At 46.4% G+C, this 284,409-nt stretch overlaps 7 protein-coding genes, 4 long non-coding RNA genes and 2 pseudogenes across 27 annotated transcripts in view; 6 read left to right on the forward strand and 7 right to left on the reverse strand.

Moving 5' to 3' along the window:
• The first annotated feature begins 6,503 nt into the window (after window positions 1-6,503).
• Window positions 6,504-44,850, forward strand: DOC2B (double C2 domain beta). The gene is made up of 9 exons (XM_038548447.1): window positions 6,504-6,926; window positions 14,797-14,876; window positions 17,892-17,966; window positions 20,962-21,071; window positions 21,257-21,383; window positions 23,943-24,100; window positions 39,653-39,734; window positions 40,552-40,648; window positions 41,323-44,850. Exons 1-9 carry the CDS (start codon window positions 6,542-6,544, stop codon window positions 41,457-41,459), a joined length of 1,251 nt encoding a protein of 416 aa, XP_038404375.1. The 5' UTR covers window positions 6,504-6,541; the 3' UTR covers window positions 41,460-44,850.
• Window positions 44,851-63,042: 18,192 nt separating this feature from the next.
• On the reverse strand, window positions 63,043-118,295 carry YWHAE (tyrosine 3-monooxygenase/tryptophan 5-monooxygenase activation protein epsilon). Of its 5 annotated transcripts, XM_038548451.1 has the most exons (8): window positions 118,083-118,269; window positions 92,926-93,003; window positions 77,278-77,477; window positions 72,777-72,883; window positions 71,898-72,104; window positions 68,681-68,817; window positions 65,662-65,708; window positions 63,043-64,035 (listed from the first exon to the last, which is right to left on the reverse strand). In XM_038548451.1, the coding sequence occupies exons 1-7, from the start codon at window positions 118,144-118,146 to the stop codon at window positions 65,701-65,703; spliced, it is 801 nt and encodes a 266-aa protein (XP_038404379.1). In that variant the 5' UTR covers window positions 118,147-118,269; the 3' UTR covers window positions 63,043-64,035; window positions 65,662-65,700. The 5 variants fall into 5 exon arrangements, with proteins under 5 accessions (XP_038404379.1, XP_038404378.1, XP_038404380.1 ...); XM_038548450.1 differs by lacking the exon at window positions 65,662-65,708; XM_038548452.1 differs by lacking the exon at window positions 65,662-65,708 and having other exon boundaries at window positions 92,926-92,946; window positions 118,083-118,268.
• On the forward strand, window positions 117,443-118,999 carry LOC119876656. Its single transcript, XR_005364757.1, has 2 exons — window positions 117,443-118,502; window positions 118,818-118,999. It is a non-coding gene; the product is annotated as an uncharacterized LOC119876656 (long non-coding RNA).
• Window positions 119,000-129,909: 10,910 nt separating this feature from the next.
• LOC100684234 lies at window positions 129,910-130,746 on the forward strand (annotated as a pseudogene).
• Window positions 130,747-142,959: 12,213 nt separating this feature from the next.
• On the reverse strand, window positions 142,960-144,635 carry LOC119876591 (annotated as a pseudogene).
• Window positions 144,636-147,112: 2,477 nt separating this feature from the next.
• CRK (CRK proto-oncogene, adaptor protein) lies at window positions 147,113-160,528 on the reverse strand. The gene is made up of 2 exons (XM_038548455.1): window positions 160,181-160,528; window positions 147,113-147,738 (listed from the first exon to the last, which is right to left on the reverse strand). The coding sequence occupies exons 1-2, from the start codon at window positions 160,419-160,421 to the stop codon at window positions 147,128-147,130; spliced, it is 852 nt and encodes a 283-aa protein (XP_038404383.1). The 5' UTR covers window positions 160,422-160,528; the 3' UTR covers window positions 147,113-147,127.
• A 7,960-nt stretch (window positions 160,529-168,488) lies between these two features.
• On the reverse strand, window positions 168,489-191,236 carry MYO1C (myosin IC). Of its 6 annotated transcripts, none has more exons than XM_038548456.1 (32): window positions 190,979-191,236; window positions 184,113-184,268; window positions 183,880-183,995; window positions 183,106-183,304; window positions 182,940-183,020; window positions 180,734-180,913; window positions 180,555-180,653; window positions 180,235-180,348; window positions 180,075-180,146; window positions 179,672-179,791; window positions 179,499-179,581; window positions 179,210-179,315; window positions 179,013-179,093; window positions 178,660-178,751; window positions 177,031-177,125; window positions 176,906-176,952; window positions 176,712-176,792; window positions 174,387-174,492; window positions 174,187-174,304; window positions 173,225-173,338; window positions 173,070-173,146; window positions 172,658-172,726; window positions 172,475-172,559; window positions 172,212-172,371; window positions 171,844-171,927; window positions 171,058-171,151; window positions 170,907-170,962; window positions 170,644-170,779; window positions 170,497-170,567; window positions 170,314-170,411; window positions 170,135-170,234; window positions 168,489-169,707 (listed from the first exon to the last, which is right to left on the reverse strand). In XM_038548456.1, the coding sequence occupies exons 1-32, from the start codon at window positions 191,051-191,053 to the stop codon at window positions 169,681-169,683; spliced, it is 3,192 nt and encodes a 1,063-aa protein (XP_038404384.1). In that variant the 5' UTR covers window positions 191,054-191,236; the 3' UTR covers window positions 168,489-169,680. The 6 variants fall into 6 exon arrangements, with proteins under 6 accessions (XP_038404384.1, XP_038404386.1, XP_038404388.1 ...); XM_038548458.1 differs by lacking the exon at window positions 190,979-191,236 and adding an exon at window positions 190,092-190,224; XM_038548460.1 differs by lacking the exon at window positions 190,979-191,236 and adding an exon at window positions 190,088-190,208.
• A 2,226-nt stretch (window positions 191,237-193,462) lies between these two features.
• On the reverse strand, window positions 193,463-213,533 carry INPP5K (inositol polyphosphate-5-phosphatase K). Of its 5 annotated transcripts, XR_005364758.1 has the most exons (13): window positions 213,225-213,528; window positions 211,290-211,397; window positions 210,852-210,960; window positions 206,166-206,282; window positions 205,640-205,815; window positions 204,965-205,076; window positions 204,167-204,276; window positions 196,539-196,725; window positions 195,532-195,669; window positions 195,202-195,285; window positions 194,928-195,032; window positions 194,595-194,758; window positions 193,463-193,695 (listed from the first exon to the last, which is right to left on the reverse strand). XR_005364758.1 is itself a non-coding variant. In XM_038548465.1 (12 exons), exons 3-12 carry the CDS (start codon window positions 210,948-210,950, stop codon window positions 194,699-194,701), a joined length of 1,188 nt encoding a protein of 395 aa, XP_038404393.1. In that variant the 5' UTR covers window positions 210,951-210,953; window positions 211,290-211,397; window positions 213,225-213,529; the 3' UTR covers window positions 193,463-194,698. The 5 variants fall into 5 exon arrangements, 4 of the variants coding, with proteins under 4 accessions (XP_038404393.1, XP_038404390.1, XP_038404392.1 ...); XM_038548465.1 differs by having other exon boundaries at window positions 193,463-194,758; window positions 210,852-210,953; window positions 213,225-213,529; XM_038548462.1 differs by having other exon boundaries at window positions 193,463-194,758.
• A 1,018-nt stretch (window positions 213,534-214,551) lies between these two features.
• On the reverse strand, window positions 214,552-257,929 carry PITPNA (phosphatidylinositol transfer protein alpha). 2 transcript variants are annotated; one of them, XM_038548466.1, is made up of 12 exons: window positions 257,802-257,929; window positions 253,918-253,948; window positions 247,785-247,930; window positions 243,407-243,498; window positions 238,260-238,267; window positions 237,124-237,198; window positions 235,599-235,682; window positions 232,811-232,888; window positions 232,549-232,659; window positions 231,600-231,722; window positions 218,223-218,290; window positions 214,552-217,213 (listed from the first exon to the last, which is right to left on the reverse strand). In XM_038548466.1, the coding sequence occupies exons 1-11, from the start codon at window positions 257,819-257,821 to the stop codon at window positions 218,246-218,248; spliced, it is 813 nt and encodes a 270-aa protein (XP_038404394.1). In that variant the 5' UTR covers window positions 257,822-257,929; the 3' UTR covers window positions 214,552-217,213; window positions 218,223-218,245. The 2 variants fall into 2 exon arrangements, with proteins under 2 accessions (XP_038404394.1, XP_038404395.1); XM_038548467.1 differs by lacking the exons at window positions 214,552-217,213; window positions 218,223-218,290 and adding an exon at window positions 225,429-225,632.
• Window positions 240,180-249,227, forward strand: LOC119873334. The gene is made up of 3 exons (XR_005364759.1): window positions 240,180-240,253; window positions 242,043-242,191; window positions 248,847-249,227. It is a non-coding gene; the product is annotated as an uncharacterized LOC119873334 (long non-coding RNA).
• Window positions 257,930-258,146: 217 nt separating the features above from the next.
• Window positions 258,147-259,285, forward strand: LOC119873434. Its single transcript, XR_005364069.1, has 2 exons — window positions 258,147-258,437; window positions 259,129-259,285. It is a non-coding gene; the product is annotated as an uncharacterized LOC119873434 (long non-coding RNA).
• A 5,114-nt stretch (window positions 259,286-264,399) lies between these two features.
• SLC43A2 (solute carrier family 43 member 2) overlaps window positions 264,400-284,409 on the reverse strand; it is a 45,925-nt gene continuing 25,915 nt past the window's right edge. For 2 of the 3 annotated variants that reach the window (XM_038548468.1, XM_038548469.1), the window contains exons 6-14: window positions 280,379-280,471; window positions 278,869-279,002; window positions 278,582-278,784; window positions 277,969-278,115; window positions 275,232-275,370; window positions 273,728-273,857; window positions 271,751-271,824; window positions 270,264-270,387; window positions 269,530-269,711 (exon numbers count right to left, since the gene is read on the reverse strand). In XM_038548468.1, coding sequence (XP_038404396.1) covers window positions 269,550-269,711; window positions 270,264-270,387; window positions 271,751-271,824; window positions 273,728-273,857; window positions 275,232-275,370; window positions 277,969-278,115; window positions 278,582-278,784; window positions 278,869-279,002; window positions 280,379-280,471 — 1,206 coding nt within the window. In that variant the 3' untranslated portion in view covers window positions 269,530-269,549. Of the gene's footprint in view, window positions 269,712-270,263; window positions 270,388-271,750; window positions 271,825-273,727; window positions 273,858-275,231; window positions 275,371-277,968; window positions 278,116-278,581; window positions 278,785-278,868; window positions 279,003-280,378; window positions 280,472-284,409 lie in introns of all 3 variants that reach the window. The other variant, XM_038548470.1, reaches the window with a different exon arrangement.
• Window positions 273,405-277,416, forward strand: LOC119873335. The gene is made up of 3 exons (XR_005364760.1): window positions 273,405-273,546; window positions 275,830-276,004; window positions 276,974-277,416. It is a non-coding gene; the product is annotated as an uncharacterized LOC119873335 (long non-coding RNA).

Here is a 284,409-nt window from a genome sequence, read left to right on the forward strand (position 1 = left end):
CTGCCTCTCTCTGGGTCTCTCATGAAAAAATAAATAAAATCTTTTTTTAAAATTCCAAGATGCGACATCCCCTGGGGAGGGCAATAGGATGGAGGAGAAATATTGGGGCATTTTAAATGCATCTGCAATTTTTTTTTTTTTTTAGATTTTATTTATTTATGAGAGACACAGAGAGAGAGGCAGAGACACAGCAGGAGAAGCAGGCTCCATGCAGGGAGCCCAATACGGGACTCGATCCCGGGTCTCTAGGATCGCACCCTGGGCTGAAGGCAGCGCTAAACCGCTGAGCCACCTGGGCTGCCCTGTAATTTTTTTTTTTTTTTTTTTTTTTATTTATGATAGGCACACAGTGAGAGAGAGAGAGGCAGAGACACAGGCAGAGGGAGAAGCAGGCTCCATGCACCGGGAGCCCGACGTGGGACTCGATCCCAGGTCTCCAGGATCGCGCCCTGGGCCAAAGGCAGGCGCCAAACCACTGCGCCACCCAGGGATCCCCCTTGTAATTTTTTTTAATTGTGATAATTCTATATTTAGCTTTTTGAGGAGCCTGTAATGTTTTATTTGAAGTCTGGCTTATGGGTTCAGGCAATCTTTACATTAAACTCTGGGCCTTTTTTGTATGATTGAAATATTTCATAAATTTTAGGGCAACCCTGGTGGCTTAGTGGTTTAGCACCGCTTGCAGCCCGGGGTGTGATCCTGGAGACCCGGAATCGAGTCCCACGTCGGGCTCCCTGCATGGAGCCTGCTTCTCTCTCTGCCTGTGTCTCTGCCTCTCTCTCTCTCTCTCTGTGTGTGTGTGTGTGTCTCTATGAATAAATAAATAAGATCTTTAAAAATTTTTTTAAAAAGAAATATTTCATAAATTTTAAAAAGTAGAATGAGTTACCTGAACATTAAAAGTAGAATGAGTTAAAATTGGAAGCCACTATTTGCGCTGTGCTTTCTGAATTGCATCATTAATATAAAGCTGTTTGAGGGAACATTTGTGGCTATTGACCTGGATTTCAAAATTGCCAGTTAGGGGCACCTGGGTGGTTCAGTGGTTGAGCGTTTGCCTTTGGCTCAGGGCATGATTCTGGGTGCCCTGGTCCCAGGGCATGGGACCTGGGATGGAGTCCCACATCGGCTCCCTGCAGGGAGCCTGCTTCTCCCTCTGTCTGGGTCTATGCCTCTCTCTCTGTGTGTGTGTCTCTAATGAATAAATAAAATCTTTAAAACAAAACAAATGAACAAAAATTGCCAGTTAGAGCTCCTGCCCATTCTAACCTCCCATAATGCTGACATGACCACCCCAGTCCCAGAGACACTGAGACAAGACCCTTGGCTCCAGGGGCCCGTAGGTCTCTGAGGGCAGGGTGGTGGGGCCACTGCCTCCTCTGTGCTGTCACCCTAGCCTCAGGCTACACTCTTGTCCTCCAGCAGGTCATTTCTGGAGCTTCCCTTAAGATTCAGCATTATCTTTTGCTGGCATCTGATCTCCAGCCAGAGGGAGCCTGATCCCAGGCAAGCCCCCTCCTAGCAGATGAGCTTCTCACCGGGGTCTCTTTCCTGTCCAGCAGCACAGACCACACCCTGCATGAGGGAGACAGGGCTGTGGTCCTTCTACCCAAACCCCTGGGTATGAGTCTGGCTCTACCTTGTGTGACCTTGGGCCAGGTTCTCCATCTCCACAGGCCTGTTTCCTCACATAGGAATCGAGGGGGGCGAGTGAGGGGCTCACACGTCTGTGGTCCACACACCACTGAACAGGCGTCCCAGAAGGGGAAGACGACGAGCATCTCTAAGCCATTTAGCCCATGATGGCAGTTCCAAGAACATTTGACATCTGCAAAACATCATCAGGTAAGTGTTAACTTTTCCCCACTGATAGACCTAATGGTTGTAAATGTACTGTGACGAGTGTAATCTGTTTATGAGAATGTGCATAATAAATTATCACATCAAGTTTGCCCTCAGCAGCCACAGGCTCCACTGCAAACGCTTGCGGTGACTTGCTTCCTCAGCACTCCACCATGCTCTCCATGCTGAGGCCACCGTGTGGAGCAAGGAGGAGGCAGCCATTGGCCAGAGTGGAAGGCTCCCAGGTCCCTTCCTGATCTGCCCTCCATCACTGGAATCTAAAGACAAAGGGGACTTCATCACCAGGCCCCCTGCAGAACGCAACAGAGCCTGTCACAGCCTAGGTGCTGAATAAGTACTTGTAAATGTATGGATTTTCAAGAGACCCTGAAAGGCCTCTCCATCAACCAGCCACAGGGCTTAGAATTTGTCCCTCAGGCCCTCCTTTGGGTAAGACATTCCTATGAATACAGAGAAGGTTCTTTCAGCACAACATGCTAAGAGCTCCTCCAGTAATCAAGGAATAGTGGAAATTGGGGGTACATGTTAGGCCAGAGCCCAGGAGGGGGGGGCGCCCTCCTCCCAGGGCACTTGGACACCAGCCAGAGATGCCAACCAAGGACATCTAGCCAAGTGCAGAGTCATTTCCTGTGAAATGCCTGTCACCTACTGAAAGGAAAGGCTTTAACTGTTCATTCTCAGCCAGGAAAGAAGTCTCAATGCCCAAAGCGACATGTGGGGATCTTTGCCAAAGCACTCTAGAAATTCCAACACCCACCCCCTCCCTGGGTGTCGTACATTGTTCATTGAACAGTGTGGAGGCAGCAAGATGAGTTGAGAATTATTAAACCTTGGCACCCTCTAACCCAGCAATTCTTATAAAAATAATTGTGCATAAAGATAATCCAGGGGTGCTGGTTAAGATGCATCCTGAGTCTTCGCGCACATATCTGACTCAGTGGGTGTGAGGTAGGGACCTGGAATCTGCATCATTAATAAGCATCCTGCTGGTACAGACACCTGGGCCAGCCTTCGAGGAACGCACTTCTACTTCATTGGATGGGGGCCTTTTGGGGGTGGTGCTCGGAAGCCTGTTAAGAGAAGCAGGTAGAAAGGAAGCAAGTATAAGCACAGGGTTCCTGAGGGCTATGACCTAGGGCAGACTGTCCCACTCAACTTCATTAAGGGCCGATTCAGCTGCCAACATGGAAGGCAACATGACTGATGGAGTCTGGACACGTCCAGGTGCTAAAAGATGCTCATTCATGCCAGTCAGCACCCCAGCCTGGGCAAGTACATTCACTTCTCACTGCACTTCCCCCAGCATCCTCACCTGGTCCTTGCAGAAGAGGGCGGCCAAATATACTTCACTGATAGTGAAACTGAGGCAGGCTCAGGGCAGATGGAGATGGTTTGCACCAGGACGGCAGGGGCAAGAGAATTACCAGTGACTGAGTGCCGGTTGCACACCAGGCACTTTCTATCCGTCCTCATCAGCATCTCTCAGAAAACTGTCCGTGGCCTCCCCCATTCCACCAGTGGGACTGACTGGGCCTAAGTTCAGCAACTTGCCCAAAGTCAGACACAGGAGCTGGGAGACACTGGCTTTTGGATCCAAATTTGCCTGATTCTCCAGCCCATACTCTTTCTAGAAGATGGATACCTGCCCAGATAGCACCAATTCTACCCCCACCTCACTGGGGCTCATAGCTGGAGGAACTCAGACCTCAGAGTGGCTCTCCACTCTGCCACCTGCCAGAGGTTGACCCTACATATGCCACCTCTTTTTCCAAGGAACATCTCAGGATTCCCTGACTCAGTGCTTTGGAGGCTGGGCCCTCCCCACTTCTTCCAGACCCTCTGAGAGCCAGCACCTGCAGAGTCAAAAGCTGTGAGTAGATGCTCCAAAAAGCCAGACCCACAGAAGGTCAAAGAGGGCAGAGGAAGAGGTCAGCCCCCTCCTGTCCCCATCCGCAGTGAATACAGAGGTATACCTTTATAAACAAACAAACAAACAAGATTTTATTTATTTATTAAAGAGAAAGTGAGCACAAGTGGGGAAGAGGGGCAGAGGGAGAGGCATAAGCAGACACCCCTCCGAGTAGAAAACCCTCCCACACACAGGGCTCAATCCCAGGATCTCGCTCATGACCCAAGCCAGAGGCAAATGCTTAACCAACTGAGCCACCCAGGCAACCCCAGGGGTATACCTTTGATGTCAAAAGGGCACAGGGTCAGGGGTCACGATATCCACTCTCATTCCCAGTCACCTGACTTCCTGAAGCCTCCTTTTCCCCAACTGTAAAATGGTAACAGCACTCTCTTTCTCAAGTGAAGAAATTACGAAATGATGGTTCAGTGTCTGTATTTTAATACCTGTATCATTACATAATCACTTTGTGAAGCAGCCACCTGTGGCACAGAAGTCACTCTATGCCTATTTAAGGACGAATCCCCTTAAGCATGCCCAGAAACTGGAAACCCACTAGGCTTCCAGGCTCTCTAGTCCTTCCCTTGGCCTTAGACTCCTGGAAGGCTGAATTCTTCTCCTAGCAGGACCCCAAATAGTCTTTGGGGAGCTGCCAGCCCCGCTCTTTCCCAGTGTAAGCCCTGAGGCTACCGGCCCTTCCCTCTACCCCGCCTCTTCCTCCTTAATTCTTCCCCTCCCTTTCCACCTTAATTTGGGCTGTCTCCACCCCAGAAGCTCAGGAGTAGCTCTGGGGAACAGCATTTTACCTGCGTTTCCAGCTCTGCTTTGACCCCTCAAGCTTTGAAGGGGTGAGAAGGAAGAGGCAGAGGAAGGGGACGTGGAAGCTTCGAAAAAAGTCAGGACACCTAGGTTTCTAATCCCAGCTCTGCTGCAAACAGTGGTGGTCACTGTGGGTAAGTCAGTGTGCCTGAGCTTTAATTTCCTCACGGGAACATGGGAACAGTATCCTTGTCTACGTCATGGCTAATGTAAGGAATCACTGCGCTGACTGCTGTGAACGGTCTAGGTACAGTATACCGACTGTCACCGCTCAGTCAGCACAGAACTTACCACAAAACAGCATATGGTTTTCCATCATTTCTTACCAGTGAGTCTTGTCTCCCCAGAGGAGAGAAAGAGAAAGCCAACCCTACTGGGCACCTCTGATCTGTCATGTTCTGTGCTAGATGGGGCCTCACCACAATGCTGTTAGGTTGGAATTAGCCCCATTTCACAGATGAGAAAACAGGTTCAAAGAGATCAAATGATCTGTCAGAATGTAGCAGCTGGAAGTGATGAGAAAGGGTCTCTTCTCTCTCCTCTCCACCCCTTTCAAGGGGTTATGGTGGAGGAAGGGACACTGGCTTGGGGCCCCTCATTTACACTCATGGAAGGGACCCAGCAAAGCATTTCTTTTCTTCTTTCTTCTTTCTTTCTTTCCCTCTTTCTTTAAGAGTTTATTTATTTATCCATGAGAGACACACAGAGAGAAGCAGAGACACAGGCAGAGGGAGAAGCAGGCTGTAGGGAGCTGGATGTGGGATGCGGGACTGGATCCCGCCACCCTGGGATCACGACCTTAGCCAAAGACAGATGCTCACCCACTGAGCTACCCAGGTTTTCTGAAGATAAGCGTTTCTAATATGTCACTAGAAACTGGGGAGTAAACAGGATCCTGTCCCGGCCCAGGGCTTCCCGGAGACACACCTGTATAAGCCGCGGCCATTCCCCACAGAGCCGCCCCCGGAAAGCACTGGGCCCGGCTTTCTTACCAGGTGGGGAGCCTGAGCCTGCGGGCGGCAGCGCCCTGCCTCCCCACTTCCACCTCATCCATCGCTCACTGGGAAGGTGCCTTCTGCCCAGGCCCCGTCCCCGCCGTCCCCTCTCCTGACCACAGCTGGCGGTCAAGGTTCTCACCTACCCCGTCCCCACCAGGAGAGGTGGCGGCTCCCTAACCAGCTGAGGGACTGACTCGGGGCTACGGAGGGTGTGTGCTTGTACGCGACCTGGGAGGAAGTGTGAACAGACTGCCCATGACCTTGGACCAGCGAGGATGTACCTGTCCGCACGCTCCCGTGTGTCCTGCTGGGCGGCGCTCCGAGTCCCCCATCACGCCCACGAGCGCGTGTGTCCCGTTAGGCGGGCGTGTCCTGGGAGCGTGGTGTACTACAGCCACCCCAACCAACTCTGCAAGGGTCCATCGGTCTGCGTGTGCGTCCTGCGAGGTGAGCCAAGTGTCTGCACAGGCTTCTCTGCTTGGAGTGACTCGGCACCCCCGCGTGTCCTGTGCGAGCGAACAGAACCCAGCGAGGGCTGGCACGGGCGGGAACGCGGCGGCGCGTCCTGCGGCTCCCTGCCCAGCCTCCCCGCGGGCCCGCCGCTGTGCGCGCGTGGAAGGCGCCGGGGCCCGCGGGGGTGCGCGCGCCGGGGCCAGCGCGAGGGAGTGCGGCGCCGCCCGCTCGGCTCGCTCCGCTCGGCGCCCGCCCGCGCAGCCGGCTCGCTCACACCGCCTGGCTCCGCCGTGACGCGGCCTGGGCCCGCCCCCCGCCTGCCGGCCCCCGGCGCTCTCCAGCCGGCCGCCGCCGAGCCGACAGCAGCCGCGTCAGGGCCGTCCGGGGGCGCCGCCGGCGGTGCCCGCAGCCCTCGCCGCGCCCCGCCGGGCCTGCCGACCGCCTCCCCGCCGTCCCCGGGCCGGGCAGGGCCGCGCCCGGGCGGGGCCGCGCTGCCTGCATGACCCTCCGGCGGCGCGGGGAGAAAGCGACCATCAGCATCCAGGAGCATATGGCCATCGACGTGTGCCCCGGCCCCATTCGGCCCATCAAGCAGATCTCCGACTACTTCCCCCGCTTCCCCCGGGGCCTGCCCCCGGACGCCGGGCCCCGCGCCGCCGCGGCCCCGGACGCCCCCGCGCGCCCCGCCGCGGCCAGCGCGGGCCGCCGCAGCCCCTCCGACGGCGCCCGCGACGACGACGAGGACGTCGACCAGCTCTTCGGAGCCTACGGCCCGGGCCCCGGCCCCGGCCCCGGCCCCGGCCCCGGCCCCGCCCCGGGGCGGCCGCCCGCCAAGCCGCCGGAGGACGAGCCGGACGCCGACGGCTACGAGTCCGACGACTGCAGTAAGTTTCCCACCGCCGAGGCCCGCCGCCCCGCCCCCCCCCCCCCCCCCGGCCCGGCCTCCGCGCGCTCCCCGACCCCGACCTCGCCGCCCGCGCCCGGCCTCCGCGCGCTCCCTGTCGCCGGCACCCACTCCCGCGGGGCCGCCCCCGCCCGCTCCGCGCGCCCTTCGCGCGCCCTGCGGACCCAACCCCGACCCCTCCCCGGGCCCGTCCCCGAGAGGTGGGAAGTTTGGGGGCGCCCGCTGAGGGCGTCCGGTTTCCGGGCCCGGATCTGCGCTCCCGCGCCGCGCCCCCTCTCGGCCCGCCGGCGGGGAGTTCCGGCGCGGGCGGCGGCTTTTGTTCCCGGGAAGGGCGGAGCTGCGCCCCGGGGAGACACCAGTTGCTGCGGGCCGCGCGGTCCTCCCCGCCCGGAGCCGCTGCGGGCCGGCCTCGCCGCCGAGGGGCGGGGGCGGGGGCCGGGCGGGCCTCCCTCCCGAGTGGGCCCGGCGGCCCGCAGAGCGCAGCGGCTCCCGGTCCGGGCCGAGCACGGGGGGCCGCGGGGCCGCTCATCCTCTGGAAAACCCTTGGCCGAGCCACCTCCCGCGCCCGCGGACCCCGCCGCGGCGCTGTCCCGGCCGCCGACCTTCGCCCACCTGTTACGCCCGCTTCCCAAGGCCGGGAAGGGCCCCCAGCCCGCGCCGCCCTCTCTCCGGGCTGAGCCCCGGGCCCCGGGCAGTGGGCGAGCGCCGGGGCCCCCGGGGCGAGGCCGGGCCGGCGGGCGCTGCTTGCCTTTCGGGTCTCCGAGAGCGCCTGCCCCGCGGGACCCGGGACTGGAGGGGAAACCGAGGCCGGGTTCGGGAGGGGTTAGCGCGGGATGGGGGAGGGGCTGGGAGGTAGCGCAGCTCGCTGGGCCCCACCCAGCCCCGCTGTGGCCCCCCTCCCCGGCCCGCCGGGGGGCGCACCCTTCCGGGCAGGGGTCGCTCGCGGCCTGAGCCGAGGGTCGCTCGGCGCCGCGAGGGTGGCCGCGCCTGGTTTGCGGGCTCCCGTGGGCCTAGGCCCGGGGGCCTGGAGTTTCCCCAAGCATAAAGTGGGTCTCTGGAAGCTGAAGGGGGAGATCACCAGTGTCACTGGGGGAGGTGGCCGACCTCTCAGCGTCCTACCGAGGGAGGCCCGGGAGGAGAGAGCTGGAGGAGGCCTGTCCTCTGCCCTCCAAGGAGAGAAACTGTCCCCTGTGCACTTTCTGTGGGCCTGGACGCTGGCCGAATCCTGGGGTATTGAGGCCTTGCCTCTGGGTGTGGGGGCGGGGAGCAGCCCTCTCCCTCCACTTCCCTGCCAGCTGGGGGAAATTGGGTTGCAGAGAGTATATGCCCTCAGGGCTGTGCCCCGAATCTTCCCCACCCCCAGCTCCCCGCACCCTGGGCAAATCGCACCCCCTCACCTTCCATGCATCTGGGCAGGCCCTAACTGGAACCCAAGTCACCCCTTTGGATGCCCTGAATCCAAAGCCACCTCCAGAAGGGGTAGGGAACTTGTTCCCCTTTGGACATCTTTCGTGCTGTGCCAACGGAGTGAGAGGGCAGGGCAGGGCTTCCACATGAACTTCAGGCAACCCTCCTGGTGCCACCAAAGGCCCTCTGGATGACACACTGTTACAGGGTGAGAAATCTTGTCATTTCTTCAGGCCCTCCCTCAACCCCCAGGTGAGGAGGAACAGTCCCGAAAGTCCCCAAAGCAGGTCAGCTGCCTCATCTCCAGCCCATCGACTCCAGTTCTCCACTGAGCACTGTCCCAGCAGCAGAGAGTGTGGCAAAGGGGAACAGGAGTGGGTCTCACCACCCAGGGAGCTCACATGTCCTAGCAGGGGACAGATTCACATGAGTCACAGCCTGGCCAGTCTGGATGGTGGGCTGGCCACACCCATATCACCGGGTGGTCTCCTGAAAAAAGCTAAGGAGGAGGCTTGTGGCTGAGCCTGGGCCAGCTTGGGTCACTTGTCCCCTTCAAGGAACAGCCCACCCCAGGCTTGGATCTCATCAGTGGCCGAGCAGACTTCCCAGGCATGGGGACACAGAAATCTTGGCTCCTTCCTGTGGTGGGACCGGGTTCTGGGGTGGGACCACTCTCCAGCCCATACCCTGGCCTGGACCCCTCTCGGCTCTGACAACCAGATCCCTAGAATTAGCCTAAATGATTTAAGCCAGATGGTTCATTATGGCTTTAGCCGGGGTTATGCTATTTGCTGCCCTAATTATTGGATTATCTCTGTTCTAACAAAAAGAAATTAGGGCGGTTGCTCTGTTGTCCAAGCTGAGAATGAAGTGCTGTTTATTTATTCAGCCTTTTTTCCCCTTCTCTTTAAAGCCTATGCTTTATTAAGTCACCTCAAGACACAAGCACGAAATTCACATGTTCCAGACTGATCTAATAGGGGCCATGATAGGGAGAAAAGGCAGTGAACATTGGGGTGAGAAGTGTCCTTCCTCCCACTGGTCCCTAGTGTGGCCTGGCCCAGTGGACTCCACTGCCTGCTGCCCCCCAGTCAGGTTCTCCCCCCCCCTCCCCCCTCCCCCTCCCCCCTCCCCATGCTCTCCCACCCAACCTCCACCTGTGGAAGCCCAGTCCATTCTTCAAACTATGAGGACTAGAATGTTTGGGTTGCAAATAACAAAAAACTCAAAGTGCCTGAAACAATGAGGACAGTGAGATGGCAAATGCTCAGGGAGGTTTGTGCCCAGGCTCGTCAACAACTCAAAGGTGCTGGTTCTGTCCCCCTTTCCACCTGGCTGTGCTCTGCTCTTCTTAGGCTGACCTCCCTCCTGGTCCAGGGTGGCTGCTGTTGGTCCAGGTGTCACATGTAACACTAAGATCCTAAATATGAGAAGGACAAGTTTCCTTGCCCATATCTCGGTTGGAAAGTGAGGAGAGCTCTCCCAGAGTCCCCAGGAGACCTGTCCTTCTGTCTCATTGGCCAGAATTGTGTCACATGCCTGCGCTTACACCTGCCGTTACATGATTCACCCTGGGCTGGGTCAGGAGTGGTGCCCATGAGCGCCTGGAGCAAGGATGGAGTGGAGGAAGCACTGTCCCAAAGGCCCTCAGCTGGGAGCATTTCCCAGTCCCTGCTGGTTGCGAGTCCCCTTCCTTCCGCACATGCCGGCTCAGACCACAGTTTTATATACTCAACATAAGAAGATCAGCTGTGTGTCGGGCACTGTGCTGAGATTTAAGAATGCCTGAGACAGAGTCTCTGACATGAGGGAGTTCGTGGAAACACAGAGGCACAAGTAGCCCAGCAGTGACGAGAGGGAGGCAGCAACCCAAATGGAAGTGCTGGTTTACATAGTTTACCCACAGAGAAGGTTCTGCTCCAGGCTGGGAGAAGGGAGGAAGCAGGCTAAGTGGAATTAGGAAAGCAAGATGCTCCTGACACAGGGACTGCCATGTGCACAGGTAGAGGTAGAAGAAACAACCCAGAGGTGCCACAGTCAAGTGTCTGAAGTAAGGGAGAAAGACCCAGAATGAGGACAAAGTGGTCACAGAGGGCCTTAAATGCTACACCAAGGAGGTTAAACCAAGTCCAGGGGGCAGTGGTGAACCTTTGAATAATTTAAAGCGGGAGAATGAATAGACTTCTGAAGGTCCTAAAGTTCTAATCCTTGGCCTCTGAGCTCCTGGGAGGCAGGGACATAGGGCTCCTTCTTCTTTGTCTCCCCTGCAGTGCTAGGCTCAGTGCCTCATAGTGCCTCCCCATCTATGAAATGCACTTTCTGTGGTTCTTGCCACAGTTTTTTAGAACTATTTGAGAGACTGACATTTTTCTTAAAAAAAAAAAACAAAAACAAAAACAAAAAAACGAGCAAGGGCTGATTTCCTATTCCCAAGGGTATACGGGGGTGAGGAAAGTCCAGGTACAAACCAATGTCAGAATGATGCTGTCAGTCTCCATCAGCAGAGCAAAGGGATGTTTGGCCTTACAGGAACTGACAGGGGCTTGAGCCTGATTTTCTCTGAATTAGCCCCATTAAAGCTCTATAATTATCGACAAGCGAGTGACAACTCTCACCGGCCCATTAGTGACCAACCCTCATTATTTTTCCAAGGTTGTAAACTTTAGCCAGGGCATGTGACTTCAGTGGGTGGAGGGCAGGATGCAGTGGCTCACACAGATAAGCACCTTCCCCTACCCTTAGGACCCTCCTTATCTGTACCAGAAGCCCACAGCTCCCTTTCCAGCTCAGAGGCCCCTCTAGGACGGTGGCCCAGCCCTCCCTTGTCCCTGTCAGCAACTCTGCTTTTCTCTCTCTGGTTCTCTGTTGCATCATCCTGAGATTTCAGCTACACAAAGTAGCAGACAAAAAAGGGGGGGAGGGGATGCCAGTAGGCTTTTTTTTTTTTTAAGATTTATTCATTCATTCATTCATTCAAGAGAGAGAGAGAGACACAGAGAGGCAGAGACACAGGCAGAGGGAGAAGCAGGCTCCCTGCAAGGAGCCCGATGCGGGGACTCGATCCCAGGACCCCGGGGTCACGACCTGACCCAAAGGCAGATGCTCAACCACTGAGTGACCCCGGTGTCCCAAGCCAGTAGGCTTTTTTTTTTTAAGATTTTATTTATTTATTCATGAGAGACACACAGAGAGAAAAAGGCAGAGACACAGGCAGAGGGAGTAGCAGGCTCCATATAGGGAGCCCGACGTGGGACTTGATCCTGGGTCTCCAGGATCATGTCCTGGGCTGAAGGCAGCGCTAAACCTCTGAGCCACCTGGGCTGCCCCCAAGCCAGTAGGCTTTAAGAAAAGAACTGTCATGATGGAAATGAAGAGGTCTGGATTCTGTGTCTAGTTCTGCTGGGCCACCCTGACCAGGTCACCAACGCTCTCTGAGCCTCATTTCTCTGAATGGGAAATGAAGACTTCGGACTGTAAGATCCCTAAGAGAGCTCCACCATCAGCAAATCTCTAAAAATTGTGACCATACTTCTATTTATAAACTATAATAAACTATTATAAACATTTATAAACCATTATTTCTTACAAAACCTCCAGTGGCAGTCAAAAGAATTCATCAATCGCATGGAGGGGACCCAGGGTGTGCTGTTTCTGGGAATTGATCATACGTGTCGCTTTCACTGAGTGTCAGCCCTCCTTAAACAGAGATGTCTGCAGAGCCAGCAAGGGGGCTCCTTTCTTCTCCTTTCTTCTCCGGGACCTGAGATTCCCAGTGTGGAGCAGGTGGCCCCAATGTCTGTCTGGCTGGCCTCCTCTGAGAGTGGGAAATGGGCAAGATTGCGGAGTGTGCATCTTAACTCGTGGGCATCACCAAATCCCTGCTCCTGTGAACAGCTGGAGAGCAAATTGGGTCGAATGGCCTGGCTGTGCAGATCGAACGTCTTCTTTGCCAGTGTCGCTGGTGTGGCTCGAGGCATGGTCGCTCCTCTCTGGAGGCTGATGTCTTGAGAGAACAAGCCATGGGTAGGCCTGAACTGAGCAGCAGACTAATTTACTATCACATAAAGCCAACAGCTTTGGAGAATATTAGAAAAGCGTGGACCTGGAGAATCTTGGGACCATGGCTGTGGTTGTCGTTATAGGCATGGTGTTATATACCTCACTTCCAGCCTGCATAGATGGGAGTCCGGAAACCGGCCAGATACAGCGAGCGCCAAAGCACCCTAACTCTACTTAGGAAAAGCACGATAGGCTCTGCTCAAGGCCTACTGACTCATAGTTTGGACACAATTCTAGCAGGTGTTCGCACCTGGTTTGGTAGGAGGAACAAGTGCTATGGAAAAGGAAGGAGGGCCGTTTGTGCTATCAGAGGCAAGTATTCTAAGAGGAGTTTCAGGCTGTTGGCAAAGGGGGAGGCAGAAAAATGAAGAAAACCTAGGAAAACCTCAAAGAGTGGCTGCTGGGGATCACTTCATCCAGGCTGCAACCACAACGCATGGAATGGGAGTTGTAGTCACAGCGATGACTCAGGTCATTCAGAAGAGTGTAAGTGACCACTTGTGTACTGTCTTCACAAAGGCTGGGAGGGGAGTGATCCAGTTTGGAACGAGTTCATTCCAGCAGGCGTCTCAGAGGGGCAAGTACATTTATCCAGAAAAATAACCTAAGTGGATCTGCTCCTTTTATAATTACGTACTGAGCATTTTCTGTACCCCAGGGGCTGTCAAAGCACAGTGCTGTGAACTGGATACTATTGCGTCTCCATTTTGCAGATGAGGAAACTGAGAACAAGGAGGCTAGAAAAGCTAGCTAAAGTCAAACAGCAAGGAAGCATAGAGCCAGGACTTGAACCCAGGGTCAGGTGTCAGAGGTGCGGCGGATCTTGTACCCCACTTGTGCCCCTCCTGGGCAAGGGCAGAGACTGAGCCGAGTGCCTTCCTTACCCTGTCTTAGAAGCTAGAGAGCAAGACAAATGCAACCTAGTACCATGACCTCAGAATAAGGGAGGCTCCACATGGGCCTTAATTTGCCTGTTTCTCTGCAAAGCCAAATTTTGCCATACTGTCCGCACCCCCACCCCCACGACGCCCCGAGGTCAGGCGTATGGCATCTACTCAGCTGTGGCATTGTAGTGCAAAAGCAGCAGATACATGAGATGAGCATATCCAGGCTCAGCATGAATCTAGAACCGCGTTAGGTGCTGCTGGCCTGGAGAGCCTCGCCCTTCCCTCAGCCTCACCTCAGCGGCTCAGCCTCTCACCTCCAGTTGGCCTGCGATTGGAATGCCCTTTCTCCCCGCACCACTGTGCACTGGCCAACTCCTACTCATCTTTCGTGGCTCTGGTGAAGCGTCACCTCCTCTAGGGATCCTTCCCTGGTGGCCCCCATTCACAGCCAGGCAAGGCATACCCCTTGAACTCCTATTGCTCCTGGCTCACCAGACTCTGCTAGGGCAGATTCTTTTCATCAGTGTCTCCCATTAAGTTATGCTTTCCTTGGGGCAGGAACCCCGCCTTATTGATATTTTCATCCCTAGAGGCCAGCTTATTGTAATAAAGCTTGGGAATGGATGAATGAATGAATGAATGAATGAACGAACGAACAGGTTGCCAGTTGACCAGCCCAGCAGTCTGTGTGCAGGATCGGGGTTTCTAAAGACATCTGTCAATGTGCATCTTGCTGTCTAGAGATTTGCCCCCTGAGGTCTGCTGTCCCCCAACCCACAACCCCCACCTTCACGCCATGAGCCACGTGAGCACAACGAGCCACAGCTGCCACGCGTGATTGTCCCTGATGGCTATGGCTGCACCTAGTTATCGCTGCCCGCTCTGCCCGCCCCTAGGGACTCACCCACTGCCTTGAAGAGGCTGGCAGGTTGTAGCGTGAGGACCCAGCTGGCTTCTGGCAGCCTGCCCAGGGCCCCCCAAGGGATGGAGAGACTGGGGAGCTGCAGCGCTAAGTGTTGTTGGGGGTGGATCAGCCTGTCAGCCCAGCCAGGGCCCAGAGGTTCTCAAGGCCCTGTCCTGCCTCCCTATACAATCCTTGTGACAGTTAACCATCAGGGAAACCGAGGCATGGCGCCAAGACTGGCAGTTGCATGAAGAGGGCAGGAGGACAGGGACCTTTGGCTGAGTGCCCTGTATGATTGCACAACATGGGACCAGCCACAGGGGCCTGGGCTGTGGGGCCTACTGCCTGGGTTTGACTTGGGCCACCACCTGTGGTGACTGGGGCCGACCTAACCTCACTGAGCCTCCACTCCTCCCGCATCTGGAACCTGGCTGTGCTGGTAGCACTGGGAGGCTGGGCGGAGGGATTGCACCCAGTAGGTGCTCAATTGATGGCAGTCACTGTGGCAATGTGGCACCTTGTCCCACCGCACAGGGGTGGGTGTCTCTCCTCCACTGTGTGGCCAGAGCATGACCTGAGCCCTCTGTCCGCAGCTGCCCTGGGCACGCTGGATTTCAGCCTGCTCTACGACCAGGAAAACAACGCCCTCCACTGTACCATCAGCAAGGCCAAGGTAGGCCCCCACCGGCCGCCTCGGTCCCCCGGGTCCAGGGCCTTGGGTGCAGGTGAGGGGCTGAGGTCCGAGGGCCTGTCCCCCACACTGTTTCCTGTCCAGGCTCTGTGGCATCTGCACCATGGGTGCATCTTGCCTAAATCTCCTCAGCTGCCCTAAGAGCCTCCCGCAGCCAGACATCCAGGGAAGGAGTAGAAGAAAAAGGCAAGAAGAGAATGAAAGGAGGAAGGCGTGGGGGACAGCAGTGTGGGGCAAGAGCTGGGGAGGGCCTGTGGCAGGGAGGAGGGAAGGGGAGAGCTGACAGGCTGTCCTGATGGCCAGGGGGGCAGGGGTTGGATTGGTTGCCTCTGGCCTCCTGAAGGTTCCCACCCGGAGTGAGTGGGCTCCAGGCAGGAGCTCCATCTCTGGGGCTCGGGACCCCAGCATTGCTCTTTGGCCCCTGGGTTGGAACCAGGAGCATGTCCCGCTTTGGGCTGCCAGGCATCAGCTTTCTTCTTAGCCGTGCTGTTCCCTTTGCCCTGTGCATCGATCCATCGATCCCTCTGGGTGGAAGGTGCCAAAGTTGATGTTCTCTCCCAAGGTAAGGGTAGTAGTGTAGCCAAGGTAGGACTCCCCGTAGAGCCGTGGAGGGGTCTGGGCCTGGGCTGGTCTCAGGGCAAGGGACTAAAATCAGAGCTGCCTGGGCCCAGACCCTGCCCTCAACCCACCCTGTGAGCTTCCCTGCCCACAGCGCCCCCAGCCATGCCTCTGCCACTCAGAGGGTCAGGCTGCCTGGCGCCTCCCTCCCCCCGCCCCCCCCCGCCTGGGCCCCGCACGCCTGGGCTGCCACGGCAGTGTCCACTTTGGGCCCAGTGTCGTGATGGGGCACAGCCCTCTCCTTGGGGAGCTGCCCGGGCTTGCTGCCAGGGTTCCAGACCTGCCCCTAGGAAAGGAGTCGAGAATGGTGACTCCCAGCTGTGCCAAGGGGAGGGCAGGCTGCAGGGCCCTGGCATATCCCTCTCCCTCTCTCTTCACCCAGCTTTGTAGCAGTTGTCCAGGCTTGGGAACTGGGGAATGGGCACCTGCTGGCAGGCCACTCTGGCCAGAGCCATCCATTCCCCTTCCCAGCCCAGACACCAGGCCCCTCTGTGCCCTGCCTTCCCTACCCAGGCTCTAGAAGGATTGTGGGGCTGTACTGGGGAGGGGGGTGCATGTGTGCATCTGTGAGTCTCTGTGGGTACCTGTGTGTGTCCTTTGGGATGTGTCGCTCAAAACACTGGAGGTGGGGCATGAGAGGACCCCAAGCCATAGAATGATCCCATCCTCCAGGTCATTATCTGCTGAGATCCAGTTTTGCAGGGGAGGGGGTGCTAGGAGGAACTGGGGCTCTGAATTGGGGTTTGGGGAGGGAGCAAAAGGGGGTTAAGGAGGCTGAAGTAGGGCTGACAGGTGGAGAGGCCCTGCACGGGGGGCCATATGCCATGGACTTGGGACCCTAACTCGGCCATACCCTCTGGGTAAGCAGGGCAGCTTCAGTTTGCTTCTGTAAAAATAGGGTAAGCACCCCGCCTATGCAGTGGCTGTGAGCATCAAGTGAGTAAGTGTGCAGTCACAGGTCCCAGCTGCTGTCCTAGAGGAGGCAGGTACCCAGCCCCCCACCCACACAAACACGCACACCTGGGAATTCATGCCCAGAACGACTGGGAAGGCACTGACCGAATGGCCAGCCCTGGGCACATCAGGGACAGGCGGTGAGGCCGAGATGGGGGACCTGTGTCCTCGCCATGGGTGCACACGGGGCTGCAGAGCCGGGCACAGGCGGAGCCCCAGAAGCTCCTGCACAGCTCAGATACCCTCACACCAGCCCTCGGCCCCCTCTCCAGCATCTTCAAAGGGGCCCAGCGGGTGAGGAAGGGGAACAAATTACCACGCGGTACTATTGCCACCTCTACTCCTGCCTACCCCTGGGAAATGAGGACTAGTAACCCCTTTTATAGATAACACTGAGGCTCTGGGGCAAAGTCACTCCTCCACCCTCCCAGCTAATAAGTGCAGGAGCAGAGATGTGGGCCCCAGCCAGCCTGGCTCTAAAGTCTGTGTACTCCTTCCCAGGAGTAGAGCCATGGGGGGACTGGAGGAGCCCACCTCCTATCTCAGCTTCCTCTTCCCCCAGCTCTCCAAACCAAACCAAGGTCAGGGGGAGGAGGGAGCCTCAGTCCTCCTTAGAGGTGGGTCTGCTCCTGAGTAGCCAACTTGGCAGCTCATCTGTGATGCCACACATATCACAGCTGCCTCCCTACATGTCTGTGTGCCACCGCAGAAGAAAAAGAGTATAATTTTCAGAGCTAAGAGCAGTCATGAGGTCAGATAAGCCCCTGTCTGTTTCTGGTTCCATCGGGTCCCTGGCTGTGCATACTTGACTGGTTATTCAAAGTTAGTGAGGGATGCCATCTTGTGGAGGGACCCTCCATGGCCAGCCAGGTTGTATGGCCTCCTTAGACTTAGGCTGGCAGGGAGCTGTGGCAAATCCAGAAAGAAATTGAGCCTGGTCTCCAGGACACAGAACATTTTCCCATGGTAAAGAGGGAAATCTATAGGTGAGTGGACAGAAAGTCAAGAGGGTCATGTGGACATGGGATCAGTGAGGGAAGTCTCTGTTGGGGAATGGGGGAAGGGGAATCCAGAAGAAGGAAGGGCCACACCAAAGCAGGATAATGAGGACCTCATTCAGAGGTGGAGGAGTCACCTGGCATCCACAGAAAGGGAGAATAGAAAGACAAAGTCTGGTCTTGAAAGACATCCCATGACACCTGCCCTGGGCCAGGACACTGAGGGGAAGGGGAGAGCACCAGCCCTGGGTCATCCTCACTGTTCTGAGAGCATGGGCGCAGGGGGCCTATGCAGAGAGGGTCTTGAATGGACCCAGCTGGGAGGCCCAGGGACAAGGGATACCTGCCCACCGAGGTGCCTGGAGGCCCTGGCTGCTCTGTGTCTCCAGCTCCCATCTCACACCTTTTGCTGTTCCCCTCCACGCAGGGCCTGAAGCCGATGGACCACAACGGGCTAGCAGACCCCTATGTCAAGCTGCATCTGCTGCCAGGAGCCAGTAAGGTGAGGGGGTCCATCCCAGGCCTGTCAGCCAACTCTGCCTGCTGGGTTGGGCCCAGGCTGAACTCAGGATGCCCAAGGAGGTGCATACCTCCCATGGCCTCTCACAGATCAAGCAAGTTGATGGGATCTCCGTGATTCACCTCCACCCAGAGCACCCAGTTAGCCCCACAGCCCCCAGACTTCCTGGGAACCTCAGGTCAGCACCGCTTGCCTGATGAATTGGGGAAACCCTCCAGAGAATTTCTAGGCCAGCATTTTATGAGAAGCAGACTCGATTGGAGGTTACTATTGTGTTTGGGGTGGGGGGGGGGTGCTCTGTGGCCAAATAACATTGGGAAACCTTGTTAAACAGGTGTCTTTACTCTAGGACTTATCAGAGCCTTTAAAATGTTTGTGGGCTACCCTGTGACACTACACAAGGTAGATGGAGTGGGTAGGTGCTGCCCAGTTTGGGGGCCACAGAACCCTTGTTCCTGTACTCGGTGACCCAGCGGGCAGACTAAGCACTTGGTGCACCTGGGAAAAGAGAAAGTTTTTTTTTTTATTGAATAATTTTTTTTTATTTTTTAAGATTTTATTTATTTATTCATGAGATACACACAGAGAGAGAGGCAGAGACATAGGCAGAGGGAGAAGCAGGCTTCATGCGGGGAGCCCGACGTGGGACTCGATCCCAGGACCCTGGGATCACGCCCTGGGCCAAAGGCAGATGCTCAACCACTGAGTCACCCAAACAGCCAAGAAAGTTTTTTTCAGAAAAAAGTTGCTATTAAACAAAAGCATCACGCTGACCTTTAGCCCTGGAGGAACAAAACCGATAACACTTCTTTACATGTGTCTTATAGTTCAGTGTTGTCTTATTTTTTAATTTCACGGGAAGAGAGGGTTATATCATCCTTTCAGAGTTGGGTCTGGAACCCACAGACTTTTCAAGGGGCAGGTTATGTGGACCCCATTGTTTAGGGGCAGGGAATCAACTAGAGACTAGCGGCTTCACTTCTAAGAGGAGACCAGAGGGAGATGGGGGACATGAGACACAGGAGCATGAGCCCCAGAGCCCAGTGGCTGGTGTTCTTGTCCTGACCTCTTTCTAAGAAACCAGTAGTTGGGGAATTCCTTCTGGGTCTTCAAGTGGCCTGATAGGAAGAGTCTGTAATGGGTATGCCCTCCTGGGCAGGGAGCCTGCCTTGCCACCGATTCTTGCAGCCCGACTGAGCAGTCCTACCCCCGGGCTGAGGAGCCCCAGGCTGCTAGGGCCCCCGTTGAGCCTGAGACTCAAACTCCCTGGGCTGGTTTGTAAGGGCTGAGGCTCCCCACAAGGCAGGAGGGCCACCCCGACAGAGGTGATGATTCCCTCTTGGGGGTGCAGGGCTGTTGGGGAAACAGCAGCAGCCCACCACCTGTGCCTAGAGAAGCTGCTCCCCGCTCTAGGCCTAGTGTCCTCATTGGCAGGTGGGACTCCCAGGGCGCTGAAGGCTGAGGGCACTATGACCAGGGGAGTGTCCCTAACTCAGGAACTCAATGCTGTGAGTCCCTAGATTCATGGGACCTCAAATTGACAGTGCTGGAAAGCTAGTCCTAGGGACCTTACCACACGCACAGGATTTCCCACGTAGGCAGTGTTTCATAAAAAGCAGTCTCCTGGGCAGCCCGGGTGGCTCAGCAGTTTAACGTGGCCTTCAGCCCAGGGCGTGATTCTGGAGAACCAGGATCGAGTCCCAGGTCGGGCTCCCTGCATGAAGCCTGCTTCACCCTCTGCCTGTGTCTCTGCCTCTCTCTCTCTCTCTCTCTCATGATTGAATAAATAAAAATCTAAAAAAAAAAAGCAGTCTCCTGATAAAGAAGGCTCCTGAAAACCATGCTGAGAAAGAGGTATTATTATGCCCTTTTTTATAGTGGAGAACCTGATGCCCACAGAGGATAAGTAACCTGCTGGGCTCCACAGAGCTTAGGCAAGGGATGGAGCGGCCTGGGGACCCAGGCCTGTCTGACCCCAGAGCCAGGCCGGCAGACAGCAAGGGGAGGCCGGCATGGGGCTGAGTCTAAATGGGCAGCACAGTGAGGAATATGAGGACCCGGAGCTGCAGAAGCCCAGAGAGAGGAGGGGAGGCAGTGTGGCAGCTGGGACGTACCACCCACAGGCATTTCTAGGAGAGATGGCATTCCAGGTGGAGGGCAGGGCCTGGGCAAAGGCAAGGAGGTATGTGGGAGGGCGTCCAGCCCCAGCACCTCCTGCAGAACCTCCACCCCAAGCATACACAGGGACCTGGAGGCGAGGAGCCTCCTCTTTTAGTGTCCTAGGGCTGCAGTAGCCAGTCATCAACTGAGTGGCTTGCCACACACATTACTTATCTTCCAGTGCTGCAGGTTTGAAGCTGGCACAGCTCCTACCCGGGTCAACTCCAGTGTGGGGGGCTGCAGTCCATTCTGGGGGCTCCAGGAGAGAAGCAATTCCCATCCTTTTCCAGCACCTAGAGGCTACCCACATCGCTCAACTCTGGCCAGTTCCTCCATTTTCCACCAGTGTCCACCTGGTACCTCTCCCTCCTTACGTGTCCCCCTGATGCTCCTCTCCTGCCTCCCTCTTCTGCTTTCAAAGGCCCTATAATCACGTGGGACCTGCCCAGATCACCTAGATAATCTCCGTACATTTAAGTCAGCCCAGGGGCACTTTGGTGGCTCAGTGAGTTAAGCGTCTGCCTTCTGCTCTGTTCATGATCCCAGGGTCCTGGAGTTGAGCCCCGGGTTGGGCTCCCTGCTCAGTGGGGAGCCTGCTTCTCCCTCTGCCTCTGCCCCTGCCTCTCGCTCCCCCTTCTCGTGCTCACTCTTTCCCTCTGCCAAATAAATACATAACGTCTTCAAAAAATCAGCCGATTAACAACCTTAATTCCCCTTGGCATATTTAGGTCCCAGGGACCAGGCAAGGCCGTCTTTGGGACATTATTCTGCCCCTCGGGCTCCCAGATGCTCAGAGCATCTTTTCTGCTCTCACCAGGCAAATAAACTCAGAACGAAAACTCTCCGAAACACTCTGAACCCCACATGGAACGAGACCCTTACTTACTACGGGATCACGGATGAAGACATGATTCGAAAGACCCTGCGGTGGGTGAGGGCCTCAGACGCCCTGGTCCCCCACGCCCCTCCCCAGCCTCACCTCTGGGGCCCCACTCTGCCCCCAATGTCCCTGCCTGCCCCATGTGTGGGAATCCCTACTGATTTTGGAAGCATGGAAGCAAAGCAGGAGCACCTCTGTGTCTGAAGAGCTGGCCATGCCTCCCGTCCTCCAGGATCTCCGTGTGTGACGAGGACAAATTCCGTCATAACGAATTCATTGGGGAGACGCGCGTGCCCCTGAAGAAGCTGAAAGCCAACCACACAAAGACGTTCAGCATCTGCCTGGAGAAGCAGCTGCCGGTGAGTTGGGGATGGGGCTCCGCAGGCTGCCCAGGCTGCCCAGGCTGCTCTGTGCCTGGCACAGCTTCAGGTGCTGGGGGAACAGACCACAATCCCTGCCCTCGTGGAGCTTGGGCAGGAGACAGATTCAAGGACGTGAATCACCCAAACAGCCTGTGTTAGACAGTGATCAGGGTCACAGAGAAAAGCATGAGAGCCCAGTGGTTTAGATGGAGGTTTGGGGGATATTCCTGGCAGAGGAAACAGCAAGTACCAAGCCTGTTGGAGGCCCGAGCAAGAGGCCCACTGTGTGGAGCAGGGAGCAGGATGGGACTAGGTCCTAGGAGGTGAGATCAGAGGTTGGTGGAGTGGAGGGAGCTGGGAGGGACTCTTGACCGTAAGTGAGGTGGGCCACAGAGGGACTAGGGACTATGCCGAGCAGGGACTAGGGCATCTGACTATTTTAACAGGGTCGTTGGGTGCAGACCGGGAGGGAAAAGGGGCTAAGGATGGGGACGGTCATGAGGGGATGAGCCTGACCCAGCCTGGACGGGAGCTGTAGCAGAGGGAGAGAAGGGTGAGATCCTGGTTGGGTGCGCTGGCAGGTCAAACTTTCCCGGACCTGGGAGTTGAGCACCTGGAGAGATGAGGTGTCATTAACTGTGGTGTGGAGGGCCCTGGGAGGAACAACTGGGGATGCTCTGGAGCTCAACCGGAACACGACAGGCATGAGGCACCTGTGAGCTGCCTAGAGAAGAGAAAATAATTCTTTCCTAGAAATTGCAATTTGTTAAAAATCATATCCAAACCAATTTTGTCTCCTGTTGTCTGCAGCAGCTGAGCCTCCCAAACTCTGTCCATGGGTGTCTCCCTTCCCCTCCCCTCCTGACCCCGTCCTCTCTCCCCTGCCTCTTTTGGAGGCCTGGCCTTGACCCTATTCAGAAGTGCAGGGAGGCATTGGCCAGGAGGCCCCAGGGTCCTGAGACCCTCCAGCAGCCCAATGTTCAGGGCACAATCCCCTTTTGAGGACATCTTCCCCCTAAGAGTCCTGGGCAGGGGAAAAGCTCAAGAGGACATAGCCCGGCAGCCAACCCATCCCTGCTGGGGCTTGGGCATGGGGACGAATGCTCAGTGCAGGCTGGCCCAAGCCAAGCCCTGGGAAAAAGTCTACCTGAGGCCAACATCCTGGCTCTGCCTTTTTGCATAATTTGACCAAATTTTATTCCCTGGTCATATTCTTTCCTACTCATAGACCTTTGCATTATAGGTAAGACCTTTTTTATTTTATTATTAGTCACTAACCAAAACCCAGTTTTTCCAAATGATCAATGTGACTTATAAAAGGCAACATCAGCTCCCTACTATGGTTGTTTCTGAGTTTTGAGCCCTGGCACAACAAACAGCCATGTGGGGACGTGAGCGTGCAGGGATGTGTGTATGAGTGTATGCCTGTGAAAGTGCAGGCGGGCATATTTTCAAGTATGTGGACTGCGTGCATGCCTGTGTGTTCGTGCACGTGGATGGGTGAGAGCATGGGCACGCCTTGCTTGAATTTGCTGGTAGCTCATTTGTCTGGTTTCAGAGACATACGGTGACCACAGGAGTGCAGTTTAGGGTATCTGCTCTGGCAGGAAAGACACATTTTGATGCTACATTTTAGATTTTACACAGTCTGTGAACATCAGTCATTCCCAGTTCAGTGGGCTTCCTATGAAACACCGCAGTATGTAATGTCCCACCCCAGAAAGACAGCTGCAAATATTCCTGCTCACTGGTATTGTTTAATTTTCACACATCTCACAAACTAGCATAAGATCACTGTTTAGTGAGGCCATCCTGCACAGAGCCCTAGGCCAGAGTGGCAGATAGGTAAATCTCGCAGGCTTAGTCTCCGTTAATTGTGGCTGCCCAGTCAGCACTGAAAGGTGCTGAGGCTTCATATGAGCTCAGAGTAAGTGCAGTGATCAATTAGTCATCTCTGCTCTGGGAGTGGGAGTTGGGGAAGGTGGCTCTTACTTCACCTCATAGGAGCCCATCTCCAGAGAGGTGTAGGCAGGGCCCCTGCCTATGAGGATCCACATGGGGCATCACTTTAGGGACAACCAGCAGACCATCGTGGACAAAGGGATGTGGCTGGGACTTCAGTGAGAGGAGCCTAGCAGAGAGGCCTAAGGAGGAGCCCTGGGGGCTCTAACTGGTATGTCCGGGTAGACAGAGGGTAGGGAGGAGTTCCAGAAGAGCAGGAGCCAGACGGTGGAAAGTGGTCTCAGAAGGATAGGGAATGGAAACTCTCAGGCTAATTGGGACAGGGAGGTAGACTGGGACACCACGCCTATAGCTGAGGTCTGACCCCTGAGGAGAGCCCTGGGTAGCCGCTGGAGCATGAGAGAGACCCAGACAGCCCCTCCGTGCCTCCCTGCTCCCCTTGGGGTTGGGAATATGTCAAAGCTCTGACTTCTGGGTTCTCCACAAGGGGGCTATCCCCTACATCCCCTGGGCCAGCAGACAGCCTCAGTAGCCCATAGCTGAGGGAGGGAGTGGGAACAGGTGAGGCTAGCCAAGTGGCTCCCTGCCCAACAGGTGGACAAGACAGAAGACAAGTCCCTGGAGGAGCGGGGACGAATCCTGATCTCCCTCAAGTACAGCTCACAGAAGCAGGGCCTGCTGGTCGGCATTGTGCGCTGTGCACACCTGGCTGCCATGGATGCCAACGGCTACTCGGACCCCTACGTGAAGACGTGAGTGCATGGCCCAGGCCAGCCATCTCCTAGCCCCCTCACCTCAAAGGACAGGAGGTCTGTGGATGAGATCAGGAGTCTAATGTGGCAAGCACTAAAAGAGCTCCTGAAGCACAGCGGGTACTGCACCCCTGGGGGTGTATCCTCTTCTGTACTCCTTTGGCAATGCTGGGGGTTAAGTCTGACCAGCCCCATTTCACAGATGGGGAAACTGAGGCCTGTAGACTTTCCCAGGTCATGCAGAGAGAGAGAGAGAGAGAGAGAGAATAGTTCTCTCCTGACACCCCATTCAGACCTCCCATTGACTGTGACCTCAGAAAGGACTGGGTTGGAGGTAGGACTGGGCCTGGGCCAGACCAGGAGATCCAGTGAAGACTCAGTGCTGCCTGTGTGCACCCAGGCCTATGCTGGTAGCACAGAAGCTGAGAAAGTCCACCCACCCTGCCAGTGGGACTCATGGTGGTGCTGGAGAGAAACCCTAAGTCAGGGGGCCATGCAAAGTACCATGGGCTCCAGAGTCATGAACCTGTGCCAGCATGGGCTATGACTCTGAGAGGGAGGCAGGGGCTGGTGGCCCTCCAGTTAGGAAGGAGGCAGGTGGCGCACTGAGCACCCTCAGGGCCCTGGGCCTTCTGCAAATAAAAGATGGATATTAGTCTGGATTCCCATTGAGGCTTTCTCAAAGGGTAGATGTGGGGAAGAATTGGGGTCAGCAGAAAGGAGGTATTCCTATTTAAGTAGAGGAATAAAGGAGTGAAGACGTAGAAGCAGGGATGAGCCTGGCCTGAGGGGACAGTGAGGAGCCCCAGTGCTCCCATGACCCAACTCTGGAGCTACCATGCCCACTGGCCACTATTATATTTCTGTCAGTTTTAAAATCCTATTACAGGGGCACCTGGCTGGCTTAGTCAGTGGAGCAGTGACTCTCCCTTGGGGTTGTGGGTTCACAACCCACAATGTGTGTACTCCATATTGGATGTAGAGATTATTTATTTTTAAAGATTTTATTTTTAGGTAAATAAATAAATAAAATCCTATTGCAAAAATGGTGCAGCCACTTTGGAAAATAGCCTGGTGTGTTCAAAAGTTAAACATGGAATACCACGCAACCCGGCAGTTCTACTCCCAGGTGCACACCCAAGAGAACTGGAAACACATGTCCACACAAACACTTATACACGAATGTTCACAGCAGCAATATTCACAATAGGCAAAAAGGAAACCACCTAAAATGTCCATCAGCTAATGAATGGATAAACAAACTGTGGCATATCCATACAATGGAATATTATTCAGCTATAGAAAGGAGTGAAGGGGCACCTGGCTGGCTCACTCAGTTAAGTGCCTGACTCTTGATTTCAGCTTGGGTCATATTCTGAGCGTTGTGGGGTTGAGCCCCGAGTTGGGCTCTGCACTGGGTATGGAGTCTACTTGAGATTCTCTTTCTCCCTCCCCTCTCCCCACAGCGTACTTGCTCTCTCTTAAAAAAAAAAAAAAAAAATTAAAGGACTGAAGTATTAATTCATGCTATAATATATGAACCTTGAAAAGATTATTGGATTAGGTAGGACTCCTGGGTGGCTCAGTGGTTGAGCATCTGCCTTTGGCCCAGGGTCCCGGGATCGAGTCCTACATTGGGCTCCCTGCGTGGAGACTGCTTTTCTCTCTGCCTGTGTCTCTGCCTCTCTCTCTCTCTGGGTCTCTCATGGACAAATAAGTAAAATCTTAAAAGAAAAAAAGAAGAAAAAAAAAGAAAAGAAAAGAAGAAAAGAAAAGAAAAGAAAAGAAAAAAGATGGCGCCTGGATGGCTCAGTGGGTTGAGTGTCTACCTTCGGCTCAAGTCATGATCCCAGGTCCTGGGATCCGCAGTGTCAGGCTTCCTGCTCGGAAGGGAGTCTGCTTGTCCCTCTTCCTCTGTCCCTTCCCCCACTTGTGCTCTCTTCTCTCACTTGCACTCTCTCTCTCAAATAAATAAATAAAATCTTAAAAAAAAAAATATTAGATTAGGCTAACTGAAAGAAACCAAACACAAAAGACCACACCTTATATAATTTCATTTATGTGAAAGTCCGAAATAGGCAAATCCATAGAGGCAGAGAGCAGATTAGATTAGTAGTGCCAAGGGCTGGAGGAGGGTTGGGGAGAACAGGGAGTAACTGGATTTCTGAGGAGATGAAATGTTCTAAAATTGTGATTGTGACAGTGACACCACTGTCTGTGAGTGTACTAAAAACCATTCAATTGTATACTTTTTTTTTAAAGATTTTATTTATTCATGAGAGACACAAAGAGAGAGGCAGAGACATAGGCAGAGGGAGAAGCAGGCCCCACACAGGGAGCCCTATGCGGGACTCCGGGACTCCGTCAGGGATCCCGGGATCATGCCCCAAGCCAAAGGCAGAAGCTCAACCGCTGAGCCACCCAGGCATCCTTCAATTGTATACTTTAAAAGGGTGCATTATACATGTGAATCATATTCTAGTAGAGGTGTTATTTTTTAAAAATCCAGTGCCACCGGGCCCAGGAGCAGTACCAGGTTTAACAGGAAGCTGACCAGGATCACTGGGGGAAGGCAGGTTCCCTGCACATGGCACAGGGGCTACTGGTTTTCCACGTTAAAAAAAAAAAAAAAGTGAACTGGGTCCCCACTTTAACCATTAGCAAAACCATGATTTCCACTGAATTAGAGACCATTGTGAGAGGAAATGCCATAACCATTCAGAAGCTCATCAGGAGACTCTTTATAACCATTGGAGGGCAAGTCAGTAATATCTAGTCAACTAGGCCAGTGTGTATGGCTGCATTGTTTCCCTTCCAGGTTTGTATTCTAGAAACCCAGGTACGGGTGAAGTGCTGTTCATCGCAGCATTGCCTGTCATAGCAATGCACTAGAAACAGCCAAGCATTCATCAGCAGAGGAGTAGATTAATAAAATGTGGCATATGCGTATAATGAAGTACTAGGCAGTTAAAGTGAATAAATTAGGACTTGGTAAATTAACATGGACAGCTATCCAAACATGCTGATCCCAAAAGCAAACTTCAGAACAGTGCACACAGTGTGATACTGTTTCTGTACATTTGTGTATCTCCAGCCCTGCAGAGAATCTCAAGGTATTGGTGGTCTCTGGAGAGGGAGGGAGGAAGGGACTGGGAGGCAACAAAGTGCCTGCACTGGTACTTGTGAGGCTACAGTTCCCATACAGAAGGAAAGATAATCCAAAGTCAAAATGGTATAAGTTTTAAAATCTGGCTCAGTGGGGCACTTGGGTGGCTCAGTTGGTGAAGCGTCTGCCTTCAGCTTAGGTCGTGATCCCAGCGTCCTGGGATGCAGCCCTGCATCAGGCCTGCTTCTCCCTCTCCCTCTGCCTGCTGCTCCCCCTAGTTATGCTCTCTCTCGCTCTCTCTCTCTCAAATAAATAAAATCTTTAAAAGTAAATAAATAATTTTTTTAAAAATCTGGCTCAGTGTCCAACTGCCAGGTTGACAGGAATTCCAGGGTCCTATGCTGGATTAAAAATCAGATTTAGGGGCACCTGGGTGCCTGAGTCAGTGAAGCATCTGCCTTTGGCTCAGGTCATGATCTCAGGATCCTGGGATGGAGCCTCGGCTCAGCAGGGAGCTGCTTCTCCCTCTCCCTCTGCCCCTCCCACTGCTTGTGTGTTCTCTCTCTCATGCTTTCTCCCAAATAAATAAACTCTTTAAAAATAAAATAAAAGGTTTATTGAGATATAATTTACACACTATAAGTTTCTCCCCTCTTGAAGCTCAGCTGATGTATACAATCTTACTACCACCGGTCAAAATAAAGAATACTTCTGTCACCCCAGGAAACTTCCCCAGCCCCAGGCAACCACTGATATATTTTCTGTCCCAATAGCTTTGCCTTTTCCAGACTTTCTTATAAAGGCAAACTTTCAGTATTTTGGCTCTCGAATCTAGCTTCTTTCACATAGCATAATGCATTGGCGATTCATCCACATGCTTATGTGTGCCAATAGTTTTTTTTTTTTTTAAAAGCTTTTATTTGTTTATTCATGAGAGACACAGAGAGAGAGGTAGAGACAAACACAGAGGGAGAAGCAGGCTCCTCGCAGGGAGCCCAATATGGAACTCGATCCCAGGATCACGCCCTGGACCCTCAACCACTGAGCCACCCAGGCATCCCTAGTTTGGTCTTCCTTATTGCCAAAGAGTCATTCATAGAGAAACCAAAGTTGTTGCCTTTGCTCAGTTGTGTTGAAATGCATATGAGTTTCCTTTTTCTTTTTTTTTTTCTTTTTTGAGTGTAATTGACCTACAATGTTTCATTAGTTTGTGCACAAAGTAGTAACTGGACGTCTCTATACATTATGCTCTGCTCACCGAAGTATAGCTAACCTGTCACCATATAACACTATTACAGCACCACTGATTATATTCCCTGTGCTGTGTCTCTCATCTCCATGACTGATTCATCCCATAACTGGAAGCATGGACTTCCCACCCCCCTACATCCATTTTGCCTATCCCTGTGATCACCTCCCTCCCCTCTGGCACCCACTAGTTCTCTGTTTATGGGTCTGTTTCTGCTTTATTTGTTCATTTGTTCTCTCTCTTTTTTTTTAGATTTTATTTGTTTGTTTGTTTGTTTATTTATTTATTTATTTATTTATTTATTTATTTAGAGTGTGAGAGCAGGGGGAGAGAGGATCTCAAGCAGACTCCACGCTGAGCACAGAGCCTGACATGGGGCTCAATCCCACAACCCCAGGGCTCGATCCCACAACCCTGAGATCATGACCTGAGTCAAAATCAAGGGTCATGGGCAGCCTGGGTGGCTCAGCGGTTTAGCATCACCTTCAACCCAGGGTGTGATCCTGGAGACCTGGGTCAAGTCCCACATCGGGCTCCCTACCTGGAGCCTGCTTCTCCCTCTGCCTGTGTCTCTGCTCCTCTCTCTGTGTCTCTCATAAATGAATAAATAAAATATTTTTTAAAAAAAGAAAAAGAAATCAAGGGTCAGACACTCAACCAACTAAGCCACCCAAGTGCTCTTGTTTTATCCTTTAGATTCCATGGTACGAGAGAAATCATATGGTATTTGTCTTTCTCTGTCTGACCTATTTCACTTAGCATCATACTCTGCAGCTCCATCCATGTTGTTGCAAATAGCAAGATCTCATTGCTTTTTGTTTTTTGTTTTATAAAGATTTTATTTATTTATTCATGAGAGACACAGAAGGCAGAGACGGAGGAGAAGCAGGCTCCATGCAGGGAGCGGGATGTGGGACTCAATACCAGGTCTCTCCAGAATCACGCCCAGGGCTGAAGGCAGATGCCCAACCGCTGAGCCACCCAGGCATTCCAGACAATTTCTTTTTTCCATTCTACTATGTATTTTTTTTTTTTTTACTGAAGGATAGTGGACACATGTTACAATAGTTTCAGGTATATAACAAGTATATACTTTATGTTATTCTCCACACAGGTGTAGCTACCATCTGTCACCATACACCGCTATTACAATACTGCTGACTATATTCCCTTTGGTGTACCTTTTATTCCCATGACTGATTGATTTTATAACTGGAAGCTTGAATTTCCCACACCCCTTAGTATTTTTTTTTCTTTTTAGAGTGTGCATATGTGTGTACCCACATCCATGTGCACACACGTGCACAAGCAGGGCAGGGAAGGGACAGAGGGAGACACAGAATCTTAAGCAGTCTCCATGCCCAATTAAGAGCCTGACTCGGGGCTCGATCTCACCACTCTGAGATCATCACCTGAGCTGAAATCAATAACAGGATGCTTAACCGATTGAGCCACCCAGCTGCCCTTCTCCTTGGTATTTTTTGAGGAACCTCCATGCAGTTTTCCACCAGTGGTTGCACCAGTTTACATTCCCATCAACACTGCATAAAGGTTCTTTCTTCCCCACATCCTTGTCAATACTTGTTACTTCCGATATTAGTCATTCTGATACATGTGAGGTGGTATCTCATTGTGGTTTTGATTGACTTTCCCCTAATGATGAGTGATGATGAGCATCTTTCCATGTGTCTGTTAGCCAGCTGTATGTCGTCTTTAAAAAAAAAAAAAAAAAGTCTATTCTACCCATGTTCTAATCAAATATTTTTGATGGTGAGTTGCATAAGTTCTTTATATATTTTGGGTATTAACCCCGATGACAAATATATCATTTGCAAATATCCTCACATTCAGTGGGTTTCTTTTCATCTTGTTGATGTCTTCCTTTAATGTGCAAAAGCCTTTTATTTTGAGGTAGTCCCAATATCTTATTTTTGCTTTTGCTTCCCTTGTCTGAGGAGACATATCTAGAAAAATGGTGCTAAGGCTGATGTCAGAGAGTTTGCTGTCTATATTTTTTTCTAGGAGTTTGATGGTTTCAGGTCTTATATTTAAGTCTTTAGTCCATTTTGAGTTTATTTTTGTATATGGTTTAAGAAAGAGTGGTCCAGTTTTCTCAATACCATTTATTAAAGAGACTGTCCGTTCCCCATTGTATATTCTTTTTTCTTTTTCTTTTTTTAAGATTTATATATTTAGGGCAGCCCCAGTGGTGCAGCGGTTTAGCGCCGCCTGCAGCCCAGGGCATGATCCTGGAGACCCTGGATCGAGTCCCACATCAGGCTCTCTGCGTGGAGCCTGCTTCTCCCTCTGCCTGTGTCTCTGCCTCTCTCTTTCTCTCTGTGTCTCTCTCATGAATAAATAACATCTTTAAAAAAATAAAAATAAAAAAAGATTTATATATTTATTCATGAAAGACACAGAGAGAAAGAGGCAGAGATGTGGACAGGGGGAGAAGCAGGCTTCTGCAGGGAGCCTGATGTGGAACTTGATCCCTGGACCCCGGGATCACAACCTGAGCCAAAGGCAGATGCTCAACTGCTGAGCCATGCAGGCGCGTCTCCTTATTGTATATTCTTGCCTCCTTTGTTGTATATTAATTGACCATACAAGCATGGATTTATGATCTCTCTATTCTGTTTCACTGATGTATATGCCTATTTTTGTACCAGTACCACCATATTGTTTTTGTTTTTGAGAGAGTATAGTGGGGGGATGAGGGAGGCAGAGGGAAAGGAAGAGAGAGAATCCCAAACAGGCTTCACATCTAGCACAGAGCCCAATGAGGGTCTCAATCTGATGACCCCAAAATCATGACCTGAGCCAAAATCAAGATTCAGATGCTTAACCAACTGAGCCATCCAGGCACCCCAGTACCATATTCTTTTGGTTAGTATGGCTTTGTAGTAGGTCTTGAAATCTGGGAGTGTGATACCTTCAGTTTTGTTCTTCTTTCTCAAGATTGCTTTGGATATTTGGGGTCTTTTGTGATTCTATACAAATTTTAGAATTATTTTCTCTAGTTGAGTGAAAAATGTATTTGCTATTTTGATAGGGATTGTACTGAATCTGTAGATTGTTTTGGATAGTATGGACATTTTATCAATATTAATTCTTCCAATCCATGTATGGTGTATCATTCCATTTGTATCATCTTCAATTTCTATTTATTTATTTATTTATTTATTTATTTATTTATTTATTTATTTATGATAGTCACAGAGAGAGAGAGAGAGAGGCAGAGACATAGGCAGAGGGAGAAGCAGGCTCCATGCACCGGGAGCCCGACGTGGGATTCGATCCCGGGTCTCCAGGATCGCACCCTGGGCCAAAGGCAGGTGCCAAACCGCTGCGCCACCCAGGGATCCCCATCTTCAATTTCTATCATCTGCATTTTATATTTTTCAGAGTACAGGTCTTTCACCTTCTGGGTTAAGTTTATTCCTAGGTGGTTTTTATTTATTTATTTTTTGGTGCAACTGTAAATGGAATTTTTTCTTTGTTTTTTCTTTTTTTCTTTTTCTTTTTATTAAGAAAGCAGGGGGTATGGGCCAAGGGAAGAAAGAGAGAATCTCAAGCAGGCTCCATGCCCAGCACAGAGCCTGACATAGGGTTCAATCTCACAACCCTGAGATCATGACCTGAGCTAAAATAGTCAGATGCTTAACTGACTGAGCCACTCAAGCGTCCCTGGAATTGTCTTCTTAATTTCTCTTTCTACTAATTCAATATTAGTGCATAGAATAGCAACAGATTTCTGTATATTAATTACCTGTCCTGCAGCTTTACTGAATTCACTTATTCTAGCAGTTTTTTGGTGTATTCTTTAGGGTTTTCTATGTATAGTATCATGTCATCTGCTAATAGAGACAGTTTTGCTTCTTCCTTGTCAGTATGGATGCCTTTTTATTTTTTATCTGATTGTTGTGGCTAGGACTACCAGTAGTATGTTGAAAAAAAGTGACAAGTGTCCTTGTCTTGTTCCTGATCTAAGAAGAAAAGCTCTGAGGTTTTCACCAAGTATGATGTTAGTTGTGGTCTTGTCATATGTGGCATTTATTATGTTGAAATATGTTCCCCCTAGAACCACTTTATTGAGAGTTGTTATCATGAATTGATATTGTATTTTGTCAATGTTTTTTCTGCATCCAATGAGATGATCATATAATGTTTATCTTTCATTTTGTTAATGTGGTGTATCATGTTGATATTGAACCATCCTTGCATGTCTGGAACAGATCCCACTTGATCATGGTGAATGATTTTTTAAAAAATATTTTATTTATTTATTCATGAGAGACACAGAGATAGGGGGCAGAGACACAGGCAGAGGGAGAAGCAGGCTCCATCCAGGGAGCCCCATGCGGGACTCTATCCCGGGACCCCGGGATCACACCCTGAGCCAAAGGCAGACGCTCAACCGCTGAGCCACCCAGGCATCCCATGAATGATTTTTTTAATGTATTGTTCAATGTGCTTTGCTAATATTTCCTAGAGGATTTTTGCATCTATGTTCATCAGAGATGTTGGCCTATATAGTTTGTTCATCTTTCTTTCTTTCTTTCTTTCTTTCTTTCTTTCTTTCTTTCTTTCTTTCTTTCTTCCTTTCTTCCTTTCTTCCTTCCTTTCTTCCTTTCTTCCTTTCTTCCTTTCTTTTTGTAGTGTCTTTGGTTTTGGTATCAGGATAATACTGTGCTCATAGAATGTATTGGTAAGCTTTCCTTCTTTGTCCATTTTTTGGAATTGTTTAAAGAGAATAGGTATTAACTCTTCTTTAAATGTTTCGTAGAATTCACCTGTGAATCCATCTGGTCCTGGACTTTTGTTTGTTGGGAGGTTTTTTTTTTGGGGGGGGGGGTTAATATTTTATTTATTTATCCATGAGAAACATGGAGAGAGAGGCAGAAACAGAGGCAGAGGGAGAAAGCAGGCTCCATGCTGGCAGCCCAATGTGGAACTTGATCCCAGGACCATGGGATCACACCCTGAGCCAAACGCACATGCTCAACCATTAAGCCATCCAGGCATCCCTATTGGGAGTTCTTTTTGATTGCTGATTCAATATCATTACTAGTAATCAGTCTGTTCAGATTTTCTGGTTCTTTTTCATTAGTTTTGAAGGATTGTATGTTTCTAGAAATTGATTTCTTCAAAGTTGTCTAGTTTTTGACATATAATTTTTCATAGTAGTCTCTTAGTAGTCATTGTTCTCTTTCATTTCTGATTTTATGTATTTGGGTCCTCTCTTTTTTTCTTGATGAGTCTGGCTAAAAGTTTATCAATTTTGTTTTGTTTTGTTTTTTTTTATTTAAATTCAGTTAGCCAACATATAGTACATCATTAGTTTCAGATGTAATTTTCTTTTCTTTTTTTTTTTTTTTTAGATTTATTTATTTAGGGATGCCGGGGTGGCTCAGTGATTGAGTGCCTGCCTTCAGCCCAGGGCATGACCCTGGAGTCCTGGGATTGACTCCCCTTTTGGGCTCCCTGCGTGGAGCCTTCTTCTCCCTCTGCTTGTGTCTCTGCCTCTCTCTCTCTCTCTGTGTGTCTCTCATGATTAGGTGAATAAAAATCTTTTTTTTAATTATTTATTTATTCATGAGAGACACAGAGAGACAGAGAGAGGGAGGACATCAGGTCCTGAGCTGAAGGTGGACGCTCAAATGCTGACCACCCAGGTGTCCCCAGATGTAGTTTTCAGTAATTCTTCAGTTGCATATAACACCCAGTACTCATCACATCACATGCCCTCCTTAATGCCCATTACTCAGTTATCCCATCCCCCCAACCAGTTTTATATTTTTTTAATTTAATTTTATTTTTTAAGATTTTATTTATTTATTCATGATAGTCACAGAAAGAGAGAGAGAGGGAGAGAGAGAGAGAGAGAGAAGCAGAGCGAGAAGCAGGCCCCATGCACTGGGAGCCCGACATGGGATTCGATCCCGGGTCTCCAGGATCGCGCCCTGGGCCAAAGGCAGGCGCCAAACCGCTGCGCCACCCAGGGATCCCCAGTTTTATATTTTTAAAAAACCAGCTCTTGCTTTCATAAAAAAAGAGAAAACAAGGTATTTACTTTTTTTTCTTTTGGTATTTTCCTATTGTTTAAGTCTTTACTTCATTTATTTCTACTCTGATCTTTCTTAAAAATTTTTTAAGGTTTTATTTATTTATTCTGCAGAGAGAGAGAGAGAGAGAGAGAGAGAGAGAGAACAAGCATGTAGAGGGAGAAACAGATTCCCACCAAGCAGGGAACGCGATGTGGGACTCAATCCCAGTACCCTGGGATCATGACCTGAGTCCAAGGCAGACGCTCTGGGACGCCTTGGTGGCTCTGTCGTTGAGTGTCGGCCTTTGGCTCAGGTTGTGATCCCAGAGTCCTGGGATCAAGTCCCACATCCTCCCTCTGGGGAGCCTGCTTCTCCCTCTGCCTGTCTCTGCCTCTCTTTCTGTGTGTCTCTCATGAATAAATAAACAAAAATACTTAAAAAAAAAAAAATAAAGGCAGACACTCAACTAACTGAGCCACCCAGGGGCACCTCTACTCTGATCTTTATATTATTTCCTACTTTTAACTTCAGGGTGTTTTTGTTCTTTTCCTAGTTCCTTTAGGTGTACGGTTAGATTGTTTATTTGAGATTTTTCTTGTTTCTTGAGATAGGACTGTATCACTGTAAATTTCCCTCTTAGAACTACTTTTGCTGCATCCCAAAGATTTTGCACCATTGTGTTTTCATTTTCCATGTCTCCATGTATTTTTAAATTTTCTTTTCAATTTCTTGTTGACCCGTTGGCTATTTAGTAGCATATTGTTTATCCTCCATGTTTATGGGTTTTTCCAGTTTTTTCTTTTGATCTCTAGTTTCATACTGTTGTAGTTGGGGGGGAAAGTTTCATATGATTTTAGTCTTCTTAAATGTAGAGTTTTTTATATATTTTTTTTAATTTGAGAGAGAGAGAGAATGAGCAGGGGGAGGAGCCAAGGGGGGGGGGAGAGGGAGAGAGAGAGAATCCTAAGCTGAGCATGGAGCCTGTCCTGGGGCTTGATCTCATAACCCTGAGATCATGACCTGAGCCAAAATCAAGAGTTGGATGCTTAATCGACTGAGCCACACAGGCATCCCTTAAATGTAGAGATTTGTTTTGTGGCCTAACAGGTCATCAATCCTGGAGAATGTTCCATGTGCACCTGAAAAGAATGTATGTTGTGTTGATTTTGGATGGAAAGTTCTGTACATATCTGTTGAGTCCATCTGGTCTAATGTGCCATTCAAAGACACTGTTTCCTTATTGACTTTCTGCCTGGATGATCCATCCATTGACGTAATTGGGGTGTTAGTCACCTACTATTACTGTATTACTGTCCGTTTTGTTCTTTATGTCTGTTCATATTTGCTTTATGTATTTAGATGCTACAATATTGGGTGCATAGATATTTATCATATTTTCTTGTTGAACTGATGCCCTTATCATTTTATAATGTCCTTCTTCATCTCTTGTTAGTCTTTGGTTTAAAGTCTGTTTTGTTGGGGCACCTGGGTGGCTCAGTGGTTGAGCATCTGCCTTTGGCTCAGAGGGTGATTCTGGGGTCCTGGGATCAAGTCCCACATTGGGCTCCCCTCAAGGAGTCTGCTTCTCCCTCTGCCTCTGTCCCTGTCTCTCTCTGCGTGTGTCTCTCATGAGTAAATAAATAAAAATCTTTAAAAAAAATAAAAAATAAAATCTGTCTAATGTAAGTAAGTATTGCTCCTCAGCTTTTCCCTCACCCCCACCCCTGCTTCCATTTGCATGGCATATCTTTTTCCATCCCTTCATTTTCAGACTGTATCTTTAAGTCTGAACTGTGTATCTTGTAGGCAGCATATAGATGAGTCTTGTCTTTTTTTATACATTCTGTCACCCTCTGTCTTTTGATTGGAGAATTTAGACCTTTTAGAATTTTTTTAAAGCTTTATTTATTTAGTTAGTTAAAGATTTTACCCATTTATTTATTCTTGAGAGACACACACACACACACACACAGAGGCAGAGGGAGAAGCAGGCTCCATGAAGGGGAGGGACTCGATCCGAGGACTCCGGGATCATGCCCTGAGCCAAAGGCAGGCATTCAATCGCTGAGCCACCCAGGTGTCCCTAGACCTTTTAGATTTAAACTAATTATTGATAGGTGTGTATTTATTGCCATTTTGCTAATTGTTTCCTATTGTTTTTTATGAGTTTCCAGTTATTGATGACTTCATAAAGCTGCTGAAGAATGGGTTTTTGTGTGGATCTATGTCTTTAGTTCTCTCTCCCACCTCCAGCCTTTTTAAATAAATATTTTGTAGTGTTTTTATAATGAATTAGTGTTATTTATATATTTATAATAAAAATCACAACTAAAAAATCAATGAGATACCACTTTCAAACCAGCAAGGATTTCTTTTTTAATAACTGGAAGATATAGATATCTTTTTTAATAACTGCACACCTGGGTGGCTCAGCAGTTGAGTGTCTGCCTTTGGCTCAGGGTGCAATCCCAGAGTCCTGGGATCAAGTCCCACATCAGGCTTTCTACACGGAGCTTGCTTCTCCTGCCTCTGCCTATGTCTCTGCCCCGCCCCCCATCCCTCATGAATAAATAAATATATAAAAATAAATAAATAACTGGAAGTCGGTACCTCTTAATTCCCTTAACCTATTTCGCCTGTCCCTCCCCTTCCTCCTTCTCTCCTCTGGCAAGCACCAGTTTGTTCTATGTTTATAAGGATGATTCTGGTGTTTTGTTCATTTGCTTTGTCTTTCATATTTCATATATAGGTGAAATCACATGGTCTTTGTCTCTCTGATTTCACCTAGCACAGCACCCTCTAGGTCCATCCATGTCACCACACCACAAATAGCAAGATCTCATTATATTTTATGGTTAATATTCCATTATGTGTGTGTGTGTACATACACATATGTACACACACACACATATATACTCTATGTATATACATACATGTATGTATACATATACTATATATGTTGTACACACAACATATATATATATACACATAACATATACACATACACAAATATACATACACATACCACATCTTCTTTATCCGTTCATCTATCAGTGGACACTTGGGTTGCTTCCATAATTTGGCTGTTGTATATAATGCTTCAGTAAACACAGGGGTATAGATATCTTTTTGAATTAGTGTTTTCATTTTCTTTGGGTAAATACCCAGTAATGGAACTTAGTATTTCTATTTTTAATCTTTTGAGGAACCTCCATTTTGTTTTCCCAGTGGCTGCACCAATTTACATTCCTACCAGCAGTGAATGTAAATTCTCCACATCTTCACCAACATTTACCTCTTATCTTTTTGATACTAGCCATTCTGACTCGTGTGAGGTGGTATCTCATCATGGTTTGATTTGCATTTCCTTGGTGATTATTGAATTTCATGTATCTGTTGGCCATCTGTATGTCTTCTTTAAAAAAATGTCTTTTCAGGTTCCCTGCCTATTTTTAAATCAGATTATTTGGGGGTTTTTTGGTGTTGAGTTGTATAAGTTCTCCATGTATTCTGGGTATTAACCCCTTGTCAGATAAATCATTTGCAAATATCTTCTCTCATTCAGTAAGTTGTTTCATTTTGTTGATAGTTTCCTTTGCTGTGCAAAAGCTTTTTATTTTGGTGTATTCCCAACAGTTTATTTTTTGCTTTTGTTTCCCTTGCCTGAGGAGACACATCCATAAATATGTTGCTAAGGCTGATGATGTTCAAGAGATAACTGCAAATCAGCAAGGATTTAAGGCAACGATACTCAGCTTTGCTGAGGGTACTGTGCATCATCTATATGGCCTTTTCAGAGGATAGTTTGGCATAATGAAGCAAGAAGTTTGATACATGTGTGCCTTTGGGTGGGTAATTTTACTTCTGGGAATTCAGTCATTCATTCAACAGATGTTTGCTGACCTACCCAGTGTACTGGGTCCCAAATAGGGTGCTAGGAAGCTGGTGGTGAGATAGATGTAGTTCCCACCCCCAAAGCACCCTCAGCAGAGGCAGTACAATTACTGCGCAAGTGTCTATACAGGAACAGGGTAAGAAGTTCTGCAAAGGAACTCCTGTTATGGCTTCTGAGTACTAGCCCTGTGCTGAGAAGCTGTGTGACCTTGGGCAAGTCCTTCTATCTCTCTGAGCCTGATGAAAGCAGCTCTTGGGCATCAAAGTCTAAGGAACTAATACCTATAGAAGAGCTGGCTCACAGGCCAGGCTTCCCTCTCCCTACAGGAGGCACTGTTGTAACTTCCTCAAAGAGTCATTGAAGTAGAGGCAATGGTCATATAACTGTAGGAATATACTAATACGTTATATACTATAGGCAGTATTTATATAATTACGTACTATAAGTCATATACTTTAGGAAGATTATTTTTTGGAAGATGATTTTCATCGTATGTGAATCATATCTCAATAAATCTGCTATTTAAAAAAGGGAAAATCTCTAACGGACCAACTCTGCTAAAAATGTTTTTCTGGTGGGAAACGTAAGCTTTATGAAAATTAAACTTCCAGAAGCAAAGAAAAACCTCAAGGGGAAAAGGGGACTCTGTGATTAACTTCAGAAGTGGGCATGTGGGGGCATCTGGGTGGCTCATTTGTTAAGCATCTGCCTTTGGCTCATGTCATGATCTTGGGGTCCTGGGATCAAGTCCCGCATCACATCAGAGTCCCTGCCCAGTGGGGAGTCTGCTTCTCCCTCTCCCTCCACCTCTGCCTGCTTCTCCCTCTCCCTCCCTGCTGTTTCCCCTGCTTGTGCTCATGCACTACCTCTGTCAAATAAATGAATAAAATCAAAGAGAAAGAGAAAGAAAAAGAAAGAGAGAAAGAGAGAAGAAAAAAGAAAGAAAGGGAAAGAAAGAAAGAAAGAAAGAAAGAAAGAAAGAAAGAAAGAAGAAAGAAAGAAAGAAAGAGAGAGAAAGAAGGAAGGAAAGGGCATGTGGAGAAAAGTCTAAGTGACAAAGGAACCACTTGCTCCTTCCACTGCAGCTGGCCACTAATGTTTGCCACAGGGCAGTGCTGGGGTATCCTATGATTAGTAGGGACAGGAGGCCCACGGATCTCTCTCTAGGAACGAAAAGCTCTCCCAATCCCTGCTGGCTCCATTTGTACCCATAGCTTCTCCCCACCCTCTGCCCATTTGTTGGTTATAATTCCAGATACCTGAAGCCAGATGTGGACAAGAAATCTAAACATAAGACAGCAGTAAAGAAGAAGACCCTGAACCCCGAATTCAACGAGGTACAAGGGGCTGGCGAAGCTGCTGGGAAGCTGCTTGCTGTCCCCCAGGGCAGAGGGCCTGGAGGACTGAGTTTTCCAAGAGCTACTGTGGAAACTGAGAGGTGGGAAGGGGCCACCAGGAGAGCCCCTGGCTGTGGGGGGCAGGGGAGAGACAAGGCCAAGGTGGTACAGATGGAGGACAGGGAAGCCTGGAAAGCTCTTCAGAGAATCAAATTGATGGGACTGTGGCCATGTAGGATGTGGAGGTGGAATGGAGGGACCCAACAGCCAGAGGGGAGGTGCAAGTGACACAGGGGATGCTCTGGGTGGGATGTGAGAATCTGAGATGCCCCAGGGCCTTGAGAAGATCTGGTCCAGGTAGATCCCCAGGTCCTCAGCCCAGAGGGCAGATGCACGTGGAGAGGAGCAGAGGGGCAAATCATATCATCCCAGGAGCCTGTGAGAGAGTCTTACAAACAAGGGAGTGGTGAGCAGAGCCAGACTCAAGAAACGCCAAGCACACCAAGGCTCCCATGTGTATATTAATCTAGCAGTAAGGAGGCTCTTGGGGATTTGGAGAGAGCAGCGTCAGTGACAGAGGAGCAGGTAGGTTGGAGGGCAGGGGGCCCTGAGGACCCCAGCCAGGCTCTCAGGCAGAGTGAATGGAATGGGTGAGAATCCACTCTTGTCCACCATCGAGCACTGGCCACCCTTCATCTCTCCCTCCCTTGCTCTCTCCATTCATTCATCCCCTCACCACACCTCAGAGCCTTCCTGGCCACTGGCCAAGATCGAGGCCCTATGGCATTGCTCCTGACTCTCTTCTTCTGGCCACCAGGAATTCTGTTATGAGATTAAGCATGGGGACCTGGCCAAGAAGACCCTGGAAGTCACTGTTTGGGATTATGACATTGGAAAATCCAACGATTTCATCGGTAAGAGGAACAATGAGAATACCGTTTAGCCACAGGCCTATTCTGAATTCATAGAGGGCAGTGTCCGTAAATCTAAGCCACAGCCCCTCCTTACTGGCCTCTATGGCCCCAGCTTTCCCCAGACTATCTGCCCTCAGAAACAAGGGGCCTCAGACCTTCTCCAGCCTGACTCTATGTGACAGAGGAATAGATAGGTCCGTGAAAGGGAGAGAAGTCTGGGAGGGTCACACAGCAGCCTGTGGTGGAGCAGGGGTGAGAGATGATGATGGTGTTTTGGGCTGGACTCTGTGGAACAAAAAGCTTCAGGTGGCCCTGAATTCCTGGTTCTATGCATAGCCATAAAGCCGACTAGAAATTCCCTAAAACATGACGTTGCACTTCACCCCAGCATTGCTCCGTCCTGGAGAGGGGAAGGACAGGATCCCAGGGCCCTGATCAGGTGGGGGAAGGGGGCAGGCTAAGAGTGTGGTGTGGTGGTCAGACCACTGCCCACCCTCAGAGCCCAGTGGGCAGGGTAGAGAGTACAGCCTTGGAGCACAGAATCTGGAAAGGGTAGTTTTGGGGGAGGGGCACTGGTTCCAGAGAGATGGTCTTATGGGAGTACCTGCCCCCAGGCCCCTGGGAGTCAGAAGGTCACTGTGTCCCTGGCTACCCCCTTGACTCCCTTCCTGCAGGAGGTGTGGTTCTGGGCATCAATGCTAAGGGTGAACGCCTGAAGCACTGGTTTGACTGCCTGAAAAACAAGGACAAGCGGATAGAGCGCTGGCACACTCTCACCAACGAACTCCCAGGGGCTGTGCTCAGCGACTGACCAGCCCCCACCTGCTGCTGCACCCACCCCTGCCTGTCACCTGGCCCGGCACCGGCCTGGCCCTGGGCCTCCTCAGCTGCCACCAAGGGCCTCGGCCCTCATCTTGGGGGAGATCCAGGATGCCTGCTCGGACACAGAGCCACCGCAGCCCCTGCTTAGAGGCTGTGGAGGGCCTAGTCCCTTCAAGGGACAGCAAGACCAGAGAGCTGGGCCTGCTTTCAGCTCCTGGGGCCCCAGAGGGCAGGAGGTAGGAGAGGACCCTGGCCTCAGCATCCACCCCAGGGAAGGGAATGGGGTCACCCAGGGAGTGAGGACCCTACTGGAGGTCAACCAGAAATCACAGGGACCCCAGGCTGAGAACAGGAGTGCAGGGGAGCCTTGGCAGGGCCAGTGAGAACTCCCAAGAGGGATATGGGGGGAAGGAGATTTGGGAAAGTATTACCAAAAAGAGGTTCCTACTACATCTGTTCATCTCTGGCATTAGTGGGCAGGTGGGAAAAAGTTGACCTGAGAGCAGAGTATGATAAAGTTCCTACAGGCTCTCACTGAACATGGGCGATTGGCAAGCACTTCACTCAATGTTTCCATGAGCCCTTGGGGATGAATGAGACCCAGGGACTGCCCTCTGAGAGTTCCTTGGCTAATCAAGGAACTAGAAACAAACCATTACAACAGGGAATGAGGAATGCCAAGACCTGGCTGACATACCTGTGAGTGGCCTGGACTCTGACTCTGCTGGGAGGCAGGGAGGGTTTCCTGGAGGAGGTGATGCTTCAGCAAGGCCTTGAAGGGTGAGTATAGTTTCTAGGCAGACAAAGGGGAAGGGCGGTGTGTGCAGCAGGAATGGAAGGAAGAGTATGGTGATTGGGCTAGGGTTGCTGTGCAAGACCTGAGGTCTCCCCTAGAGACAGAGTTTGTTAGGACAGGAGTGGGGCCTACAGGATGTCACCCACCCCTGCTCCAACCCCCACCCCTGCTCCAACCCCCACCCCTGCCTGCCAGGCCAGCCTCAGCTCATAGCTTGGGGGGAAGTGATGGAAGCACTGTGGTGAAACTGATCTTGGGGCAGCAGGGTCAAGTTCAGTCCTTAGACCCAGTTCTCCCACCTTTAATCTTTCTCCTCCCAAGGAGCTTCGAGGATGGATCCTGCCTTTCATTCTTACTAGCATAAGCATGAGGTCAGCTATCATCAAGAAAAGGATCCCCCCCCCCTTTTTTTCATGAAAAGAAGCAAAAAATCCTCATCTTCACCTTTTCCTCCCCTTTGCCCACCCCCCACTTCTGAGTTCAGGGCCAGGGAGTGAGAGGCCCAGGTGATACCCATACATCCTGGCTCTGCTGGGGCCACTGGTGTCCCTTTCGGGAGTGCTGGGTGGGAGTCCCGGGCCTCATTTCTGGGAAGGCCTGTGAGGCTGGATCCCGCTTCCAAGAGCCAAGAGAGACCCCTGCTTGGTGGGCCTGGCACCCTGAGTCAGATGGAGGGTATCGGGATTTTGGAGCCCAAGTAGGAAGCCCCAAGCTTTTCCTGCCTACCAAGGAGACTTCAAGACTGCCGTGTGAACAAATGCGGAGCGAGGGGAATGTCTGTTTGCCCCAGCACTGCACTAATGCAAAACAGAGGCCCAGAGAGGGGAAGAGTAACCTGCCGGAGGGAGACCTTCCCGCCCCACCACAGCAGGGGTAAGCCAGGCTCACCTCTAGCCCAGAGCTCTGGACAACACAGTTCAGGGGAAGGAGGGAGCCGGGCTCTGTCAGCTGCCTGCCTGGGGCTCACCTCTCCCTGCTGCAGACACAAAGCACATCACCATCTGAGGTCTGGGGTGATGATTCGAATTCCACCAAGTGCCCATCAGCCCTTTCCCAGTTTGCAGGGACGACAGGACTCCAGCCCCCACATGGCACCTGGCAACATTGCTGGTCACAGAGCCTTGGGTTTCCTGTCTTCAAGGCGGCTTTGTGTATGTTAAGAGTTTTACACGCACTCTCTTAATGAATTTTCACAATTCTGAGGTGGGTGTGTCATCCTCATTTGACAGATGAAGAAACTGATTCAGAGAGGCTGAGTAATTTGTCAGTGTCACAGAGCTGGGAAAGGGCAAACTAGGTCTCAGGCCAGGTCCCGTGACTGCCACATCCTCTGGAGAACTCCCGAGTGCTCTCCCTCCTGAGCTGAGGACTGCTCAGCAGATAGACTCAGAAGACGCAGTGCATGAGGAAGGGGTGAGACCCCATTGTGTCCTGCTGCCTCATCCCCTAGATGGCTTTGAAATCACTGGTCCGGTTAGAGCTACCCCCAGAGGTCCCCAGGGTCCGCTGGGAGCTCAGCAATCCCTCCCTAGCTCGGAGTCTGTAGGCCAGGGCTCTCTCTTCTCCACAAGGCTGGAATAGGGGAACCGCTGGGGGCCTAAGGAAAGGGATGGCCTGTTTTTGAGGGACCTCCCGGCTGGGTGAGCCCTAAGTATCTTCTAGCTTTGCTTCTTGAAGGGCCTTGTTTGGAGAGGAGTCTCACCGCTTCTCCTTGAGGATACTGAAAGGCCGAAGGGCAAGGCTGGAAGGGGCCTTGACTCTCAACCGAATACAAATTCCTTACTAGACACCAGGGAAACTGAGGCCCAGCCGGCGAGGGTAAGGAACCATTTAGGGCTAACTGACCAAGGCTGTGCAAAGAGTACACGGGCCCTGAAAGATGGTCCCAGCTGACCACAGGGACAGGATGGAAGCTAGGTCTTCGGGACGGCCGGCCCACGCGGCGGATGGGGCGCGCAGGGAGGAGGCCCCCGGGGAATGAGCGAGTAGTCTTCACCAGGACCGCCGGGCCCCTTGCAGATTGCATTTCAGCGAAAGAAAAAGTTCTGGAAGCTGCAGTATCAGCTCTGCCTTTGACCCCAAACTGGCATCTTCCCTCCGGTCTGTCAGCCCCACGAAAAGACGGGAAAGCTGACGCCCCTCCCCCCACCTCCAAAAAGTAACTCCGAAGTCTGGCCTCTGACAGGAAGTCGCCGGACGGCGCGCGGCACCCTCCGCCCCGCCTCCCGCCGCCGCTAGCCAATCCCAGACGGGCCCACCTCCCAGCCCTGAGGCGGCCACCTCCTGACCCCTAGTGGCAGGAGCGAGAAACTGCACCTCCCGGCCCGTGCATGTCCTACCGTTTCTTCTCAAACCGAGAGAACCTCCCGATGCATGGACTCTGGCTGTCGTCGACGCAGACTCGTGCACTGCTTACCACCGTTTTGCTACCATGTGGCGGCTGCAGAAAAATGTCCTTAAACTGCAGCCCCACACACAATTTTTGTACTTATGTCTGACCTACTCGAGGGTGTCCTTTTTAAGTCTTATTTGCTAATATTTATAATGACCTGTAATTCAAAATAAATGAAAACGTTCACTGCAATGGCATTTGTTTGGGAGACTGCTTTAAACAGATTGATGAAAGGGCCGGAAAGAGCGAGAGAATGGCAACAGGCTCACGCAGCACGTTGTCTCCTTTAACTCTTCACCAAGAACTCATGAGAGGTAGGTCTGGAGTTACAGATGGAAAAACTAAACTCAGAGAAGTTAAATATTTGGCTGAACCACACAGCTGGTAAGTGACACGACCAGGATTCAACTAATGCCCCCTCCCCCCCAAGACTTTATATCAGGATCACTATGCCATGCTGTCATCTACTGCTCAGCAAACAGCTGTGGAGTATTAACTCTACCACCTAGGCACCTAGGGCAGATTCATCAGCGAGACAGCCAATACACAGTAAATCTAGCATCTTAAATGATGGCAATAGGAGCACTTGGCTGGCTCCATCAGTGGAGCATGGGACTCCCTCTCCAGCTCATGAGTTTGAGACCCACATTGGGAGTAGAGATTACTTTAAAAAAGGAAGAAAGGAATTAGGTGGGGTAGGGTTGGGGGAGGTTGGATTTAAATAGGGAGGTGAGGTAGACCTCCAAAGGTGATTTCTAAGCTAAGACTTGGAGGGTTTGAGATACGGAGCTGTGGAGATACCAGGAATGGCATGTTTTAGGTAGAGGAAGTGGCCAGTGTCCCTAGGGGCCAGCATGGCATGACTGAAAATAGCAAGGAAGGCCAATGGGGTCAAAGCAGGGGAGGGCAAGGGACAAGCCCTAAATGGGGGCACAGAACAGAGGGCTAGATCAAGTAGGACTTTATAAAGACAAGTTTTCACTCTGTGTGATGAGAGCTTATTTCAGTTCTAAGAGGCCACCTGGGAGAGTAAAAGCCTATAGTCTCTCCTCTTAGATATTCCACCACCATAACGAAAGCAGCAAATCCTACACAAGCCCGGAGCACAAGGGAGGGTAAAAAGAGAAAGATCAGGGCAGCCCTGGTGGCTCAGCGGTTTAGCGCCGCCTTCAGTCCAGGGCCTGATCCTGGAGACCCGGGATGGAGTCCCGTGTCGGGCTCCCTGCGTGGAGCCTGCTTCTCCCTCTGCCTGTGTCTCTGCCTCTCTCTCTCTCTCTCTCTGTGTGTGTCTATCATGAATAAATAAAATCTTTTAAAAAAAAGTATTATTATAAAAAAAGAGAGAGAAAGATCATTTGAGGAAAGGCAATTAGTTCTTGTGCTATTTCAGCAGGAAGGTAGTCCTTAAGGACTCTAATAATTGGAGCCAGAGAGAAGGTGCCAGAACTATAATATCAGCAGCAAAAATAGCCATATAGAGCTCTCAGACATGCAGACTGTTTTGTGTTATATTCATTTAATCCTCATAATTATAATACTCTAATACTGTATAATACTGTTTTCCCATTTTACAGATGGGAAAACTAAGGAACAGAGGAGAATGCTCAAGGATAATTAAAGGGTAGAGCTGGAATTTGGACCCAAGCCTTGTGGCTCCAGAATCCATACTCTTAATCTCTACCTTATGCTGCTATAAGAAGCAAATGGTGTTGCCAGGTCTAGTGGAAAATGCCCAGGTCCCACTAGTTTTCTTGTAGGTTCAGCCGTATTCATCCCCAAGTTCCCAGATCTAGCAGTGTCCTGCTCTGCTAGGAAAGATTTTCCAGTGTTCACTCTGAGGGTCCTTGCTATCATCTTGACCAAATTCAATGCTCACCTTTGCCCAGTGGGTTCCTATCTGTCATAGGCCCCAGTTCCCTTCTGTGTGTTCCCTGGCCACAGGTAGGCAAGATCTCTTACCTAGAGAACATGTTGAACTGCGGAGCACTTGTGTGGCTGTGAGCTATGAGCCGATGAAATCACTACATTATGAGAAAGAGACCAAGATGTCTCAGAGCCTCCTGGGTTTTCTTCACTACTTTGTACCTGCCTCCATCCTGCCTCTGACAACACAGGCTTTCTGATTCATCCGTATATAAATGATCTAAAATGGCCTCAACCCCAAGTCCAGTGATTTTTTCAGCCACTGCTACCTAGATTCTTTAAAAAAAAAAAAAAGATTTTATTTATTTATTCATGATTGGCACACAGAGAGAGGCAGAGACACAGGCAGAGGGAGAAGCAGGCTCTCTGCAAGAGCCCAACGTGGGACTCGATCCCAGATCCTGGGATCATGTCCTTGAGCCAAAGGCAGACACTCAGCCGTTGAGCCACCCAGGCATCCTTAGAAAGATTTTCTGACTCTTAGTCTTTCAGGAGACAAATGGCCCAGTTCAGGTTATAACTCACCTCCTTGGGTCAAAGAGCCAGGGGGTGAGGTCACATGACAAAACCATGGCTATGGGCAAAGCACACCGGGTCAAGGGTGTCTCTTAAAAGAAGTCCCTGAGCCAGCGGAAAAGGAGGAAGAGGTGCCAGCCAAGACAATAAAAGGGGACAAAAGCCAAAAAAGCATTGCCGTAGTATTCTAGGGCAGTAATCCTTCAAAAAGCAAAGACTGGTAAGCAACCAAAACACTACAGAAACAAAAAAATTGATGTAAATTCCATTATAGCCCATCTGAAGACTAGAAAGTCATGTAGTCATTTCCATTTTTAATTATAAACATGGTGAGATATCTTGGAAATGTATGATCAAAAGTAAAGGGAACAAAGCAAAATGAAAAATGAGTGTAGAGGGCTATTATTATGAAAAAAGTATTTCATTGTGGTAAAATGCAGTAAAATTTTTCATTTGGGACACCTGGGTGGCTCAGCAGTTGAGCATCTGCCTTTGGCCCAGGGCATGATCCTGGAGTCCTGGGATCGAGTCCCATGTTGGGCTCCCTGCATGGAGCCTGCTTCATCCGCTGCCTGTGTCTCTGCCTCTCCTCAGTGTGTCTCTCATGAATAAATAATTAAAACCTTTTAAAAAACATTTTTTTTTCATTTTAGGATGTGAGGGAAATCTGGTTGTGACATTTGTCATCCTATTGATCACCAAGGTTGATTCAGTTGATCTGGCTGGCTAGGCAGGTGTCTCCTTCCTCCTCCACTACTTCATGTGTGTCCCTCCAAAGCTATGTACCCAAGAGGATGACCATTTTTCAATCGAGGGTACATGAGTAGCTGTGCTCCTCTGCTAGGACCTCCAAACCAACTTTCAAGGTCCATTTGTAGGAAAATGTAGGGTAGTCAGGCTTCCAAGACTCCAGACACAACCAAATAAGCTACATGTGGCAGTCTGCCTTTCTTTACGGGAAAAATATATTTTAACCATTTTTAAGTTGACAATTCACTGGCATTAAGTATATTCACAATCTGGTGCAACTACTGCCACTATTTCCAGAAGTTTTTCATCATCCCAGATACTCTGTACTTGTTACACAACAATATAATTCCCCATTTCCCCCCATACTCAGCCCCTGGTATCCTCTATTTCACTGTCTTTATGAATTGCCTAAGTACTTTATATTTGAGTATATATACTTATATATTCATATATATACTTATACATATATACTTATATATACTTAAATATAACTACTTAAATATTAAGTACCTTATATAACCAGAATCATATATTATGATTGACTTATCTCATTCAGCATAATATTTTCAAGTCTTCTCCATGTTGTAGTATGTATCAGAACTCTGTTCCTTTTATGGCTGAAAAATATGAATATAACACATTTTGTTTATCCATTCATCTGAATTTTTTTTAGGTAAGCTCTGTGCCTCAAGTGGGGCTTGAACTCATAACCCTGAGATCAAGAGTCATGTGCTCTACTCTCTGAGACAGCCACACACCCCTATTCATTCATCTATTAATGAATACTTGGGTCATTTCCATCTTTTGGCTTTCGTGAATAATGCTGCTAGAAATATTGTACAGGTATCCAAGTCTTTGCTTTTTATTCTTTTGGGTCATATCTAAGAGTGGAATTGCTGGGACATGGTGAATATATATTTAACTTTCTGAGGAATCACCAAATTGTTTTCTACAGTGGCTGCCACATTTCTGCCAGCAATGCACAAGGGCTCCATTTTCTCCACAACCTCACCAAAACTTATTGTTTGCTGTTGGTCTTTAGAATAGCTACCCTAATGGATGTGAAGTGGTATCTTACTGTGGCTTTCATTTTTCATTTACATAATGACTGGTGAGATTTAGCATCTTTTTATGTTCTTTTTTTTTAAGATTTTATTTATTTATTCATGAGACACACACACACACACACACACACACACACACACACACAGACACAGAGGCACAGACACAGGCAGAGGGAGAAGCAGGCTCCATGCAGGGAGCCCGACGTGGGACCCAATCCCAGGACCCCAAGATCATGCCCTGAGCCAAAGGCAGATGCTCAACCATTGAGCCACCCAAGCGTCACAAGTTCTTCATTTTAAGACCAGCTTTTTTTTTTTTTTTTTTTTAAGATTTATTTACTCATGAGAGACACAGACAGAGGCAGAGGCACAAGCAGAGGGAGAAGCAGGCTCCTCGCAGGGAGCCAGATGCAGGACTCGATCCCATGACCCAGGATCACACCCTGAACTGAACCCAGGCATCCCAAGACCAACTTCTTTTGCACTTTATGGTTTTCCTGTCCTAAGATATCATTACCAAATCCAACATCATGAAGGTTTACCTGCTTTCTTCTAAGAGGGTGTTTTGGGTTGTTTTTTTTGTTTTTTTGTTTTTTTGTTTTTTTTTTTTTTTGAGTTTAGTTGATAGCACAGGCAGGAGAAGCAGCAGACAGGGCGATGGAGAAGCAGGCTCTCCACTGATCATGACTTGAGCAGAAGGCATGCTAATCTGACTGAGCCACCTAAGTGCCCTGAGTTTTAAGATTTATTTATTTGAGAGAAAGAGAGCATGACCAAGGGGCAAAGGCAGAGGGAGAGGGAGAAGCAACCTGTCTGCTTAGCAAGGAGCCAAACTTGGAGCTCAATCCTAGGACCCTGGAATCATGACCTGAACTTAAGGCAGACACTTAACTGAGCCATTCAGACACCTCTCTTCTAAGAGTTTTATAGTTTTAATTTATTTTAAGATTCTATTTACTTATTCATGAAAGACACACAGAAAGGCAGAGTCATAGGCAGAGGGAGAAGCAGGCTCCATGCAGGAAGCCCGATGTAAGACTCGATCCCGGGACTCCAGGATCACACCCCAAGCCAAAGACAGACGCTCAACCGCTGAGCCACCCAGGCACGCCCCTCCCTTTTTAAAAAAGATTTTAGTTTTATAGTTTTTTTAAATATTTTATTTATTTATTCATGAGAGACACACAGAGAGAGAGGCAGAGACACAGGCAGAGGGAGAAGCAGGCTCCATGCAGGGAGCCCGACATGGGATTCGATCCCAGGTCTCCAGGATCAGGTCCCGGGCCAAAGGCGGTGCTAAACCGCTGAGCCACCCGGGCTGCCCTAGTTTTATAGTTTTAGCTATTAAGTTGGTTTTCCACTCATTTTAATTTTTCTGTATGTATGGTAAATAAAGGTCTAACTTCATTCTTTTGCATATGGATATCAGTTTCCTATCTTTTCTTCAAGTTTATTGATACTTTCTTCCACTGGTCACATCTTCTGTTGAACTTCTCCAGTGTTTCAGTTACTTGTTATGGTTGCCATATGTAGCTATTAACCCCATGATATAATGTTTTAAATTTAAACAGTGATATGCAAGACGCCTGGATAGCTCAGTGGTTGAGCATCTGCCTTTTGCTCAGAGCATGATCCCAGGATCCTGGGATCAAGTCCCACATCAGGCTCCCTGTAAGGAGTCTGCTTCTCCCTCTGCCTGTGTCTCTCTGTATCTCTCATGAATAAATAAATCTTTAAAAATATATATAAAATAAGGACATCAAAAACAGGGGCACCTGAGTGGCTCAGTTAAGCATCCAACTCTTGATTTCAGTTCAGGTCTAGTTCTCAGGGTTGAGTCCAAGCCCTGTGTTGGGCTCTACATTGGGCTCTGTGCTGGGTATGGAGCCTACTTAAACAAAAAATAATAAAGATATTAAAAGAGGATACTTACTTCCATGTACTTCTCAAGTACTCTTCACTCCTTCCTAAACATCTACATTTCTATCTGGTATAATTTCTTCTCAGCCTGAAGAGCTACTTCAGCATTCCCTCTTGTGAAATCTGCTCACAACTAATTCTTCATTCTTTTATCTGAAAATGTCTTTATTTCACCTTCATTCTTAATGTTTTCACTGTAGAATTCTGTACTGGTTTCTTTGAACACTTTAATTTTGCTGTTCTTTGTCTTCTGGCTTCAGTTGTTTCTGATATAAAGTCCATGATTTGAATCATTCCCTCATATATAATTTGTCTATTTGCCTATATATGCTATTTTCAATAGTTTTAAATTTTCAGCCCTTTGACTATAATATGCCTAAGTGTTCATTTTCTGTTTAATTTTCACTGGGCTCCTTGAATTGTAAATCTACACAAAACATGAGTAAACTTTAAGTTATACTTAAAGTATAACTTAAGTATAAAGTATAACTTAAGTTTTCCCACTCCCTTTTGCTCTCTTCTCTCCTTTTGGAACTACATTTACACATATGCTAGACCTTTTCATAGTATCTCACGGGTGTCTTAAAGCTGTGTTCATTTTTAAAAAACGACTTTGAGAGGCAGAGAGCGAGCAAGTGAGCACTCGAGCGAGGGGGTAGGGGAGCAGAAGGAGGCACAGACTCCCTGTCGAGCAAGGTGCCCAATGCAGGGCTCTATTCCAGGACTCTGATTCCAGAGTCAAGACCTGAGACACCCAGGTGACCCTCATTTTTTTTTAATTCTTTTTCTCTTTCAGATTGGATAATTTCTTTTTTTTCAATTTTTATTTATTTATGATAGTCACAGAGAGAGAGAGAGAGAGAGGCAGAGACACAGGCAGAGGGAGAAGCAGGCTCCATGCACCGGGAGCCCGACGTGGGATTTGATCCCAGGTCTCCAGGATCGCGCCCTGGGCCAAAGGCAGGCGCCAAACCGCTGCGCCACCCAGGGATCCCTAGATTGGATAATTTCTATTGAGATAACTTCAAGGTTCTTTTCATCATTTAAGCCCATCCAGTGAATTTTTATTTCAGATAATCTTTTTTCAGTTCCAAAATGTCCACTTGGTTCTTTTTTTAAGATTTTGAGAGAGCAAGCATGGGCAGGGGGAAGGGACAGAGGGACAAAGAAGAAGCAGACTCCCCACTGAGCAGGGCTCAATCCCAGGACCCAGAGATCATGACCTGAGCTGAAGGCAGGTATTTAACCAACTGTGCCACCCAGTTCTTTATTATAGTTTCAATCTCTCTGCAGGAATTTCTTTTCACTGGTCACAAACATTTTCATTTCCTTCTTGAACATAATAATAATAGCAGCTTTAAAATCCTTGTCTGCTATGGTGGAAGAACAACATGACAATAAAACTGCTAATTTACTGATGTGGGTCATCTCAGGGATAATCTCCATTGGTTGTCTCAAGTATAGGTCACGTTTTGTTTCTTCATATGCTGTTTTGGACTGTATCCACTTTATTGTTAATGATGAGACTCTAGATTGTTATGCTCCTTTAAAGACTTAATTTTTGGGCAGCCCCGGTGGCTTAGTGGTTTAGCGCCACCTTCGGCCCAGGGCATGATCCTGGGAACCTGGGATTGAGTCTCACATCAGGCTCCCTGCATGGAGCCTGCTTCTCCCTCTGCCTGTGTCTCTGCCTTTCTCTGTGCGTCTCTCACGAGTAAATAAAATCTTAAAAAATAAAGACAATTTTTATCAGGCAGTTACTTGGCTGAAATCAAAACTATAAATGATGTATCACTAGCAGTGGGTGGCAGCTGAAATGTCAGTTCAGTGAACAAAGTAATTTTTAGATGAGGAAATTATTTGGACTTATTTTTTAAAGTTGACTTTGTTTTCAAAAAGCACAACATAGCATAATCTGCAGAACTATTCTGTAAGTTTCTCAGAAGATTCATTTCCAAACGTCAACACTGTTGAGAAGTTCACAGCCATCAAAAAACAAAGAAGAAATGTTCCCAGCTGTCAAAATTAGGTCTTACTGAGTTTTCAATCTCTCCCTGAGAAAAGATTTGGCAGTACAAATGCTATTGTCCTCTCCTGCCTTCTTTTGGATTAAATGAATACTTTTTACCATTTCATTTTAGTTTATCTACATATTTTTTAGCTATATCTCTTTGCATTATTTTTATGGAGTGCTTGCCCTAAAGTATTACCATATATTGTTAATTTCTCAGTCTTCTCAAAGTACTGTATCACCCCGAATAAAATGTAAGAAACATTTTGCATTCAAATGGATCCATTTACTGACCTCTGGCTGCCTTTTTATGCTATAGTAATCATAGGTAAATGTACCTACATATGTTATAAACCCCACAGTATATTTATAATTTTTGCCTTAAATACTTATTTTTTAATTTCTTTAAAAATTTTGGGATCCATGGGTGGCGCAGTGGTTTGGCACCTGCCTTTGGCCCAGGGCGCGATCCTGGAGACCCGGGATCGAATCCCACATCGGGCTCCCGGTGCATGGAGCCTGCTTCTCCCTCTCCTATGTCTCTGCCTCTCTCTCTCTCTGTGTGTGACTATCATAAATAAATAAAAATTAAAAAAAATCTAAGTCTTTTATATTACCTTCATATTTACCATTTAGAGTGTTCTTTCATTCCTTCATGCACATCCATTGTGAATGCCACCTGTTGTTCTATATTGTCCACAATGCCACAGAAGAAAAATTTTGGTGCTATTAACATTTCATCAACTCAGAACATTCAGGTATGGGCTCATGCATATATATACAAAAAATAAAATTCTAGCAAATCAAATCTAAAAAAAATCTAAAGGATAATATACAATTGGAGTTTATCCCAGGAATGGTTGGTTTAATACTCAAAAAAGCAATCAATTTTATATTAACAAACTAGATAAGAAAACCCGTATGAGGGATGCCTGGGTGGCTCAGCAGTTGAGCGTCTGCCTTTGGCCCAGGGCACGATCCTGGAGTCCTGGGATCGAGTCCCACATTGGGCTCCCTGCATGGAGCCTGCTTCTCCCTCTATGTCTTTGCCTCTCATGAATAAATATAAAAAAAAAACTAAAAGAAAAAAGAAAGAAAATTCATATGATCACCTCAATATAGAAAAGGCATTTGAGAAATCCAACTTCCATTCCTGATAAAAACTCTCAGCAGGGCAGCCCCATGGCGCAGCGGTTTAGTGCCGCCTGCAGCCCAGGGCGTGATCCTGGAGACCTGGGATCGAGTCCCACGTCAGGCTTCCTGCATGGAGCCTGCTTCTCCTCTGCCTGTGTTTCTGCCTCTCTCTCTGTTGCTCTGTGTCTGTCATGAATAAATAAAATCTTAAAAAAAAAAAAAGAACTCTCAGCAAACTAAGTAAATTCCTCAACCTAACAAAGGGTATCTATGAAAAACTTAGAACTAACATCATACTTAATGGTGAAACACCAAATGCTTTCCAGGAACAATACAAGAATGTCTATACCACTTCCATTCAGCATTGTAGTGTAGGTTTCAGTAAGTGCAATCAGGCAAAATAAAAAGTCTCTAGATTGGAGGAAAAAATAATTGAAAACTCTATGTTCACAGACAATATGATTGTCTATGAAGAAAATCTGGTAAGATCTACAAAAAAACAACAAACCTACAGAATGAGTTTAGCAAGGTTACAGGATATAATATCAACATAAAAATATCAAATTTTATTTCTATATACTAGCAATGAACTATAAAAATTGAATTTTAAAAAGCAGGCACTTACAAAAACATCAAAAATTATAGCGACAAATCTGACAAAAGACCTGTACACTGAATAGTTCAAAATATTGCTGAAATTGAAGAATGCCTAAACTACTGGATATACAACCTTGTTCATGGATCAAAAGATGCAATATTATTATTAAAGGACATTTCACCAAAGATATACAGATGGCAAATAAGCACATAAAAAGATGCTCAACTTCATTAGTCATTAGAAAAATATAAATAGAAAACACAATGAGTGGCAACTGGGTGGCTCAGTTGGTTAATCTCAGCTCAGGTCTCCATCTTAGTTCAAGCCCCATGCTGGGCTCCATGCTGGGTGTGGAGACAACTTAAAAGAAAAAAAAAAGAGAAAAAAATCCATAATGAGATGCCACTCTACACTCTTAAGAATGGAGAAATTAAGGGGACGCCTGGGTGGTTCAGTGGTTGAATGTCTGCCTTTGGTCCAGGGCATGATCCTGGGATGGAGCCCCACATCAGGCTCCTTGCAGGGAACCTGCTTCCCCTAGGCCTATGTCTCTGCCTCTGTCTCTTGCTGTGTCGCTCATGAATAAATAAAATTCTTTAAAAAAAAAAAAAAAAAAGAATGGAGAAATTAAGACTGACCATACCTAGTGCTGGAGAAAATGTGGAAAAATAACTTTCAGACACTGCTGGTGGAAATACAAAATGGTACAATCAATTAGAAGAACAGTTTGACAGTTTTTTTTTAAAAGCTAAATATATACCTATCATTCTATCCAACCCTTCCACTTCTAGTTATCCACAAAAAAAAGGGAAATATATGCCCACATAAAGACTTGTAACACAAACATTCACAGCAGCTTTATTTGTAACAGACAAAAACCGGAAACAACCAAATTGTCCATCAATAGGTAAATAAACAAACTGTGGTATATCTTAACAATGGAATACTTCTCAGCAATAAAAAGGAATGAACTGACACATGCAACATGGATGAATCTCAAAACAATTACACTTAGTGAAAGAAACTAGACACTCCTAAAAACAAAAAAGTACATACTATAGGATTCCATTTATATAAAATTCTAAAGAACACAAACTAATATAACAGAAAGCGGATTTAGTGCTTGATCGAGAATGGAGAGGAATTACAAAATACAGCTCGTGAGGGTGAAGGCTATATTGACTATCTTGATTATGATGATGGTTTTATAGGTATATACACAAGCCAAAACTTATGAAACTGTATTGTTTAATACATGCACTTTATATGTCAATTATACCTCAATAAAGCTGGAATTTTTTACTTTAAAAAACTGTATCTTTCAGAAATTTTCTAAAGATTGGCAAGTACACATACAGAATATTTTTCCTGTTTTACATGCAAGATTATGTATCTTTTCTTAGTTAACATATGCAGAAGTCTACATTTCTATAGTAGCAGAAATGTTTTTTATCTCATTTTTTAAAAATAGTGTACATAACAAGGATGTACCATGACTGATGGGCATTTTAGGTTATTTCTAATTTGCTATTATAATGCTGAAATGAGCATATTCTGCATATATTTGTGAGCATATATACACACTAAAGGATACATGTTTTTTATTTTTTTTAAGATTATATTTATTTATTCATGAGAAACACACAGAGAGGCAGAGACACAGGCAGAGGGAGAAGAAGACTCCATGCAGGGAGCACGACATGGGACTTGATCCCGGAACCGCAGGATCACACCCTGAGCTTCAGCTCAACCGCTGAGCCACCCAGGCGCCCCAGAATACATGTGTTTAAAACTTTCATTTATGCTGTCTAAAAAAGCCTGTCTCAGGGTACCTAGCGACTCTTGATCTCAGGGTTTTAAGTTGGAGCCCTATGTTGAGTGTAGAGATTACTTAAAATCTTAAAAGAAAAAAACTTGTCTCAGAATCTACATCAAACTGTTGGGATTAATAATTTAACAAGGTCATGGAATACAAGATAATATACAGTACTCAAAATTAAATAGCAATGATATGAAAATGAAAAAACTTAAATGCTATTTAAAATAACATAAAAAATTAAAAACCTAGGAATAAGGCCAACAAAAGGTATCAGACCTCTACAAAGAAAACCACATTATTGAAGAAAAATTGATCTAAAGAATGGAGGAATACACTATGTCCATAGTTCAAAAGACATAATTGTGTAAAGATATTACTTCTCCCCAGATTTGATAAAATGCTTATCAAAATCCCAGCAGGTTTTGTTGCTGCTGTTCCTAATATTGAAATGGATAAGCCAATTCTAAAAAATATATGGAAATGCAAAGAGCCAAGAATAACCAATACTATCTTGAACAAAAAGAGGGACGCCTGGGTGGCTCAGTGCCTGAGCGTCTGCCTTCAGCTCAGGTCGTGATCCGGGGTGTCTGGGACTGAGTCCCATGTTGGGCTCCTCACAGGGAGCCTGCTTCTCCCTCTGCCTGTGTCTCTGCCTCTCTCTGTGTGTCTCTCATGTATACATAAAATCTCTAAAAACAAAAACAAAAACAAAAAACAAAAAGCTACAGGACTCACATTACCAGATATTGAAAATAGAATTGCAGTGGCACCAAGACAAATAGACCAATCAAACAATATGTGGTGCTGGCTCTTTTGAATATCTGTACAGGAAAGTGTTAGTTTTAACATCTCCCTACTACCATATACAAAACAAATTCTAGATGATTCTAGATCTAAGTATGATAGGTCAAACAATGCTTCCAGAAAAATAACATGAAAGATAATGATATGCAAACATTTCTTAAATAAAACATGTAAAACACTTACCTTAAAGGAAAATATGGATAAATTAGACTACACTAAAATTAAGATGTTTGTCAAAAGACATGGATATAATGAAAAAGCAGGGCACAGAATATAGAAGATAATTGCAGTTAACAACTCCAAAAACATACTCTATTCCTAATATATAAAGATTTCCTACAAATCAATAAGCAAATGACAACAAACAGGCAAAAGTGGGCATTTAAAAAAAGAGGACATTCAAATGTCCAGTAAACATATTTTAGTGCTCAGTCTCATTAGTCATCAAGAAAATGCCAATTAAATCCAGAATTAGATTCCACAACATACCCACCGGAAGACTACGACTAAAAACAGTGACCATACCAAGTACCAGTGAGGATGTGGAGCAACTAAGATTCTCCTACATTGCTGGCAAGACTATAAAACAGGACAACTACTTTGGAAAACGGTTTTGTAATTATCTATGAAAGCTGAACATATGTATCCCCCACTACCCAGTAATTCCATTCTCAGGTATATATGCCAAAAGAGATGTACAAGAATGTCCATAATATTACTGGTAACATCCTAAAATTTAAAATAATTCTAATTGATAGACTAGATAGTTGTATATTAATACAACAGAATACTATATAGCCATGAAAACACATGGAATGATCTCACATAATACTGAGGGGTAAAAATTCTGTATGATTCCTTGTATATCAAGATAAAAAACGGGCGAAACTAACTGAAGGCAATAATCAAATTGGCTTCAGTTGGAGTTAGGGAGTAATTACATGACTGAGAAGGGGTCATGAAGGAGTCTTCTAGGATGCTGGTCTTGTTCTATTTCTTGATGTGACTGAGGGTTAAACAGTGTATTCTCTTTGTGGAAGTTCATTAAGCTGTATGTTTTTTATGTATTTTCTTTATACTTGAACATAAAACTTAAAGAATGCCAACAGTATATGACAATGTTTCTCTACATCTTCACAATCTAATCTTTGCCAATTACAATTAGAGTATTTACCTAGGCAAAATTAGCATCTCTTAAATGTTCTGGCTCACATCTTAATGAGGAACAAAGCTTAGTGGGGGGGAAAATGCTCTTCAATTTCTTCTGAGAATTCCATCAAAAACAAATTCTAAGGGGACTCAGCAGTTTATTGTGGCCTGTTATCATGGCTACAAATATGTTATTAATGGGAAAGCGTTAGATGCTGTAATAAGCCCCATCCCAAATGTACAAGCACCAGAATTTTAAATGCGAAAAGACAGGATTGGGGAGGGGGGGGCGGGGGAAGACCAGAAACAAGCAATATAGGATGGAAGCCTGAATGCCAGGAGTTTCAGCACAATTGGAAGAATGGTCAGTGGTAGCTTTAAAAGAAAGTAGGAAAAAAAAAAAAAAAAAGGAAGGAAGGAAGGAAGGAAGGGAGGGAGGGAAGGAAAGAGAGGAAAGAAAGAAGAAAAGAAGAAAGAAAAAAGAGAAAAAAGGAAAGGAAAAAGAAAAAGGAAAAGAAAAAAAGGAAAAGGAAAAGGAAAAGGAAAAGGAAGCAAGCCCGGGACACTTGGGTTGGCTCAGCGGTTGAGTTTCTGCCTTTGGCTCAGGACAAGATCCCAGTCTGGGGATCGAGTCCAGCATTGGGCTCCTAGTGAGGAGTATGCTCCTCTCTCTGCCTGTGTCTCTGCCTCTCTCTATGTGTCTCTCATGAATAAATAAAATCTTTAAAAAAAAAAAAAAAGAGAGAGAGAGAAGTAGCCCCCGGACAGGAATTTATACCGCCTGGGTTGTGTAAGTACATTCTTCAATTATGAAAGAAGTAAATGTCCAAAAAGCAAGGCACTTCAAAAAAATTTTTTTTCAGCCCTCCTTACACATAGCAGGCCTGTACATACAACCTGACAAAGTGAACCAATCCTACAAGAGTGCCTACCTCAAAGTAGTAACAGCACAGGGCCCATTTCTTAATATGTATATTACAGCTTTTGAAAAGGAGTCTATCAATTGTAAAAAAGGTGATCTCAGAAATGTTAAAATAAATTTTTAAATGATCACCTTAGATAAAATATTGCAATGAAACCTTAAGAGTTTTGATAAAGAGCAAAAAGGTAGAATGGCTTAATGGTTAAGAACATGGGCTCTGGGCAGCCCTGGTGGCACAGCGGTTTAGTGACACCTGCAGCCCGGGGTGTGATCCTGGAGACCCGGGATCAAGTCCCACATCGGGCTCCCTGCATGGGGCCTGCTTCTCCCTCTGCCTGTGTCTCTGCCTCTCTCTCTCTTGCTCTGAGTCTCATGAATAAAAAATTTAAAAATCTTAAAAAAAAAACCATGGGCTCTGTAGTCATACAAACATGAATCCTGTTTCTTTTTTTTTTTTTTTTTTTTTTTTCATTTATTTATGATAGTCACAGAGAGAGAGAGAGGCAGAGACACAGGCAGAGGGAGAAGCAGGCTCCATGCACCGGGAGCCCGACGTGGGACTCGATCCCGGGTCTCCAGGATTGCGCCCTGGGCCAAAGGCAGGCGCTAAACCGCTGTGCCACCCAGGGATCCCTGAATCCTGTTTCAATATAACTAGCTGTGTGGCCTTGGGCAACTTCTCCCTATCCAATTTCCAAAATGCAGGTGACCAACATAACATACTATTGAGTATATACATTACGGACACTGCTTAATAATGAGCACAGTGAGGGAAGACTGGGTGGCTCAGCAGTTGGGCGTCTGCCTCGGCTCAGGGTGTGATCCCGGGTGATCCCAGGATCCAGGGTGAGGTCCCTTATCAGGTTCCCGGCGGGGAGCCTGCTTCTCCGTCTCTGCCTCTCATGAATAAATAAATGAATCTTTAAAAAAATGAGCACAGTGATGGGGCACCTAGTGGGCTCAGTCAGTTAAGTGTGACTATGGCTCAGGTCATGGTCTCAGGGTCCTGTAGGCAATCTGCTTGTCCCTCTCCCTCTGCCCTTTCCCCCCATATTCATGCTCTCAAAATGAGAATCTTTAAAAATAAAAACTTTAAAAATTAGCACAATGCCTGGTACACAGCCAATACTGAATTTAGCTAAATATTAGTTATTGTATCATAAAACAAGATAGGGCTTGATTTTGCTTAGTTGATTAGATCCAGAATCACTTCCTCTAAAAGCTCACAAATTCCTTTTAATGACCCATCTTAGAATTTCCCCAGGGACCCCTATTAACTATTACTTGTTATCATTTTTTTTTTTAGGATTTTATCTATTTATTCATGAGACACCCAGAGAGAGTTAGAGACACAGGCAGAGGGAGAAGGTGGCTCCATGCAGGGAGCCTGATATGGGACTCAATGAGGGACTGGGATCACACCAAACTGAAGGCAGACGTTTAACCCCTAAGAAACCCACCGTCCCTGTTAAAATTTTCAAAACCTTTCAGAAGCAATATTCATCTTTAAAATGCCATCTCATCATGCTCACTCTCCTACTGTCCCTAGGATCAAGAGCAAGCAGCTGATTTGGGAATTCACTAAACTCTAAAGCGGCATTTGTCTGAAACAGAAGCCAAGTTAGATGTTTACATTTATTCCATCAAATTCCCTTTACAAAGATCTAACTTAAAGTTCATGCTCATCTTCCTTAAAGAAGCAAAACGTAACTTTGGAGATTTGTTTTGGCCACTTGTTCCAGAACCCAAGCATGGAAAGAGACACATTTATTGGTGTTTCCAACATTTAAAAAAACTTCTGGGGGTTTGAAACTTTTTTCAAAGCAAAACACTAAGAATTATAACTGAAACATAAATTGCAAATTGTAATGGTAACGTGAGTTTCTATTGAAACCAAATGATCCTCAGAGCGCTAAACACAGCTGAAACTCTACCTTTTCAGACCACAGACAGAAGGAGGGACACTGTCCTTACAGAGCATTATCTTTCCGCAGTCTTCCCTGGTTGCCTGTCTTCCAACTTTTTATAAGTAACTGAAGACCTGTACCAATCATCACAATCCTTCCCAAGTGCCTTCAGTGGTTTGAGTGGCAAGTTTTCTCTCCATACCAAGATTGCCATAGTCTTGAGAATGCTTGTGGCATCCTGAGTTTGTTGAATATATAGAAGTCCATCCACAATGCCAACTAGAGAACCCTTTCACTAAACGTGTTCACATAACAATGGAACTTGACCGAAATCACCTCCACAAGCCAGACTATTGGGTAAAAACAATGCCTATGCATTCGACTCTTGAAGTCCACACATTTGTGCCACTGTTTTACCATGGGAGCAGACTGTACTACCCTGAGTCCCATTATCTTTAAAAGTCTGTGACAGGGGATCCCTGGGTGGCGCAGCGGTTTGGCGCCTGCCTTTGGCCCAGGGCGCGATCCTGGAGACCCGGGATCGAATCCCACATCGGGCTCCCGGTGCATGGAGCCTGCTTCTCCCTCTGCCTGTGTCTCTGCCGCGCTCTCTCTCTCTCTGTGACTATCATAAATAAAAAAAATAAAAAAAAAAATAAAATAAAATAAAAAAAAAAAAATAAAAGTCTGTGACAGAATTAAAAATCCCTTCAGGTTTGCACCTTGATGCAGTAGGCATTTTGGCCACTTTACTGCTGGAAGAGAACAAATCAACCTGAAAATCTCTTGGACATAGCTCTACATCTAAATATATAATAGAAGAGGAATACCCAAAAACCTTGCTTATTCTAATTATGGGCATACAACATATATTTTAATAAGATAAAAACTACTAGAACACATCACTATTGTCAATTTCCTAAGACTTCACTACTGAGAATTAAGCCAGGGTATTACTTTTGGTGTCAACATCTTGACAACAGCAGAGTCAAGCATGGTGATGGAGCTGATATTCTCACATTGCTGATGGGGGGGGGGGGGGCTATAAATGTGGAACAACCTCTATGGAGGGAAATGGGCAGTATTTATCAGTTGAGAAGTTATGTTCTCTGACACAGGAAATCTAGAAATGTATCACACAAATACACATGCAAATATTTAAGTGGAGACCGTTATAATGCAGCACCATTTACAACAGGAAGGCTGAAAACAATCTGAAATGTTCAAAGGAGTCAACTGGTTTAAAATAAAAATCAGGAGTATACCCATGTTACACACTCAAATTAGATCTTAATGCCTGATACAGAATGGTCTATAACACCTATATACACTGATGTATAGATTATTTCTAGAAGAAAATAGTTAACAATGAGTCTGTCTAGTAAGGAGGGTGGCTACACGATTCTACCACGTGTACATGTACTACTGAAAATGAATGTAATTATTCTTTTCTGCTCTTGCCCCTGACCTTTGGAGGTGGTAATGGGTAATTTTACTTTAGTCTAAGGAGGACTGTTCTGAAACATTCAGCCTTATTTGGTTGTACAACCCAAAATTCCATGCTAGAAAATGACCCATAATTGTACCTTAAGTATGAATTTGTACTTTAATGATTAAAAAATAAGTACCATTTTGCTACCTGGTTGAGAAAAGATAGTAATGAATTGACTTGGTGTTCTTATTCAGTGTTCTTCAACAACCAGGTTGTAAGTTTTTTCTAAAACTTTTTTCTAAAAATATGTATCATCTTTGGGAAACCAAGTGATTTGTAGAAGAAAGAGGGGGATCTTTCCACATTCAGGCAAACAATACTGTCAACGTGTTTGGACTACAGTTTATTTTAAAAAGATAAAGGATGGAGGCGCAATAATATTTGGCATTTTTAATTTAGGTTTGTTTTATTTAAGTTTAATGTTAATTCCATGCTGTGTTTCAGTAAGAACAATACAGATTCTGTATCTGTGGCTCCAGTCAGATATCCAGTAGTACAAATTAGCTTCAAGTTACACATACTGAACAAAAGAGGTTGAGCGAGCGAAGGAGGGAAGGGGGGGCCCAAGGGGAAAGGGAAGGAGAAGAAACAAAGAACTGAACACGCATGCAGGCTTTTCCATACCACCTTCAATGCTAACCTGCTTTAGAGGGAGAGTAAAAGTAGGCAAGAATGAGCAGCCACGGATTGTTGAACTGTTACCAGCACCATGCTTTTCAGCAACATTTCCGCAACACTTTTTACAGCAAAACCATTATAACAACTCTCCAAACAATCTTTAACCACTTCAAGCTAACATCCAATTAATTTTTAACATTGGTATAAAATTCGATTTAAACAATTAGAAAAAGGAAAAATGATACCACAATGCCTCTATAGTGTGATTAACCTCTCTCTTAGATGCTTGCATCACCTAGAAGTCTAATTGCTTTAAATGTAATTTCCATTTCTAATGGTGATCTTGCCACATCTGGCAGGAGACAATACAGTAATGCTGAAAAAGCCTCTACACAGTCCTGTTAGTGTCTTAAAGAACCTAAAAGCTGGGACCAGTAAAAATCCACAGAAATTCACTCTTGCCTTTAAGAACTTTTGAAAACTGTTTAAAAAAAAAACAAAACAAAACAAAACAAAAAAAAAAAAAACAAAAAACAAAAAAACAAAAAAAACAAAACAGGGCAGGAACCTAAATTCTGAGACCAAATGTAAAAGTCAGATTTGGTGGTTCTCAGTGACAATGGGGGAATTTCCAATGGGAGTGGGATGGGAAGGAATGGGGTGGTCAGAGATGGTTTCTCTTGTTGGCTTTTATGTCTCACTGATTTTCATCTTCCACATCCTGCAGCGCTTCTTTATTCTGCTCTTCACCTGCAAAGAAGAATGAGTTAATTATTTCATACTAAATTAGACTGTTGTAGTAACAACAACAAAAAACTATCATTCCAAGCAAAGACTCCTTATATTTGCTACAATTGGTATTAAACAAGGACAGCCAAAGGACTTCTACCATCCTTGACACCTGAAATGCCTAAGCCAAGAGGTGCTGCTGGATCAAGGTCCTGAATGGTCAATAGTCAGGATGAAAAAAAACTGATGCACAGTGAAACTATTTTTATGCTAAATAAGCTCTTAAAAGTAGACAGCCAAGGTAACCATATTATTAAATGATTTTCAAGCTTTTATGTATTTCTTGGGTCAAAATACTCTTTCTCAATAACCTCACCCCTTCAAAAACCAAGGGTACTTTATAGTTTTTTTGTAAAATCTACCCATAAGCTCCATGTGAAATACTTTAGTAAAGAGAACTGAGCAGAAAAATGCTCCAAAGAAGTTCTATAGTTTTAGAGGGAGGGTTCTGCTTTTCAAAGTGATTTCAGTTTTATATCATTTTAGATCTTGGCCAGTCACACTAAACCATAAACCAAATTTCTTACTCCAGGGTGAAACAGCATGCTCAAAGTAAACCAGACCGCTGAGGTTATTAAAGAAGGGCATTTGGACCAGTTCTCTCATGCCATTTTTCTTTCCCTTACAACATGGTGATTGGCCTGAGGAGTTTCAACTGCACTGTGACATGCAACAGAAAGCCAGCCTATTCACTGGAGAATCATCTACCTATTAATAAGCATTAAAATAAGTCAGCCATAATAAAGCATGCAGGCTTTTGCTAAAAAATAATGGAACAGGTAAAAGTTACATTCTTTTGTGCTTTAATAAACCGCTACAATTCCTATGTAATTACTAGTGTGAATCAAAGTGAATACCAATTAACTAATCCAACAACAGTTCAGACAATCCATCCATTCATATTGCTTGTTAAATTACTTAACTAGGATGGACAAATGACACTAAGACCAACTGCCTACCAATGTAAAATATTTAACCTAAGGAGTGCTTTTTCAATAGTCTGAAAGATCTTGATATGATAAATGATAAACGCTGTTACAAACAAGGATTGGGTAAAGATAGTTTTAGACACTTCAAATTTTCTTCTCTGACAAAAATGTTTGACACTAATATGTGACTCTTAAGTACTTAAGGCACATAAAGATTTTTGACTCCTATATAGAAAAACACATGCAGAAAAAGACAAAAATCCATTTCCTGAGGAAAGAAATGATGCACCACCCAACCATCCCCAAAATAATGTACTCAAACTTAGGAAATGATAGGAACATTCACGCTCATTTTTAACAGCAATACACTGCCAAAATACGGTTAACAAACAACAATAGGGCACACGCTAATTCACTTAAAAGCAACCATTAGATTTGCCACAAGTTCCAAGTAACTTTGGCATAGGGTATGGTCAGATGAGTCACACCCAACCAGAAGTAGACAAGGGTAGCAGATCATAAATGTCTTAAAAGGTTTCACATCCTAGAATGTAGAACAGGCAGTTTTGTAAGCAAAAGGATGATGATATATGCAGGCATGATTAGTGAAGAACCAAAACTAAAAAGCAGAATTCGCTGTGCCATGATAATGACTTACAAAGTAGAGTTTTTAGGAAAGGAAGAGTTGGATTTTCCTTTAGGAATCTATATTGCAAGGAGAAAGGGAGGGAGAACAATCATATGAAAGCAACATTACAAGAAAAATAAACCGAGAGAGCAGGACAAAAGAAAACATCAATGATTTAGCGGAGTCAGACTTTGGCCTTTTCACTTTGTATAAAAACCTCACACAACAAAAAGTATTTGTTCATTTTACCTTTAAAAGGATGAAATAATATCCTCTTAAAAGGTATACAGAAGGGGGGAAAAGATTTCTTTGGATATGTATCTCTTAGCCCACTGTTTTCGGATTTGGGGGGAAGACGGAAACAGGCAGAGAATGCACATTTTCTTTCTATGCATTTATGTATGAAACAGTCCTCTGAACACAAGAGGACTGAAATCACTTGATGAGAAAAAGTGGTGATCTGTTTATAAAGATGTTCCAACACAGACAAAAGTGAACATATTCTGCAGTTCAAAAAAAGATAAAAACATCTCCGTAAAAGCTTGTGAATATCATCTATTTCTTCCTTTAGAAACCCTTAATTCTAGTTTTTTGACACCGTTTTTCGTAATAAAATTAAAAAGGAAAAAAACTAAATAATGTTCAAGTAAATTAACACCCTGAGGAACTGCCTATTTCATGACTGCAATTTTGCATATTCTAAGTCACAAAACCTATTTAATAAAACACATAAATTACTAGTACCCACAATTTTTAAATTCAGATAATTTGTTAATTTTACTAAAATGTCCGAAGACTACTTAAATTTTTAATAAACTATGTTTCATAATTTTTTTGTTTCCTAATTTCAAATACAAAGCTCTTCAATGAAAATTAGTCTGTCTCAACTAAATTTAATCAACTGTTCAACTTACAAAGTGATAAGAACTATAGCAACTGGATTTCACTAAATTTAAAACAGGATTAAAGAGAGATCTATCAGAAATGTAATGAAACATCTCTATACAAAGAACCCCTCCAACTATGAAAAGTAGTTTCAAGAGAATAACCCTATTTCATAAAATGCTTTATAACCAAGAAAAAGTGTTATCTTTGGTTCTTTGTAAAAATTGAATGGACATATAGTTACTTTAATTCCTGGTTATCAGTGATATATAAGTAGCATTAGAAAATAAACCTTATTTCTATTTACTTTTATAATCTAGCAAAAGTTTAGTTATAAAAGTTGGCATGAAATGTCTTTAAAAAAAAAAAAGAAAGAAAGAAAGAAAGGTTTCAACCCAGGTCACCTTCTTTGTTATTTTCACCCTCAGAAAAATGTCCCCAGAGGTCACAGGGGTATATACCTTACTTATAGGTCAATACCGCTTACCAAACTCTCCACATGTTTTCCTTTAGCCCCTCAAACAGGCAGAGAGATATTAGTCTTCTCTGAGCTGAGAGTGACTGTGAAGAGTCCACAGCTGTTTGGCCATTCTTCTGAGTAGTTATTATTTAGAATACAACAAAATGTCAAAGCTGGAAGGAACCTCAAGTCATTAGTTCAGAGATGGTAAATTGGTTTTGAGTCCTACAGACTGGTAGCGGTTGCCTGAAGTACTGTGTTGAAAAGTAGTATGTGGCTCCACCTGGCTTTGTTGGGTAAGTGTGCAAGTAGATCACATATGCCACACATCTCAAGCCAACCCTAGCCAAATATCTAAATATTTCATAAAGCTAGTTAGCTTTAAAGCGGAGTCACCTAATTCTCACTTTATTACCTAAAGAAGTCTAAAATCTGACTCTATCCTTCTGGAGTAAGGAAACTTACAACATACATGCCCTGAAAAACCCATTTTCAGAAGTACTTTTTAATTTTTTAAAAAGATTTTATTTATTTATTCATGAGAGACACAGAGAGGCAGGCAGAGACATAGGCAGGAGAAGCAGGCTCCTTGCAGGGAGAGTCCCGATGCAGAACTCAATCCCGGAACCTGAGACTGTGACCTGACCAAAGGCTGACGCTTGACCACTGAGCCACCCAGGCATCCCCAGAAATACTTTTAAGTACAATGCTTCCAAAGACAACATGCTGGATTCAGCATGCTGTCTTGACTAACAGACTATACAGCCTCAAGCAATGCAACATATGCTTCAGAGTCCTTAAAGGATCTGCAACTTAAATTGACAAAACTTTTTGTTTCCACTCCACATACCACCAACTATAGAGCTATAGCTCATAAAATGCGCATGCCACACTAGTTTATGTGCCCCATGCCCTCTCCTCAACTCTTCAACAATCTATCATGGATAAAAAAGGATTATTTGGGATAAATAAAGAATAAGAATAAAATCTCCTTTAAAATCAACAATTATGACAAATTTGGGCATTTAGAATAAATATTAACCCCCCATCACAAGACTAAGTTTTGTAAAATAATATTTATAACTAAAAACAAACAATAACAACAAAACAGAGACTATATCAGACCTCTTACAGACAAAAAGCAGGACATTCCATTTGCTTTATAAAATCCAGAGACAAGTTCCTTCTTTAAAGATTTCCAGAGAAAATGGTTCATAAATATTTACTGACACCATCTAGTTTTTTTTTTTTTTTGACACCATCTAGTTTTAACCTCAGGATACCAGTCAGCCAAAGCAGTGATCATGACAATCAAATACAATCTTAGATCCCTAAAATTGAATCTGAGAAAAAGAAAATGAGCTGATTCCTGTCTCCATTTTCCAAAACACAGTGAGAGAAAAAAACTAAGGTTAGCAAATATCATTAGAGACAAAACTTTTAAATCTTTTAACTTTTAAATCTTTGAATATTAAAAAGATCCCCCTTTCCAAGGAGGTCTTTTATATTATTAACATACAGTCCCAAATGGAAATTGTACTTTGAGATCATTTGCTATAAAAACAATAATTAAAATTTGATAGTTTGTTGGGGGATAGGCTGAGTCTAAACTGTAGCTTAGTATGAAGAAATACCAAGGAATTCCTAAGAGTAAAAATATCCAATAGCTGAAAAGAGATGCATTTAACTTCGGAGTTTCCTTACCATCACCCTGCATGTCTGAAGTCCATAGTGTCAGATTATCACGTAACAACTGCATGATAAGTGTAGAGTCCTTATAGCTTTCTTCACTCAGCGTATCCAGTTCTGCAATTGCATCATCAAAAGCTGCTTTTGCCAACCTAAAAGTATTTAATAAATATATTATAGTAATAAAGCCTCAAAACAGAAATGATGTGTTAGAAAAAAAAAAAAGAAATGACGTGTTAGAAATCAATCTTTTTCTTCAGCTATCCCACAGTATATAATACTATCCTGGGTTTAAATACTGTAATAAAGGAAAAATAGATGTAACTGATGAAAATTAATTTTCTATTTAATTTTATAATCTAGCAAATTTGGAGGCATAAAATTGTTAGGAGCACTACTACATTATTTTTTTTAAAAACTCCCCATGTGGGGCTCAAACTCATGACCTCAACCTCGAGGTCAAGAGTCACATGCTCTACCTACTGAGCTAGCCAGGCACCCCAGAACACCACTTCTTACTAGGCTTTTGACAAGCCTATCAATAAACAGAATATAGACTAAATAAATTCTATCCTGAACCAACCAAAATATAGGCATAATAAAAGTATTACCAAGTTCTAGTCAACAGCTCACGTTTTTAAAAAATTTTATTTATTTATTCATGAGACACATACATAGAAGAGAGAAGAGAGAGAGAGAGAGAGCCAGAGACCTAGGCAGAGGGAGAAGCAGGCTTCTTGTGGGGAGCCTATGTGGGACTTGATCCCAGGACCCCGGGATCATGACTTGAGCCGAAGGCAGATATCTGGCTCAACCACTAAGCCAGCCAAGCATTAACAGCTCACTTATTTAATAAAATTTTAATGCAAAAAGATGAAATGTTAGTTCAGTTTATTTCCGAAGAATTTAATGTTAACAGAAGCCAAAAATGGGGGGAGGGGCAATATAGAACCCACAAAAATGTATGTAAGCTATTCGTTAGAATTTAAAAGAAACAACATTTACTGGATATATTGTATGATGTATACCAAGTGATGTGGAACACTGGTGGAGAAACAGAAGAGAGGGAAAAAACAATCTCAGTCCACAGTGAATATCTAGAAAATAGAGGACTGACATATAAAACCATTATAAAACAAGTATGAAGTGCTTCTCTGGAGAAAGTACTTCAGAAACCCTAGAGGACAAGAAAAAGGAAAAATCAAATATAAACTCATCTTAAAGGGTAGGGAAAAGAATGAATGCACACTTAAGATTAAAGCAAATGCATAAAAATAAAGGCATGGAGAAGACTTAACTCCAAGTGATATGTGGGACAAGCAGACTGGAGAATGACAATGAAAGACCCAACCAATACTATTAGCTGAACAGAGATAGCTATAACTTCTTCAGCTGAGACCTGTACCTGTTTAAACTCGACGAGGCATTTAGAATGTTTTTATTTTTAAGTATTTATTTTTAAAGATTTTATTAATTCATGAGAGACAGAGAGAGGCAGAGACACAGGCAGAGGGAGAAGCAGGCTTCCCATGGGAGCCGAATGTGGGACTCCACCCCAGGACCCTGGGATCACAACCTGAGCCAAAGGCAGACGCTCAACCACTGAGCCACCCAGGTGCCCTTAGAATGTTTTTAGATGAATAAATAATGGTCTGCATTCAAATGAATCCACCTCACAAAAGGACAATCTCTCCCTTTCATCGAGTATCTGATCCCTACATACTGAAGACTGTAAACTATAAACAACAAATACATTATACCAATTATATGAAGTACCTAAAATAGGCAAATTCACAAAGAGAAAAGGTAGAAATAACTGGGGTCAAGGGTGGGCGAATCTGGACAATGACCCGGTACCAGTTAGTGTTTGTTTCAGGTGATTAAAAAGTTTTGGAAATAACTTAGTGGTGACAGTTACACAATATTGCAGGTGTATTTAATGCCATTCAATTATACAACTTAAAAATGGTTAGAAGAATGAGGGGCGCCTGAGTGGCTCAGTCATGAAGAATCTGATTCTTGATTTCAACTCAGGTTATGATCTCAGTGTCATAGGACCAAGTTCTGCATCAGCTCTGAGCCCAGCAGGGAGTCTGCTGGAGATTCTCTTTGCACCCCACCCCCACTCACTCATTATCTCTAAAATAAATAAATCTTTTGGGTGGCTGGGTGGCTCAGTCCATTGACCATCTGCTGTTGGCTGAGGTCATGATTTTAGGGTCCTGGGATCGAGCCCTGCAGGGAGTCTCCCTCCCTCTCTCTGCTCATGCTCTCCCTCCCTCTCAAATAAATAAAATCCTTAAAATTAAAATAATAATAATAATAAATCTTTAAAAAATGGTTAGAGTGATAAACTGTTATATTTTGCAATAACTTTTACAAGAAAAAGCCATGTACATAGAGGTAGCCCTTAAATTTCTATCTGTATCAAATATTGGCAACAATCTAAAATACATATGAGGGAATTATTAACATAGAAAGATGGAAAACTATTCATATTAGAATAGAAAATACAAAATATGTACACTAAGAGCCTAACTATGTTAACATACCTACAAATGACTAAAAGCTCATATATAAAAAAAAGAAAATAGGGATCCCTGGGTGGCGCAGTGGTTTAGCGCCTGCCTTTGGCCCAGGGCGCGATCCTGGAGATCCGGGATTGAATCCCACGTCAGGCTCCCGGTGCATGGAGCCTGCTTCTCCCTCTGCCTGTGTCTCTGCCTCTCTCTCTCTCTCTGTGTGACTATCATAAATAAATAAAATTAAAAAAAAAAGAATAATTCTATTCTAAATCCACCCTCTGGGACACCTAGGTGGCTCAGCGGTTGAATGCCTGCCTTCGGTCCAGGGTGTGATCCTGGGGTCCTGGGATGGAGTCCCACCTCAAGCTCCCTGCATGGAGCCTGCTTCTCTCTCTGCCTGTGTCTCTCATTAACAAATAAAATCTTAAAAAAAAAAATAATAATAATAATTCCACCCTCCCACTAACAAGTTAAAATTTCAACCTACCAACCAAAATTGTCCCCATCAACATAATCTAAAACTGCTATCCTAGTGAACAGAGATAGAGTCGGTCTTAAAATAATCCAAAGAAGTTTCATTAAAAGCCAAAAGAATTCTTACATGTCCAAGGCCACAAAGGCAATCCCAGGAAATAAGACAAATAATTCTCTCTTGTAATGTTTTTCACTTTCCCAGTGAGAACTTTTGTTTCTCTTCCATGACTTACCTGCAGGCACGGTCGGGGGAATTAAGAATTTCATAGTAGAATACAGAAAAGTTGAGAGCAAGACCTAAGCGAATTGGATGCGTTGGTGGAAGTTCTGTCATTGCAATATCACTAGCAGCTTTATAAGCCACTAGGCTGTTCTCTGCAGCCTCCTTCCTGTCATTTCCTGTGGCAAATTCAGCCAGATACCTGTGGTAGTCCCCTTTCCTAAAACAAAACAAAATAAAACAAATAGAATTAGGAAGAATGCTTTTTAAATGAAAGTAAACTGTTAAAATTTTTCTATAATCTATAAAATGAAATGTAACAAAAATTATTTTAATAATCAGCATGTATACTTCAATAACTTCACTCTATCAGGAAAGACTATTCAGTTTTCCTTCTCAGAGTTCAGAATACTAAATATAAGCAAAATCTTAGAGAAATTAATTGAAAAGCCTCTAAAAAAAAAAAATCAATAAATTTATTGCCAACTAGAATTAAACATAAAAAAGTGGTTCCAAAAAATGGCATGACAGTTAATTGTGAAATAAAACTTCTACATAAAACATTAAAACTGAACTATGTAATGTATTGCAACAGTTGATGGGTTAACTCCACACAAAAACAAATGAAAAGAGGTAAAACCTAGTACTCTTATAGTAAATAGTCTGAGCATCTTAAATGCAACAATAACTGTTCATTAGCAGTGAATATGCAAATGAGCACTCTAAGTTTTGAAAATCATTCCTCCCATATAACTATCCTTTAAACATTAAACAATTATTCTTAAATAAAAGTTGAACACCTACACAAAAAAGTGATAATTCAAAAAAAAAGTGATAATTCTAAGGGGGCTAACATTTAATCTGACATTTTCCCTTCTAGTATAGAACCTACATTTTATAATAGAAAACCTTGGACTCGCCAGTGTTAGCTGCTGGAATGAGGTGTTTGTCCAGTACATCCAGAATGTCACAACAGATTAACTTTAGCTCAGTCTCAACCTGAAAAAAAAAGTAAAAAATTGTTTGTTTACTTAATTGTAACATGAATTACGACATATTTGCCCACTGGTTTTGAGGAAGAGAGCCAGAGTAAACAGAATACACATCTCTATCTAAATCTTTTTTAAAAATTTTTATAAATAAATAAATAAATAAATAAATAAATAAATAAATTTAAAAAATGCTGAATCTCCCCTGCTCTTGATTTTAAAAAAAGCAGAGAAAAGCTGTCTCCAGGTTAGACATTATCTTCCTTCTACATGCTAAAAAACAAAAACCAAAACCAACCCCCTACACACACACACACACACACACACACACGGGCAACCTGGTTGGCTCAGCTGGTGGAGCATGTGACTCTCAATCTCATAGTTATTCAAACCTCACGTGAGGTATAAAGATTACTTAAAAATAAAATCGTTTTCTTTTTAAAGAAGATTTTATTTATTTATTCATGAGAGACAGAGAGACAGAGAGAGAGAGAGAGAAGCAGAGACACAGGCAGAGGGAGAAGCAGGCTCCATGCAGGGAGCCTGACGTGGGACTGGATCCCGGGTCTCCGGGATCACACCCCGGGCTGAAGGCAGCGCTAAACCACTGAGCCACCCGGGCTGCCCTTGAAAATAAAATCTAAACAAACACACCAACCCAACAACCTCATGGTTTAGCTACAGAACTGAGTATAATACTGATTGCTATTTACAAGTGCTGCATACTTAATTAGCATATTTAACAAGGTAGAAACTATGTCTCTATTTACATGGGGAAACGATTATATAGTATTTAGCCAAAAGGAGGAGAGCTAGGATCTGAACCAATGTAGGCTATAAAGCCTAAGGTCACAGCTTCTAAGGGATGGAATAAAAATTAAAAAGCTAGGGCAGCCCAGGTGGCTCAGCGGTTTAGTGCCGCCTTCAGCCCAGGGTGTGATCCTGGAGACCCGGGATAGAGTCCCGTGTCGGGCTCCCTGCGAGAAGCCTGCTTCTCCCTCTGCCTAGGTCTCTGCCTCTCTCTGTGTCTCTCTCACAAATCAAATAAAATCTTAAAAAACAAAACAAAACAAAACAAAAACAGGGCAGCCCCCATGGCACAGTGGTTTAGCACCGCCTGCAGCCTGGGGTGTGATCCTGGAGACCCGGGATCGAGTCCCACATCGGGATCCCTGCATGGAGCCTGCTTCTCCCTCTGCCTGGGTCTCTGCCTCTCTTACTCTGTGTCTCTCATGAATAAATAAATAAAATCTTTAAAAAAAAATTCAAAAAAAAAAATTCAAACCTAGACACAGCCTGCCTCCAGTGCTCACATTCCTAACCACTACTATGCTCAACAGCCAATCATTTGAGTGGCTCAGATCCACAGTCCACCATGACACCAAAAATGCTTATACTCAAGTAAATATTGCCACTCATCTCAATTTATCATACTAAAAATGCATACCACCACAAACACACATAATTATTTGGGCCCTTTCCACTGTAAAGAATTCCCCCACTCTCTCTTCTCCTGTAATCTCATCCTGATTCTATGTTAAACTAGCTCCTTCCTGAAAAACTTACCTCCTTTGTGGCTTTTTAAGTGGCGATTACTGTAGAGACAAGACAATTTCTGGATTCGCTCAGTTCCCCACTAAGTCAGTATTACTCCAAACTGTTCCTATTTGGAAGCTCATCTTCAACTTAATTTCTTTTTCTTTTCTTTTTTCTTTTTTTTTTTTTTAAAGATTTTATTCACTCATTCATGAGAGATACAGAGTGAGAGAGGCAGAGACACAGGAAGAGGGAGAAGCAGGCTCCATGCACGGGGCCAGACATGGGACCTGATCCCGGGTCCCCAGGATCACACCCCGGGCCAAAGGAGGTGCTAAACCGCTGAGCCACCGGGGCTGCCCTTCAATTTAATTTCTAAGAATCTGTTCTCAGTCAGTGGATCTCTATAGGCCTTTCACTCACATTCAGTCTACCTCTTCAATTCCTGGCATCACATCCGTGTTCCTTTCAACACAGTTGTTCTTTGATCTTTTCTCTATGACCTTATTTGTCAACATCCCTAATTGTACTGCTTTAACCCAACAAGTTGTAAATTCTAGTATTTCACAATCGGAATGTAACTTCCTTTTTTTTATTTCCTTTATTCCTGGTTAATCCGTACTTAGGGACACATCAAGACACCCAGCCTCTTGAATCTTTCATCTTTATCAGTCCTACTCTTTGCTTCCTGCTTCCTTTCTTACTTACTCCAAATCCCACAATTTAGCACAGCCTTTTCTCTCTTCAGCACTTCTAATTTTCTCATTTCATCATCCTGCTGAGACACTAAACTTTTCTACTGACAATCCATATTCTTATTCCAACATATTTGAGGTTAATGGACACACTGATAGCATATAACTTCTTTGTGGCTCTAGGTATGTTACTTAATCACTCAGAACCTCAGTTTCCTCATCTATAAAGCAGAACAATAACCTATTCTTTACAGGGTCATTATATGTACTAATAAATATCTCCCCACTCAGAACAGTGTCCAACAAAAGTAGAAATAATAAATAAATGTAGTTTCTGTTTTCCCATTGCCCACGCTACTTTGTGAGTGGTTCCTGTAATTTTCCTTGCTGTATTCTAAATGGGTTTATATACCTGTCTCTTCCACCAGGATCAGTTTCTCAGCAGTACTCCTATTGACATTTTGGACCAGGTAATTCTTTGTTGTGTGGTGCTGTCCCATGCATGATAGAATATATAACAAGCAGCATCCCTGTCTGTACCAACTGGATACCAGTAGCACCCTTCAAGTCGTTGACAGCCAAAAATGTCTTCAAAAGATTTGCCAAATGTTTTGAGGGGCAAAATCACCCCCTAGTTGAAAACCATGAACTAGGGACACATGGATGGCTCAGCGGTTGAGTGTCTGCCTTTGGCTCAGGGCCTGATCCTGGATTCCTGTGATGGAGTCCCACATTGGGCTCCTTGCGTGGAGCTTGCTTCTCCTCCCTCTACCTGTGTCTCTTCCTCTCTTTCTAGGGAAGGGGAAGGAAAGGAAATAAAACTATGAACTAGGGATACTGGGTGGCTCAGTGGTTGAGTGCCTGTCTTCAGCCCAGGGCATGATCCCAGGGTTCTGGGATTGAGTCTCGCACCAGGCTCCCTGTGGGGAGCCTGCTTCTCCCTCTGCCTCTCTCTGTGTCTCTCATGAATAGATAAAAGTCCCGAGATCGAGTCCCACGTGGGGCTGCCGGGATGGAGCCTGTTTCTCCCTCTGTGTCTCTGCCTCTCTCTCTCTCTCTCTCATGAATGAATGAATTTTTTTAAAAAAGAACACCGTGAACTAGATCAATGGTTATTGTACTTTTCCACCAAAATTCACATTAAGAAAAATTACATATATTTACATATACAAATGTAACATCTGAAACAGTAACTTCATGAGATGTCCAATGCCCTCTAACATTTTATATTAAAAAACAAGGACCGGGTGCCTGGGTGGTTCAGTGTCTGCCTTTGGCTCAGGTAATAATCCCAGGGTCCTGGGGATCGAGTCCTGCATTGGGCTCCCCACAAGGAGCCTGCTTCGCCCTCTGCCTGTCTCTGCCTCTGTGTCTCTCATGAATAAATAAATCTAAAAAAATATAAGTAAATAATTTTTTTAAAAAACAGACTGAGCCTCCATTAAGGAGGCTATATAATATGTATCTGTCTCATCTTTACACCCATAGCACCCAGCAAATTCTGTGATTCATAACAAGTACAAATATACTCGCTTAATTCTCCTGAATGGTAATTCCCAGTCACTCACTATAGCATTTTGCAGCTAACTACAACAAAAAAAAAACTGGTTCTCTACCTGTGTGGTGCTTAAAATTGAACACCCTCTGCAGCTTCTGTAGAAAAATAGTTTACCTCTTTCCTGAAATATTGTATAGCCCATAATCTCTTAATTCCAGGTAAGTAAAAAATGCAAATCAACTAAATAGAATATGTATTTTATGCATATTTAACTCATGAGTACTAGGCTGTCATCTAAAATATCCAAAACCTAGGACAACTTGCTGGCTTAATTAGAAAAAGCATGAGACTCCTGATCCTGGGGGTCATGAATTCAAGTTCCACATCAGGGTAAAGATTACTTAAATAAATAAAACTTTAAAATAAAACAGCCAAAACCTAAGGCAACCTTTTTGTTTAATTTTTTTTTTTAATTTATGAGAGAGAGAGAGAGAGAGAGGCAGAGACACAGGCAGAGGGAGAAGCAGGCTCCATGCACTGGGAGCCCGATGTGGGATTCGATCCCGCGTCTCCGGGATCGTGCCCTGGGCCAAAGGCAGGCACCAAACCGCTGCGCCACCCAGGGATCCCATAAGGCAACTTTCTTTAAAGATGTCTAGGATATGATAATCTCACCATTTGCCGATATTCCCGGATCATTTTTAGTTTGTCTTCTCCTCCCTTGTTTTCTTCTTTCTGTTCAATGCTGCTGATTATTCTCCAGGAAGCTCTTCTGGCTCCAATCACATTTTTATATGCAACAGATAGGAGGTTTCTTTCTTCAACTGTCAACTCCACATCCATCCCTGCTACTTTCTTCATTGATTCCACCATTTCTATAAAGGAAAAGAGAAGTAAAATCAGACCATACAAAGTAAGTTTTGATATACAATACCCCTTTTACAATAGAACTCTTTTTTCTGTCAAACTAGTGTAAAAAGTAAGAATCTTAACAAAAATACAATAATCAAAACTAACGAGTAAGGGTACCTGGGTGGTTCAGTTGGTTGAGCCTCTGCCTTAGTCTCGGGTCTTGAGCCCTGCACTGGGCTCCCAACTCAGTGGGGAAGAGTATGCTTGTCTCTCTCCCTATACCCCTCTCTCCCTCTCAAATAAATCTTTTTTTAAAAGGAGTAAAAAACTGGGATGCCTGGGTGGCTCAGCAGTGAGTGTCTGCCTTCAGCTCAGGGCGTGGTCCCAGGGTCCTGGGATAGAGTCCTGGATCGGGCTCCCGGCATGGAAGCCTGTTTTTCCCTCTGCCTGTGTCTCTGCCTCTTTCTGTGTCTCTCGTGAATAAATAATATTTTTTAAAAAGGAGTAAAAAACTAAAAACATATAAAACAAAGTAAACTAAAAGCCTAGAATAAGAGAATCTGCAATATAAGTTCTATGTAAACAAAAGTTCATATAGTACCTAGTGTAATTCACAGCAAGGTTTGGAAACATCTCATTAAATAAGGGAACTAAGAAGGCACACCTGCCCATTTCCCAGTAAAAATAATTAAGCTGACAGTTTAGACAAAAATTAAAGAGTTATAGGCTCTAGAAGCACCTGGGTGGCAGTCAGTTGAGTATCCGACTCTTGGTTTTGGCTCAGGTCATGATCTCAGGGTGGTAAGACCAAGCCGGGTGCTCAGTACAGAGTCGGCTTCTGTTTCTCTTTCCCTCTGCTTCTGCCCCTCCCCGCCCTCCTCGCTGCTCTCTCTTTGAAATAAATATTTTTTTAGGGATCGCTGGGTGGCGCAGCAGTTTGGTGCCTGCCTTTGGCCCGGGGCGCGATCCTGGAGACCAGGGATCGAATCCCACATCGGGCTCCCGGTGCATGGAGCCTGCTTCTCCCTCTGCCTGTGTCTCTGCCTCTCTCTCTCTCTCTCTCTGTGACTATCATGAATAAATAAATAAAATCTTAAAAAAAAAATGAAATAAATATTTTTTTTAAAAGTTATAGGCTCTAGGGATCCCTGGGTGGCGCAGCGGTTTGGCGCCTGCCTTTGGCCCAGGGCGCGATCCTGGAGACCTGGGATCGAATCCCACATCGGGCTCCCGGTGCATGGAGCCTGCTTCTCCCTCTGCCTATGTCTCTGCCTCTCTCTCTCTCTCTCATAAATAAATAAAAATTAAAAAAAGTTATAGGCTCTAAAATAGATTTTCTTACAAATAAATTATTTCCCAATTAAATCCAAATAAATTGTATTTTCAAAAATAAGGAAGTTGGAGGAAAGAGCATTCATATAGCAAACATACACATTTGAGCATTTGGTTAATCACACATACAAACCAAACTTATCTTTGGGTGTTTCCATCCTTCTTAATAAGAAGGGACACTGTTCACCTACTATGAATTTCAATTTATCAGCAAAACTCGTGATGGTTCCTATTTGTTACCACTAGGTGGCGACCAAAGAAAGGGGCCCAGATAAATCTTAGGAGATACCCAAGTAAAGGAAAAAACAGGTAACAAACACAATCCACATGAGGCGCCCCTGGGTGGCTCAGTTGGTTAAGTATCGGACTCTAGATCTACACTTAAGTCTTGATCGCAGGGCCATGAGTTCAAGCCCCACACTGGATGTGGTGCCTACTTAAAACAAAGGGCACCTGGGTGGCTCAGTTAAGCATCTGGCTCAGGTCATGATCTCAGGGTTGTGAGATCAAGCGCTCTCCCTCCCTACTGCACGCATGCTCTCTCTCAAATCTTTAAAAAAATTTTCAGATAAAACAATGGAATGCAAATGAAAAACGAAAAAAAGCTCAATGAACAGTAACCTAATAAATACATTAATGAAAATTATGCTTTTAGAAAAGACTAAATGCCATATTATCATATGGCTCTTCAACTTTACTGATTGAGAATCTTTAAGACCCAAGGATCTACACATTGTATCTTTTCATTTTTTTAAAGATTTTATTTATTTATTTATTTATTCATTCATTCATTCATTCATGAGAGAGAGAGAGAGAGAAGGGCAGGCAGAGACACAGGCAGAGGGAGAAGCAGGCTCCACGCAGGGAGCCGGACGTGGGACTTGATCCCGGGTCTCCAGGATCACGCCACGGGCTGAAGGCAGCGCTAAACCGCTGAGCCACCCAGGCTGCCCAGGATCTACATTTTAACAAGCACCCTAAGCATACATTAACATTCTAAACATGAGCAATACCTTAAGACATGATGCAGATGGTAACTTTATGAAACACTGCATAATAAATTGTTTAATCCCAGGGAAATACGTTCAAAAACATCCTTTCAGGAATATCAGGAAATTAATAGAAACATTAAGATGGTAAGGTCTTTGGAAAACAGTTTGGTCGTTTTGGTGTTTTTTTTTTCTTTAAGATTTTATTTATTTACTCATGAGAGAGGCAGAGACACGGGCAGAGGGAGAAGCAGGCTCCTCACAGGGAGCCCAATGTGGGACTCTATCCCCAGAGTCACGCCCTGAGCCAAAAAGCAGACAATCACTGAGCCTCCAAAGCGTCCCCAGTTTAGTAGTTCTTATACAATTGGAACACCCTAAGACTTAGCAATTCTAGTACTAGATATTACCCAAGAGAAACGAAAATTTATCTCCACAAAGACGTTTTACACAAATGTTCACAGCAACTTTATTCAAAATAGCTAAGGTGAAAACAATCCCAAAAGTCCGTGTATACAGTGGAATACTATTCAAGAACAAAAAATAAACCATGGGTACAAGTAACAACATGGATGAGTTACGAAATCATGCTAATTGAAAAAAGCCAGACCAGAAAAGGCTGTATAATTCACTTTAAGTTATATAAAATGCAAAATTAGGAGTGCAGGGGGCGGGGGGGGGGGGGGTGGCCTCAGTGGTTGAGTGCCTTGCCTTTGGCTCAGGTTGTGATCCTGGGGTCCTGGGATCAAGTACTGCATCAGGCTCCCCCCACAGTAAGCCTGCTTCTCCCTCTGCCTATGTCTCTGCCTCTCTATGGCTCTCATGGATAAATAAAATAACTTTTTAAGAATGCAAAATTATGAAGACAGCAAGTAAGTGGGATGGGGGTGAAACGAGGGAGGCTTGTGTGCAAAGGAAATCTGGAGTAAAAAGAATGCTCTGCTGTGGTGGTTATACATCTGAATAGATTTATCAAACACTGAACTGTATGGCTTAATACTTGAATAACACAGGAGGAAAAAAAAAAAAAAAAAACACAGGAGAGCAGACCCACCAGGCAGTCACAGTCTGAAATCCAAGTATACCTAATGACTCCCCAAAAACTTTACTGATAATCTGTTGACCAGAAGCCTTGCTGATAATCAGCACATATTTGTGCATGTTATATGTATTATATACTGTATTCTACAATAAAGTAAGCTAGAGAAAAGAAAATGCTATAAAGAAAATCAAGAGAAAAAGCATTCACAGTACTATACTGGATTTACGGGGGGGAAGGGGACACACACACATATAAGTGTACATGTAAGTGTACACCCACACAGTTCAAACCTATGTGTTCAAGAGTCAACTGTACATGGAAAGAAGATCTATTTTATTGCATACAAATACTTTAATAAGATGTATTTTTAAATGTAATTCTGAAACATTAAAGAATGATTAGGAAGTACAGTAACAAGACCATTAATTCATTTGTGGAAGCCTGAAAGCATCCCCCCACCCCTTTAAACTAGTCATGAAAAAAAAAGCTAAATTCAGAGGCAGCAGAGTCAGAGGGTAAATTCAAGATCACTTCCATACTAAGTTTATTTTCAAAAACTAACAAATTGGGACGCCTGGGTGGCTAGGCGGGTGAGCATCTGCCTTTGGCTCGGGTAGTGATCCCAGGGTCCTGGGACTGAGTCCCACATCAGGCTCCCTGCAGGGAGCCTGCTTCTCCCTCTACCTGTGTCTCTGCCTCTGTGTGTCTCTCATGAATAAGTAAATAAAATCTCTTTAAAAAAAAGAATATTTTTTAAAAAACTAACAAATTAAAATGCCCCAGAAGAGAACCAGTAATTAGCTTTTCTAAATTGACCCCAACAAAGCAATTTAAAAAATAACTTCGCTACACCAAAAAAGACTATGAATTATCTTAAACTGTAGGACTTTGGAACATTATATAGGGAAAAACTATACACAAATACCTATACCACCAAAAATTTAACAATTATATATGTCTCTGGGTACTATTTCAGATAATTTACATTTCCTTTTCTATGCTCTACAATTTTTCAGCATCTTAATAAAGGTCTTATTTATTTACACATGCACGCACAACTAAGCACAAGCAAGGGAAGCAGCAGGCAGAGGGAGAGGGAGAAGCAGGCTCAATCCCAGGATCCTGGGATCATGACCTGAGCCAAAGGCAGACTCTTAACCGACTTGAGCCACTCAGACATCCCAAAATTTTTTTCCCAACATTTCAACAATTTTTTACAATAATAAAGGGGGGAAATTAAAGCACTCAATGAGGGGCACCTGGGTGGCTCAGTGAGTTAATCATCTGCCTTCAGCTCAGGTCATGATCCCAGGGTTCTGGGATCAGGCCCCATGCTGCAACCTCCTCAGCGGGAAGTCAGCCTCTCCCTCTTCATCTGACTCTCCCTGTTCATACTCTCTCTCACTTGCTCTAATAAAATAAAAATTTAAATAAATACAGCACTCGATGATATCCTATCCCAAATGCAATTAAATATATCCTTCTCTTCATTTAGAAGGCCAAAAACAAGGCAAAAAAGACTATATAGTACAACTACAGAAGCAGTTATCTACTTTTCCTAACTAACAGCTTTATCTATTTCATTTTATTGATTTTATTAATTTACATATACAATTCACCCACTTAAAATGTAAAATTTAGGGGTGCCTAGGTGGCTCAGTTGGTTAAGTGTCTGCCTTCGGCTCAGGTCATGATCCCAGCGTCCTGGAATCAAAAGTCCCATACTGGGTTCCCTGCTCCAAGGTGAACCTGCTTCTCTGTCTCTCATGAATAAACAAACTTAAAAATATTTTTAAAAATAAAAAAACAGGGATCCCTGGGTGGCGCAGCGGTTTGGCGCCTGCCTTTGGCCCAGGGCGCGATCCTGGAGACCCGGGATCGAATCCCACATCGGGCCCCCTGTGCATGGAGCCTGCTTCTCCCTCTGCCTATGTCTCTGCCTCTATTTCTCTCTCTATGACTATCATAAATAAATAAAAATTTAAAAAATAAAAAATAAAAAAAATAAAAATAAAAATAAAAAAACAAGATGTACAATTTAGTGGTTCTTAGTATATTCACAAAGTTGTACAACTATGACCACAGCCAATTTTAGAATATATTCATCACGTGAAAAAGAAACACTCCATACCCATTAGTAGTCACACTCTCCACTCAATTCCAACTCCCTCAAAGCTAGGTAACCACTTACTTTCATCCCTATGGATTTACCACTCTAAACATTCCATATAAATGGAAGCATACACAGGCATACTTTGTTTTATTATGCTTTTGTTTTTTTACAAAGTGAAGGTTTGTGGCCACCCTGTATGGGGCAAGTCTACCAGGTTCTTCTTTCCAACAGCATTTGTTCATTTCATGTTTCTGTGTTCACATTTCAATTCTTGCAATATTTTGCAATTTTTCATTATTATATTTGTTATGGTGATCTGTGATCTTTGATGGTACTATTGTAATTGTTTTGGGGCACCACAAACCACACCCATATAAGATCATAAACTTAATAAATGTTGTATTCTGTTCCACCAACCTGCCTGCCATTCAGTGCCATGTCATGTCTTCCCACTCTTCACTGTCTCTCCCTCTCTCTTAGGACTACCTATCCTCTGAGACACAATACTGAAATTAGGCCAATTAAGAACCCTACAATGGCCTCTAAATCAAGTGAAAGGAAAAGTCAATATCTCTCACTATAAATCAAAAGCTACCAATGATTAAGCTTAGTTAAGGCATATTGAAAGCTCAGGCCAAAAGCTAGGCCTCTTAAACCAAGCAATTTGCAAATTGTGAGTGCAAAGTAAAAATTCTTGAAGGAAATACAAAGTGCTATACCAGTTAACACAAGAATGAATAGAGGCAAAAAAACACCCCTATCACTGATAAAGAAAACATTTTAGTGGTCTAGATAGACGATTACCCTATCCACAACATCCCCTTAAGCCAAAACCTCCTACTCCACAGCAAGGCCCTATCTTCCATTTTATGAAGGCTGACACAGGTGAGGAAGCTGCAGAAGAAAAGTTGCAGGACAGCAGGGGTAGGTTCATGAGGTTTAGGGGAGGTGAAGCAGGAAGCATGGACATAGAAGCTACAGCAAGTTATCCAGATCTCACCATCATCATTAAAGGTGGTAACACTAAACAGATTTTTCAGTGTAGACGGAACAACCTTATATTGGAAGACAATACCATCTAAGACTTTCACAGCCAAAGAGAAGCCAATACCAGGCTTCAAAATTTCAAAGGAAAGGCTGACTCTCTTTTAGGTAGGGGCTAATGCAGCTGGTGATTTTAAGTTGAATGCTCACTGACCTTCCTGAAAATCCTAGGCCTTTAAGAATTATGCTAAATCGGGATCCCTGGGTGGTGCAGCAGTTTGGTGCCTGCCTTTGGCCCAGGGCGCGATCCTGGAGACCCGGGATCGGGCTCCAGGTGCATGGAGCCTGCTTCTCCCTCTGCCTGTGTCTCTGCCTCTCTCTCTCTGTGCGTGACTATAATTAAAAAAAACAAAAACAAAAAAACAAAAAAAAAAAACACTGAGGGGAGGAGTTCAATAGAGATCACCATTAACAGGAGTTTTGGAAGAGGTTGATTCCAACTTTCATGGATGACTTTGTGTGGGGTTCATGACTTCAGTGGAAGTTAACTGCTGATGTGGTAGAAACAGAAAAAAATAACTAGAATTAGAAGTGGACCTAACCTGGGGTACCTGGCTGGCTCAGACAGTATAGGATGTGGCTCTTTATCTTGTGGTCATGGGCTCAAGACCAATGTGGGGTATAGAAATTACATAAATAAACTTAAAAAAAAAAAGTGGACCTAATCAAAACCAAAATGAGATGTATCACCTGTCAGAATGGCTAGTATCAAAAAGAAATAACAAGTGTTGGTGAGCATGTGGAGAGAAAGGAACCCTAATGCATTTTTGGTGGAAAGGTAACTGATATAGGATAGGCACTGTGGAAAACAGAATGGAGATTCCTCAAAAAATTAAAAACAGTAATACCATATATTCTAGTAATTCCACTATGATTTACTCAAAGAAAATGAAAAGATATATATGCACCCTGTTTATTGCTGTGTTACTTACAACAGCCAAGATATAGAAGCAACTTAAGTGTCCACTGACAGATAAAGATGTAAGCAATCACACACACACACATATATATATCCTTATAATGGAGTATTACTCAGCCATTAAAAAAGAATGAGATCTTGTCATTTCAACACAAATGGACATAGAGGGTATTGTGCTAAGTATGAAATAAGAGAAAGACAAATACCATATGGTTTCACCTATATAAAAAATCTAAAGAACAAAATAAATTAACAAACAAAAAAGCAGAAAACAGACCCTAAATACAGAAAACAAACTGGTGGTTGCCAGAGCAAAGAAAGTAGAGGCATATGCAAAATGGTGAAGGGGGAGTGGGAAGTACGGGTTTCCAGTATGGAATGACCAAATCACAGGGATGAAGGGTACAGCATAGGGAATATAGTCAGTGGGGTGTAACAGTGTTGTAAGGTGACAGATGGCAGCTACACCTGTGGTGAGCATAGAATAGAGTTGTTGAATCACTACACTGTAAACCTGAAACTAATGTTAACATTGTGTGTAAACTGTACATCAACTTAAAAAAACAACAAAATAAAGTTGGTCTAAAGGCTGACTCAATTGCTTCGATTTCATGATAAAACTAACAAGTTGGGTTGCTTCTTATGAATGGAAAAAAGAAAACAGTTTCTTGAGGTGGAATTTACTCCTGGTTAAGACTGCTGAAATAACATCAAAGCATTTAGAACAGTACTTAGATTTAGTTGATAAAGCAGTGGCAGGGTTTAAGAAGTCTGACTCAATTTTGAAGGAAATTCTACCATCCAGGGTGCACCTGGGTGGCTAGGTTGGTTAAATGTCTGCCTTTGGCTCAGGTTGTGATCTCAAGGTCCTGGGATTAAGCCCCACATAGGGCTCCCTGCTCAGAGGGGAATTTATTTCTCCCCTCTGCGTGCTCACACTCTCTCTTAAAAAAATAAAAAAATAGGGATCCCTGGGTGGCTCAGCGGTTTAGCGCCTGCCTTTGGCCCAGGGCCGACCCTGGAGTCCCGGGATCGAGTCCCGCGTCGGGACTGATCCTGGCATTGAGCCTGCTTCTCCCTCTGCCTGTGTCTCTGCCTCCCTCTCTCTCTCTCTCTCTAGATCTATCATAAATAAAAATAAATCTTTAAAAAAATAAATAAAATTTAAAAAAAAGAAAAAATTCTACCATATGTAAAATACTTTATAAAACAGCATCCTACAGAGAAATTGCTCCAAAGAAGTTAATCGATGCAGAAAAACTTCATTGTTGCCACAGCTGCCCCTTATCTTCAGTAACCACCACCAGTCAGCATCCATCAACATTAGAGGCAAGACTTTCCACCAGCAAAAAGATGACTCACTGAAAACTCATATATGGTTAGCACTTTTTAGCAATAAAGTATTTTTAACTAAGGTATGTAATTTTTCTTAGACATAAAGCTATTGTATACTTAATAGACTACAGTACAGGGGCGCCTGAGTGGCTCAGTTAAGCATCTGCCATCCACCCGGGTCATGATCCCAAGATTGTGGGATCAAGCCCAGAACCTGGCTCCCTGCTTGGTGGGGAGCCTGCTTCTCCCTCTCCCTCTTCTACTCCCCCTGCTTGTGCTCAATCTAATCTCTCTGTCAAATAAAATCTTGGGCAGCCCAGGTGGCTCAGCGATTTAGCGCCACCTTCAGCCCAGAGCCTGATCCTGGAGGTCCAGGATCGAGTCCTGCATTGGGCTCCCTGCGTGGGGCCTGCTTCTCCCTCTACCTATGTCTCTGATGAATAAATAAATAAAATCTAAAATAAATAAATAAATAAATAAATAAATAAATAAATAAATAAATAAATAAATAAAATCTTAAAAGAAAAAACAGACTATAGTATATTGTAAACATAACTTTTACAGGCAATGACAAACCAAAAATATCCGTGTGACTCGCTTATTGCAATGTTCATTTTATTGCAGTAGTCCAGAACCAAACCCTCAATATCTCCAAGTATGCCTGTAATACACTGTCTTTTGTAACTGACTTCTTTCACTTAGCACATCTCTAGGTTCACCCAGAGTGCAGCACCTAACAATATAATATGGATACACCACATTTATATATTTATAGTTAATGGATATTTGAGTTGAATTTTCACTTTTGGGCTATTATGAATAATGCTATGAACATAGTTTATTCAAGTATGCTTTCAGGTCTCTTTTGTATATAGCCAAGAATGGAACTGCAGAGTCATTATAGTAACTTTTTGAAGAAAGAACTGCCAAACTTTTTCACGTGGCACGCACTATTTTTACATTCCTACCAGCAATATAGGAAGATTCTAATTTCTCCATCCTCTAACATTTGTTAGTTTCCTTAAAACAAAAAAATCACCTTAGTGCATGACTTTGATTTCTTTGACGGCTAACGATGCTGAGCAGTTTTTCAAGTACTTACTGGCCATTTGTGTATGTTCTTTGGAAAATATTCAAATGCTCTGTCAACATTTTTTTTTTTTAATTTGAGAAAGAATAGAGGTGTGTACATGAAAGCAGGGGAGGGGCAGAGGGAGAGACTCTCAAGCAGACTCCACATGAATGCAGGACAATCCCATGACCCTGAGATCATGACCTGAGTTGAATCAAGAGTCTGATGCTGGGATCACTGGGTGGCTCAGCGGTTTGGTGCCTGCCTTGGGCCCAAGGGCGTGATCCTGGAGTCCCGGGATCGAGTCCCGCATCGAGCTCCCTGCATGGAGCCTGCTTCTCCCTCTGCCTGTGTCTCTGCCTCTCTGTCTCTCTGTCTCTCATGAATAAATAAATAAAATCTTTAAAAAAAAAAAAAAAAAAGAGTCTGATGCTTAACCAACTAAGCCATCTAGGTACTCCAGGAGTTACTTATGCTATTTGGTTTTAAAACTCTAAATACTCTTCTCAGCCCCTCATCTTCAGGAATTTCTCCATTCCTGAAGGTAGATTAAGGGAGAGTAGTAGCATGAATCAGAAAAGAAAAACACTTCCTACTACCCCTAGTTCTGTATCAATGCTTTGTACAAATTTGCACAAATTATGACTACCATGAGGACCATGGTGTCACCCTCACCCTTTTAACACCAGCAAAAGAAACATGATCCTAACTATAACATACCCCAAACCTTGATGTGAAAGCTCTGATTTTACCCAAAACTGGCCACAACCTCAAAACCACCATCAGCAGAGGATTAACAGAATTATACTCATTTAAAATTCTCAACATACTAGTATTTCATAAAATCATCTTTGCAACAACTATTTTCATCAGTGTGATCCGAGTATTTCTGAAACGGAGGATGGCTGTCAAATCTGTTTGCAGCAGGTATGATCATAACTTATGAACTAGAGAATGGAAGAGTCAATGACTACATGTGGATGTGTAGGCAGTTTGGTACATAAAATCTAGGCAGTAAAATTTTAGAGACTTCCAGTAAAGTTTAAAGACAATGGGTAGCTGACCGAAAATCACATTACAGAAACTGAAATTTCTAATATTCACAACTGAAAAGGCATCGTAAACACACTAATGATAAGTCTGTTTGGTTCCAGGTAATTTCCCTTCACTGTGTAATAGCCTACTTAGACATCTATTACATTAAACCAGCTTGACTCTATTCATTACTGGACTATCCTGCCAGAAAGAGAGTCCCATTATTTTTCACCCTGACCTTAATTTAGCTTTGGTTCTTAGTTTTGCTCTTTGAAGTATTCATTCAATAAACTCATTCACAAATAAAACACATCATGCCAGGCACTGTTGCAAATGCTTTGTATGTATTAATGCATTTAATTTCCTCAATAAACCTTTGAAGTAGGTAGCAGTAGTATCCTCGTTTTATGAGGAAATTGAAGAATATGGATGTTAAACTTGCTCAAAATCACAAATTCAGCGGATTACAATACAAACCCAGGCAATCTGACTCCAGAGCTGTACTGTGATCTAATCCCATTACCCCAAATTTGAATATTTACTTGACCTCATCTGAATGGGGATCCATTCTTTTTTTTTCCCCCTTTAAAAGTGTAACTGACAGGACCCTTTGCTTGTTTTTAAAGATGTATTTAGGGGATCCCTGGGTGGCGCAGCGGTTTGGCGCCTGCCTTTGGCCCAGGGCACGATCCTGGAGACCCGGGATCGAATCCCACATCAGGCTCCTGGTGCATGGAGCCTGCTTCTCCCTCTGCCTATGTCTCTGCCTCTCTCTCTCTCTGTGACTATCATAAATAAATAAATAAAAATTAAAAAAATTAAAAAAAAAAGATGTATTTATTTATTTTTAGGGGGAAGGCGAGTGCAAGCAAGAGGGGAAAGAGCAGAGGGAAAGAATCTCAAGCAGACTCTCCACTGAGTGTGGTTTCTGCTATAGGGCTCCATCTCAGGACTCTGAGATCATCATGACCTGACTAAAACCAAGAGTCAGATGCTCAACCAACTGAGCCAACTACCCCAGGTGCCCCAGGATCCTCTCTTTTCTAAGAACAGATGCAATAAATGCTTGCAATGACAAGAGACACAAGCTTAATACATTAAAATGTGTATTCCGGTTCAAAGCACATTTTTCCACCAAGTTAACCCTCCAGGAAAATTATCTACAAAAAGCTTAATGCCAATACTTAGCAGATACTCCCATGCCACTAGTATTTCTACATCAACATTCCAGTAAACATGATTCTCCCAAGACTGTCCTTGACACCTGGAAAAGCAAGTCTCTGCTGAGATTCAATAGCCTTATGATCTTGTAAAGTACCAATCTATAAGAGGGTGTGTTTCTACCTATTAGACTGACAAGCTACCACAAAGCCTGATTCTATAGTTCCTAATGAGATCCAGGATCAGGATAGAAGCAAACTGTTCAGAATCAGTCATGGGAAAACAAGCAGGCACTGTACTGGCTGCCAGAACTAATGTACCTTGTACTTTAGAAGCATATAGGGTCATAACCCATAATTACTCCCAACATAGGAAAAATGTTTGCCGGCTGTTAGAAAACATAATCCTGACTTATTAAAGACCAAAAAAAAAAAAAAAAAACAAAAAAACAAAAAACCTTGAGGTTGAATAACTTGCCTCAAGTCACATACCTAGTAAGTGATAAAACCAGAATTCAAACCGAATCTAACTTAAGTCCCTGAACTCTTAACCACCACCTTCAACTAAATTTCCAAGTAAAGTGCTCATAGAAACAAGAAATCCTTAAATCCAAACACAAATAATCACCCCAAGAGTAGAAAAGGGCCAGAGCATCAGACACTGCCTTAAAAAGCTTCTGTCAAGGGGCAGCCTGGGTGGCTCGGCGGTTTAGCGCCACCTTGAGCCCAGGGTCTGATCCTGGAGACCTGATTCAAGTTCCTCCATGTCAGGCTTCCTGCATGGAGCCTGCTTCTCCCTCTGCCTGTGTCTCTGCCTCTCTCTCTCTTTCTCTCTCTCTCTCTCTCTGTCTCACGAATAAATTAAAAAAAAAAAAAGGTCCTGTCAAAATTCTAGAGAGAACTTTGATTTGCTTTATGTAGAGGTCAATCAGTTGGCCAATGACCCTTCCTCTGCCTGGGAAACTATTCAACCCTCTGAATCAAACTAAAACATCTTTTCTGTAAAGCCTTCCTGTGCTTTCCAATTTGTGTTCACATTTGTTTTTCTCTCCAACAAACATTACCTTCCTTAAAAAAAGAATTACTTTCCTAAAAAGGCATGAACTGTGTCTTCATGTTTATTCCCCAAAGAGCACAATATCTAATGCCACATTATCTAATACACAAACATTTGATGAAAAAATAAAGATGCCAAATTACATTAAATAAAAAGACTGATACAGGGGCACCTGGGTGGCTCAGTCAGTTAAGCTTCTGCTTTCAGCTCAGGTCATGAGCCCAAGGTCCTGGGATCACATCCTGCAGGTGGCTCCCTGCTCAGGGAGAATTCTGCTTCTCCCCCTCCCTCTGCCCCTTCCTGTCTCATGTGCATGCTAATAAACAGAATCTTATAAAAAAGGAAAAAAGGACATATATTCTGGTGGGTCAAAGGTAAATGAAATCTTTAAAGCTTCCCTCTAGGTAGGACCAGGGATTCTGAATCCTTTCTCAGCATTTTCAATAGACCTTTTCTCCTGCACCCAGTATTATTTAGTAGAAAACTTATATTTGTCCCCTAAAGAGTCCTCTGAGCTGTCCATAAACTTGAGCTACTCGTGTGCAATTATGTGTATGGGAATGGAATAGTGTTCGTGATTTGTATCTACATCATCATATGGATGTATATTCATTAATAAAGTCATTAATTAAAAAAAAAAGAGTCTCCTGAGGGACACTTGGGTGGCTCAGCGGTTGAGGGTGTCTGCCTTTGGCTCAGGGCATGATCCTGGGATCAAGTCACACATCAGGCTCCCTGCATGAAGCCTGCTTCTCCCTCTTCCTCTTTCTGTGCCTCTCATGAATAAATAAAATCTTAAAAAAAAAAAAAAAAAGGAAATTCTGCAATATGCTACAACACGGATGAATTTTAAAATGGTTTTTTAAAAAAACGGTTCAGATGGGGGCACCTGGGTGGCTCAGTTGGTTGATCATCAGACTGATTTTGGCTCAGACGGCCATTGCAGCCCTGGGATCAAGCTCCACATTGGTTCTGTGCTTGGCATGGAATGTGTTTGGGATTCTCTCTCCCTCTCCAACTGCCCCTCCCCCAACACATGTGTGCTTGCTCTCTAATAAAGAAATAAAATCTCAGGGTGCCTTGGTTTCTCAGTCAGTTAAGCCAACTGACTCCTGGTTTTAGCTCAGGTAGAATCTCATGGCCCTGGATAATAGAGCCCAGAATCAGGCTACATTTGGCTGGGAGTCTGCCTGGGATTCTCTCTCCCCCTCTGGCCCTCCCTCTTCCTCATTCCCTCTCTAAAATAAGTAAATCTTTGAAATAAATAAAATCTTAAAAAAGGTTTAAGACAATAAATTTTGTTGTGTATTTTAACACAGAGAAAATAAACTAAGATGAAGTAAGTAGCTATGTCCCAAACTCTAGGACCCTTCTCTCTCTCTTTTTTTTTTTTAAAGATTTTATCTATTTATTCATGAAAGACACACCCATACACACAGAGGCAGAGACACAGGCAGAGGGAGAAGCAGGCTCCACACAAGGAACCCAATCCCAGGTCTCCAGGATCACACCTTAGGCTGCAGGCGACGCCAAACCGCTGTGCCACTGGGGCTGCCCACTAGGACCCTTTCTCAATAAAAAGTAACTTGGATGACAGACATGATGATATTGACAGTGGAATATTCAGCTGACTCAAGACTGTTGAAAGGAATTCCTGCAAAGACTGGCTTGCATGGGGAACCCTGGGTGGCGCAGCAGTTTAGCGCCTGCCTTTGGCCCAGGGCACAATCCTGGAGACCCGGGATCGAATCCCACGTCGGGCTACCGGTGCATGGAGCCTGCTTCTCCCTCTGCCTATGTCTCTGCCTCTCTCTCTCTCTGTGTGACTATAATAAATAAATAAAATTAAAAAAAAAAAAAAAAAAGACTGGCTTGCATGAAGGCAAGTTTCCCAAATCACCATGTCAAATGGAAAGAATGCAAAGCTATCTTAGTGTTGATGCAGAAACATCATGGGGGGGGGGGGGGCGGGGAGCAAGGTACCTCTGTAAATTATAAAACTCTCTAAATTTCACCTTGGTGTAATTATAAAAATCATCTGAGTAAAAAATCTCTATAGACTAATTATTACTTCTCAGGCCTGGTTGTTTGAACCTGTTACTCTGGGATCTACCAGAATGTATCTTATATGCATGTATCAACAAACAAGTCTTCACCTCCTCAGAAAAAATATTTCTATGAAGAATACTTCTACCAATAAAGGAAAATCTGTGCAATTTTAAGTGGCAGTCTAAGACCTGTACATTCCAATAAAATGCCACAATCTTTCCCTCACCTTGAGTTTTCCCTTATCATGTGAGGATTATTACCTCAGACACTTCCCAAATAACTAAAAACCTAAAAATAAGGACAAATATAATAGAGAAGACTTACCATCACAGAAAGCCATTTGCACTAGAAGAGAACAGCAAGAAGGAAGAGAAAAAACATCTTGTAGTATTTTCCCAGCTTCTGCAAAAAGGTATTTTATCCTTTGATGATAAAAAAGAAGTGAACTTAGGAGAGTGTCAATAGCTTAAATTTAGCAATGTTCTCATTATATGATTAATTACCAGAGATACTATTAACAGTGAGAGCAGAGACCCCTGCATGAAGATGAATGTCTCTTGCACTATATGTGGAAAAAAATATTTGTATCTTCTGGGCTAAAAAGGGAGTTAAGTACAGCAGCAAAGAAAAACCTGATGTCTGCATGGAAGGTAGGAGAGGCCCAAATGAATAAAAAAACATAAATCCAAACCTGTGCCAGCAAATAAATTTGGAGAATTGCTAGATTAAGGGCCAAAGGGAGAAATAAGACCTAAGATAAAATTTCAGTACTTACTTCTAAAGAGATGCACTTTAGAAATTAAGGAATAAAAAGAAGGAACTCTACCAGAGAATTTGTCTACACAGAGGGGGTAGGCATCATGCCCCTTTAGGATTCATTCATGTTCTGAGGTTGCCATGGAAGTAAAGTATCCTTCATATGCATGCACATATTTAATGTAACAGTTAAAGGATAATTTTCATCTTCAGAGAAGCTACTAGCACATAATTTTTAAACAATCCCTTAAGATTCTGGAAGGCAAAGTATTCTGGATGTAATTTGCTTAGCATCTCAAAATTGAAAACACAAAAGCAGGGTGTAAACATGTTTTAAACTCTTTCTAAAGAATGGATAAGCCTGGGGGATGAAGGGGATTTCACCTACATTTTGAGTAAAAATTCTGTATTCTCAAAGGACAGGATAGGTATGTCTGGGAACCAAATTACTTCCAAATTTCAGAGACTTCACACAACAAAGGTTTCTTAAGTGAGGAGCTATGCCTTTCATAGTTGAGGATTCCTGGTCAAAGCAAAAGAGGGAAAAACAAAATTATCAGGAGAGGGGTTTTCACTGCCTCTACAATTAAATAAGTTCTGCTTAAGTTTCAAAGATAGCAACAGCTCACAAGGCCTTTCCACCTAAGTAGAAAAGTTGGGAAAAGAGGGGAGGGAGCGTTACAGCACATCAAAAGAAAAGCCAATGAAGCCACACGAAAATAAAAGAGGTTGTCAAATTGGGGCACCTGTGTGGCACAGCTGGTTCAGCGTCAGACTCTTGGTTTGGGCTCAGGTAGTGATCTCTGGGTTGTAAGAGTAAGCCCTGTCTTGGGCTTTATGCTTGGAGTCTGCCTGAGATTCTCTCTCCCTCTCCCACTCTCTAAAATAAATCAATCAATGCTTGGGGAGAAAAAAAGGCTGGCAAGTCAAATCAGACATTATTTAAAAGAGCTACACATAGGAATTATGAGTAATTAATGAAGACCGCAAATTTTGTCCATGGTTAACAGCAATTAAAGCAACAATCTAAAATGTCTTTTTGCTTTTTGTTTTTGTTTTTTTCTTAGATTTTACCTATTTATTTATGAAACACAGAGAGGCAGAGATATAGGCAAAGGGAGAAGCAGACTCCCTGCAGGGAGCCTGATGCGGGACTTGATCCAAAGACCACAGGATCACGACCTGAGCTGAACGCAGACTCTCAACTACTGAGCCTTCCAGGCGTCCCGGTTAAATTGTTTTTACTATTATTTATAAAAAAGAAGTACGCAAGATTACTGGGAGGAGGTATTCCAAGATACTCTAAGATTCATACCATACCAATCTTTACTTAAAAAGGAATAATGAGGGCAGCCCCAGTGGCACAGCGGTTTAGCGCCGCCTGCAGCCCAGGGCGTGATCCTGGAGACCCTGGATAGAGTCCCATGTCAGGCTCTCTGCATGGAGCCTGCTTCTCCCTCTGCCTATGTCTCTGCCTCTCATTCTCTCTGTGTTTCTATGAATAAATAAAATCTTTAAAACAAAAAAAAAGGAATAATGACAGGAAATGTTTCACTAGATTTACAGAAGCAGCAGTTTTTACTTGTATACTTCTGGTTCTCATGAAATCCATAAGGGCATTTCTTTCATTATTTTTAAAATAAGCTCCATGACACTGGGCTCAAACTCACAACCCTGAGGATCAAGACCCGAGCTGAGATCAAGAATCAGAAGCTTTTAAAAAAAAAAAAAAAAGAAAAGAAAAGAAAAAAAAGAATCAGAAGCTTTACCAACTAGCCACCTAAACTTCCCAGTTAGGGCATTTTGGTAGAAAATTATGTATATTGCAGCACATGGGTGGCACAGTCAGTTCAACATCTGACTCTTGGTTTTGGTTCAGATCCTGATCTCAGGGTCGAGAGATCAAGCCCCAACTCTGGCTCCATCCTCAGCAGGGAGTCCCCTTGGGATTCTCTTATCCTGGCCTGCTGGCCCTCCCCCTGTTCACACTTTCAATGGGTCTCAAATCTTTTAAAAATAAACAATTTTTTGTTTGGCGGCTCCAGTCTACTCAAAGATTGTGGTGCCATCATTTTAACGGCTATTTGCATTTGTACAAGTATGCTTCCAAATCATTTAAGGGCTCTATGGGATGCTAAAACACACCTTAAGATTTTACATTACTAAAAAACAAAAAACAAAAGACAACAAAAAAAGATTTTACATTACTCAGGCAGCCTGGGTGGCTCAGCGGTTTAGCACTGCCTTCAGCCCAGGGCGTGATCCTGGAGACCCGAGATCGAGTCCCACGTCAGGCTCCCTGCATGGAGCCTGCTTCTCCCTCTGCCTGTGTGTCTCTGCCTCTCTCTGTGTGTCTCTCATGAATAAATAAATATTTTTAAAAAGATTTTACATTACTCAAAACTATAATTTAATCTATTAAAAAAACTCAGTTTAAAAAAAGATTTACTTGAGAGCAAGCATGGGGGTGGAGGGTGTAGGAGAGAATCCTTAAGTAGTATCCCCACTGAATACAAAGTCCAATACAGAGCTTGATCCCAAGACCCCAAAATCATGACCTGAGCTGAACCAATAGAGTCCAACTAACAGAGCCACCCAGGCACCCCCCCCCAAAAAACTTTTAAAAAAATAGTTTTTATTTACTTGAGAGAGAGAAAGCACACATGCGAGAGAAAGCACGGGGAGGGGCAAATGGAGAGGGAAAAGCAAACTGAGCAGAAGTCCAATGTGGGGTTAGATCCCAGGACCCTGGGATCATGACCTGATCTGAAGGCAGACACATGACTGAGCCACCCAGGCACACCTTAAAAAAAAAAAAAAAAAAAAAAAAAAAGCCTGATTTACTTTCATTCCAACAGCAAATAATGTAGAAAAGATCTAAGAGTACAATAAAAAAACTTGAAGTAAGCTTTTAGGAGTCTTGTATCACCTATGTTTCCCAAGGAAGATAAAATGGTATTGCAATAATCACTAGACATGTTTAGTTAAAACCTGCAAAATATTGAGGAGATATATTTTTAAAGATTTATTTATTCACGACAGACGGAGAGAGAGGCAGAGGCACAGGCAGAAGAAGTAGGCTCCTTGCAGGGAGCCAGATGCAGGACTCCATCCCAGGACCCCAAGATCATGCCCTGAGCCAAAGGCAGATGCTCAACTGCTGAGCCACCCAGGCATTCCAAGAAATGTATTTTTTAAGTAGGCTCAAGTGTGGAGTTTGAACTCATGACCCCGAGATCAAGAGTCACATGCTCTGCTAACTGAGCAAGCCAGGAGCCCCAGGATATATACGGTCTAAGAGTCAGTTAAGAAAAATTAGGGATCCCTGGGTGGCGCAGAGGTTTGGCGCCTGCCTTTGGCCCAGGGCGGGATCCTGGAGACCCGGGATCGAATCCCGCGTCGGGCTCCCGGTGCATGGAGCCTGTTTCTCCCTCTGCCTGTGTCTCTGCCTCTCTCTCTGTGTGTGTGACTATAAGAAAGAAAAGAAAAGAAAGAAAAAAGAAAAATTATAAAGGTGCATCTGGCTGGCTTAGTGAATAGAGCAAACAACTCCTGATCTTAGGGTCACAAGGTCAAACATCATATTGAATGTAAAGATTACTTAAAGAGGAAGAGGGGCGGGGGAGCAGTTATAAAGGAAGGAATATAAGGAAGGAATAATTTAAAGTAAACAATTTGTCAAGATTTGGAAATTGCTCCTGGAATTTTTCTTTAAGCAAATGGCTAAACAGCTTAAAGTGGACAGGATTAAGAATTGATTTAGGGGATGCCTGGGTGGCTCAACGGTTGAGCATCTGCCCTCAGCTCAGGGAGTGATCCTAGAGTCCTGGGGTCCAGTCCCACATCGGGCTCCCTGCAAGGAGCTTGCTTCTCCCTCTGCCTACGTCTCTGCCCCTCTCTCTCTCTCTCATGAATAAATAAATAAAATCTTTTTTATTTTAAAAAAAAAAGTGAGGGCAGCCCGGGTGGCTCAGCGGTTTAGCACTGCCTTCGGCCCAGGGTGTGATCCTGGAGACCCGGGATCGAGTCCCACGTCGGGCTCCCTGCATGGAGCCTGCTTCTCCCTCTGCCTGTGTCTCTGCCTCTCTCTCTGTGTCTCTCATGAATAAATAAATAAAATCTTTAAAAAAAAAAAAAAGTGAACTGACTTAGAAGTACACTTTCTGGGGACGCCTGAGTGGCCCCATCAGTTAAGATCCAACTCAGCTCAGGTTGTGATCTCAGGTTTGTGGGATCAAGCCCCACATCGAGCTCTATGCTCAGCTTGGAGTTTGCTTGGGTTTCTCTCTTTCCTCTCCATCTGCCCCTCCCCTGTAGGCAAATATGCTCTAAAATAAATAAATTTTTTTAAAAAAATAAAGAAGTACATTTTGTGTTGGGTACTACTAACAGGATTTTTGAAACAGAAAATAGGTGGACTGGGAAGCCTCCCTAAGAGGTCCTATTCTATCTAGTAACATTTTCACTGTTCTTGTCAAATCTATATACCATTTGTACTCTTATTAGGTGGACCAAAAGACACACACACTTTAAGAAACCTAGCATACTAGAAAACCACCACCTTTACAGCCAGAAAGATTCAGATGAGGCTTTCATTCTGGAATAGGTATTGACATACATGCTATTTCACCTATCACATAACCTCTTTGAGTTTCCTGTTTCCTCATATGCAGCTTGAAAGATACCCACGTCTCACTGGGTTCTGAGAGTTAAGATGAAGAGTGCCACAGACAAATTCTCTAGCACAAAATAGAACTCAGCATTATGTTAAAATACTTTTCTTTGCTTGCCTGTCTTCCAGATTTAAAAGGGGGGAGGGGCAGCCCAGGTGGCTCAGCTATTTAGCGCCTTCGGTCCAGGGCCTGATCCTGGCGACCCAGGGTCGAGTCCCACGTCGGGCTCCCCGCATGGAGCCTGCTTCTCACCCTCTGCCTGTGTCTCTGCCTCTCTCTCTCTCTCTCTCTCTCTCTGTCCCTCATGAATAAATAAAATCTAAATAACAATATTTTTTTTAAAGGGGGAAGGAGGAATCCAGGAGGATATAAGCCCTTTAGAGGAATGTTAACAACGTACTTGATGTAGTAATGAGCTAAATAAAGAACACAGTTTAGAACCTAAACCTAAATAAATACAACCTTTTGCAATAATCTGACTCCATTTCCTCTTTCTAGCTCAGATACTCCATTCTTAAGCTTCATATGCTTAATTCCAATACTGTAGTTTTGATGATACCTGAAAGAACCTCCCTCTCCCACCACTCAAATCTTTTTTTTTTTTTAAGATTTTATTTATTTATTCATGAAAGACGGGGGGGGGGGGGCACAGGCAGAGGGAGAAGCAGGCTCCATGCAGGGGAGCCTGATGCGGGACTCGATCCCAGGACTCCAGGATCACTCCTTGGGCCGAAGGCAGGCGCTAAACCAGGCGCTAAACCGCTGAGCCACCCAGGGATCCCCCCACCACTCAAATCTTATCCACCACAATGAATACCTACTCATTTCTATCTGAGTAATTCAGGATTTCCCTGATAACCACAGCCCATATGCCTTCAATTCCCCTTTTCTGAAATTCCTGGGTCACAGAAGTTAGCAATTATCAGTCCTGTTTTTTTTTTTTTTTTTTTTAAGATTTTAACTTGAGGGATGCCTGGGTGGCTCAGTGGTTGAACTTCTGCCTTTGGCTCAGGGCATGACCCTGGGATAGGGATCGAGTCCCACACTGGGGTCGTCCTTGCATGGAGCCTGCTTCTCCCTCTGCCTGTGTCTCTGCCTCTCTCATGAATAAATAAGATCTTTTTTTTTAAGATTTAATTTATTTATTCATAGAGACAGAGAGAGAGAGAGGCAGAGACACAGGCAGAGGGAGAAGCAGGCACCATACAGAGAGCCTGACGTGGGACTCGATCCAGGGTCTCCAGGATCACGCCCTGGGCTGCAGGCGGCGCTAAACCGCTGCGCCACCGGGGCTGCCCAATAAATAAGATCTTAGAAAAGAAAAGAGAAGGAAAGGGGAAGGGGAGGAGAAGGGAAGGAGAAGGGAAGGAGAAGGGAAGGAGAAGGGAAGGGATTTTATTTGAGAGACACCTCGGTGGCTCAGCGGTTGAGTGTCTGCCTTCAGCTCACGGTGTGATCCCGGAGTCCTGGGATGGAGTCCCACATTAGGCTCCCTGCATGAAGTCTGCTTCTCCCTTTGCCTATGTCTGCCCCTCCTCTCTCTGTGTCTCTTATGAATAAATAAATAAAATCTTTAAAAAAATTTATTTGAGGGGTGAGAGGCAGGGGAAGAGGGAGAAACAGACTCTCCGCTCAGCAAGGAAACCTACAGGGCTCAACCTCAGACCTCAGGATGGTGAGATCATGACCTGAGCCAAAAGCAGATGCTTAACCAACTGAGCCACCCAGGTACCCCCTCATTCTTGTTTTTAAACACAATTTTCCTTAAATTAGACTGTAAGCTCTTTATTAGGTATGATGATAAATTCTTTTATCATTCACAAGGGGAAACTCATTCCCAAAACTCACTAAATAAATACCTACTGATTAAAAAGCCTAAGAACGGGCACGTGGGTGGCTCAGTCGATTGAGCATCCAACTTTTGATTTGGTTCAGGTCATGATCTCAGGGTCGTAGGAGAGTCCCACATCTGGCTGTGCTCAGTGAGGAGTCTGCTTGTCCCTCTCCCTCTGTTGCTCTCCAGCTTGTGCACACACACAACTCTTTCCCTCTCTCTAAAATAAAACGGAATCTTAAAAAAAAAATAAAAAAATAAAAAAATAAAAAAATAAAATACAGAAACCAATACAGTGAAAAATGATAGAAATTAACAAGCTACAGTAAATGAAGGGAAGAAACATTAAGAAGTCCCTAAGAAATGCAGTGCAACTCTAAAACAAGATAAATAGGGGCAGCCCTGGTGGCTCAGCGGTTTAGCACCGCCTTCAGCCCGGGGCATGATCCTGGAGACCTGGGATCAAGTCCAAGATCGGCATCGGGCTCCCTGCATGGAGCCTGCTTCTCCCTCTGCCTGTGTCTCTACCTCTCTCTCTCTGATAAATAAATAAATAAAATCTTTAAATAAATAAAAAATAAATAAAACAAGATAAATAGTATTTTTAAAGTCAGTTTATTTTTTAAGATTTTATTTATTTATTCATGAGACACACACACACACACAGAGACAGAAAGACAGAGACAGACAGAGACACAGGCAGAGAGAGAAGCAGGCTCCATATGCAGGATCCTGGATCCCGGGATCACGCCCTTAGCCAAAGGCAGACCTGAGCCACCCAGGCGTCCCTTTTAAGTCAGTTTAAATTTGATTAGCATTTATAGCTAAATTTAAGCCTAAACTTCTATGGAGTGAGTGCCTGTCTGGCTCAATCAGTAGAGCACCCAACTCTCAATCTCAAGGTTTTGAGTTCAAACCCAACATTGGGCATGGAGCCTACTTAAAAAATAAATTCCAAAAAACTAAAAAAGAGGTTAAATTAATGGTGAAATTCCATCATTTGCAAGGCAGTAACTAATCCTTCAATACTGGGAAAATATATCCACATAACCATTGTCTGTTAAAAGTTAAACAGAAAAAAATAGACAAAAAGCTATATAGTATAGCTACATAGCTTCCAATATTCTAAAACTCAATCCCTGGCAATTAATTACTTAAGGCTGAAAAACAGCTGAGACAGCCTGCAGAAGGGAATATTACATCATCTAGTCTAACCCAGCTGTATATCCAGAGATATGCATTAAATTTGAGTACAGACCAAATGCCTAAATTTTCAATAAGCAAACTCAGTGAGGCACATGAGAAACAATGATGGATTCCAGGGGTTCTCAATCCTGGCCGCACACTAAAATTCCTTTAGTTCTTATTTTTTTTAGAGATTAGACTGACCCTAAAAAAAAAAAAAAAAGAGGTTACACTGACCTAGATTAAACTAGTTTAAATATAAATTAAACAAGTTTTGGGGACACCTGAGTGGCTCAGCAGTTAAGCGTCTGCCTTCAGCCCGGGGCATGGTCCTAGAGTCCAGGGATCGAGTCCCGCATTGGGCTCCCTGCGTGGAGCCTGCTTCTCCCTCTGCCTATGTCTCTGCCTCGCATTTTTTCTTACTGATGTGTCAATGGTGCCAACTGGCAGCATTTTTATTTATTAGTATTATTTAAAGTAATAATGCATGTTAAATTTTTTTTTCTGTATCTCACATGAATAAATAAATAAAACCTTTAAAAAATAAGTTTAAATGTTAATCTGGCTAAAACCATCCAATTGGCTTTTGGGGGGGAGGGGCAGAGAGTAAATCTTAAACGGACTCCATGCTGAGTGGATCTCAAAACCCTGAGATCATGGCTTGCTTGAGCCAAAAGAAAGTCAGATGCTTCATCAACTGAGCCACCCAGGTGCCCCTAAAGTATTTTTTTATATTCACAATGTTTTGTTGAGGGAAAAAGGCATGTTGCTAAATAATATAGGTGTTTCCACAAAAAAACATAATACAGATGTTCACATCACCTATTTTAGGAAACATTTTTCTTTTTTAAAGATTTTTTTCATTTACTTATAAGCCTACAGAGAGAGGCAGAGATATAGAGGGAGAAGCATGCTTCTTCACCGGGAGCCCCATGTGGGACCTGATCCCTGGATGATCACACCCTGAGCCAAAGGCAGATCCTCAACCGCTGAGCCACCCAGGTGTCCCAGGAAACATTTTTTCACATTAACATGAATGAAATACACATTTTTCTTACTGATGTGTCAATGGTGCCAACTGGCAGCATTTTTATTTATTAGTATTATTTAAAGTAATAATGCATGTTAAATCAATAGCACGTTGGTATCTATAAAACGAAGTAAATTTCTGTGTTTATACATGCATTGACATGAGCAAAAAGAAAAGTTCTCAAAGTATATTCAAACCATTTACAAGTTACTTCAGGCAGAGCAGAGTAGCTATCAGTATATATTTAATAGGGCTGCACTGTTTAGCTTTCTTACATTTTATTTTAGATTTTGTAATTAAAAGTATGCATTTCACATTTTAAGGAACATTTAAAATAGTTAAATACATGAGTTTTGTAGGAAAAAATCATACACTGCATGTTCATAAATTGGTAGTACCGTAAAATGAAAAAATCCTTTCAGAGAACAAGAGCACAGAAGCCAAAAGCTTTAGGTTTATTTACTTTGACCAGTAAATTCCATTTCTCAGAGTCTCTCCTAAGCAAATAGCCTAAATTACAGAAAGTTCTATTTTGGATATAAGTATTTCACTGCAGTGTTACTAACAACATACTAACCAAAAACTTATAGTAGTATGTTAGTTGGTATGTCTACAGCCAATAAAAAATATTTGCAAACAGCAGCACCTGGGTGGCTTAGGTGGTTAAGCATCAACCTCTTGATTCTGGATCTCAGGTCATGATCCCAAGCCCTACATCAGCCTCAGCACTCAGCTTGGAGTCCTTGCAGAATCTGAGCCCAAGATTCTCTCCCCCTTTCCCTCAGCCCCTCCCCTCTCACATGCCACTTGAGTTAAATAATCATTAAAAAACATATTCACACACACACACAAAAAAAAACATATTCACAAATAGTTCATGATATAAGAAAAATGTCCATGATACAAAATTAAGTAAAACCAGTGGCATCTGGCTGGCACAATTGGTGGAGCATGCAACTCTTAGTCTCTAGATTGTGAAGTCAAGCCCCACCCACGTTGTACATAGAACTTTAAATAAATATTTTTAAGTGTAAAAAAAAAAAAAAGGTACAAAATCAAATAAAACCAGATATAGATATATATAAAAAACAATGAAACAAAAAACGCACAATGAAACAGCAAAACAGAAAACTACTGCATTAGAAAACACCGGTTAATACAAGTTTTCTTCTAGGACCCTGGGTGCCTCAGGGGTTGAGAATCTGCCTTCAGCTTAGGGAATGATCCTGGGGGATCCAGTTCCACAGTGGGCTCCCCACAGGGAGCCTGCTTCTCCCTCTGCCTGTGTTTCTGCCTCTATTTCTCCCTGTGTCTCTCATGAATAAATAAATAAAATATTTAAAAAAAAAAATACAAGTTTTCTTCCAACCTTTTTCAGATTTTCTGCCAATATGTAAACACATTAATACTGAAAAAATACAGAAAATATATCGAATAGAAACTATAGCTGAGGCAGCCCAGGTGGCTCAGCGGTTTAGTGCCACCTTCACCCCAGGGCCTGATCCTGGAGACCCGGGGTTGAGTCCCAGGTCGGGCTCCCTGCATGGAGCCTGCTTCTCCCTCTGCCTGTGTCTCTGCCCGCCCCTCTCTGTGTCTCTCATGAATAAATAAATAAAAAATCTTTAAAAAAAAAAAAAAAAAAGAAACTATAGCTGAAAATATCCAAGTTGCTAAAGTTAATTTTCACGCAATTTAGCCAGCTATTTTTAGTAATGACTGTCCTCCTAAATTCCTCTGCTTCACAAGTATCAGGAAATTTAAAGTCAGTTTGAGATTAAGCTTAAAAACCTAAATGTCAAATAAAAATAAGACAAAAAAGTAATTTTAATTCTTTAAATCACATCTTAATTAGTGAAATTAAGTCTACTTGATCTAGACTTGACCTGGGGCAGCCCCGGTGGTTCAGCGGTTTAGCGCCGCCTTCAGCCCAGGGCGTGATCCTGGAGACCTGGGATGAGTCCCCAGGTCGGGCTCCCGCATGGAGCCTGCTTCTCCCTCTGCCTGTGTCTCTGCCCCCCCCCCCCTCTCTCTCTCTCTCTCTCTCTGTGTATGTCTCTATGAATTAATAAATAAAATCTTAAAAAAAAAATAGACTTGACCTGAAGGCATCTAAAATAGGTATAAACATTCTCTTAATCTAATTATTTTCAAAGCCATACAGAACTAAAATAAAACAGATTGCTACTAGTGTTCCAAAATTCTTTCAGCTTTTAGAAGTGCAGGAAAGAGAACTGGGGAAACAATATTAATGCAGTCTGACAGAGTAAAAGATAAAGACAATTGGTAAACTCCAGTTTTAAGAAAATGGATTTGTTAGATTATGCAGTAGTAACATGCTTACTTAACTACAACCAGTAGAATCCCATTTACAAATGTGGAAATTTTCTTACTTTTTTTTAAAAGATATCTTTCCTCTTCCCCTCTCCCATTGTGAGATTCTTTCTAGCTTTGAAATCTAACAAATCCTTATTTCTCAACCTTCTAGTCTTTATTTTTTAAAGATTGTATTTATTTGACAGAAAGAAAGAGAGCACAAGCAGGGGGAGCAGCATGCAGAGGGAGAAGGAGAGGCAGATTCCCTGCTGAGCAGGGAGCCCAATGCCAGGCTCGATCCCAGGACCCCAGGATCATGACCTGAGCCATGATGCTTAATGGTCAACCTGGGTGGCTCAGTCGGCGGCATCCAACTTTTTTTTAAAAAAGATTTTATTTATTTATTCATGAGAGACACAGAGAGAGGCAGAGGGAGAAGCAGGTTCCACGCAGCGATCCCGATGCGGGACTTAATCCCAGAACCCGGGATCACACCCTGAGCCAAAGGTAGACACACTCAGGTGGCCTGGGTGGCTCAGTGGTTTAGCACGGCCTTTGGCCCAGGACCTGATCCTGGAGACATGGGATCGAGTCCCACGTCAGGCTCCCTGCATGGAGCGTGCTTCTCCCTCTACCTGTGTCTCTACCTCTCTCTCTCCCCCTTTGTGTCTCTCATGAATGAATAAATAAATAAATAAAATCTTAAAAAAAAAAAAAAAAAAGGGTAGACACTCAACCACTGAGCCACCCAGCCGTCCCAGCATCCAACTCTTGACCTCAACTCAGGTCATGATCTCAGGGTTGAGAGATGGGAGCCCTGTGTCAGGCTCCCTGCTTAGAGTGGAGTCTGCTTCTCTCCCTCAGTTTCTCCCTCTACCACTCCCCGCCACTCATGCACTCACCATCTCTCTCAAATAAATCTAAAAATAACAAATAAAAATCTTTAAGGGTAAATTCCATTCATTATGAGGGGAATGTGCCTGCCACCTTTTCTCCAATATTTTCAAAATATATCTGCAGTACCTATGCTACACTGTTCAAGAAGTTGTACTACATTATGACCCTAAACGTGCTGCATTAAAAGAACTACAAACTCGCAGTTGAGCGTCTGTCTTTGGCTCACCTTTGATCCTGCGGTCTGGGGATGCAGTCCCATATGGGGCTCCCTGCAAGGACCCTGCTTCTCCCTCTCTCCCTTTGTCTCTCATGAATAAATAATAATCTTTATAAAAATAAATAAATAAGTGCAAATTTAGAGAATGGAAATTTTGTGTTCAATGAACCAGTAGCTAAGTTGGCTGGAGTAGAAATTACAGTTCAATTTTTTTAAAGATTTTATTTATTTATTCATGGGGGGGGGGGGGGGCGGAGACACAGGCAGAGGGAGAAAAAAGGCTCCATCCAGGGAGCCTAACGTGGGACTTGATCCTCGGTCTCCAGGATCACACCCTGGGCGGAAGGCGGCGCTAAACCACTGAGCCACCCAGGGATCCCGAAATTAAAGTTTTAGGTGTAATAAATAGCTGAATTTAGATTTCACAGCTTTCCATCCACTGGTCACAAAACAAATTATTAAAAAAAGAAAAATCAGCCTGTAATTTATAAAATAACTTTCAGCAATCTGTCCTTATAAAGATGAGAAAAATAGGCTCTAAAAGCAACAGGTCTAAAAGAGAGAGTAACGGAGATAAAATCTGGACATGACAGACTTCCCCCTAAATTTAATGACTTCTGGTCCAGTGTTTATTCTACCATCTCTTGTTGCCTCTCCACTGGAAAATATACTCAAACTACATACCCTTCTGTCTCCTTCATATGAAAGAAAATGCTAAACAGAAATCAAAAAGCTGTTCAAAGCAACTTTTAAGTTATAAAATTAAAATCTAAGGAACAGAAATAGAGCTTCAAGCAGTTTAGACTAATGTTTACATACAAGTATGGAAGTCTTACCAGCCGGGAATGAGAGATCTCAATGAGGTTACCGATTACCCAAACCTCTCCTGAAGTTCTTAATCCTTACCTGTAAAATGGGTGGTATATCTACCTTGCAGGGTGTTTCTCTGTTTTGTTTTGAGGATGAGAGGAATGGTAAGTTTCTGGCATAATTGTTAATAGTAAATGGTATTATTATAGAGTTTTATAATTACAGAGTCAATGAAAAATTTGTAAAGCTTTTTGATTTGTTAGCACCACTTGACAATTAGTAGTCAATACAGCAAGCACATATAAAGGACACCTGGGTAGCTTAGTCAGTTAAGCATCTGACTCTTAATCTCAGCTCAGGTCTTGATCTCAGGATTGTGAGTTCAAGCCCCATGTTGGACTCCATGCTGGGCGTGGAGCCTACATAAGGAAAGAAAAAAAAAAAGAGGGGAAGCCCAGGTGGCTCAGCGGTTTAGCCCCGGGGCCCAGTAGTAGAGCCTGCTTCTCTGCCTCTCTCTCTCATGATTAAATAAATAAAATCTTTAAAAAAAAAAAAAAAAAAAAACACTTGTAGTTTTCTACAGTCTTTGATTCAGGGCAAGGATCAGCATCAAGTAGGGTGCCTTATTATTTTTTTTTTTTAAAGATCTTATTTATTTGTTCATGAGAGACAGAGAGAGAGAGGCAGAGGGAGAAGCAGGCTCCATGCAGGGAGCCCGACATGGGACTCGATCCCAGGTCTCCAGGATCAGACCTGGGCTGAAGGGGGCGCTAAACCGCAGAGCCACCCTGGCTGCCCAAGTTTAGTGCCTTATGTGCAACACCACTGTTGTTACTAATCCAAGTTAACAATTACATATACTAACAGAAGAATAATTCTAAAAGTATTTATACATTTACCACAATATAAGCTCCTTAAAGGGACTCTCCCAAATGTCTTGGTAGTGCCTGGTACATAGTTAGATCTCAATTTGCATTCGTCAAATGCCTTTGGAACTTGTTTTTTTAATATACCGATTTGTCAAATTTCCTTTCTTTTAAAGATTTTTATTTATTCATGGTTGACACAGAGAGAGGCAGAGACATAGAGGAAGGAAAAGCAAACTCCATGCAAGGAACCCAAAGTGGGACTCGATCCCGGTACTTCAGGATCACAGCCCTGAGGAAAAGGCAGACACTCAACCACTGAGCCACCCAGGCATCCCTAGGACTTACTTTTAATGCTCTGAATACTGAGGCTTTTCAAAACAATCTTTGACATTCAAGCAAATACAATTTTTCTTTCTGGTAAACAGAAGTACTTCTCACTGTAAATTAACTATCTTGCCTAGAAACGAAAAAAAGTTCAAGCATTCTTCTAAAGAATTAAAACCTTACCAATTAAGCTGTTAGGTAGAAAACAAGACAACCTTCTACCTAGAGTCTACCATTTTGACTACAATAAAGTACCTCTCAGACACCTAACTCTGGGAAACGAACAAGGGGTTAAGTGGAAAGGGAGGTGGGGGGGGGGTTGGGGTGACTGGGTGATGGGCACTGAGGGGGGCAATGGCGGGAGCACTGGGTGTTATGCTAAATGTTGGCAAATTGAACTCCAATAAAAAGTTTTTTAAAAAAAAAATGAAGTGCCTCTCCCATCAGTCTCAAAATTGGAGGAGGTGGGGAATTCCCTCTTACTCTATCAAAACAGAAGATTTTTCCTTAGAATTTAAGAGGATATTCCCTCAAGAAGCCAAATATGTTTAGCTATGGTAGAATAAAAAAGAGTATACAAAAAAAAAAAAAAAGAGTACAAAGAGGGACACCTGCGTGCTAGGTGGTTGAGCATCTGCCTTTGGCTCAGGATGAGATCCCAGTCCTGCATCAGGCTCCCTGGCAGGCTCCCTGAATTAAGAAGTAATCCTTATACTGATACAGTTTAAGAGAAAAGTTGTACTACTTATTCAGATTTATTAATTTGACTTTTCTTAAGTCTGAAGAGACTAGAAATCATCAAAATTTAAGCAGTTTTAAAGTTGTGAGAAAGAAGTCTATACTGCACAGAAAAGACTTCATTAATGAATTCCTTTTGGAAAATCTATAAACAGGATTTTAACCATCAAGTGATATTTTCTAGTAGAGTGCACAATGAAAAAAAGAGTCCACAATGTTTTGAAATTTTCATGGTAATACTTTTATAAAAGTTTTATTACTCAATTTACAATCCAACCTATTACGATAAAAAAAAATCAACTAAGGGGCCCCTGGGTGGCTCAGTCAGTTGAGTGTCTGACTTCAGTTTAGGTCATCTCTGGGTCCTGGGATCAAGCCCTTCATTGGACTCCTTGCCTAAGGGGTGGGGGATCTGCTTGTCCCTCTGGCCCTTCTCCTGCTCATTCTAGTTAATAAAATCTTTTAAAAAATCAATCACACACACACACAAAAATCAATCACACAAATTCTTAAGTAGCACATTTCTACCACAAAAAGGTGTTCACAATAATCATTCCAAGGTCCTACAAGAACCTCAAATGACTAACCACTAAGGATTGTCATACTAATTGGTAGCTTTCTATTAATCAGAATCCATTCACTGCTCAAGGCTAACTTACACTAAGCTTTTAAAATCACATTTCACAAAATTCGTTATATGTAGTATCATTATGTTCCTAGTCAGTAATCTGAGACTACTTTAACAAAAATATTTCAACTCTAAATTACTTTATTTTTTATTATTCTATGGAACCTTTCATTCCAAATGCATATACAAGTTGTATTTGCCAGGGAGACAGGAATATTCTCCTGATATTAACCTGAAATTACTATCAAAAGAACTACACACAAACAAAAGAACTACACACCAGCTCAACATGGCCAAATTATAGATTATACTGCTTTGGAATTATTTAGCCACCTTCACTTTCAGGATATGCAAATTTTCAGATTTAAGTTACAATTAAGGATTTTGAAAATTAATTTTTTAAAAATATTTTACTTATTGGGATCCCTGGGTGGCGCAGCGGTTTGGCGCCTGCCTTTGGCCCAGGGCACGATCCTGGAGACTCAAGATCGAATCCCACGTCGGGCTCCTGGTGCATGGAGCCTGCTTCTCCCTCTGCCTGTGTCTCTGCCTCTCTCTCTGTGTGTGTGACTATCATAAATAAATAAAAATTCAAAAAAAAAATTTTTACTTATTTATTCATGAGAGACACACAGAGAGAGGCAGAGACATAGGCAGAAGGAGAAGCAGGCTCCATGCAGGGAGCCTGACGTGGGACTGGACCCCAGGACTCTAGGATCATGCCCTGGGCTGAAGGCAGATCTCGACCACTGAGCCACTCAGGGGCCCCTTAGTTGATTTTTTTTTATCGTAATAGGTTGGTCCCAAAGGTAGGTCATATTTAGTATGACATAGTATATCAGTGGCAAAAACATTTACTTCATCTTTCACACTGGAAAACAGGAATTTTTCACAATAAATAATACTACCTGACAAATATTATACTCTGCCCTTTACTATAGCCTGTAATTTCATAACCCTGTAAATAAGCAGACAAGATAGGTATCTTTAAATGCCATTCTATAAAAAAAAAATATTAAAAAGAATTAAAAAGTTAAAAAAAATAATAAATAAATAAATAAATAAATAAATAAATAAATAAATAAATAAATAAATGCCATTCTATTAGACAAGGAATCCAGATGATTCCGAAGCCTTTGCACTATACTGCATCTGTCAAAGTATGAAATAGTCATAACCCTTAGTACAAAGTGTCTCCTTCAAATTTTATATACAAAGAAAAAAGTTAAATATATTTCATACTGCTTTAGCTGGATAAAATCTTGACCTGATCACAAATCAAGCCTACCTATGACTGCCCAGCCATCGTGCTAGATCACTGGAAGAATGGCAATAAATTCAAGATTAAATTTCAAACAAGATAAACCAGGATCATAGCCATGTTTTCTAAATCAAACAAAATTCAGTGTTCTAAACAAATAGTCATGTATGGATGGACTATAAAAATGTATTTGGGAGAAAAGTTCTGAGCTTAAGGATAGACACTGCCACTAATACCTAAGTATTTTTAAACACTGATCTAGCTCAAGGTAGACATACATAAAACCAACATACTTGGCTCTGACACCATACTATCAGTCAGGTTGACTAGTTGGTATGCCAGCATGCTCTATTTTCAGCAACTACTCATATCCTTGACTTTTCCAGTTCCCAACTGGGGGAGAGGGGAGAAGGAAATCTTCCACTTTGCTTTTGATTTCTCTTATATTCTGTCAAATGTTAACTTCATTTCAGAAAGAAGGGGACTTAAATCTAAGATACCTCTGTGGTAGAGAGGATGGACAAAGCTTAGGAACTTTTGGGATGCCTGGATGGCTCAGCAGTTGAGCACCTGCCTTCGGCTCAGAGCATGATCCTAAGGTCCCAGGATCCAGTTCCACAAGGGCTCCCTGTGAGGAGCCTCCTTCTCCTTCTGCCTAGGTCTCTGCCTCTCTCTCTTTTTCTCATGAATGAGTAAAATCTAAAAAATAACAAAAATGAAAACCATAGAAACTTTTATATGAATCTAAAGGAGTAGAACAAATGGTCTAAGTATGATAACCATAAGGCAAGTTGGCAGCTCAGAACAATCCTAGTTTATGTTTACTGTCCCAGCACTATGAATTGGTACCCCTTTGTTTCAAGGCATCCTGATTTGAATGATAAATTATGATGACCCTTTAATTATCATGAGTTATTATGACCCAGTTATTATCATGTAGCCTAACAAGAATATTTAGTTAATGAGCTCAAACCACAGAATTACATTGACAAACCAATTTGCCATCTAAGGTACATCAGTATTTAACTGTTATCAAAGTGTTAACTGATCATTTCAGAAACAGTAGACATAATTCTTTGTTACTGTCCCTCATTACCTCTTAATGGATTGTTTGACAGCTATCTAAGCTGGTATTTGAAACATTTGCAAATTTATTGCCAACCTTTCTCCCTCCTAAAAGTGTTATACTACATCATTAACTAAAAGGCTACATCCATCAAGACAAAAGTGGGGGTGAAGGAAGGATGTGTTATAACCAATTTACAGAAATGCAGGCCATTAGCCATAGCTCAGACATCATGACAAGCCAAGGAAACCATATGCAAGCAAACACACATTTTGCGACTACCTAAAATCCCTCATTCTAATTTCATTCACTGTGTCTTCAGATGGGATTTTTTGTTTGTAGTAATCTCTACACCCAATGTGGGGTTCAAACTCATGATCCCAAGATCAAGAGTCACATGCTCTTCCCACTGAGCTAGCCAGGTGCCTCAAGATGGGATTTTTTTTTTTTGAAACCACAATGTTTCTTCATAAAAACATGACGATATTCTAATGTTTATGATGGATACAGGTCATAAGCACAGACATATTATTTGAAGTAACTGCTAAAGAAATAAGCGCACACACTCCCCCCAAGGTACCACCTTACTTAGTTACACATAGGATTTTTGTCAGTGGCTTAGGAGAAATAAGAGTACTGGTCTAAAGGTCAGCAGACAAGTTCTGGCTTTGCCATTTACTAGCCAACCAGTCATATGACAGAGGGAAAAAAAAAACAGTAAATCTCAAATTCACTTTCCTGAACCCTAAAAAAGAAATAACATCATCTAGTTCACTGATGCATGAAGTAAAAAAAAAAAAAAGCTTGTGAAACGTCAAGTTCTATATAAGTGTGGGATTAAACAGTTTAAAAATTTAACCATTACGCTGCTCCTGTCATTACTTTAAGATACATATGCTTAAATATAAAATTAAAAAAAAAAAAGCAAACTCACCCTTACAGACTTCTTCTTTTAAAATTATGCTTTCAAAAAAATAATAAATAAATAAATAAATAAAATTATGCTTTCAGGGCAGCCCAGATGGCTCAGTGGTTTAGCGCCACCTTCAGCCCGGGATATGATCCTGGAGACCCGGGATCGAGTCCCACGTCAAGCTCCCTGCATGGAGCCTGCTTCTCCCTCTGCCTGTGTCTCTGCCTCTCTCTGTGTGTCTCTCTCATGAATAAATAAATAAAATCTTTAAAAAAAAATAAAATAAAATTATGCTTTCAGATCAACTTCTTAAAAGTATTGCCAACTCATCTGTAAAATTAGGTACATTAAGTTACTAGACTGAAAATTCACTTAGTGTAACAGATAAAAGTCAAGAAATATTTTTAAATATTTCATATTCCCTTGACTAAGCTATTAGCTAATTATCAAAAGCCTGCTTGTTTGTATAAACTTTCTTTTTTTTTTTTTTTTTTTTAAATTTATTTATGACAGTCACACACACAGAGAGAGAGAGGCAGAGACACAGGCAGAGGGAGAGCGAGAAGCAGGCTCCATGCACCGGGAGCCCGACGTGGGATTCGATCCCGGGTCTCCAGGATCGTGCCCTGGGCCAAAGGCAGGCGCCAAACCGCTGCGCCACCCAGGGATCCCTTGTTTGTATAAACTTTCAATGTGTTTTCTTGTATTTAGTCCAAATTTTGCTCAGATTATGTGTTCTACCTCAAAGTAGAATTCAAATTGAGACCTTTTCATATGAAACTGAAAAGGGGGTGCCTGGGTGCTCAGTCTGTTAAGCATCGTCTGACTTCCACTGGGGGGTCATGACTGCGGGGTCTTAAGATGGAGCCTGACATCAGGGAGTAGGGAGTCCGCTTCCCCTCCCCCACCTATGTGTATGAGCACTCCCTCTCTCTCAAATAAATAAAATCTTTAATAAAAAAAGGTACAAAGAATGCCTAGGAATGTCCACAGTAATAAGAATGTACTCCCATCATCTCAAATTACAATGATTTCATTATACTCCATAGTTTGGAAAACCAACAAAATAACGTGAAAGTTTGCCCACTATGCACAATACTGGATAAAAGTATGAAGTAGAGGTGCCTGGCTGGCTCAGTTGGTGGAGCATGTGACTCCTCATCTTGGAATCGGTGGTGAGTTCAAGCCTCATGTGTAGTGTAATTTACTTAACAAAAAAAAAAAAAACTTTCTTTTTGAAGCACTAAAAAGACCTCTACACACAACAGCATCTGCTTTAAATATGAAGACTAAAAGTGACCTATTGCATTATCTGATACAGAAAAAAATATATCCGATAAAGTTAACTCCATTAACTGAAGTAGCAATAATAAAAATTATTACTGGCCTACAGTCAAAGGATAGCAACCTGTTTTAAACTCATTACTTAGAGGGATGCCTGGGTGGCTCAGTGGTTGAGCATCTGCCTTTGGCTCAGGGTATGATCCCGAGTCTGGGGATCCGGATCGAGTCCCACATCAGGCTTCCTGCATGAAGCCTGCTCCTCCTTCTGCCTATGTCTCTGCCTTTCTCTCCCGCTCGCTGTCTCTCTCTCTCTCTGTTTGTGTGTGTCTCTCATGAATAAATAAATAAAATTAAAAAAAAAAAAAAAAACACCTCATTACTTAGAGACACCTGGGTGGCTCAGTGGTTGAGCATCTGCCTTTGGCTCAGGTCATGATCCAGTATCGAGTCCTGCATCCTGCATCAAGCTCCCCACAAGGAGCCTGCTTCTCCCTATGCCTATGTCTCTGACTGTGTGTCTCCCATGAATAAATAAAATCTTTAAAAAATTAAAAAAATAGGGATCCCTGGGTGTCACAGCTGTTTGGCGCCTGCCTTTGGCCCAGGGCGCGATCCTGGAGACCCGGGATCGAATCCCACGTCGGGCTCCCGGTGCATGGAGCCTGCTTCTCCCTCTGCAGGTGCATGGAGCCTGCTTCTCCCTCTGCCTATGTCTCTGCCTCTCTCTCTCTATCATAAATAAAAAAATAAAAATAAAAAAATACATTAAAAAAATAAAGTCACTACTTAAAATTAATTTGCGGGGATGGCTCAGCTGTTTAGTGCCTGCCTTCAGCCCAGGGCGTGATCCTGGAGTCCCAGGATCGAGTCCCACATGGGGCTCCCTGCATGGGGCCTGCTTCTCCCTCTGCTTGTGTCTCTGCCTCTCTGTGCATCTGTCATGAATGAATAAATAAATAAATAAATAAATAGATAGATAAATAAATGAAATAAAGTTGATTTGTTGGGGTGCCTGGGTGGCTCACTTGGTTAAGCAGGACTCTTGGGTTCAGCTCAGGTTATGATCTCAGGGTCCTGAAATCAAGCCCTACTCCAGGCTCCCCGGGCTCCGAAATGGGCAAGGAGTCTGCTTAGGATTCTCTCTCCTGCCTCTACCACACCCTCTTTTTTTTTTTTTTTAATATTTTATTCACTTATTTGAGACAGAGAGCATGAGAGAGCGAGCAGAGGGAGAAACAGGTTCCCCTCTGAGCAGGAAGCCTAACATGGGGCTCGATCCCAGAACCCCAGGATCATGACCCTAACTAACCAAAGGCAGACAACTGACTAAGCCACAAGGGCACCCCCTCTTCCCCACTCTCTAAAACAAATACATCTTTAAAAAAAATTACTATTGGGATGCCTGAGTGGCTCAGCAGTTGAGCATCTGCCTTTGGCTCAGGGCGTGATCCTGGAGTCCTGGGATCGAGTCCCACATCGGGCTCCCTGCGTGGAGCCTGCTTCTCCCTCTGCCTATGTCTCTGCCTCTCTCTCCGTGTCTCTCATGAATAAATAAAACCTTTAAAAAAAATTACTATTTACCCATTTTTTCCTAACGTGTATTAAAGAGTTATTTCAAAATATGTCCCCACCCTTCACCGACTACCAAAATAAGCTAGAGATGAGACTCTGGTGTTTTAAAAGGACAGCTCTCAAGTAAGTGACTCAGAATAGATGCATTTCTAATATTGAGGCACTCACATACAGAATGAAGCAAAAGTGACCATCAAAACTTTACCCTTACCCCCAGAGTCAATCATCACAGGGAAAAGGTAAGGAAAGGACAAAACCAGCAACTACCCCACAAACCCAAATGTACTTTATGCTGCCCCCTCTACACTGAAAAATGTGACTATTTCTCTTTATGGGAATGTAAATTTGGTTCAGGAATACTAAAAGGTGATAGATTTGCTTCATATGGCTACGAATGTTATAAAAACTACTTCTTAGACTACAGACTTCATAAGTGATGAGAGGCTACATTTAATCTTCAAAGGATGTTCAATGTGAAGAGTCCTAGCTCCAAACTTCCTATTTCCTATCTGCAACCCACAAGTGTCTTTTTCCTGAACACAACTTAGCTCTTCCTCTAGTACGATTAAGTAATCCATATAAATTGATTCCAATTCCCCAAAATATAATTAAATAATGCTACACAGAAGTATTAGGTTCAACAGAGTATGCAAAATAAAAGATACTGCAGGAACAAGAAAAGCCAGTCCTTACGTCAAAGCATCCAAACCCAAATCATTCAGACTCACTTTTCCTTTCTTCCACTCCCCAACCACATACTGTTCGGTGACTAAAACTATGGGGAATTTTTGTCACCACAAACAAAAGTTAATTATTGCACCCAATAAGGGAATGGACACAGGTAGAGGCTGATTCCTGATGACTGCCTTCCTTTTCTTCCTTTCCAATAAGTCCCTCCTACCTGGTAGATCCTATATTCTTCCCCCTTTATATCCTGAAGGAGACACAACATTTAAATAACTTAATGATGTGGCTCTCTCTATACAGTGCTATGCTGAATAACCAAAAAAGGACTTTCATTAAAATTCCGCAGCACCCAACTACAAAATATGATCACTAAACTGGCACTTATTTGAAAGCTACAACCAGGGGCTTCTAAATTAAGTTTTTAAAACAAATTTTAAGAAAGACACAAAAAACCTTCCTCCACGTCCTTTTCGTTATCCCAGAAAGTTTAGCCAAAGCCTAAATCCTTACAGACCAAAAAGCACTCAAATATAATTTCAAGTTTTCTCCCAAGGACACCAATGCATTACCAGAGGAACCCATTTGGTGCACAAGGGGGAAGAAGAAAAAAAACTTCCACTACCAGCACACCTACACTGTTTCACTTTTAAACACTGAATTAAGGACAAATCTGACCTTGAGCTGTACTTCCTCATCTTTTTTCCCTCCCCCTCCCAACAAGAATCTCCTTCAATACTGCAGACATTTAAGGATTTACAAAACGAAATTTAGTGCACTACGCTTTTCCTCATTTTGAGTTCTTGGGCTTTTTTCCTGATTTTCAAATTCCTGAATCCTAAGGTATGAGGATGTACTGGGACTACCCCTGAGGCTACTCACATGACCAATCTGGCATTCAAGGAAAGCAAGGGCCCTACATAATGTTTTGAAAAAGTGGCTTCACAGTAATTACGAAAAAAATCTGAAGATCAATGGCACTTGATTCCAACCTTGTCTCACCCCAGACAGCATTAAAACCACAGAAGCCACATATAAGAATTTGTGTCTTTATAATACTACAATCTAACGGATATGGGGGTAATTCAAGTACCTAGACCCAAAATGGAGGGAGTGGGGGGCAATTTTAAAAAGCAGCAGCCTGAGACTGACTAAACGGACACAATGGACATTTCGATCAAGTTCTGAAAAAAAGGACTAAAGAACCTTTAGGGGCAAAGAACCAATGAACAAAGAACTGTTCAAATCTGTACACAAAGCCATTTATTTAAAATAGAAAAAATAAAATAGGATCTGCTGGGAAGCCTTATGTTCAAAATCCAAAAACCCAAGCCTCGGGCGATTGCTTGGGATAGGTTAAGATTCCCAATGAAGTATAAACACCCATTCCAAGCCCGGGGAGTCAACCAAAACACAGTTACTAAACGTTATTTGAAATAACTTTATTTTCCAACAGGTCTTTCCATTTGTCACAGCGGCGCGTCTAGTGTAAACACGAAAGTCATCATTTTTAAAGACTGGTAAACTGAGGCCTGGGCAATTGAGGGACTAAGCCATGGTCTCTTGTTTCCTGTACAAAGCTGTATCCACCAGAACCCGTAACTAACGGTGCAAGAAAATGCTTACAGGAACTTTGAGCTCTCCAGGGTAAGTCTGAGGAAAGGGATCGTGAGATTTTTCTAGACCTCCCCAGAAGGCGAGGTTGAACATAAAGCCTGGAATACCCTCAACACGAGATGTGCCGGCCTACAGAAAGGAAATCCGATCGCAGCATCTCAGTTGGCCTCTGCTCAAAGATGAACTGCAGTGATTCTCACGGTCCTTCCTCAGCCCTCATCCAAGACTGCCCTCCACCACGCACCCAAAGCTGCCCTCCGCTCGCAAGGATTCTCCTTTGTGAGCCTCCACAGCCGCCGCCCCACACTGGGCCTCCGGGGAAAAGCCACCGCCCCCACCCGCCATATTTCCCTGATAGGCGTCCGCGTTGCAGCTCCTGGTGCTACTCTCCCCCATGTGGCGAGTGTTTCTTTCCCCCATCACCCCACCCAATTGTTCTCCACATCCCAAGATGACCCAGAAGCTCCCCTGGGGACTGCTCGCCGGGAGATAACACCCGCCATCTCCTCCCCCTCCCCCGCCCCGGGACTCGCCCTCCCCCCAGCCGCCATTTTACAACCAACTCCTCCACCCTTTCGCCTCGGCCTCCTGGCCCGCCAGTGTCTGCAGCGGAGGAGACCAAAGGGATCAAATTCCTGGGCCTGGGGCCTGCCACCGCTCCGGGAGCCCACAGGCCATCTCCTACTTCTCGAATCCACATCCCCGGCCAGGCTCGGAGGCGATGCCGCCATTTTGTCTCCTGTTCCCGGCCTCTGTGGGCGGCGGCAGAGGGTCCGACAATTCCAGCCCCCTGTTGCCCCCCCAACTTACCGTCGTATCGCTCAGCCTGCTCGGCCAGCTTCGCCTGGTACACCAGATCCTCCCGATCATCCATAGCGGCAGCGGCTCCGGCAGGGTCTGCGCGACGGATGGAAGCGGATAGCGTCTCCGACTCTCTCAGCCTCTCGCTCCGTGTCCGGGCAGCAAAAATGGCGGCGCCTCAATCCGGGACTTCCGCCTGCGCACGCGGACAACTGCTCAGCTCTATGGCAACCGCTCCCTGGCAACTGGCGCGGGGGGCGGGTCCGGGAGCTCTGAGCCCGAAGACGCTGGAACCAGCTAGACGTCCCTCCTCCACGGGCTCCGCGGGTGTTGGAGAGCTGAGGCGGGAACTGCGACGCCTGGGAGGAGAGCAGCCCCGAGAGAGGGCGGGGTGGGGGGCCCCGCCTGGACCGCTCCTGAAGCGAGCGAGTGAGTGAGGGATCCAGGTCCGTGAACCGAGGGCCGACCCCTGCACCAGGGGGCGGAGAAACCTGTAGTGGTCTTTGTAATGGCAGGCCTTCCTCAGGAAACCCAACTTCTCTCCTACCTGGCCCCTGTTTTCTCAAACAAGCCCAGTGCTGGGCCTTTTTCACATCCTTTCCACTCGGGGTAAAGAGTGAGGGTCTGCTATAAATAGTAGGGGAGAGGGGCCTCCCGGTTTTCACACCTCAACTCGCCTTCCCATTTTGCCATCTTTTTCTTCTTTTTAGCGCGGTTTTTTTTTTTTTTTTTTTTGGCCTTAAGCCCATCATGGATAGGAACAAGGAAGTTGTTAGAGAAGTCTCCTGTCCAGTGCAGGGTGTGGAAGAGTGGGACGGAGATTAAATCGAGCTTGAGGAGGCAGGACCGGGAAAGAACTGGCCTGTTTTGCTTCCTAGTGGATTCCCAGCACCTCGTACTCAATAAATATTGGTTGCAAAACTGAAGCTCAGATTCGAATATAAACTATGTGGTAGGGTGTGCAATAGATGTGGAATTAAAAGGAGATTGGGGGATCCCTGGGTGGCGCAGCGGTTTGGCGCCTGCCTTTGGCCCAGGGCGCCATTCTGGAGACCCGGGATCGAATCCCACGTCGGGCTCCCGGTGCATGGAGCCTGCTTCTCCCTCTGCCTGTGTCTCTGCCTCTCTCTCTCTCTCTGTGTGACTATCATAAATAAATAAAAATAAAAATAAAAAAAAAAAGGAGATTGGGAGCCCTTGGGTGGCTCAGTAGGTTAAGCATCTGCTTACAGCTCAGGTCATGACCCCAGGGTCCTGGGATCCAGTCACCTTCAGGCTCCCTGCCCAGCAGAGAGGCTGCTTCTCTCTCTGTCCCCTCCTTCCCCTCCCCCACCTACCTCGCACGTGCTTACTCGTGCGGGCTCTCTCTCTCTCTCTCTCCCACCCTCAAAATAAAATCCTTTTTAAAAGGTAGATTGGGAGTGTCTTGTTGGCTTAGTGTGTAAAGCATGCAAATCTTGATCCCAAGGTCCTGAGTTCAAGCCCCACGTTGGCCATGTAGCCTGCCTAAAACAAACTAAAAACAAAAAGACTAGGCTGAAACCAAATTATGAAGAGCTTTGGATAGTAAACTAGGAAGTTTGCACGTTATTCTGTGAGCACAGGGGAGTTATGTTTTTATGATTTTGCATGGAGGATGATGCCATCATAGATGTACTTTAAAAATGGGATCGAGTCCTACATCAGGTTCATTGCATGGAGCCTGCTTCTTCCTCTGCCTGTGTCTCTGCCTCTCTTTCTCTCTGTCTCTCATGAATAAATAAATAAAATCTTTAAGAAGAAAAAAAAAAAGATTCCTGCTTTCACAGGATTATTTGGGTTGTATGTGCCAGGGTAGTTATTTCACATGTCATAAGTTGCAGTGGTGGCAATTCCATCTATGGGGAGAAATTTGATGATGAGAATTTCTTCCTGAAGCATACGGATTCTGGCATCTGTCCATGGCAAATGGAGGACCCAACACAAAGTTTTTCATCCGCACTGCCAGGAATGAGTGGTTGGATGCCAAGCATGTGGTCTTTGGCAAGGTGAATGAGGGCATGTATTTCGGGGAAGCCATGAAGAGCTATGGGCCCAGGAATGGCAGGACCAGCAAGAGGATCAACATTGCTGACTATGGACAAGTCTAATAAATTTGACTTGTATTTTTACTACAGACTGTTACTTCTATAGCTCAGGAGAGCGCCCCTGTACCCCATCTGCTTAAAATATCCTATAATCGGCAGCCCTGGTGGTGCAGCGGTTTAGCGCCGCCTGCAGCTCAGGGTGTGATCCTGGAGACCCTGGATCGAGTCCTACGTCGGGCTCTCTGCATGGAGCCTGCTTCTCCCTCTGCCTGTGTCTCTGCCCCTCTCTCTCTCTCTCTGTCTCTATGAATAAATAAATAAAATCTTAAAAAAATATATCCTATAATCTTTGTGCTCTCACTACAGTTCTATGGATTGCATATTTTCCTTACTCCTCTCCAAGTCTAGCTGGATTGCAAAATTAAATTTATGATTATGAAATAAAAACTAAACAAAATAGATGGTATACCTGTGATTAAAGAAGAGATTAAACTATCAGGCTAAGGGATCCCTGGGTGGCTCAGCGGTTTAGTGCCTGCCTTCGGCTCAGGTAGTGATCCTCGAGTCCCGGGATCAAGTCGTGCATCAGGCCCCCTGCATGGAGCCTGCTTCTCCTTCTGCCTGTGTCTGCCTCTCTCTCTCTTTGTGTCTCATGGATAAATTAAATCTTAAAAAAAATAAACTAAAAAAATAAACTATCAGGCTACAATAAAAGAGGTAAAAGGCAACACATTGTTGCAATGAGAATAGGAAGGAAAGAATAGGAATAGTACTGCAGGGAAAAACCACAAGAGTTTGTAGCTGGGGGCACCTGGCTGGCTCAGTTGGTAGAGCATGCAAATCGATCTCAAGGTTGTAAATTCAAACCCCACATTGCTTTAGGGATTACCTAAAAGTAATGTTTTAAAAAAGTTGGGGCGCCTGGGTGGATCAGTCAGTTAAATGTCTGCCTTCAGCTCAGGTCATGATACCAGGGTCCTGGAATCGAGCCCCATTGGAGCTCCCTGCTCAGTGAGGAGTCGGCTTCTTCCTCTCCCTTTGCCACTCCCCCACAGCTTGTGCTCACAATCTCTGTCTCTCAAGAAATAAAGTCTTTTTTTTTTTTAAGATTTTATTTATTCATTCATGACAGAGAGAGAAAGAGAGAAAAGCAGAGACATAGGCAGAGGGAGAAGCAAGCTCCCTGCAGGGAGCCCGATGTGGGACTCGATCCTGGGTCCCCAGGATCACGCCCAAGCTGAAGACAGAGGCTCAACTGGTGAGCCACCCAGGCGTCCCAATAAAAGCTTTTTTTACAAAGGTTTGTGGGGCACCAAAGTGGCTCAGTCGGTTAAGCATCTTCCTTCAGCTCAGGTCATGAACCCAGGATCAGGGGATCCAGTCCTTCATCAGCTCCCTGTGAGGAATCTGCTTCTCCCTCTGTCTATGTCTCTGCCTCTCTCTGTCTCTCATGAATGAGTAAATAAAATCTTAAAAAAAAAAAAAAAAAAGATTGGTAGGGAAAGCTGCTGTGTTGGTCTCCCTGCTCAGCAGGGAGCCTGCTTATCCCTCTCCCTCTGACTTTCATTCCCACTCATGCTCACTTTTGTAGTCTCTCTGCTCTCTCCCAAATAAATCTTAAAAAAAAAAAAAAAAAAAAAAAAGGCTGATTAGATGTGTAGATTTTGTGAGGAGGGACAAAAATTAAAATTGACTTCCCACCTTCCCACTGAGTCACTGGGATAATGAGTACTAGTAGTACCATTAACAAAAAATAGGATTAGGGGATGCCTGGGTGGCTCAGTGGTTAAGAATCTGCCTTCCGCTCAGGTCATGATCCTGGGGTCCTGGAATCTATCTAGTCCCTCATTGGGCTCCCTGTGAGAAGCCTGCCTCTCCCTTTCCTATGTCTCTGCCTCTCTCTCTGTCTCTCATGAATAAATAAATTAGATCTTTAAAAAAAAGACATTGATTTGTTTTGTTTTAGAGAGAGATAGAGAGAGAGAGCAGGGGAGGGGCAGAGAGAGAATCCCAGGCAGGCTTTGCACTGAGCACAGAGCCGACCTAGAGCTTCATCCCATGACCTTGAAATCATGAACTGAGCTGAATTGAAGAGTCAGATACTTAACCAGGCACCCCCAAGGATTGTTTAACCTACCCACCCTACTCCTGATCTCCAGGGATGGGAGAAGCTGGGGATTGAGTTAGTCACCAATGGCCAGTGACTTAATCATGCCTAAATAATGGAAAATTCATTAAAAAAAAAAACTTAAATAGGGCAACCGGGGTGGCTCAGCGGTTTAGTGCTGCCTTCAGCCCCACGTGTGATCCTGGGGACCTGGGATCGAGTCCCGTGTCAGGCTCCCTGCATGGAGCCTGCTTCTCCCTCTGCCTGGTCTCTACCTCTCTCTCTCTCTCTCTCTCTCTCTCTCTCTCTCTGTCTCTCATGAATGAATAAATAAAATTAAAAAAAAACTTCATTGTTGTTTTTCTTTTTTTAAGATTTCATTCATTAAAAAAAAAGATTTCATTCATTCATTCATGAGAGAGAGGCAGAGACACAGGCAGAGGGAGAGGCAGGCTCCATGTAGGGAGCCCAACGTGGTACCCAATCCAGGGTCTTCAGAATCAGGCCTTGGGCGGTGCTAAACCACTGAGCCACCTGGGCTGCCCCAAGGAGATCGTTTTTTTTTTTTTTTTTTTTTTCTTTTTTTTTTTAGAGAGAGAGCAGGGGGAGGGGCAGAGGGAAAGAGAATCTTAAGCCGACTCTATCCCCAGCACAGAGCCCAACTCCTGCATCGGGCTCCCTGCAAGGAGCCTGCTTCCCCTCCCTCTTCTTATGTCTTTGCCTGTGTGTGTGTGTGTGTGTGTGTGTGTGTGTGTGTGTGTGTGTGTGTGTGTCGTGAATAAATAAATAAAATCTTTTTTTTAAGATTTTTATTTATTCATGAGACACACAGAGAGAGAAAGAGAGAGAGGCAGAGACAGGCAGAGGGAGAAGCAGGCTCCATGCAGGGAGCCTGACGTGGGACTCGATCCCAGGTCTCCAGGATCACGCCCTGGGCTGAAGGCGGCGCTTAACCGCTCAGCCCCCCAAGCTGCCCCAATAAATAAAATCTTAAAAAAATAAAATAAAATCTTTGGAAAAAATAAAGTAAAATCTTTAAGGGTGCCTGGTTGGCTCAGTTGGTAGAACATGTGACTCTTCATCTTCGGTTGTAAATTAAAGCCCCATGCTAGGTGTGGAGATTACTTTAAAAAGTAAAATCTCGGGTAGCCCAGATGGCTGAGCGGTTTAGCCCTGCCTTCGGGGATCAGGACCCTGGGGTCCCGGGATCGGGTCCCACGTCCCTATTTCCCCACGTCAGGCTCCCTGCATGGAGCCTGCTTCTCCCTCTGCTTGTGTCTCTGCTTCTCTCTCATGAACAAAAAATAAAAAGTAAAAAAAGTGGGGATCCCTGGGTGGCGCAGCGGTTTGGCGCCTGCCTTTGGCCCAGGGCGCGATCCTGGAGACCCGGGATCGAATCCCACGTCGGGCTCCCAGTGCATGGAGCCTGCTTCTCCCTCTGCCTATGTCTCTGCCTCTCTCTCTCTCTGTGACTATCATAAATAATAAATAAAAATTAAAAAAAAAAGTAAAATAGTAAAAAATAAAATCTAAAAAAAAATTTGACCTTTCATAGTAAATATAATAAACTAGGAATAGAAGGGAACTTCTTCAACATAATAAAGGCCATATATGAAAAAACCCCAGGTAACATCATACTCAATGTTGAGACCGAAAGCTTTCCCCCTAAGATCATGAAAAAGATGGGACACCCCGGTGGCGCAGCAGTTTGGCGCCGCCTGCAGCCTGGGGTGTGATCCTGGAGACCCGGGATCAAGTCCCACATCGGGCTCCCTGCATGGGGCCTGCTTCTCCCTCTGCCTGTGTCTCTGCCCCTCTCTCTCTCTGTGTCTATGAATAAATAAATAAAATCTTTAAAAAAAAAAAAAAAAAAAGATCATGAAAAAGATAAAATGCCTCCTTTCCCCAGCTATTCAGTGTAGTACTAGAAGTTGTTAGCCAAAGCAATTAGGAAATACAAAGAATTAAAAGGCACTTGAACTACAAAGGAAGAAGTAAAATGACTACTGTTTGTAGACTTAACCTTTTTTTTTTAGACTTGACCTTTTAAGCAGAAAATACATACTAAAGGTTCAACAAAACAAAACGTGTTAGATCTTACTAACTCAGTAAAGTTGAAAGACACAAAATCAACTTACAAAATCAGTTATATTTATTCATGAGAGACACAGAGAGAGAAGCAGAGACACAGGCAGAGGGAGAAGCAGGCTCCATGTAGGGAACCGGATGTGGGACTCAATCCCCAGACTCCAGGTTCACACCCTGGGCCAAAGGCAGGCTCCAAACTGCTGAGCCACCCAGGGATCAGAGAAGGCAGAACTCTTAAACCAAGATTGATTCTCTGACTCTACTGCTGTCCTCTCAACAAACAACAGACAGTAATTGATAAGGTAACAAAAACAAACAAACGTTTTTAAATTTTTTAATCTCAGCATAGTTAACATACAGTGCGATCCTAGTTTCAGGTGTACAATTACGATTTTTATTTATTGGGGATGCTTGGGTGGCTCAGCTGTTGAGTGTCTGCTTTCGGCTCAGGGCGTGACCCCAGGGTCTCGGATCCAGTCCCACATAGGGCTCCCTGCAGGGAGCCTGCTTCTCCCTCTGCCTCTCTCTGTTTCTCATGAAAAAATAAATGAAATAATGAAATCTTAAAAAAAAAAAGGATTTTTATTTATTTATTTATTTGAGAGAGAGAGAAAGAGAGCACAAGCAGGGGGAGGGGCAGAGGGAGAGGGAGAAGCAGACTCCCTGCTGAGCAGAGACCTGGACATGGGATGATCCCAGGACCCTAAGATCATGACCTGAGCCAAAGACACTCAGATGCTTAACTAACTGAGCCACCTAGACACCCCTCAGGTGTACAATATAGTGATTCAACAATTTTTTTTTTAAGATTTTATTTATTTATTTATTTATTCATGATAGTCACACACAGAGAGAGAGAGAGAGAGGCAGAGGGAGAAGCAGGCTCCACACAGGGAGCCCGATGTGGGATTCGATCCCGGGTCTCCAGGATCGCGCCCTGGGCCAAAGGCAGGCACCAAATCAGGGATCCCCTGATTCAACAGTTCTATATGTTATTCAGTGCTTATCATAAGTGCACATAAGATCCTGACCTGAGCTGAAGGCAGACGCTCAACCACTGAGCCACCCAGATGTCCCAATAAGTGCATAATCCTCATTCCCTATTCCACTCATCTCCCTCACATCCCCTCTGCTAACCATCAGTTTGTGTATATATAGTTAAGAGTCTTTTGGGGGTGCCTTGGTGGGCAATCAACTCTTGATCTCAACTCAAGTCTTGATCTCAACTCAAGTTTTGATCTCAGGATTGTGAGTTCAAGCCCTGTGTTGAGCTTCACACTAGGTGTGGAGTATTAAAAAAAAAAAAAGAGTGATTTGTCTCTTTTTCTTCCTTTTTTTTAAGAGTTAGAGTGTGCACATATGTGGTTGGTGGGTTGGGGGTAAAGGGAGAGAGTCTTAAGCAGGTTCTCTACCCAGCGCAGAGCCCAAGGCAGGGCTCCATCTCATGACCCTGACATCATGTCCTGAGCCGAAATCAAGAGTTGGATGCTTAACTGACTGAACCTCACAGGTGCCTTTGTTTGTTTTTTTTTTTTTTTTTTTTTTTTTTTTTTTTCCTTTGTTTGTTTCTTAAATTGCACATATGAGTGAGATCATATGGTATTTGTCTTTCTCTGACTGGTTATTTTACTTGGCATCATATTCTCTAGATCTATCCATGTTGCTGCAAGTGGCAAGATTTCATTCCTTTTAATGGTTTAATAATATTCCATTGTGTATATATACCACATCTTCGTCCATTCATCTATTGATAGACACTTGGATTACTTCTATAGTATGGCTATTGTAAATAATGCTCCAATAAACATAGGTGTGCATGTATCTTTTTGATATTCTTTGGGTAAATACCCAGTAATGGAATTGCTAGATCACATGGTATTTCTAATTTTCATCTTTTTTTTAAGATTTTATTTATTTATTCATGAGAGAGAGAGGCAGAGACACAGGCAGAGGGAGAAGCAGACTCCATGCAGTGAGCCTGACGTGGGATTTGATCCTGGGTCTCCAGGATCACGCCCTGGGCTGAAGGCAGGCACTCAACCACTGAGCCACCCAGGAATCCCTAATTTTCATCTTTTTGAGGAAGTTCCATACTGTTTTTCACAGTGACTGCACCAGTTTACATTCCCACCAATAATGCAAGAGGGTTCCTTTTTCTCCACCTCCTTGCCAAAACTTGTTTCTTGTGTTATTTTAGGCATTCTCACAGGTGTAAGGTGATATTTAATTGTAGTTTTGATTTGCATTTCCCTGATGAATGATGCTGAGCATCTTTTCATGTGTCTGTTGGCCATCTATCTTATTTGGAGAAATAACTGTTCATGTCTTCTGCCCATTTTTTATTGGATTGGGGTTTTGGTGTTGAGTTGTATAAATTATGTATATATTTTGTATACTAACCCTTTGTTGGGCATGTCATTTGCAAATATCTTTCCCATTCAGTAGATTATTTTTTCATTTTGATGGTTTGTTGCTATGCACAAGCTTTTCATGTTGATGTGGTCCCAATAGTTTATTTCTGCTTTTATTTCCCTTGCCTCAGGAGACATATCTAGAACATTGCTGCCATGGCTGGTGTCAGATAAATTACCACCTATGCTCTATAACCAGGGTTTTTATGATATTAGGTCTCACATTTAGCTCCTTAATCCATTTTGGATTTTCTAAATTTTATTTATTCAGGTAATTTTTACACCTAACATCGGTCTTAAAACTCATGAATCCAAGATCAAGAGTCACACCCTCCTCAACTGAGCCAGCCAGGTGCCCCATTTTGGATTTATTTTTGGATATAGTGTATGAAAGTGATCCAGTTTCATTCTTTTCCATGTTGCTCCAGTTTTTCAGACACCATTTGTTGAAAAGAGTATCTTTTTCCCATTAGATAGTCTTGCCTCCTTTGTCAAAGATTAACTGACCATATAACAGTGGGTTTATTACTGTGCTCTCTATTTTGTTCCATTGATATGTGTGTCTCTTTTTGTGCCACTACCATACTGTTTTGATTACTACAGCTTTGTAGTATATCTTGAAATCTGGGATTGTGATACCTACAGATTTGTTTTTCTTTTTCAAGACTTCTTTGGCTGCTGAGTGAAGTAAGTCAATCGGAGAAGGACAAACTTTGTATGTTCTCATTCATTTGGGGAATATAAATAATAGTGAAAGGGAATATAAGGGAAGGGAGAAGAAATGTGTGGGAAATATCAGAAAGGGAGACAGAACATAAAGACTCCTAACTCTGGAAAACGAACTAGGGGTGGTGGAAGGGGAGGAGGGCAGGCGGTGGGGGTGAATGGGTGACGGACACTGAGGGAGGCACTTGACGAGATGAGCACTGGGTGTTATGTATTCTGTATGTTGGTAAATTGAGCTCCAATAAAAAATAAATGTATTATATAAAAAAAATAAAACTTTGTTGTAAAAAGTTTTGTTTTTTGTTTTTTTTTAGGTATTTATTTATTTATGATAGTCACAGAGAGAGAGAGAGGCAGAGACACAGGCAGAGGGAGAAGCAGGCCCCATGCACCGGGAGCCTGACGTGGGATTCGATCCCGGGTCTCCAGGATCGCGCCCTGGGCCAAAGGCAGGCGCCAAACCGCTGCGCCATCCAGGGATCCCTTGTAAAAAGTTAAAAAAAAAAAAAACTTCTTTGGCTATTTGGGGCCTTTTATGGTTCCATACAAATTTTAGCATTATTTGTTCCAGTTCTGTGAAAAATACTGTTGGTATTTTGATAGGGATTACATTAAATCTGTAGATTGCTTTGGGTAGTATGGACATTTTAACAATATTTGTTCTACCAATCCATGAGCATGAAATGTCTTTCCACTTGTTTGTGTTGTCTTCAATTTCTTTCATCCATATTTTATAGTTTTCAGAGTATGGGTCTTTCATACTCTATATGAGTATGAATTTATTCCTAGGTATTTTATTATTTTTGGTACAATTATACATGGGATTGTTTTCTTAATTTCTCTTTCTACAACTTCATTATTAGTGTGTAGAAATGCAATAGATTTCTTTATATTAATTTTGTATCCTTAAAAAAAAAAAAAAAAAAAAAAAAAAAAAAAAAAAAAAAAAAAAATTTTGTATCCTGTGACCTTACTGAGTTCGATTATTAGTTCAAGTAGTTTTTGTGGAGTCTTTGGGGTTTTCTGTATGTAGTATTATGTCTTCTGAAAATAGTGGAAGTCAGGATCCCTGGGTGGCGCAGCGGTTTAGTGCCTGCCTTTGGCCCAGGGCGCGATCCTGGAGACCCGGGATCGAATCCCATGTCGGGCTCCCGGTTCATGGAGCCTGCTTCTCCCTCTGCCTGTGTCTCTGCCTCTTGCTCTCTCTCTGTGACTATCATAAATAAATAAAAACTAAAAAAAAAGAAGTGATCTTCGACATCACAAAATAAAAAAAAAAGAAAATAGTGGAAGTCTTTTTTTTTTTTGTGGAAGTCTTTTTTAAGGATTATTTACTTATTTATTTGAGAGAGAGAAAGAGAGAGAGCAAGGGGAGGGGCAGAGGGAGAAGGAGAGGGAAAGAATCTCAAGCAGACTCCACACTGAGAGCAGAGCCCAACTCTGGACTTGATCCTATGAGCCAGAGACCATGACCTGAGGCAAAATTGAGTCAGTTTCTTGGGACACCTGGGAGGCTCAGCAGTTGAACATCTGTCTTTGGCTCAGGGCATGATCCTGGGGTTGGGGATCAAGTCCCACATTGGGCTCCTTCCAGGGAGCCTGCTTCTCCCTCTGCCTATGTCTCTGCCTCTCTCTGTGTGTCTCTCATGAATAAATAAGTAAAATCTTAAAAAAAAAGAAGTTAGTTTCTTTACCAACTGAGCCATCCCGGTGCCCCAATGGTGAAAGTTTAAAAGTGGGAAGTATCTGCACCTGGGTGGCTCAGTCGGTTAAGCATGTGACTTTTGATTTCAGCTCAGGTCTTGATCTCAGGGTCATGAGTTGGTGGGCACAGAGCCTACTGAAAAATAAATAAATAAAGGTGGGAAGTGAAATCAGTGCCTCAGTTGCCAGTCAGTATATGCTTTGTGCCCTATTCTTTCATCATAAAAAGGAAAAAGAAATACTGCTGTGGATGAAGACACCTCTGAATTTTTTTTAATTGGTTTATTTATTTATTCATTCATTCATGAGGGATCCCTGGGTGGCGCAGCGGTTTGGCGCCTGCCTTTGGCCCAGGGCGCGATCCCGGAGACCCGGGATCGAATCCCACATCGGGCTCCCAGTGCATGGAGCCTGCTTCTCCCTCTGCCTATGTCTCTGCGCCTCTCTCTCTCTCTCTCTCTCTCTCTCTCTCTCTCTGTGACTATCATAAATAAAATAAAAATGAAAAAAAAAATAAAATAATTATTTATTCATTCATGAGAGACACAGAGAGAGAGAGGCAGAGACACAGGCAGAGGGAGAAGCAGGCTCCATGCAGGGAGCCTGACGTGGGACTGGATCGCAGGTCTCCAGGATCAGACCCTGGGCTGAAGGCGGCGCTAAACCGCTGAGCCACCCGGGCTACCCCTCCTCTGAATTTTAGAACTGCTTGTTCTACTGTAGCTGCCTTTTGGATGAGGATGACAATGGAAGAGATGAAGAATGAAGCTGAAACCACTTCCATGGTTTCTACACCCCTCTATGCAGTAATGTATCCTATGTTTAATGAGCTAGAATGAGTAAACCTGTCTGCAGCTCAGATACTGAAAGCAGCTTTCATTAAGGCTTAAAAAGAAAATCCAGGACTCAAACAAGACGTTATGAAAATTTTAGAGAAAAAAAAGTGTAGAACTTAACTTCACAGAGTCCCTCCTTCAAATAGCAGCTAATGATAGAGAAGAGCATATGACTGAATGAACAGATCTAGAATTGCAGAAGCTAAATGAAAAGGCATGAACATTTAAACAAAGTCTCAGTAAGATCCCAGATAAGATCAATGACAGAGACATTTCTGCAATCCAGGATATAGCTAGTGTAATAAAAGAATTTAATATAAATGAATAGGGATCCCTGGGTGGCTCAGCGGTTTGGTGCCTGCCTTTGGCCCAGGGCTCGACCCTGGAGACCCGGGATCGAATCCCACGTCGGGCTCCCGGTGCATGGAGCCTGCTTCTCCCTCTGCCTGTGTCTCTGCCTCTCTCTCTCTCTCTCTCTCTGTCTCTGTGACTATCATAAATAAATAAAAATTAAAAAAAATAATATAAATGAATAATGTCTTCAAGAAGTATCAATACCAGAACTGCAGCGCACTTGAATACTGAAAGAAAGAATTTGTAAAGTACTCCAAAGGTTTCAGTGTTACTCTGAAAACCTATTATAAAGATGGCAAGGCAATAAATATGTTCGTAAGTGTCAACTGTTTAATTCATCAAACCAACTTGGTACTTCAGACCTTCAAAACTGTGGCATGAAATTTGTATATGTTGAAAACATATACTGCTCTGGGTGCCTGGGTGGCTCAGTCGGTTAAACGTCTGCCTTCAGCTCAGGTCATGATCTCAGGGTCCTGGGATAGACTCCCATATCGGGCTCCCTGCTCAGTGGGAAGTCTGCTTCTCCCTCTCTCTCTGCCTCTTCTCTATTCATGCTCTTTCTCTCTCAAATAAATAAATAAAAAATATTTGAAAGTGATATGCTGGAAAAAAAGTGATATGCTGTAAATATTGTATTTAACAATATTTGGTAACAAATATTTAATAAATAGTTTACATCTGTTAAGAATATAGTGGAAGTTTTACTTTCTCCTTACCTACTTGGATGCCTATCATTTCTTTTTCCTTTCCTTTTTTTTTTTTAATATTTTATTTATTTATTCATGAGAGACACAGAGAGAGAGGCAGAGACATAGAGAGGGAGGAGAAGCAGGCTCTATGCAGGGAGCCCGATGCGGGACTCGGTCCCAGGAACTTGGGATCAGGCCCTGAGTCAAAGGTAGGCGCTCAACTGCTGAGCCACCTAGTCATCCTTCTTTTTCCTTTTCTTGTCTGATTTCTGTGGCGAGGACTTTCAGTACCGTGTTGAAAAAAAAAAGCAGAAACATTTTTGATATAGCATCTGGGGCTATAAACTTATAAAAAATCATGGTGCACAGGGTGCTGGCTGGTTCAATTGGTAGGACTCTTGACTCCTGATCTCAGGGTCATGAGTTTGAGCCCCACATTGAGTGGAGAGATTACTTTAAAAAAAGAAATGATGGTGCTGTAGAGGTGGCTCTCACGGTAAGATACAGCACTTCTCACAGCTGCTGTGTTAATGGGTACTTTATACTCCATTGAAAATCCTTTAAAACAATCACCAGGTCATTAAATCACACGCTTAAGTATGAATCTCCCAACTTTGTTGAAAAATTTCCTATAATGGAAACAAGACTTCACTTGACTTGTCTTGAGTAGAATATCCATACATGGCAGTGTACTAAGCACTACAAGAAGGAAATAGGACATTAAAAATATGATGAGTCATTGCCTCCGGGAGCTTGCAGTTTAGTGTTTTTTTAAGTTATTGTGTTTTTATTTGTAAAGATAGGCTAATTATTTTATTTTAAATATTTCAAAATTATTTTATTTTAAATTTGTTTAAATTTTTATTTTTATATATTTTAAAAGATTTTATTTATTCATTTAGGAGAGAGTGAGAGATAAAAAGTGAGTATAAGTGGGGGAAGGGGGCTTCTCCCTCTGCCTATGTCTTCTCTCCTCTCTCTCTCTCTCTCTGTCTCTCATGAATAAATAAATAAATCTTAAAAAAAAAAAAAGAGTGTGGGGGGAGGGGTAGAGGGAGAAGCAGACTCCCCATTGAGTATGGAGCCCAATGCAGGGCTCAATCCCAGGACTTTGGGATCATGACCTGAGCCAAAGGCAGACACTTAACCAATTGAGCCACCTAGGCGCCGCTGAATTTCTTTAAATTTTTAAAAATATGTTTTACCTTTCTAACACAAATGTATTTATGAAGATACACATGGGGATACCTGGGTGGCTCAGTGGTTGAGTGCCTGCCTTTGGCACAGGTCGTGATCCTGGAGTCCCAGGATCGAGTCCTGCATCAGGCTCCCGGCATGGAGAGCCAGGATAAGTAAACAAAGCTTAAAAAAAAAAAAAAAAAAAAAAAAGTAATATACAGCCTGCTACTGGACTCCCATTTAAAAAAAAAAAAAAAGTGACCTGAGCCTAAATTAAGAGTCGGTCATTTAACTAACTTAGCAACCCAAGTGCCCCTATTCTAATAGTTTTTCAGTTGTCTTGACTCTTCATAGTGTATTGCTGAAAATTTAGTCTCTTCCTTTATAAACTATATTATTCCTATTTATTTTTTTTTTAGTTTTTATTTATGATAGTCACAGAGAGAGAGAGAGGAGAGACACAGGCAGAGGGAGAAGCAGGCTCCATGCACTGAGAGCCCGACGTGGGATTCGATCCCGGATCTTCAAGATCGCACCCTGGGCCAAAGACAGGCGCCAAACCGCTGCGCCACCTGGGGATCCCCTATTTACTTTTCATTTCTCCATATCTATGGAGCTTCAGAGAAATATTGAATGAGAGATTAAAGTGGGCATTTATTGGGGAACCTGGGTCGCTCAGTCCATTCATCACCTGCCTTTGGCTTGGGTCATGGTCCTGAGGTCCTGGGTTCAGTCCCACATCGGGCTCCCTGCTTAGCAGGGAGTCTACTTCTTCCCCCTCCCTCTGCCTGCTACTGTTTTTTTTTTTTTAATTTTTATTTATTTATGATAGTCACACAGAGAGAGAGAGAGAGAGACAGAGGCAGAGACTTAGGCAGAGGGAGAAGCAGGCTCCATGCACCGGGAGCCCGATGTGGTATTCGATTCCGGGTCTCCAGGATCGCGCCCTGGGCCAAAGGCAGCCGCTAAACCACTGCGCCACCCAGGGATCCCCTGCCTGCTACTCTGCCTACTTCTGCTCTCTCTCTTTCTGTCAAATAAATACATAAATAAAATAAAAAGGGTATTTATTGTTAAATTCCATATTTTTAAAAAAGATTTTATTTTTTATTCTTGAGAGACACAGAGGCAGAGACACAGGCAGAGAGAGAAGCAGGCCCCTAGCAGGGAGCCCAATGTGGGACTCAATCCCTGGACAATGATCAAGCTCTGAGCTGAAGGCAGATGCTCAACGTTGAGCCACCCAGGTGTTAAATTCAATACTTTAATGTAAATTTCTAATATTTCACCATTAAGAGTAGTGTTTTCTATTGGTTTCTGATAAATAGTTGTTGTTGTCATCATTTGTTTTTTTTTTTTTTTTTAATTTTATTTATTTATGATAGTCACATAGAGAGAGAGAGAGAGGCAGAGACACAGGCAGAGGGAGAAGCAGGCTCCATGCACCGGGAGCCCGATGTGGGACTCGATCCCGGGTCTCCAGGATCGCGCCCTGGGCCAAAGGCAGGCGCCAAACCGCTGCGCCACCCAGGGATCCCGTGTTGTCATCATTTGTATTGATTTGCTTCGTTTTGTTTTTTCTTGAATTCATGACCCTGAGATCAAGACCTGACTTGAGATCACCTAACAGACTGAGATGCCCAGGAGTCCCTAGTTGTTGTTGTTTTATTAAATTAAAGAGATTCTTCTATTTCTAATTTGGTAAGAATGCTTATTAAAAAATGAGTTTAGGGGTGACTAGGTGGCTCAGTCAGTTAAGCATCTGCCTTCAGCACAGGTCATGATCCCAGAGTCCTGGGATAAAGCCTCAAGTTGGACTCCCTGCACAGCAGGGAGCCTGCATCTCCTTCTCCCTCACCCTCTGTGCTTGCTCTCAAATAAATAATTAAAATCTTTAAAAATAAATTAAAAATGAGTTTAAAAAAAACAAGTATTGGGGCACCTGGCTGGCTCAGTGGGTAGAGCATGTAGCTTTTGAGCTTGGGGTTGTGAGTTCGAGCCACTCTTTGGGTATAGAGATTATTTAAGGAAATTTTAAACAAAAGTGTTGACTTTTTACTGGATGCTCCTTCAGGCTCTATTTTTTATCAACTATATGTTTTTTTCTTCAATGAATAAGTATAGTTAATTATATCAGTAGAGTTTCTAATATGGACTCCTATTTACATTGGTGGGATAACTTCTCCTTATTGATATATATATATATATATATATATATATATATATATATATCTGGCAGGCGGCCAGTGACTGGCTTTCTTGGGAACACCTGTGTAAATTTGTTAGGAGGGTTCTGAAAGACTTCCCCTCTTGGCAGGTTACGGGCAAGTGGGTTCAGCCCACCAACTTACTGTCTTGTCCATTTTACCCACAAGAAAATACCTACTTTTATATTGTGCCAAAAGATGGGAGTGCAGATGGCTCCCCTGGCACCTCCTCTGCATCCTGCCATCCTCCTCAATCCTTCTGTCATGTGCCAAGAAAGGCTTGGACACATGAGCAATCCACCACATCTGCATCTTTCTACTTTTGTGGTTGATTCCAATCAAGTTTCTGCAGTTCTCCAAATCATTAGTAAAACCCATCACTTCCAAACCTCTCAAGATTCCATGATTTAGGGCACCTGTGTGGCTCAATCAATTAAGTGCCTTTGGCTCAGGTCATGATCCTGGGGTCCTAGGATCAAGCCTGCATCCAGCTCCCTGCTTAGCAGGGAGCCTGCTTCTCCCTCTCCCTCTGCTCATGCTCACTTGTGCTCTCTCAAATACATAGGTAAAACTTTTAAAGAAAAAAAAAGTTGAATGGTAGTCCATGCTTTCCAGGTTACTAGGCTTGCAGTATGGACTAATTGGTAAACACCCTTTAAAAAAAAGATTGTATTTATTTATTCATGAGAGACACAGAGAGAGGCAGAGACAGAAGCAGAGGGAGAAGCAGGCTCCCTGCAGGGAACCCGATATGGGACTCAATCCCAGGACTTCGGGATCATGCACTGAGCCAAGGGCAGACACTCAAACGCTGAGCCACCCAGGTGCCCCAAGATCCTTATTCACAACTGCTAAATCCCTTTTGCCATGTAAGGTGACAAATTCACAGGTTGTAGGGATTAAGATGTAGACATCTCTGGGGGACCATTATTGTATATCCTACAGTATTACTAACAGATTTTAATATAACCACAATATCATTATTACATCCAACAAGATTAACATTCACTTTTTTTTTAAGACTTTATTTATCCATTCATGAGAGTCACAGAGAGAGAGAGAGGCAGAGACACAGGCAGAGGGAGAAGCAGGCTCCATGCAGGGAGCCCAATGTAGGACTCGATCCCGGGTCTCCAGGATCACGCCCTGGACAGAAGGGAGGCACTCAACCACTGAGCCACCCAGGTGCCCCTGTTTGTTTGTTTGTTTGTTTGTTTGTTTATTTGAGAGAACATGAGTGGGAGTGGGGAGAGGGACAGAAGGAGAGGGAGAAGTGGATTCCCCACTGAGAAGGGAGCCTGATACAGAGCTTGATCTCCCAGAACCCCAGGATCAGGACCTGAGCTGAAGGCAGACAGTTAACTGATTGAACCACTCAGGTTCCCCTTTAATAATTTTATTTATTTATTTGAAAGGGAGAAAGAGAGAGCACAAGCAGAGGGAAGGGGGAGAGGTTGAGGAGAAGCAAATTCCCCACTAAGCAGGGAGCACAAAGCATGGCTCAATCCCAGGACCCTGGGATCTTGACCTGAGCCAAAGGTGAAGGCCCATGCTTAACCAACTGAGCCACCTAGGCGCCCCTCATTCACTCATATTTAAAGATTTCTTAGAAAGTATCTCTAAAAAAAAAAAAAGAAAGTATCTCTACACCTAACCTGGGATTTGAACTCACCACCCTAAGATCAAGAGTCAAAGACTCTGCTGACTGAGCCAGATGCCCCACATTTATTTACTTACTTTTTTATTTTTATTTTTATTTTTATTTTTATTTTTATTTTTATTTTTATTTAAAAAAACGATTTTATTTATTTATTCATGAGAGACACAGAGAGAGAGAGAGGCAGAGACATAGGCAGAGGGAGAAGCAGACTCCATGCAGGGAGCCCGACCTGGGACTCAATCCGGGGTCTCCAGGATCAGGCCCTGGGATGAAGGCAGCGCTAAACCGCTGAGCCACCCGGGCTGCCCTATTTATTTATTTTTAAAGATTTATTTACTTATTTAAGAGTGAGAGAGCATGAGCAGGTGGAGAGGCAGAGAGAGAAAGAGAAATCTCAAGCCGACTCCTCGCTGAGCTCGAATTCCAACTTGAGGCTCAATCCCACGACCCCAAGATCATGACCCCAGCCCAAACCAAGAGTCAGACACTCAACCCACTAAGCTACACAGATGCCCCTATTTTAAAATATCATCTAATATTCAAAAAATAATAATAATATTCAGCCCATGTTCAGTTTCCCATGGTTGTCTAATGTTTTTTTTTCCCAATTGGTTTACCTGAATAAGGATACAAAATAATTCATAAAATATATCAGTTGATAGAGCTCTTAAGTCTTTTTTTATCCATAACAGATCTCCCTTCCTGTCTCTCTCTCTCTCTTTTTTTTTATGCCATTTATTTGAGAAGAAACTGTGCCATTTGTCTTACAGAATATCTCACATCCTGGATTTGTTTCTTCACTTCCTCATAGTGTTATTTACCTTGTTCCTATATTCCTCATATTTCCTGTAAACTGATAGCTGGATTAGATTCAGGTTTAATTTTTTATTTGAATGTGTCAGAGGTAATGTTTGCTGTGAGCTTCCTGTTGTAACCATCAGAGACACACAATGTCTTGTTCACTTTTAGTGTGGCTAACATTGACAAGGGACAATATTACACTCAGAACAATGTTATTGGGCGATCCCTGGGTGGCCCAGCGGTTTATCACCTGCCTTCGGCTCAGGGCGTGATCCTGGAGTTCAGGGATCTAGTCCCACATCAGGCTTCCTGCATGGAGCCTGCTTTTCCCTCTGCCTGTGTCTCTGCCTCTCTCTCTCTCTCTCTCCCTCTCATGAATAAATAAATAAAATATTAAAAAAAAAGAACAATGTTATTTTTTTATTTTTCTGTACCATTGAAATATAAATGTTATGCAATATACAATGTTATATTAGTTTCAGGTGTACAACATAGTGATTTAGCAATACATTATTTGGTGCTCACCGCAGTTATGTGTGGTCACCATCTGTCACCACTCAATGTTATTACATTATTTACTATATTCCCTATGCTGTACTTTTCATTATTATGGCTTATTTCTTTTATTACTGGAAATTATTATCTTAGTCTCCTTCACCTATTTTGCCCCCACCTATCTCCTGTTGGAAATTACTATTTTGTATTCTGCATTTAAGAGTCTTGTTTGGGAGACGCCTGGGTGGCTCAGTGGTTGAGCGTCTGCCTTCGGCTCAGGGCATGATCCCAGGTCCAGGGATTGAGTCCTGCATCAGGCTCCCTGTGGGGAGCCTTCTTCTTCCTCTGTCTCTGCTTCTCTTTCTGTGTCTCTCACAAGTAAATAAATAAACTCTTTTAAAAAAAGTATTTTTTTTTAATTTTTTAGATTCCATATATGAGTGAAATTATGTGCTGTCTTTCTCTGTCTTATTTATTTCCCTTAGCATAATACTCTCCAGATCCATCCACGTTTCCACAAAGGGCAGGAGCTCATTCTGTTTTTATGACTGAGTAATATTCCACTGTATATACATATACACCACATCTTCTTTATCCATTAATCTATTGATGGACACTCGGATTGCTTCTGTATCTTGGCTATTGTAAACAATGCTGCAATAAACATAGGGGTGTATATAATCTTTTCAAATTAGTGTTCTCATGTTCAGGGGTAAATAGTAATGGAATTACTGGATCCTATGGTATTTATATTTTTAATTTTTTTGAGGAAATTCCATTCTGTTTTCTTAAACATTTTTTTAAATTTTTTTTTATTTATTTATGATAGTCTCACAGAGAGAGAGAGAGAGAGAGAGGCAGAGACACAGGCAGAGGGAGAAGCAGGCTCCATGCACCGGGAGCCCGACGTGGGATTCGATCCCGGGTCTCCAGGATCGCGCCCTGGGCCAAAGGCAGGCGCCAAACCACTGTGCCACCCAGGGATCCCCCATTCTGTTTTCCACAGTGGCTGCACCAATTTACATTTCCTTTTTTTCACATCTTCACCAACTTGTTATTTCTTTTTTTTTTTTTTTAAGGATTTTATTTATTTTTTCATGAGAGACACACAGAGAGAGAGAGAGAGAGCGAGAGACACAGGCAGAGGGAGAAGCAGGTTCCATGCAGGGAGCCCAACGTGGGACTTGATCCCAGGTCTCCAGGATTAGGCCCCGGGCCGAAGGCAGCACTAAACCGCTGAGCCACCCTGGCTGCCCTGTTATTTCTTTTTAAGATTTTATTTATTTTTGGGATCCCTGGGTGGCGCAGCGGTTTAGCGCCTGCCTTTGGCCCAGGGCGCGATCCTGGAGACCCGGGATCGAATCCCACATCGGGCTCCCGGTGCATGGAGCCTGCTTCTCCCTCTGCCTGTGTCTCTGCCTTTCTCTCTCTCTCTCTCTGTGACTATCATAAAAAAATAAAAATTAAAAAAAAAAGATTTTATTTATTTTTAAGTAATCTCTACATCCAACGTGGGGCTTGAACTCACAACCCCAAGATCAAGAGTCACATGTTTTTCTGACTGAGCCAGCCAGGCACATCAACACCTGTTATTTCTTGCCAAGCCAAATATTTTGTTTTATTTCATTTTATTTTTAAATTTTTATTTATTTATTCATGAGAGACAGAGACAGAGACACAGGCAGAGGCTCCATGCAGGGAGCCCGACGCAGGACTCCATACTGGGTCTCCAGTATCATGCCCTGGGCTGAAGGCAGCGCTAAACCACTGAACCACCCGGGCTGCCCCCAAGCCAAATATTATTTTAATTATTTATTTCTTTTTATTTCTTTTTTTGGAGACAAATATTTTTAAATAGCCTTATCAAGATATAAATTACACATCATAAACTCCATCTGTCTTAAGCATAAAATGCAATGAATTTTAGTGTATTTATCGAGTTATATAGCCATTGCCACCACCTAATTTTAGTACATTTCCATCACACTAAAATGATGCTTATTTACAGTCAATTCCCATTCCCATTTTCAGCCCCAGGCAGCCATTAATCTCTTTTCTGTCTCATATATTTGCCCTTTATGGAAACAAATCATGTTTTGTGAGCTCCACTGGTTTGGTCTCTCTGTTAACTCTTGGTTGGTTTCTGCTTCGGATTTAGACTTTTTTTTTTTAAGATTTTATTTATTTATTCATGAGAGACACACAGAGAGAGGCAAAGGCATAGACAGAGGGAGAAGCAGGCTCCCCACAGGCAGCCCAATGTGGGACTCAATCCCGGACTCCAGAATCATGTCCTGAGCCAAAGGCAGAAGCCCAACCATTGAGCCACCCAGGTGTCCCAGATTTAGACATTTTAACCTCCCTATCTTTTATTTTCTTGCTCCTATTTCTTTCAATCCCTCACTGATTTACGTTGATCAATATTTAAGAACAGTGTCTCTGATTTTATGCTTAGTTTTCTCGCTTTGTGCATTTTGCACCATCTTGTATTCTTCAGTAACCAGTTCTCTGCTCCCATGGCTTATCAGGGCCCTGCCAGGCCATAGGGAAGTGCTGTGAGATTTGTAAAAGTGGTGCCCCTCCAACATAGAGTCTTAGGGCCTTGCTGCCGCTGCTTAGCAAGCAAAAAACGGGCTCTGTTTGTATTTATCTATTTATTTATTTATTTATTTATTTATTTATTTATTTATTTTTTATTTATTCATGAGAGACACAGAGAGAGAGAGGCAGAGACACAGGCAGCAGGAGAAGCAGGCTCTCTGCAGGAAACCTGATGTGGGACTCGATCCCAGGACCCCGGGATCATGACCTGAGCCTATGGGGCACCTGGGTGGCTCAGTGGTTGAGCCTCTGCCTTCAGCTCAGGTCCGGACCCTGGAATCAAGTCCCGCATCAGGCTCCCCACAGGAAGCTTGCTTCTCCCTCTGCCTATGTCACGGCCTTTCTGTGTCTCTCATGAATAAATTAATTAAATCTTTAATAATAATAATAATAATAATAATAATAATAATAATAATAAAATAGAATAGAATAAAACTATGCCCCTTGCAGACAAGTAAAGCCAGGAACTAGGCTAGATTTCAACTACTCTGCACCCCCCACGTCCTTAATTAGGGCATAACCTGGATATCCATACGCAGCAGCACTGCTAGAAAACTAGACATTTAGTTCTCCTTTACAATAGTAAATAGAGATTTACTATTAATCATTAACAAATGTTTTCTGAGTGTTTTCCATGTGGTAATCATGTGAAGTGCTACAGATAAAAGTGAATAAACTGGACACACCCTGACCTTAAGAAGCTTTGCTGAGTCTTTTCATTCTCAGTAATCTTTTTCCATGTGCCTTTCTTCTCAAACAGTCCCCAAGTTCCAATTCCAAACACCCACTTTGGCAGGTGCTAAAAGTAGCAGGGGCACCTCGGTGGCTCAGTCGGTGGAGCATGCAACTCTTTACCTCAAAGTCATGAGTTCAAGCCCCACTCAGTGGGTCGGGTGTAGAGATTACTTAAGAAAATAAAAAATCACTCAGCATAATACCCTCTAGTTCGATCCATGTTGAAGCAAATGGTGGGTATTCGTCGTTTCTAATGGCGGAGTAATATTCCATTGTATATAGAGACCACATCTTCTTTATCCATTCATCTTTCAACCATTCATTCGGGGAACATAAAAAATAGTGAAAGGGATTAAAGGAGAAAGGAGAGAAAATGAGTGGGAAATATCAGAGAGGGTGACAGAAACATGAGAGACTCCTAACTCTGGGAAACGAACAAGGGGTGGTGGAAGGGGAGGTGGGCAGGGGGATGGGGTGACTGGGTGACGGGCACTGAGGGGGGGCACTAGATGGGATGAGCACTGGGTGTTATACTATATGTTGGCAAATCGAACTCCAATAACAAAATATACAAAAAAAATCACACTTGCACATGCAAAATATTCAAGTTATGAAACAAAGAAAAACTATAAGGCTCAGTCTGTAGAACATGCAACTCTTTTTTTATTTTTTTAAAGACTTTATTTATTCATGAGAGAGAGAGAGAGAGAGGCAGAGACACAAGCGGAGGGAGAAGCAGGCCCCATGCGGGGAGCCCATTGTGGGACTCAATCCCAGGTCTCCAGGATCACGCCCTGAGCTAAAGGCAGGCTCTAAACCGCTGAGCCACCCAGGGATCCCCCGGACATGCAACTCTTGATCTCAGGGTCATGAGTTCAAATGCCATGTTGCACATGGAGACTACTTAAAAAGAATTTTTTAAAAAACCCTATAGGGCAGCCCGGGTGGCTTCAGCGGTTTAGCGCTGCCTTCAGCCCAGGGCCTGATCCCAGAGATCTAGGATCAAGTCCCACATCAGGTCCCCTTCATGGAGCCTGCTTCTCCCTCTGTCTGTGTCTCTGCCTCTCTCTCTCTCTGTGTCTCTCCTGAATAATTAATTAATTAAATCTTTTTAAAAATTAAATAAAAATAAAAAAACCCTATAAACATTTGAGTATTGACTTGTCTAGTGATGATGCTTTCTACGAAGTTGTGCTTCTTTATACATTTTAGTCAAATAGTTTATTTTATGGGATATCTTCAATAGATTGCAAAAATTGCCACAATCCTTCACTTTCCTATATCTGCTCCCCTTCGCAATGCAACTTTACAGCTCATCCCCAAGAAGCGGAGTCTATTTCCTTATTCCTTGAATTCTGGCTGGCCTTGAGACTCCCTTTGATCATGAGAATGCAGTGGAATTGGAATTGTGTCAGTTCTAAGCAGGCCTTAAGAGGCCCTGTGTGACGCTGCCTGTTCTTTTGGAACTCTGCCAACAGCCATGAAAACCAGTCCAGGCTACTCTGCTGGAGAACAGATCACAGGAAGTGGAGATAAACTGTCAGCGGAGGGCAAGACCAGACAGCCCCCAGTCAATCAGAAGCTAAGCAGACCGGAAGAACAATCCAGCTGAGCCAACCCAAATTGCTAAGCTGCAGAAATGTAAGATAAGTATATTATTGAGGGCTTTTTAATTTTCCAACATGGGGCTCAAACGCACAACTCTGAGATCAAGAGTCACATGCTCTACCAACTGAGCCAGCCAGGGTCCTGTGATTGTTGTTTTAAGCTACTACCTATTGACATGGTTTATTCTGCAACAAAAGCTAACTGATGTAATAACTTTTTTCTTTTTAAAATTATTTAGCGACCTAAGTCATCTCTACACCCAACATGGGGCTCAAACTCATGACCCAGAGATTGAGACTCTCATGTTCTTCTGACAGAGCCAGCGAGGGGCTCCAACACTGTAACCTTATGTCCTTAGGATTATTACAACCCACTGCTCCCACCTGGCTTTGGATGACCTTTAGCCTATCTTAAGGTTTTCTTTTTTTTTTTTTTTTAAGATTTTGTATATTTATTCATGAGAGACACACACAGAGACAGAGAGAGACAGAGACACAGGTAGAGGGAGAAACAGGCTCCATACAGAGAGCCCAATGTGGGACTCTATCCAGGAACTCCAGAATCATGCCCTGAGCTGAAGGCAGATGCTCAACCTCTGAGCCACCCAGGATTCTACATTTTGCACATTATGTACCTCCAAAGCCAAGGCTGTCTTGTCGTAGGCATTAGGGAACTCGCTTCTGGATTACCCCTGGCATAAATGGGCCCACTGGAGGTTAGGGGGCGGAGTGTTGACGCTGGGTTGGGCATAGGGCCCAGGCTCGGCCCACCCAGTGGGTGTGGGTGGGAACCCTCTGGTTACTCCAATCAGAGCCGATACTGAGGCGGAGGCAGGTCTATACTTCTCGACGTAAGGGATGGAATCATCCCCCTTTGCCTTCGCTGTCCTCTGCATTCACCACTGCTCTTCAGGCTTATCTGGATTCTCAGGATGTCTCCTTTCTTAAAGGGAAGATCTTCTTCATCATTCCCATTAAAGTCAAAGAGGGCTCGCACATACTCTGCTCCTCCTGCCTGAGAATCACTCCACTACCCTGCCTGGATCTGGAAACTGGTTCTATCAATGTTGTAGTGTCCAAAAATGTATTTTGTAGAATTCCAGTAAAGCAGGCAATGAATCAAACTCTTGATCCCTATTCGGAGTCTGGAGGGGCTCACCCTGGAAAAAAACAGAGCAGGCTATTATTTAAGATGTAGTAACAGGAGATGAATGAAGTTTTTAAGCATTTCCCAAACACTTTGGTCAATAATCAGAAAAAAAAAAAAAGTCTAGAAAAGATAACCCCTGTCCTAAACAGAAATCATACTCTGTAGTTTAAACATACCCTAGAGAAAGATGCCCATCACCACCTGCAGTAGAGACAGAACAGAAGGCCATAACAGATCAGGCCAGTCAGGCATGTTTCCATACTGGATCAAAGACAAAGCAACATGGAGACTTTTTATTGTGCTATCATTTACAAGAGTAGCATAAGCTTTAAGGTTTTCTTGCAATTTCTTTTTAACCTCAGGAAATGTAGCAAGCTCTACTTTTCATAAGTCCCAGCAGCTTTCCAAGAAGAGGTGGGGAAAACTGCTATCATCTACACCAGGCTCATACATTCCTTCTCTTCACATCTTCTAGACAATTCCTAGAAGAAAAAAGTGTTTATTTTAAGTGAGTTCTACATGCCCAGTGTGGGGCTTGAACTCACAATCCTGAGATCAAGTCGCATGCTTTATTGAACTAAGCCAGCCAGGCATCCCAGACTATCTTTTTAAATCTATGATTGCTGATCTCAAATTCATTTTGACAGTTACCAAACAACAAACAATCTTAAAGGCAAAAGAACCAAGGAGCCTAAAAGAGAAATCAGAAGTTACTGCTTAACAATCAATTCCTACAGGTCTTCACTGAATAAAAACATGTAACCATACTGTTCCCTTTGAAGCAAACAGATCATGAAAAAAGGAAATAAGGATACTTGAAAAAAAAATAAGTGTTAAATTTCTCAAACTCCAGGGTTCCCGGTGGCTCAGTCGGCAGAGCATGCAACTTTAAAAAAAAAAAAAAAAAAAAAAAAGATTTTATTATTTGAGAGTCAGAGAGCACAAGCAGGGGGGGGCAGAGGGAGAGGGAGAGGAGAGAGGAGAGAAACAAGTTCCCCACTGAGCAGGAAGCCTGATGTGGGGCTCAATCCCAGGACCCTGGGATCATGACCTGAGTGGAAGGCAGACACTTAACCAACTGAGCCACTCAGGCATCCCAGAGCATGCAACTCTTGGTCTCTGGCATGTGAGTTCCAACCCCATGTTGGAGGTAGAAATTACCTTAAAACAAAACTTTGAAAAGAAAAGAAAAGAAAAGAAAAGAAAAGAAAAGAAAGAAAAGGCATGTGGGTGGCTCAGTCAGCTAAGTGTCTGCCTTCAACTCAGGCCTTGATCCTGAAGTCCTGGGATCCAGCCCTGCATTGGGCTCCTTGCTGAGCTGTGAATCTCCTTCTCCCTCTGATCCTCCCTTCTACTCCTACTCATGCTCTTGTTCTCATTCTCTCTCAAATGAATAAATTTAAAAATCTTTAAAAAATAAATAAATAAAAATAAACTCTTGGGACGCCTGAGTGGCTCAGTGGTTGAGCATATGCCTTTGGCCTCAGGTGTGATCCTGCTTCTCCCTCTGCCTATATCTCTCTCTGTCTCTCATGAATAAGTAAATAAAATCTTAAAAAAAAAAAAAAAAACTCTTAAAAAAATAAAAAAGGAGGGATGCCTGGGTGGCTCAGTTGATTAAGTGTCCAACTCTTGATCTCAGCTCAGGTCTTGATTTCAGGAGCCTGAGTCAGGCTCGGGGCTCAGCCAAGTCTGTTTTTCTCTCTCTCTCCCAACTCAGGGCCTTTTTGTCAGTCAAACCTAGAAGCCCTCTTTGTATCTATTCAGATAAGAATGTAGATGAGAATGCATGTCACACATGTTTTGCATGTGTGCGTGCTCTATTAAATAAATAAATACTTAAATAAAATCTTAAAAAAAGATAAACCCCTTAATGAATAAATGAAGAAAGGAAGGAAATGCAAATGGAAACAAAATTAATGTGACAGCTATTCTTTCCTGGCTTGTTTCATGAATGTTATTTTTCATACACCAGCCCAGTGCTAACAAGGTCTATGATAAATGTCAAGAGTCCCATCTGCCATGTAGCATAGCACCATGTTGGATGTTGACATCATCTGAACTTAAATGAAAACATGAGGCTAGAAACTTGTTTTCCTTATCCTCCAAACTCAAAACGGATGTGACTTATGTCCCATACATTTCATTTCTCATCAAAGTAGAGACACAATACTTTTAAGTCACAGCATGATCTCAAAAAAAAAAAAAAAAAAAAAGGACTTTAAAAATACATTTTTCATTCAAACTTAGAAGAGTCAGCTAGCTAGAATATAAAAGAAAAATTTCTACTACTATCTAGAATATAAAAGAATCTACCACCTAGGGCAGCCCTGGTGGCGCAGCGGTTTAGCGCCGCCTGCAGCCCAGGGCATGATCCTGGAGACCCTGGATCGAGTCCCACATCGGGCTCTCTGTATGATGCCTGCTTCTCCCTCTGCCTGTGTCTCTGCCTCTCTCTCTCTGACTCTATGAATAAATAAATAAAAATCTTTAAAAAAAAAAAAAAAGAATCTACTATCTACTTTGTATCTACTATCTAGAATATAAAAGAAAAATTTCAAATCCAGTAATATAAGAGCCTGGTTCAAATAAATTCTACTATCTACTTTGTTTCTACTATCTAGAATATAAAAGAAAAATTTCAAATCCAGTAATATAAGAGACTGGTTCAAATAAATTCTAGCTTATTCTGTAGGCTAACACTTCTACTTAGGCAGAAGGCAGCTCTTAATCCCTGGTGTATGAAAATGACCCAAAGAAAACAGCACTTAGAGATTTCAGTTTATAAGAATACACTTTTGCCCCTTCTCTGCTAGTTTGTGCTCACATAACTTCAGCCTGTCCTTTAAAAAGTTAGCTATTTGCTTACATTCAAATTCTATCAGTAGGTTCTAAAAGATGGGATAGCATGCCACTTTTGTACAAGCTTTACACTGAACCACTAGCTCTTCAATAACTCAAAGGGAGGGAGGGAGGAGGTAAGAGACAAAGCCATGAATGCAAAAGAGAGGAATAAAGAAATAAACACAATGCAATGGTTGGCCAGAGATGGGACTACCAAGGATAACTATTCACCAGAAAAAGGCAGGAATTTACTCCTCAGGAACTGGCTTCCTGTCTGTAAAATGCACTGAACAATAAAAAACAAGTAAACTTAAAAAAAAAAAAAAAAAAAAGTAAACTTGCTACTCCTGGTAGTATACAGTTTTCAGTATGTATCTCTTCTTACCTGTACTATGCTTTACCGTTCCTCCTAAATTTTTACTTTACAAACACAATCAGTCAATGGTAAGAAACCCCATTTCCCCTAAAGTAAAATGGGAAAAGTCCATTTAAGTGGTTTGACAGAGCCCACCTTATTTTAGACAATTATAAACAGAAAGAATGAATCAGATTAGAATGTAGATGAGAAAAAAATATTTTAGGTTAATTCCTATTAATTCAGGTGGTGTTACTGAAGAAGTCAAAGTATGTTTAGTAGATCAATCAGAACATGGAGTTATACAATTTTAAGCTTACTTATTCCAAAATAGGTTTTCTACAAAAAAGAGAAAACCTAACATTAAATGCCAAAATGAGTACTTAATGGTTTGACATCTACAACATCACAATGCTGGTGCTTCTATTCAGCATTCCTAAAAAGCTCTAAGAGGTCTGAAAGGGAGACCCTGCAGCAGATCTCTTCTTTCTACATTTTGCACATTATGTACCTCCAAAGCCAAGGCTGTCTTGTCGTAGGCATTAGGGACTCGCTTCTGGATTACCCTGGCATAAATGGGCCCATTCTGGAGGTTAGGGAGCGGAGTGTTGACGCTGGGTTGGGCATAGGGCCCAGGCTCCGGCCCACCCAGTGGCTGTGGGTGGGAACCCTCCTGGTTACCTCCAATCAGAGCCGATACTGAGGCGGAGGCAGGTCTATACTTCTCGACGTAAGGGACTGGAATCATCCCCCTCTTGCCTTCGCTGTCCTCTGCATTCCACCACTGCTCTTCAGGCTTATCTCGGATTCTCAGGATGTCTCCTTTCTTAAAGGGAAGATCTTCTTCATCATTCCCATTAAAGTCAAAGAGGGCTCGCACATACTCTGCCTCCTCCTGCCTGAGAATCACTCCACTACCCTGCCTGGATCTGGAAACTGGTTCTATCAATGTTGTAGTGTCCAAATAATGTATTTTGTAGAATTCCAGTAAAGCAGGCAATGAATCAAACTCTTGATCTCCTATTCGGAGTCTGGAGGGGCTCACCCCTGGAAAAAAACAGAGCAGGCTATTATTTAAGATGTAGTACACAGGAGATGAAATGAAGTTTTTAAGCATTTCCCAAACACATTTGGTCAATAATCAGAAAAAAAAAAAAAGTCTAGAAAAGATAACCCCTGTCCTAAACAGAAATCATACTCTGTAGTTAAAACATACCCTAGAGAAAGATGCCCATCACCACCTGCAGTAGAGACAGAACAGAAGGCCATAACAGATCAGGCCAGTCAGGGCATGTTTCCATACTGGATCAAAGACAAAGCAACATGGAGACTTTTTATTGTGCTATTCATTTACAGAGTAGCATAAGCTTTAAGGTTTCCTTGCAATCTTCTTTTAACCTCAGGAAATGTAGCAAGCTCTACTTTTTCATAAGTCCCAGCAGCTTTTCCAAGAAGAGGTGGGGAAAACTTGCTATCTATCTACACCAGGCTCATACATTCCTTCTCTTCACATCTTCTAGACAATTCCTAAGAAGAAAAAAGTGTTTATTTTTAAGTGAGTTCTACATGCCCAGTGTGGGGCTTGAACTCACAATCCTGAGATCAAGTCGCATGCTTTATTGACTAAGCCAGCCAGGCATCCCAAGACTATCTTTTTAAATCTATGATTGCTGATCTCAAATTCATTTCTGACAGTTACCAAAACAAACAAACAATCTTAATTAGGCAAAAGAACCAAGGAGCCTAAAAAGAGAAATCAAGAAGTTAACTGCTTAACAATCAATTCCTACAGGTCTTCACTGAAATAAAACATGTAAACCATACTGTTCCCTTTGAAGCAAACAGATCATGAAAAAAGGTAAATAAGGATACTTGAAAAAAAAATAAGTGTTAAATTTCTCAAACTCCAGGGTTCCCTGGTTGGCTCAGTCGGCAGAGCATGCAACTTTAAAAAAAAAAAAAAAAAAAAAAAAAAAAAGATTTTATTTATTTGAGAGTCAGAGAGCACAAGCAGGGGGAGGGGCAGAGGGAGAGGGAGAGGGAGAAACAAGTTCCCCACTGAGCAGGAAGCCTGATGTGGGGCTCAATCCCAGGACCCTGGGATCATGACCTGAGTGGAAGGCAGACACTTAACCAACTGAGCCACTCAGGCATCCCAGAGCATGCAACTCTTGGTCTCTGGCATGTGAGTTCCAACCCCATGTTGGAGGTAGAAATTACTTAAAACAAAATCTTTTTTTTTTTTTTTTTAAGATCCATTTATTTATTCATGAGAGACACACACACACAGAGAGAGAAGCAGAGACATAGGGAGAGACAGAAGCAGGCTCCATGCAGGAAGCCTGAGGTGGGACTCAATCCTGGGAGTCCAAGATCAGGCCTTGGGCTGAAGGCAGGCACTCAACTGCTGAGCCACCCAGGCGTCCCCTTAAAACAAAATCTTAAACTGGTTTTTGTGGAGCTCTTTTTTTTTTTTTTAAGATTTTATTTATTCATGAGAGACACTGAGAGAGAGGCAGACACAGGCAGAGGGAGAAGCAGGCTCCCCATGGGACTCAATCCCAGGACTCAGGGATCACGACCTGAGTCAAAGGCAGACACTCAACCACTGAGCCACCCAGAAGCCCCTTCCTTGTTTTGTTTTAAAGGTTTATTTGAGAGAGAAGGAGCACAAGCAAGGGGAAGGGTAGAGGGAAAAGGAGAAGCAGTCTCCTCACTAAGGAAGGACCCCAATGCAGGGCTCCATCCCAGGACCTTGGGATCATGATCTGAGACTAAGGCAGATGCTTAATGCTTGAGCCACCAAGGCACCCTGATTTTTTTTTAATCAGACTTAACCCCCAGGTTAAGCCTTAATCCACATTCAAAATTGAGATATTAAAAAAAAAAAATTGAGATAGAACCTCCCAAATTTTAATGTTTATGTATATATATGTATGTATATATACAAGGTCATAAGTATACATACACAAGTGTTTTACAGTTACTACAAAGCTTTATAACTTGCCTTTTTATTATGAAATTTATAAATTTCTCCTTTTTAAGAACAACTTTTCAAGATTTTATTTATTCATGAGAGACACAGAGGGAGTGAGGCAGAGACCCAGGCAGAGGGAGAAACAGGCTCCATGCAGGGAGCCTGACATGGGACTCAATCCCAGGACCCCAGGATCATGCCCTGGACTGAAGACACACGCTAAACCTCTGAGCCACCTGAGCTGCCCCAAGAACATAACTTTTTTTTTTTTTTAAGAACATGACTTTTAATAGCTATAAAGTGTTCCCAACTTTTCACTAGTGAAAATGCTATTATGAGCATTTTTGTTAATAAGCTTTCCTTCTTTTTTTTAAAGATTATTTATTTGAGAGTGAGAGCACGAGAGGGAGGAGGGGCAGAGGGAAATGAGAAGCAGATTCCCTGCTGAGCAGGCAGCCCAACATGGGACTTGATCCTGAGACTCTGGAATCATGACCAAGCCCACCTCAGACGCTCAACAGACTGAGCCACCCAGGTGCCCCAGTGAAGACTTTTTTTCTTATTCCATTAGGATAAATTCCTTGAAATGCAACTGCTGGATCAAAGGGTAAGAACATTTTATTTTAAAGGATTTTATTTATTTATTCATGAGACAGAGAGAGAGAGGGGCAGAGACACAGGCAGAGGGAGAAGCAGGCTCCATGCAGGGAGCCCGATGTGGGATTTGATCCCGGGGCTCCAGGATCATGCCCTGCCCCAAAGGCAGGCACCAAACTGCTGAGCCACCCAGGGATCCCAAAGAGTAAGAACATTAAGGTTTATATTGCCAAATTGCTCTCCAAAAAGTCTGTACAATTTATACTCCCACCACTGGTTTATGAGTTCCCATTTCCCCCATATCCTTGCCAAACAATATTTTAAAAATCACTGACAATTTGGGGCACCTGTATGGCTCAGTCTGTTACACCGTCTACTTTTGGTTCAAATCATGATCCCAGGATCCTGGGATTGAGCCCTGGGTCAGGCTCCCTTCTCAGTGGGGATTCTGCTTCTCCCTCTCCTCTGCCCCTCCCCCTGCTCATGCCCTCTCTCTGTAATACACAAAATCTTAAAAATAAATAAAAATCATCGACAATTTAATGAGAAAAATCTTTTTTCTTTTTTTTTTTTTTGAGAAAAATCTTTTAAAATATCATCTTTGATTCTTTGTTTTTCTTTTTTTTTTAAATTTTTTTTTCTTTTAAGATTTTTATTTATTCATGAGAGACATACACACAGAGAGAGGCAGAGGGAGAAGCAGGCTCCATGCAGGGAAGTGGAACTCGATCCCAGGACTCTAGGATCACGCCCTGGGCCAAAGGCAGGCGCCAAACCGCTAAGCCACCCAGGGATCCCTCTTTGGTGTTTTTCAAGTTTACTATTTGTTCTTCTTTGGGGAAGGTTACTTATCCAAGTCCTCTGTTAAGGAAAAATGGTCAATTTATGCTTTTCACTCCAAGAACACTGGTCCACTCTCTAAAAGCCACAGTGGGGCACCTGGGTGGCTCAGGGGTTGAGCGTCTGCCTTTGGCTCAGGTCATGATCCTGGGGTCCTGAGAGCAAGTCCTGCATTGGGCTTCCCATGGGAAGCCTGCTTCTCTCTCATGAATAAATAGGTTAAGATTTTATTTATTTATTCATAGGCACAGAGAGAGAGGGGCAGAGACACAGACAGAGGGAGTAGCAGGCTCCATGCAGGGAGCCCGATATGGGACTCGATCCCAGGTCCCCAGGATCACACCCTAGGCTGCAGGCGGCGCCAAACCGCTGCGCCACCAGGGCTGCCCTAAATAGGTAAAAATCTTAAAAATAAAATAAAATCCACATTGATTTATAAGGGCACCTGGGTGGCTCACTCAGTTAAGCGCCTGACTTTTGGTTTTGGCTCTGGTCATGAACTCAGGGTTGTGGGATCAAGCCCCACATCAGGCTCTGTGTTCAGCAGAGTCAGCTTGAGATTCTCTCCCCCTGAACACCACTCTCTCTCAAATATATCAATCTTGGGCAGCCCAGGTGGCTCAGCAGTTTAGCGCCGCCTTCAGCCCAGGGCGTGATCCTGGAGACCCAGGATTGAGTCCCACAACGGGCTCCCTATATGGAGCCTGCTTCTCCCTCTACCTGTGTCTCTGCCTCTCTGTGTGTCTCTCATGAATGAATAAATAAAATCTCTTAAATAAATAAACAAATAAATAAATAAATATTTAAAAGCCATAGTGATTAATGTGGTGAATATTGTGGTAGCCCAGATGTACTCTAAAAGAAATGAGACCCAATTATTAGGTACAGGGTTAAAAATGACTTCTTCCAGAATGACCAGAAAAAGTACATTTAAAATTTAGTAGTGGGAAAAAAAAAATAAATTAAAAAAAATTTAGTAGTGGGGGGCATGCCTGGGTGGCTGCGGTTGAGTGTCTGCCTTCATGCTCAGGGCATGATGCCGGAGTCCATGGATCAAGTCCCGCATTAGGCTCTCTGCATGGAGCCTGTTTCTCCCTCTGTGTTTCTGCCTCTCATGAATAAATAAAATCTTAAAAAAAAAAAAAAAAAAAAGTAGTGGGGAGAAATGAAAAGATAAACTTTAGAAGTTAACCAGAAGTCCTCAATACAGAATGAGTACACCCTCTCTTTTTACATGAATGAATGAATGAATGAATGAATGACGGGACGCCAAGACACAATTGCACATTTCTTACATTGCAAAGGTCCATCTGTGGAATTCATGGCTGTAAGCTAAAAAAAAGTTAATATCCCACAATCAGTAATGCTGGCTGTCTCTCCAACTCAATATACTGAAATAGATGCCCAGACCCAGGACTACTTATCTACAGTGAACACAACCGCAACAGTTTCAAGTGCTGAACTAGAGAGAGAATTTTGGTTATGAATATACCAGAACATGGTGTTGCTATATTCTGGAGTTTCTCTTCACCCAAATGGATCACTGAAGGATTGTTCTTATTCAAGTCTGGTAAGCAATGAGATACATGATCATTCTGCCTATTACTGCTAGGCTAATTCAGTGATCCTTTAGGCCTGCTGAACTATGCTAAAGGACTGGGTCAGAGCGAGCTCCAAAGAGACCTACTTAAAGCACTGCCTGGTCAAGAAAGCCTCCAGTGCAAAGTGGTAGGGAGGACTCTTACACCAGCAGCGTACCCATGGTTTAGAAAATGATGCTAATGACCTGGAGAGGAAAGCTCCTTTGCTAGAGTTTACTCAACTACACGCCAAGGTGCAAAATGGTTTTTCACTAGTTGCCTTTTTGGGACAATGGTTGGCAGACAGTACTCAGTAAATGTTAGATATTATTGTTGATGAACAAAATTCTGAAGTGAGGGGGGCACCTGGGTGGTTCAGGGGTTGAGCGTCTGCCTTTGGCTCAGGTCATGATCCCGGGGTCCTGGGATCGAGTCCCTCATCAGGCTCCCTGCAGGGAGCCTGCCTTTCCCTCTGCCTGTCTCTACCTCTTTCTGTGTCTCTCTCATAAATAAACAAACAAAATCTTAAAAAAAAAAAAAATTCTGGCATGAGGGAAAAAGGTTAAATGAAAGCCTATTCCCAGCTTTAAGAAGCTCATAGCATATCTGGGGATATCAAAGCATACACAGTATCATTGGTAGGCAAGAAACAAAGCAGCAGGTCTTAGGAAGACATTATTTCCCTCCTGGCTTTGACTTTCCACTGGAGATGTATTCTTACAAAAAAACAGTAGCAATAACAAATTGTGTTTATACACCAAAATCACCACGAAAGAACAGCTCTGACCATCCCTGAACATTTCCAAGGTGCTCTTTTCACTCTAAAAAGGAAGGTAACCACTCCCTGTCACCAATTGTTATGGTTCCTCCATTACTCTACTAGTCCAAATAAAAACATGCTTTGTGTTTGTTTTTGGGGGGAGGGGAGAAAAGTTTAGAAGAACATATAAGACTACAAAGCCCAGGGGCCTTAGAAAGATCACTGTGAAATTATGAAAAGAAAAAATGGCAGCTCCTCTGTCACAGCTCCTCTGTCATAAACATAAAGGTAGAAGCTGGTTCATTTCTTGCTCAAATGCTGTACTGTAACAAACTGGACCCACAATTTCTTTTTTTTTTTTTTTTTGGCTTCGCTTGGCAATCCTAGCAGTCACAGAAATACGAGCAAAACACCAAGGAAAATCTTTAATATTCTTTTTTTAATTTATTTATTTTTTAAGATTTGTTTGTTTATTTATTTATGGGGGGGGGGGGCAGAGACAGAAGCAGGCTCCATGCCTGGAGCCCGACGTGGGACTCGATCCCAGGACTCCAGGACCGCACCCTGGGCCAAAGGCAGGCGCCAAACCGCTGAGCCACCCAGGGATCCCTCTTTTTTTTTTTTTTTTTTTTTTAAAGATTTTATTTTTAAGTAATCTCTACACCCAATGCAGAACTTGAACTCACAACCCCAAGATCCAGAGTTGCACGCTCTACCCACTGAGTCAGCCAGGCCCTGCTCTAATATTATTTATAAATTTCTTCATATTCTTTTTTTTTAATTTTTTTTAATTTTTATTTATTTATGATAGTCACACACACACAGAGAGAGAGAGACAGAGGCAGAGACATAGGCAGAGGGAGAAGCAGGCTCCATGCACTGGGAGCCCGACGTGGGATTCGATCCCAGGTCTCCAGGATCGTGCCCTGGGCCAAAGGCAGGCGCCAAACCGCTGTGCCACCCAGGGATCCCTATTTCTTCATATTCTTTTAAGATTTATTTATTCATGAGAGATACATTAAGAGAGAGAGAGAGAGGCAGAGACACAGGCAGAGGAAGAAAATAGGCTCCATGAAGGGAGCCCGACGTGGGACTCCATCCCGGGTCTCCAGGATCACGCCCTGGGCTGAAGGCAGCACTAAACCGCTAAGCCACCGGGGTTGCCCAATTTCCTCATATTCTAATGATACTGTAATAATTCCACCAGAGGAATGCGTTTTTGTGAACTGCTGAAGCAGTCAGATATATGGCCCATCAACCTTCACTGATCCAAACTCCAGAAGGGAAGGGAAGAGAAAAGAACATAAATTTCAGATAAGTCCAAACCTCATCAGCTATGTGTCTCCTTTACCCTACTTCATCTCCTTCCAACCACAAACAGCCAAAGGCAGGAAATAAAAGGGCGGGAAAGGAAGGAGATACAGTCAGTCTAGAGAAAAGAACCAATAACCAGTTCTCATTGCTGGGACTTAGCAAACCTTTCTGACTTGTCCTACGTAAACCTGGCTAGTATTCTGAACATGCAGTTATGAACAAACACACTCAGAAATCAAAATCAATGCAAGCAGTTAGATATTCTTTTTGGTTTCTGTACATGCTCATTACTTCTAAGCATTTTAACCCACAGGTTACATCAATCTTTAACAACACCATTCCCTGAAGTTTTATGAAGAATACCTAAAAGCTCTGTGGGCTAAAACAGGCCAGGTCACTTCTGGTATGGGTACTACCACAGCAGCTCCATCATCAGCTTCTTATATCAAAGCATTTCCATTTCCCCCCTTCCTCTTTCCGTAACTCCCACTCCTTTCCTTCTCTTCTGCCTATGATATTTATAAAAACTGCTTAAACACACCCCACCACCTGTCCAATACAAAGGGCTAAAAATGCTGCTGACTTTCATCTGAGGTTTCCCAAGAGGTATCAAATATCTGGTCTCCTAAGCAAATAGAACTTTCTAAAAATGGTGGGTATCAACATGGTACTTTGCAGATTCAGAATGATTGGGTTTGATGAATTCTGGTTCTGCCATTTACTAGCTGTATGAGCTGTTACTTAACTTCTCATGGTGCCAAACACCAATGTAATAAAATTCCTAAAAGTTGCTGGAACATTACAGGTGCTTAATCAAAAGCAAATTCAGCTTAATATCCTGCCTAAACCTCTCAATTCCTTTAGAAATGTTTGATTAATGCCAAACCCAAAGTCCTCTGTACTGTTTCCCAGAGAAGATTTTACAGTATCTCAAGATGCTTCTTGGTCAAATGCCTGCCTCTCTTGGGAGGGTCATACTTTCACAAGAGCATAGTAAAGGCTGGGAAGTCCTGCAATAAATAAATCTACTTTCTTTTATCATGAAATCCTTTTTCTGTTGTAAACCTTTAATTAACTCACTGAAGAACTTCTCCAGAACCACTGGATGGAGGGATACTTTCTGTAATTGAGGAATAAAACACAAGGACCGGGTTGAGAACTGCAAAGATGAGGTACACAAATGAAACACAGACGGTGGAGGTACAAAAAGGCAACAACGGGTAATGAACAGTCCCACTAGATCTCTAGAGAGTGGTTTGGTCCAGCACCACCTTGCAGAGGCAACACAAACAATAACCACTCTAATTTCTGCCCCTCACCCACTAGAACAATAGGTAGAAGGCTCTGAGTTAGGCAGGTAACAACAAGTGCCATCATATTTCTATGTCTTGGATCCAAGGTCCTTTCATACTTCTTGATGCACTCCAAACCCCTCCACCCCAGCACTTACTCTCTTACACATGCTATCTTATCAGTGCTCACCAACCCACACCATGCCTGCCTATGAGCCTCTGAATGCTGAGAACAGTTTTCCATTTTTCTTCAACTCCTGCTCTCCCAATCTCATAGTTATGTATGTACATAAGACTAATACAGCTAATACTAAGTATTTACTACATGCTAGCCCCATTCCTAAGCATTTAATACACTAAAATTCATTTAATCCTCAATACAAACCTATGAGGTCAATATTATTATTTCCTCTCTTTTACAAATGAGGAAATTGAGGCAGAGGCAATTTAAAGAACATGCCCAAAGTTATATAAGTGGTTAAGTCGTAAGGAAGATTCAAACCCGAGCTCCAGGGCTCAAACTTATAACTACTCTCCCAGCTCACACTTGTTCAGTTTTGTTGATTGTCTACTGGCCAAGGTCTAGCAATACCTCATTGTTTGAAGAAATGTATGAAGCAATGATTGCAAAGCCTTCCCAAGAGGTCTACCTTGGAAGTCCAACCTGACAGAGTATGACCAGTAGACTTGCCCAAGCTCTGCCTCATAGCCCTGAAGCACAACCAGGGTGCTCCCAGACTATGGCAGCCTGCAGAAGCTACACATCTAATTTAAAAAGATTTACCAGGGATCCCTGGGTGGCGCAGTGGTTTGGCGCCTGCCTTTGGCCCGGGGCGCGATCTTGGAGACGTGGGATCGAATCCCACGTCGGGCTCCCAGCATGGAGCCTGCTTCTCCCTCTGCCTGTGTCTCTGCCTCTCTGTCTCTCTCTGTGTGACTATCATGAATAAATAAATAAAATCTTAAAAAATAATAATAATAAAATAAAAAGATTCACCAGAAAAGGTTAAAAATATCCGATCCATCCTACCCCATGCCTCTAAAAACTGTATCTGAGCCATTCCATATTAATTCTACCCATGTATTATGTCCACAAAATATGCTATATAATCCTAAGCAAAAAGTTCATTTTTCATCTTCAATTTGCCAAATAAGGATTTAAAAGCCTCATCATTGACTTTTATTTATTTATTTATTTATTTATTTATTAAATTTTATTTATTCATGAGAGACAGAGAGAGGCAGAGACATAGGCAGAGGGAGGAGAAGCAGGCTCCATGCAAGGAGCCTGATGTGGGGACTCAATCCCAGGACTCTGGGATCGTCACGCCCTGAGCCAAAGGCAGAGGCTCAACCACTGAGCCACTCAGGCGTCCCTCATCATTGACTTTTAGATAAAAGACATGTATTGTCCAAATACTAAAGCTAGTTTCTTCTGGTCATCCTTTCCTTTTGGTCTTTAAACAGAACATAGGACCCTGTGACAGAAACAAATCTTCTATGAGCACTGTTCAGATCTCAAAAGGAAAGAGAAAGAAGTACAGAATAGTGTCAGCTCTCTAGTCAGAATTCCGAAGTTGAAAATCTGGCTCAGTCATTTATCAGCTGTGTGACCTTGGGCAAGTTCCTGAATCTCTCTGTTTCCTCACCTATAAAATGAAAATATTTTAGTAAATAGAGATTACAGTATTTCTCACCAGATTGTTATAGACAGAAAATGAGACAAGGCACAGAAAGTACTCAGCAAAGTACTTGGCACAGAATAACCAGTCAATAAATGTTAGCTATTAATACTCTACACGCTTTTCTAAAATTAAAGAAATTCCTCTGTATAGTTTCAAAAAGAAAAGAGCTTGACGGGGAAGCAAGGAGAACAAAGACTAAGTAACCTTTATAAAGACAGCAACTCAATCAATTGCTCTATGTGAAAAACTGGGCACATTACCAGAAACAAGAATTAACACAATGCCTGTGAACTTTCCACACCCCATCCACAAACTCTGGCAATCTTCACCTTCTCTCTTGAGCCAAGGATTTGAACTCCTATCTGTTATGAAAAGGTGGAGCTCAATATCAAGGTAAGCGCAGAGATATAAAGTCATAACACAAAGGTGTGTAGAAAGCTCAAACCAGCAAACCTGCCTGTTGTCATCTCCAAATTTTGCAAAACGCATACATAAAAGGTTGAAAACTGGGGGTGCAGGAGGTTGAAAATTGAATTTCAGTGACAGTTTGACATATTACTGCACTGTAATGCACAACCCTAGATACCAAGAAGGTGGTGAAAAAGCACAACATAGGGATCCCTGGGTGGCGCAGCGGTTTGGCGCCTGCCTTTGGCCCAGGGCGCGATCCTGGAGACCCGGGATCGAATCCCACATCGGGCTCCCGGTGCATGGAGCCTGCTTCTCCCTCTGCCTATGTCTCTGCCTCTCTCTCTCTCTCTCTCTGTGACTATCATAAATAAATAAAAATTAAAAAAAAAAAAAAAAAAAAAGGAAAAGCACAACATATCGGGTTTAGGGCAAATTTATGTTCTATCAATATTCCTGTCTCATGTTATGCTATTAAACCAAACAGACTGGGACGTGCCTGGGTGGCTTAGCGGTTGAGTGACTGCCTTCACCTCAGGGCATGATCCTGGGTCTGGGGATTGAGTCCTGCATCGGGCTCCCAGCGAGAAGTCTGCTTCTCCCTCTGCCTGTGTCTTTCATAGATAGATAGATAGATAGATAGACAGATGATAGATAGATAAATAAAATCTTAAAATAAAAATTAAACCAAGCAGACTGAGAAGACCTAGGATACTTCCTGGATTTAAAGATCTCATACTCTTCCTATAATTGATACGTGTTAGCAACAGAGACTGACTATCCCATCTCCCTATTTCTGGCCAGAGTGAATGAATCTAAATTAGGACTATCCCTAAAGGGCAAGTTTGCAAAGGCTGGCTCAGGAGGCTCCTAATTCTTATGAGACTGGCCTGGAGCTAGCCTCAGCTGGTCAGAAGAAAACTGCTTCAATTTGAAAAATGAGAAAGACTACAACTCTTGGTGCTGTTACACAGATGATGGTAATCTGACAATAACCTCAGAATTACTCTGTATTTCACAAATCTCAAGTACTAAGTGCATGAACCTCCTTAACATTCTCCAAACAGCTCTAAAGGCGTAAGTAGGACAGTCACATCTCAGTGATCCTTGGTTAAGAAAGAAAAGGGCCACAGCCCCAACTTACTGAGCAAGAGGCCCTGACATATGACATTGACAATGCTTAAGTCCAATGAAATTGGAAGTTCCATTCACTTCCAAGGAAGGGACTGTTTCCACTGGCTTATTTCCTGGGAGGGGTGTGGGGGCATAGAATCTGTCCTCCACAAAATACCCTGAAAACTAGAACCCTCTAATTGTGGAAAAGAGTCTCTGGACGCCAAGATCTCTTGGACACGGTCAGCTGGACATCAACTTGTTCTGGGCTGATCACAGAGGGCTTACTTCTGTCACCAAGGCACTTAGCTCACCACCTTCGTCCTCCGCGGGGGAAGAGGACAGTAAAAGTATTTTGGAAAGATGCCCAAGAAAGGAAAAAGCTGACCGGTTTCCTGAGGGTGTCTCCATCCCTCCGGGCTAGTATGTGGTGACTTCCTATCAAAGGCCAGCAGGGGAGAATAGCTCTCCAAACCAAACCCGGCTCTCTAACAGTACAGGAAATGTTTCAAGCCTAAAAAGCCACTTGTAGGATTATCGAATTCATCCTGGGAACCGCTGCCAAGTGATGCCCCCGCAGTGCCAATATCCCCCTCCGCTCTTTGTCCCCACGTTGCCCGCCCTGCCCTAGTGCCTGGCCCCGGCGCTAGCCCCACCCTGGGGCCGAAGCAGTTCCCCTTCCCCTGGGCTGTCCTCCCAAGTCACACCCAGAGGCCTGGGTCAGCGGCTCCTCCTCCACACACACACAACCGCCAGTGGTGGGAACGAGCCCGGGCACCAAGGTACCCCCATGCCAGGGTCGCTCCAGCCCTCTGCCCACGTCCCTCGTGGAGGCTAGCTCGCGAGGGGCAGCCGGTCAGGCTGGCGAGTTCCGCGGCCCTCACCCCGCCCGGGGCCTCCCGTCCCGTCCCGTCCGTCCTCACCGGGCGGAGGCTGGGCGGGCGACGGTGGCACAGACGGGCGCGGGCCGCTGCTGTTGATGATGTAGTGGGAGACGCGCGAGTTCTCCGAGACGCTGAGCACATAGTCCCCGGGGCTGGTGCTCGAGTCCCGCACCAGAAACACCCCGTGCCGCTGGCCCTGCAACAGCGCCACCGCCTCCTGCCGGCTCAACCGCCCCCAGTACCAGCTACTCCGCTCCTCCGAGTCGAAGTTGCCCGCCATGGCCGCCTCCGCGCCTACACGCTGGGCCGCCGCCGGCACGCGCGCCCCTCCTGCCCCGGCGCCCGCCGCCCAGCGGACCGGCTCGGGTCTCAGCTTCACAGCAGTGCCCGAAATGGCGGCGGCGGCCGCGGGCCTTCCCCACCGGAAATGACGCGCACCTTGCCCCCGCGAGGATGCCGGGAAGGGGACCGCAACCCGCCATGGGGAGAAGGGCAAAGGACAGCTCGGGTGCGCACTGCGCATGCGCCGCCGTGTGCGTCGCCGCCTGGCGGGGATCGGGACTGCAGGGGATGGAGGGGCCAAGTCCAGGGCCGGTGGTAGGGGCTCAGCGAGGAGTCGGCGGAGGTTTGTGTTTGCGGTTTTGGCCACGCGGCTCCAGGGTTCGAGTTCCTGGAAGGCCCGGGAATTCTAGGCAGCAACTCCGAGACACAGTTGGACTACAAAAGATGTATGTGGCCTCAGGGCCTGAGCTCCTGGAGACTTTGGTCCTTTTCTGGTGGTTCCTCCATCTTCTCTCTAGACTGGCTTAAGTATTTTGTTTGCACTGATTGACTCAGCAGTTACTGACACCACATTTGCTCTGTGGGTGCAAAGGTGATCAAGGTTTGGGCCCTGACCTCACAGAATTCACAGACCAGTGGGAGGAAGCAGGAACAATGACAAAGGAATTCCAAGCACTGTGAGAGGGAACCAACCAGGAGCTCCAGCCCAGTCTGTAAAGGGATTCAGTCCTCCACCTACCAGAGGAGGTGGCTTGAGCTGAATGTTGAATGGCCAGTAGGGGAAGAGCATGCAAGACAGAGAGAGCAGAATGTGCCAAGCCAGGAGTTCTCTGGATTGAGTCTTTCAAGTCATTTGCCCAGATTCTTCTAAACACTAGTCGTGGCCAGGGGTATCCTCTATTCTCCTTACTATCATGATCTCTGTCTCTGTATTCCATATCTGTATCTGTATTCCTGTGAACAGCCTGTTCACTGGTGCCCTATAGACTTGCTGCTCTAAGTACATTGCACACATCTGACAGTGTGTGCTTTCTAAATTACAACTCTAAGACTGTTCCTACCCTGTGCACAACTTTTAACAGTCTCCAGAACTGGGACGCCTGAGTGGCTCAGTGGTTGAGCATCTGCCTCTGGCTCAGGGGGTGATTCTGGGATGTGGGATCGCATCCCACATCAGGCTCCTTGCAGGGAGCCTCCTTCTCCCTCTGCCTACATCTCTGCCTCTCTCTGTGTCTCTCATGAATAAATAAATAAATAAAATCTTAAAAAAACAAACAAACAACAGTCTCCAGAACTTAAAATTCCCAGTTTAGGTCACAGCATAAAATGAGGTCACAGTGTCCTCTTAACAGCTCCTACATGAACCTTGTGTTTCTTTTTTCTGGAATACCCTTTCACTCCTTTCTGGATCTGAATCTCAAATGTCTTCTCTTTTTTTTCTTTTTTTTTTAAGATTTATTTATTTATTTATTCATGAGAGACACACAGACAGAGGCAGAGACACAGGCAGAGGGAGAAGCAGGCTCCATGCAGGGAGCCTGATGTGGGACTCGATCCCGGGACTCCAGGATCACGCCCTGGGCTCAAGGCAGGTGCTAAACCTCTGAACCACCCAGGGATCCCCCTGTCTTCCCTTTTTTAACCAACTATTACTTCCTCTCTGCATCCATAGCCCTGTGTCCATATTATTTCCATTACAGTTCCTACCCATTGTACTGTAATCCTTCATTCACAGGTCTGTCTGTGTCCTACACTAGAACTCCTCAAAGGCCACACATCTAGTGTAGGAGGCACTACATAAATGTTACAACAGCTACCATTTATTCAGGGAATACTGCCTGCCAGGCATAGCGCTAACTGCCTTTAGTATGGATCATCTCATTTAATCCTCTTAACAGCCTCATGGGTGGTATTTTACAACTATCCCCATTTTACAGGTGAAGCTCAGAGAGGTTAAGTTATTTGTCCAGAGACACACAGCTGCTGTGTAGGGAGCTGGTATTCAAATCCTAGAAGGAGCAGAGAGCTGTGGTCACGGTGCTGTATCCTCAGCAATGCCAATGCTGGAATAGGCATTGATGAGGACAGGAGGTTGGAGGAGGATGGCAGAAATAGACATTAAAGAAAAAAAATATATCAGCCCTGGATTTTGATCTTACATGAAAAACACACCTCTTCCGGATCTACTGCACACACCCCTGGGCCTGCTCTGGGAAGGGAAGGGGAGTGAAGGCACCTTCCCTGCTGTGACTCATTGTGACCCTGGCTTAGTCACAGCCTGTTACCACAAGCCAGTAGCAGAAGCCATCCCAGTGTGAATTCTGGCTCTTTGGGAAAGAGAGGTGTCTGTTCTTCACTTCTCCAGAATGGCGGAGGTTTGAGGCGGGGCCTTACCCAGAGACTGCTTGTGGGTTCTGATTACAGAAAATGGACTTGAAAAGAATAAGGGCAAAATAAAGAGGAAGAAAGGAAGGAGAGAAGGGAAGGAGGGAGGAAGGGAAGAAATAGATCATAACCAAGATGGAGGGGCTCCCTGGGTGGCTCAGCGGTTTAACGCCTGCCTTTGGCCCAGGGCGTGATCCTGGAGTCCCGGGATCGAGTCCCGGGATCAAGTCCTACGTCGGGGTCCCGGCATGGAGCCTGCTTTTCCCTCCTCCTGTGTCTCTGCCTCTTTCTCTCTCTTTCTGTGTCTATCATAAATAAATAAATAAATAAATAAACAAACAAACAAATAAATCTTAAAAAGAATAACCAAGATGGATAATAAGCAAGGAGATTGGCAAGGAGGGGAGACCCTGACCCAAGGGACTACTTACATGTGTTTTTATTGGAGCACAGAGAGGACAACATGGTAGGAACAGAAGTGGCCTTGGGACAAATTGAAGGCAAGCCCATCCTGCCCCTACTTCCTTTCTCTTCTCCTCCTCCTCTCCCCTTCATACATTCAGGATTTGCAGCTAAAATCGTCATACACACACACACACCTAATAAGCTTGAGATCTGCCCTACAAAGAATGTGACCTTCCTGGGATGTCTGGGTGGCTCAGTCGGTTAAGCATCCAACTCTTGGTTTCCGCTCAGGCCACAATCTCGAGGTTGTGGGATCAAGCCCCGTGTCGGGCTCTGTGTTCAGTGCAGAGTCTGCTTCAGATTCTTTCCCTCTCATTCTCTCTCTCAAATAATAAAAAAGTCTTAAAAACAAACAAACAAACAAACAGACCCTGTCAGAATGCCTGGGTAGCTCAGCGGTTAAGCACCTGCCTTCGTCTCAGGGCATGATCCTGGAGGCCCTGGGATCGAGTCCCACATTGGGCTCCCTGCAGGGAGCCTGCTTCTCCCTCTGCCTATGTCTCTGCCTCTGTGTGTGTGTGTCTTTCATGAATAAATACATAAAATCTTTAAAAATAATTAAAAACTCTGTAAAGTTGAAAAAGAAAAAGAAATTCTCTCTCCCTCTCCCTTTGCCCCTCCCCCTGACTCAAGCTTGAGCCATGTCTGTGGGTGCTCTCTCAAATGAATAAAATCTTTTTTTTTTTTTAATTTTTATTTATTTATGATAGTCACAGAGAGAGAGAGAGAGAGAGGCAGAGACATAAGCAGGCTCCATGCACCGGGAGCCCGATGTGGGATTCGATCCTGGGTCTCCAGAATCACGCCCTGGGCCAAAGGCAGGCGCCAAACCGCTGCGCCACCCAGGGATCCCTCAAATGAATAAAATCTTAAAAAAAAAAAAAAAAAGAAAGAAAAGAAAGTGACCTTCCTGCTTAGGAATGGCTCCTGGTACTGGGGTAGGGGTGGGGGGAGTTACCTGGAAGAGGAGCAGAAGTAAAATGGGAAAAGAAAGGGAAGGCTGCTGAGTGAAGTAAGTCAGTCGGAGAAGGACAAACATTATATGTTCTCATTCATGTGGGGAATATAAATAATAGTGAAAGGGAATATAAGGGAAGGGAGAAGAAATGTGTGGGAAATATCAGAAAGGGAGACATAACGTAAAGACTCCTAACTCTGGGAAACGAACTAGGGGTGGTAGAAGGGGAGGAGGGCGGGGGGTGGGAGTGATTGGGTGACGGGCACTGGGGGTTATTCTGTATGTTGGTAAATTGAACACCAATAAATAAAAAAAAAAAAAAGAAAGAAAGGGAAGGCTGCCCTGTTCAAGAGAAAACACACCAAAGTCCTTTATTCCATACACTCCTAACTAAAGAAAGGCATTCCTTATTTTAGCAGTGGAGAAGCAGGGAGTCAATGACCTGCCTACATCTTGCACTGTGTTGTCTAAAGTAATCAGAGGGGGAATCCCTGGGTGGCTGGGGATCCCTGGGTGGCTCTGAGGTTTGGCACCTGCCTTCGGCCCAGGGCGTGATCATGGAGTCCCGGGATCGAGTCCCACATCAGGCTCACTACATGGAGCCTGCTTCTCCCTCTGCCTGTGTCTCTGCCTCTGTGTGTGTGTGTGTGTCTCTCATAAATAAATAAATAAAATCTTAAAAAAAATAAGTAATCAGAGTTGTGCCATACAACTGTGCAGGTTGTGCACTGCACAACTCCAGGGTACTATGCAAATGGAATCTTCTGGAGTTGGGCTATTCATACACAATTTTCCTTAAAAAAAAAAAACAAACTAGAAAGATTATTTGTATCAAGATGACAAAAATATTGCTATTTAGAGAGAAAACTGACAGGATCACCTTCCAAAGTGTGTGTGTGAGAGAAAGAAAAAGTGGGTGAGTTTATAGAGGTACAATTCATATTAGTACAAAAATACTACTCTGCCCTGTTCTCATCCATGTATGAAGACAGGGAGAAAGAAAGGAGACACAGAAATCTCCAAGCCTCTATTGGAGTTTCTGAACTATGAGAAAGAGAGATGCCCATCTCCCAGTGGGTAGCCCTTCATTTTGCAGAGACAAGGATCAGTCTTAAACTGTGTAGAGATGGGGCACCTGGGTGGCTCAGTAATTAAACATCTGACTCTTCATCTCAGTTCAGTTCAGGTCTTGATCTCAGGGTCATAAGTTCAAGCCCCGAGTTGGGCTCCAAGCTGGGCGCGGAGCCTACTTAAAAAAAAAAAAATGTGCAGAGGCAGACAGTAGGCAAAAGCTCTGTGGAAAAATGTGAGGGGACTCCAAAAAGGGTCTTGGGGAAGACAGCATGCTGGGAACCAAGGCAGGAGGCTGGACCTTCCCAGAAACATCGATGAGATGTTCCCAAGTGGCAGCATGCTGTAGGACTGCTGAGCATGCGTTGTCTGCCTTGCTGTGAGGTATGTGCCTCTCACTGCCTCCATCCTTTAGGAAAGCTGCTCATACAGATGCACTTGTGGGAGGGCATCCAAGAGAAAGTGTCAGCTTGCTCATCTCTGTCCTCTCAGAGGCGAGGAAGTCAGGAGCACCTGAAGCAGGTAAAATGAAAATATGCCTATCTTCCCTTCTCCCACTGCCCATTCCTCTCTGGCTCCACTGATTCTTCTTCTTTGTCTTCTGACAAGTTTCCTCCACACTTTGCACTTGCTGTTTCTTCTGCTGGCTACCCATGGTCCCTCTCTCACCACTGTCAGCCTTCTGCCCTACGTTGCCCTCTCAGGGAAACCTTCCCCTGCCAGTGCATTTGGAGCTGCACACTGCACAGCCACCTTTCCCTCTTCCCCTTCTCTGCCTTTTTTTTCTAAAGATTTTATTCACTTATTCATGAGAGACACAGAGAGAGAGGCAGAGACCTAGGCAGAGGGAGAAGCAGGCTCCATGCAGGGAGCCCGATGTGGGACTCGATCCCAGGACCCCGGGATCACGCCCTGAGCTGAAGGCAGATGCTCAACTGCTGAGCCACCCAGGTGTCCCCAAAACCTTGCTTTATGGAGCTCATGTTGTAGAGGAGAAGAGGAAAATAAAGCAGAGGGATGCCTGGGTGGCTCAGTGGTTTATTGAAACTCAGTGGCTCGAGTTTCACATTGGGCTTCTTGCATGGAGCCTGCTTCTCCCTCTGCCTATGTCTCTGCCTCTCTCTCTGTGTCTCTCATGAATAAATAAAATCTTAAAAAAAAAAAAAAAAAAAAGGGATCCCTGGGTGGCTCAGCGGTTTGGCGCCTACCTTTGGCCCAGGGCGCGATCCTGGAGTCCCGGGATCGAGTCCCACGTTGGGCTCCCAGCATGGAGCCCGCTTCTCCCTCCTCCTGTGTCTCTGCCTCTCTCTCAATCTCTGTGTCTATCATGAATAAATAAATAAATAAATAAATAAATAAATAAATAAATCTTAAAAAAAAAAAAAGCAAGGTTTTGGTGTTTTTTTTTCTTGCTATATCCCAAGGGCCTGGCAGAGAGCCTGGCACACAGTAGGCATTAGGTAAAAACTGGCTGAACAAACAAATGGAGAGTCAAGCGCAGGCTCTCGTCCAGAGCCTAAATTAGCCTCCTGCAATTGGCAGGTATCTCCTGGAGGGCAGTGGACTTCCTGCAGTATGTGAGCCAGGGGTGCAAAGCATTCTTGATGACATCTGCAAGGACAAGGGTCTTCGGTTACATGTAGGTTATGTCTGTGACGTCACCCTGGCATACATTCCAACCTGCTAGAGAAAGGAGTCTTGCTCCAGTTGTAGAGCTAGTAATTACACCCAGCGCAATGCTTATCTTATCTGTAGGCTTCTTGCAGCCACTGTTACTACTGATAGAGTGGACAAATTATTGTGGTGCTTTTATTCTGTAATTGGGAGGGGTAGTGTCAAATCTAGGTGTGCATGGGATTGTATCAAGCCCAAGATAGTCATACATTCATCAGGAACTTCTGTTCTAGATGATGAATTTAAACCCCTCAGCAGGTAGCTTGCCACCAAATTAAGCTTTTTCGTGCCTTTAAACCCTTCTGGTCACGTCTTTCCACTTGGGAAAACTCTTAGCCATCTGTGGAGTTCTGTGGATGCTTCCTGCAACACTCAATCCCTTTCTTCTAGAGGCAACACTCTGATGCTTTTGGGAAGCTGTCTGCTCCCCTCTCTTGACCATGAGTCAGGTGTGGTTCATGCTGCTTCTGTCTGGGGGTGGGGTAGGGGGTTAGACAAATGACCCAGGCCAGGCAGACAGCTCAGAATACGCCCTTCTCCCTAACTATAATGATTGAGGCAGAAAAGAGCACTTCATTCAAGTCAGCCCACTGTGAATCAGTTCTGAGACTTTCGAATTACTGGAAAAGACACTTTTTTTCTGCCACCCATGCTAACCTCACAGAATGAAAGCCCACGGCTGCTGGCAGCTGCTGCCATGTCACAAGTAGAAATCTTGCCTGACAGTGGAGCCACTACAGAGAAAGGCTGAGCCAAGATATGGTTCCAGACACATTCCTGACAATGTTGGGTGCCTAGAAGCATCTCTACCCTGGGACTGCTAGGTTGGTAACGCTAATAAATGCCATTTCTGCCCAGGCCAATTTAGATTATATTCCCCACTTGCAACAGAATTTGGAGCCTATCCTTTGGGACCCATGCCAAGTGTCACCTTCTCTGTCAAGTGTTTGGAACCCTTCTCCCTGACTTGAGTCAATCACTAATCAGTGAGCCCCTCAGGGCCCGCACTTCCCACACTGGGCTGCTTCTGTCTGACAGATTGAGGACCACTGAGCAGCAACTGTGTGTGCTGTGTCTTCCCCAGGGCCACAGCACTGGGCCAGGCTGAGCAGCCCTTCTGTAGTCAGTGAAAGAGCAAGTCCGGGGCCACCTGGGGGGTTTGGGCAGTTAAGCGTCTGACTCTTGGTTTCAGCTCAGGTCACAATCTCAGGGTTGTGAGATTGAGCCCGACATTGGGCTCCCTGCTCAGTGCAGTCTGCTCCTCCCTCTCTCTTTGCTTCCTCTCCCCCACTCATGCTCTCTTTCTCAAATAAATAAAAAAAATCTTAAAAAAAGAAAGTGAGCAAATCCATGTTGCAGCTCCTGGTTACACTGTTTTCTCTCAGGGAGCCCTGCCTTCTCTCTTCTGTGGACAAAGCAAAAATTCTAATACAATTCTAGTTCTCATTCAAGACCACCGGTTGCCTTTTAGGGGTCCTTTTCCCTTTCCTAACATTCACGAGCAGACCAACGTTGGCAAACACATATTGCTTTATTTAGTGTTTCTCTGGATTGCAGAAGTGTCAGCAGTGGGCTGAGACCCCCAGGAGGGCAGAGGCAGTTGGGCAAGTTGCACAGCCCTCAGACCCTCTGGGGTGGTGGGGGGAAGCAGCAGAAAGAGGTGATGCCTCTGCAGCTCTTCCCAAGGCCAGCCTCCTACCTGGGCTCCCAGAACAGGGAGGGGGCCAGGGGCCAGGAAAGGCCCTGTATCTTTGAATTGGGGCCAAAGTATAGACAAGGTATTTGTCATCCTAAGGCATAGACTCAGACAGGAATGCTTCTCCCACCTGTTGGCCCCCAGAGGTGATTACTGGTTAGGGAGCCATATGCACCCTTAAGACATGAGTCTGTCCCTGGGAGAGGCAGTGAGGTATGCTGAAGACAGGGCTGCAGTCCTGGTTTTGCCCCAACCTGCCAAATGAAGTCCTTCCTCCTCTTGGGCCTCTGTCTCCTGTTCTGTCACACCAGGAAGCTGGACAGGATGATCTCTGTGTCTTCCAAATTTTGGGGTCTGAAACTCCTTCCCCTACTCTAGGATGCCCTTGGGCTGGGATGATGACTTTGAAAGAGTATTTTTAAGGCAGGAGGAAGGAGGTAGACAAAGGTGGTCTCAGCCCCCAGGGGGATGTCGGAGTGGGCTGTGAAGGGGACGGGCAGACAGACAGGTGGACAGGCAGAAAGGTGCCAAGGGAATGAAGAGGAGGGGGTGGCCTAGGCGGGAAAGAGGGCACCAGAACCCAGACCGCCCAACCTCTCAGCTACATTCCCTGCCCTGCCCGAGTCGAGGAAAACACATCCAGTGTGTCTTGGGGCGGGAAGATGGCTTTTTTTAAAAAATAGTTTCTTATAAAGCATCAAAAAATCTCAGAGAAAACCTCAGCAAAAGTTCCCTTCTCTCAAATATTTGGCATCGGCAGTGGGGCTGGCATAGCTGCCTTTGGCCCCGGCTTTCCTATTGCTGTGGCCCGGCCTGGCCCACATCTGGGGCAGCTCCCTGGCCCCCGCTGCTCCCTCACGAGAGGGGTGAGCAAAAGGCAGGAATTTGTCGGTGGGCTTCAAGGTATCCCTGGGTCCCTGTCTAGAAGCTCGAGTCTTTGGTAAGTGGGAAGGGAAGGGGGAGAAGCAAAGCATTGGGAGTTGGGAAGGGGTCCAGTGGGCGCCTTCATCACCGTGAGTTCAGCCGTGGGGCCACCTGTGAGGGCAGAGAGAGAAGCTCAAGTGGTGAGTAGGAAGTAGACAGAGGAGCTCTGGATGGGATACATGCAATGGTGGTTAGGGAGGGGGCGGTCTGGTGGCCTCAGTCCCACAGACTCCCTGCCCTGCCCTGCCCTGCCAGAGTGGGTCTTGCCTCCACACCTGCTGAACACACGTAGGCCTGTCCCACCTCCCCATGCTACCATCTTTATGACTGTCAGCCCTGTGGGGGCTCCAATGGCTCTGCTCTCTGGCCCTCAATACGCAATGGTATGAAAAAGGTGGTCTGACGCCCCCTGGCTGGAGATTCGTGGAAGAGGTGCCCAGGCTCTGCCAAGCTGTCAGGGGAAGTGTGGCCACCGGAAGCTCACCCTAGCCCTAGGGCTGTTGGTCAGGAGCAGGTTGTCACCTGCAGCGCCACTCACCACAGCCAGGTGCCCGTTCTTGGCCTTGGTGATGAGGAGTTCTGAGCCAGGCGTGAAGTCGATAATGCCATCCCTGCCAGGGCCCCCTGCAAACGTGATGCTGGGAGGAAGGAAGAGGGTGTGTGAGGGCTGCCTGCATGTGCACACATGCCCTCCACTCCCACCCCCAAGTACCTCACCTGCCCTGGTTGATGTTGATGTTGTTCACACGGTCAGCGCTGAGGGCAGTCTTGGTCAGTGTCTCAATCACATGGTCGCTCTGCAGCACCACATCCCCCTGGGGGCGGGAGGGACAGGGGTCAGGCCCTGGCCAGAACAACTGAACCCACCTCTGCCCTGCCTCCCAGGCCCTGGAGAGCTACCTTCTGCTTGTTGTCCTCCCGCTGCACATGCAGCACGAAGAGGCTGTCACTCAGGCTGCTGACAGAGATTCCTGAGGGAAAGGGCAGAGGTCAGTGGTCACAGGTCAGAGCCGGGTCCTCCCCATGCAACCCTGGGCCCTGGCTCACCAGTCAGGTTGGTGTAGTCGATCCTCTGCTTGACTTTGGCATCCTCTACGATGACCACGGCGTTGGGCGTCAGCAGCAGCTGCCGGGAGCGGGCTTTGTAGCCCTTGCGGTCGTATTTCACCACTGGTACCGCGTACTATAGACAGGAGGTGGGGTGAGGGTCAGAGGAGGGGCTGGGGGGCTCCAGGGCTACCAGTCACTCTCTGCCCCTGGCCCCAAGCCTCCCACCCCCTAGCTCTCAGGTTGCAGAACCGTCCTCTCACCTGGATGGGCTCTGAGCCCAGGGCCTGCAGCACTTTGGGGCTGATCTCGTCTGCACCTACAACAGTATGGGGGAGTGGGAGGTCAGAGGAAGGGAGGGGGTGGTGCTACAGGGCTCTGGAGCACTGGAAGCACTGGAAGTCAGGGGCTCACCAAGCCGGGTGCTGATGAAGAGCCTGGGGACACTCTGGGGGTAATTGTCCTTCTTGCCCTTGAAGATCTCACTGGCCACGGCTTTTTGTTGCAGCTGAGGAGATGGGGAGGGGGGAGCAGGGGTAGGGGAGTGGTATTAGAAGGGGTGGGAACTATCATAGGCAGGCCTCAGGCACTGAGACAGCCTCTCACCTTCTCTCTGGCCCCAGCATGGAGGCCAAGCCCTGCCGCCCACACTCCTGCTGACCCCTCTGCCTTCTCCCTTCCCCACTGACAAGGCAGAGGGCTTCCCAGAAGGGTCACAACAGGGGCCAGGCTTGACTTTGAGGCTAACTCCCCATCATTGCAGGCCCTGGGGCCCTTCAGCTCTAGCTTGGCATCTTGAAGCTGGCCGATTACTGATACTCCAAACTACCACAGGTCACCTGAGCTGATGGGTCCCTTAGCATCATCCAATACTGAATTGGCACATACAAGGCACATGGGTCACCGATGTCTGTCTCTGGAGCCATGACAGAGTACCTATTGATCAGACTGACACTACAGGGCTCTGGGGAGCCTCTACCAGTCCAGTAGAGTTGGCCTAGAGGACGAATCCTATTTGCCACCCAAAAATCTATTCCAGCACTGGTTTCATACATGACGTCAAATAGGGCTCAGGACCCAACTTGAGGTTGTGCTGTTCACCCAGGGGTAAAGTGTTCCTTCCCAGCCAGGACTCAAGTGATGCCTGCTACTTCCCCCAACCTGCTGGCTAGTCTGCGCCTGGCTCCTCGATCTCCATACCTGCTGCTTCCATTCAGGACTGATACTCCGGCAGTACTTCCACACCATGTTCTTCATGCACAACTCCCGTAGAAGCTCTGAGGCCTGAGGACACAAGTGAGGTCAGGGCACCTGGGCAGCCTGGCTCCCTTCCCTCTGAAGACGATCGGTGGGTGCCCACGCCTGGGGCTCTGCTGAAGCGACAGCCCCACAACCTGGACAACCCTTCCGTTCCTGAGTCTCTTCTCTCGAGAGAAGTCACTGCCTGTGGCCCAGCTCCAGTTCACCTCCCTCAGGGAGTCTTCTAGATCCTTTTCTAGCCACAAGATTATTGGGCCCCTCTGCCAAGTCCTCTCATGATCCCTAAGTCAGCAGGGAAGGCCACAGACCTCATGCAAGGCAGGAGGTGGTGTGGGCCAGGAAGTGTCCAAGATGTTCCGGGGCAGATGCCGCCGTAGGTTGAGCAAGAAAGAGGTGCGCACATGGTCCAGGAAGAAGGCATTCTCAGGGCAGCGGGGTGCATGGCGTAGGATGAATCCTCGGATGAGCCTGGGGGTAGGGCCCAACAGGAGTGGGAGTGGGACACCTGGCAACGCCCCCCACCCCCACCCTGCTCTGCACCACCCCCTCGTGGTACCCCCTGGGGGCTCACCTCCGGATGGTCTGCGCGGCCCACTTTCTCTTGGCTGCCTTCCTGCGGCCCAGCGTCCCCCGCCACCACGACTGGATGCAGATGGCTGTGGAGACCACAAATGGCTGACCATGATCTCCTCACCATGGTAGCCTGCTCTAGCCCCAGACCCTGTCCCTTCTGAAGACCCCTGGGCCCCCAAACCTGATCGCTTCACCCGCAGGAATTTCTGTCGCCAGTGAAAGCCCCTCCAGGCAGCCTGGATCTTCGTGGCTGTAGTGTGGGAAAGAAAGTTGATTGGCCAGAGCCCAGGGGATCCAGCTGGGGGCCTGGTACTGCTGGAGCTCACTGAGTGGCATGAAGGAGGGAATAGCTGAAGGAGCTACCGAGTGAGAGGATAGATAAGCCAAGGGAGAACATGTGGAGGAGGGAGGGAGCAAAAGAAATGTGCAAGCATGCTCTGAGTTTGCACCCAGGGTCAAGGCTGGAGCTGGTAAGGAGGAGGGGAGCTGGATGTGGGTGACGCAGACTTCTGGAGAAAAGGGTCCAATGCAGTGATTTCTCTCCTGCTGCCCAGAACAGACCCCACAGGGACAGGAAAGGTGGGGCTTCTCACCCAGGCTCTGCCGCCGGACCTCCAGGGCATCCTCTGTGGCAAACAGGGTCTTGGGGAAGCGGATGAAGATCTTCGTCCTGAGAGGGCAGTGGTGATCAGCCCCTGGCTCACCACCCGTGTCCCCTAAACACTGGGTACAGGTGGGCCCCACTCACCTGCCCATCTTGTACTCTTCTGGCTTATAGCCCAGGTGTCTGACCAGCACAGCCACCCCATCCTGGGGCCGTCCTTTCCATGTGGGCCATGTCTCTGGGCACAATGACTTGTATCTGGGAACAGGAAGAACAGAGATGCACCCAGCTCCCGCTCCAACCAGTGCCAGCTTTCCTGAGCACCTGATGGTTACTCTCACTGACTTGCAGCTTATGAAAAGCCTGGGAGGTCACTCTGTCACTACATCCATTTAAAAATGGAGAAACCAAAAAACAAAAACAAAAACAAAACAAAACTAAAAAATAATAATAATAATAATAAAAAAATAAAATAAAAATGGAGAAACTGGGCAGCCCTGGTGGCTCAGCGGTTTAGCCCCTGCCTTCAGCCCAGGGTGTGATCCTGGAGACCCCAGATCGAGTCCTACGTCAGGCTCCCTGCATGGAGCCTGCTTCTCCCTCTGCCTGTGTCTCTGCCTCTCTATCTCTCTGTCTCTCACGAATAAATAAATAAAATCTTAAAAAAAAAAATGGCGAAACCGATATACCCTCATCTGCCTAATGCCACAGGGCAGAGATGGAATTCACCCTGACTCCTCAGCCCCTAATTCAGACTAACCACAAAGTTGCTCTATCCTTTCTGAGCTGATTGGAAACTGTCCTCTTCATAGGTTTTACCATCTCCTCTGATGACAACCATATAGATGCCTGCCTACGGACCCCTACCCAGGTGCTCTATGAGGGCAGGGCTGGGAACCGGGATGTGGGGGAAGGGAGCTGACATTCTGTCCACCTAGCTTGATATTAGGCCTGCAGGATGAAGGGGTCCCTGGCATACATCTCAAAGCAGCTCAGTGTCTTAGCCTCTTAAATGGGGCTGAGAACCCCTGCCCCTCTCTCAGGATCTAGAAAGTTCCTAGTCTCCTACCCCCTTTCCCTGACACTAAGCCAGGCCGTGTCCCCACCTCTGCAGGAAAGCTTCATATTTGCGGCGATAGGCAAAGCCGGCTCTGCGCACGCGCAGGTTCTCCATCAACCCCAGGTACTTCACCTGGTGCCGGATCAGCACTTCGTCAAAGCGGCCTGGTGTAGGGGTAACAGGGTGGTCAGCAGACTCTCACCAATGGGTAACCCCCCACAGGCCTACAGGGTGGGAGGGGCCTACCGGGCTGTTTGGCATCATTGGGCTTGATGCAGCGGACATATGCGGGCTCCTTGGACTTCAGGATCTCTACTAGCTGCAGGAGACTCATCTTGAACTGGGTGGCAACCTGGCCAGTCAAAGTGAAGGGGGATGGTTGGCCAAGGCTGCCCTTCCCTGAGGCAGAGGTGCTAAGCCCTGTGGAGGCCCCTTCCTGTAGCAGAGCAGTGTCAATTCCCATGGCCGTCCTGTGCCCTGCTTAGGACCCTTCTTCCTCCTGGCTCCCCTCATTCACAGTAGAGGAAGTGGTCAAGTTGGGCTAGAGAAATCAACCTAGGAACCTCACTCATATCTAAAAACCCTGCTCAGGGGGCACCTGGCTGGCTCAGTTGTGGAGCCGGTGACTCTTGAGCTTGGGGTTGTGGGCTCAAACTCCATGTTGGTTGTAGAGATTACTTAATTTTTTTTTTTTTGAGATTACTTAAATTTTTAAAAAAATCTTTAAAAAATAAATTTCCCTCTGATGCCCACTTTTTCTCTTTCCAGAATTTCAGGGCCACATTCCTTAACAACACATCCCACTTCTGCGCATCCAACCATTATCTCTGCACACTGCTCAGCAGCACCTTCAGGGGTCTCAGGACTGTGAAAGCAGCAGGCTCCTCAACAAATCTGCAATCCCACTAATGACAGAAGTATATGCCTGGGGGTTCCAAAAGCATCGAGAAGTGCAACCAATCTAGTCTGTGGGGTAAGGGGCATCAGGAGAGGCCATCTGGAAATGACCCTTGGGCTGAGATTTAAAGGATAAATAGGAAATAGCCAGAAAGAAGAGAAGAGAGAGAGGTATTTGGGCAGAGGGACAGCCTATGCAAAAGCCTGAGGTACCCAGGGAGCTATAAGCAGTGCAAAGACCAAGATGGGGAGTCAACAAGATAGGATTAGAGAGGCAGGCAGAGGCAGTATCTTGACAGGTCTGGAGAGTCACATTAGGGAAACTAACTGACTTGAGGGAAACAGGGAGCCAATGAGGAATCTGGAGTGAGGAAAAAGCAGGCACAGATCTGCATTTTGGAATATCTCTAAGCAGATATGTGGAGAGTGGGCAGTAAGAGCAGCTGGGAAGCCAGGAGACCAGGGAGGATGCTGGCTGGCTCAAAGCATTGAAATGAAGCCATGATTATGGGAAAGGGCTGAGAAGAAAGAGTTGGGAAGTACTCAGGCAGCAGAAACTGTCAAGATCCAGTTGTCTGGATGAAGGAGATGGGGGAGACTAAAGAGTGACAGATATTGCCCAGGTTTCTGGCCTGTGGGACTGAGTGGAGGGTGATCCTTGTCTTGAGTTCGGGACACAAAAGGCGCAGGCCTGGGGCACTGTGCAATCAAGGGCCCATTTTAGGCTAGTGGAGTCCGGGCTGCCTGAGAGCCACCAGAGAGCAGTGGACGCATGAACTTGCAGCCACTGGAGAGGCTGGAACAGGGGTGCCTGCGTGCTCCCAGCTTGGGAGGGTGAGTGTAGCCATGGAGGGTGTGGGGTACGCACACCCAACAGAGAGCAGGGGCCAGGGGAGTCAGATGCTGGCAACACGGTTTCCACTCCTTTCCTGCCAGCATGTCTCGGCCCGTGGCACTTGGCCGACAGAGCACTGCTCCTCCTGGGACCTGGACCCTCCTCTTGGCATGCCCTACAGCCACACCTCTGCCTGGAGCTCCCTGGAGCTCTACCAGCATCTGGCACCACTGGTCGCACCTGCCCTTCCCAGCCCTTCCCAGCCACTCTCCTCGGTGATGTTACCCTCCTGTCGATGTCGACCTCCCAGTCTTTCTTGGGACTCTGTCTGTGCTGGGCCTCTTGCTGCCTCCAGTACCCTCACATAGGTCCCTGTGACAAGCACCCCCTCGGTTCCAAGATATTTCAGATGCTTCCTCAGGAAGCCTTCCCTGACCCCCATCCCCACCCCCACCCCCAGGCAATTTGCTGTTCTCAATTCTGTTCCCAAAGTGCCCTGTGTACATTGCTGTGAAAGCACCTATTCATTTCAGTGTCCTAAACGTCTAGTAACGTCTGATTCAAATGTCTGCCGAGTAGGTGGATGCACACAAGTGCCCACGCACAGACAAGTTCCCACAAGGACTCAGGTATATGTGTGTGGGTCTACACTTAGAGCCAGGAACATCCAGAGAAGCAAGCACAGTCGCACCTACGGGCAGCCTCCTAGCCATGGACAGTGAACACACATCACGTGTATGCCACCAACTCCTGGCTCACACAGGCATTCATACACACACACACACACACACACACACACGGGCACACACATGCCCCCTCAGGTCCCACAGCCTCCACACCGTCTCTGGCCGCTTCTTGTCACTGAGCTCACTCCGGTCGAAGCACTGGCTCATAATGGGATTTTCTGAGCTGCACATGGTCTGTGAGGGCAGAGCAGAGATCAGGGTCAGGGCACAGGGAAACGCAGGACAGATTGCTGGAGCAGAGGCCAGTCGGTATCCAGACCCCGATCCCTCTCCCCAGTCTTCCTCACCTCCTTCAGGTTCCGGAAGAGAAGGTCATTGTTTTTATCCAGAAACCCTGAAAGGGGGAACAGACACGAAGTGAGGGAGAGCCCCTCCCCTGGCCACTGTAGGGACCCAACTCCAGAATCCTCACCAGTCACACTGTAGGTCACCTCTCCAGCATAGTGCAGAAGGCGGAACTCCCCACGGCCCAGAGATTTCCTGGTCCGCTGGTCAGCCAGCTTGTGCCTGGGGAAGGAGAGGAAGCTCCAGACTCCTGGCCTGAGCAGTGCCCCTGCCTGCTGAAGAGGCTCAAGAGAAGAACCAGGCATCCAGGAAGGAGTAAGCATGACCCAGACCAGGCTACAACCCTCTGTACCGGGTGGTAGACAAGGCAGAGCTATTAGCCTCCCCACAGTCACGGAGGCTTGGGGAGGCATCCGGCCTTATCCAGGGTCACAGAGCACCAGGACCGGGCCCTAGGCCTCTGCACTGCCCCAGCTCGCTGGGCAGAGGCTATTTTTCATTGCTTGTGGCTATGCCTGACTCTGCTCAGAGAGCCAAACACTGCCCACATTTAAAAAAAGATTTTATTTATTTACTTGACACAGGGAGCACAAGAGGGGAGAGTAGCAGGCAGAGGGAGAGGAAGAAGCAGACTCCCCACTGAGCAGGGAGCCCGATGTGGGGCTCAATCCCAGGACCCTGGGATCATGACCAGAGCCAAAGGCGGCCACTTAACTGGCTGAGCCACCCAGGTGCCCCTGCCCACTACATTTTAAGAATGGAATCTGCCCCCAAAGATTACTTAAGTCTTAAGCATGTTTCTATCCTTTAACCCATTTTCTACTTTTAGCACTATTCCAAGCAACTAACCAGAAATATAGGCAGAGTTTTAAGGCACAAAGGTATTTGTGGCAGCCTTGTTACCCAGCAGAAAAATATGGAGGCTGGCCGGGGCCCCCAGAGGCTGGGTGAGAGCAGTGGAGTATCTGTGAGTTAGAGGCACTGGAGGAAGTGTTTTGAGGAAATTTTTGTGTTTGATGATACAGGAAAATGCTCAGGATATAACATTATTCTGAACCTTATACACAACAAGTTCTCAACTATATAAAAAAAAATAACCCAACATATAGAAAAAGGCAGGAAGGAAATGCCTCAAATTGTTAACAGTGATGACCTCTGGGTGACAGGATAACAAGTGGCTTTTGCACACATTCCAACTTTTCTCTAATGAGCAATATTATTTTTGCAATCGGAGAAGGTTTTTAAGATACCATGAAGCCAAAAATGCTCAGGGCTTTGGCATTTAACAGCTCCAGGCCTAAGTCCTAGCTCTGCAGCCTACTAAGTATCCGATAACCTTGGGCAATGACTTCACCTCTTGGAGCCTCAGGAAAGTGGAGAAAGCACCACGAACACCTCCTTATAGGGTTGCTTCGGGTTAGAGGAGGCGATGGGAACAAAAGAAGCAGGCCAGAGCTGTGGCAGAGGTGCTTGTTTTCTTCTCCTTCTCACTTTAGGGGATTTCTTAAAGAAAAACCAACTTCCACACAAGGAAACTAAAAGATCTTAGCAAGTTTCATTCTCAGGCAAGAATAAAAAGGGAGCCACACTCCTCTTAGCTTCTTACTCTGTGGATGCACCGCAAGCTGCAGCTTTGTGCGCCCATCCTCAACTGACACCTCCCCTGGTCATCTCCCTGTGGCTGGTGTTTTACGATTGTAGGGGGATCTCATGCTTCATGGGCTTTGCCCCTACGCTGCGCTGCAACCCCACTTACGTCAGGAAGTGCGGATGGTGCTTGATTGTGTCCTCCAACTTCTCCAGGAAGGTCAGATCCGTGGCCTCCCCAGGGCGCAAACATTCCTCATCCTGGGGTGTGTGACAGAAGGTGAGGGGTGTATCAGGGAAGGAGCTGGAGGGCTCAGGAGGCCCAGGGAATGGGGCAGATCGTAGGGAGCCTCCCACAGACAACTTCCAGACCAGGCCAACACCTCCCTTTAGGGACGCACAGCCCTGCCCTGTCCCTGCTCAACACCAAACTTGGGCCCTCTGTGGACATGCCTACAGGAAGGGAGTAACATCCTCCCACTCAGCCTCCAACATGAGGCCTTGGAGGAGCAGAGGGCTCACCAAAATGGAGATGATGCCCTTGAACTTCTCCTCCACCAGGTCACAGATGATCTTATTGTTGAAATATTGGACAGGCTCCCACTGAGAGACAAAAGGGAAGGAAGGCATCATCATGGGGTCCTAGCACCTCTTCTAGGAGACCCCATGCCTGGCTTCCTACAGGGTGTCCACAGGGACACCTGCAGGCTTGCACCCACCGCGATGCCCTCTGCCTCATATTCCTCCTGTTCCGACTTGAGGGTGAGCTCGATGAAGAGTTGCTGCAGCTTCTCATTGCAGTAATTGATGCAGAACTGCTCGAAGCTGTGAGGGAAACAGAAGAGCCCACAGTAGTTCAAGGGGTACACAGAACCAGGAGCAGGGGAGAGACACACAGAGCAGGACTCAAGGTGGCTGGGGGCATTGTCAGGAACACGAGGCAGGGGGAGGTGGGGACCAGGACAGGGCAGATGGGAGGAGAGACAGACAGGGGGAAGGGATGCTGACCTGTTGTGCTGAAATACTTCAAAGCCATAAATGTCCAGAAGCCCAAGGACTGTGGTGCTCCGCCAGCTGGGGCTCTCGGCATCCTAGGGCCAAGAGCATGGGTCCTGGTGTGTGATAGTTCCCAGCCCCAGGCCTCCCTGTTGCTTCGGAAGCAGCACCGGCCAAGCCCTCACCTTGGAGGCCAGCGACCTGTTGATCTTCCTGACCAGCCAGGTAAAAGTACGACTATACACAGCCTTGGCGAGGGCGTCTCGCACATACGCAGCCTGTTCCAGGTTCAGTGGGCTCAGGAGCTGCCGGCCAGGGTGAGACAGGAGAAGAATGCCACAGACTCCTTTCCATCCCCCTGCTCTATGGGCTCAGGGCCAAACACCAGAAAACCATGACCATGCTATCCTCCCGGCTCCCGGGAAGGATACACTGGGGATACACTGGGGAAGGCCACGGTGGCCACATCAGAGGGAAGATGGCACAGGGACAAGAGGCCTCATTCCCGGAGGTGGGAGTCCCAGAAAGAGGCCTTGGAACACCTGCACCCTTCAACCCCTACCTCCTGAGACAAAGGCTTGGCCTCACCTCTTCTCCCTTGGCGATAATTTTCCTGTGTGTCAGGGCTTCCCGCAACGTTGAGCCTTCTACGCCAAGAAGCTGCCAAGGGAGGAGGGGTGGGCATGGAGAGGGTGCGCTCCTCCTCACCCCGCCTGCTCTGCCCCTGCCCTTTGCTCAGTCCACTCACCCTGGTCAGATACTTGAGCTGGTTCTCGGTGGTGACCTGTGCATTGCTCTCCTCATCAGCAGCAAAGTGGATATTGCCCAAGTGCAGGACGCTAGCCACGATACTGAGCAGGTCCTGGGTGAACAGGGAGAGGGTGGGGGGCGTGTCACAGGAGGAGCAGACAGCCCATAAGGGCCACCAGTGACCAGTCAGATGGAACAGGTTAGAGGTAGGGGAGTGTCTGAGACAAGGGGGCTGTAAGTGGCCATGGGCTATAAAAGGAGACTGAGATTTTCAGGGTGTAGAGGGAGGGCAGGAAGGGACCCCAGCATAGGTCTCACCTCAATTTCATCTTCAGTGAAGTCAATGACTGTCAGAGCCTTCCTGACGACCTTCCAGTCACTCTTGTCATTGATGGAGGAGACTTTGGCACACTGGCCCTGGGTGAAGGGCAGGGTGGGTTACCAGCCCTGGTGCTGTGCTCCCTGGGCGGTGTCTGCCCTGCCCACTTGCTACTCACCTTCACCAGGTACAGGTAACTCTGGGGGTTCCGCTCTAAGCCCAGCCTGCGCAGCATCTCCTCCTCGCCCCCTTCCAGCAGCTGGTAGAAGACGTGGAAGTTTCTCTCCCCGTGGTTCTGGTGCACCACTCGGGACTTTTCCAGGAGGTAACTGAGGATGTGGCCACCCACGGGAGCACCCTGTGGGCAGCGCAGGACATGGTGATGGCTCAGGGGGCCTGGGGATGTGGCCCAGCTTCCACTCCTTCCTCTGCATTCCTGGCCTCTATTTCCAGTGCTGCCACTAGCTGCATGGACTCAGACAAGTCACCCCTTTCGGCCTCAACATCCTCATCTAAGAAATGAGTGTATGCAGCCCTATCTACCTGGCTGTTCCCCTTGGCTGTCTGACAGGCAGCTCACACCAACAGGCCTGGAACTGAACTCCTGGTATCCCCCTCCTCAGATGAGCTCCCCTCTTCCCATGTTGGCCATTGGTCACTCTGCCCCTCATGCTATGCAGTCCAAGAAATTTGCTGTCCTCTGGAAAGCCTCTTTTTCTAACCTCATATTTATTCACACAGCCAATCCTGTTGCCTTCACCCTCAAAACATTCAGAGCCTACACTGTTATCACACTAGTCTCAGCCACGGTCATCTGTTACTTCAACGTAGTAACTGCCAGCTTCCTAACTGGTTTCCCTGCTCCACTTGCTTCTCCTACCATCTACTTTCAACAAAGCACCAGAGGGATCTGAGAGAAAAGCCACATCACAACACATTTCTTTTCCAAATCCTCCAATGTTTCTCTTCCTACTCAGAGATGAGCAGCCCGGGTGGCTCAGCAGTTTAGCGCCGCCTTCGGCCCAGGGCATGATCCTGGAGACCCGGGATCGAGTCTCACATTGGGCTCCCTGCATGGAGCCTGCTTCTCCCTCTGCCTGTGTCTCTGCCTCTCTCTCTCTCTCTCTCTCTGTGTCTCTCATAAATAAGTAAATAAAATCTTAAAAAAAAAAAAAAAGCAACAGAGGGATCTGAGAGAAAAGCCACATCACAACACACTTCATTTCCAAATCCTCCAATGTTTCCCTTCCTACTCAGAGTTTTGTTTTTTAATTTCAAGTTTTTATTTAAATTCAAGTTAGTTAACATCTACTTATAGTTTTGCTTTTGTGGGGTTTTGTTTGTTTGTTTGGTTGGTTGCTATTTTTAAGAGAGAGAGGGAGAGGGAAAGAAAGGATCTCAAGCAGATTTCCCGCTGAGCCCAATGAAGGGCTCGACCTCATGACCCTGAGATCATGACCTAAACTGAAACAGAGTTGGGCACTTAACTGACCTAACTGGCTGAGCCATCCAGATGCCCCTCTACTCAAGTTTTTTTTTTTTTTTTTTTTTAAGATTTTATTTATTTATTCATAGAGACACAGGCAGAGGGAGAAGCAGGCTCCATGCAGGGAGCCCGATGCAGGACTCGATCTCGGGTCTCCAGGATCACACCGCAGGCTGCGCTAAACCGCTGCACCATGGGGGCTGCCTTGTTTCTTTTTTAAGATTTTATTTTTTATTTATGAGAGACACACAGAGAGAGGCAGAGACACAGGCAGAGGGAGAAGCAGGCTCCTCGCAGGGAGCCTGACGTGGGACTCAATCCCGGGTCTCCAGGATCACACCCTGGGCTGAAGGCAGGCCTCAACCGCTGAGCCACCTAGGGGTCCCTACTCAGAGTTTTTAAAACAAGTTCTTACAGAGACCCAAAAGTGCCTAAACCATCCGGCCTCCTCCCCTATTCCCTGGTGCCTTGTTCACTGGCCTCCTTGCTATCTTTTTTATACCAAACACTTCCAACCTCAGGGCATTTGCATTGGCTACTCCTTCCACCTGAACTCTCTCCCCCAGGTATCTGCACAGCTTGCCCCCCTGTCTCTATCAGGCTTTTGCCAAATACCACCTTCTCAGTGAGGGCTACCCTATCTGCTTTATTTAAAATAGCAACTGCCCCCACCTCTTACCTCATTTTGTTTTTTGCCACAGCACTTGTCACCTAAGTTAGATTTTTGTTTATGATTTCTCTGGAGGCAGGACTTTTATCTGTTTCGTTTCACTACTGTACCACCAGCACCTGACACATAGTAGGCACTCAATAAATATTGGCTAGTACCAAAGACCTGGCGAGTGGGCACCTACTGAAGGGAATCACACTCCCCCTGCCTTGACACGTTCACAGGTACCTTGAAGTCAAACTGTACATCCATGTACTTCCCAAACCTGCTGGAGTTATCATTCCGGAGGGTCTTGGCATTTCCAAAGGCCTAGAAGTGGAGAGGGGGCGGAATGAAGGCTCTCTGCAACCTCCTCCTGCGACCCTCCTCCCTGCAGGTACGGCTGCCCCCTCACCTCCAGCACAGGGTTGCTCTGCAGCAGCCGGTCACGCACAGCACCCCCCCTCTCAGGGGCGGGGCAGGTCTCAGCGTAGAACTGTAGCAGCCGCTTGGTGGCCTCTGTTTTGCCTGCCCCGCTCTCCCCAGAGATCATCACCGCCTGGTCCCGGCGCTCCGTGCGCAGTGCCCGGTACACAGTGTCAGCCACTGCAAATCTGAGGCAGAGGCTTGTCAGGAGCTCAAGGGGTGTGGGGGCAGGGGGCAAGATAGGAAGGGGAGGTGGAGTCCCCTATCCAGTTGGACTTTGCTTGGGGGTGGAGGTTGGGTATGCCCCTTTAGGGTGGGGATTGGGGGACCCTTGATGGGTGTGGGTAAGAGAGGTCCTTTGTTGTTGAAGATGGGGATCACTCTCAGCTTCAGATGGAGGTCTGAGGAGATCACTCATGGGTGGGGGTCCTGGAGGTCATTCAGGGAGAAGCTGGGGTCACTTATAGGTGGGAGGTCTCCTGAAGGTGAGGGTTGGAGTCACTAAAGTTGTGGGGCCATGCCCAGGTAGAGTTGGGAGGAAGGAGGGAGGGGTAGGTATTGGGGCGGGGTTGGGGAGGCCCCACCCAGATGAGGCTGAGAAATTCACCTCAAGTGGGGATCAGGGTCACTCTAGGGTGATGGACTATGGGGACCTCTCACACATGTAAGTAATGATTCACCCCAGGTGGGAAGTTAGGGATATTTTAGAGTGAGGGTCAGGTGGGGTCAAGTTAGGTGGAGACTGGGATGGGGGGTCACTCACAGGTGGGGTGGCACCTCATAGAAGCTAACACCCCGGTAACGCTCCATGTGCTGCCGGCTGTAGATCTGTAGGTCCCGGTAGGGATTGACAGAGACCAGGACGGGGCCGATATAGGTCTGGGGGTTGGGGGAGGAAGATCAGAAGTTTCTCCCAGAGATTCTTGATGCCTCTTCCCCCCTCAGCCCTGTGTCTGTGCCCCCTAGCACCCCCCTTTCTTCCCATTTGGGCCTCACATAAATGAGGTTCTCTCGGAACCGTCGCCGCAGGTTCTCAATGAAGGCTGCCTCACTGGTGAAGTTCTCTAGAAGCACGAAATCCTGTACCCCCACCCGGTCTCGGGCGGTCAGTGCACTCTCCATGGTGACCCGTACCCCGTCACTGCCCAGGGCCTGCAGGGAACACACCAGGGCAGAGGGTCAGAACCAGCAGGGTAACATAAAGCCACTTCTCCACCTCAGCCCTTGGGCAACCATGGGCCCGTGGACACAGGACACAGAGAACACCAGGCTAGGTACAGTGGGCCTGGGTCACAGTAAGCTGGCACACGGGATGCTGAGGACATGGGTCACACAGAACAAAGACCAGGTGGGACACATAGGACCTGGACACAGGACACCAGGGCACTGAAGACCCAGAGGACATGTGAAGCAAGGCCACTGAATTCAGGCAGGCACTGCTTTTGTGTAGAGAAACGATCATGAGAAGAAACTCCCGGAATAATCAAAAGAATGCTCTGTTGACCTTGGACAAATCCCCTTCTCTCTCTGGGCTGCTTCCTCCTCAAGGAGGAGGAGTTGAGTTAGACCAGGTGACCTCAGGTCCCTTAGCTGAGGGCCACGTGTGACAGGTGCTTTGGAGGACAAATGCTCAGAGTGAATTCTGCAGTCAGGGTGGGGCCATCGGCCACTGGAACCACCAAAATCTTCAAGGGGAGAGAGTCTAGGGACCAAGCAAGAAGCCATCCCCAGACCACAGGACGGAGATTCCCCATAGGGCCTCCCATCCCAGCTGGGCTGGACACCCATCCCATAAGTGGGGGGGGGGGGGGGGGAGGGGACACTCCTCATAGCTGGGCCACACCCTCTCCTTCAGCTGCCAGACTCCCAGACACTCTCCTCCTGAGAGCCCCAGAAGCCTCAAGGGGGTGGGGGTTTTACCACGGAAAGCCCAGCTGCCTCCAGAGCACACAGGCTCAAGGAGGCCCTCACCGCAGGCGACACTCATCAAATAGGGTGGGGGAGCTCCAAGAAATCGACATGAAGAGTGTCAAAGGTCGGAGAAAAGCAAGGTGGCAGTGGTGGGAAGGGGCAATGATCCCACAGGGGCCACCAATTCTCCTCCAACCACAGAGCACCCAGATCTCTGGTCTGGGGCACCCCTCTGGGTCTGGCCTGCCTCTCCCAGGCTAGTCCCCCCCACCCCCTTCCTGTTCTGAAGCTGCTGCCAAATCTGGCCGAAGCTCCCGCCCTCTGGCCCTCCGGGCAAGGGTCTCCGAGCTCCCAGCCCTCTCCGAGGGCTCCTCGCCCGGCCCTGGGTCCGAGCGCCCCGCGGCCCTCCCTGCCTCTGCCTCTTTCCCCTGCAACTTTCCGGGACGCTTTCCCACCCGAAATTCCTGGGCCGCGCCCGCTTCCTGGCGGGGCCGAGGCGGCGCCGTGGGGCGCAGACCGACGCCCGGGACCCCCGCCCCGCCCGCCCCCTCCGCTCACCGACGCCCGGTAGCGCATCCTGCCAGGCCGGCCCCGCGCCCTGCTCCGCGGCCCCGCGCTCTCTGTCCCGGGCTTCGCGGCGGCGGCGGCGGCGGCGGCGGCGTCAGCGGGGGAGGGGCCGGCCCGCCCCCCGCACCGCCCCCTCCGCGCGCCGCAGGAGCGCGGGACTCCCCCAGTCGACCCCGCCTCCCTGGGCTCGGGCTCGGGCTCGGGGGTCCCTCCGCGGGCGGGGGTGGGGTAAGAACTACCGGGGATCTCGGGGCGGGGCTCCCCGGCGGGCAGGGGCTCCGCCTGAGTCAGGTTTTCCAGGAGGGACGTCGTTGGTTCCAGGGTGGGGCCCGGAACCCGCGCGGCCGCCGCGTCTACACGGACCCGGAACTCACTTCCGGGCCGTGTCTACACTACGCACCAGGCCAGGCGCGCGACAAGGGTCGAGTCCCGTGGATCCCGGAGGAAGCAGGATTTCCCTCCCCCCTCATCCCAACCTCGAGTCCCGGGAAAGTTAAAAATAGATCGAAATGTCCAAATACGGCTGGCGCGCCCAGGCGGGCGGAGTCTCCGCGCGGGACACTGTCCACCCCAGTACACTCGCTGGGAGGCGGGGGCGGGGGCTATGTCTTTAAGCCCCAAGAAAACCTCTTTAGGATTCAGGATCAGCACGGAGCGCGCCCCCACGGGACAAGCACGGCCACGGGGACCCTGCCGACCGCAGCGCGGGTCCGGCCCCCGCGGAGATCTCACTGTGCCGTGTGGAAACTGTACGTCCAACGTCCAGCATTTGGGGCCTATGCCCCCCCGACCGCAGACACCTCGACTGGAGAGCCTCGGTGCCGCAGGGGCTCCTCCACTCTCTTCCTCCTCTCCTGTCCCCTGGGGCCCCGGGACACCCCCTCTCCCAAAACAGCCCCAAGCAGCCGCACTTGAGGGGCGGACCCTAGCTTAGACCTTAGGGCTGGTGGAGGTGGTGATGGCTGAAAGCCTCTGATGCTTGACGAAGACTGGGCTGTTTCTCACTAGCTGTTTGGGGGCAAGTCACTCAACTTCTTCGAACCTCTGCATCCCGAAAGTGTGGCTAATGTCTGCCGGAGAGCGTTGTAGAGAAGGCTGAGCTCAGAGCGCTGAGGCATCTGCCTGCCTCTCAATCGGCACTTCCCTCTCCTGGCCTTGACATCCCTCCCACACGTGCTCGGGGCAGACCTACTACGAGCCCGGCCCTGAGCCAGACTAGACGCGCTTCTTACCCGGCGGGGAAAGCCCTTCAGGCGTGCCTGCCGGTTACAAAGCGCTCCACTTCCCCACCTGGCAGACCAGGGACCTGAGGCGCAGAACGGCGGACGTGGACTTGTCCTAGCGGGGAAATGCGGCGTTGGACCCAAAGCCCCAGCGGTCCCTCCCTCCGCCCCAGGCGGGCTCCCGGGAGGGGGGTGAGGCTGCGGCGGCAGGTGCGGGCTCACCACCTGCAGAACCACAGCCTCGCTGCCGGAGCCGCGGCCCGGGGGACCTCGCGGAGGGCGGGGGAGGGCACCAGCTGGGAGATGGGGCCTCTGCAGGGGCTTGGGGACTGACTGGGTGCGCAGCTGGGAGATGGTGGGAGCGGGGGGGGCGCTCAGGGAGGAAGGGGGAGCCCTCCGCGGTGCCCCCAGGTTTAAAACCTAATGGGAGCGGGGCGGGGCGAGGGGCTGTCTCCAGCCCTCCCAGAGTGGGGAACGCCTCGGGGGAATGAGGAGGGGCGAGCGGGGACGCGGCGGGCGCTGCGGCCGCTAGCGGGCGGGAGGGAAGGAGCCGAGGGCGGGCGGAGCCTCGCGGCTGCAGCGCCCGCCTCCCCGGCCGCCTCGTCAAGCGGCAGGAATGAGGGGAATCCGCTCGCGGAGGGGTCCTGCCGGCCGCCCCGCCCCCACCCGCGCCTCCGCATTCCCGGGATGCCCGCTGGCGGCCCGGCAGCCGCCGCCCGGCTGCGGAAGGAGGGGGCGTCTTTGCGGCGGGGCTGGCGGAGGGGCGGCCCCAGCCCCCGCGGCCGCCCGCCCGCCCCGCCTCACTGGACGGAAGCGCCCGTCCGGGGGCGGGGGCTGCGGGCGTGAGAGCCCCCGCGACGGAGGCTGCAGCGCCAGGCTCTTCCTGCATCCCCAGCGCCGCCTTCTGGTACCCCCTTCTATGCCCTCAGGCCAAGCCATGACGTCCGTGTTATGACCCCCATTCCACAGACGGGGAAACTGAGTCTGGGCAAGTGCATGCCTTGCTAGATCCCAGGACTAGTAAAAGGAGGGGTGGGGTTGGGACCAGGAGCTCTAGCATTCATCGCTTCTGCGGGGCTGTCCTGAGCGGGAGGCTGGCCTACAGCTGGTGGGCTTCCGCTTAGCTTCCGCTCCTCTGTAAGGGTCAACTCGCTACCCTGCCAGCAGTGACCTTCCCCAGTAACCCCGTGACTGCAGGGCCCAGTATCTAGCCCTGTCGGTGTTGTGTGACTATTGACAGGTAGGCCTTAGGAGTAGCGGCTATGGAGTGGACCGCTGCCTTTGGGTCCCCAGCATGGCCCCGCCCCTGAGAGGCCGGCTGCAGGCTGGGGAAAAGCCATGGCTTCAGGAGTGACCCAGGACTTGTTTCCCAAGACTGCCTCTGGGTCTCCTCCCACCTGGGTTGTTTCCTGTAAGGGCAGGCATGGGGCAGACCCAACAGACTTTTAGCGTGTGAGCCAGGTGCCCTCTGGCCTGACCTCTGGAGGAGTGGGGAAGGCAGTGGGTAGCCTCAAATGTTCAAAGGGCCTCAAAGGACCATGCAGGTCTGGAGAGGGTGTTCTGAGGACCCCTAGATTTCTGCTAGAAGCTGGTTTCCACTGCGGCTGCCTCATGGCCTATTGGGGAAGTAGAAAGAACCACAGCCAATCTCACCCCCAGTGTAGTCCTGGGCACAGAACAGGTGCTCAGTTTATATTTATCCACCATAGGTCTGGGCCCTGGTTGCCTCACCAAGGACTATTCCAGACGCTTGGGAACTGTTGTGAGGGGCAGCGGAGATGAAAGGTAGGGACTAAAGGACTCTACCTAATTGTTCACAGGGCCTCACTTAAGGGCTGTACACTCTACCTCTAGAACCACAAGCCTTTGGCGTGCCAGACACCTCTGTCTGGGGGTCCAGCAGAAGTAAATAGAGCACTTTGTCCCCTGACCTCTCCTCCTTGTTCAATATCCTATCTGTAGAAAGGAGGGAGTCACCTCCAGATAGTCATCACTGTCTGGCATCAAAAGGCCTGTTCCCCTCTCTCCATTTCTCACACCAAAGAGTCACCACCTGCTAAAACCTTCCCTTTGCTCCCCCTTCACTCTTCTCCTGGATCAGGCAGCAACTTCCAAACTGCCCTCCCTGTCTTTCTGCCTTTAATCCATTTTTTCCACGACAGCCTGTAATATTTACAAATGCATATCTGATCAATAAATATCTTTTTTTTTTGATCAATAAATATCTTATGTTAATAGAGTGAAAGTTTATAGGGCATGTTCGGTGTGCCAAGCCCATTCTCTGCACCTAATGCTTCTTGCCAGGTCCCTGTATAGACTCCAGCAGCCCCTTCTGTCCTCCGTTTACCCCAGTGCGCCTATGCTGCTGTGTAACCACAGGGGTGACCCTCTCCAGTGCCTTTTCTCTCCAAGCTCCCCTTAGCACCACACACAACCAGAAGGAACTGCTCCTGGCCCTGTCACGCGTGGCTCTCTCCTTATGCTTCTTGCCTTTGCACCTGCACCTTCCTTGGTCCGACACACTCTCCTTCTCCCCACTTGACTCTTAGTCATCCTTGAAGATTCAGCTCAGGTATCACCTCCTCCAGAACCCCTTCCTGCCTCCCCCAACGCAGAGCCTCCTGCTTATCGCATCCCGCTCTAATCGCCGGTTTCCTTGTCAGTCTCTCCCAGGAGACTGCTCCTGCAGCGTACACCCAGCTCAGCATACAGAAGGGGCTCAGTAACCCCTCGGTGATGCCGGTACGAATGAATGAATCACAGAGACCAGAGCGTGCCGGGAGTGGAACAGGGCCGTGGGCCAACCATTCATTCTCTCATTCATCTCGGAGACCCTGGCCGCCGCGCTCACAGGCTCCCGGGCGCGCGGGGAACTGGCCCTACTGGGGCGCGGGGGGGCGGGGGAGAAGGAGAAGGGGAAGGGGCGGGGCGCGGGCGGTCTCTCTGAAACCCAGAAGCAGAGCCCGGCCTGTTGGAGGGGCCCAAAAGGGCTCACGGGGCGCCTGGGTCCTGCGACCCCAACCTCCTCGCCCTCGCGTTTCCCGCCAGTGACCTAAGTCGCCACGAGGCCGAGTTCTGCGACCCGGCACAAGCCAGCCCGGGCCGACCCTCTGCCCTGGCGATCTCCGGACCGGCGACCCTCGCCTCCCGCACCGCAGCTCCGGGCCTGGCTTGGCGCCCGGCCGCCCGCCCTCTCCCACTTACCGCCCGCCAGCAGAGCCCTCCCGGGACCACGCGGTGCTGCCCGCCCCTTGCCCGTGCCTCGCGTACCCACCGGTTCGGCTCTTCGGGCGCGCAGGCGGGGGCCAGGCTGGGCGGCTTGGCCGGCTCCGGAGTCCGCGGCCCCGGCACGCTCTCCCCGCCCAGGGCCCGCCCGGGGCCGGGCCGCTGCCTGTCGTCATCCCCGGCGGGGCCCAGGCCCGGGCGCGCGCGCGCGCGAACCCTCCGGCCCCGCCCCGGCCGGGCCAGCCCTGGCCCCGGTCCCCGCCCTAGTCCGCGGAGACTTGGTGCCGCACACTGCAACCAGCTCCCGGGACGCGGCGCGTCACAGTCACGCATACGCAGAGACAGGCGCGCACACCTCCCTCCTCCACACCTGGCCCACTCGCTGCAGTGCTGGGTGGAAGGGGGCATCTCATCCCAGGGCTCCTTTGCATCCTCAGAACAGACCAGACCTCACACCCCCAACTCGCCCTTTTGCCAGGCCAAGTCCGTTCTTCCCGATTTGTGACTGTCTCCCTTCATCTTCCTTCTCTGCTCAAGCTACTGCTCTGGGCTGGCCAGTCCTAGTTCTTTGGGTCAGAAAAAGGGGGAGGCATTAACTCAACAAGTGCTTCGGGAGTGGAGCTTTATATACACCATCAGTCTTTTTGGTCTCAGCAGTTATGCCCAGTTCATAGCTCAGCCTACTGAGGATGAAGGAGCTGGAAGGGAAGGGATTCAAACCTAGATCCCTGCTTGGAAAAATCCTGCTCCTAGAGACACTTAAACTCTTACCCCTTCTTTCCATTTACCCCTTCTTGTCCAGTCTGTTCCTGTCCCACCAAGGATCAGAACCCCTCCCCACTGCTCACCTCTTTCCTGAAGGGTTTGCTTGAGGGAGCTGCTGGGCCCTGGAAGATATTGCCACCCTCTCTCCCAGCCTAGAGCATCCCAGCTTACAAGCTTGCAGGGCCTGTGGGGATGAACCACGCGGATGATCTCCCCAGTGGGTATCAGCTCCACTTGCAGCGCCATTCCGCCGATGGAAAGCCAGTGTGCTTGCTGAGCAATGGGGCCGCTGAGCAACAGTCTGCCTGCCCACTGGCTCTGGCTGCTCCCAGAGCCAGGAATCTGGTCTCACACTGGGATGGCCACTTGGTTCAGCTTCAACTCCAGCCCCAGGGGATGTGTCTGGTCCAGCTCTTCAGGACACAGCTGGAACAGCCCAGGTCTGATTGGAAGGCTTCTTGGCCCAGTGGGTTGGGGCAGGAAGAGGAGGGGCTGCGGGACTGAGGAAATGCCTGTTGTCCCAGGTAACCAGAGGAGCTGATGCAGCCACGCATGGGGAACCCTGGCCTCTAGGTCAAAGGGTAGGAGGTCTTTCCCCCCAGCAGCTCCATGGCCAGGCTTCTTCTGCTGCCCACTCACTAGTATCAGCTGGAGAGCAGTGTTCCCCAAACCAGAAAGCACATCCTTCCTGAAGCCAAGATGCATCAACAGGCACCAGCCCCTCCGTTACATCTCCCCAGCTAGCCTAGCTCCCCTTAGCAGCGGGTGAGCCCCTGGAGTTTGAGAGGCCAGAGCTGCTGGGGGCTGGCCATGCCGAGCAGAGTTCAGCTGGAGAGGCAGGAGAGCACTGTGAGGAGGCCCCTGTGCGGCGCTCTTCCGGAGCCATTAGCGCTTGGGAAGACTGGATCCCTTGGCTCTGGAGCCTCAGCCCTGTCAACTTCTGACTTTTCCAGAGTACCCTCATGTCCTCCTCACCCCCAGTGTTCCTGTTTTCCAGTCTTGTTGTTGCTAAATCACAGCTGACATTTTCCTGGCTTGGGACTGAGTCCTCAAGTCTTCAGCCATTCCTTACAGGAAGTAAGGGGAAGAGGATGGGAAGAAAAGTGACCTTTCCAGAGGGAGACACTGGCACAGGAGGGGCAGAACCCAGGGGGCTGGTGCTGGCCCTGACAGCCCCCTGGACAGGCACCTTCCCCTGGGGCACCCTTTCCTTCCCTCCCCACTGCGTCCCCCGCCCAGGAAAGGCCAGCAAAACTTCCTTCCTTCCTCTGAGAAGCACATCTATCTAGGGCAGGCTCATCCCCAGTGGCCACACAATGGCCCTTATCAGCTCTGGAGCCAGGCACAGAGACCCAGTGCACAAGTCTCATACATTTCCTGTTTCCACCCAGCGGGTCAGGGCTGAGCCCAGAGGGGCCATATCCTGACTGGGGCCAGGAGGCAGAACCCTCCCCCTTCCCCTTCCCGGCCTCTCAATCACTGCAGCCCCGCCCTCACACACCAGGAGGGGCCCCCAACAGGAGGCAGGGTTAGGGATGTGTGAAGACTTAGGGGGGAAGGGGAGAGGTGGGCACAAGGACAAGCAAGCTCCACAAGCAGGTGGGTGGGGGGAACACCTGGGATCCAGTCCCAGGGCTACATGAATCAGAATAACGAGACAGGTATGCTGTTGCTTCGGCTGTTTTTCCACCTCTTCTCTCCCAGTGACCCTGTCAATGCATACATTATTCGTTTTTTGTTTTTGTTTTTTTAAGATTATATCCATTTATTCAGGAGAGACGCAGAGAGAGAGGTAGAGACACAAGCAGAGGGAGAAGCAGACTCCATGCAGGGAGCCTGATGTGGGACTCGATCCCGGGTCTCCAGGATCACGCCCTGGGCCAAAGGCAGGTGCTCAACCGCTGAACCACCCAGGGATCCCAATTATTTGCATTTTACAGACAACCAATACTCTTATGTGGGTAGAGGTATAATTCAGATTCCGATCCAGGTCTTGACCTCGTTCCTGGGTTTCTGGCCCCGCATGAGATCACTGCTGCCTGTGTAACTTTGGATCATGCCTCTCTTCTGAGCTTTGGCTTCCCTGTCTGCCAAATGACAGGTGCGGTGTGGCAGTGCCCATGATGCTTGTGTAGGTGAGAAGTGGGTGAGTGTGGGTGGTCAGGGATCCTCAGGTGTGAGTGTGTTGGGGCAGGGGTGGCAATTACATGGAGACCTTGGGGTGGGAGGCTTGGAGAAAAGGTAGCACACAGAAAAAAGACGGTGACGTTTTTGGCTAGCTCGACCTGGGACCAAGGCTCAATACTAAGGTGCAGGAATGTGGGTGAGGAAGCATGAATCAGTGAATGCAGAGCACCTTTTCTGAGAGTTGTCAGTTCCCAGAAACCCATTCTACTTCACAGCAAGCTAACCTAAATGCTTAACAGGTAGCATAGCTGGCTTGCCCCAACTGTGCCAGGGACCCAGAGGGCCGCCATCCTGGGACCTCATCCCATTCCCATCCAGGCAACATGTGCCACTCTCAGACACAGAAAGTCTAGTCTAGATCTACAAGGCCCTCATCTTAGAGTCTAGCAAGGGTCCATCACCATGTGCCATGGAGTTACACACTACCACCACCACCATCACCCCCCATCATGGAGCCACACACAAGCATAAAAGCCATGTTTCTAATTATCCTCCAATACAACAGACACAGAACACAGCCATGGGCCACTAGAAGCCAGGGGAACAGTTCTTCATGGTACACACAGCTCCCAGGGTGGAGTGTGGATCACAGAGTGACTAGAATGTCCCTCAGTCTCAGGTGATAGGATAGGCGTGATAGTCACAGAGCAGGTTCCCTGAGGTGTCTTCTCCTGGGAGAAGGGCTGTTGAATCACCAGTGGCTGGAGGCAAGTGGTGAGGGTGGGACTGAGTGCCCACACAGCACGTAGAGAATGCTCTCTGAAGACCCTCAAGGGTAGATTCCCCAAAATATCTAGATTCTGGCTCTCTTCTCTGCCTGCCTCCACTTCTAGGTGTTAGGGCAGTCCAGAGAGAGGCAGGTTTCTGGCCAGTGACTGGAGGCAAGGGTAGGAGCAGATGAGCTCGACTGGGCAAGAAAAACCCTGGAAAAGTCTGTGGCCACAGCTGCCAACACTTCACAAGAGGGCAGGTTAGGGCATGGAGCCTGACCCACCAGCAGAAATGAACTTGGGTCCAATCCTTTGCTCAGGCCCTGGAATTTCCTGGATCAAACTCCACGGGGGCAGGGGTGCTGGCAGGACACTCATCATCCTGCCCACAACCCCTACAAAAGAGCCTGGGTGGAAGGGCCTTTCCATCCTGCCCACTTAGTCTAATTGCTTTTGCTAAAAGCAGGGATCCCAAACCCTCCGCCCATCCCTCAGGGGGACAGGCAATGAGATGGCAAGACTCCTGGAACCCAGGGTTGCTTGTGCCAACCAGTCAATGGAGCCTGTGCAAATATGAGCATCTCCCCCTTCCAGGCAGCCTGAGGCTCGGGATGGCGTGACAAGAATGCAGGCCTGTGCCAGATAGGGCATGTGCCTGGCAGGTCTGCTTGGGCGGGACTGGGAGTGTGTGTGGGGAAAATCAAGAAACGAGCTATAGGCTGGAGGGGTCCTTCCTACATCCAGTGGACTGTCCCAGGTCTTCACTGTTGACAAACTAGCTGGTTTCATTCACATCTCAGCAAGAAAAGCCTGAGTGGCCAATTCTAGAGATCTGGACTAGAGAGAGCAAAGGCGTGTAGCTAGAGCTCCCCCTGGGAGGTGGAGGGTACCTGCTGCCTCTGGGAGCTGGGTCAGGCCCCCAGTGCTCCTGGCAGTGGTAGGCAGAGCTGGCTCCTAGCTTTGGCCTCCGCCCTGGATCCACTCTCATCTGGGCTCAGATATGTGGTTGGGCTTCACTCAGCAGGTCCTCCGCCAAGAAGGAGCTAGGCTGGATCTGCAGGGATAAAACAGATGGTGAGTAGAAGAGGGGAAGAGCAGATTTTCCTGTGTCTCTATCATTCCCCTTTTCCAATGGATGCAGCTCCATGGTATAAGTGGGTCCCTAGGACTGTGGCCCTGGAGAACTGATGAGGTGTTCAAATCCCCTTCCCTCACCAGCATACCTTGAAGGGTTTGCTTATCCCCACCACAGAATGTAGATTGTTGCTATAGTAACAGAGGAGAAACTGGTCCTCAGTCTCAGGGATATCCCTGGTATTGAAGTATACCTGGAGGAGAGGATGGATAAGAATGGGGTCAGCTCCCTGGCCTGGGCCCCATTCAGCTCTCAGCAACAAATTATCCCACCCTCTGTTCCTTCCAAGAGACAGAACAGTGCTCAGGCAAGCCCACATGCTGGAGACAGGGGTTACCTATCTCAGGAAAGGGGGCAGGTACCTGGATCAGCCCATCGCTGAAGGAGACCTGGTTGTCCCCGACCCAGACATAGGACACGTAGTCATTAATGTGGCGCAGCCCCACCTGTGGGAGAGGGGATTGGGCAGTCAGTGGTCTGGGAGGACACGGAACAACAAGGAAAGGATGCCTCAGGCTGGCCATTGTACAGTATGCATCCTCCCCTTCACTGCCAGCCCCTAGGTGGGCAAGGACTTGTGTGGGGGATGAGCATCAGCTCTTCAGTCTCTGTACCCAGCTCCCATGAGCCCTCAGGATGGATAAAACAAAGGGGTATGGCTGATGGACACCATGTCTTGCTCGCCACATCACCTTGTATAGTCCAATCCAGTCCCAGGGGCTGCTGAGAAAGTCTGGGGTCAAGGAGTAGCTGATCAACATGTCGTTCTCCATGGTCCACAGCCCCTCGGGCATCAGGGTGATCGGTGGAACAGACGCCAACGGCTTCAGCTACACACAGGGGTGGGAAAGGGGTTGAAATCCCACAGCATCATTCCTTTCCCTGAGACTAACGTTCTTGCCATGCCCTTCCAACACATCAGGGTCAGCGGGGCGGAAAGGGGGCACACAAGGGATTGGGCAGAGAACTCCACCAGGCTGCCCCGAGAAAGTATCAGACCTTGGCTGGCCAGCTGGAAGGAGAAAGGGCCAAAGGCTTGTCAGGGGTGGTTGGCCCTGCCAGGGAGGATGGGGCTGGGGGCCCAGTGGGTAACAAAGCAGAGAGCCAAGTGCTGAGGGGTGAAGGAAGGTAGGAAAGAATGGGGCATTGCTGACAGGTTTAAGATAAAAGAAGCCAGGTAGCTGCTCTAAGGCCCCTATGGTTCCTGACTCAAAGCAGGGAGGGTAGCTCAGGGGAAAATAGCTATAGGCATGCAGACGGACAGACAAACCAGTATTTGAAAAAGTGAAGGCTGAGGGCAGCCAGCAGGTCTCAAAGAAGGTCAATATTGCTTTGGTCATTTGATGGCAAGATGCAAGGATGGAGGGAGCTCCCTTTGCAACCTGATCCAGGTAGATTTAGGACAAATAGAAGGAAGTCCTACTTCACATGGTAGGTAATAAGCATAATGGAACTCATTAGCCCCAAGGGACAGTACCAAGAGGAAATGGAAACCTATTCACAAAGGGTCCGAACATGGTTTTTGACAGAGCCCTCAACAGCTTCTAAGAGCTGGGATACCTGACCTGGGAGGAATGGCAATGGTGTCCTCCTACAAGTCTCCCCTGGGAGATCTGCTGACATTAGAATCCAGGGCTGGGGGGTCTGGGACGTGGCCCAGTGGGTGCTCTGTTAAGGGCCAGGCAGCCTGGAAATTCACCTCCAAGTCAAAGGTGCTGGTGACAGGCTTATGGTCACTGATGCAGTACATCATGTGGCTGACATAGCTCCTCAGAGACAGGCAGAAGTGGGGGACTGGCAGCCTCTGGTTGTGGGGATTGGCTTGGGGCTGCCGCTTCAACCTCCATAGGATGCGGTCGGTCCATGCAGGCTTGCGCTTTTTCTCACTGGGGGTGGAGGAGGAAAAAGAATGTGGAGAAAAGGGTTGGCAGGAGAGCAAGATGGGTTGGCAGGAGAGCAAGATGTACCCCAAACAAGCCTGCTGGAACCCCGAACATCAGGGTCTATTGGTGGCCCCAAGACCCCTGGGCCACAGTGGGAGTGTGGCATGGTAGTAGGTAGGAATCAGAAGCATACTGGCCTTTGTCAGAATCAGTCAGGGCCTTTAGTCAGGTCTACATTTTTATGAGTCAAATTGTGATCTAGAAACATTCCATTTCAAAGCCTTTCTTACTTCTAGAACAAAAACAGCAGTAGACCAAAGAAGCTGAGGCTAGGACTTTGGAGTCAGAGGTAAGCTGGAATTTGGCTTCAATTTCACTAATGGTGAGATCTCAGGAAAAGAAAGGGAAGCACTTCAGGAGGTTCACCATGTGCCTGCCGTCAGTACCACCTGTCCCCCTCTCACAGGTGGAGAAACTGAAACTTAGTGAGGAAAGAACCTTCACAAAGTCACATGGCTACTGAGTGGCGGAGTCAGGATTCAAGGCCAGGCAGCATGACCACAGAACACAAGTTCTTAACCACCAAGCTAACCCCTCTTAGGCCTCTGCTTTCTCATCCATAAGATGAAGGTAATAATAGTTACCCCACAGGGTTGCTGACATGATTAAATGAAATAGGGCACATGAAATATTTAGCACAGTGCCTGGTACAAAATAAGCTCTCTGCGCTTCGTTCTTAATAGTCAACTGAGAGATCTCTGGCCTGTTCTTTGCTTAACCAGCTTCACTCACTCAAGAGGCCGTATAGCCCCTGGAGACTGGAGTGCTTTCCTCCCCTAGGTTACTTTTACCCAAGACAGGCAAGTCTCTGACTCCTAACACAGCTATGCCCAGTCAGCTATTGAGGTGTTTTTTAAGACTGGCTGGGCAAGCAGGCTGTGCCCTCCAAGGGGAGACCCCACAATCTGGAATGGCAGTGGAAGCAGTTGCTGTTCTGGGTTCCTCCCCCTTGATTTTAAATGAACCCAGAGTAGTAAATCTTAGTCAGATGGTTCCCCACTTTATTTATTTATTTTTGGTTCCCCACTTTAAAACCTTTCAGGAGTTTTCACTGCCTCCAGAATAAGGCTCAAGTCCCCAAGGATGGCTTTTTTCCTGACACCCTTCCCCTTCTCTATCTCCCCGTACCGTCCCAGACCCGTCCACACCAGTGACTCTCCAGCCTCTGGACCTTTACTCTTGCAGTTTTTGCTGCCTGGAACACCCTTCTTCACAGAGAGAGGCCCAATTCCAATGCTGTCTTTGTCTGAAAGCCGTCTTTGAGCTTTGCTTTCTGCCCTCAAAGCATTTTGTACCAGTGCTTCCCCTATTATGTTATCCAGTGCTGTCGTTTCCTGTTTCCCAGTCTGCAAGTTGGCTAGTGTGAGCTCAGAAGGCAAGCACGGGCTCTCAAGGTCTCCTGCACAGCCTCAGCTTTAGTACAGAGCCTAGCACATAGTAGGCACAACTGCTTGTAGAACCTAAACTAGCGACTCCTGGGTGGTCCAGCGGTTGAGCGTCTCCCTTCAGTTCAGGGTGTGATCCTTGGATCTAGGATCTAGTCCTGCATAGGGCTCCCTGTGGGGAGCCTGCTTCTCTCTCTGTGTCTTTCATGAATAAATAAATCTTTAAAAAAAAAAAAGAAAAAAAAGAACCTAAACTAAAACCCCAAACTCAAATCTCTCTCCTCAAAAAACGCCCATCCAGGGCAGCCCCAGTGGCACAGGGGTTTGGCGCTGCCTGCAGCCTGGGGTGTGATCCTGGAGACCTGGGATGGAGTCCCACATCAGGCTCCCTGCATGGAGCCTGCTTCTCCCTCTGCCTGTGTCTCTGCCTCTCTTTCTCTCTGTCTATGAATAAATAAATAAAATCTTAAAAAAAATAAAACTCTTCAATAACTTTATTTTATATTTTTTTAAGATTTTATTTATTTATTCATGATAGAGAGAGAGAGAGAGAGGAGGAGGGAGAAGCAGGCTCCATGCTGGGAGCCCAACGTGGGACTCGATTCCCGGACCCCAGGATCACCCCCTGGGCCAAAGGCAGGGGCTGAACTCTAAGCCACCCAGGGATCCCCTCTTCAATAACTTAAAAAAACAAAAAACAAAAACGCCCATCCAATCCTAATGTATACAGTTTCAGATGCTGATAACCAGTTTGCAATGCTATTTTTCGCCTTCTGTTTTATTCACTTACTGTTTTAAATAAACATTTCCGACATACTGTTGTCCATTCAACAGTAATACAGTCTTCTAGCAACAGAGGCAGAATGATGTCTCGCTGGTAAAGTCTGACTCAGACACCAGGATTTGGGGGAAGGTTCTGCCCTGTTAATTAAGAGCTATGTGGTTCTGGTTGGTGAACACGTGACTTAGAGTGGTGGGCTCAGAGGGCATGGAAGCTCCTTGCCTTCTCGTCACACCTTGCCCTAGGCACCTTTTCCATATTCCTGTTCCTGAATTATATCATTTTATAATTAACTGGTAATCTAGTTTAAAGGAGAAAGGGAAAAAGCTACATGCTCATGGGCAAGTGGCTTCACTACTGCCAGCTTCAGCTCCTTCAGCTCTAAGATGGGGTGATAACAGTACTTCCTTCAAAGAGCCATTAAGAGCTTAAACAAATTAGGGTGTGTCAAGGGAGTGGTCAAGAATCACTAACTGGCTCAGGCTCCTCGCGTTGTCTGAACCTTCCACTCTTCTGAGGAATGCTCAGAGCTATTCTGCAGAGTGCTATTTCCACCCCAGACATGACAGACACAGAATCTCCGAACCCACGTATCTGGCAATGCTTAAACTTGGGAATGAACCACACAAAGTACCACTCTCCCTTTCAAAGCATTGCCCCACCCCAACTTCCCTATATGGTGACTTGTTGTCACTTCAGGATCCTCCTTAAGTCCTGACCACTGCCTGTCTTTCCTTCCTCCTTTTCCAGGGCCTGCCCAGGCTTATCACTGGGCACCTGTATGCTTCAGTCTTTCTTTTTTAAAAAAATATTTTATTTATTTATTCATGAGAGACACAGAGAGGCAGAGACATAGGCAGAGGGAGAAGCAGGCTCGATGTGGGACTTGATCCCAGGACCCTGAGATCACTCCTCAGATCACCCTGAGGCAAAGGCAGGCACTCAACCACTGAGCCATCCAGGTATCCTGCTTCAGTCTTTCAATGAAGATTTACTGAGCCCTTATTATGTGCCGGGCAACTGGGCATCTGAAAAATGGGACTGACAAGGTCCTCAAGGACCTTTGTCTGAAACAAAGTTAAATGTGTACAAATTGGGGCACCTGGCTTGCTCATTCAGTAGAGCATGAGACTCTCAATCTCAGGGTTGTGAGTTCAAGGCTCATTTTGGGCATGGAGCCTACTTATAAGTAAATAAGTGAATAAATGTGTACAAATTAAATATTACATATATTCCCCCAATTCTCCATTTCTTTCTTTCTAAGATTTATTTATTTATTGGAGAGAGAGAGAGCGTGCACGTGTGCACACAAGTGGGGAGGGGCAGAAAGAGAAAGAAACTCAAGCAGAGTGTTCGCTGAGCATAGAGCCTGATGGAGGTCTTGATTCCACGACCCTGAGATCACAACCAGAGCTGAAACCAAGAGTTGGATGCTTAACCGACTAAACCCCGCCTCCACCGAAGGGCTCTCCCGTGCCCAGTTCTTCATTTCTAATAATAATTGCAAAACATAGGGTCTTCCTGTGATAGGTGTCTAATGGCCTAGTCCTAATCCTCTCAGCACTCACTGGTAGTATATTATAGGTCACGTTCTCCTCTATTTACAAGACACTGAAGTTCAGAGGTCACTCTGTCCAGGCAGAAGTTAGATGCTTGCCCAGGTCTATGAAGTCCGTGCTCCTTCCACTGCACTCCACTGGCCAATTCCCAGCAGCCAGAACTGTCTCATAGTCTTACCAGAACTGGACCTCACTTAGGCTTTTTGGCTGAATGGTTGTGATTGAGTACAAGAATTGTTTCTGGAGATTAGTATGTCCTTACTTTAGAAAAACTAAAACCAACTAGCTCTGCAAATTTCTCTAGAGCCTAGAAAATTGAGGCAATTTGCTGATCCCAAAGTAATGATGTGTTCCATTTCTGGGTCTGAAATGAAACTTTTCCCTTCAGCTCCGTATAGTTGGCTTCTAAGTATCTCCCTGAACTCTGGACATGAATCTTGACTAGATTGATCCTAATACCCTCGGCTCGTTGCCTAGTGGAAGAGGCTGACCAAGCTCGTGATGACTTAACAAAACCTTATAGCAATCCTTGACTTTAACAGGATTTCCCACTTGGGCCCTTTCATCTTCTCCTATATGGAGCTGACATTTCGGCTCATGGATATTGCCATGGCTGGGCAAAGCCACGTGTGTACCATGCCCTGCACACAACTCACTCACAGTCACTTTGTACAGTTGGTCAGGCTCTTCTCAAGGTATCTTTCATCGGTGCTGTTGACTGACCAGAATGCTGCCCTTCTTTCTGCCAAACTATGCTGTTTCCTTGACAGTAGCTCTGATTGACTCCTGGCTTCAGGTGCCTACTTCCTTACTATTCATTCAACCTCCTTCAGTACTTTCAGAGTTCTAGAACCTTCTAATGGTCAACTCCTGGACTTGACAGTGCTTATTTGGATCTCTTGCTGTGGATGGATCCCTCTACTAGACTGGCTCTACCCTCCCCCCTTTTAAAAAAGATTTATTTATTTATTCATGAGAGACACATACAGAGGCAGAGACATAGGTAGAGGGAGAAGCAGGCTCCCCACAGGGAGTCCGATGTGGGACTTGATCCCAGATCCCAGGATCACGCTGAGCCGAAGGCAGACGCTCAACCGCTGAGCCATCCAGGCATCCCATAGACTGGCTGTCCCTTAAATACTTTATCTTTTCCTTTTGTCCTCTCAGGCTCCCAAAAGACAATAAGCCAGGCACTATGCTATATACCAGAGATGGTCATAAATCAGATGCAGTCTCTTCAGGTATTTGTAGTACAGCAGGAAAAGCACAGTGACTTAAAAGCAACACTGAAAGCATGGTGTGTGCAAGGCTTTCAGGCAGCATACAGCCAGGAGAGAACTCTCAGTGAGATGGAGAAGGGTTAGGGAAGTCTTTCTAACAGCGACGATGTCTGAACTGGATTTTCGAGGATGAATAACAGTCTGGTCACACAGGCACATGGTAAGTGCTCAGTAATGTCAATCACGATGTGGACTGTATCTATTATATGGAATTAAGTATCTGACTCCTCTTTAGCAAGCCTCTGCTATTCCAATCCTGCCTTCCTTTTTGCTGCTGCTGGCAAGACTCGCTGTGAATTTGGAGGTACTATGGGCTAGATGGAAGCACTGTGGGGCAGAGTTCAGAGTCAGGTCTTAGCTCCAGCTCCACCACTACTAGCTAAGCCTCCTGGGGAAGTCCTTTGAAGTCTTTTAACATCTCTGAGCCTCTGTATCCAAACTCAGTACCTGCTGCATACAGCCTAGCCTACACTCAGCTGTCTGTAAGGACTTCCAGTCTCCTGGTAGTTTCCCTACCATACCTGGGGGTAGGGGCAAAGGGACCCCTGGCCACATGGCCTGCCAGCAGCTTTCTTCGTGCTATCAAGTGAGGATTTAAAGTCCACTGGTAGAGGGCAGCCCGGGTGGCTCAGCGGTTTAGCGCCACCTTCAGTCGAGGGCCTGATCCTGCGGACCCAGGATCGAGTCCCACATCGGGCTCCCTGCATGGAGCCTGCTTCTCCCTCTGCCTGTGTCTCCACCTCTCTCTCTCTCTCATGAATAAATAAATAAATCTTTAAAAAAAAATAATAATGTCCACTGGTAGAAAGTCCCAGCCACCAAGGCCCAGGCCCATCCTATTGAGGTCTCACAATTTCCATGATAGCTCTCATTTTCAATGGATGGCTGGGAGTTTGGCAGTCTCCTTGAAGCTGTGGCCTCAGGCCAGCTGGCCAGCTAGAACCTGCCCTCTTACCTCCTTTCTGGCCTGCCTCTGTTGCCTAGGCTAGACTGTTTTCAGTGTTCATAGCCTCTTCTTGAGTGCATTGCCCAGGCCATGACCCCACCAAGTCTTGCTCTACAGTCCTGAAATGCCTCACCCCCTCTTCCTTCCTTGGAGGGGACACTGGCTCTGCCATACCACTTCTAGCACAGGGCCATCAGTTCTACCTCTCACCCTGGCCTGGCTGGGGAGATACTTATTCACTCCCTCAATTCTAGAGGCACTGCCCTGGAGGCACCTCCTGCCTCCCTCATAAGACAGTTCTGCGAAGAGGATGGGGCACCTGGGTGGCTCAGTTGGTTGGGTGTCTGCCCACTGCTTGGGTCGTGATCCTGGGGGCCTGGGATTGAGCCCCATGTGGGCTCCCTGCACAGTGGGGAATCTAATTATCCCTCTCCTTACCCCTTATTCCTGCTTGTGCTCTCTTAAAAAAAAAAAAAAAAAAAAAAAAAAAAACACCAGCTCTAAGAGGAATAAATGAAGGAGCTGCTCCAGGTGAAACAAAAACCCTATAACATGGAAAGGGTTCTTCTTTTTCTTCGAAGAGAAGAGAATCCTTGCCAAATTGGAACAGGAACTTCATGCTGGAGCCGCTCTTGACCCTCTGCCTAAGCTTAAAGTTTCGGTGGTTACCTGGCCCCTTCTCGGCTTTTTAGAAAGGTTTTTAGTAAAACTACCACCTGAAGACATGAATCTAGCAACAGCAGTTGTCACAGTGCTTACCAGGTGCCAGGCACTGGGCTAAGCACACATAAGGTCTCATTCACTCCTCAACCTCATGAAGGTGGGTGCTTCTATCATCCCCATCTTATAGATGATAAAACTGAGGCTTAAGGACATGTAGCTGATGAGGACATGTAGCTGATGAGGGTCAGAGCTGTATCTCTAATTACTAGATGTACTGTCTCTATTTTGTTCCCTGTAAACTCCTCCATTGACAACTACTGCTTCATCTTCCTAAGTAGTACCTGATCCACTCACAGCTGGGGCAGGGGTACCTGATAGCAGTAGCTGGTTGAGCCAAGATTTCTGTCCCTGTCCGGAAAGGACCAGAAAGCCAGGGGGAGTGGAGGCAAGGGTTCCCAAAATGCTGAAATGCAGTCCCCCCCAAGTGAGGAATCAGCTGCTTCACCACCACCCCTACCTTGCCACCACCTTCCTGCTCTCTGATGACAATCTAGGACAACTCCCACAGTCACCACCTCATTAGGTGGGTGGGAGGTGCCACTCCTGAGGTGATGGCTGGATCTATTCCTGCTTCCCTAACACTTCTATTCTGAGGCAGCTCCTTCTGCCACACAATTTGACTTCCCAGGCCTCTTGGCCCCTCATTTTCTCCTCATAGGCTAATTCCAAATCTGTGACAGGCTGATCCTCTAAAGGTGGAGCCCCCTCACCTGGTGTCATAATTGTTGGAGTTCTTATCAAACTTGTAGGTGGGTGGAAAGAGCAGGGGGCCCTCCTGGAATTGCCGGAGCAGTGGATCGTGTCTCTTGGCGATGCTGAGCTGGAGAGAAAGGCACAGTCTCATCTCCTAGTAGTCCTGACCCAATGGCCCAGTACACACTCCATTCAAGGGCTCAGCACATGCCATCATGGTAGGCCAAGAGTCAAGCAATACCACTTCACTTCCTCACTGCTTCAGTGACAGCCTCAGCAGCCCTTTCCATTCCACCACCATCCCCTGGAAAGCAGCCGAATCCTTTTGCAAACATTATCCCATAGTCCTAGGGGAGGCAACTGCCTACTATTTCCCAGTCCTTGGACTATAGGAACCAGGCTTTGAATTCCGTCTGGGAGCCATTAGCAAACGTTATCAGAGGGGAGGCTGGAGTAGCCAGGGTCCCCTTGCAAAGGGATGGTATCTCATCTTCCAGGAGGCAAGCAAGCCTGGGGATGGAAAAGACGACAGGGATACAAGCGAGTTGGTGCTGGGTACAGGACCACAGCAAGCTGAAGCCCTTGCTTGCGTTCCCTATCTTAATGCACACCCACCAGCTCCCCCAGGTGAAGACCAGGCCCCTAGGGTGCAAAGCCCTGTTAAACTCCTCCCTGCCTGAGAACGAGGACTTCAAAGGCTTGGAAACGGAGAGCAGGTGCTCAGGAACCTGAGAAGTGGCCCCCCACATTTGATGTTAAATTTCCACAATGGGCCCAGATCACCCGTCTGGACCCTTCCCTCACTTGATACCTACCTGATCCTTCTCCCACAGGTCACTGTAGCACCCATTTTTTATGGATTCCCGAACAAAATGCAGCCCAAAGTCCTCAATCCGAAAGTTCATGTCTCCAAACCAGAGAATGAGGCTGCAGAGAGAAAAAGCAGCTGAGGGTTGTAATGAGGGCAGAAAAGGGAGGAGCAGCAGGCCTCAAGCCTGCTTACTCCTCCAGCGCAGAGCTCAAGGGGCAGGTGAGACGATGGAAGCTGGGAGAGGAGCCAGTGACAGTGATGACATGGAATGGGCCCTACTGAACTATTCTCAAGGCTGCTTTCCTGCCATTTAAGCCAAAAAGACCAGCCCCCAAGGGCAAGTAACAAATACAGAGTAAGCTCTTGCCCTCCCTCCCCCTCCCTCAATAGGCCACAAGGCAAGGCTGAGAACCAGCTCCCTGGGGGTGACCTCAGGAACCACGGGGTTCTCAATCTAGTATGTTGAGAAGTGTACAAGTTCCTAGGCAGGTCATAGGGGTCAGGAAAAGGGAAGGGGTCCTAGACCCCAGGCAGGTAAAGCTGGACAGGAAAGCAGATGGGGATTCAGAGAAGAGGCTGAGAAAGGCCTGGAGTGGAACACAGGCTGCCTGAGGAGAATGCTAGCCTGGGCTGGTGTAGGGACGAGGGCAGGGGCAACACTTCACAAGTGCATGCTCACTCATGGTCCAGGATGTTAGGGATATCCTGTTCTTCAAAATTCTGCATCTCCAAGATCCGGTCAAAGTGCTCCAGCCTCTGGTCATTGTTGGCCATATGGGGGGGCAGGTGGCAGTTGATGATGCTGATATAGTAGCCATAAAGCTTCATGCAGATGTTTACACCTCCTTTGTTCCCCTGGTAGGACAAGTGGGCAGACGGGCAAGAAGTTGCTCTGAGACATACCTCCCCTTTCCCATCCCAAGCCTAAGCTGAGATGGTCTCAGCCTGCCATAGGATCTCTAGGGCTAGATACTCAGCTCCCTGGAGTGACCTCTCCATCTAAGAGCCCAGCTCACCCAGCCTGAGGCCTCTGGGGTGCTAAGCTCCCAGAGGCAGGAGAGCAGGTATGAGGGGCACTGGTCTGGAAGAGTGCTAAGGTTCATTTCACCCCCCTTTTCCATTTGTTTGCCCCAAAAGCATCCAGTCCTCCCCAGCCCAGTGGCAGAAGGCCTCCCAGCTCATGACTCAGAAAACTCAGTCCTTACCCAGTACCCGAAGAGGCCAGTGGGGGTGGATTTAGTAGAGAGGATCTGGACAAAGGGCAAATGATGATGCTTGGCAAAGAACAGTAAGAGGAGCCCCTGCATGCGGACACTGGACACCTACAGCATAGAGGGGACAATGGTCATTCATTTCCCTGCTCAGGCTGAGCAAGTCCTCATCCAGCCCTGAGGTCAATGGTATCTCAGCTTCAGGCTCAGAGTTTTACTCCCCTGAACTGCCAAATGATGTATTCTGAGAGCTAAGCAAATTCCAGTTTCTGTTCCTAGGCTTGGGTGGAAGGCAGAGAAGACAAGGCTGCCAGGGTACCCTGCCATCAGGAGAGCACTGACTCTTCAGTCCCGGTACCATGCAGCCTAGGGACTCCTCTCTCCATGTTCTTTTTTTTTTTTTTTTTTTTAAAGATTTTATTTATTTATTCATGATAGACATAGAAAGAGAGAGGGGGGGCAGAGACACAAGCGGAACGAGAAGCAGGCTTCATGCCGGGAGCCTGATGTGGGACTCTTGATCCCGGGGCTCCAGGATCATGCCCTGGGCCAAAGGCAGGCACTAAACCGCTGAGCCACCCAGGGATCCCCCTCTCTCCATGTTCTATGTGTCCTCTGGGCACTCCAGCTGCCACCCCTGTGGGCCAGGGCCTCTAAGAGGAAAGGCCTATGGTAAGATAGTGGCTAAGGGCACTGGCTTTTAAGTTATCCAGATCTGGGTTCAAATCCCACGTGGCGGGGCGCCTGAGTGGCTCAGTGGTTGAGGCCTGCCTTTGGCTCAGGGCATGATCCCAGATTCCTGGGTTTGAGTCCCACATCAGGCTCCTTGCATGGAGCCTGCTTCTCCCTCTGCCTGTGTCTCTGCCTCTCTCTCTCTCTCTCTCTGTGTCTCTCATGAATAAATAAATAAAATCTTAAAAAAAAAAAAAATCCCATGTGGGCTCTTAGTATGTGATCTTGGGCCAAGTCTCAGTCGATTTTCTCATTGATAAAGCAAGACTCTATCTCATCTATCTCATAGATGCTGGAAAGATTAACTGGCAGCTATTATTTCCTGGTTTAAGGTTTTAAAATATATTTTTTTAGTAATCTCTGCACCCAATGTAGGGCTTGAACTCATGACCCCAAGATCAAGAGTTGAATGCTCTTCCAATTGAGTCAGCCAGGAGCCCCTGGTTTAAAGATTTAAAAAAAAAAATAAATGCAGGGAGTGGCGCCTGGCTGGCTCAGTTGGTAGAGCACATGACTCTTCATCTCAGCCCCGTGAGTTCAAGCCCCACGTTGGGCATGGAGCCTACTTAAAAAAAAAAAAAAAAGTAAATTCAGGGAAAGAACATGAAAGAGCCTTCTAGGGTGCTAGAAATATTCTGTACCTTGACTTGACTAGTAGTAACATCAAAGCATATGCACATAACAATCCATCAAAAATACATCTAATTTCTGCATTTATCATAACTCAGTGGGAGAAAATTGAGAAAATGCTCCCCCAAATAATTATACACTGTGGGTAGTTGGATTTCCACAAAGGCAATAAAGAGGCAATGAGATGGGCAGCCTGGAATAATAGTGAAAGGGAATAGAAGGGAAGGGAGAAGAAATGGGTAGGAAATATCAGAAAAGGAGACAGAACATGAAGACTCCTAACTCTGGGAAAGGAACTAGGGGTGGTGGAAGGGGAGGAGGGCAGGGGGCGGGGGTGAATGGGTGACGGGCACTGAGGGGGGCACTTGACAGGATGAGCACTGGGCGTTATTCTGTATGTTGGCAAATTGAACACCAATAAAAAAAAATTATTATTTAAAAAAAAAAAAAAAAAGATGGGCAGCTTGGGTGGCTTGGGGGTTTAGCGCCGCCTTCAGCCCAGGGTGTGATCCTGGGGTCCCGTGATCGAGTCCCACGTCGGGCTCCCTGCATAGAGCCTGTTTCTCCCTCTGCCCTATCTCTGCCTCTCTCTCTCTCTCTCTGTGTCTCTCATGAATAAATAAATACAATCTTAAAAAAAAAAAAAGAGGCAATGAGAGCAAGCACAGTGGACATGTGTTTGCAGACTGGGGAGAATAGTACAGAAATCCTTCATATTGCCAACCTTGTTAGGAACCATCATCCCTGTTCTGCAGACGGAAAGCTGAGGCTGAAGGAGACTAAGGAACCAGGAGGACTACTCAGATAACAATGTTAGAGGTCCAGGATCCCTACAATCCCTGCTGTCTGTGAGGTGGAATGGGAAAGGGCCATAGCCAGTGACCTCTCTCTGAGCTTCAGGCTGTCTACACCTACCACCCGAGTAGCTGTTTCCGGAGAATGAGGTGCAGAGGCCAAGGAGGAAATCCCCGGGTGGGGAGCATGTACTGGGGCCTTCCAGGAATTATGAAACTTGATCCCACAGGCCAGGAGCTCTGGCACAGTGGAGGAGTCAAAGCAGGGGGAACCCCAAGCCCAAGACTGAGTGAGGGAGGCGTGAGAACCTAGGATTGGGTAGAGGTTGCTACTAATGTGTCTCCAACCCCACCCTTCAGCCCCATCTTGGTGTCTCTTGTTCACAAGCATATATGACAACAGAACTGACTCCTAAGGAACTGCTAGAGATCCAGGAAGAGCTTTTAAGCTTAATCCTAACCCACAGAGCAAGTCTGGGCCACTAGGACCCAGCACAAAGGTACCAGTCCACTTTGTAAAGGAGTAAGGCTGGGGTTAGGAGAGGGAGGCAGGAAAGCCTCAGACTGGGAGAAAGGGTGGGGCTGTGGGGAAAGGCAGGAGACTTGCAGGGGAAGTTCTGTTAGAGGAAGTGAAGTAGGAGGAGCTAAGGAAGGGCCTAAGGGGAGGCAGCTAGGGGCCCTGGAGCCAGCAAAGGGGGTCAGGCCCAGGCTTCTCAATCTCTAACTGGCAAAAACTTCTGCCAGAGGAACAGGCTGCAAGTGGGGCTCACCCCTTCACCTCAACTCTTGGCTGGGGGAAGGAGGGTCACCCATCTGCTTTGGGTGCCAGGCCCTCAAGCAGGCCTCCCAAACATGGGAGGCCACATGGGTAGAATGGGTTGTGTCCCTGCCACAAGCTGAGCTAATTTCCTTGGCTTGATTCCAGTCTACCAATCCCTTAACAGTAAGCCGAGGTCCAAGGAGGCCTCCGGTCTTGGGAAGAAAGTGGGTGGTGAGAGAAGTGGTTCTGCCCTCTTGGAGGATCTAGCTTCCACATCTGTAGCAAGAGGCCTGAGCTTCATCTGGGGCTTGGGGACTGGCTTTTTCAGCCTCAGCAGGACAAAGCTTGTATTCCCTCCTCCTGGCTCTGCCCTTGAGAGGACTCACCCTTAGGCAAACTGGGGTAAGAGAATTAATTCTGAAGAAATATAGTCACCCAGAAAGGGATTAGAGGAATTCTGGTTATTTCCAAGAAATAATGCACAGAGTTCTTTAAATGGGAGTATGCTTCATGCCTCAGCTGTGAAGGACATAAAGGTGAAGATCTAGCAATCTAGAGCCTTCCTATGGTCTACTTCCCCCAAAGAATACTGGCCCTTCAGACTGAGAACTATTTTCCTCCCCATCCTTCTCTCCTCTCCTAACCTCTGGGCCCCTGAGAATTTGAGGTACATGTCTCCTGTGATCAGAGGATACCCTCTGATACCAACAAGCTAGCCATGGGATACCTGTCAGCCTCAGAGCTCCCCAGTATAGCAACAAAGTATAGTAGTTAAGAACATGGGTTATGGGGCGCCTGGGTGGCTCAGTCGGTTAAGCATCTGCCTTAGGCTCAGGTCATGGTCCCTAGGTCCTAGGATCGAACCTAGTGTCAATGCCCTGCTCAGTGGAGAATCTTCTTCTCTCTCTGCCCCTCCCCCTTGCTCTTGCTCATGCTGTCTCTCTCAAATGAATAAATGGAAAATCTTTTTAAAAAATTAAAAATTAAAAAAAAATAAAAAATTGAAAACTTTTTAAAAAAGATTTTATTTATTTATTCATGAGAGATAGAGACAGAAACAGAGACATAGGCAGAGGGAGAAGCAGGCCCCATGCAGGGAGCCCGACGTGGGACTCGATCCCAGGACTCCGGGAATATTGCCCTGAGCCAGAAGGCAGACGGCCAACCACTGAGCCACTCAGGCATCCCCAAAATTGAAAATTAACTCCATGCTAATACAGTAAAGAAAAAAAAAAAAAAAAGAAGAACATAGGTTATGAAGTTTGAAAAATCTAGAGTCAAATCCCAGATAGCCTGTATGGCCTTTGAGTCTTGGTTTCATCTGCAAAATACCCACATTTCAAGAGAGTTAAGAGTGCTTAAAAATGTACATAAAGAGCTTATTTACAATGCTTACTGCCAAATAAGCACTCAATAAATGTTATCAGTTATTATTATACTCCGGGATTTCAGTCTGGGCATGTGAGTAGATTGGAGGCTGCGGTGGATAGGCACAAGTGTAAATAAGCCCTGCTGTGCTTCCCCCAGGATTCTCTCAACCTGAAAAATGACAAAGTGTTAAATGAACCCCTGGGGTCCCAGCTCAGCTCCACTGCACTAGAAAGACCCAAGGCAGGCAGGAGCCCCTGGCAGCCACGTGCAATTGAGCTTTAAGCCTTTAAATAAATGGAAACAGCATGAAAGCCTGAGTGGAAGATTGGAGAACTGGGGGTTAATGACAAGAGGTGAAACACATTTCCCACTGCCCATGAACTTGTTAGTTACCTTGACGAAGCTCAGAGGGGAAAGCACATCCATGAAGAAACTGCTCCATGGGTCTTCAAAGGCAGTGTCAGAAAGGAGGCTCATGATCCCACAGTTCATTTCCTGCAAACTGCCCATCCCAGGTCAGAGGCTCTCCCCTGGCCTGGAGAGTAGGTCCTCTGCCACAGACATTTAGTACTGTCCTCAGCACTTTGAAACTTTGGCTATTCACGGCCGTGATCTCTCCCTCCCCTGGCTGTTGATTGCCAACCCCTTGCCATTACTGACTCAGGACAAGACATACTGACTAGTCCTGATGCAGGCTGAAAGCTCCCAACCTTAAGACTCCACAGTGAGGGAGGACAGGCTACAGTAGTACCCCATGGGGACAACTTTGGACTAGTCGGGCTTACCTATTTCAGAAATGGAAATGGGTGAAGGGGCACTGCAGATACCTACCCAATGACATACATGTCCAGATTCAGATTGTCTTTGTTCAGCTGAAGAAGATCACTGAGGTCTAGAGGAGGTGCTGCAGAGGCCACGTTCCATGTCACAACTTGTATGCTGTGGAAGGGATGCCAAGGGAAGTTGTGGAGGGGGGAGGAGCTTACCAAGTAATAAACAGGGGGAGAGGCCTGCTAATGGCTGCACCACAATTCACTGCAACTATAATGGGAAACACGAGTTTGTGTACCTGGTGGGAATAGGGGCACTGAACTACAAGCCCTTCATCCTCACTTTGTTTCTGAAGCAGGACATTTCCACCCTGTTTTAGCTCCTCCATGCAGGCTCATAACTGCCCACACCTTGGCAGCACTGGTACTGCTGACATTAGGAAAGTTGCCAAAGTGGGTGCAAAAGTTTCGGGGTCAGGTGAGAGAAGGGATAGGGATGGGGATGGGGCGGGTAGTCAGGAATTTAGTAATTCCACCAGTCATTCACACCTCAGGGCTCCTAAGACCACCAGAAAGATTCTGGAAGTTCAGTTTTCACCTTGTAAGAGGCCTCAGCACTACAAGACAGGAGAACTTCAAAAATAAAGATAAGACAATCATATCCCCCTTCTCTCCTCTTCCTAGCAGGTTCCTGGAGCATAGCCAAGTCTGCCAAGTATTTCAGGGAACCCAAGGAGAAGACTCTAAATAAGAGGGTTCTCAACATCTCCCTCAAGAGTCTACCCCCTTTTGGGAAAAATCATCAGTTGGATAACATCCTCAACCTTGGCTTCATATAAGCCTTAGGGAAGCAAAAGAACTAGATCAGCAGCTCTCAGTAACAATGGATCCCATCAGAGGCTCAGAGGAAGGACATTTACAGATCTCTTTAATTGAATAGTTACAGCAACACTCCCAAGAAAGCCCCAGAGTCAGCGGAGTACACAGCAGTCAGGGGCTACAAAACCTGCAGAGACCAAGGAGCCACCAAGCCTTAGGGGAGTCCTAGGTACACAATGAGGAGGAGGACCTGCAGTAGTGGAAAACCTAGAATGGGTGAGGGTACAGGGGGTTGAGAGAGGCAGGAGAACAGGGCAGCGTGTCCAGAACATCTCTTTTCCACCAGATCCTGTTCTTAGAGGTCCATGCTTTAAAAAGCACAACTTGAAATTCTTGGCCAGCTTAAAACAACTTCCCCTTAAAACAACTGCCCCTCCCAGTGAACATCAACAAAACAATACACAAACCACCTTCGGAGGCGTTTGGCCAGAGATTCTGCACTTCGTTTGTTTACGATCTCCCCCTGCTGTCCAACGCAGGATTAAGGAAAGTAGCCCTTTTAGTCCTAGGCTCTTCGGTTTTCCCAGAGACTAAGTGAATGGAGAGTCAAAGTCGGGATTTCTTGCCCTCACTCTCTGATCCGACGATTAGCAGCAAATCCTTACATTGTGACCTGCACTAAGTTGGTGATTAGCGTTGTCCTTCGTTAAAGAACAAGCATGGGACCAGGCTATATCACTGCACTAAAGGATCTTATCTAAACCCGATTTCGGATTTTGGGAGGTCAAAACCGGATCAGGCAGACCCGTGATGTATGTGCTGACCAAAAGAATACAATTTCTATTCTAGAGCTGAGAGGAGACTGCCTTGTTATGTCTTTAACCTCAAACAGCCCAATACCGCTCCCTCCGCCAGAAGCCGACCGAAACACCTGCTTGGGGCGCCCAAATAGGAACGCGGTCGGTGGCCGGAGTCTGGAGGGAGCGCGGGGCTTGGGCCCCAAACACCCCCTCGACACTGGCTTGGGAGAACCGCGAAGGGTCTGTGAACTAGAACCAGCCCTGTAGGCGCGGTCTCTCTCCCAGTCTGATTCTGCCCCAGAGCCGCAGCCCTGAGAGGGAAGGAGACAGCGATGCCCGTCGGAGCAGGTCGGCTTGCCGGCAGCCGCCTTCCTCACCTGAGCCTCTTGCCTCTTGGTTCGGTCGGCTTCCCTGGGTTCAGGGCCGCCATGGTCCCCACGCCGCGGCCCCGCCGGCTCGTGTCTCCCCCCAGCTGCTCCCGGCCCGATCCACCTCCCTCCGGCGGCAGGTCCCGGCTAGCTCCCTCGCACCCGATTGTTTTCCTTCCGGATTCTGATCCGCCGCCTCGGCTTCCGTAAGGGGCGGGGCTTAGGGGCACGAAGGGCTCTGGGTGGTGCGGCCTGGGGGAAGAGGCGGGACTCTCCAACCAGCGCGAAACGCTGAGAGGAAAGAGCCTTAGGGGATCCGGGATGTAGAGGAGGCGCGTCTCGGTGTCGGCAGCGCCCGACGCAACACTGCCCCGCCCGGAGCGCGGCGGCGCGGCGGCGGGCTCGTTCGTCAGCCCCGCGGCTCCCAGGGTGCCCCGCGCGAGGCCGGCAGGGGCAGTGCTCCCGCGGAAGCCGCAGCCCGGGCCGCACGCGCAGCCTGGTCCCGGCCCGTTCCGCTGGTGTCGAATGAGGTCTCCGACCTCGGCGCTGTGCCCCTCCAGGTTCCCAACGCCTCGGGGTCCAATGGGTGAAGGGTGAGGGTGGTGCCGGCCCAGCCACTGTCCTGCCTGTAAACCCTCATCTACAGGTAATCGCTCTCGTGTCGGTCATTGAGCTCCTCCATCCTTACTTCTCCCCCTCTCCTTAAAGTGCTTTTCGCTTTTCAAACTCATTACCTATTACACGTTAGACGTAGGGAGTTCCTGGACACTTAGAAAATTAGCCACCAAAGAATGAGAAATAAATCACTGCCTCTATTTGATGAATAGAAGTGAAGATTACTTTGCCACAGGTTAACTAAGATTTTCTTCAAATAACTGGTTCTTAATCTTTTTGTGGGGTGGGGAGGGCGGTGCATGGGATCCTTTGGGGATCTGATGAGAGCCATGACTCTCCCTCGAAAAATGCACACACAGTTTTACAAACAAGTTTTAATGAGGTTCACAGACCTGGAAGCCAGGGTAAGAACTCTTTTAAATAAATGTTTTGCTTGGTAGGATAGCAAAAAAGAGGGAGATGTGAAGACTAGGGGAGACAAAAGCAAAAAGGAAATCTGCCAATAGAAAATGGCCGAATTCCTTTCAGATATGGATGTCTGCATAAGTAAAACGACAAGGGGATGTTTTAATTTATAGAAACTGACCTGTAAAAAAATTTGGGGAGATATGTTCTACTTTTTCCTAATTCTGGTAAAATGGAGGACAGCAGCAAGACTTTGAGGATATCTAAGTTGTAAAACGGACATAAGGACATCACCAATAAGCTGGACTCCAGAAAGCTCTGTCTAGGATTTTATTAGACTGCTTTTTCCCCCAATATACCTGTTTTGGAAGATTGAGACAAAAAGGCACGAACTCACATTAAATTAACAAGGTAATCTAATCAGTTCTACAAAGTGTATTTTGTAAAAGAAGTAGCACTAGGAACCAACCAAAATAAGTCAGGGAGTCCCGGCAGGGACTGTAAGAGAACTTGGGAAGATATACACATGCCCACAATACTGGCCCTGTCCCTGACCTCTCTCTGTGAGAGAAGGCCAGACCCCAGCACCGCCCCTCCTTACCCCTTACAGAGGCGCTGCTGCTTCAAACTGCGACTCCGACACTGGAAATCTGATGGAAGCAGCTGGTCTGAAGGGGCATAGCACGACCTCAAGTACTACCCCTGGAGTTGAGCCTTTCATCATAAACCTCTCTGGGTGCTAGTCAGTGCTAGTCAGGATGTGGGTGAGAAGGTAAGGGGGATACTTAAAAGAAGCCAACACTGTTGCTCAGCAGCAATACTATCCGTGGGGATAGAAGAGACCAGGGATACCCCTTCTTATGTTCCTGTGGGCTGGAGCCCCAGATCCAGCTGACCTCAGGAAATTCTAGCTCTGCTCATGTGGATGCTTTCAAACTGGGGCAACAGATGGAGATGGGAGAAGCCAGAGAAAAGCCAGATAAAAAGCAAGCCCCCACCAGAGTTGGAGTGGTATGTGTGGATCTCAGAGAACAGCTGAAGCAAGGAGACTTAACACTTGCTGACCCTCAAACCACATAACTGGTTAGAACATCACAGTTCATTTCTCCCAGGTTATCCCCCTTTGAACTTAGTTGATGAATGAAGAAGGGAACACTTTAAGCACAAATATAATTATACCTAATAGAGAGCTTGTAGGAAAACATTTACATTTTTCTCCAATAGGAATGCTTCACTTTCCCAAATAGATGCTACCAGCAGCTGGGAATCCTAAGAACCAACTGAACTGCCCCAGATCCATTACTATAGGCCCTGCAAGGTGAGGAGACTGGAAGGAAGGTGTAACAGGACATTTCCTAGTCCCAAAGAGGACTCAATGAAGGTAGGAGATGACCACACTGAGGGGTCTGAGTCTGTCCACTGTTGCCCCAAGAGGGTCACAGGGAAGCATCCATTAGGATGCCACAGGTGCCATCCTATGAAACACTCCCTTATTGCACTTAGAAATCAGTAAGGCAAAACAAACTGACAACAACATAAGGATAAATGGTCCCATCCTACTTCTCGCTCCCTCAACACAGATTTGGTCTCTTAACCAGCCACTGCACGAAGACTAGAATGGGCTTGGATCACAACACACTGGGCTAACATACTTCACAAGGCTTGGGAAATGTCAGGTGACACCGGAGTTATCTCTGATTTTTCTGCTGGGAAGGCATACTTGGGTTCTGCCAACTTGTACACAACTGTGAAACACTGAGTAGCTTCTACCTCCCCTGGAGTCTGGACTTTTTCACAGGCCTCCTTTGGTAGAGTTCTAGACTATGATAGCTGCTTGCTTCTGACTTTTGATTGTCCAGGACAGAACTCAGCATGGGGGTGGGATGAGCTGAGTTCCTGATCCCCAAATTCCTTTCCAGCAACTGGAGACAAGGGGAACATGTTCTGCTGGGGAAAAGCTTTTTGCATGCTCATTTTGTGCAGCATGAAAAGATCAGGACCCTTGTGTCCTAACCGGCCTCAAAGGCAGAGGACAGGAATCTAAGAAAGCACACAGAAAAGAGGATTATTGCTGAGTGACAGCACCAGCCCAAAAGGGAAGAGGAGCATGGACATATAGAGCTCCTCCAGTGGTGGGTGGGGGAGAGGAGGGGCAGACTAATTAGTACATATGGGGCTGACTCAACTCTAAGGGCCACACTGGACAGGTCTCTCCAGATGGAGAACTGACCCAGGCCTACTGTGGACTCTGCAAGGTTCAGACAGAGTGGGCAACAGGAGGGCCAAGAAACCACAGGTGTCTCCATAAGACTAGTGACCAGAGATGCAATGCCTGGGGCAGGGGTTATCTGTATTTGTTAAATTTTTAAAACAGACTGGCTGGCCCTGGGTACTAGGCACCTCCTTGGTGCCTACGGCTCATTAACAATGGGTTACTGAGAGCAGAGATCAGAGTTATGAAGCCACACTGCTGTTCTGTGGAACTGGAGGAAAAAACTGTATTTCTAACTCATCTCTCCCCAGGTGAGCACTCAAAATTGCAAAGATCTGTCCATGAAGCAAAATACCTCAGTTTATCCCAAGGTTGAAAACAAATGAACTTAAATCATTTAAATCACCACATCACAAAAGGCAGCTATTTTGAAAGACTAAAAATGTCACTTGGGAATAAAGGAAGGGGTGCTGGGGGTGGGGGGACACACAGAAATGGGTTGAGAACAAAATGGTTGGAGAGGGAGGAGCTGTAAATACAGCAACCTACACGCCATACATCTCAGAGGAGCAGGCTCCTGCACACATGGGCTTCATAATACCAGACGGTCTATTTGTTCACAATATTACAGGGCATCTAGAATTAGCTACAGTAAGGGATCGAAAGTTGCCTGAAGAATGGGCACAGAAAGGCTGCGTCCGAAGATGGCCTGTCACTCGGGAGGGTGGAGCTGCTGGGCCTTCCTGTTGACCACTGTCTTGCAAAACTAGAAGAAAAATACAATTATTAAGGAAGCAACAGAGGAAAATAGAAACACACTATAAATCATCATTGATGGAGGAATTTCAAAAGGCGGAAAGATGCCATTTGGGGGTCAGGGGAGGAAACAAGGTCCAAGCCGGTGGCATTGCAGCAATCCAGTTAATTCTGCCTTATCTCCCAGAATTTCTCAAGCATAAGAGGCAAGGAGAGCGGGCCGAGGTTTGCATTACTGCCGGTAGGACCCCAGGCCTCCTCAGCTCCTTAGTATTAGAGGACCACGAGATTTTACTTGATAAAAAAATTTTCTCTCAGAGCTTAATAGGAATTAGGGCCAAGTTTTTAATTCCATGACCCAGCCCACTGTGAGCTGCTGGAATACCAGCAAGCCTAGAGGTAGGCAGGGTACTGAGAGCTAAGAGAAGGATGGGGCTTGTAAAAGAGTGGCAGCATGAAACAGGAACAATGTCTGAAAGACGCTGCCTCTGATGAGGATACCTACTTAGTACGGGATCAGGAGCTTTAAAGAGGAAGGCAGTGAAGCACGAGACACAATGATGAACCCTAGGAAAAGCTGTCTGGCCAGCAGAATTTCCAAGGGCAGGGCAGCGAATGCTGGCAGCTGGGAGCCAGGAACTAGCTCTGGCACAGGGCTATAGGGAGTACCCTGAATGCCAACTTCAACCTGAAATGGCTCTGGTTACGAGAGGAAGAATTAGTTGCAGTTAAGCTTCAGTTCTGTGTCTACTGCCCTAACCCAGCCCCACTTCTCACCACTGAGTCTATGTGTCTGGGCAGTTCATTCTAAAATCACATGTCCCTGAAATGTTCTAATAGTCACAACATCTTTCAATGGAAGCCTAAGAGCTGTTTAGTATGGCAGTCCTCACTATTAATGGAGGATAGGACGAGGAAGGAAGCGAGTTTCCTGACTCCATAGTGAGTTGCTAAGGCCCTGAGGACCCAAACAAATTTTTACGTCAAAGGAGATGCAAAGGGACAGATTCAGTACATACAGTGCAGAAGGGGAGGGGTGCCTTTAGTCATCCGCAGTCATTCCTTTCACTGGGTCCTTTTGTCTCATCTGGAACAGAAAAAAACCAGGAAAAACTGAAGGCTCTCACTGCTGATGGAACTCCAACACAAATACATTCTGCCTTCTCTTCAGTCCTTAAAGAGGGTGGAGCATTTTTTGTGCACAAAGCAAATCAGAAGAGTAGAATTCTGCACATAGCCAAAGCCATGCCATTTATAGCTCCATGTCACTGGTTCCACCGTCCATGATTTCTGTTCCTCTCCCTGCATCCCAGTGCTGGGGTGCGGCTCTTAAGCTCCTCTCTTCATTCATTCATTCATTCATTCATTCAACAAATACCTATGAAGCAACTCTTTTGTGCTAGGAACTGCACAAAACTGCTTCAGGCCTGAGAATTTGGCAGTGAACCAAAACAGACCAGGTCTCTCCTTCTGGTGCTTAACACTCTGGGGTGAAGCAGGGGAGAACAAACAAGTATATGTCAGGTAGGGCTGAGGACTGCTGAGATGGAGAATGACCCTGGGGAAATGGGCTGTGGAGAAAGCCTCTCTGATAACTGAGGTTGAGTAGAGACCCAAAGAAGTGGGGGAAAGTCCTGTGGCTTTCCAGAGAGAGCATTGGGGAGAAGTGGTCCAGGCGGCAGGAACAGCGATTCCCTTTCCTGGGCTCTACTGAGAGGCTCCGCAGTCAATCAGGTGGGCAGAGGGTGGCACAAGAAGGAAGGGGCTGAAAGTGCAGGGGGCGTAGATCTCAGCTTAGCAGAAGTGCGAGGCTGCTAGAAAACAGGATGGGGTCTTCTCTGGAAGCCCTGAGTGGCCCCTGTAAACTGCACCTTCCAAGCAAAAGTGGACACAACTTGTGGGGATACCGTGGAAGTGATCTCTCTCAAGTCCTTTCCAATTTGAAAGTTCCATTCTGTTTGCAGAATGCCTATAATGTGTATTTTAACTTCCCATTAGATATTTCGTCACTATGCATGAGTTTTTCTGCTCGACTTTCTTTCTTTCTTCATTCAACAAATTTTAAGCACCTCAGGGAATGACCTCTGGAATCAAACTCCCTGGACTGTATTCTGGTGCCATGACAAAGTGTGTGACCCGAGCAAGTGACTTCACTGCACTCTAAGCCTCAGTCTGTATAATAATAAAACAGAGACAATAAAAGTACCTATGTAAGTGGTTGTTGATGATTAAATAAAGATATTTGTGGAGAGTACTTAGCAAAGCTGAGTGCTTGGCATGGAGTATGCACTCAGGCCATGTTTATGTGCTGTTTCTGCAACATCCTGCAGCAGAGGGGATGTGTGTGTCCCACAAGCTCTGAAGAACCTGGACTTCTACGCCACCTTCCTCCTCAGAGTTCTGTTTTGGTCACTAAAACTTTAATATTTCCCCATTTTGCAGAGATTCTACCTCAGAAGCAGTAGTTCTCCACTAGGAAATATTTTCAAAATACTCTTCCCGCCATATTTCAAACTCCTGTTCATTGTTCACACTCCCTGTTTCCCCCCCAACTATTATAATCAGTGAGTCCGTGTGGAACCTGGGCATGGTAAAAAAAAAAAAAAAAATTCTCCTGCTCCTCCCCAGAGGTTCCCATATTCTCTCCCTATTGACAGCTTTTATCAGAATTACATCAAATATCTTAGCTTGGTCTTTTAGGCCAGAGTTTCCTACTTGAGCAAAATAATTGCCCAAGCTACTTGTAGATTCTTGGGCCTCAGATCTGATAGGTCAGAATCTATAGGAGACAGACAGACATTGAGTCATAAAATCAGTTTTTGTTTTTTTTTTAAGATTTTATTTATATATTCATGAGAGACACAGAGAAGACAGAGACAAGGGCAGAGGGAGAAGCAGGTTCCTTGCAGGGAGCCCAATGTGGGATTCAATCCCCAGACCTCAGGTTCACGCCCTGAGCCAAAGCAGACACTCAACGGCTGAGCCACCCAGGTGTCCCAATAAAATCAGTCTTATAAGCCTCACTTTTCCTCATCCCCAGCAAAGATCCACTGTGTCCAACAGGAAGGTCTATTTGCTGACACCAAGCCAGTATGTGCTCATTCCTAGCTCCACCTGTAGATCTAAACTCACTTTCATGAATATCTTTAAGTTTTTAAAAAATTCACTAAGTCATCTCTACCCTCAATGTGGGGCTCGAACTCACAACCCTGAGATCAAGAGTTGCACGTTCCTCCAATTGAGCCAGCTAGGCACCCCACGAATGATAACTTTTGATTTTTATTTTTCCTCTAATTTCAGTTATTAATTAATGTCCATTAATATATTACTTTACAGGAGTTTAACAAATTCAAGATTTTTCAATGTGACAGATCTGTTAAGGATAAAGGCATTGTCCTATTTTAATTTTCTTTATTTTTCTTTATTTTTTTATTTTTAAAGAAATTTTTTATTTTTAAAAGTTTATTTATTTATTCATGAGAGATGCACAGAGAGAGGCAGAGTCATAGGCAGAAGGAAAAGCAGGCTCCCTGTGGGAAGCCTGATACAGAACTCAATCCCAGGACCGTGGGATCACAACCTGAGCCAAAGGCAGATGTTCAACCACTGAACCACCCAGGTCCCTCTTTATTTTAAATATTTTATTTGAAAGCAATGTGTATACCCAACGTGGGACTCAAACTCAGAACCCTGAGATCAAGAGTCACACACTCAAACTGAGGCAGCCAGGCTCCCCCTGCACTGTCATATTTTTAAAAAGACAAAACATTTACCTTGTAATGCTAGGTTGGAATTGGAAGTATTTGTGTGAACATAGTATGCAAGACAGAGGGACAAATAACCATAGATGTAAAAGTACCCCAACTCTGCCTATGAGAAGGCCTGGGAGCAGCAGCACCCCAACAGTCAGGAATACACCTTGCATCCTTCATTGAAAGGAGCCAAGGCTCCTTAGAAATATAGCTGGTCCTGGGGCTCTGTCATGGAAAGACAAAGATGAGCCTGTGATACTCTGTTGTGCCTCAGGTGGGCAGAGGTAACCTCACCAGTAACTGGACAGAAAGACCGCTGGAATACAATGAAAGGATACCAAATATCTGCAACATTCTGGCCTAACATATATAAACTGGATCTAATCACACAGAATCACTGGACAAACCCAAACTGAAAGACATTCTACAGAATAACTTGCCTTTAACCTTCAAAAGCATCAAGCACCAGGAAAACAGGCATTGAGCCAGATTGAGACACTGAAGGGTATAGTGTGGGGCTCTTGAGCTCTATCCTCTGCTTCAGGGGAATGGGATCTCTGGACCAAGATGTATCTAGGAATTTTTGTATTCCTGTTTTCTGTAGGTTTGAAATTCTTTTCAGAAGAAATTTTTTTAAAAAATTGAAGTACAGGGATCCCTGGGTGGTGCAGCGGTTTGGCGCCTGCCTTTGGCCCAGGGCGCGATCTTGGAGACCCGGGATCGAATCCCACGTCGGGCTCCCGATGCATGGAGCCTGCTTCTCTCTCTGCCTGTGTGTCTGCCTCTCTCTCTCAGTGTGACTATCATAAATAAATAAAAAATTTAAAAAAATATTTTAAAAAAATTGAAGTACAGCTGATGTGCAACATTAAGTCAGTTTCAATGTACATGTAGTGATTTGATAATTAGAAACGTTAGGAAATCCTCGCCACATAAGTGTAGTTGCATCCAGTCACCATACAGAGTTATTACACTACTGTTGACTGTTATTCCCTGAGCTGTACTTTTCATCCTGTGACTTGTTTTACTTTTTTTTAAGATTTTATTTTTTTTTCAATTCATGAGAGACACAGAGAAAGAGAGGCAGAGACATAGGCAGAGGGAGAAGCAGGCTCCTTGCAGGGAGCCCGATGTGGGACTCGATCCCGGGACTCCAGGATCACACCCTGAGCCGAAGGCAGATGCTTAACCACTGAGCCATCCAGGCATCCCTGGTGCTTTTTTTTTTTTTATATAACTGAAAGTTCATACATCGTAATCCCCTTCACTTATTTCACCCACCCCTTTCCCACCTCCTCTCTGAGAACCACCAGTTTGTTCTCTGTATTTATGAGTCTGTTTCTGTTTCTCATTTGTTTGTTCATTTGTTTTGTCTTTTAGATTTCAGATATAAGTGAGATTATATGGTATTTGTCTTTTTCTGACTTATTTCACTTAGTATCACACCTTTTAGGGTCCATCCATACTGTCATAGTATAAGATTTCATTCTTTTTTATGGCTGATACACCATAACACACACCCCATCTTCTTTATCCATTTATCTATTGATGGACACTTAGGTTGTTTCTGTATCTAGGCTCAAAATATATTTTTTTTAAAATACAAAAATGTGCTCATTAAATGTTTGCTTGTTAATGAACCATTCACAGGGATGCCCGGGTGGCTCAGTTGTTGAGCATCTGCCTTTGGCTCAGGGCGTGATTCCAGGGTCCTGGGATTGAGTCCTGCCTCAGGCTCCCTATAGGGAGCCCGCTTCTCCCTCTGCCTGTATCTCTGCCTCTTTCTCTGTGTCTCTCATGAATGAGTGAATAAATAAATACATTTTAAAAAATATCATAGAGAAAAATGACCATTCACATAAACTTTTAATTTCAGAGAAGCTGAGATTTAATATAGGGAAGCAAAGCTCCTTGGGCCTCAACCAGATCCATGTATACTATAAAAGCTTACTGCCTTGTTTTAATTTACTAGCCCAAAGCCAGGTCCCGTTTGCTACTGCTTAAGATACAACTTCCTATCAGGGAAGCTAATAGCTTCCCCTACTCACAGAGACAAGGTCACTTCAGAGGTTGCCACTGAAATAAAAATACATTATTTCATTCTTATCATGAAATATTCTAAGAATGCTTATTTCCTATTTCCTGGGGCCTATATGACACCATGAGATTTTATCTGATGTTTGTTCCTCAGATCAAGCTACTGCAGGCTATGTATATACATATAGTCAAGGAATATGAAAATAGAAACTCTAATCTTGGTTTGTTTGTTTTTTGCTGATTTTCTCTAGGGAATAAGGCCAGGGGTTGGAAGAAAGGGACTTTTATTCAACTAGTTTTATTTATTTACATGGACTTCCATTTTTTTGCTTTTCTATATATTTTTTAAGGATTTTGTTTATTTTTTTAAAAATATTTTATTGTTTTTAAAGAAATCTCTACACCCAACATGGAGCTCAAACTCACAACCCCAAGATCAAGAGTTGCATGCTCTAGTAAATAAGCCAGCCAAGTGCCCCTATTTTTCTATAGCTTTCGAACATTGTTTTTATTATTAAGTATGAAATAGTCCTTTGATTAAAACAAAAACAAAAACAAACTAGTGGGGCACCTGGGTGGCTCAGCGGTTGAGCATCAGCCTTCAGTTCAGGGCATGATCCCAGGGTCCTGGGACTGAGTCCCACATCGGGTTCCCCACAGGAGGCCTGCTTCTCCCTCTGCCTATGTCTCTGCTTATCTCTGTCTCTCACAAATAAATAAATAAAATCTTAAAAAAAAAAAAAAAAAAAAAACACCTAGTAAAAGTATCAATGTCATTATCCCGGTAATGATGCTGTTAGTTTAGCAATATGTTTGCCATTGGGAGAAGTGGATCTCTGTGCATTATTTCTTATAATTCCATGTAAATCTTACAATCATTTCAAAATAAAAAGTTCAAAAAAAAATAAAGCTAGTAAAAAAAAAATCAGTTTAAGGCACTGAAAAGCAACCACAGACCAAACATTCCTGAAGGAACAGATATGAGTCACATGCAGAATTGTTTTTAGAACCTCCTTAAAAAGCCCTTTGGAAAAGAAATTTGGTAATAAATAATAAGAGTCTTAAATTCTCTAATTCCACTTGTAGGAATTTATTCTAAGGAAATAATCTTAATCCAAATCCAAATAGTAATCCCAAAAACTGAGTGCACAAAAATTTTCATTACAGCATTATTTGTAGCAGTGAGCACCTGGAAACATGAAGGAAAATCCATTATAGGGCAATGAAAGAATACAGAGCAATATGTATACTGTAGTCAGAAACATGTATCTGAAGAAACTCTTTCAGTGGGAAACTTTGTATTTGTTATGATCTTATATATTTGTTTAGAGGAAAAAGTAGGATATACATTTGGCCCATATAGTATGACCATAACTAAGTAAAATAAAAGTGTGTAGAAAGACTTAAAAATGTTTTAGAGCTTGTCTTTAAAGGTTTTATTTATGTATTTTATTTGAGAGAGAGAGAACGCGTGTGCACCATCAAGTAGGGGGAGAGGCAGAAGCAGAGGGACAGAATCTCAAGCAGACTGTGTTGAACAAAGAGCCTGATGCTGGGGCTCAATCCCATGACCCTGAGACCACGAAACCTGAGTTGAATGCCAAGAGTCAGACGCTCAACCGTCTGAGCAACCCAGGTGCCCCTAGAGGTTGTTTTAAACACTCAGAGTACAAGTGATTTCTTTCTGCTTTTCACTACTAAAAAAAAAAAAAAAAAAAAAAAAAGTTTAATGTTTATATATTACCTTAATATTGAAAAATGATACTGTACCTAAAAAGAAAATAAAGTTACTTCCATATTTCAAGGCGTTGGCTAATGTTCCAGGTGATCTGCCCTGGGGTTAGTCACTGTTGAGCAGATGAAGGAGAATTTAGAATCCACAAAACAACATCACCCTCCAAATACAGGGATCCCTCAGCCTCAAGAGACTGAGCTAGCTCTGCCCTCTGCATGTGCTACTGGAATCTCACTCTCTGCTCTCCTGTGGCCTGGCACTGAGTGGTTTCTCTTTATCAGCTTAATTCTCCAAACTTCTATCTACCCCAATCACAAACTGGAAACTTTGGGGAATAGTGTCCTTCCAGGCATTTCATAGCACAGGGACACTTACACAGTCTCTGGGTAACCAGTTCAGAGTTTGAGACTCAAAATCTAACAATGGTGGTGATACATCATCCATCTGTCAGAAAGCCATAGGATGGAGCAAGGGACTTCTATATCAAGATTCAGGAGATGAGGAAAGACAGGCACACTGACATGCAAGCATATGGACAGGGAGACTGATGACAAGGAGGCTCAGAGACAGCCCCCAAGGTTGGCCAGCAGAGCAAGGGGGTCATGCAGCCTCTCAGCTACATCCCGAAGGAATGGGCTATGGAAGGACCAGAGGAATCATGGAGCCAACAGGGATGAGAAGGAAGCTCCACAAGGGAAGGCTGGGAAGAAAATGCTGCAGAATTTTATTCATGTACTCTGACACATGTATCTCTGGTGTTTTTAAGCAAATGTTCTAGAGGCCAGTAAATCATGAGTTTTATCCCAGGGTCATTATCTATAGCGTTAGTGGCCAAAGGCCCAGGAGGCACTTGTTCACTGAACTAGAAGGTATCCTCAGCTTCTTGGAGCCTCAGTTTCTCTTATCTATAAAATGAAAATAATATTACAGCACAGGCTGACATGATGATTTGATGACATAATTCATAGAAAATGCTGACCACACACAACAGGGGTACAGTAAAACCTCAATACGATATTGGCTTCTATTAGTAATAAAAATATTTTTATTACTACCATGTTCAATAGATAGTGAGTTCCCCATTAGAGGAGGTGATCAAGCACAAGCTGGAGGGGAAGCTGCAGAGAGGACTCAAACACTGGACATGCAATTGGACTAAGTGACCTTTAAGGTGCCTTCTTCCCAACTTTGAGATTATGAGTCTCTTAAGAGAGCAAGAGCAAAGGAGAGGGAGAAAAAGGGAAGAAGGGAGAGAGACAGATGAACAGACACTGCTCTCCTACAGGCACACATTTCCTGACATTTTTCTTTTTAGGGCAAAGGACTAATCTCTTGATCTCTTGTTTCTCAAATCCTTGAGCCTCATCCAAGAATGGTGAGCCCACCTTCCCAAAGGGACTAGAGTTATAGTAGTGGTGACTGTGACCTTATAGTCATAATTCACACACAAAAAAATCCACCCACGCTAGATTACTATGCATTAATAAAAAAATAAGGGTCATAATTCTGATTGCAAATTTATAGTTAATCATGACAGATTTTAACACGCATTTATTGCTATTCCTCCCCTAAACCCTACTACAATGATAATAAAGGAATAAGCGAAAGATGTAAAAACACAAAGACAACAAGAACAGAGGAGACAACAGCAGATAAGAGAGGGTAGCAACATTCTGGAAGATGAAATGTGGACGGATGAGTAGTGACTAATTTGCAGAGCAGCAGGACTTAAGTGCTTGTGAGGAGGGGAGCGAAGGACAGACCTATTTGTGCTGCAGGTTCTCCAAAGCCTCGGGAACTGGAAGCATCAAGTATCTTAGAGGGTGGGAGGGCAGGAGGAGCTGAAAACAGGGGACTTATTTGAAAGTGAGAATAAAGAAGTTTGGCTGAGGCACCTGGGTGGAGCATTAGGTTAAGTGTCTGCCTTCAGCTTAGGTCATGATCTCAGGGACCTGGGATTGAGCCCCATGTCAGGCTCTCTGCTCAGCAGGGAATCTGCTTCTTCCTCTCCCCATGCTCATGCTCTCTATTTCTCTCTCAAATAAATAAATAAAATCTTAAAAAAAAAAAAACCCAAAGAAAACAAAATTATTAAAGACTAAACAAATACATAAAATGTTTTGAAATTCAATAGATGAGAGAGAAGTTAACATTGGAAAGTATCTTCCAAAAAGCAGACAAGGGCAGCCCAGGTGACTCAGCAGTTTAGCGCCTCCTTCAGCCCAGGGCCTGATCCTAGAGACCAGGGATTGGGTCCCACATCGGGCTCCCTGCATGGAGCCTGCTTCTCCCTCTGCCTGTGTTTGTGCCCCTCTCTCTGTGTCTCTCATGAATACATAAAATAAAATCTTAAAAAAAAAAAAAAAAAAAGCAGACAAAAAAGGAAAGAAACCATAACTAAGTCAATTCATGAGGTCTGACTTCTAACTCCTAATAAAAATTCCAGAAAAAGGACAAAGAAAACAAAGGGGAGGAAATTATGACAAAAAGAGAGAGAAATTGCAATATAAAACATTTTCTAAAACTGAGGAGACCTTGGGGCACCTGGGTGGCTCAGTCAGTTGAGCGGCTGGCTCTGGATTTCAGCTCAGGCCCCCTGTTGGGCTCTGTGCTCAATGGGGACCCTGCTTCTCCCTCTCCCTCTGCTCCTCCCCACCCACGCTTGTGCACTCTCTCCCATAAATAAATAAAATATTTTTTAAAAAAACTAGGGGGACATTTAGAACCTTAGTTTTTAGAACTGAGAGGAAGCAAAATCAATGAGGTTGGACTACATCACTCGCATTATTACACAGCGTGCATCACACACCAACCAGACTGGATCACTGATGTAAAGACTCAAAAACAAAACTTAAGGACAGAGGTACATAAAACTAAGCTAACAAAAGGGAAGGAGACAATTAGTAACTTCTTAGCTTATTTTTTCCCTATTTATTTATTTATTTATTTATTTATTTATTTATTTATTTATTCATAAGAGACACACAGAGAGAGAGAGAGGCAGAGACACAGGCAGAGGGAGAAGTAGGCTCCATGCAGGGAGCCCGATGCGGGACTCAATCACGGGACTCCAGAATCACGCCCTGGGCTGAAGGCAGGCGCTAAACCAGTGAGCCACCCAGGGATCCCCTTTTCCCAAGTTTTAATTTTTTTTTTATTTTTTATTTTTATTTTTTTGTTTTTTTTTTAAGATTTATTTATTCATTCAGAGAGAGAGAGGCAGAGACACAGGCAGAGGGAGAAGCGGGCTCCATGCAGGGAGCCCAACTTGGGACTCGATCTCGGGTCTCCAGGATCACGCCCTGGGCTGCAGGAGGCGCTAAACCGCTGCGCCACTGGGGCTGCCCCTTCCCAAGTTTTTATTTAAATTCCAGTTAGTTAACATACAGTGTAATATTAGTTTCAGGCTAACTTCTTAAAAAATCAAAGAGTTTTCCAAGAAAGGAAGGAATATCAGGAGCAGACTTAAGCGCTCAGTTGGGGAAAAGAATGACAAAGTTGTCATAATATAACACTAAATAATAAATTAACCCAAATTGTGATACTGGAGAAAAGAAAAGAGAATGTGAGTGGTAGGTGGGGTATAGGAATTAAATCTTCCATATGATAAGTCTACCATTAATATCTAAAGTGGAGAACTGAAGAATTAAGCACCTAAGTATATTCTTTGGAAATACAGGGGTAATTAACAAAAGAAACAATTATGAGAACTGCAAGGGGCTACTTTTGGGGTAGGGGGACTCCAGGCACAGGGCAGAGGAGGACAGCTTCTTCCTTGCAAGCTGGGATATCGTCTAAGTTTGAAAACTATAAAAATACTTCTGGAGGTAATGTTTTTGTTTATGGCAATGATTGTCATGATGATCTCACAGGTGTATACTTATCTGAAACTCATTAAGATGTATACTTAAATATGTGCACAGGGCGCCTGGGTGGTTCAGTTGGTTAAGCGTCCAACTTCTGGCTTCGGCTCAGGTGACGATCTCAGAGTAGTTAGATTCAGTTCTGCATCAGGTTCCTCACTGAGCATGGAGCCTGCTTAAGATTTTCTCTCTCTCCCTCTCCTTCTGCCAGCCCCCAACCCTGCTCACACACACACTCTCTAAAATAAATAAGCACAGTTTTCTTTTTTCTTTCTTTATTTTTCTTTTAAAGATTTTATTTATTCATGAGAGACACAGAGAAAGAGAGAGGCAGAGACATAGGAAGAAGGAAAAAGAGAGAGACACAGAGAGAGAGAGAGAGAGAGAGAGTCTGAGACATAGGCAGAGGGAAAAGCAGGCTCCATGCAGGGAGCCCGACATGGGACTCGATCCTGGGATTCAGGATCATGCCCTGGGCCGAAGGCATTGCTAAACTGCTGAGCCACCCAGGCTGCCCTGTTTTTTGTTTTTTAAGATTTTATTTGTTTGAGAGAGAGAGAAAGAGAGCACAAGCAGAGGCAGGGACAGAGGGAAAGGGAAAGGGACAAGCAGACTCCCCGTTGAGCACAGAGCCAGATGTCGGGCTTGATCCCATGACCCAGAGATCATGACCTGAGAGCCTAAACTGAGAGTCTGATGCTTACCTGCCTGAGCCTCCCAAGCATCCCTGTGCAGCTTTCTTTTTTTTTTTAACATTTTTTTAAAAAATTTATTTATGATAGTCACAGAGAGAAAGAGAGAGAGAGAGGCAGAGACACAGGCAGAGGGAGAAGCAGGCTCCATGCACCGGGAGCCCGACGTGGGATTCGATCCCAGGCCTCCAGGATTGCGCCCTGGGCCAAAGGCAGGCGCCAAACCGCTGCACCACCCAGGGATCCCCCTGTGCAGCTTTCTATATGTCAGTCATACTCCAAGAAAGTGTTTTTTTTTTTTAATTAAAAATAAAACTATAAAAATAAAACTTTGATAGAAAGACTTTTAGAAGGAGGAAAAAAAACCAAAAGACAACTAAGTCAGAGGTATAGTTAGCACACAAAGGTCCAGTACAGCCGCTAATGGGGTCAAAAGATGTCCCTCAATGACACAAACTTGGTTTTGCTTTCTCTTCCACTGCAAACTATTTAAAATTCCAATTCTTTTTTTATTTTATTTTATTTTATTTATGATAGAGAGAGAGAGAGAGAGAGGCAGAGACATAGGCAGAGGGAGAAGCAGGCTCCATGCACCGGGAGTCCGAAGTGGGATTCGATCCCGGGTCTCCAGGATCGCGCCCTGGGCCAAAGGCAGGCGCTAAACCGCTGCGCCACCCAGGGATCCCTAAAATTCCAATTCTAAAGTGGGTTTCCTGCATTTGCAGTTTTCCTGGAGGACAGTGGTCTTCTAGGTTTTTGGCACAATTCTCCACAGAATGGAGAAACATGCAGAGAGAGGCAGGGGGTTAAAAAAGACCTCCCTACTGGTGAGGGCTCCCAAACTTTGGGCCTGAGGGAGGCAGATCCAGTAGCTCCTCTGGGGAGTTTTTCCAGCTCCAGGAATTCAAATTGTACCCAAAGATAGAGAGGCTATCTGTAACCGCTTCCATGAATCCTGATTACTTTAGGCTGGCCTTGGTCAGACAGTGGGTGGCTGAGGCTTCAGGGTAAACCCCAAAGTCTCTACACAACTTTGTTTGGTAACTTTTTTCCCTCTTTTGGGGGCCAGGACAGGGGTGACCATAACACCTAGGCCTCTCTCTTACACAGTTAGAAACATCAGAGTCCTAGACATTAAAAATTACCACTTCTTCAAGATACCTGGCAGAAGAATCAGGAATTGTGTCCAAAATCCTGCCACTTCCCTGCCAAATGTAGCTGGATGACTAACCAGCACATCTGTCTTCAACAGGAACTAAGGAAGGAAGAACTCCTGGCCCAAGCCCCGCACAGTGAGGTGGGGGCACCACGGTCACTCAGGCCTGGGTCTCATCGGAGGCACTGCTGGGGAGCTAGGCAAGGCTGCGCAAAGCACTGTCTGCCTGACATCTGGCTCCAAGGCCAACCCCACCAGGACAATGAGGGAGAAATGGGTGGCAGTTATGAAATAGAGCTTTCTGCCTTATTTTTAGCCCTGGGAGGGCAAGAGGGCCCCAAATGGCATTTAAGGGAGGAAAAGAAGCCAAGTGATTTAGAGCTATGGCTCTTACCCTGACTGTAGCACCTGCAGGCTATATGACCTTGGACACGGAGTTGGGACTCTCAGAGCCTCTACCTCTTCATTTGAGGGTGGCAATGACAGTGAGGATCATGGGAGATGGTGTATGAAAAAGTCCTTAGAATGGTGCCCTCACACACAGTAAGTATTTGAACCTTATTTACTAAAGATCTCCTCAGAGTGAGCCTCGCAGAGAAACATACCCAAATGAGGCAGAAGTGTTAGGCCTTCAACTCCCATGAAGCAGACAGCCCTCCTCCTTGGATCCATGCCAAACTCTCCCTTCCCCCAAAAGAGCCAAGGCTCCAAACTCTAAAAATAGCTCAAAACAACCTTATAGAGTAGTTAATTGTGTGAATGCTGTTGCTGTCCTCTGTGGGTGACATGCATGGTACTCATGAATTGGGCCAGCCGGCCTCCTACCAGGGTTACCTCCAATCCTGCAGCCCAGCGGGACTCCCCCCACCCCACCAGTTCCGAAGAACCACTGCAGCAATTACTCATTTGGCATGCAGCACACACTGCCATATTTGTCTCTCTGAATATGCTAAGACCTCAGCTAGACTGCAAATTCAGGAGCACCAGCAGTTTTCTTCCTTATAGTTCTACACTACCTGGCACTAGACCTCATTCACATGGACAGTGATATGTTCCCAGAGCCACAGGCGGTGCCCTCATGAACTGCCCCACACAACAATCTCCTTCATGGATTTACTGAGTTGAGCCCAGGAGCCCAGTCTCCTCCAGGAGCCCACTCACCTCATCCAGCTGTCTCTTCGTCTCTTCTTCCATCCTTCGGATATCGTCCATAGTCAGGTCAACCCACTTATCGAGCCAACAGAACAGCTGCCTGTGGAAGTTTGTAAATAGACGCCTTTCTTGCTACAAAAAAAGGAGGGAACCTAGTTAGAACCCAGAAGGTAGAGGTCACTGTTGCAGCTCCCCTCCCATGATCTCCATGTCAATAACCCCACTTTCTTAAAGGGGTGAGGAGAGGTGCTAGCTGGCTTCTATGGATGAGCCCTCAAGTCCCAAAAGTCAGTGACTTTTGCCCTCATGCGACAACATGTATCACTTCAAGAAGGAGGGAACCCCCTGGAGAGGATGGGTGCCTACCTCACAGCTAGGCCCCTGTGCCCCAAATCCTCCCCAGACAGGCAGCCCATGAGCTCATAGTTCAGCCAAGGCCCAGAAACAACTGTGCCAACTTTCCCTCTTGTCTCTGGAGCCTGAGGCCATGTTAAAACTGGCAAGCAGCCATGAAAGATGGCTCAAGAGGGAGGCTGTCATCAAAGAAAAAGCTATAAAAATGCCTTGGGTCTGTCCAGTTCAGGGATTCAGGGCACTGGAAAATTTGGCTCACAGGGCCTCTTGCTTTGGTTTTAAGAAGAGAGAAAGACTAAGTTTCATCTGCAGTTCAGTCATAGCAAGCCCCTTCCTGTTTCCTTTTTTTTGGCTTCAGTTTCCTTCCCTGTCACATGTGGTACCCCTGGATAGACAGCATTAAGCAGTAGGATAGTTAAGTGAAAGGGGAAGTGGGGGTCTGGGAAATCAGACTGAAATATTCTGATGTCAGCCACAGTAGGACACAAGTCACACGGGTTGTACGATCTTCTCTTGTTGGGCAAAATCCCCTCCCTCCCAACACACACACACACACACACACACACACACACACACGGGGGAAGGTCTCACCCTGGTCACTTACCTTATGTATAAAGTTTTCCACTTTGTTCTGCAGGCCCCACCACTTGAACTTGACAGTAACCAGTTTGTATGCACACATGTATGGGCAGTCTTTCTGATTTACAAGTTCTTGCTGTATTAGAGATACACATATAGGCAGACAGGTAACTAAGAGGGCCAACCTCTGGCTCTCCCTTAGCCTACCCTAGCCATTCCCCTCCACCCTGGGAAGAGGTCTGCCCATGCTATGCCCTGTCCCCTGGTGGTGAGGGTGTGAACTGCACCTTCCAATTTGGGCCCAAGGGTCCTCGGCCAGTTTTGATAGATTTAAATTTTGCTGGGTCTTCCTCGGCCTTGTAGTCCTGAGAGAAGTTGTAGAATTGGAGTTGGGGGAGGAAGGGAGAGAAGGAGAGAAGGAGGGAGACCGAGATTAGATTTTTCCATCAGAGTACACTTCATACCAGTCTTAAAGCTGCTGGTATAAAGAAAATATGGGAAAATGTCATAAACAAGATATAGAACTGTTTACATTTGCCTCAGGGGAGAGCTATGTGATTTTTCTCTGCCACGGTTTGTTTTCAATTTGACACCTATGAAAGTGTCACCAGACTGTCCGAGCATGCACGTATTTCCACTGTTTAAGACAGAGATTTTCAACCTGGGATAAGCATTCAAATGACTAGGGAAAGCTTTTTCAAAATACAGATTTCTAGGCCACTCCATCTAAAACTCAGCGAGTGAGAATATCTGCAGGTAAGGGCAGCACAGATTTTTTAAACCTCTGTAGGTGATTCTAAAACATGACCCCAGATGACAACCGGATGAGAACTGGCTGTCAAGCCTGAAATCTTATCCAATCTCCCTCTGGCTTTTTTTTTTTTTTTTTAATTGACTTGTTTTAATAAAATCATTACTGGAAATGTCCAATGTATAGAACCTATTTTCTTATGTACTACTGTCAGCCTTATTTCACTCATTTATAATGCAATCAATGCTGTGGGTGAATTAATCATAATAAAAGTTTAATATTTGGTTGTTCTTCTGCACTAATATGGGCTTAGGAAAAGCAAACTTACTATATCTACTTAACAAAAATAGTGAAAAAAACACATCACACTCACCCACCCACCCACACTCATACACACAAGTCATAAAGTATTTCCCAAAGCTAAGAAGATTTATGTGTACTTAAAAAATAAACCTTTTATGTCAACTATACTTATTTTTTTTTTAATTTTATTTTATTTTTTATTTATTTATGATAGTCACACAGAATGAGAGAGAGAGAGTCAGAGACACAGGCAGAGGGAGAAGCAGGCTCCATGCACCGGGAGCCCGACGTGGGATTCGATCCCGGGTCTCCAGGATCGCGCCCTGGGCCAAAGGCAGGCGCTAAACCGCTGCGCCACCCAGGGATCCCTGTCAACTATACTTAAATAAAAACAAATAAATTAGTTAAATCTTCCCCACTTCTGCTTCTCTCCACTCACATAAAATAACTAGACTTGACAAAATACTCAGAGTCATACTCTTTGCTAGCATTTCTTTTTTTTTTTTTTTTTTTTTTTAATTTATTTATGATAGTCACAGAGAGAGAGAGAGAGAGAGGCAGAGACATAGGCAGAGGGAGAAGCAGGCTCCATGCACCGGGAGCCCGACGTGGGACTCGATCCCGGGTCTCCAGGATGGCGCCCTGGGCCAAAGGCAGGCGCCAAACCTCTGTGCCACCCAGGGATCCCCTTTGTTAGCATTTCTATTTGAGACATATGACTATGTTCAGTTTGAGGAAATCCACCATGCTCTATACTTAGATATATTCACTTCGCTTTATGCTATACTTCAATAAAAAGCTTTTTGAAATATCCACTAACTTTTGAGGGTGGAAATGAAGATATTAGACAAGGAAAGCACAAGATGTTTTTCATATCTTTTTGGAAATACACAAACCAAAATATCTGAAGCACAAGAGCGAGTGGCTCCAGGAAAGAGGGATCATACCCCTGGGATGTGGAGAGCAAACACTCCCCAGAGAGAGCCAAATTCCTCTGCCCTGATCCCAACAGGTCTCTGTCAAATAGGAAGAGTACTGAATGAGCAGCAACCTAACTTTTCCTTCCCTAAAGAAATCCTTCCTGGGAGAACAGCACTGAGCAGGACAGACCACGTCCCTGCTCTTTCCAAGTTTATGGTCTAGAGCAGTGGTCCTTTCCTAGGCGTATGCTGCTATACTCTGAGAAGCCACCACTAACTTCTTTTTTTTTTTTTTAAAGATTTTATTTATTTATTCACGAGAGACACAGAGAGAGAGGCAGAGACACAGGCAGAGGGAGAATCAGGCTCCATGCAAAGAGCCCGACGTGGGACTCGATCCCAGGTCTCCAGGATCACACCCCAGGCTGCAGGTGGCACTAAACCGCTGCGCCACCGGGGCTGCCCCCACCACTAACTTCTTGAGGGTAAGGCATCTGTCTTTTCATCTATTCGGCTGGAACCCATAGAACACAGTCTTCCGAACATAACAGGCAGGCAATAAATGTTTTTTAATTACTGGGTTGGAAAAATGAATTTGAGAACTAGTTTCAGATCAAGTGTCATTTCAGCTGAGCAAATTATCCTCAGAACCTACAATGTCGGGGCAGCCTGGGTGGCTCAGCGGTTTAGCACCGCCTTCAGCCAGGGGTGTGATCCTGGAGACCCTGGATCAAGTCCCACGTCAGGCTCCCTACATGGGGCCTGCTTCTCCCTCTGCCTGTCTCTGCCTCTCTCTGTGTCTCTCATAAATAAATAAAATCTTTTTTTAAAAAAAAAAGAACCTACAATGTCTAGTAGTAGTTTCCAGAGCCAAACCAGGCCACTATCTTCCCGGTAGAATCCCCAAGAATTAAGAGAATTCTTAATTCTAATTTAAAAAATAAAACAAAAAAATAAAAATAAAAAATAAAAAATAAAACAAACAACAGCCAAGAGAGAACTTCCCTTTGAGCCAAGTTGGGTATGGTTCCTTGGTTTCTCTGACACTTAGAAGTTATTTCTGCATCTCAAAGGCAGCCCACCCTGCTAAATAGTTCCTACCTTGCTAAGTACTTGGCTTCGATCTGCAATGTCTATATATATGGCTTCCACGTGTTTCCATGCCTCAGGCTCCAGTTTATGCACCTGCAGAAACAAGGAGGACCACTGTGTAGTTTTTGTCAGCTACAAAGCACCCTTTATCCAGAATCAACACCCAGGAACAGTTATTTCCATAGCCATAGATGTGAGATTCCTACCAGTAAAGAATAACAAAGTTATCCAAAGGAATGGGAGGGGCCTGGAGCCTGCTACTCCCTCTGCCTGTGTCTCTGCCTCTCTCTCTCTCCCTGTATCTCTCATGAATAAGTAAATAAAATATTAAAAACAGAACAAAACAAAGGAATGGGAGGAAGGGTTTTTTTTGTTTTTTTTTTTTTGGGAGGAAGGGTTTTAAGTAGATATACATATGAGAACAAATGCTCTGATTTCAGCAGGCCAAAACACTCTGGCCTACTGCACTTAAATTATTTCGTATGTTCTCCTTTGTAAAGATTGGCTACAAATACTTGTGGACGTATAACCTGTTTAGCCATATACTGCTTACTTTAATGTGTTTTTTTTAATTACTTATTTATTGATTTAGAGAGATGGAAAGAGAGTGTGTGCACACTCATGTGAGCTGGGGGGAGAGGCAGAGGGAGAGGGAAAGAGAGAATCTCAAGCAGATTCTGAGCTCAGCACAGAGCCCAATGTGGGGCTCAATCTCATGATACTGAGATCATGACCTAAGCCAAAATCAAGAGTCAGATGGTTAACTGACTGAGCCACCCTTGTGCCCCTACTTTGATGCTTTTAAAAAACTTTCTCTTGCTTACCTTCCAGTCCCATCCTGAGTAATGCCACCACTGCCAGATTCCATGCACATACAAACATCCGTGTAGAGAGATCTTTCTTTTAATACAAATGGTAGCACATATACACACTGTTTTGCATCACGCTTTTTTCACTGAACAGTCTATCTTGAAGATTATTCTCTATTGGTTCTTTTTAACAGCTGCATAATATATCACTGTATGGCTGCACCACAGTTTAACAGTGTCTTACTGATGCGCTCTTACATTGTTTTTCATCTTTGGCTACACAGAGAATACTGCAATCAATCTCTATGTGTATAAATTATTTTACACATGTGAAAGCATAACTTACATGATAAATTCCTAGATGTGGAACTACTCAGGTCAAAAGGACATGTGAATTTTAGAATTGAGGAGTTATCTATAGATAACTCTATAGAGGCTCTATAGAGGCTGTAATCTTCACGTTTTAAAAATACAGTTCCTCTCTGCCAAGAGTTGCATTTAGACCAATCTTAGCTCTACGAGAAGGCCCCATAAGGAGTCTTTGGAGATCATGTTTTGCAAATTAGAGACAGAGCAATCCCATGCTGGTAGGAAAGGTCCAGACACAGGCTGTTAGAATGGGACTACAGAAAAGGCTCCGCAGAGAAGGAGAAGCAGCTAAACAGAGCCTCAAAACCCTACCCTGCAGCCTCGAAGACCCTGGGCTCTTGGGAAACGCTACTTACATTTTCCTGGGTGCCAAGATCTGGTTTGTGCCAGGTTTCAATTTTAATCAGAAAGTCTTCTTTCATGTATTCATTCTGGAAGAGGGGAAAACACCTTACAGTCACCAGCCTCAAAGTTGGAGAGTAACTATCTCACATTACTGATCGCAGTGATTGAGAGACCCTCGCCTCTGCCTTAAAGTAACAGCTAATTTGACTAGGAGCCCACAGGATTCTAGGGGCACATTATCTTGTTCAATCCTCCTCCCGGCCTACGAGGGCTGTAGTAATATCATCCTCATTCTACAGATGAGGAAAGTGAAGTTCAAAGAGGGGAGGGGACTTGTCCAAGCCCACAGAGATAATGACAGAGCTGGGCCTCAAAACCAGATTTGTCTGACTTCAAAATCTATGTATTTAACCACTTGGCCGTCTTGCCTTATGCACAGAGCACTAATGGTTAACATGAGAAGGAATATTCCCACTCAACCAAATGTTCACCAGCACCCCATCCACCAGCCAGCCTTTTGCTGAGGCCTGAAGTTCTCGCCTCGTCAACTGAACCCTCGGTGCTTCCTTAGTTCTGTTTAAAAATGGGATGCTACTTGAATGAGGCACATATTAACCTCTGAACTCCACGGCAGAATTTAGGTTGGCAGAAGCCGCCTCCATTTGGCAGCAGGGACAGGCACCTGGATGAGGGTGCTGAAAGGTGGAGAGAAGGGGTGATGACACAGGGGGTGGACACAGAAAAGACACCCTGATGACTTCAAATTTTGCCAATGGCCAGCATTCCCTGGGGTGTGCAGATGCGCACGTGGGAAAGCCACAATCAGGTCAGTTGAGCTAGTTTCATAAATCCTGAGAAGGCATGACATGGGAAGGGCAGAAGAGAGCCTTGGGTCATCCTGCACACGAGACCCACAGCCCCGACTGCAGGACCTACCCCACATGCCAATGGGGCTTTAGGCCAGAGACTACTTTGCCAATTGCCAGATTTTTCAGTAGGGGCAAAAAGATGAAGCTTCACTAACGCCAGCCTCCTGACAGGAATACCCAGGAACCTCCAGGGCAGTGACATTTTTATTTCTTCTTTTCTTAAAGATCCTTTACAACCCTTCCACCATCCCTCCCCACCCCCCATCAAGAATTCTTACCGTAATAACTGCTCCAAGGCAAGGACGTGGAAAGAAGAGAGAAAAAGATTAATGAAGCTGAGTAACTGCCCCTCACCCCCAGGGACCATGGCAGGAAGGAGTTCTCCCCTCCCTGGGGCTTAGTCCACAGGCGCGCTTCAAGCCCTGCAGGTGCATCTGGTATCTCAAATGTACCAACTTCAAGTTCCCCTCACACAGAAGTCCCAAGAGACCCAATCCAGAACTTCAATACAGTGACGCCACTATCTGTCCCCAAGGCACTCTCCAACTGGGCAAGAAAAGGGGACTGGCTCTGCTGCTCCGAAGCACTGAGACCCACTACTCTGCCCTCAGAGCATCACCTGCTGTCCCACCACCTCCTGTAGCCCAGAGAGGGCGCTTCTGGCCAGGCACTGTCCATCTGCCTTCTGCACACTTCCTCTCACTGTAACCAAACCTCGCGCCCTCTGCACTCCTGCTCATTGTAATGAGACCCCTTGGAAAGCACGGTTCAATTATTTATCAGAGAAAATGACTGCAGCTCTAATGTCACTGGGGAACAAACCAGCTCTCCTCCTGACAATAGTCTAGCTCACTCTGTACCCTCTGAGCTTAAGAGTTATCTCAGTTTCTAACAGCCATATTGGACATTTATGGGGCTAACAGTCAAACTCTGTAACTCCAAAACTAAAACTAAGGTTACTGCTGAGATTAAGATGCAGAAAGGATGGGGCACCTGTGTGGCTCAGTGGTTGAGCATCTGCCTTTGGCTCAGGGTGTGATCCTGGGGGTTCCAGGATCGAGTCCCACATCGGGCTCCCCACAGGGAGTCTGCTTCTCCCTCTACCTGTGTCTCTGCCTGTCTCTGTGTGTGTCTCTCATGAATAATAAATAAAATCTTAAAAAAAAAAAAAGATGCAGAAAGGTTTGAATATAAGGGATAAGGTCTGCCTTGTATAGAAACAATCCAAGAGACTACTAGTCATTTCCCTGTATCTGATAAAAGATATTTGCAAGAAAGTACCAGGTTAAGATTATAATTACACGGCCTATTGAAGTAATTGCCCTGTTATCAGCTTGGAGAAAATCAGTTAACATAAAAGGAAATGGTGGGTATGATATCTACTGAATGGAAGTCCAAAGAGGCCAGGTTGGCAGAAATTCTCCTGTGCTGTACTGGTGGCCATGGCCTCCGGCTGCCTATGTGGCACATTTAGCAGCCCCATCCCCAGAATAGAGACAGTGGTGTTAGCCAGGCCCAGTCTGATGACAGGAGCCATTAAGGTTCCCCAACTAACCACCTGATTCTGAATCCACATTCTCCAAGCAATCTTCTAAGTAGGGACAGAATGTGCTAATCAATGGACACAGGAGTCTGATCATTTAAGCAAATGGGCATTTCCACTACATGGTGGCATTCTGAATATACTTTGGTTTCCCAGGTAGAAGAGTTCTCAAGGGAAGAACACCCTGATCAGCAAACAGGAACATCTAGTGTCATTAGTAATTCTGTATTTCGATATAACTTAATATATTGGCATTTGGGGTTTTCATACAATAGTCTTTCCTAGACCCTAAGAAAAGGATCCACTCAGTTCTGACAAACTAGGTTTCTGAACTAACGAACCTGGGCAACCAAACAATCTCCCCCAACCAATTAAGACCATTTCCTGGGACGCCTGGTGGCTCAGCAGTAGGGCGTCTGCCTTTGGCGAAGGGCGTGACCCCGGGTCCCTTAAAAAAAAAAATTTCCTTTTCTTCAAACTGCAACCCTGGGTACATCAGGAAATCCTTTGCAGTTGGGAAATACAGCTCTCCAAATAAGACTAATAAGGTACTTTAAAACCATGGCTCAGTGAGATGTATTCAGGCCAGGGTTAAAGGTTAGAGGTAGACACAGAAGGAGAAACATTTATCTCCCTCTTCCTATTTTCATTCACAGCCAAGCCCCCTCTTATCCTCTCTTCCTGTCCCAACCCATCAGCAGGGGGAAGAAAGAAAAAGAAAGAAAGAAGGTAAGAGGACAGAAAAAGCTGATAGCAGAGTATTACAAATCTGTTTTTGTTACATTTAGAGTAAGAGCAGAGCCTTCTAAAAGACATGTAGACTTTTACCCTATGCCCCTTTATCCATTCTCACCTCAAATTTTAATCTACTGCAGCCAAGCTAAGGAGTTTGAACTACTGATCTTTCTCCCACCAATCCCCACAGGGGACTGGAAAGTAGCCTTCTTATTTCTACCTCTGAGTTTACTTATTTATTTTTTAAGATTTTATCCATTTATTTCAGAGAGAGAGAGAAAGAGCCCACAAGTGGCCCCCCCCCCCCCCCCCCCCCCCCCCCCCCCGCAGCGGGAGAAGCAGACTCCCCACTGAGCAGGGAACCTGATGTGGGGCCCAACCCCTGGACCTTGAGATCATGACCTGGGTTGAAGGCAGATGCTTAACCGACTGAGCCACCCAGGCGCTCCTCTATCTCTGAGTTTAAAAGAATAATGTCTAATAAGGCAGATCTAAGATTCAACGTATTGATTCTATATGATGGAGGGTTCTCACCATGAGGCTGGCGCCCACTGAAGAAAACACCTTCCTTCCCCTACTCCCTGCTTCTCCTCTTCACTGAATATTAAGAAATTATATTTTTCTTCTTTTGGCCAAGGATCAGCACTACGTGTGAATGAATACTTGATATCTAGAAAAATGCCCGTGTCAGCTGTAGTATGACACAGAGGACAGAGGCATCTCTCAGCCGGCACAAGACCTGTTTACAGAACACTGACTCAGTCATGGAAGAGTCCATGCTATCTGTTGGCTTCCGTTATGCCAAGTTGGTTAAGGTTCTTATGACACATGCTCTATGGCAACCATCCTAGATATAAAGAAAATTCACCTTTGGCCCTAGACCAGACACACCCAGGCACAGTGCACACTGTCTTTAAAGAAAGTGTGTGCTTATCTCCTTTCCAAGAACTTAACAACTTCCTGCTCAATGTTTAGGGAGTAGAGATGTTTGCATTTTCAGCTACATCACTGAAACTGTAAGTGCTAAATATATCCCAGGTTCCACCCATGATTGTACATCTCCTGATACCAGGTTCTTGAACCTCTGTAGGGCCACTGAGGATTGAAGAGAACAATCATTGTGCTCTAGACTTTAGTCATTCCCAAAGTCCACAGGATAAGGACTACATAGGTGGAGCATACTCACCAGACACAATTTAGGGAGTCCAACAAATATGTAACAGTACACGTAAGTAGAGGCTGGCAGGAGAGCCTCAGAGCCAGCTGCCTATGCCAACAAATGTCAGCTGGCTAGAGGAAAGGCCATTCGTGTCATGTCAAGTTCCAGGAGAATGCTAAGGACTGCCACCCCCCCAACCCCACCCCATCATGGACATGGATCAGTACTAGCCCTCAAGACCTAGGAATCCTAAAAAGCTAAGAGTCCAAACTACTCAAAGGGAATCCCAAAATGTCTAGAATGGAAAGTTCTCTTCCTTTAGTCTTTCCTTTCCAGAAAACCCAGATAAGGGACTAGCCAAGATTATTGGGACAATAATTTCACCCCTACTCCCACCTTAAACTAATAAAACATGCTGATTTTGTGTAAGCCATCAGTTCAGGGCCCTTAGTAGTGACCTCCCCACTCCTCATCTCCTACACCTCTCAAATGTGACATGCATATTCTATGTGTTATATATTTAGGGGATAACTGCTTCTGAATCTTTTGTCATAAAAAATTAGGTTTATTTTAACTTTTCCTCAACAAATCAGGATTTTGTTGCTACATTTTCTTGGTGTCTAGGTCTGGCCCTCCCCCCAGGGCAAGAAAGTCACCCTTAGAGGTCCTTTCCTATGACTGCCTCTCTCAAGAGCTCCTTGGCCGCAAAGCTGCTTTCCAAGCCAAACCCAAATATATTACATGAAACTGGAAATTTCAGGATCTAACAATAAGTGAGTGGCTTATTTTTTTAAAAGATTATTTATTTATTTATTCATGAGAGACACAGAAAGAGAAGCAGAGACAAAGGCAGAGGGAGGAGAAGCAGGCTCCATGCAAGGAGCCCAATGTGGGACTCGATCCAGGGAATCCAGGATCAGGCCCCAAGCCAAAGGCAGACACTCAACCGCTGAGCCACCCAGGTGTCCCAAGTGAGTGGTTTAGTAAGATCATAGTACCCTCATAGAATGGAATACTATGCAGATATTACAGATCTAAAAAAAACAGTAGACTACATAATGACACGGAAAAAATTCTAAATAAAAAATAAATCTAGGGATCCCTGGGTGGCGCAGTGGTTTGGTGCCTGCCTTTGGCCCAGGGCGCGATCCTGGAGACCTGGGATCGAATCCCACGTGGGGCTCTCCCGGTGCATGGAGCCTGCTTCTCCCTCTGCCTATGTCTCTCTCTCTCTCTCTCTCTCTCTCTCTCTCTCTGTGACTATCATAAATAAATAAAAATTAAAAAATAAAATAAAACAAATCTAATAATTAGTATGATTTAATTTAAAATCTGTCTTAAAAATGTGTCTGGAAATACACATATAAGGATTATAAAAAGACACTAAAATGTCAACAGTGACTATCTAGAAATGGAAGGATCCTGGGTGATTATTTTCTTCTGTTTGTATGTAGTTTCCACAATTTAAACAGAGAGGGGATCCCTGGGTGGCGCAGCGGTTTAGCGCCTGCCTTTGGCCCAGGGCGCGATCCTGGAGACCCGGGATTGAATCCCACGTCGGGCTCCCGGTGCATGGAGCCTGCTCCTCCCTCTGCCTGTGTCTCTGCCTCTCTCTCTCTCTCTGTGACTATCATAAATAATAAATAAAAAAGAAAAAGAAAAAAAATAAACAGAGAGAACACTACTTCTGTAATCGGTAAAAGCAATCATATTTATCATATCATTCCAAGAGAGGCTGGTTCTGTACCATCGCAGGCTGTGACAACTACAGGTGGTTCCCACTCAGCTGGCTGCCAAATTGAACTAGACAACACACACACTCACCACCAGCCTGAGGGGGTTCCCCAAGTTCATCCTTTCATTGGCTTAATCTGGAAAATGAAGGTGGGACCCAGCCCTAATTCACTGCCCCCTTTGGGGCCTACTTGACCATACCCTCTGTCTACCTTGGGGCCCAAACTCCAGCTTCTGGCCAGGTCTGCACTTACCAGTTCTGCAATAAGGGTAGGCATTCCATGCTTTTTCATGTATATTCAGGGCTCCCTCTGGGGCTAGCATTCGAACAAACGTGGGCACTTTGCTGTGGTAAGAAAAAGGGGTTATGAAGAGGAATGAAGAGAGAAGACAATGGACTTTTACATCACATTCTTCGGGCCACAGCTCCAACTGCTTCAGTGGCACTGGCAAGCAAGTTTCCACAAGATAAGCAGGTTACCCTTCTGTTTGAGAAGCTACCAGCTGAAGCCTGACACCCAAGTTCATCGGGCTACTAACATCCACCCAAAACTCATCCCAGTACCTCACCACCCATCGGAACAGGACAAGAGGTGGGACCTTTGGCTACCTGCCATGGCTTATCGGTTCTTACATTATCATGACCCATTTTTCCTGAGCTCACCAGGCCCGGGGAATTATACTACCTACTGCAAGGATGGCATACCTTCAAGAGTGGACCAGTCTAGGTTTATAGGCCACATTGTCTGGCTGACAGACTTGGAATATGGAATCCAAGATTATCTGATCTGCTATTATCAGTTCTGGGAGGCCAGGAGGGCTTCAGGGCCATCTGTCTCCCAGGACAAAATATTTCTTCTAATCAATTCTTTTTTTTTTTTTTTTTAAATCAATTCTTTTTATCTCAGGTTACAGAACAGCATATACAGTATGAACCTGTTTTTTTTTTTTTTTTTTTTAAGGAGTAAATATTCCTCTTCCCTAGTTTTTAACTGATAATCTATGCAGTCTTTAGTAGGCTCCAACAATCTCCTCAACTTTAGTGCCTGAGGCCTTAACACAAAAGAGCAAAACCCGGCACTCAGAGCAACCTTTTGAGATTCATTGACTCACTGCCACACTCATTCAAGTAAGTCTCCTGTGTGCCAGGCACCAGGATACTTACAGAAATCACACAGACATGGCTCCTGACTTCATGGAGCTTACATTCTAGTGGGAAGTCCATCTAACCAGGCAGAGGACAGCACTGTTAAGTGTGTGCCACAGTGGGTGAGCACAGGGCTCTGGGGGACAGAACACTGGAACAACATGGTGTGGGAGGCTCCTCAGGGAAAGTAAGAACTAAATGAAAACACAGAGTAGAACATGAGTAGACCTGAGCTAGATAAAAGGATGGGAATGGGGTGGGAAAAGCTGGGAGAAAGAGAGAGAAGTTTGGAGTAGCTGATGTAAGGTATGAGGCAGGGAATATAAAAGAACATGCAGAGGCTGGGTCATAAAAGATCTTGTAAGTTATGTCAAGAAGGAGTATGGATTTTATCCTACGGGCAAAGGAAAGCCATCCAGATCTATTTAAGCCACCAACATATCCAACATATCTACCTTTGGACAGAACTCAAAGTTGTGCAGAGAAATGGAAAGCAGGGCGAGCAGTTAGAAGCCACTTTAGTAATCCAACCAAGAGATGATGGAAGGAAATGGAAATGCTGGATATACTAAGGAAATGGAGTCAAAAGGACTTGAGCTGATACCAGGGAGGAGAAAGAGGGTGGTGGGGAACCCATGGTTCTGACTGGGGCAATAGATGGCTGACAGGAAGGTTCTGATTCTAACGAGGAGAGGTGATCAGGGCATTCAGCACTGCTGGTTTTGATTTGGTCTTTGCAGTTGAGTGCTTTGGGATTAAATAACGAGTGGTAGTGGCAGCTCAAAGTTTACCACTCTTTTAAAGAAGAGGGTAAGACAAGTCCCACCTTCATATGTACAGACCTCCTGACACTCTAGTTGGACCAACTGAGTCATAAGGAACCAATCGGCCTCTTCTACCAACCTGTTTGCAAAGTCTTCCTGTGCACAAAAAACACAAATGCATTATGAGAAAGGCATATCCTGAGCCTTATGCTAATCAATTGCTAATGGCTCAGTAAGGATTGGCTGGTAGTCAACTCAGAGTAGGGATGGAGGAGGATGAAGAGGAGACATGAAGGAAAAAAGAAAACAATGGCAAGGAAACAGAATCATGGTGAAATTTCCCCCACTTCACAGTGTTGCTCTCCTCCTGGTTCCAGCACTCACAAAATCTGTGGCTCCTCTGGGCTAGCACTTTTACATCTCCACAGCATCAGACTATACTAAATCAGAGATTTTACCAAGTGAAAATGAGTGAAAATAATTTTCAGTTCAGTGACTATAAATTAAAATTCTGGGGGTACCTGGGTGGCTCAGTGGGTTAAGCATCTGCCTATGGCTCAGGTCATGATCCCAGGGTCCTGGGATCGAGTCCCATGTCAGGCTCCCTGCTCAGTGGGGAGTCTGCTTCTCCCTCTCCCTCTGCTACTCCCCCTGCTTGTGCTCTCTGTCAAATAAATGAATAAAATCTTTAAAATAACATAAAATTCTGGTTTATGTTGCACAGCAATGTGAATGTATTTATTGCCACTGAACTTTAAAAAAAATGCTAAAAAAATGCTGAAAGAAAGAAAGAAAGAAAGAAAGAAAGAAAGAAAGAAAGAAAGAAAGAGGGAGGGAGGGAGGGAGGGAGGGAGGGAGGGAGGGAGGGAGGGAGGGGGCCACCTAGGTGGCGCAGATAGTTAAGTGTCCAATTCTTGGTTTCGGCTCAGGTTGTGATCTCAGGGTCATGGCATCAAGCCCTTTGGGGGGCTCTTCACTTGGCTCAGAGTCTGCTTAGGATTCTCCCTCCCAGGATCCCTGGGTGGCGTAGCGGTTTAGCGCCTGCCTTTGACCCAGGGTGTGATCCTGGAGTCCTGGGATCGAGTCCCACATCAGGCTCCCTGCATGGAGCCTGCTTCTCCCTCTGCCTGTGTCTCTGCCTCTCTCTCTCTCTCTGTGTCTCTCATGAATAAATAAAAAAAAATTAAAAATAAAAAAAAAGGATTCTCCCTCCCTCCGCTCCTCCCCTTGCTCTCTCTCAAATAAATAAATCTTTTAAAAAATAGTAAAAATGATGACTTTTGTTTTTTTTTTTTTTTTTAATTTTTTATTATTTATTTATGATAGTCATACAGAGAGAGAGAGAGAGAGGCAGAGACACAGGCAGAGGGAGAAGCAGGCTCCATGCACCGGGAGCCTGACGTGGGACTCGATCCCGGGTCTCCAGGATCCCGCCCTGGGCCAAAGGCAGGCGCCAAACCGCTGCGCCACCCAGGGATCCCAAATGATGACTTTTGTGTTATGTACACTTTAGCACTGTTAAAAATATATATATCAGGTTTACTTTTTCCAATACTGGATAGTTTCTAAGACTAGCTTGGTTCAACTTCCATTCAAGCTGCTGTATGTTTACTATGGCTTTCAATGTCCTTTACGTCAGCTTATAATTTCCTGAAATATTACTGTTTCAATTAGAGATTCAGCAAATTTGTGTGGTTTGCTATGGATTTTGGTATATAAATCAGACTCACTTTTAAATATTTATGCCTTTAAAAATAAATAAATAAATAAATAAATATTTATGCCTTTGATCCACATAAAGGGCCAAAATTTCTCTGGTAACTGATTTCACAGTATCAGAATTTAAAATACTCCCTGCCCCACAATTTCACTTTTAGGAGCACTTACTATAAATTTATACACATAAGTACAGCAAAAGATTTGTGCAGGAGGAATCTTATGAGAGTACTGTATGTAAACATCTGGAAATTACTATAAATATCTACCAAGGGAGGACTGGTGAAATGGGCTATAGCACATCTGTATAACATATTCTAAAAGAATAGGACAGAATATGCTGACACTGAATGACAGCTATGGTATTACAGGTAACAAAGAAGCAAAGTCAAGAATCATATGTATAGTTTGATCACATGTATGTAAAAGAATAATAAATGAAATGGAACACCCATTTACACACACACACACACACACACACACACACCCCTATATTCATAAACAACTAAGAAACTAAACACTAAGAAGCCAAATGCTACCACCTCTGAGGAGTAAGAGCCTAGTTGAGGCAAGTATTTTCTTAAAAAAAAAAAAATCAGTGCTCGCTTCGGCAGCACATATACTAAAAAAAAAAAAAATTCGGGATCCCTGGGTGGCGCAGCAGTTTGGCGCCTGCCTTTGGCCCAGGGCGCGATCCTGGAGACCCGAGATCGAATCCCACGTCGGGCTCTCGGTGCATGGAGCCTGCTTCTCCCTCTGCCTATGTCCCTGCCTCTCTCTCTCTCTGTGACTGTCATAAATAAATAAAAATGTTCAAAAAAAAAAATTAAAAAAAAAATCTTAAAAAAAAAAAAAACTTAAATGAGCAAAGAAGTGCCACTTACACCCACTCTTACAGGTGAAGCAACCTAAGAAACCAACTAATAACCCAGAAACACCCCCAATTATCCATAATCTCCACTTCAATACCTGGCTGCCTTTTGGCTATGCTGCTCAGCAACATACCTCTGTAAGTGGTAGATCTTGTGTGTGTACTGGCCTTTCTCACCATCCTTCTCATAGGGCTCATTCACCAGGACCTCCACGCCTTCACCGCCACCCGTTTCATTTTTGCTGGCCTCAGCCACAGAATACAGCTGCCCTACTTGATACTAAAGGAACAATGAAACAGGAGTTATTGTCAATGCAGAATCTTCTCAACAGGTGCACATGGTCTAGTTGCCAGTAACCATCCAATTAGATCACTCTGGGATTCCTCTGCATCCAAAACCTCATTCTGCAGTTCCACATGGGACCTTGCCCGAATCCTACAGCAACTATGAACACTGCTCCATGGCCTCTCTTTAGTTGTCAGATGTGTTTAATTTAATCCTTCCCATTTTTATATCCTCCATCAAGGCTTAAGGAGGCAGGTGAATATGCTTAACCTCACATCACCATCCAGAAAACACATTATAGAGTCCAAGGTAGCTTTTTCCCTGAACCTGCCTCTGGTATTAAGACCCTAAAACAAGATCTTGGTTGGCTGCTAGAAGTCTCTTTATCCCATTCATTTAAACAGACCCTAACACATGACTTCTTGTCAAAGAAAGTTGCCCAGTGCTCTGTGAAATCCACAACCTCGGGCAGCCCCGGTGGCGCAGCGGTTTACTGCCGCCTGCAGCCTGGGGTGTGATCCTGGAGACCCAGGATCGAGTCCCAGTCGGGCTCCCTGCATGGGGCCTGCTTCTCCCTCTGTCTCTCTCCCCTCCCCCCCACCCCGTGTGTCTCTATGAATAAATAAATAAAATCTTAAAAAAAAAAAAAAGAAATCCACAACCTCTTCTTTTATTTTATTTCTTTATTTATTTTTTTAATTAATGATAGTCACACACAGAGAGAGAGAGAGAGGCAGAGACACAGGCAGAGGGAGAAGCAGGCTCCATGCACCGGGAGCCCGACGTGGGATTCGATCCCGGGTTTCCAGGATCGCGCCCTGGGCCAAAGGCAGGCGCCAAACCGCTGCGCCACCCAGGGATCCCCCACAAACTCTTCTGAAACTGGCTCATCTACTTGTTTTTTCTCCAGTGTTGGGCAGCTCATCACCCTGCCAGCAACTCAGAGAACAGTCTTGCAGGCAACCAAACCTGATGCTTTCCAGATTCCCGGTACGGCTGAAGCAAGTGCCCTGCTTCCTATATTGGATAACAAAGATTCCTACCCCACAGTATGTACTAATCCCAATTTGACAAGTACACTCTCTGTGTTGCCATCTTACTAGATGGCAAGAACCTAGTTTTCCTTTATTTGGGTCATAGGCCACCCTGTCAAGTAACTAGTCAAGATTACTGGCCTCCTCTAACTTCAGGCCAACTCAGTGTTGGGACCAATGACCGGGCACTGCCCAGGCCTGGCCCTTCTGCTCCCTCCTCTTTGAGGGAAGCTGTTCAGAGGGAAAAATAAGACAAAAAGAACAGGGATCCCTGGGTGGCGCAGCGGTTTGGCGCCTGCCTTTGGCCCAGGGCACGATCCTGGAGACCCGGGATCGAGTCCCACGTCGGGCTCCCAGTGCATGGAGCCTGCTTCTCCCTCTGCCTGTGTCTCTGCCTCTCTCTCTCTGTGACTATCATGAATAAATAAATAAAATCTTAAAAAAAAAAAAAAAAAAAAAAAAAGAACGGACAGCAACAATTAATGCAGGAAGTTACATTTAAGGCAAAGGATGCATTCTCCCTATCACCACCAATACCACCAGGCATGACAGCTTAGGGAGTACGAGGGAAAAAAGGTATTTGATTGTACTGCGGGTGTCAAGGTTTTCCTCACTGGCTACATCCCCTCCCCAAACGCCCCAGTACTCCCAGGAGTGCCAGACAAGGGTTTTCCACCCGTTGAGATTAAAATAGAGAGGCTGCCTCTCTGGGCAGCTGCCACTTAAACCACTGTCGGCAACAGCAAGGAGCAGAGGCAGTTTCCAGAGCTGCTTCATCTTGGAAGCCTGCTTTTCTAGGCAGCTTCATAAGCACTGCAGGGAAATTTCTGGGTGAAGTCTGGAAGGGGAAACAGCACACCAGCACAATTCACTGTTCACCATGAAATAGAAAGAGCCCTAATTTCCAAGTAAAAACCCAGTACAAAATGCCAAGGAGGGATCCCTGGGTGGTGCAGCGGTTTGGCGCCTGCCTTTGGCCCAGGGCGCGATCCTGGAGACCTGGGATCGAATCCCACATCGGGCTCCCGGTGCATGGAGCTTGCTTCTCCCTCTGCCTGTGTCTCTGCCTCTCTCTCTATCATAAGTAAATTAAAAAAAAAAAAAAAAATGCCAAGGAAAGGCCCAGGAAAGTGATCAAGGCTCAGTTAATCCCATAAAGAGGAACATCTGGGTGAGAGCCAGTCATCTTGACCTTGCTAATCCTGAGCAGCATCAGTGCTGCCTCAATGCCCCTAGGGAGCACCAAGCTGTCTCGGTGCCTTTCCAAGTTCACCCCCTGGCTGAGGCAAAATGAAAACCTCTATCAAGTGGGTCAGGGTTTGGCTAAGCCAGGGGGTCCTAAGAAGGAGCACTAATTCTGTTTTAGAGAAAAGTCATAAGAACGTCTAACCAAAAAAAAAAAAGAACGTCTAACCACTAACTCAGCAATCCTAAAGGGCAGGCTAAAGAAAGGGCCTAGTGGAGGGGACTGGGTTGTCTGTCAGCTGGTGGTTCTGCTGAGGGGGGGTGGGGGGCAGGCAGAGACTAATCCCCTTCATTTGGTTCCTCATCAGATGCAGGAATCAGAGGGCAGGATCTAAGAGGATCATTCTGTTGGGCTGGCATCTTCCCCCTTAATCTCTCTTGATATTCTGATCCTTTAATCCCAATAAGACAAGTGAAGGTAGTTTTGTTAATCCAAAGGGGTTAAGTAAAACTGGCCTCCATAAGCTACAAGTGAGGGACATTTTTTATGTTAAAGGGTTCCCTGTGGCATAGTGGCTCCATACACTGGGAAAGCAGAAAGCAGCCACATTGAGATAAGGGTGGGAGGTCAGACCATTAAATCAGATGAAGAGACCCAAGGAGACTGGGATTCCAGCCTCCTCAGGCCTCAGACAATGGTGCCTGCCCTTGTCCCAAAGAACTAAGACACTCAGCTAAGAAAAACAGAGACTATCACTTTGGCAACCTGGAAGAGGGAGCTCAGGAAGATGTAGCAGGTGGGCACAAGACACTAACATGAAACATCACTGTGACGAACTGGCACAGCTGTGGGTCTCACTATATGACCCTGTCATCCCAGGTACCACAGGGAGATGGTAGCACAAATCTGTGGAAATGGGAAGTAAGCCAGCTCTGCCCACAGGGAAACAGTGGGGCTATCTAAGCCAGGAACCACTGGTGCACACATCCTTCAAACAGCCAGGGTTTTCTTGCTCTGCAACAGAATGCCTAGAAACCCTGGTCCATATTAGGCCAAAGGCTCTGGCCAGAGAGAAGCTAATTCCACCCCAAAATATTGATTCAGATCATCAGGATGGCTATAAAGCCATGGCCTTCTCTTTTCTCTTTCTTCTTTTTCCTAACCTACATTAGAAAGACCTGAGGAGGGGCACCTGGTTGGCTCAGTGGGAAGAGCAGGAGACCCTTGATCTCAAGGTCATGAGTTCGAGCCCAAGCCCCACATTAGGTGCAGAGATTACTTAAATTAATTAATTAATTAATTAATTAATGTAAAGCAAGCAAGCCCAGAGGGCCTCAAATCAAGGTCTTCAATTAGGAAGTGACTCCAACAGTCACATGATGCTGGGCTGTTCCCAGGGGAACCAGGAGTCAGGTTGGGGCTATTGATAAAGACTGAAAAGGCTGATCATTACTCATTTCTTTTTTGGCTTCTCCATTCAAGATGTTCTGATCTTCTGGAACTAAGGTTCAAGTCATCAAAAAAAGCAGCTCCAGGGCGCCTGGCTGGCTTAGTTAGTGGAGTGTGCAACTCTCAATCTAGGGTTTTAAGTTCAAGGCTCACATTGGGCATAAAGATTACTTCAAAATAAAAAATCTTAGAAAAGCAGCTCCTGCTTCACCCTGCCCAGGCCATGCACTTGCTTTCTCAGTAGTGGTTTCTAGCTGAGAGCAGGTTGACCATTCCCAGGTGGAGAGATGAATCCTACCAAGCGTTTACTTGGCAAGCTTCCACTTAGACTTTAGGCTCTTTACTCTGCTCCATCACTTCCTCAATACTACAAAAAACTTGACAATTGCAGGTGCTCTCCATTTTTGGCCCCATCATAAGTAGCCAATACAGGCTTAGTGCAGAGTAGCCAACATAGCTCTCAAACAGTGCTGGCTCTTCTGGATTGGCCATGCTTCTCAGAAACATTTCCACCCTGGTTCCATCGAGATACTTCCTATGAAAAAATCCACTCCATCGCAAAATGCCACATTGAGGTACTCTTGAGTTTTGGGAGACATCTTCCTGCCTGGCAGGTAGGATCATCCCGTACAGCAGAGAGAGAATTACTGGACCTCGAAGTGCTGAGTTTCAGGGCAAGGGACATGCTGGGCCTTCTTGCTTGGCCTCCTGGTTTGGAAAATCACTACTTTTATTTTTCACAAAGAGAGCAAGGCCCCCCAAAAAGGTGGGTTAATAGGACCCCTAGGCCAATACCTGTCAGCCTAAGCATATAGTTCCCAGAGCCCAGGGACATGTCAGGTGCCTCCAAGACAGCAACATCTATGTTCCCAAAACTCCCAGAGCATGTTCGAGGCCAACCTCTGGCTCCTTCCCCCAGATTGCCACAGCTCTTAACAGAGTGTAGCCCATCACTGGAGACAATCCTCTAGGGGGCCAATGCCAACCCACCCCTTTTGGGGTCAAGAAGCTGGGATATTTGTCTCATCTAAAGCATGCTCCAGGGGATCCCTGGGTGGCGCAGCGGTTTGGCGCCTGCCTTTGGCCCAGGGCGCGATCCTGGAGACCCGGGATCGAGTCCCGCATCGGGCTCCCGGTGCATGGAGCCTGCTCCTCCCTCTGCCTGTGTCTCTGCCTCTCTCTCTCTCTCTGTGACTCTCATAAATAAATAAAAAATAAAATAAAATAAAGCATGCTCCATGGGACACCTGGGTGGTTTGGCAGTTGAGTGTCTGCCTTTGGCTCAGGGCATGATTCCAGAGTTCCGGGATCGAGTCCCACATCGAGATCCCTGCATGGAGTCTGCTTCTCCTTCTGCCTCTCTCTCTCTCTCTCTCTCATGAATAAATAAATAAAATCTTTATTAAAAAAAAAAAAAAGCATGCTGCAGGCTCTGTTGGCCTGATTTCATTTTTCAAAGGTCCATTTCATATTTGGATCAGAGTGTAAGTTATCACAGCAGCTTCATGCTGACACCACAGGAAAGACAGTGACTGAAGGCACCACACTGGCTGACATACTTCACCCAAACTGGAGCCTGGCTAGAAGCTGGGGGGATGGGGGTGGGGGGTTGGATGTGCAAAGAACAGACTATGCCAGGAGAGGAGAGTGGAGGAAATTCAAAGAAAAGGGTGGGACAAGGGAGGCTCTATGACAGTTTTCTGCTGTCCAAGAGACTATTCTGAGTCAGCGTGGCCTATGAACCTTCTTGTGGCAAATCCTGCCAGGTCCCCATAAACAGGAACATTGGGCCTAAAACCATAAAAGGACAGAGGGCAAGCCAAGCCCATTTGTTATTCCCGGCCCTCTGTAAAAAGGATTCTGGCCTTGGTCTTCCCAGCAGCAGTCACCTAGAGTGTAGACAGGGAGGGCCTCGGAGATTTCCTGCCCTACTGGTTTGTTGCACAACCAGAGAGAGCCATGCACATTTCCCAGTCGAGTCATGGAGGTCGCAGAAATCCCCACACATTCAATCCTAAAAAAATTGTCCCCAAACAGGCACAGTCCTAGCAGGTAAAACGGACTCATTTGATCTCTATTCAAAGTTACCTAGCAGGCCAACAACTAAGGTAGGTTGCACAGATATAAAAAATAAAGGTCTTCCTTCAACAGAAAGTGGCACCAGGGAAATTTTCATTGAGTACTAATGATCTCTAAGTTAGAACAGCTATGAAAACCACATGAAGAGTATGGGTTACTTGGAGCCCAACATAGCTAATGGTCACAAGCAATTATACACAACTATGAATTAAAAGAAAAAAAAAAGAACTTACCTCATCTACAGACACAGGCAGGATGACTCGACTATAAGAGAGAGAAAACAGTATCAACTTCAGACTCTGAAGGCCACCCAGGGCTCTTACAGCATTGTCTTAGAACAGTATTAAACGTTTGGTTGCACAAGACATATACTCACTGTCAAAAACCCAGTAGAGAATGGCCCCCTGAGTGCTCTGAGGCAGGATCATCTGTGCCCTTCAGGTCCCACTGAGAACCCTGTGATGCAGTGCAAACTTGTCCTTCTACCAGCTACTTCCCAGGCCTCTGACTCACATTTGGAGCTCTTCTTTTCTCCCTCTCCTCCCTCAATATCTTTCCCAGCAAAACGAGGACCCATCCCTACAAATTCCTGAAGCCAAGATGAGGAGTCAGACCTGAAGAATCAGGTCCTGGGGATTTCATCTCTGTGGGCCCAATCTCCTAACAATAGCCCTCAAGGTGGAAGGCTAGAAAGAGGCCAAGCTCCTTCAAAGCTTAATCACCCTAAGAGCACACACCAACCACCTCTGCTCTGGGGCAAGACAATGCAATATAAACTACTGTCACAAAGGCACAAAGAGCGGACACTCGACTCGTGTCCTGACCTGCAGAAGCTGTCCAAAGGCACCCCAATGGACTCCTTCGTTTTCAACGAACACCAATTGTTGGAGGTACCACCAGTAACCTAACAGAAAAGCCATGGCCAGCAAGGTCCCACACCAGTCGGAGTTCCACAGAGATACGAGGGCTAGTGGCAGAGCAACCACCAACCCCCAGTTCAAAGCTCTAAGGTCAGAGAGTTGAGACAAAAACACTTGGTTTTATTCATACAAATCAAGCCAGATCCCAAGCTTAAATTCTCAGTGCCCAGACTTTAGCTGGAATCCACCGGAGCCTTCTGCACCTTGCACGCTTGGTGAAGCATGAGCTGCTATGTTCTTCTTGCTATGCAGTGGCTCCGATGACTGAGACCTGTGTTCCAGGCTGGTAAATAGTCTGCTCACTATTTTCTAAATCTACAAAGGTCCCCCAGGTAGCAAGAAGCACACAGGGGTCTGAGAAAAACACCACAGTAAAGGCAAGGCACGGAACAGAAAAGTAGCAGGAAAAGCAAAATGGGCTTCCAGTCCTTACTGCTTGCTAACCTCCTCCTCCAGAATGAGTCAAATAACACAAATCCTGCAGGTTATTGGATGCTGCCACAAATGCCCTCCTCCCATCAGAGAAAGCCGACAGTGCAGAAAAATACTTTCAACTTGGAGGCCACAATTTCTGCACCTTCAGACAAAACTTCCTAGAAAACAATACGCCTTTTATCTTCAAGAACAGCAATAAGAATCACATCCAAGAATCTGCAGACATCAAATCAAGGAGAATCCTGTTAGAGGAAGTATCAGAAAAATCAACAGGGAAAACTTCAGGCTCTTGGTGGGTACCATGTCTCCCCCAAAAGGAGACCAGCATCAGCCAGTTCCTGACAGGATGCTCTGACGCTGCTTACATGACGGCTGCACGCCCAGATGTTTCTCCCTGGCTCCTCAGGAGCAAAACCACTTCAGCAGCAAGAGAGTGCAATTCCAAAGGCTAGGGCCACAGGGGCAGTGCTGGGCTGAGACTGGAACTGTGCTCACTTCAGTGTGACCTTCACTTCTACCCTTCCCAGAGCCGCAGCACTGCAGCCACAACCAAGTGTCTCGGATGCCCCTCTCCTCGCCCCCTGCCCTACAATGCACACACTCGCCCAGGCTCATGCAGGGCACAGGTTGGGCAGGAAGGAAGCGTGGATGCCAAGCAGGCTCTGCATCCCCAGCACCCTGGGCCTTCCCCTAGCAGGCTTCAAGGGTAGAAAAACAAAGAATAGGAAGGAAGGACCTTTCTTAGGAACTCACTCAGATCTCCTCTGAAGGTCCCTTCCCTGCCTGACCTTCTTCACAAAACTACAGGTTTCTACTACAGACTCTAGGATTCATTTGGGAACAGAAAAAAATAAAATAAAATAGAAATCAGGAGAATGGGAAAAGCCTATTATCTAGATAGTCAAGATTAAAATCCAAGCGCTAGGTGGCTCAGTCAGTGGAGCATCCAACTCTTGATATAGGCTCAGGTCATGATATTGGGGTCCTGAGACTGAGTCCCGCATCAGGCTCTGTGCTCAGCGTGGAGTCTGCTTGAGATTCTCTCTCTCCCTCTCCCCACACCCTGCTTGCTTGCTCTCTCTCAAATACATAAACTCTTTTAAAAAAATAAATAAATAAAAAATAAAATCCAAAGTGTACCACAACTTCCTCCTGTTGGTAATCCAAGGTTCTTCCTCACCATACAAAGCTCTGAGCTCTGGAACAACATCATCCTGGATGTCAAGAGCCAGAAATGGAGGGGCTTCAAAGTAATGCTGGTCTCCTCTCCCTTTGTTATCCAAAGTTCCACACTATGTCCTAAATACCTCCAAGGAGCAAGCCAGATGGAATGGGGCACAAGTGCCTTCAATGACAAAATGGAAACAGCCCTCTGTACACCTGCCTGGCTACCAACAAAGTTCTACGAGTTGCTCTCTACTGGGACATCTCCCACTTCTGGACTTCTGATCCAATGCTGCTCACCTGCCTTCCCCCTCGAGGGAAGCAGTTTCACTGTAAGTTCTGCACATACACATTCAGTCTCTCCTCTTTGGGGGGAAAAAAGGTCTTGAAATGTTTACTTGGAACCATGCCCCTGAGAAGGCAGCAAGGCCGAGGTAATCAGTCATCTAGTGTTTGAAAGATCTGGCAATCTGAACATCCCAACCTGTCATCCAATCCCCTGGATTTCAGGAGGAAGCCTATTTCCTTGCAACACCTACCACAAGTCACTAACTTCCCACCTCAGTCAGTACTCAAGAACTCCCTCATCCCTGTCTTTCCTCAGTTAATGGCTTTATGGGAATCTCCTCAATTCCTCAAAGCAATTTCTCCTTCTCTTTGCATCAAGACTGACAACACCCCAGAGAGAAGCTGCCCCTGCTCCCCCACGCCCCACTCCAGTATGTATGCTTATTATATATATTCACGAAATATTGCCTTTCCAAACTGCCCTCTACCCTGGTCACATCCCAGCCTTGTCCATCATTATAACTCCCACAAATCGGTTCCTACCCAGTATTTTCTGGACTCCTCACCCAAGTGTCCCCAAGTCCCAAGCAAACACCCTAAGCTTCTTTCCAAGTACCTCCTCCTCCTCACCTACCATTTGGGCACCATGTCATGCCACTGGTCCCCTGTGCTATCTTTCTGGACCCTTCCTCTGTCACCCAAGCCTGGCCCTAACTCCCTGCTGCTTTTCCTGTGTGCACGTATTGAGATCCTTCCCCTCATGCCTGAGGTAGCGGCTCCTCATACTCCAGGTTCTCCTCGCACTCCTCCCCATCACCTCAGCTCCATTCCTGAAGCTAACTAACTGTTCTTGGTTCCCGCAGCCTACTCCTCCTTCTCCCGCCAGTGCCCTCTGCCACTCCTGCAGTTCTGGCAGGCCCCTTCATCAGCCCCACTGCAGGGCCGCCCCGCATCTCCATCCCCTCAGCCCTCCTCATGCTCTGCTGGCTCTCACTGTCCCCTTGACCCCATCTCAGGCCCTATCCAGCCCTCACTGTCCCCTTGGCCTCTCCTCTCAGGCCTATTCGGCCCTCACGGTCCCTCAGGCCCGACCTCGGGAGCTGTCCGTATCTCTCTATCCCCGCTGGCCCCACCTCAGGCCCTGTCCGGCCCTCACGGTCCCCTCAGCCCCTACTGGGCCATCCGCGGCTCTCCATCCCCTCGGGCTCCGGCCGGCCGCTGCATCCCCTCCGCCAGGCCATCAGGCTCCCTGGTCGTCATCCCCGACTCTCCCTTCCTCCTCGCTTCCGCACGGGCCGCCGGACACTCACTACTCCTTGAGCAGCACCATGTCGCTCCGCAGCTCGGCGGCTGCCCACTGCCCGCCCGGCCTCCCGCCCGCTTCCCGGCGGCCGCTGTCCCCGTGGCCCGGCCCGGCCCGGCTGCCTGTGCGCCTTCGTCGTGGTCTGCTCCGTCCCCACCGCTCTCGCTGCGGTCGCCGCGCCGGCTCCTGCCGCCCCGGCCTTGCCGCCTCCCGCGCCGCTGCCGACGCCGCCCGGAGCTCCGGTTCCGCAGCGCCGCGCGGGGGCGGGGCGTCTCTGCAGCAACCAGAGCGTCACACGCAGCTGTGCGCGCTGACCTCAGCGCGAAGGCGGAGCCTTCCGGGGCCAGCCCCCTCCCGTCCTTAAATGGGCCATTGCGTGGGCCTCCGCGTCCGAGGTGGGCCCCCCGGCGGGCGCCAGGCCCCGGCAGGAGGCGGAGCCGACAGTGAGGCGTCGGGTGGGGATCCAGGTGTAAGTGTTCTACCCCCGCACGCACCGGTCGGTCGGTGGGGTGGGCTGCGATCCAGGAAAGGGCTGCGCCGAGAAAACATTAAAGGTAGCCAAGTTACGTGCAAATGCTCTTCTGAGCGCTTGACTCCTCACAACTCTACCAGAAAAAGTTACCATTACCGTCCCTGTTTACAGGTGAGGAGGCAGAGGTTAAAAGTCCATAATGAGGGGATCCCCGGGTGGCTCAGTGGTTTAGCGCCTGCCTTCAGCCCCGGGGCGTGAGCCTGGAGACCCCAGATCGAGTCCCACGTGGGGCTCCCTGCATGGAGCCTGCTTCTCCCTCTGCCTGTGTCTCTGCCTCTCTGTGTGTGTGTCTCTCATGAATGAATAAATAAAATCTTAAAAAAAAAAAAAAAGTCCATAATGAGCGTGTGATGGAGATTTTCACCCAGCAGTCTTAGTGTGATGACGTTTATCCAATAAGTATTTGCAAAGTACCTGCTGTATACCAAAACCTGTGTCAGGCCGAGTGGGGAGAGGGTTGGGGGCAGATAATACAGTAGCTGGCAGGTGATAATAAAGTGTTTGGAGAACATCTTAAGGGGGTTGGGCCGTTTAAGAGTTTTGTTTATTTATTTATTTGTTTGTTTGTTTATTATTCATGAGAGACACAGAGAGAGAGAGGCAGAGACACCGGCAGAGGGAGAAGCAGGCTCCACGCAGGGAGCCTGACATGGGACTCGATCCGGGGTCTCCAGGATCACGCCCTGGGCTGAAGGTGGCGCTAAACTGCTGAGCCACCCCGGCTGCCCTGTTGAAGAGTTTTAAGCAAGTTTGGGGCTCCTTGGGTGGCTCAGTCGGTTAAGCATCTGACTTGTGATTTCAGGTCATGATCCTGGGTCTGGAGATCAAGCCTCCCAGGTGGGCCCCACGCTCAGCAGGGAGTCTGCCTGAGATTCTCTCTCCCTCTGCCCCCCACCCCATGCATGTGCTCTCATTCATTCGCTCTCTCTCTAAAATAAATAAATCTTTTTTTAAAAAAAGGTTTTAAGCAAGTTTGGTGTTTGAAGGCTCACTCTGTGGGGTGGGCAGAGAGGGGATGAAGGAGGCAGGAATATAAAGAAATACAGAAATAACCTCAAGTAGTGGTAAATGTTACAGAGAGGCTGAACAGGGTGATTGTGGGCAGTAGTGGGAGACATTAGTTGGGGTCAGGGAAGGCTCTTAGAGGACTGGATGAGAGGAATTATTGCTGACCTGGCTCTTCGTTAATGAGAGCTGTGACAAGGGGGCTTGGCGGCTGTGCTGGGCAAAAGGAAAGTAAAAAGCAAAACAAGCGAAACAGCTGAGAAATAGCCTCTGCTCTCGAGTTGCTCATAGAGAGGAGGCTTTGCATTTTTAGGGAACTGTAACTAGGGACGCAAGATAGCTTGTGATAAAGGTGTGACACAAAGAACAGTGCTGTGGCAGGTCTGAGGTGAGGCCTCCTGGGCTGCAGAGGTATGGGAAGTATCCCAGGACAACAGCACATGAACCAGATGAAAAGAAGAAATGGCATCTCCAGAGGGAAGCTATTACATGCAAAGGCCCTGAGGCAGGATTCTACAAGGGCCTCTGCTTAGCACATGAGTGTGCCATGTGTGGGCACACAGGTGTGGCTGAGTGTGCCAAGCTAAGGAACTATATCTCTGTTGTAGGGGGCAGGGAGCAGCCACTGAAGGCCTTGAGGAACTCCCAGTCCGTCACCCAGATTCAACTGTTAGCGAGATTTTGCCGCTCTTGCTTCATCTCTTTTCTGAAACATTTTTTAAAAGATTTTATTTATTTATGAGAGACGCAGAGAGAGAGAGAGAGAGAGAGAGGCAGAGACATAGGCAGGGAGCCTGATGTGGGACTTGATCCCAGGACCCCTGGACCATGACCTGAGCCAAAGGCAGACGCTAAACCACTAAGTCACTCAGGCATCCCTGAAACATTTTATTTATTTTTATTTTATTTTACTTTTAAATATTTTATTTATTTATTCATGAGAGACACACACAGAGAGGCAGAGACATAGGCAGAGGGAGAAACAGGCTCCATGCAAGGAGCCCAATCTGGGACTCGATCCCAGCACGCCAGGATCACGCCCCGAGCTGAAGGCAGACGCTCAATCACTGAGCCACCCAGGCATCCCTGAAACATTTTAAAGATCTCAGACATCGTGCCACCTCACCCTTCTGTGTTTCAGTGTGCATTCTAGAAATAGGAATATTTTCTCGGGATCCCTGAGTGGCGCAGCGGTTTAGCGTCTGCCTTTGGCCCAGGGCACGATCCTGGAGACCCGGGATCGAATCCCACATTGGGCTCCCGGTGCATGGAGCCTGCTTCTCCCTCTGCCTATGTCTCTGCCTCTCTCTCTGTGTGTGTGTGACTATCATAAATAAATAAAAATAAAAAAATATATAAATAAAGGAATATTTTCTCAAAAATCCCCAGTGCCATTATCATACTTAACAAAATTAATAATTTCTTGATAGTGTCTCATACCCAGTTCATATTCAGATTTCCCTAATTGTCTAGAAAATACAATCTTGCAGTTTCTTTTAGATAAGTTTAGTGTCAGGGCGCCTGGGTGGCTCAGTGGTTGAACATCTGCCTTCGGCTCAGGGTATCATCCTGGGGTCCAGGATTGAGTCCCACATCGGGCTTCCTGCAAGGAGCCTGCTTCTCCCTCTGCCTGTGTCTCTGCTTCTTTCTTTCCATGTCTCTCATGAATAAATAGATTTTAAAAATCTTTAGATAAGTTCAGTGTCTGAACAAGGTCCACATTTTCCCTCCATTTTATTTTTAGTTGCTGTGTTTCTTATATTTCTTTTCATCCAGCAGGCTTCGCTTCAGCTGCGCTTAGGAGTGAGTCCTTACCTGCAGGTGCCCCAGCAGTCTCCAGCTGTGGCCTCCCAGGAGCCCTCAGCCCCACTGTGGGAGCAGACCCCCAGGTGCCTGATACCTCAGAGTCCCAGCCCTACCACCTTCCACCTGAGTGATCTTGTGCGAGTTACTTAACTCCTCGGAGCTTCAGCTTCCTTTTTTGTAAAACCAGGGCACGACCGTACCTGCCTCGTAGGGTTGCTGGGAATCAGCAGCCGAGGCACTGTGCTTAAAGTGATGTTGTGCTCACTTTAATAATGTTGATCTCCACATTATCATTATTGGGGAAGAGGTGTTGTGAGGAAGGAGGGACAGACACCACTGCCCCTCAGAACTACTGCAGGCTCCAGGCGTCAAATCTCCAGTGTCCCAGCTATCTCCTGTCTCTCATGTCTCTTTCTTCATTTCTCTCCCTCTCTCTATCTCTGTCTTCTCTCCATCTGTAGCTCTCTCTTCGCCCCTCTCTCTGCCTTGTCCATCTCAGGCTCTGTCCTGTGCTCCATCTGGGCAATGCCCTCCAGCAGGTATTTCTTTCATCTCTGTGCACCAGTCTCCTTCCCCAGGTGCTCTCCGCTCCATCTTGGCCTTGCTCTTGTCTGCATCTTTGTGTCTGTGCATTCTGATGTTCTGACACCCACCCTGGGCCACTGAGCTGACAGGCCCTGCTGCTGCCCTGGCCACCGCCACGCCTGTAACCCATCTCTGGGTATCTCGGGAAGACTGTGTTTCACCATTTCCAGCTTTTGCTCTATCCCTTCCTACTGGGTAAGAGCATGCTCTTCCCCCAGCTTCTCAGTGTGGTTCAGCCTCTTTTCTGTTTATTTTTGTCTCTCTCTCTCTCTCTCTCTCTCCCTCCTGTTTCAAGTTTCATCTTCCAAATATTTACCAAGGAGCTGGTTCTATGCCAGGCACCATTCTAGGCACTGGAAGTATCACGGTGACTGAGGCAGGGAGTATGTGCCAGCTTTCAAGGAGCGTTCATTCTAGTGGAGAGACAGATACCAGACCAAACACACCAGATAAACGTGTGACCCTGGCTGCTGGGCTGGGCCTGCTGGGCGGAGGAGGGTGTCGGCCAGTCCAGGCCATGGACAGGCACTCAGCCAGTAAGGGCGGGCTACTGCTTCCGCCCTATGCTTTGCCTGGCAATTCCCTGTCCCTAAATAGAGACTCTGGACCATTCTAGAAGCCTGACTAGAGTGTTTCACCCACCTGCTTGATCAACAGCATTCATTAGGCACCAGGCGGAGGGGATACAAAGTTACACAAAGAAAAAGGTCCCAGCCCAGGTAGGGCCACAGTCTGACGTAAGACAAATGTATCACCAGCTAAAGTCAAAGAAATAGGCAGGAAGTTGGTTTGGGCACCCAAAAGAGCCAAGGAGACCCTTTACTTACTCCTCTTCCCTCTCCCTACCTCTGATGGTGTTTGGTCTGCATACGGTTGAAAGCTATGCACCATGATAGTTAAGAAAAAAAAATTTTTTTTATGTTTTTAAAGATTTTATTTATTCATGCGAGACACACAGAGAGAGGCAGAGACATAGAGAGAGAAGCAGGCTCCATGCAGGGAGCCCGATGCGGGACTCAATCCCGGGACTCCAGGATCACGCCCCGAGCCAAAGGCAGACGCTCAACCGCTGAGCCACACACGCGTCCAAAGGAAAAAAAAATTTTTTGGAGCCAACATTTGAAAATGGGGATGTGAGGTGGGGAGGGGCAGCGGGAGAGGGAGAGAGAATTCCAAGCAGGCTCCACACCCAATACAGGGCCTGACTTGGGGCTCGATCTCACAACTCCAAGATCATGACCTAAGCTGAAATCAAAAAACACTTAACCAAAAAAAAAAAAGAAAAAAAAAAAAAAAAACAAAAAAACACTTAACCTATTGAGCCACCCAGGTGCCTCTGAAAATAAGGATTAAAAAAAAAAACCAAAAGAGATTTAGGATTTTCAACTTCTCTTTGTTTTTTAAACATTTTTAAAAAAGATTTTATTTGAGGGCAGCCCCGGTGGCGCAGCAGTTTAGCGCCGCCTGCAGCTCGGGGCGTGATCCTAGGGACCCGGGATCGAGTCCCACGTCGGGCTCCCTGCATGGTGCCTGCTTCTGCTTCTGCCTGTGTCTCTGCCTCTCTCTCTAGCTGTGTCTCTATGAATAAATAAATAAAATCTTTAAAAAAAGAAAAGATTTTATTTGAAAGAGAGAGAGAGCGCATATGTGTGATGGGGGAGGGGCAGAGGGTGAAGCAGACTCCCCAGTGAGCAGGAAGCCTGAGCTAGGCTCAGGACCCCAAGATCATGACCCAAGTCAAAGGCAAACACTTAACTGACTGAACCACTCAGGCGCCCTGGATTTTCAGCTTCTCTTGAAAAAACTCAGAAGATCTGACAACACTAGGCTCATTCCCACATGGCCATGATAGGTTAGAATGGTGCCAAAGCTGCCCGTTAGATGGAGGCTGTGGCCTCCAGGTCCCCATAATCCCCTCCAAGTCGTCCTGTGTCCCTGGCATGGAGGTCAAGGTATAACAGCCCCTGGTGATCCAGGGACCTTATGCTGTGGCTCTACTTATATTAGAGAAATATTTCTCTGACCTGTATCAATCAAACACAGGAAAAGGAAAGGTAGCAACAAAGGGATGTGGCAGCAGCTCAGCTTTAGAGTGTGCAATCCTGATGAGTAGGAGCTCCCACACATCCCATGTAACATTCTCTCTCCTTCCTGCCTCAGCTGGCCCCCAAGGCCATCTTCATCCCTCCCCTGGGCCTCAAGCCCTCTCCACCCAAGCAGGGTCAGGAACCAGGGTACCCCCTCCCTCCCTGGGGTGGGAATCTCCTTGGGGATTCTCTGGGAAGGCCCAGTGGCTCGCTGTCTCTCATGCTGTCACTGCCCAGGGCCCTGGCAGGAGGATGGCCTGCTCGGTGGGAAATCTATAGGAGAAGCAATCAGGTCCGTGACTGGCACTTTAGGACAACAGAAAAGGGACAAGGATGAGCTCCCTTTAGAACCAGAATTCACCAGGAGCTGTGGGCTTCCCACCCAAGAGTCCTTGTACTCTATCCCTCTCCCATCTCTTCAAATGGCAGGGCAGAAGGCCAAACCAGCAAAGCTGGACAGTGGCAAGTGCAGCACAGAGGTGGGGTGGGGGTCAGGGAGCATGTTTCAGACAAGTGACAGGTAATCTGAGCAAAAGGCAAGGGCAGAAAGATGTAGGAAGAGACACAGAAGCAGAGGAGGAAGCAGTTCCTAGCCATTCTCAGCATACATTTATTGAGTGCTTACTGTGTGCCAGGAAGTAAGCCAGGTGCCAGAAACAGCAATGGAGCAGGAAGTCAGGACCAGTTACTGAGTGGTATCACTACCGACCCTGGTTAACACAGGAACCAATGGACCCTTCAGGCGCCACTCAGGACCAAGGCTGTTCCAGTGATGGAAAGGGATTCAGTGAGGGAAGACCCTCTCCCTCTGCCCCAGCTAGGTAGAGAGGGGGCACACGGACAGCTCCTACACACTCCTCAAAATGCATTCACACCTGAATACATCTGGACCCATGCGTGCACATGTGCCCACACAGAGGCACAGCCAAGCAGTTGTACAGGACGTGGTACATGACCGGAGTCACCCCACTCAGCATATACCGTCGTAGTGCCTGAACGTTTAGACATTATCTTGAGAAGCTTTAGGGCCAAATATCTTACTAGTATGTGAGGCATAAAAGAAAAACGGACAGGGGGACAACTTCTTTAGGCTTTTGCATAGAGAGATTTTCTGAGAGAGATAGGGGTCAGCAGAAACAGATCTCACTTCCTCCACTTGGCCACGAGTCTGTTCTGGTCAGAGTTGCCTAAAGTAGATGTCCTTTGATAGGGATGGGGTTAGGGGGGGGGGGGGGTCTTCATTCCCTGTGCTAGCTGCACTCCTCTGGAATCATAAACGTAATGCTATTGCTTGTTAAGTACCTACTACGTGTCAAGTATATTGCTGTACCAGGGCTTTGTGTCCATGTTCACCTACCTCACAGTGAAGGTATCATCTCCATTTTACGGATAAGGAAACTGAGGCTCAAGACTTGCCTAAGGTCACCCAGATGGTATCTGTGGTGGGGCCTCTAACCTCTGAGCTTTGTCTCACTGCCTCCTTGGCACAGAAGAGATGGGACCTCATTCTGGGATGGGGCCGGGAGCTGCCAAGGGCCTCAGTTCATCTCAGATCCACCCCAGGAGGCTGAGAATGACTAACTTCAAAGGTGGACATACCATCTGCAGAGACCCAGGGACACAGGCAGTAGCTCCCTGTGTACAGAGAGCCTCACCCTATGGCAGGCCACCCACATAGACAATGCTGCACTTCCTTCATGACACAGCATCCTCACCCCAGGCTTTGGGTGAGTTAGAACATGGGTGGCAACAGGTTCACAGAGCCCACCTTTTCACACTGATTACCCCCAATTCTAGGGCTGGGGGTGCTGCAGCCTATGGAAAACCAACTCTTTCACTTTGGGGGTCCTGGGCTCCAAATCCTCATAATCCCACCATTTATTTTGAAGAAAATGGGCTCTGACCCTTGAGTTGGGCCCCTGATAATTGGAACAGATAAGGCACCTCACCACCCCAAGAACCATGAGAAGCTATTGTGTTCTCCTTCAGAGGGAAAGGGAGCTGGTGCTTAAATAGCCCTGGAAGCCCAATCCTGTAGAGAGGATTCTCAGAGCTCTCTGCTGGGGGCCCCTCACCACAGAGGGCCAACCGCTTGTCTGCATCCCCCATCCCCCGTTCCATACTCTCATAGGCTATCATCCAAGTGCATCAGAAACCCCACTGGGCTGAATGTATTCATGCTACTGCCTGTGGCGGTCCTGCATATGTACCCCCACGCCAAGTATGTCCCCATTTCAGAGTCCGGGGGGCCCAGGCCATCAGACATAGTCCAGGGCAACAATGAGGATGGCTGGAACCTTCCCCCAGGAGGGTTTGGAGGAAGCCAACTACAAAGGAATGACAAGATTCCTGGACAGGAGTCCAAGGAGACTAGAGAGGAGGGGACTCCTGGCAATGCTCCTAGGGTGGTCCAACCCATCCCTCACTCTGGCCAGGTATCACTTCTGGCCCCTTCCCACCAGAAACCTGAAGCATGGGGGAAGGGGTAACAGAGACAGAGATCTGTGGCCACTTGGTGCCCTCTGCCTCTTGACCAGCCCCTGGTCCTTTCCCCCTCAGGGAATTCCTCTCAGGGTTGAGGTGACAGACATTTGCTCCCCCAAGTACCTATCAGCCAACATTACTCTATGCTTAATCCCCGGTCTGGGGAAGCTCTTGGCTCCAACAAATAGAGAACATGCCTGGCTTTTTGCTTCCCTTTCCTGGGCCGGTGCTGCCCTGCTCCCATAGCCTGTTGGGCCCTGAGGCTGATTGATGCTCTGAATGGAATGTCCTGGTCTGGAGGGCCTTGGATGCTCTAATGACTTCAGAGGCATAGAGGAGTACCAGCTCTAACCTTGAGCAAGTTACTACACCCTCTGGGCCTCGAGTTTTCCAGCTATAAAATACGGATAGTATCTAACTCCTGGGTTATCATGATTCAAGGATGATAATAGGAAAGTATGTAACCCATCAACTCTGTGCAGAGCAGAATGCCTGGCCCCCGACAAGGGGGTGGGGACATAGGTACCTGACCCACCTGGAACTGCTCCACCCTGAACTCATTTCTCAATGCCTGTTTCTTCCCACAGTCTCCATGTCCTGCCAGTGGGTGGGAGAGACAGGTGGCAGCAACTCCCTTTGGCTGGCCCTGAGTGCTGCTGGAGACAGCACAGGCCCTGAATGTACAACCTCAATGCATTTTCCCACCTGGAAGGGCCCTTGCTAACTCTTGCTATTGGCACTTCCCCAAACTGCACTCCTCTGGCTCTAACCTTGAGCAAGTTATGATAGCCCTTGGGCCTCCAGCTTTCTGGCTATAAGATAGGGATAGTATCTAACTCCTGGGTTTTTATGATTCAAGGATGACAACAGGAAAATATGTAATCCATCAATTCCCTACAGTCAGAGCAGACTTTTTGGGGGCACCAGAATCACCAGATGGGGCTTAGCAAAACAGACTGCTCATTTCCTCTAGGCCAGAGGCAACACCTGGCGTTTACACTTTTAACAAGCACCAGAGGAGTGCCTGCTGCGGGTGGTCACTGGGCACACATGAGGACAGACAGCTCTGACCACTAAAACTAGTGCTCTGCAGCATACCACACCTGGTCTTGGGAAGCCACATGTCCATGAACATGACAAAAGTGCATCAGGTACCTGCTGTAAGAAAACACACTTGACTTTCTCTCTGCATTTCCCAAATTTGGCCATTTTCTTTTTTCTCTTAAGTTCTATGCCCAACATGGGGCTTGAACTCACAACCACAACCCTGAGTCATAAGTTCTACTGATTGAGCCAGCCAGGCAGCCCTTACCATTAAAGTTTTTTTTTTTTTTCCAATTAGAATTAACATCTCATAGAACTAGTGTTCTGAGGAAGGATTTGGGAAATGTTGATCTAGTTCTCTCTCCTTTTAAATAAAAAATATTTGTCTTAAGGAATTTGTTTGTTTGTTTGTTTGTTTAAATGTTTGAGTGGACTGGAATGAAGCCTAGGAAAATTAGGTGTGTTCAAGGTGCTCAACTGTTCATGCAGAGCTCAAATTTGGGTCTGGGTCTGCCCCTTCCTGTTCACCAGTTCCCCTCACCGCATTCTGCCTCGTCTCTGAGACTCTCTTGGTGTCACTCTGTGTCCTCAGCTCAGGAGGAACCCTGAGTAGGGGTAGGAAATCTGAGTACAGGATGGGAGGGGTCAGGATTCACGGTTTGGCTGGGATAAACAGCAGAGGAGGGGTGGGCCCACACTTCTAAGATGTCTGCCAAGCCCAGTTTGTTTGGGGGCAAGGCAGGAGAGTAAGATATTTTCTTGGCCCACTGCAGCTCCTAAGATGGCAGTCAGATGGGGAACTGCTGGGTATGGCAGAAAACCTTGTCTTGCCTCTTCGCAAGCTCAAGACAGGCATATGTAGCCATTAACTGAAATGCTAGCAGGGGGATCCCTTATCAGGAGGAAAATGGATTTATTGCTTTACAAAAAGGAGTCTGGTAAAACTAAAAAGACCCAAAAAGTATAAATCTAAAAATCAACCCACCCTGCTGAGCACTCCCAGGAATTCTCAGACACATTTCTGGGGGCAGTCAGGTGGGTGGCTGGAATGCCAGGCCAGCCTGGCAGAGGAGTGGCCTCTCACGTAAATAGCTCCAGGGCCCTGGAGGAGCCTGCCAGCAGGGGTCGCTGTGGCCCCACAGCCTCAGACCAGCTCCAGGCCCAGAGCCTTGCGGCCTCCCCGGCCCTTGGGCCTATAGCAGGTCTGACTGGCTGCTGTGTGGGGGCCCCAGAATGATGAGGGCAGACACCCAGAGCCCACACCTCAGCACCACCCCACACACATCTCTCACATACATCACATGGTCACACATCCCACATGTACACACAGCCCCTCACAATCCATCTCCCCAGTCAGGCCAGGACCTCTCTGTCAGCAACAGCCTGACTGCCACCCCCATAAAGACAGCTGTGTGTGGAGGGGGTGCCCTGTTGGTGTGGTTTTAATTCCCTTCAGGTCACAGACTGGATGGAGGGTGGCAGTGGAAACTTGCTCTTCTCCCTGAGGGAGGAGGTGAGGGACTACGAAGCAGCCTTGTCCTTGGCTTCTAAGCCATGCCTGACTATCCAGCCCTCCATCCTCTCCCCAGGCTTTAAACAAGGGGGGCTTCTCCACAGGCCTATAACAGCAGGACAGGTCATAGACAGGCTACAGGGGGCTGGAATTACAAAGGAGTTAGCACCAACAACAGGAAGCGGGTCCTTCCTTCCTCAGGCAGCCTCAGACTGACCAAGGGAGGAGGTCGAGGGGCCAGGCAAGGGGGTGCAGGCAGCGCAAGCCTTTGTCCTTGGGCAGGTGTGGCCAGTGGTCATGCAACCGAGGGGTAGTTGGCAGGCAATAGATGGCAGACCCCTCTGCTTTGGCAAGAGGCAGAATCCAGACACTTAAGGGAGAGAGCCTGCCTGCTGGGGGCCCTCCTTGCTCCCCCTGCAGGCACCACAGAGCCTCAGGACCCCAGGGTCCCCCCGAGGATGGCAGAGCAAAGCCCAAGGCTGCCTTTGCTTCCAGCAGTAGGAAAATTGAACATCCGGGCCCTCTCCCATTCTTCCACAGCAGAGCTCCAAGGCAGGACCAGGGCCCTGGGAAGGAGCGTGGACTCCAAAAATGTGAAGGAGAGGATCCTGAGGGTGCACGGAGGTCCTCTGGGATGGAGAGAAGGACACTGGTGAGTCACTGAAGCGAGGGCAGGCCACAGTTCTGAGGTGGTGGGCACTACACAAAAGCTTCCCGGTTGGATGAGCCATTCAGCTTGAGGAAAAGCTTGTCATCCTCCCTCTTCTGCTGCAGCTGCCTCTCCAGCTGGCGCCGGTAGCAGATGAGGTAGAGGGGGAGGCAGAACCCCAGCATGCTCAGGCCAAGTAGCCCCACATTCACCTGGAGAAGCAGAATTGAGAGTTGCCATCACATGGGGCAGGGGAACAGGCAGGGGAACAGTCAGGGGCTGTGGTCTTTCCAGAGCCCGGCTCAAGACCCTTCCCCACACTCAGTTTTAAAAAACGTGAGGTCACTGGACAAGAAAAGACAAACAAACTGGAAGGTTGAAGCGGTCCAAGGGCCCGTCATTCCACATTCCAGCATCAGAATTCCCCGGTGTCCATGGCTGCCGGGAAGCCTGCAGGGCCCAGGCCCCCACCTTTGACCTACTGATGTGAATGTTCAGGGGTGGGACCAGGACATGGGCAGGCTCAGTGTACCTGGTTAGGAATCCCAATCCTCAGCGGGAGGGCTGCCCCAGAATAAAGTCCAGAAGGGATACTTTTCTCCTTCTGCCCAGTCACCAGTCACCAGGGGACCCTAAATCAATCCTAACCAATGTTCCAACCTGCCTATGCTTGGGGCTCCAGAAGCTCCCTTGGGATGTCTCCCAGCTCTGATTCCACAGAGTGGGGCACATGCCTACAGCCCACCGCCCCAGACCCTTCTTACCCAGAGAGGGTCTCCTTGGAGGGGACCCATCATGGCCAGAAACAGGGGTTGCTGCAGGAGAGCGAAGAGTGCACTGACCAGCGACTGCAGTCCTGTGAGGCTGCCAAACTGGGTGGAGGGGTACCTGCCAGGACAATAGGGGACCTGTCACCACAGGCACCACTCTCAGACTTTCCAAACACTCCTCAGCCTCAGCCTGGCCCCAGGTGTCCTGATGCCTCCAGGCTGCACCCTGGTGCCAGAGAAGAGGCAGGAGCAACCTGAGAGAATGGTGGGGTGCCTTCTTGGATTAGTTTCTGCTAAGCAGTTCTGTGACTGTGAACGTCTCTTTCAGATTCTGGGGGAGGACCCTGCCCAACCCAGGTGTGCCCCAGGTCTCTGGGTGTCTGGACAAGCTGAGTGGAAGAGTGGTGCCAGGAGGAATCTGTGGCATGGGAAATGGGCCCAGGGAGCAGGTTGGAGGCTGGCCCTGGCTCTGCTAACACCCTCATCCAAAGGAGCATTGTGTAATCACGGAAACTCGGCATCACACTTAGTGGACTCGCACACTCTGCCAAGGCAGCAGCAACTTCCTCCTGGCACTGGGTGGAGTAGGGGACGAAACATAGACCTGGAATGACCCCCCTTGGGATGCTATTGGGAGAGGGAGAGAACTGTGGCAAAATCTCAGGGACTGTCAGGCTTTGAGACCCCAGAGGTAGGAAGGGGCTCCCAGACAGGGATGAAATGGTCTTTAGTCAGAGACACACAGCAGAGGGTGTTTGAGTTCCACTTTTTAAAAGATTTTATTTTTAAGTAATCTCTGCATCCAATGTGGGGCTCAAACTCAACCCTGAGATCAAGAGTTGCATGTTCTATCGACTTAGCCAGCCAGGCACTACCCCCAGAGTTCCATTTTTGAGCCAAGCCCCAGCCCAAGGGGGAAGAACAACTGTGGTAGTTCCTTCTGCACGTGTGGCCTCTTGGAAAATGAGGCAGGTTTCATTTTATCCAAGGCCTGAGAGGGCTGTGGGCAGAACCAGGCCCTCTCAGATTCAGGGTGAGAACAGTCTGACACATTATGGGTTCAGTTACCCATGTCACTGCCCCTGCTGAGGGTCATCGGAAAATCAACACTCAGCTCTGGGCAGCCAGAGCCTACCCCTGCCCTTCCTGTGAGCAGCCAGGGGCAGTCCTGGGACTGGGCTGAGCAGCAGCCCCGAGGCAATAATGAGCTACACAGGAGCAATGACCCTGGCTGGGGAACTGACTTCGTGTTAGATGCCAAGGTTTGTGGGCACCCAACTGTCTGCCTGCTGACCCACCTCCTGCCAGGTGTGACTGTCCCTTGACACAGCCAACAGAAATCCTGGTACCCATCCCCTTGTACAAGAAGATGAGCCCAAGTGGCAGGATGGCCCCCTTCAGGACCTCCGTCTCACCATGAGCCTCCCTCAGGTCATTCCCTTACCATTGGTGCCAGGCCACCCACAGCACCCAGCACTTACACGGCAGCGTACAGGCCCCCAACAGCAGAGTGGATGAATCCTCGCACAATCGTGTGCAGGATAAAGGAGAGAATCTGAGAAAGGGAGAGCAGAGTGTGAGGGTCCTCAGAGTTCCTGGGATGCTAAGCAATGGGAGCACTGGCAACCTGGTGTGGGCTCACACCAGATCTCCAGGGCCAATGCCTGAATTTTCAGAAATTTTGTGAGCCAGCTATTAAATGACTAAAAATTAAATCTGTAAACTTACAATCAAACAAGTTATGTTCAAAAAAGGAAACGGATATTCAAAACTCACCATTTCTTAATTATTTTCCTATGTTTTACTGTTATCTGTGCTCTGGAGGTTTTTACTTATTGTCAAGTGGGAGTACCTCATGATGGCGTGTCACCGTGAATCTGTCTAATTCCACAACTGGTGGTTTCATGCTGGCTGAAATCAGCCAGGATGAAAGCATTTACACCATGGAAATTGGCAAATGCTGAGTAAAGGCTCCTCCTGCCTCCACCAAGTCAGGTGTTACGTATGCATCGACACAGCACTAAACAGGAGGTGACCTGATCTCCTACCTTGGTTGATCTGAGGACTGTGCCCGAAGGTCTCTGTCCCTGGTCAACCAGGCCCTACAGGCAGGTAGTTTTCCTTCTCCCCTCCCAAGGAAAACTCAGCTTCTCAAAAAAGCCACTACTGGCAGGCTTAGCGAGCTCTCGAAGCACTTGTAAATGATTCCTGAGAAGCACGAGAGCAGTCGTTTTGCCACTAGGACCCTTTGTTTGCCCCTTGCACATAGCCCTGCCATCCTGCTCGCAGCCAGGATCTGTTCCCAGGAGTGCGAGTGGGGAGGGGGCCTGGGCTGCTCTCTGCAGTGTTAAAAGAGGGCTATGCCCGACTATGCACGCGCATACTTGTGCAGGCTCCCCCTTTCCACATTGAGTGTCTTATTGCCTCTTCAGAACTTTTCTTTCAATGAGAACTAAATAAAACAAAAGGCAAATGACTGTCCCTACGGAGCACGGCTCCCGGATTGGACAAAGTGGTCAAGACAAAAATCTGCTAGACTTGCAGAGAGGGCAGCTACCAGGAAGCTGGGAGGGCACCAGGGATGCAATGACACTCTTGCTGGGAACTGGTACAAGTCTCTGATGGTTTACTCTGGTCTGCACATACAGTGCTGGCATATACACGTGAAAGTACCCATGGCCACTTGTAAAAAAGAATAGATTCTCACTTTCCTTCTGGATCTGGCCCAAGATACTATCTGGACTTGGGCCAACCCATGGGGAAGCAATGCCATCACTCATGACCCTTCAAAGTTCAAAAACTTGAGGACCAGCGCTAGAATACTTTCATGGACCTAAGGGTAGAGCGGACAGGTGACAAAATATACTCTGTTCCCAATTTTTGCCAAAAGCCAAGTTTCAAAGCATTAGAAACCTTGTGAAAAGAAATTAAGCTTTTGAATCCCGATGCCAAGTGATCATCACAGTCTTTCCCACTCTCTACAACATAGATACCCTGTAGGTACTTTTGTACCAGAGGAGCAGATGATCCTACCAATGCCATAATTGGCCAGACCTCTTTGGACATCAGGTTTCAGCTGTTTGAGCAAATGCAAAACAAGTAGTCATACAACTCCCCCTTATAATTCCAGGAAATGGTATGATGGTGGTGTTCGTGGCATGCAAGATGCCCAAAAGGCCATGAAGAATGATATGCCTTCATAGACAAGAGTTTTCTGTGAAAGGCAATTCCAGTTTCATTAGAGGTCACTTCCAGCATCAAGCACAGAGCCTGGCAGGTAAGAAGCCCTTGATAAATAATAGTGTGCTGGCTGACTTGGTTGAGGTAAATGAATGAAAAATCACAGTCTTTGTTGATGGCTTCCATGACACATTATGTCTTTAAGTCTTTAAGTCTTACTGTTCTTTAAGTCTTACTGTCCCATACCCCACCTGGCCTCTCCTTCTCCCCATACCCACCTGTAGAGGCAGGTTGGGAATGAGGCAGGTCACCCCAAAGCCCACAAGCAGCAGGTTTGTGAAGGCAAACGCTCGCATGGCATTGGTGACTTTCTGGATCTGTCGGTCTCGCTTCTTCTTCTTCTCACCTCTGTGGAGACAAGAGTACACACTGGAGCTGGATGCTCCTGGAGGGGAAGGGCTCTTCCAAGAAGTCAGGCCTTAGGAGTCACAGCTTGTGGACAATCCAAGACTCAGAGACTAACCTGAGCATGTTTGAGGGACTGTCAGGGCTAGACCTCTACTAAGGACACTCCCGCTGCACACTCTCAACGGAGCGCTGAGTGTGAACCTCAGTGGAGAGGTTGGGTACCAGAAGACAGTTATCAACACACTGCATTGCCTCAATGGAAACTGAGCACAAATGATGGGGGAGGGGGGGAAAGAGTAGAGGTGCCCGAGTCAGGGTGTGGCAAAGCCTCCTCACACCATTGGCTCCAACTTCACCCAAATCTGTAGGGAGCTGATGACACGTCAGATAGTAAGTCAAATAAGGGAGGGAGTGAATTTCCCCTTTGGGGGCAGGAGGGGGTGAAGGAGAAACAAATACACAGCAGATGGAACTGGAATGGGCACAAATAGCCTCTTGGCTTTAGGACCTGACCTAGATAACAGAGCATTCTCTGTAATTATTTCCTTGTGAACTTACTATTACCAGTTCCAGTCCCACTACCCACAGATACCTCAGGAACGACTGTGTGACATCCAAGAATGAATGCCAAGTGCTGGATACATACAGGGAGTCCCAGGCCCACCACTTCCTCACTATGTGACCTCAGGCAAGCCATGCCAACTCCTCACTTTGGTTACCGTATTTGTAGAATGGGAAGAACACTAGTCCACGCCTCATCAAGGTGTTGTGAGGCTGAACTGAGATACTGTTTATTAAGTGTTTGGCACAGGGCCTAAAGTAATAAACAGTTGCTTATTATATTAAGGTGGAGTCATGGAAGACAGCGTTTAACATCCTCTGATCTTGGAGCCCAACCCTCACAAAAGCGGGGCTTCAGAACCTTGTTTCATCCTGACAATTATGAACAGACCTAGTAACACATCCTGTGGTTCTAGCAATTTATTACTCCCACTGAGCAGAGTGAACCTTGCAGGCAAGCGGGACTGCTTTCACCTCATTCAACCATTGTGCTATTCATGGGACTGTGGTCCTAAAAACAGAATGGTTGGTCACCTGGTGTCTGCACACAGACCTCCCCTCTGGTTTCTCACCTTCTCTCATCAAGCCAGTGCTCTCCTAACTTCCGAGCACCAAAGAATCTTCATAACTAAGTGATACACTTAAATGTGTGCTGAGCAGAGAGAGCATTGTCTTAAAGCCCTTATGAACAGCTGTGGGCATAACTCCCTGTCGCCTCTCCTGCTGACTTTGAAACCTGAGCAGCCCACCCTGTCCCTGACTAATATTGGGCTCTGGGAGCCAGAAGCCAGGGCACTGGCCCTGTCTACGCACTGGTTGGCATCTTTCTCTTCAGGCTCCTCAGAGGCATCTTCACACTCCTTCAGCCTCCAGTCCATGATGTAGCCAATGACAGGAGCTGTCAGCAGGCAGAGCAGCTGGAGCACACCGAAGATGGAGGTGTAGAGGCCAACTGCAGAGGAAAATGGGCTGCGTCATGGGCGGTCCCTCACAGAAGCCTGGGGCCGGTGCTAGGCTGAGTCCAAGACTTCGCAAACATTTCTGGGGTCTTCTACACATCACCCCCTTGGTCACAAGGGGCCTGGAGGGAAGCCTAAACACTTTAAATTTTGAAATCAAAGCTGGAGTAGGGGGAAGACACCCTATTCTCTTCTCCACATCTGCTTATTTCTAAGAAATGGCTAATGAAATCCAGTATGTCACAATGATCTTCCCCAAGAAGCTCCAGGAAGTATCTATGACTCGGGAACCACAAAATTACCAATGCCTGGGACTGAGGCTTCATGTGTGACCAGCCGTTAGCTTCCTGACTTTAGAAATATTCTAGGAAGGCATCACTCATAGGGGCTCTGATGTAAGGGCTCCAATCTTCAAAGAGCCTTAAAATTATGATGGGATTTTTTTTTTCCAGGCAAACAGAAGCTGTGTTGACTGCCCCTCCCCCACCCACAGTTCTGGCTGAGAGGTTTCTCGGTAAAACAGAGACTGGCTGGAGGGAATATTGCAGTGTTCTCTGACAATCTCCCTGCTTACCGGTAGCCATAACTGCATCAAGAAAGCAAAAGCAAAACAGCAGAAGGAGAAAGGTTAGCAACTGAAATCTCAAAAGTTGTTATAGGGAAACTGGGGGTGTGGGGGTAGAAGCAGGCTGGTTCTGGGCCCAGCACACCTGCCATTTCCCACCCAGATCTGACTCTCAGAGTGCCGGGGGTGGGGGGGATGGCGGGCAGTGAGGGAGTGTGCTGAGCTTGACCAGGCTTCTGGGAGCAAAGGCGGGTGAGGTCCAGCACAGGCATCTGCAAACGGTTTCCCATCTGCTGGAGCCTCTGTCACATGCCACCGGGACCTCGGAACGCTGGCTGATGAATCAGGCCTGTGGTGCTTACTAAGGACCAGAATGGGGAAGTGGTGTGGGTGCTGAAGACTGGGCGAACCCAGCCCTCTCCTATGGCTGGCTCTCCGGGGTCCGGGGAGGAAGGACAGGGCCAAAGCATTCACCCTGACCCCCAACCGGACATCTGATACCATGAGTCTCCCTCAGACACCCAGAGCGGGTGCTGTTCTGTTCCACCAGCCCCCTGATCCTGAAGCAGTCCCCCTCTGAGAATACCCGGTTCAGGGTGTCAGGAGCAACAGCTCACAGGAGCAGAACAGGGAAAACCAATCCCCCATCAGTTGCAGATTGAATCTCCCGGCCCAACTTGCTCTACTTCTTGAAACTGACATTTTTCTTTTTTAATTGGCTTTTTGAATGTGGGAAACAGTTGGAAAAAAATTCCTCTTTGGCAGCAAAAGATTTCATAGAGAACTAGAGTAAAAGCCCCCAACTCAACAGCAGGGAGATCTGCCTTCCAAGAGCCACTGAGGGCCTTTCCCTGCATTCTTCAGGGTCTTCACCTCTCTGGGCCTGAGTTTGTAATAAAGGGTGTTTAGACATGATGGATCAGCTCTCCCCAAAGTGCAATGACTATTACACAATAAAAATGTTCCCGTGGTAGAAATTTGGGGAAACATCATTGACCAAAACAAAGCTAAATAGGTTATTTTTCCTATAGGGCTCTCTCGAGGCCTTTACTGTGTCAGTGTTCATCACAAAACTTTGCGAGGGCACGTGAGAGCTCTCTGCAGTCTGCTTCACCACAGGACGCCCATTTTCACAGTGGAACCAGTGTTGTCTGGATCGCTTTGTCATTTCTCCCTTCTGTTAAAGCTCCATTGCTCATCCCTTTTAAAAACTGTATATGATTCCTCTCGATGCCTAGTGTAATTTCTCCCAGGGAAAAACAATTACGCCAACAACCAGTCACACACTAACGAGGGTGCCAATAAAAAGGATTTACCGACTGTGTTTGTCCCACTTAGAGATGACTAAAGGTGACTCAGCTCAAGCCCTGAGGAAGTCCTGATTTTCTTTGTAGAATCAAAACCTCTAATCAGTTGAAGACCTTGTGTCTGTTTTAGAAAAGTGGCATGTGCGTTATCAGCTCTGTTTACCAAATTTAACAAGCCTCAACTGGATTACACACACAAGGAAGCCTCCGCCTAGCCTTGCTTTCCCGGTTCTGGGTATGGATCCCAGAGCCACAGACTGCCCCAAAGTATCCAGCTGTGTGGGCTGCGCCTGCCCCTCAGCACACAGCCTCTCCCCAGCCGAGCCTGCGGTTTCCCGGGGCGGGGAGATGCTTGACTTTGGGTCTGACCGCTTGTCTTTCAACAGGCTCTCAGGTGGAGTACTCCCTTCTGCAGTGTTTTCATTTACCAACATGCAAGCAAAGGCTCCTCCTGAGGCAACAGAAAACACAAGCCCCACACCCTGAACACATGTAATTATTACAGTCTCCTTCCTCTGCCCCCTAAACCGGGCTGTTCTAATGGTGACAGGAGAGAACAGTTGGGGCTCTGATTAGCAGTGGATCCTTTGGAGCCCACTGCTTTCAGACCAGCCCAGCCTAATACCTTCCAGGGTGTGGGCTTAACCTCTGGCAGGCAGGAGTAACCACCACACGCAGGGTCTCATGGGGATGTGCACGGAGGTCCAGGGGCCACCTACCTACATCCTGATCCCCGCTGACCAGGAACTTGAGAATATTGTTCATGGCGCCCATGTAGAAGATGAGCCTCAGCTGTGTGATGCACATGGTGACGAGGCTGAGTAGCAATATGGGGCTGAACACACTGTGCATGAAGGAGGGGGCCGCTGCGGGTAGAAGAGCGAGGGTGATTAGGAGACTGAAGGCCCACACCCTCATGGCCCACAGCCCACCTACCATCCAGGGGCGAGAGGCATACCGTAAGGGGAGGCCTGATTTGCTGCCCAAATCACCCTATGTTGGATACAAGGTGCTGGACTATGTGGATGCTGGACCCGGGTCACCCAAGTGTATGTAATGAATTGGACACACTCCTCACTCATACAAATGAGCCTTAGTGAGGTCATTTGTAAACCAGGGTGCAGGGTGCTGCCTGCCCTTTAGGGGTGAAGTGGGAACCGAGTGAGATAGCACCCACCAAGCCCTCAGTTCCTGCCAGCCCCAGTGAAGGGGGCTGGGGCTTCCAGGTTGGATTGGCTGCCTCCTCCCCATTGCTGAGGTGCGGGTTGGGGACAGACCCCCCTGCCAACATCCTAGGAAAGGCCTCGAAGGTGAGGGTTGCAAGGTGGGTACCTGCAGCGTCTGGCTTGCACTTCACCTCCAGGTCAATGGTAGACAGGCACAGCTTATGGCCCTCCTGCAGTGCCGCTTGCTCCTTGGCGCTCCTCATGGAGCTACCCACGCTGAGGCGCCGCCCCACTGTGGTCACCTGCTTGTAGAACTGCTTCCCTGTGATCTTGTGGTCAAAGCCCAGCCAGCTGAACTTGATCTTCACCCTGGAGGCCACAGGAGAGTGTCCATCGGTGCTGCCCGGGACCCTGGCCAGGGTGGGGGTAGGGGCAGACGCCACATCCACTTACGAGTAGTCCATGTCCTCCGGCCCCGGGAAAGGCTCCAGGGGCCAGTTAAAGAAGCAGTTGAGGAAAACCAATCCAGAGCAGCTGGCCCAGACCACAAGGATGATAATGAAGGAGACACCAAAGTCGTAGATGACCTGACAGGCACAATGGGGTAGGCGCAGGGCCAAGGGGCAGAGTTAGCAGAGGAAAGCCAAGGCAGGCAGGGGGCATTTGGCAGCTCTGCTTTCTCTGTGAGAACTGCGTAAGGAGGCATAGCTCTGCCAGCCTGGGTGTCTGGTCATCAGACACCCTGCATTCCAATAATCCCAGCTTACCCTGGCACATCGTTAACCCCCTGTGCCTCCAACTTGGGCCAAATGTCACCTCCTTGGAAAGGCCTTCCCAGACTGCCCCGTCACTGTCACATTGCTAGTTCACAGTGAACAACCCTGGCTGAGATTACTGACTTCTTGATTACTTTCCTTGTCCCTTACTAGTCGAGCTCTCTGAGAACAGGAACCTGCTAGTCTTGTCCAGTGACAAGCCTGGAAGACTGCATATGGTAGGTGCCAAAAAATGAACAGATGGATGTCTGACTTTGCTCCTCCGTGAAATGAAATGAGCATACACTGGCATGTACCCTCATGGTGCTGTGGTGGGGATTAAGCAAGCATGATTCTCAGAGTGCTCAGTACAGGACCTGGTAGGTGGGAAGCCTACTGAGCATGAGCATGTTAGCTGTTGTTGTCACTGCCACCATTTATTTCCAACACAAGAGTCCCCAGTGTCCTAGAAGACAGCTGTCCAGGAGTTGGGGGCACAGGGGCAGCAAGAAGAGGTGGAAGAGGAACTTGTAGGCTTCTCTGCATTCCAGAAGTGTGAGAACCCCTAGAAGTCCACAGGATGGCTGGCCCCACACCCGCTAAGCACCTCGATTCCCTGGTGGCCAGTCCACATCTGGGGCTCCTCCTCATCTATGGCCTCCCCACCATGTACCGCAGGAAAAGGGATTCAACATGGTGTTAAGGCCAGAGATGGGAGAAGCAGCTTCTGCAGCCTGGCAGGAGCAACAGTGTTTGGAGTGGGAACTGGGACTTATGGTCTGTGAGGTGTTTGCTTCCTCCTGACCCTGTGTGACTTCCACAGGCTCAGAATCCTGCCTGGGAGGGAAACAGCTGAACCAACTTAGCCCAGAGCTGCGCCCTGGCCAATGGAGAGGAACAGCTCAGCAACAACAGTCTGGGGGTGGGGTGACCAGTGACAGACTAATTCACCCATCCCTTTTCTCTACCCCAGCGTAGAAATGCAAAAGCAGCCTGCTGTAACCCCCTGTATGATATACTTGAATTTTCCCTCCCTCATGGCCTGGTGGTTTTCTTTTTTTATTCCTAGGGCCACCAGGTGCATCCTCCCAGGTGTGGGTGGTGGGGAGGGGCAACCCCAGCTCCCACAATTACATCCCTCTTCAGAGGAGGCTGAAGGAGCTTTGGTAGGGGCCTCTGCTCAGATGTGAGGCTGGCCACACCCTCACCTTGATTCCCGGGAAGGTGACTGCTGAGGAGGCATAGGATCCAATCATCAAGGCAATAAACGTGGAGCGAAGGTCACCAAACATGTTGGGTAGCTGAAAGACAAGAAGCAAGGAAGACCCACTGAGAGGATGGGCAGCAGGCTGGTGGGGAAGGGAGTCCAGGTATTCATAGGCACCATTTCTTATCTGCTCTCCTCCTGTGTCACTGAGGGGCAGGTAATTACAGCTCATTGGAAATTCTCCCTTAGGACCAAGGTTGATAAGGGAGGTGAGATTAATGTGGAACTCGGACTCCAGATGTAAAGACAGAGCTGTTGGATTCCCTGGCTGGTGAGTGTCCCTCCTTCTCTGCTCAGGCACATGCCAGGGACCTTCCTGTCTTTTCAGGGTTACACTGAGATGCCAGGAAGCAAAGTCGGGAGCCTCTGGCATCCCTCAAAGGGAGCAAGACTGTTAAAAATAAGAATCTATTTGGGGATGAGAGTGGCACTGTATAAAAAAAATATCCGCGTCCCAAAGGACCAGATGTCAGCAAAAGCTGCTTTCAGTTCTAAGACAGCAGGCTTCTGGGAGGTGCCAATCAGAATTCTACAGTTCCCTCAGCTGACAGGGGAGCTAGCCTGGGAATCCTGCTTCTGAATTTCCATGTGCAAGGAGGGCTCTCCCTCTTCAGGTGATGGGCACCTGAGAAGACCAATGGCAAGAAAGACTCATTCTCTCTTCCCAGCAAGGTCATGCTCACACCTCATGTCAGCTGATTCAGGGCCCATCTGACACAACTTCAAAGCTAAAACCCCCCTGTGACTCTGCACAAATCCAGGCATAGTAAATGTGACAACATTGTCACAGATTCAAACAGTCAATCTGTAGTTCTCTCTCTAGTCTTCAGAGAGACTGCACTGCCACATTGTGAGGCTCTCCCATCCCATGCCCACAGCGTCCCGGGAAGAGAGGATCACTCCCCGGGTAGAATGCCAACCTGCTGTTCATATGGACCTCATCTATGCTCCCCTCTCCCATTTGCCTGCCATCATACCAGGGTTTTCTTAATCATGGAGCACTACTGCCCACAAGCCCATCCATTGTTGCTGAATGGAGGCAGTCTGAACTTGGCTATTACTGTCCCTCATCATGTCTGCCTGTTTTGCCCATAGTTATCTTAAAAATGAGGAAGGGACATCGCCAAAATGAAAAGCTTTTGTGCTTCAAGGGACGCTACTAAGAAAGTGAAAAGACAATACACAGAAGAGAGAAAATTTTTGCAAATCATACATCTAATATGGAACATCTATATACTACTATAGAAAGAACTCCTGCAACTCAAAATTTAAAAAATAACCTATTTTTTCAAATGGGCAAAATATCTGAACAGATATTTCTCCAAACAAGATATACAAATGGCCAGTGAGCATATGAAAATATACTCGAGGGAAGCCCGGGTGGCTCAGTGGTTTAGCGCCGCCTTCAGCCCAGGGCCTGATCCTGGAATTCCGGGATAGAGTCCCATGTCGGGCTCCCTGCGTTGAACCTGCTTCTCCCTCTGCCTGTGTCTCTGCCCCTCTCTCTCTGTGTCTTTCATGAAAAAATAAAAATAAAATCTTTAAAAAAAAAAGAAAATATACTCGATATCATTAATCACAGGGAAATGCAAATTGAAGCCACAATGAGGTATTACTTCATACCCTCTAGGGTGACTATAATAAAAAAAAATCAGATAGTAACAAAAACTGATGAGATTACACAGGAATCAGAACACTCATTCACGGCTGATGGGAATGTAAGATGGTACATGACCATTTTGGATAACAGTCTGGTCATTCCTCAAACAGTTAAAACACTGAGTTACCATATGACTTACAAAATTCACTCCAAGGTATGTACCCAAGAGAAATGAAAACATACAGACTCACAGAAGCTTGTAGGTAAATGTTTAGGGCAGCGTTCTTTACAATATCAAAAAAGTGCAAACAACCCGAACGTCCATCAATGAATGAATGGATAAACGAAAATGTAGTCTATCTAAATAATGGAATAGTATTTAGCCACAAGAAGAAATAAAGTACTGATACACACTATAATATGGATGAACCTTGAAAACATTATGATAGATGAAAGAAACAAGTCACAAATGACCACATACTGTGTGATTCCGTTTATATGAAATGTCTAGAATGGGCAAATCCATAGAAACAGAGAATAGATCAGTGGTTCCCCAGGGCTGGGGTACAAGAAGCTGGAAATAAATAGGGAGGAAATGCTAATGGGTACAGAGTTTCTATTTGGGTGATATAATTGATTATGGTGATGACTGCACAACTGTGAATATACTGAAAACCACTGAATTGTATACTTTAGGTGAATTGTATGGTATGTCAATTTGTCTCAACATCACTGTTAAAAAATATATGAGTAAGATACTTAAGATGTTTTGGCATCCCAGGATTAAAGAGGAACATGAATAAATCTGTAGTGTATGGCCAATAAGTCATTTTATGACATGGGGCCAGGGTGGCTATCCAGGCTTCCCAAAAATCTCTAGCACAAAAATACCTCTTCTTCCAGCCCTTGCATAGAGTGAACCCTCTGTCCACTCAGGCTTCTCAAACAGGGCCTAAGAGGGAGAAAGAGCATAGAGAAATTCCCCCCAGCCGGAAAGAGAGGAAATGTGACATGCTCATGTGAGCCCAGGGAACACCTAGGTGGGTGATCACTGAAAGTGCCCAATCTTCCTCTTTGCACACCTGCTTCCCAGGTATGCATGCTGCGGTTCAGAGGACTGCCTCAGTTCCTGAGTTCACATATTAGGGCTGCTTGGTGCTGGCTGATCCAGCAAGGCAGCCTCGTAGGGGAGCCATTTCTGGGGTCATATCCACCCCAGGGAGAATCCAAAGATTTGTTCTGCTTATATGAAAGGAGGGAACTGTTCCAATCTGAGATGCCACTCCAGCCAGGGGAAATGAAGGAAGAAAGGGATCAAAGAGGGCTTGGAACCCAACCAGGAGAGCAGCCAGAGGCCAAGTGCCTGGTACAGGAAAGGCTACTTGGTGCAAAGTCAAGCCAGAAAAACACTCTTTGTTGCTGCAGTCACCTTTGGGCACAAAGAGTGTCTCCAAATTTTCAATAGGGCTGGGAACACTCTAAAAGAGCAGACAGCTTGCTAGCTAGCCGTTTTCCTTCTACCTTCTTAAGCTGAAGTTTGTCTTAACCCTAACCTAGGACAGAGGCCACAGAACAATGGACTTGCAGCTAGCATACCACAACCCTGCTTGATCTTCTGGAGTCTTCTCCTCAGAACTAAGATCCAGGACAGGGACGAACAGGAAGCCGGGAAAAGGACACTGACTTCCCATCTGCCCGTGGACAGATGAGGCCCTGGACAAGGACAGGAGCCTTTCAGCTGCCCTCCTTCCTGCCTGGCCTCTCCCTGCCTACAACACTTTTAGCAACACCTAGAAAATTCTCCCCAACATGTTATTTTGGTCAGCAGAGCGATTCCTAGGGGAGTAGAGCCTCAGGTCAAACCATATCACTACACAGCCTTCCCACCAACACCCACAACTTGTATTTTACATTAGGATTATTTTTCCTGGTTAGGAAAGCGATTTGTAAGTCCATTGTAAAACATCTGAAAACAAAGTATACACGAAGAAAGAATTAAAAAAATCACCCTGATATAGCCATGTTACTATTTTGATGTATTTCCCTTTAATCATCTTCCTATAAATACCTGTAACTTTTAAGTAAAACTGGGATCATAAACTACATATTGCTTTACAAAATTTTTCCCTTCTACTTGATATAGTATAAACATTTTCTTTCTTCTTCCTTTAAAATTGTTTTAAGGGCAGCCTGGGTGGCTCAGCAGTTTAGCACCGCTTTCAGCCCAGGGCCTGATCCTGGAGACCCGGGATCGAGTCCCACGTCGGGCTGCCTGTGTGGAGCCTGCTTCTCTCTCTGCCTGTGTCTCTGCCTCTCTTTCTCTCTGTGTCTCTCATGAATACATAAATAAACAAAATCTTTTTTATTTAAGA

Source organism: Canis lupus, chromosome 9 (assembly GCF_011100685.1).
Source record: "Canis lupus familiaris isolate Mischka breed German Shepherd chromosome 9, alternate assembly UU_Cfam_GSD_1.0, whole genome shotgun sequence".
Taxonomy (NCBI): domain Eukaryota; kingdom Metazoa; phylum Chordata; class Mammalia; order Carnivora; family Canidae; genus Canis; species Canis lupus.

Excerpts from the sequence above, each read along its gene's own strand:
- DOC2B (XM_038548447.1), top strand. The coding sequence starts at position 6,542 with ATGACCCTCCGGCGGCGCGGGGAGAAAGCGACCATCAGCATCCAGGAG. Across the intron at positions 21,072-21,256 it reads ATGATTCGAAAGACCCTGCG|GATCTCCGTGTGTGACGAGG; the intron begins GTGGGTGAGGGC and ends CCCGTCCTCCAG. Across the intron at positions 40,649-41,322 it reads AAAATCCAACGATTTCATCG|GAGGTGTGGTTCTGGGCATC; the intron begins GTAAGAGGAACA and ends CCCTTCCTGCAG.
- YWHAE (XM_038548450.1), bottom strand. The coding sequence starts at position 118,146 with ATGGATGATCGGGAGGATCTGGTGTACCAGGCGAAGCTGGCCGAGCAG. Across the intron at positions 77,478-92,925 it reads GCAAATGGCTTTCTGTGATG|AAATGGTGGAATCAATGAAG; the intron begins GTAAGTCTTCTC and ends TTTCCTTTATAG. Across the intron at positions 68,818-71,897 it reads TCCCCCGACCGTGCCTGCAG|GTTGGCAAAAGCAGCTTTTG; the intron begins GTAAGTCATGGA and ends AAATACTTTTAG.
- CRK (XM_038548455.1), bottom strand. The coding sequence starts at position 160,421 with ATGGCGGGCAACTTCGACTCGGAGGAGCGGAGTAGCTGGTACTGGGGG. Across the intron at positions 147,739-160,180 it reads GCCCGCCCAGCCTCCGCCCG|GGGTGAGCCCCTCCAGACTC; the intron begins GTGAGGACGGAC and ends GTTTTTTTCCAG.
- MYO1C (XM_038548456.1), bottom strand. The coding sequence starts at position 191,053 with ATGGCGCTGCAAGTGGAGCTGATACCCACTGGGGAGATCATCCGCGTG. Across the intron at positions 183,996-184,112 it reads TCCGAGAGAACCTCATTTAT|ACCTATATCGGCCCCGTCCT; the intron begins GTGAGGCCCAAA and ends CCCAACCCCCAG. Across the intron at positions 170,963-171,057 it reads CTTCATCAGCACCCGGCTTG|GTGCAGACGAGATCAGCCCC; the intron begins GTGAGCCCCTGA and ends ATACTGTTGTAG.
- INPP5K (XM_038548462.1), bottom strand. The coding sequence starts at position 213,277 with ATGGCGGCCCTGAACCCAGGGAAGCCGACCGAACCAAGAGGCAAGAGG. Across the intron at positions 195,286-195,531 it reads ACTGGATTGGACTATACAAG|GTGGGGCTGCGCCACATTAA; the intron begins GTGATGTGGCGA and ends CCTCTCCCACAG. Across the intron at positions 195,033-195,201 it reads TCAGCGATGGGCTGATCCAG|GTATACTTCAATACCAGGGA; the intron begins GTACCTGCCCCC and ends CCTCTCCTCCAG.
- PITPNA (XM_038548466.1), bottom strand. The coding sequence starts at position 257,821 with ATGGTGCTGCTCAAGGAGTA. Across the intron at positions 243,499-247,784 it reads AAGATCTACCACTTACAGAG|CAAAGTGCCCACGTTTGTTC; the intron begins GTATGTTGCTGA and ends TTCTTACCACAG. Across the intron at positions 232,889-235,598 it reads GAAGCCAAGTACTTAGCAAG|GACTACAAGGCCGAGGAAGA; the intron begins GTAGGAACTATT and ends AACTTCTCTCAG.